At 36.7% G+C, this 281887-nt stretch overlaps 4 protein-coding genes and 1 long non-coding RNA gene across 14 annotated transcripts; 4 read left to right on the top strand and 1 right to left on the bottom strand.

Moving 5' to 3' along the window:
* Nucleotides 1-30067: 30067 nt before the first annotated feature.
* Nucleotides 30068-55119, top strand: CUNH1orf141 (chromosome unknown C1orf141 homolog). The gene is made up of 7 exons (XM_090268277.1): nt 30068-30142; nt 32542-32702; nt 39957-40069; nt 42393-42460; nt 50667-50805; nt 53926-53995; nt 55020-55119. Exons 1-7 carry the CDS (start codon nt 30068-30070, stop codon nt 55117-55119), a joined length of 726 nt encoding a protein of 241 aa, XP_090124403.1.
* Nucleotides 55120-72567: 17448 nt separating this feature from the next.
* On the top strand, nt 72568-131279 carry SLC35D1 (solute carrier family 35 member D1). 2 transcript variants are annotated; one of them, XM_090269586.1, is made up of 12 exons: nt 72568-72958; nt 73778-73811; nt 73914-74000; nt 74714-74781; nt 76330-76401; nt 76990-77058; nt 79114-79216; nt 83033-83125; nt 96384-96451; nt 97591-97669; nt 100994-101076; nt 131140-131279. In XM_090269586.1, the coding sequence occupies exons 1-12, from the start codon at nt 72756-72758 to the stop codon at nt 131168-131170; spliced, it is 990 nt and encodes a 329-aa protein (XP_090125712.1). In that variant the 5' UTR covers nt 72568-72755; the 3' UTR covers nt 131171-131279. The 2 variants fall into 2 exon arrangements, with proteins under 2 accessions (XP_090125712.1, XP_090125711.1); XM_090269585.1 differs by lacking the exon at nt 131140-131279 and adding an exon at nt 108234-110011 and having other exon boundaries at nt 72578-72958.
* Nucleotides 111704-183554, bottom strand: MIER1 (MIER1 transcriptional regulator). Of its 9 annotated transcripts, XM_090269583.1 has the most exons (17): nt 183392-183554; nt 182217-182317; nt 179251-179324; nt 169676-169682; nt 168555-168572; nt 168387-168423; nt 163173-163318; nt 156832-156993; nt 156044-156176; nt 154258-154322; nt 146368-146440; nt 138854-139005; nt 138027-138108; nt 136039-136133; nt 134866-134993; nt 129779-129918; nt 126121-127583 (listed from the first exon to the last, which is right to left on the bottom strand). In XM_090269583.1, the coding sequence occupies exons 1-17, from the start codon at nt 183456-183458 to the stop codon at nt 127279-127281; spliced, it is 1785 nt and encodes a 594-aa protein (XP_090125709.1). In that variant the 5' UTR covers nt 183459-183554; the 3' UTR covers nt 126121-127278. The 9 variants fall into 9 exon arrangements, with proteins under 9 accessions (XP_090125707.1, XP_090125709.1, XP_090125704.1 ...); XM_090269581.1 differs by lacking the exons at nt 126121-127583; nt 168387-168423; nt 169676-169682; nt 179251-179324 and adding exons at nt 111704-111976; nt 114201-114320 and having other exon boundaries at nt 168555-168579; nt 183392-183514; XM_090269578.1 differs by lacking the exons at nt 168387-168423; nt 169676-169682; nt 183392-183554 and adding an exon at nt 183098-183159 and having other exon boundaries at nt 168555-168579; nt 179251-179327.
* LOC150015054 (uncharacterized) lies at nt 177861-180684 on the top strand. Its single transcript, XR_016509710.1, has 2 exons — nt 177861-178126; nt 180372-180684. It is a non-coding gene; the product is annotated as an uncharacterized LOC150015054 (long non-coding RNA).
* On the top strand, nt 183305-264292 carry DNAI4 (dynein axonemal intermediate chain 4). Its single transcript, XM_090269574.1, has 17 exons — nt 183305-183824; nt 199093-199267; nt 204899-205083; nt 206383-206495; nt 212863-213019; nt 215757-215896; nt 227374-227529; nt 231972-232166; nt 237749-237954; nt 246192-246278; nt 247511-247662; nt 249423-249580; nt 250369-250490; nt 255350-255448; nt 256072-256298; nt 258363-258519; nt 264242-264292. Exons 1-17 carry the CDS (start codon nt 183778-183780, stop codon nt 264290-264292), a joined length of 2427 nt encoding a protein of 808 aa, XP_090125700.1. The 5' UTR covers nt 183305-183777.
* The last annotated feature ends 17595 nt before the right edge of the window (nt 264293-281887 follow it).

Here is a 281887-nt window from a genome sequence, read left to right as displayed (position 1 = left end):
CCATGGAATGGCAACATCAGGTACACAGAGACTTGGGAAGATGGGGCCATCTTGGATGTTCCAGGCCCCCTCCCCCAGTGATCTCTGTCTACACCACACAGAGCAGAAGAACCACCTGCTGAGCCCAGTCACACTTTAGAATCATGAGAAATTGGGCCCTTTCCATCCTTACTTCCCCGGCTGTCAGAGTGAACTTTTAAACCACTAAGTGTTGAGGCAGTTTGTTAAACAGCGATTAATGACTTTGGCTACTAAAGTGACGGGAGAGGGATGGCTCACTTAGAACCAACTGTCCAGGAAAGCCTCTCAGGGCAGATAATATTTCGACTGAGTCCTGAATGACAAGAAAGAGGTAGCCATGTGAAAAACAAGAAGGAGCGTCTGTCTGTCTCTCCAAAGTAGAACATCATTTCGCTAGTATATCTCTAGTGCCTGAAACAGTGCCTGGCACATAGCAAGGGCTCACCTAAATTTGCTGAGTGATTGCAGTAACAAACTCTTTCTGTGCAGGGACCGTGCTCAGTGCTGTGCCTACATTATGTAACACAGACCTCACTTACTTAGGCCTATCTTATAGGAAGAACCTTCCTGACAGAATAACAAGTGCAAAGGCCCTGAGGTAAGAATGAGTTTGGTATGGAACAGAAGAAGGCTAGTGTGGCAAGGGCAAGATGGACAACTGGAAGAATGCCGTGGGGTAAAGACAGATGCTTCCCAAATGCAAGACCTCTTCATAGTTCTGTCACCTTCTCCACACCCCCACCCACATGCTGCATTGAGCTGGCCTCTGAATCAGCCTGAGGGCAGGGCAGGGCCTCCCCCCTATAAGTCCTGACCTGGGTGGATCCCCTACCTCCAGACTCTGTCCGTCAGCCAGCCTTGCCCACATTCTGTGTGTCATACTCGTGTCCACCAGCCTGTCCCGTCTGCCCCAACTGGCCCTCAACAAGTCCTGCAGACGCTGGCTTTCTCTGGCCTCCCGAGGCCTGGTGCATGGCCAAGACCTGGGTCAGGCCTATGTCCTGAAACAGGCCATTTCCAGCCTTTCTGTCACCATTACAGACCCTCTCACAATTCATTTAGTTGTTTAGAAAACTTACTGAGCACCTCGGATATGCCAGGCACCACAGCAGATGCTGGGAATACAGCTGGGAATAAGACAGATGAAAATGCCCAGTGCACAGGAGATACATATAGCGAGAGAGACTGATAAAAGATGGAAAGCATCTTGTGCTTTGGATGGTGATGAACACCATGGAGAAAAGAGGAGCTGGGCAGAGAAACAGGGATGGCTGGGGCTGGGGCTGGGGCTGGGGCTGGGGAGTGGGGGCTGGGGGGCATCCCAGGAAGTCAGCTGTTTGTTGGGCAGGATGCATACCAGAGTCATTTTGTTGCCATCCTCTCCCTTCCCTGCCATGTTCACCAGGCACGAGGCCACTTCATCAAAGGCTTCTGCATGTCATTGTTTCGATGAGGGAAGAAAAGAGTAGAAAGATATAACATACCTAGGGGGCCACAGTCCCTTCTCCCCTCCCCAACTGGGCTTCTCTAATCCTCACTCTCCCGGCAGCCAGACTGGGCTCCCCCTACCCTAACCCTTCAATGGCGCCCCAGTTCACTGAGCATAAAATCAGCATCCTTGTCAGTGTCTTCAAGGCCCTGCCAGGTCAGCCTCCCTGACCCCACCCCCAGCCTTACTGCCGCTGCTCTCCCTCACTCACCATGCTCTGGCCACACTGGCCAGACAAGCTTCCAGGCTCAGGGCCTTTGCACAAGGCAGTTTCCTCTACCTGGACCAATTCACTGCCACGCCCCCTTGCCCAGGTCCTACACCTGTCCTTCAGGTCTAAGCTTGCCTGCCTCTCCTCAAAGAGGCCTCCCCTGACCTTTGGGTTAATGGGGGTCCCACTGTGATCCTCTTGTGCATCATCTTACTCTCTTTTTTCAACCATTATCACAATTTATAATTAAACTCTCATTTGTTATAGTAGATACCTGCTATTTTGTCAGCCCCAGGTTTGCTCATCTTTCCTTTGGTAAAAAAGAATTCCTGCCTTCCCTGTGGGTTACCCATTCCATATAGTTAGATGAAGCTGAATCCTTCAAGCCCCACCTATCCCCCTCTTCAAACAGGCGCGGGCCTGCAACCCAAGCTTGGCCAATAAAAAGAGTCCTGTGCCCACAGCCACAGTGACTGGTCCAGGGATGGGCTCTTGGGTGAGCAGGGCAATAGAGCTCTTTATTTAAGAAAGTGTGTGTCTTCTCCTTCTGAGGACCTAGGAGAGCCTAGAACTTCAGGGCCCTCTTGGCCACCAGAGGCTGCTGGAGGATTAAGCCAAGAGAAAGAAGCAGAGACATCCCAATAGTAGTAAATACAGCCAGCACCAAGATCTTGGCTTCTAAGTACCATTCTCCACTAAAAGGAACAAGGCTCCTTGGGCTGATTCTAGGACTTGGGCAGGAAAAATATAAGATGAGCTAGAAGACAAGGAAGAGACATCTTGAAACGGAGAACAAGAGACCTCAAGCAACAATGAGGCTATGTCAAAGGGCACAAAAGCTTGCTTGAAGAGGAGTCCACTGGTCAAACTGCGGAAAGTTTCGGTATCACAATAAATAATGGCAGCAACACATGATACAGTCCATTGAATAAACTAGGAAGCCACAACTCCATACTAATATAAACAAGTAAATGAATAAATAGAAAGTTTGATGAAGAATGGGGTACTTACATAGTTTCAGATAACCTCCTCACAGGATATTTATTACGAAGGGGTAAATAGTGACTTCACAGTGGTGACCTTGGCAGCAACCATCTCACTCACGTGACTGAAGTGAGCATCATCAGTAACGGAACAAGCCAAAATCACACACCAGCAGGTGGGACGCCATGAGAAAAGGCTAGCTTCCCTTCCATGCTCTTCCTGCCAAAGGCGCATGACACGAAGGTGATCATGGGAAGCATCAGACAAACCCAAACCTGGGTACAACTTACAAAACAGCTGGCCTGTAATCTTCAAGTGTATCAAGAACACGAGTGTCAGGAGATCCAATGTGGCTTCAGCTACCCTTGACTCCTCAGAGGCCCCCTGCAGCCATAGCCAGCAAGGGCTTGCAGGACCTGAAGCAGCAAGTGGAAGGGGTAGCCCAGGCTGCAGCCATGGACGGGGTGGCCAAATACACCCAGAAAAGCATCGACAAGACTGCTAGCCAAGCCTCTGACACTTTCTCAGGGTTGAAAGGAAAAAAATAGGCTTCCTGAGGTGACAAAAGGGAGCCATGGGTGACTCCCCTCTAGGCCCTGAGCTCTGCTCTGCTGCTGCCCCCTTGGCCTGACAGCTCATTAAAGCACATGTTCAGAAAGAAAAAAAAAGAACATGGAAGTCAAGGAAAGGCTGAGGTGAGGACTGAGGAAACAAAACAAACTAGACAAAAAAGTGCAGTGAGTTATTCTGCACTGGATCTCTTTCTTCCAGAAAAAATTACCGGGACAATCAGTGACATTTGAATGGGGTCTGCGAATTAGGTGGTAACAGTGTATTAATACCGATTTCTTGATTTTGATGGTTAACTTTTGTTCTTTTTTGTAAGAAATAAAAAACAAAATTCAGGGATGTGGGACATCACTTGGCCACTTCATCAAATTATTCACAGACAAAAAATTTTATACTGTGCTTTCAATTTTTCTTCAAGTTTTCATTGTTTTAACATTTTTTAAAGGAATGAAAGAGAACTAGAGGCAATTTTTTTCAGACAAAAAACGATAAAAGTTTACCATCAGCAGAATTCACTAAAGGAAATTCTAAAGTATGCTCTTCAAGCAACAGGAAATCAATGTCACATGGAAGGTCTGAGATGCAATAAGCAATGAAATAAAAGAAAGATTAGTATTTGGGTAACTATAAGAACATTAACTACATAAAATAATAATAATGTTATAGGATTGAGAAAATAATGAATATGCATTACCAGGACAGCATATAAATTAGGGGGAAGGAATTAAGTGGGGTTACTGTGTTTCAATCACAAAGGACCACATATTTATATGAAAAGTCCAAAACAGGTAAATTTATACAGGGAGTAGATTAGTGGTTGCCTAGAACTTGGGGACAATGGGTTTGGGGTGATATCTAAGAGGTTTGGGTATGTTTTTTGGGGGCGGGGGTGTTGATGAAAATGTTCTACAATTGATTGTGGTGATAGTTGCACAGTTCTGTGTGTATTTTAGTACCATTAAATTATACACTTAAAGTGGGGAAATTTTATGATATCTAAATTATAACTCAATAAAGTTGTATTTTAAAAAGTTCAACATACAGAAACAAAATTTCTCTACACCATCAAGCATCATCAGTACAAAAGAGGAATTGTATTAAAAAATAAGATATGATTCATGCAAGCAATAAAAACTATAAAGTACATAGGAATTAACCTATCGAAAAATACAATAGATCTTGATGGAGAATTTTTCAGTTCTAGTAAAAGCTATATCCTATATAAAGGAAAACTTCAATAGATGGATAAATCAATAGCATTCCAATAAAAATGCCAGCAAGATTTTTCTGAAGACCTAGACAAACATATTCTAAAATATACATGGACCCTGCCCGGTGTGGCTCAGTGGATTGAGCACCGGCCTGCAAACCAAAAGGTCGCCGGTTTGATTCCAGTCAGAGTACATGTCTGGGTTGCAGGCCAGGTTCCTGCTTGGGGGCACGAGAGAGGTAACCACACATTGATGTTTCTCTCCCTCTCTTTCTCCCTCCCTTCCTTTCTCTCTAAAAATAAATAAATAAAATCTTTTTAAAAAGAGAAATACTTTTAAGAAGAGAAATATCTACAGAATAGAGAAAATATTTGTAAATCATATATCTCACAAGAGTTTAGAATCCACCACTTGGCGTGGTGAATACACAATACAATATACAGTTGATGCATATAGAATTATACACCTGAAACCTATATGATTTTATTGACCAATGTCTCCCCAAGAAATTCAATAAATAAATAAATAAAAATATAGAGAGAAAATTAAAAATTAAAAAACTCTAACAACTTAACAACAAAAAGATAAACAACCCAATTTTTAAATCAGCGAATGACTTAAACAGGACACTTCTCCAAAGGAAGTGGGGGGGGGGAGGTATATACACACACACACACATACACATATATACTTGAAAAATAGTCCGTCTGGAAAAAGTCCAGCCATGGTTAAAGAACAAGAAAGGTTTGTGCAACATCAATGTAAGCTGGTAGCCAAGGCAAGTGGACTGGAATACACATGTGTAAATAATGACGACTTCACTGTACTAGTCAGTGAAGGTGGTAGCCACCGCTGAGGGAGCATGTGTACTGCGTGGCTGTCACATCCAAAGGGACTGAGCGAGTAGAGCATGAATCTGCATCGGTTCTGCATTCAGCTTGAACACGCCTCCAAAGAGACTATTCAGATGACTCAGAAGGCTGCGGCTACGAGCGGCAGGTGATTGCAGCTTCATGAGGACGATGTGCTCGCTCATTCATCACATCCTGTGCAGAGCTTTTGGTGAAACATCAAATCACCCAGGTGACCCGGCCCCACTACAGCCCAGGTTTGGTACTTCTGGCTTTCCCCAAAACTAAAACCAATGAGTTTCAGGAAAATACCACAGGGCAGCTGATGGTGATTGGGAGAACTGTGTGAGGTCCCAAGGTGCCTACTTTGAAGGGAACTGGGGCATCATTGTCCTGTGTACAATGTCTCTTGTAACCTGTATCTTCTTCAATAAATGTCTCTGTTTTTCATATTACATGGCCAGATATCTTCTGAACAGGCCATATATATAAAATATTTTTTAACATTTTATATATATATATATATATATATATATAACCAACAAGCACATGAAAAGATGCTCAACATCATTAGTCATTAAGGAAATGCAAATCAAAACCAAAAACAGATACTACTTCACACCCATTAGGATGGTTATAATTTTTTAATGGAAAATAACAAGTGTTGGCAAGGATGTATAGTAATTGGAGCCCTCAAATTGGATGTGGGAAATTGGAATCCCACTGCTGGTGGGAATGTAAAATGATGTAACCTCTGTAAAAACCAACTGGGTAATTCTTCAAGAAGTTAAGCATAGAATTATCATACAATCCAGCAATTCTACTCTTATGTATATACTCAAAAGAATTGGAAATTGGTGTCCCAACAAAAACTTGTACACACATGTTCATAGCAGCACTATTAACAACAGCCAAAGGTAGAAATACCCCTAATGTTTGTCAGCTGGTGAATGGATAAACAAAAATGGTATATCTATACAACGGAATTTTATTCAGCCATAGAAAAGAATTAAATACATGCTAAACATAAACTTTGAAAATGTGCTAAGTGAAAGAAGCCAGACACAAAAGGTCACATATTGTATGCTTCCGTTTATATAAAATAACTAGAATAATCAAATCTAGAGATGCTGAAAGCACATTAAAGCAGACAAAAAAGTTGCCAGCGCAGAGAAAGGAGGGACTGGGAAGTGATGCTTCATGGGTACACGGTTTCCTTCTGGACTGACAAAAAACATCCTGGAACTAGGTAGTGGTGTTACCCAACATTGCGAAGGTACTAAATGTCACTAACAATACATTTTATGCTAAGTGTATTGTATCACAATTTTTAAATGCTTGTAACAGACAACAGGGGATAGACCCACTTTTCCCTACTCCTGCCTCCTAAATACAACTAAATACCCTGAAAATAGCTCAACAGACAAGTCAGTGAACTAGCTAGAAACCTCAGGACTTAAGGGATGACATGATAGTGAGTGCTCCCAGGTTTCCTTTTTATCTCCCATGAAACCCAGACAGTTCTGCCAAGAATGCATACAAACACACACACACATGCACACAGAGAGAGAAAAAGGAGAAGAAAAGCTTGCTTTCTGGCCAAAAGATCAGGAAAGGAGAAGTCCAATAGAGGGGAAGTCCCAGTGAGGTGCCCCAATCCCCACTCTTCATCTATATGTAGGCAGTGACAGGCCAATCCAACTTCAGTGTCAGTGTTAGCAGAGCCCTGCATCTCTGGGCCCTCCACCCAGTGGCAGAGAACTTGCCAGGTCCCACAGTTCCTGGATCTCCAAGGACAACATATGTCCCAGGGAAGCACCGTCTGCCCCTACAGGCAGCCCCAGCAGTGCCAGAAGAACAAAGCAGACCAAGGTTGACTCCCTGCTGAAACAGAAGATTCAAGTAGGGTCGAGAGCCTTTTGATGTCCAAAGCACCAACGATACAATCAAAAATCACTCATCATACCAAAAAATAGGAAAATCTTATCTTAAGAAAAGGTAATCAACTAATGCCAACACTGAGATGAATCAGAAGTACAGAATTTGTGATTTTAAAAGTGTCAAAAATGCCTCAAAAAGCAATTTTGAGTATTCTTGAAACATATAAACATACAAAATCTCAATCAGTAAATAAAGTTATTAAAAATACAATAACTGGAATTAAAGTAGAAGTTATTGTAAAGGCACAATAACTAAAAAAGAATTTTTAACTCACTAGATGAGCTCAATAGCAGAGTAGAGATGACAGAGGATAAATCAATGAACTTGATGAACAGATCAATAAATTTACTTAATTTCATTGACAAAGAGAAAATAGGCTGAAAAAAATAGAGACTCAGAGATCTGTAGGAGGAAATATATATATATGTATATATATACACACACACATATATATATATATATATATATATATAAATCATTTTTATCATGAGAATTCCAGATGGAGAAGAGAAAGAATGCTGAAAAAAATTTTTTTCTAAGAAATAGTAGCTGAAAATAAACCAAATTTAGTGAAAGATACAAACATACAGATTCAGGAAGGTGAGAAAATCCAAAATGGGATAAACCCAAAGAAATCCATTTCAAAACATCATGATTAAACTTGTGACAACTAAAAGAAAAAGAAAAAGAAAAGAAATAAAAAACATCTTCAGAGAAACCAGAGAACATTACCTATAAGAGAACATCCCTTTGAATGGCAGTGGATTTCTTATGTGAAACCATGAGGCCAAAGAGAAGTGCTATACATTTTTCAGCTGCTGAAAGAAAAGAACCGCCAACTACAGATTTTCTGTCAAGACTCTTTCAGGAATTAGGTGGAAATATTGATATTCTCAAATAAAGAAAAAATGCTTGTAAATCCAACTACACCATTTCCCTCTCGGACCTCCTCTGTGACTTCTCATAGGCTTTCAGATTCTGGGGTGGGGGTATAGTTTATATATTTTTTTAAAAAGACAGATTGCTGGACCTTGCTCTCAGAAACTCTACTTTGTAGCTCTGAAGGGGCCCAGGAATCAGCCTTTTTATCAAGCTCTTCCCTACCTCCTCTCCCCAAAGTGATGATCACATAGCTGGTGGATGGACACCCTGATCTGCTGTCTGATATGTGTATCCTTTACCAGTAAGCTCTGCCCATATGCCTCACCCCTCCATCTCTTCAGCGACATCCATCCCCGTCCCTGGTGCAATCCTTGAGTCATTCTCAATTAAGTTGCACCCCGTGCTCAAGCCATTCACAACTTCTCCCAGTGCCTCAAGTGCATTGACTTGGGGACTTTGCAAATACTCTTCTTTCTTCCTATAAACTTACCCAAGGCTACCCAACTAAACTTCCGTCACTTCCCCGGCTAACATATAGTCACATATTAGATGCCAGCTTAAGAATCTCTTTCTTCAAGGAGTCTTCCTGAGACCCTCAAATGTGGGTGAGGAACCTTCCTCACATGAGCGACTCTCTTATCAGAGGATTGCTGTTTATTTACTTGTACATATACTTCTCCATCTAGAAAATGAGCTTAGTGAGTGTCTAGCTGTCCAGTTATCCCTGTTCTCCCAGAACATGACATAGTGCCTAGCACACAGGGGAAGTTCAGAAAATATTCATAAAATAAAAAATTGAATGAATGAATGAATGACAGCTCTTCAAGGTGTCATTAACCTTATTTACTGGCATATTAATTCAGACTGTTCACAGATATAAAGTGATTTTTGCAAAGTCTCCAGCAAGTGGCAGAGGCAGGATTCAAGCCCAGGTCCCCTAAACTCAGGTTTCCCTACAATATTTCAGAGATTCTCCAAGCATGAATCACTGAGTGAATCTATGTCTTCCCATTTCTCATTCTCTAATCAATCTGCCACTATTAGGCCTCTATCCTAAAGGAAAAGATCAATGAAAGCAACAAAACTCTCCCAATGCTTATAATACACAAACCCCGGGCTTTGGAATTAGATAGACCTGAATTCAAAACCTGCTCTGTCTCCCACCAGCTGTGTTAGCCTGGGCACGTAGCCTTACCTCAATGAGCATCAATCTTAATACGCAATCCACAAGATTACTGTAGGGAACAAAGTGAACAATGCAGAGAGTGATGCTCACAGGGCCTGGCCCCCAGCAGGCCCTCAATAAATATTCATCCTCACCATCTCTTCCTCCCCTTGGGTAAGGGTACAGTGGGGGCAGGGGGACTTGAGAAAAAGACCAAATCTTGCTTCCAGGTTGTCTGCCTTCTCTGTCCCCCAACCTATGGTACTGCCTCCTTGAGTCTTCTTCTCACTCTCTTCCCCCTCACCTGCCCCCAACTCCCACCCACCACACTCACAAAATTTTCTCTGTGAGCTTTAAGTTGCTGGTGTTAAGTTCAATGCGTTACCTCCATCTGGAGGATCCATGTGGTAACAGAAAATTCAGCTTTAAGACAAAGGTATGAAGTTCCAACTGTCGAATTAAAATCTCAGGAGAGAGACTTTTACCCAGGAAGGGTGGGGTTAAGTCCTTAACTGCCTTGTGAAGGCTGTGAAGGCTGCCCCCACTCCTGGAATGTTTCCAGAGTCACCTCTCAGGTTACCTAGGCTCCCCCAAGCCCAGGCCAGTGCTACAGTCTTTGTGAGGTCGACATGATGACACGGGAGTTCCCAGCCAATGGGGCCCTTGCTCATGCCAACGCACCGGTGGAAAGCAGTTAAGGGTTCCTCTGAGACAGGCTTGTAGACCAGGACAAGTGGAACAGGCAAACTGAGATAGTTAAATGACCAAGCAGTTTACAGCCATCTGGTAAATCGTGAAATCCTTGGTTTCCTAAGCAGAGGATAAATAACGTAAATCACCCTACTCACGGAGACAGATAACAGAAATCCAATTAGTGCCAACCACACCCAAGGACAGATGAAGTCAGGGGAATAAATCTCATCTTGGCTCCTCAGCAGAAAGCTAATGAACATTCTATTGAGATCTCCCCTAGACCTCCCCCAAATCTCCCAGCCTTTAAAACCCTCAAGAGGAAGGACCCAGCACACACTCTCCCACTGCTGAGTGGCCCAGGCCTTTTCCTTTTCCCTCGTCTTCCCCCTGTAAGGGATAAGAAGCCAGTGACTCTCAAACCAGTAGGAGATAATTAACAGATGAATCGTGAAAACAGGGAGAGGAAATGACATTCCGAAGCTCCTCACACCTATCTCTGGGATCAAAAGGAGGAAGATTGTCATCACCAAACACAGAGAAATAGGAAGATGTAGCTACATAACTGCAAATAAGTTGGAGATAGACCTATAAGTAGATTACCCTTAATTAATCACACCCTGAGTTAAGTAGTTAATTGCATTAGATTGTGAACCCAGATTAACCAGTAATGGAGAAACAGGGGAGAAGGAGAAGGGTGGGGGAGCTAATCGCGTTAGGAAGGGGAGCTAATCGCATTCCTATAAAACCAGTTTTCTTTGTCTACTTCGCACGCACAGGCTCCTGGCTGGCTTTGCACCCGACTCTGCAGACTCGTGAATAACTGCCTCACTTAGCTGCTGAAGTCCTGTGTCCTGGTGTTTTACTGTGAGCCTTTCTCACACCCCTCAGGTACCGTACCTTTGCCTTTCCCTCTCCTAAGCTCCAAGGGCCTTTCTTTTGCTTCTGTAACTTGTTTCCTGAGCCTGTGCAACCCAGCTGGCTCACTTCTACTACCTCTGTAACTTTCTAAATAAACTTTCTCTTATCATTTGAGTTCTTGGCTCAGGATTCTTCACTGAAACCAAGAGCCGAGGTCCAATTTTGCTTCCAACACCACCAGTAACACTTCCAAAAGAAGGATCTGTCTTCAGACCCTCCACCACTGCCTGGCAATGACCTCACTCAAATGAAGACAAAGTTCCTTGCCCTGTGCTCAAGCCTCCCCATAAAAGCCCCACTGGCTGTATGCCTCTGTTTATCTTGGGGTGGCAGCCTGGTTCTAAGGAACATTGCAGTTTGGGGTGCAGCAGACCTGATGTGGAGCCCCGTGCATAGTGTGTGGGCAAAGGGTTTTGCAATCAAGTAGTCTGTGATGAGGTAACAGACCCACAGAGGGAAAAGACTGGCCCAGAGTCAAGAGCGAGGACACTGCCCGGGCACCTTATCTTCCTCCTACTCCACCCTGCCTCCCCAGGAGACTCGGAAATCAAACCTACATTCTACGATAAGAAAAAGCTTTTTAAAGGATGAGCAATAACGAAGCTATTAAGATAACCAGTGACTAGACAGAAAAACGAGCCCTGGCTGGTTTGGCTCAGTGGATTGAGCGTCGGCCTGCGAGCTAAGTGTCGCTGGTTCGATCTTCCAGTCAGGGCACATCAGAGAAGGAAAACTCTGACTCCAAAAAACCTCCGCTGCCTTGCGGCATACCTCTTCAGGGGAAAGGCTAAGGGAGTAAACCCCGACAGAAAATCCGGAGCCGGAGTCCCTAAGGCGGTTTGACATTGTAGTCAACACCGGCAACTCCTGCGGCGCACCTGAAGCCAAGCTGTATTGACTCCGTCTTTCCCTTGGACCCTTCAGCTGCGAAGAGAGGGGGGGTCTGCTGCATGGGCAACAGCAGACCCTCCATATCACCCTGCCCAGGCTCTGTAGCTTCAGCTTCGCTGGAGAGGACACTCCAGCGTCATCGCAAGATGTCGATTCAACACGGGAGGAGACAGATACCGTGTCACTCCCGAGTCGGACTGCACAGCCATTCTCGGCGGTGCAGATAGACTCTTAAGAAGCTACACCATCGTCTCTTGAGATGGACGGCTGCCGACGACGACCTCGTCTGGGAGGCACTTTATCAACTCTTTGATTCTAAATGATAGCTTGGCTGGATAGAGTAATCTAGGTTGCAAGTCTTTGCTTTTCATCACTTTGAATACTTCTTACCAGTCCCTTCTTACCTGTAAAGCTTCTTTTGAGAAATCAGCTGACACTCTTATGGGAACTACTTTGTAGGTAACTATCTGGTTTTCTCTTGCTGATTTTACGATTTTATCTGTATCTTTAACCTTTGGCATTTTACTTATGATGTGTCTTGGTGTGGTTCTCTTGGTGTCCATCTTGTTTAGGACTCTCTGTATTTCCTGGATTTGTTTGTCTATTTCCTTCACCAAATTAGGAAAATTTTCTTTCATTATTTTTTCAAATAAGTTTTCAATTTCTTGATCTTCCTCTTCTCTTTCTGGCATCCTTATGATTCAGATTTTGGTATGTTTAAAGATGTCCCAGATGATCCTAAGCCTATCCTCATTTTTTAAAATTCTTTTTTCTTCCTATTATTCTGATTGAATGCCTTTTCCTTCCTTGTGTTTTAAATCATTGACTTGATTGTTGGCTTCCTCCCCTCCATTGTTAATTCCCTGTAGATTTTTTTCTTTATTTAACTTAATGCAGCCTTCTTTTCTTCCTGGGTCTTTTTTATGACATTGAAGTACCCAGTGAGTTCTTGGACCACCCTTATCACCAGCGTTTTGAACTATGCATCTAATAGGTTGCTTATCTCCATTTTACTTAGTTCTTTTCCTAGAGTTTTGTTCTGTTCTTTTATTTGGGCCATATTTCTTTGTCTCTTCATTTTGTCAACCTCCCTGTGTTTCTTTCTATATATTAAGTAAAGCTCTTTGACTCCCTGCCTTAGTAGCATGGCCTATTGTAGAAAAGCACACCTTAAGTTGTATGAGGCAGAGCCTTAGGTAATCACTAGGACGGGGCAACCCATGTCCCCACTATGTTGCTTTGTGTCAGGGAGGGCTCGCAGAGGGGACAGTGCCACTGCCTAGCCTCTGGAGTTTTTCCCGGGAGGAAGCTGTCTTCCAGCACTCACACTACATTTTCTCCTCATATACCAGTGCTGCCCTTCCCATTGTTGCCCTGGTGCTGAATACCAGAGGGGGTGGATATGCACGAGTCCTAAGTCTGTTGTGGGTCCTTTAAGAGGGGTCTCCTGAGATTCCTGCAGTTTCTTTGCCACCCCAACTCTCACTGGTTTTTACAGCCAGAAGTTATGGGGACTTATCTTCCTACACTGGAACCATGAGTTGTGTGTTGTGGACTGGGACTGGGATCCCTTGCCTCCAAGATATCCCTCTCATTTTTTATCCACCACACATGGATATGGGACCACTTGTTCCCATATCCTCGCCTATCCATGCCTCTCTGTGCTTCTCTGCGTCTCTACCCTTCCTACCTGTCTGGATGAATGTGGCTTCTTTAAATCCTTGGTTGTCAAACTTCAATTTTCTGACAATTCTGGGTCATATTTGTTTTGTAATCTAGTTGTATTTTTTTGATATAGAAAAAAAAGAACCCAAAGTCAGCAAAATAAAGGAAATAATGAAAATCAGAGCAGAATTGAATGAAATGGAGAACAAAAAGACTATACAAAAGATTAATACAACAAAGAGCTGATTCTTTGAAAAGATTAATGAACTTGACAAAACCCTAGCTAGACTCACTAAGGAAAAAAAGAAAATAGACTCACATAAAAAAATCATAAGTGAAAGAGAAATTATCACAGATATTATATAAATAGAAAGTATCATACTAGAATACTATGAAAGACTATATCCCACCAAATTCAATAACCTAGAAGAGATGGATAAGTTCCTGGATATATATAACCTTCCTATAAATATAACCATGAATAACTGGAAAATCTAAATAGACAAATCAACAGGGAGGAAATTGAAACAACCATAAAAACCTCCCCAAAAATAAAATTCCAGGACCAGAGAGCTTTATTAGTAAATTCTACCAAACATTCAAGGAAAATTTGATTCCTATTCTCCTCAAACTCTTCCAGAAAATTAAAGAAGAGGCAATACTTTTGAACACATTTTATGAGGCCAACATAACCCTGATACCAAAACCTGGCAAGGAATACAAAAATAAAATTACAAACCAATATCTCTGATGAATACAGATGCAAAAATTCTAAACAAAATACTAGCAAATCAAGTAGAACAATCATTAAAAATACAATATATCACAATCAAGTGGGGTTTACTCCAGGAGCACAAAGATGGTTCAACACATCCAAATCCATCAATAGAATACAGCACATTAACAAAACAAAGGGTAAAAATCATATGATCTTATTAATAGATGCGGAAAAGGCTTTTGATAAGATATAATATCCATTTATAATTAAAGCACTCAAAAAAAAAAAAAGAAATTTAAAAAAAGAAAAAATTGCCCTGGCTGGTGTGACTTAGTGGGTTAAGTGCCAGTCTGAGATCAGAAGGATCACCAGTTTGATTCCCAGTCAGGACATGTACATGGGTTGTGGGCCAGGTTCCTGGCTGGGACATATGAGAGGCAGCCAATCAACGTTTCTCTCGCATATCAGTGTTTTTCTCCCTCTCCTTCTTTCTCCTTTTCCCTCTCTCTAAAAAAATAAAAATTAAATTTAAAAAAAGAGAAAAACTACACCTAATAGAATAGTTATAGAAGGAAAGCACCTCAAAATAATAAAGGACATATATGACAAACCTTCAGCTAATTTAATATTTAATGGTAAAAAGAAAATTAAAGCTTTTTCTCTAAGACCAGAAACAAGACAAGGATGTCCACTCTTACCACTCTTTTTCAACACAGACCTGGAATTCCTAGCCAGTCTTATTCTACATAGTACTAGAAGTCTTAGCCAGAGCAATCAAGACAAGAGCAAGAAATAAAAGGCACCCAAATTGGGAATTAAAAAATAAAAGTGTCCCTTTCTGCAGATGACATGATTCTTTATATAGAAAACCCCAAAGACTCCACCAAAAAACTATTAGAAACAAGAAACAAATACAGTAAAGTTGCAGGATACAAAATCAACATACAAAAACACACTGCATTCCTATATATGAACAATGAAATTTCAGAAAAAGAAATGAAAAAACTCCTTTTGCAATTTCAGCAAAAAGAGTAAAATACCTAGGAATAAATTTTTTTAAGTATGTGAAGGACCTATATACTGAAAACTACAAAGCATTATTAAAAGAGATCGAGAATGACAAAATGAAATGAAAAAATATTGTGTGTTCATGGACTGGAAGAATCAACATAGTTAAAATGTCCATATTACCGAAAGCAATATACAGATTTAATGCACTCCCCATCAAAATCCCAATGACATTTTTTAAAGAAAGAGAACAAAAAATCATCAGATTTGTGTGGAACCACAAAAGACCCTAACTAGCCAAAGCAATCCTCAGAAAAAAAGGATGATGCCAGCAGTATGATACTACCTGACTTCAAATTATACTGCAGAGTAACAATAATCAAAACAGCATAGTATTGGCAGAAAAACAGACACACGGATCAATGGAACAGAATTGAAAGTCCAGCAATAAAACCACAGGTATATGGACAAGTAATTTTTGACAAATGAGCAAAAAACATACAATGAAGAAATGTTATTTTTTTAACATGCATAGATTTTTAATATTTATGAAGTCAGATGTAACAATCTTTTACTTTAAGTATTGTGGTTTTGTGTGTATAGCAAGTAAAATATTTTTAGATGCTCTCCAGAGGAATATGTTTAAAGTTGTGATCTTTAATAGGAGGGAAGAACTTAGAGGGGCAAAGTTTAGGATTTAATAATTCAAACATTTGAGAATATGTATTTTCTTAGTAGTATAAAATTAAATTCAGGTAGCAATTTTGAACTGTGTAGTGTGGACTTTGTGGGAGTAGGGAGAAGGTTAGGGGCACAGAAACATAATGAAAGTTTTGGGCACCAGCTTTTTGCTAGGCACTGTGCTTGGTACTTCAGATTACTAAGTCATTTAATTCTCAGATCAGCCTTATGAGATCAGTTATCTACCCATTTTATGGTTTCCCTTCATATGACAAATATTTGTTGAACACAGTATGAGTTTTTAGACTTCCTTTTACAGAACGTGAGCACTCTGTGTCTGTAGTCAATAGACTCAGGACCTTGTTTCTAAGACTGGTGGGTGCTAACCAGACTCTTACTGTCCTGAGAGCTTAATGATTAAGCAAGGGAGGGGGAAGTGGGTGAGTTCAGGGTGCTAGGTGAGGTTAGTTTGAGTCAAAGGAAAAAAAAAAAAACCTCAAAATAAAAGGCCAGATTAAAGAAAGTCATAAAGAAAGTGTGATTCAGACTTTTCAGTGGCCAGCTGACTCAGTCATCAGTAAGTGGGGCTGTGATACAAGAACAATAGGTAACATGTGATTAAGCTTATTCGAAGTCTAGCTTCAGTCCAGGCTTGTAGAACAAAAGCCTTGGGCTACTTATCAATAGATATCAGCATGGAGAGATTGTTCATTCCACAGGCATTTTCCAAGTCCAAGGAGCAGAGTGATGCTCTGTAAGCAGCCATTCAGTTCAAACTGAAAAAAGAAAAGGGAAGGAAAGGAAAGAAAAGAAAAGAAAAGAAAAAGACCCAGAAACAAATATTAGACCACAGATATTAAAGTTCTTATAAATCCTCACAATGTTTTCATGAATTGACTATGAATGACAATGTCTAGCCCAATTTTGTTTACTACATAGCTACAATCACTTTTTTGCAACATCTGAACTAACATGGAGTTATGTTGTGATGATTAATGCCTTTTTTTTTTTAAATATATTTTATTGATTATGCTGTTACAGTAGTTCCAATTTTTTCCCCTTTACTCCCCTCCACCCAGTATCTCCCTCCCCCAGCATCCCCCCCCAAGTCCATACCCATGGTTCGTAAAAAATAACTATCCCTCCCTCTCAGATATTAAGACCCTTTGTAATCTTGTAAAGGACAATGGGCGAAGGTCTCAAGCTCCTCTAGCTGCTTCAAGCTGGACATGGTCGTCGTCCTACCTACCCTTGGGTCCAGAAATCCCTAATAAGAGTGGGGGTGTGGAGGGGAGGGTGGCCTTCCCACATGGGGAAGGATCATGCAGACTCCAGGTCAGTTGGCTGTCTCCGGACAACGGCGTGCTTGGTTTAGCAGGCTGGCTTCCTTGTTGTGTTCTGGGGGCAACAGATTTGGCAAAAAGGGTTAAAAAGCATCATTCAATCCATAACTACTAGGTGGCAAAAGGCAGGGATTAATTTTTCAATGTTCCACATTAGGAGAAAAAAAAAAAAAAAAAAAGGGCTTCTTTGGAGGAAGGTGTGCTAGGCACATCTCTCCTGTCCAAAACCCTTTTGCCCATTTTATTTAGTTTGGGCTGAGGGAAATAGTTTATGTTTCCCCCTTCTCAGACCTCTGGGCCCTTTCTGTCCAAGCCATTAGGATAGAAAAGAGAATTCAGTTTTAAAGTGAAGCCCACAGACCACCCCATTCTTCACCAACTCAGCCATTTAGTTCTAATGCCTTTTTTAAAAGCTTTAATTTCTATTTTGATTTGCATCAGATAAGTTACATTTCTGAAATGCTTACCAATGTAACTCTTCACTGAAAATTAATAATGTTGTAGAAATGTTACATCACTCTTGACCAAATTAAGAATGTTTTCAAGTCAGTCATTTGTAGATTATGATTATGTGGTATGTGTATGAATGGTGTAGGTGGGTATGTGTGTGTGTGTGCATGTGTATGTGACCAAAACTGCTCTGCAATTTGTCTAATACAAGGGTGATCTTACTAATCACATGGGATTTCTTGGCCTTAGGAATAAGAATGGGTACTTTTTTATAAGTTATGAAAGCAATCTATCATTAAATATTCAGATATAGAATGTTGACTTCCATTCAGGAGGGAGTTTTAAGCTTCTTTTTGGAATTCTGCTTTTCCAGGAAAGTACAAGGGGAAGAAGAAAAAAGAGAGAGGCAAATTCCCTGTTCCCCAGTTCTTTCTACTTGGTTTTCTCCTTTTCTGTTAACTCCTCTCTCCTTCCACTCTTTCAGATCTATAAATATTTGTTGAGTCATTTTGGCTTTTAGTGGCATAAGTATTGTGGGCCAAATCCCTTTTAGGAGAGAGAACCCTGTTCTCAAGACATTTTTAAGGTAGGCAGAACTTGGGAAATTTTCTATAGACACAGAATGTGTGGCAAGGGGGCTAAAGAGAAAAATAACTGCCAGAGCTGGAAGACAAAAGAAAGAAGATCTAGTTTTGGAAGGCAGAGGTGTTGGAAGGATGGAAATTAAACATGTATGGAAATTGGAAGCAAACTATGAAACACATCGTTTTATTAAATCTTAGGCCTTTTCATTCCTCCAGTGGAACTTTTCTCCAGCGGGATCTGGTGAGGGAGAGATTGGGTGTGATGTCCCCAGGCTTTTGATTTAAAGCTGGGCATCAGGGTTGCTCCCACCATGGTTTGGTTTCTCAGGTGAGTGTGGGACAGAGGTGGGAGGCGGGTCTCAGGGGCTCCTCCAGGTTCCTTGAAATAACCTTTTCCTCCTCTATACTTAGTGTTAAGTGTGTCCTCAATTTGGTCCCCAATTTTGGCTACTCATTAAGGGACCATAAGCATAAAGTATTTGAGTTGGGCTACTTATTTTTCCAGCTCCCTGCACACACGGGGGAGGATGCACCACAGGTATGGGGGTATGGGGGCTGAGAGGAGGGAGGCAGGAGGTCCGAGCTGGCTGGAGGCTGCATAATTGTTGCATTTCAAACTTACACTGTCAGAATGGACCTGGAATGGCTGGTGGGAGCTGATCACTCCTGCAGTAATATTGGTGTGAGTGTGACTTGATTTTCAGTTTGCCAGTGGATTCTTCCAATTGTTATCTGATTGGTTGCTCACAGTTATACTCCCCAGAGCATGTACATCCTATTTTTAAAACAGCCTTGATATTTTCCTTTAGAAGCTTCTCATCCAACCTCAAGCTGGTGACAAGCAAATTTTAATAGTTTCAAAACAAAAAGTAAATGGTCTCTCCTGCTGTCATAACTAAAATATACAAAAAAGAGGAAAGAAAGAAAGAAAGAAAGAAAGAAAGAAAGAAAGAAAGAAAGAAAGAAAGAAAGAGAAAGACAGAAAGAAAGAAAAGAAAGAAAGGAAGAAATTATGGTGTGAGTCTAAGTCCGTGGACCAGGTTTAATAGTTAAATATTCCAATGAGTTTTTAAATTAATTCTCATGATTTGCAGGCTGCATTGGTTTGCTAGGGCTTCCATAGCTAAAAACCACAGACTGGGAGGCTTCAGCAACACAAATTTATTTTTCACAGTTTTGGAGGCTAGGAAATCACGATCAAGGTCTCTGTAAGATTGGTTTCTTCTTAGACCTCTCTCTGGCTTGCAAATGGCCTCCTATTCTCTCTGCGTCCTTGGGTAGTCTTTCCTCTGTGCCCACAGTGCCCCAGTCGGCTCACACAGTCATACTGGATTCAGGCCCACTCTAATGGCGCATTTTAACTTAACTACCTCTTTAAAATAAAGGCCCTATCCCCAAATACAGTCGTATTCTGAGGTACTGAGGTTTAAAACTTCAACATATGAATTTTGGGGGAAGCACATAATTCAGCCCACAATATGGGCCATTATCAATATTTTAGATGTTGGGAAAAAAAAAAAAAAAAGGATTTTCTATGTCTCTACTTGGAATGTGAGCTAAGAAATTTAGCCAGTTATCTCATTATTGAATAGAAAGTATTCATTTAACAGTGAGTGCTTATTATGTGGCCAATGCACTGTTTGGTGGACTATGTAAAATAAAAGTATATTCCTTGTCTTCAAGGAATAAATATCTAAATTGGTAAACCCAGATAATAGAAATAAATTTTAATTTAAGCTTTCATTTTCAAGATAATTGCTCAGTCCTTCTCTGTAGTATCTGAATTCAGAGCCTTTTTTAGTTTTCCTGAATTCTTCCATTAATAGGAGACATTTAGAACTTGCTGAAGAAGCCTTGTTAGCAGAGCCTATTAAGTTGACAGCATTAGGGGGTTTTTGTTTGTTTGTTTGAGTTTTTTCAATCCCAAAGGTTCTAACTGTTAAATAAAGTAATGTTCAGTTCTCAAAAGTAACTTTTTAATTTGATATTATTTTTAGTAATAACTTAGATTCTAATGTGCTTATAATGTTGACTCTGCAACCTTGAAATTGTTCATTGATGTAGCCAAGTCTTTGCATTGAAGACTGTGGATGATTTATGGTGGGAGTGATTAAGAATTTAATTCTGCCCTACTCGGCAAGTTCTCTATTTCATCGTGCTCATTTTCAAAAAAACTGTCATTATTGAGTCAGTAATTAAGAACATAAATCCAAATTTCCTTTGAAAATAATTTTACTGAATTTAGATTTGGCAAGAACCACATTTTATAATAATTCACTCAACTTCATATTTTATCCCCCCTGTAAATCATAATGAATTAACATCATCTATTGCAGATAAGCTAGGATTACTCCTTCTAAAATGTTATAACCAGAGACATCTCCAAATTAAATTGTAATTTTCAGATCCCAGATAGATGCTGAGATTCTGAGGTAGGTAAGTCAGTTGTTGCTTTAAATGAGCTTTCAATGTAGTGAGGAAGAGTTATCAAAGAATGAATCTTGATAGCATAATGGGCCAAGTTCTGTAGTGAAGGACATGTCTGGGGAGAAAGGCAGGATGCATCCAGGGAAGAGGAGTAGTACAGTATGGCAGAGAAAACGATGCAGTAGATTAGCTGGTAAGGTAAACTGAGCCAGATCTCAACTTTCTGTTCTTGAAACATCTGGTATATCACCTGAAGAGTCTATATGTTATTCTGCAGGTCATGGGGATCAAGTCAAGGTTTGCAGCCTGGAGCTGGATTTGATTAGTGTCCTGTTTAAGGAACACAGCTCTGATGGCATTTTGAAGGATCAATGTTTGAAAGGTAAGGAAGGGAAAAATAAGGAGGGAGTATAGTACAATAACCTGGAGAAGGGAAAGTGAAAACTTGAAGGTCTAAAGGAAGGCAATGACAATGGAAATAAAAGTAAGGAGTGAAAAGGTCTTGTCCAGATGAGGTCAGTGTTACCTCATTGTTCATGGAATTGTGTGAAAGACTGTTGACCTATTCTGACCTCAAGATTCTATGAGTTAGTCTCCTCTGACTACAGAAGAATCCTAAATTCCAGAAGAGAGCATTTCACCCCAACTGTAAGTACATATAAGAATGCTTCAGACATATTTCTACATATTTAAGAAGTGAGATTGTCTCTTCCACCCTGGTTAGTATACCACTTGCAATGGGGATAATTAGATCTATTTACTAGAGCACAAACTAATTTTTTAAAATGAGTTTCCAGTATGAAGACAAAATAATGCTTATTAGGGTAATCTCCCTAAATAGGAGACCTATGCTTGTGTTTTATAGGACAAGGAATTTTAGTTTCTGTTCACTGAACTCAGAAAAAGAACTTAATAGAAAACTAAGAAGTAGAACTATGAGGAAATTAGACAATGAAAAGAAGCAGGATAATCAAATGACATGGTACAAAAGATACTGAATTGCCATATTAAAAGAGAAGATTTTGACTTGCTGAATAAACTCTCATTGTTTCTGAAGTTCCAAGGATTTAGAGTAATTGAAGAAATATACTGTGAAGGCAGCAAGTAGGCTGTCAGATCTATGGACACCTTGGTGATTACATGGTGGCAGGTATAGCAGAAAAAAACAAAATGATATACAGATGAAGAATATGCATTTTAGAGCACCTATAGATAATTTCAGATATCTTATTCCTTACTAGCAAGTATATCATTGCTTGTATTTATTTCTTTCACTTGCCAAACATTTATATGTCATTTACATTCACTCAATTAAACTTCGTAACAACTTCATAAAAGTAGGTACTTTTATTATTCCCATTTTACAGATGGGCCAACAGAGAGGTTAGGTAATTAACCCATGGTTACACAGCTAGTAAGCAGCAGAGCCAAAGATTCAAAACCAAGTACCCTGACTTCAGAGTTTATATTCCTAACCAGTACACTATGCTGTTTGATGACAGGAGAGAAAGCAATGTTTTTGATACTGTGGCTTAATCTAGGAGAACTTTAAGAGGATTCTGACAAAGATTTGTTTATTTTTGTAAATGTAAGTGCAGGCTAAAGCAATCATAGTATTTACAAGAGTCCATTTCCTTTATTGCTGGTGATTAATTTACTCCTTTAGGTTGTTAGGTATTAGGGATACAAAGATGAATTAGACATGGCTTCTGCCTTCAAAAACACATAGTATAGTGGGGAAATAAAACAAGCATATGAAATGCTTTAATAGAGTGTGAGAAATACTAGAATCGTAGTATATATAGCTTATCATGTGAGCATAGACACTGGACATTTAAATCATAGTATATGAGGGAAAATTTCCCAACAAAAGTGTTATATTTATGTTGGGTCTTGAAGGATAAATAGGACTTACAGCACTGTAGGCAGAGAGAACAGCCAAGGCAAAAGCCACAGTAAAGGAAAATACAACACATATGAGAAACCACAGGTTATTCATGAAGATTGCAATAGCAGGTATACATGAGGAAGAAGTAGGTGAGGTTAAAGACTTAGAGGCAAAATCATGAGACTTGCCTAATAAATCAAGGAGCTTAAACTTTGTCCTGAAAGCTGCAGGTAGGGGTTGAAGCTTTAATCAGAGAGGCATGTGAATGTATTTTTTAAAAAATAATTCAAATTTGAAGGATAGAATGGATCAAATGTATAGATATATTTTTAAACTATTGCAATAATCCAGGTAAGATGTTATAGAATCCTAAACTGAGGCAATAGCAATATGAGTCGATAAAAGGAGAAAAACTAATATAAACAGATATGTACCATATACAAGAGAAAGTGATTGTGTATATTTAGGATGGGGGTAAGAGGAAGTTTTCCAGGAGAATGTTGGTGAAATCCTGTTTGGGAAACATCTGCATTAGAATGGTTTTAAAAATAAACAGCCTTAGTCTTCATCTTTGTAAATTCTGATTTGGGGTCTGGGCTGGCACTTGGAAATCTGTATTATTTGAAAGTCTTTGAGTTCATTCTGCAGTGTAACTAAGATTGAGAACAATTATAACTTCTAAATTTATGGGTTGGATGCCTAAAAGATAACTACTTTGATAAATATTGGAAGAGATTTTTGGCTAAGACAGAAGAAGGATGGGTATACTTTTAGACCTACATTTGGGCTACCTGTGGGAAATCTGGATTGAGCTAGATATACAGGTTTGGAATTCAGAAGAGAGATTTTGTTTGGAAATAGATGGTAGTGGTAAAGCCATTGGGTTTGGGTGGTCATCCTAGAAGAATATATCAATGATGAAAGAGATGGCCAAGTGTTTAGAAACACTAGTATTTAGAAAATGATCTAAGGAAGAAGAGCAAGTTGAAGACACTGACAAATACTCTTCAGAGAAGGTAAGAAAATGTGACTATTGTTATAGAAACAAAAAAAGGAGAGATCCATAGAAAGGTGTGGTCAACATTAGCAAAAGTTGCAAACATTCAAGTAGGGAAAATAAGAGCAGAAAAGTATCCACTAATATATAAGATGGTGACCCTGGTGACCTATGAGAGCAGATTTAGTGGTACAGCTTAGAAGGAATGATGATGATGGATTGAAAAGGAAAAGGGGTGAAAGAAATTAGAAACCCTAAGTATAGGCTGCTATTAAGAAATTTGGCAACATAAATTTTTGAAGTATTTGTTCTAGGTCTGTGAAGTTTGTCATTCATATTTTAATAGGGATTGCACTGACTCTATAAATTGCTTTGGGTAGTATGGACATTTTAATGATGTTGATTCTTCCCATCCATGAAGATGGTATATGCTTCCATTTATTTGTATCTTCCTTATTTCTTCAGTGTTCTGTAGTTTTCTGAGTACAGTCTTTTACCTCCTTGGTTAAGTTTATTCCTAAGTATTATTCTTGTTGCTATAGTAAATGGGATTTTTCTTCTAGTTTCTATCTCTGATATTTTATTGTTGGTGTACAGAAATGCAAACCTATGCACCCCTGTGTTCATAGCAGTGCTATTTACAATAGCCAAGTACTGGAAACAGCCTAAGTGCCCATCTGTAGATGGGTGGATGAAAAAACTGTGGTACATTTACACAACAGAATACTATGCAACAGAAAGAAAGAAGGAACTCCTACCATTTGCAACAACGTGGATGGAACTGGAGAGAATTATGCTTAGCAAAATAAGCCAGGCAATGAAAGACAAATACCATATGATATCACCTAATACAGGAAACTAAACAGTGACCATGGGGGAGGGAGGAAATAAAGAAGGGGGCTAAGCAGTGGAAGGGTCTTGTCAAAAAACTAGTATAAATGACCCATGGACATGGACAACGGGGTGGAGACTGACTGTGGGAGAAGGGGTGGGCAGAGTGGGGGGAGTAATGGAGGGAAAAGTGGGAGAACTGTAATAGAAAAACAATAAATAAATTTCATTTATTTTTAAAAAGTAGAAAAAAATAGGCAATAAAGGGAAGATGAGCAAAAATAGTGACCAGTAGGTCAGGGGGAAATTTTTATTTTATTTTTTTTATGTGTTTTATTGATTAAAATATTACATATGTGCCAATTTCCCTTCCCTCTGCTCCCCTCCACCCGGTGGCCCCCCTCCCTCCAGTTGTCCCCCCCTTTTAGATTATGTCCATTAGTTGTGCATACAGTTCCTCCCAACCTCTCTCCGTCTATTCCATTCCCTCCTACCATGATCCCCAATTCCTATATCATCTCCCTCCCTCTCCCCACTCCCCCTCCCTGTTGACCTCCCCCCAATATGCTTCCCGTACCCACAGTTCCTTTTCCACTCTCGTTGCCTGTTTAGTTTGCCTTTGTTTCATCTCCCTAGCTTCTGTTTTTTAAACCAGTCCCTTTAACATCTCATATAACAGTGGTTTGGATCTAATGAACTCTTTCAGTTTTATTTTGTCCTGGAAACACTTTCTCTGTCCTTCTATTCTGAATGACAATTTCGCTGGATAGAGTATTCGTGGTTGTAGGTTTTGGATTTTCATTACTTTGAATATTTCTTGCCAGTCCCTTCTTGCTTGTAGGGTCTCCCTTGAGAAGTCAGCTGATAGTCTAATTGGGACCCCTTTGTACATAATTCTTTTCTTCTCTCTTGCTGCTTTTAAGATTCTCTCTTTATCTTTAATTTTTGACATTTTGATTATAATGTGTCTTGGAGTGGTTCTCCCTGGGTCCAGTCTCTTGGGAACTCTCCTTGCTTCCTGGACCTGCAAGTCTATTCCCTTCCCCAAGTCTGGGAAGTTCTCCTTTATTATATTTTCACTCAATTTTTCAAGTTCTAGTTCATCTTCCTCACTCTCTGGCAAACCAATGATTCTTATGTTGGGCCTTTTATAGCTGTCCCAGAGGTTTCTGATCCTCTCATTGTTGCTTCCCATTTCCTCTCTCTGCATTGGTTGACTGCTTGTTCCTTCTCCATATTCCAGTTTGTTGAAATGAACTCTGGATTTTTTTTCCTCACCATCTGTCTCGTATGTGGTTTTGTTCCTTTCGTTATGAATGTTTTTTGCTTCTTTCTTATCTTTTTCCTGCTCTTTTGTGAATTCTGTAAGCCACCTGATAACAATGGCCCAGAACTGAGCCTCTGACAGGTTTCTTATCTGTTCATCTGTCAGGTTCTCTATCTGTTGCCTGGTGAGTTGTGTCACCGGGATTTCTATAGTTGCCTGCCTCATTTTGACAGATGCGTTTTGTTTTCTTGGGCCGGCTGTAGGGGGCAGTGCCTGTGTACGCGTCACAAATCAGTGACTGGCGCCCGTCTGCAACCTATTTCGCAGCCCTGTGGTGCTTTCTTTGGGGGCGGGGGTCCAAGATGGATTCACACAGTTATTCAGCTAGGAGACCGGGATCAGTCCTCCCGCCCCCCTGGGCCTCACTGTTCAAGGCGATGCGGTGGCTGCTTTCCCCAGCACTGGGGTCGCGCACTGCCAGGGGCTTGACTGCAGCCGGGATTTTTCGCTGCCCTGCCGCTGTCCCAGGTGCGACCGCAAACAGCGCTGCCCTCTTTAACTCTTACCTGCCCAAATGGCACCGCTGGTTTATAACTTCATATGTTGGGCTTCCGTGTAGTTTTATTTTCTGGAATTTCTAGTTATCCTTTGTTTTGAAGTAGTTGTATTCCTCTCTAGTTGTAGAGGGAGACCTAGCGTGTCCGTCTAAGCCTCCATCTTGGCCGGAAGTCGAAAAATTTTATTTTTTTATTTAAGATTTTTCTTTTTTAGAGAGAGGGGAAGGGGGAGAGAAAAAAGGAGAGAAACATCATTGATCAGTTGCCTCTCACATGCTCCAACCAGAGATCTGGTCCACAACACAGGCATGTGCCCTGACTGGGAATTGAACTGGTTTAGTTTGCAGGCTGATGGTCACCCCACTGAGCCACACTAGCCAGGACAAAAAAAAAAAAAAATTTTTTTTAATAGAAGAGACTTGAACATGTTAAGGAGAATAGACTGGTGAAGAAAAGAGATGAACCTTATAGGATGGAGGATAACCAATGGAAGTAACTCTTTAAGGAGACCAGAGATAGGAAAGTCTAAAGTGTATTGGGAGGGATTACCTTTGGCTAAGAGAGGCAAGACTTCTGTTAAAATTCAAATATAGGCAAGATGGGAATGGTCACAGATAAGACTTTGGTATTAGAGGTAGAAGTCAAATAAGTTCTTACTTGATAGTTTCTGTTTTCTTAGTGAAATGGGAGAGGCCATCTGCCTTGCGTAGAAAGGTGGGGGTCACAAAGAAAATTGTCTGCCAGGTGCCAACTTCCTCAATAAATTTTATAGAATACCTAGCACAATGTCTTTCATGTAATATTCAATGCATTTAAGTAGCCAGTGGCCAAATAAACAAATAAATGTTCATCTTCAAATGATAATATATGCTCACAGAAATAGAGTAAATGAAGTAGAATATATACCCATAGAAATAGAAGTGTGAAATCAAAGTATAAAATATGCTTGTTTAAAGTAGACAGTAAAATTAAGATTGAATCAAGAGACGACTAAAATATATAAGGTCTTATTGAGGAACACAACATAATCTTGATCTATTTTGCATTAAAGGATTAGTTTTTAGTTCATGCAAAGCAGTTTGGATACAGCATCATATGGGGTCTGATGTTCCTTTGCTCTCAGCATTTATTTGAAGAAACACAAGCCAGGCCCTTGGTACCCCTGGGTTAGTTAGTCTATGGTGTTTTCTCATCTCCATTTTCTTCTAGGGCCATTCATCCATTAGAAACCACTGACACATTGTCAAAAACCTATGAAAACATTTGAAAACTAAAAAAAAAAAAAAAAGGTATCAGTTCCAAAATATAAAAATAAAATTGTAAAACTAAAACTAATAACATCCTGTCAATTTCATACACTGTCAAATTTAGTATTCATAAAATTGTCATTGCCCCTTAAAAATAACTGGTTGGTTTTTCTCACTTCAAAAAAAAAAAAAAAAAAAACCCTCATCATATGCACAGTAATTTGCCAGAAATCATATTTTAGCTAAATAATTTACACATAACAAAATGTTTAAATCACAACTCTGTGTGTGTGTGTGAGAGAGAGAGAAATGGGATGATGTAATGCATATTAAAATGTCCAATGCATTGTGGAAGATGAAGGACTCTAAAAATAAGAGGTGTAGGACCTCTTACTCTTTAAAAAGACCTGCTTTCTGTTCTCTCACAACTAAACAGCGTGTCTCAGTTGTTCCTCATATAATTTATACTTCCCCAAAATTGGAGCACTCATTCACTTTGATATGTTGGTTCTTCTAGTTATCTACCATTCTATTTCTGATTGAAAAATAGAAATTTTTGTCCCTAATAAAAGAAATTGGTGAAAAATATAGGGGCATTGTCAACCTCTCTAAACTCATATACATTTAAGGGAAACACAGAAACTAAAATCCCTTTAGATGTTCTTAGAATATATGAGAGGGCTGGTTCCTGGGTCTAAAAAGACAATATATAATGTTCAGATAATCGACATTCTCATTCAAAGCCTGTCCCCTACTGTCCTGTAGGAGACCCAAACTCTGAGGCATTCGCACTGTGCTAAACACTTCCTCTATCTCTCCTTCCTACCTACAACCTAAGGTTATGTGGGTTATAACAGGGCAGGCTATTTGCTACAGCTTCGTGGCCCAGAAAAATTCTTTGTTGTACTGAACTACATCACAGGATGGAAGCAGAGTATCTGGGTGTAACAGAATGGCAGAGGGCATGCTGGAATGGGAAGGCTCAATCAGAGCACCAGGAATTTACCCTCAGGGCAGTCAATATATGGTGAAGGAAAGAGAGTAGAGAGAGAAGAGCTAGAGGAAGCCAAAAGCTTTTGAGTTAGGATCCTAAATCCTTGTCCTTTCATGTATCATTGTCTTGGAATAGTACTGATTGAATAATATATGAGAGAAATAGCAGAGACTTTTTTTTGAGCCTGAAAGAACATTAGTGTGGACATTGGTGGTCTTCAGAAATGTTGATGAATTCAATACTTTCTATGAACCATATGATTTTTACTCTCAAATGCCAGTGGAAGCCATTCAATTCACTGAGAAAAAGTATAGGTAATGAATAATCATCTACTCAATTTAAAAGTAAATCACATAGAGAGAGCTTTGGGTTAATATTTTGATCCTTGCCTCCACTCTTCCCCAGAAGTTTGCATTACATTAAGAAAGCTACTTTATGGCTTTTAATTTTTTTCATATGAAAATGGACATAAGTCCTAGCTTGTGTGGCTCAGTGGATTGAGCACTGGCCTGTGGACTGAAAGGTTGATGGTTTGATTCCCAGTCAGGGCACATGCCTGGGCTGCAGGCCAGGTCCCCAGAGGGGCATGAGAGAGGCAACCGATTGCTGTTCCTCTCACATATGTTTCTCTCCCTCTCTTTTGTCCTCCTTTCCCCTTTCTAAAAATAAATAAATAAAGCCCTGGCTTCTGTGGCTCAGTGGATTGAGCATCGGCCTGCGAAGCAAGTGTCGCTGGTTCAATTCCCAGTCAGGGCACATTATGAGGTTGCACGTCAGGTCCCCAGATGGGGGCGCGAGTGAGAGGCAACCACACAGTGATGTTTTTCTCCCTCTTTTTCTCCTTTCCCCTCTCTCTAAAAATAAAATAAATAAACAAACAAGTAAATTTAATAAATAAATAAATAAAATCTTTAATAATAATAGTTAAATAAAAAGAAAATGGAAATAAATTAGGCTAGGTCCTGAAGTCTTAATATTCAGTTTCCCAAGCCTAATATGGACCACCTGACCCCAGATGAAATTTTCGGCAATATTAACTAACTATAAAGTATAAACTACTATTATGGCAATAGCAGCTATTTTGGCTGCTGCTCCTTCTGTGTGACTGATTGCTTTCTAAGTGCCATATTAACAGTCTTGGATCATTGCCCAATTTAATTTTAATGCAATAGATTATATTAATGTGAGCTCTTCACATTTATTTTTATTAAAACTATATCATGAAAAAAGAACATAGTTATAAATCAAGTTGCATATTCTTCAAGTATGCTTCAAGTATGAGTCATGTCTGGTTCTCACAGGGTAATCTTGAACTTTCTTCAGCTCACCTTTATCATACATTTAAAAATTCCTGGGGCCCTCACACATCTGAGAGTTCTGATCATGTGACTTTCTAACTAAAAACTTAGACCTCTACAATTCTATGATTTATTCCATGATCTATACAGTTTCATTTTTTTACCCAAAACAGTAATATAAAGGTGAGTCTCTAAATGTACTCCTATATAATCAATTATATGTTTAAATTGTTTTAAAGATTTCTTTACTTTTCTCCTTTTTACATAGGAATTTACTTATTGACAATGGCAGGAAAAATTGTAGAGAAGTTAGATGTTCTAAATGAGCATGCAAAGATACTTTTGGCCAGAAGAATAAAGGTTTGTGAAATAAAAGCTAAAATTTAATTTAATTATTAAAAGGTTGTCATTTCAAATGTGAATGATTATTTTACTTTTTAGTTATTATGAAGATATACATTAATTTTTAAAAAATAAATAAGTATATTAGTTGAAAAAATAATCTATTCAAGTAGATACTATAAAGAATTAATTACATATAAGGTAACTTTTAGATGGTTGCCTTATTAGGTTATGATGTAGTTAAACTGTGTAAGATTTTTTAAAAATCCTGGGCAGTGAAATAGTAAATGTGACTGCACCTATTGTTCTTACTAATATGTTAAACATATTAAAAATGATTTACTTGGTTTATTAAAAAGAAGAAAGTATTTAGTGTAGTTACCAAACTAGAAATCATTTAAGTTCATAGAAATTTATTAAAGTAAAAAGGTAAGACTCCTATGAAATTCAATAAATAAAGGATAATAAAGAAAAATAAATAAACAATAAGAATATAGTCTTCGAAAACCAGCTTTTTGGCACATATGAGCAATTTAATTTGATTATGCAAAGACTTGCAAGATAATATAACAGTGTGAATAAAGCAAGCATAGATCAGAGCATGCAAACAGAAATCATGGAAGACACCACAGAGAGGAACTCAAGTGAATGAACATATTTGTGAAGGTGGAGTGCCCTTTATTTGCTTTTTTAATGACCGAAAAAGGAGATAATATGTAAACCACTTTGAAAATTGCTTTTTAACTTTTTTAAAACTTTTTTTATTTTGAAATAATTATAGACTTATAGGAAGTTACAGAAACAGTATAAAAAATCGCATGTGCCTTCCATCCAGTTACTCCCATTGGGGACGCCTTATATAGTGCTGTATCTTGACTGTGGTGCTGGTTACACACGTCTGTAATGGGATAAAATGGTACAATATCAAAACCAGTACAAGTCACAACTGATATTGACAACACTGGTTTTCTACTGTTAATCAGACTACAGGCTTTACTCAGTTTTCGCCGTCTTTAACCTGCATTCATTTGGCCATTGGTATGTTTAGTTTTATGCAATTTTATCAAGATACAGCACGTTTCCATCACCATAAAAGAACTCCTTCGTGTTACTTCTTTGTATTTGTACCCGTGCCCGCACCTCATTCCCCACTTCTGTCCCTCGCAATGGCTAATCTGTTCTCCATCTCTGTAGTAATTTTGCAATTTTGAGAATGTTATGTAAATGGAATCTTCCAGTATGTAATATTTTGACATTGATTTTTCACTAAGCATAATGCCCTTGAGGTCCATCTAAGATCTTACAGGAATCAATAGCTTTATTATCATAAATAATACATAAATTTTATTGCTGAGTAGTATTCCATAATATGAATATACTTTTTCAGTCACTCACCCATTGAAGGACATTTAGATTGTTTGCAGTATCTTGCTTTTAAAAATAAAACTGCTAAAAAATAAGACAAAAAAGTTGCTCTGAATATTTTTGTACAGTTTTTTGAATAAACATTTCTCTGACGATAATGCCCAGGACTGTGATTGCTGGTGCAATCTCTGTCTCTTAAACTCAGCAAGGTCAAGGCCAAAAGGTTTGGTTCAAGTTTCCCCTCCTTGTGCCTCAGCCCGGAAACTGCCTTCCAGAAGTAAGCTGGGCTACAGGAGGGTTTACCTCATTTGTTTCCCTTCTCTCAGAGATTGTGGTCCTGCTCTGCTTGTTTTCTAATACCTGCTTACAGTTGTTTTTATATATTTTGTCTGGTTTTCTAGTTATTTGAAGCAGGAAGGCAGTTCCCATAGTACTTAATCTAACATTATTAGCAGAAGCAAAATTTCCCACATCCTTTGACTTGCTTTCAAATTTTTAATTTTTTTATTCCTCTATTCTGTGCTCTGAGAAGAGTTTTTGAGAAGATTTTTGGCTCTTTAACTCACCCTTTAGATATACCTTTGTTCCTATTTGGTCCATCTATGTAAATATTTGAACAAAGTTCTCTTTTGATTGCTTTTTTAACTCTAGAACTGGCCCCTGCTACTAGACAAATGGTGTGATTCACCATATCCGTGCTAAGACTGGAGAAACTGGCCTGCTGTGGTTCCAGGAACTCTGTGTATCAATATTGTCTTTGCTAAAGATATAGGTTGTTCTTACTCCTGAATTTTAGAATTAGGAGGGACCCTTCATTATTATCTAGTCTAACACCCTCATTTCATAAATAGGAAAAGAGCAACTCAGACCACAGAGCAATGGCATAAAATAGTTGGTATACAAGGCCCCCAACTTTCAATCTAGCCACTATTGACTAATTGACTACCATATAAATTATGTATTCATGTGTGTGTATAAAGTAAGGTTAATTTTGTCCTTTCACACAGGATTTTCCTTATATGAAAAGTATTCTTTTTTTGGCTTTGTTGCAGAAAAACAGTCTTCAGAGTTGCATAAAGAAAAAGACTTCTGTTATACCTCTAACATTTGATTTTCAGTTGGTATCTGAAGAGGCTATTATTGCTAAATCCACATCTATGACAGTATCAAAGAGCACAGAAGACAAGTCACATGGTATTAAAAAAACAAAAAGGTAACCCTCATAACTACTTCAAACTTTCAATTTGGAGTTTTAAAGCATTACTTTAGATTTGTCTTAGATTATGCAATCTATATTAAATGTCAGCTTTGTCAAACATAGGTATATTTCATAATGGTTATAAGTTATGCTAGATAAGCATTCAGAATACCCTTGTTTACAAAATATTTATTATAATCTGGTGCATGCTAATTACAGATAGTAATTATAATTCTGTACTTCTAAAGAAAGACTTTTCTTGAGCTGTATTATATTACTGAAAATTAGTGTCAGGATTTATTTCAAACTGTAACCAATGTACTACTGTCCACCGATGGTTGTCGGCACAAATTCAGTGCCAACAGCAATCTCCAATTTGCGGTGCAGTGAAGAAAGAAAGTTTATTCAGTACAAATAACTCAATTGTGATACAGCACAGCTATGAGAACAGCAAGACTGTGGACCAGCTCAATAGCATTATAGCTCAATTATGAAGAAGCATAGCCGTGAAACAGTGAGGTGGCCCTGGGGTGGGGCCTCTTTCTGGCTAGACAGCTCTCCTCTGCTCTGCCCTGCTCCACTTGTTCTTCTTCACTCTGGTTCTGCAAGACATCTTCAGTGTTTCAGCTCCAGCTTGGGAAACAGTCTTCAGGCTCTGGGGGAAAGGGAAAGTGCAGTCTCAGAACCAGAGGGGAGCTGACTTAATAGAGACAAGTCGCTACCCCTGGTCTCTAATTGGTCTGTCCTCATGCAAATGAAGGTGCCAAATCCTCAAAGTTCTTTTGGTCCAAAAGGTACTATCTTGATTGGTCAGATGGAGCTGCTCTGACTGGTCAGTGAGGATGCTGATGGGGATTTAACTGCAGCTCTGATTGGACAGGGAAAGACCAGTCCTGTTGGTTGAAATACAATTCCAGGAACTCCTTTGTAAGGGCTGCTCAGATGGCAGAAACACAGTGCAAGTGGGCAGTTCAGTGCAGACTTCTCCTTGTATGTACAATTTGCATGAAAGGCCCCTGTGTAGAAACAGCCAGTTTGCTCTGTTTTTAAAAATTTGAGCCCAGTTAGCCACCAGCAGCTCTTCTTAGTAATTATCTTCTTTTCTTTTTTTTCAGTTTTATTTTATTGATTACACTATCACATTTGTCCCAGTTTTTGCCCCATGGTCCCACTCCACTCCACCCCCCACTCCCTCAGGCAGTCCCCACACCATTGTTCATGTCCATGGGTCATGCGTATACCTTCTTTGGCTACTCCATTTCCTGTACTGTACTTTATATCCCCGTGGCTATTCTGTAACAGTCTATCTGTACTTCTTAATCCCCTCACCTCTTCACCCATTCCCCCACAGTCCCTCCCGTCTGGCAACCATCAAAACGCTCTCCAAATCCATGATTCTGTCTCTGTTCTTCTTGTTTGCTTAGTTTGTTTTTAGTCAATTGTTGATAGATATGTATTTATTGCCATTTTATTGTTCATAGTTTTGATCTTCTTTTTCTTAAATAAATCCCTTCCACATTTCATAAATAATGATTTAGTGGTGATGAACTCTTTTAGTTTTTTATTCTTGTCTGGGAAGCTCTTTATCTGCCCTTCAATTCTAAATAATATCTTTGCTGGATAGAGCAATCTTGCCTGTAGGTCCCTGCTTTTCATGACTTTGAATATTTCTTCTATAAGTATTTATTAAGTGACTGTTGTACTCTGGATATACAACAGCAACAGGGAAATATGCCTGTGTGTTAAAATTCAGTGCATGGGGGAGGGAAGTTCAAACAAGTGAATAGGCAAACACCAGTTGCTACAGAGAGATTTCTAATGGGGGGATCAGGAACAGTTTTCTAGAGGAGACGGCGCCTCAGGTGAGACCTAGAGAGTTAGTGAAGAGGCAACAAGATTTAAAAGAGGAAAATATGTTCTAGGCCAAGGCAACAATATAAACAGAGGGCCAGACAGAGGCAAAAGAAAACCCAGTTAATTTGAGGAACCAAAAGTAGTTCAGTGTTGCTGGACTTGAATGGGATACAGGGTAGAGACCGGAGAGGGCGCTAAAGAAGTGAGGCTAAAGAGGTAAGTAAAGACCAGATCACCAAAGGCCAGGAAAAAACTTTGGATAATCTCCCAAACCAGTAAGGAGCCACTGCAGGCTTTAAAGAGAGCAGTGCATATTCTAATTTGGATTTTAGAAATATTATTAAACAGCAAATGAGATCATTAAAAATTATGAGGCTTTATCAGAAAACCTGACCTTTTACTAAATTCCTATTATCTCCAGAAACTGCCTCTTCCAGGAAGCAACTCAATCTGCACTGAGTCTTTTTCTAGTCATAAGAGAATGATTGCTTAAGTAACAGCATAAGGCAGAAAGTTTCTATTTTCATGTCAATAGTGATATGCTGGTTACAGTAGTTTAATTGTGTAGACTCAGTTGCTCACTCTTGAGATGCAGCTCCTGACTTCTAAGCTATGTTAATTATAACTAAGATACGAGTCTCCACCAATGCTCACAAAACCTCACTGCAACACTGAACCAAAATGTCAGATCTAATTCACACCACTTTCCAAGTTTTTGATTCAGTAGGTCTGGGCTGGGGCCTGATAATTTGCATGTTTAGTAAGTTTCCTGGTAATGCTGACGTTGCTGCTCCTGGTACCACCTTTGAGGCATTGCTCTAGCTTATGTCCCACTCTGATCATGCTGCCTAATGCCATCATCTGTTCCCTCCTCTTCCTTAGCTTGCTGAACATCATAGCAACACTCATCCTGCCCCGGGTTATTTGTAGCTGAGCTTTGCTTTCAGAACAGTAATTTCCAACCCAACTGCACATTAGTGTTACCTGAGGACCTTTAAAATAATTGTATTCTACTTTAATTGGTTTGGAGTGGGACCCAGGCATTACTATTTTTAAGATCTCCCAGATGATTTTTATATAAAGTTAGGATTGAAAACCATTAAAATCCTTTGTCAGTTACTCCCAGAGACATCTTTTCTATGTTATCATTTAAGCTCAAGATTTCTGCATTTTTCTTGGATAAATGGCAACTGATAAAGGTGATGGCTTTTATTACCTGGAAATATCTTCCTAGGATTACTTCCCTGATGAGCAAAAGTTTTATAATCATTCAAAAATATCTCTCAGCTTTGCTTTTAATTTGTATATAGTCCTTAATATTTCTCAGTAAACACCAAACATACTCTTCTCTGCAACTCCTTGTAATTGGATCTTTTACAAAAGAGCTGTACTCTTTTTAACAAAAGTTCCTTTAAAAAATACCTATAATTTAAAAATTTTAGGCTTCTGGTCCAGATGGAGGCACAGGTAAATATGGCTCACCTCCTTGCACAACCACAGCAAAAATTACAACTAAACTAAAAAGCAACTATCACCCAGAATCATCAGAAAATTGAGCTGTATAGAGGTCTGACAACCAAGTAATTAAAGAAGTCACATTCATCCAGACAGGTAGTGGGGGCAGAGGCACAGAGACATGGGAGATGTGGAATGGGTGATCTCACACCCATGTGTGGTGGACAAAAATCAGGAGGGGCACCTTGGGAACACGGGATCCCAGCCCCACACCAGACCACTCAGCCCAGGGTTCTACTGCCAGGAAGATAAGTCCCTATAACTTCAGGGTGTAAAAAAATAGTGAGGTTTGGGGCAGCAGAAGAAACTGTCGGGTTCTCAGGCATTTCCTCTTAAAAGGCCCACAATAGACTTAGGACTTCTGCAGACTCACTCTCTCTGGGCACCAGAACCAGGGCAGCAGCTGGAAGGGCACCAGTGGGGTATGGGGAGAAACTGAAGTTTCTGGCATCAGGGTGAGTGGCACGGAACAGTTTTACTCCTGGACAAAGCTCCAGAGGCCAGAAGGCTGCTATTATGCCATTTCTGAGCCCTTCCCCACACAGAGTCACAGAGCAGTAACATCATATCAGAGTCTCCATCAACTGACTTCACATGGGTTGCACTGCCCTGGTGATTACCTAAGGATCTGCCCCATCCAGCTTACAGTGTGCTTTTCTATAATAGTCCATGCTACCAAGATAGGGAGTCAAAGCAGCTCTACCTCATACATAGAAACAAACACAGGGGGCTGCCAAAATGAGGAGACAAAGAAATATGCCCCAAATGAAAGAACAGAACAAAACTCCAGGGAAGAACTAAACAAAATGGAGATAAGCAATTGATCAGATTCAGAGTTCAAAACAGTGGTTATTAGGATGCTCAAAAAGCTCGTTGAGTACTTCAATAACATAAAAAAGACCCAGGCAGAAATGAAGGTTACACAATGTGAAATAAAGAAAAATTTATAGGGAACCAACAGTGGAGGGGATGAAGCTGAGAATCAAGTCAACAATTTGGAACATAAGGAAGAAAAAAAAACCATTCAATCAGAAAAGCAAGAAAAAGAAAAAGAAAAAAGAATCCAAAAAACAAGGATAGGCTAAGGAACCTCAGGGACAACTTCAAATGTGCCAATATTTGAATCATAGTGGTGCCAGAAGGAGAAGAGAAAGAGCAAGAAATTGAAAACTTACTTGAAAAAATAATGAAAGAAAACTTCCCTAATTTGGCAAAAGAAATAGACATACAAGTCCAGGAAGCACAGAGTCCCAAACAAGACACCAAGAGTACCACACCAAGACACATCATAAGTAAAATACCAAAGGTTAAAGACAAAGAGAGAATCTTAAAAGCAGTAAGAGAAAACCAGACAGTTACTTACAAAGTGGTTTCCATAAGACTGGCAGTTGATTTCTCAAAAGAAACTTAGCATTCTGTAAGTGACTGGCAACTATTAAAAGTGATGAAAAGCAAGGACCTGTAACCCTTATTACTCTATCCAGCAAAGCTATAATTGAGAATGGAAGGGCAGATGAAGTGTTTCCCAGACAAGGTAAAGCTAAAGGAGTTCATCATCACCAAGTCATTATTATATGAAATGTTAAAGGGACTTGTTTAAGAAAAAGAAGATGAAAATTATGAACATTAAAATGGCAATAAATTCACCACTATCAACAATTGAATCTAAAAAACAAAATAAGCAAACAAGCATAACAGAAACAGAATCATAGATAATGGAGATTAGTTGGAGGGTTATCAGTTGGGAGGGGGAAGGAGGAGAATGGGGGAAAAGGTGCAGGGATTAAGAAGCATAATTGGTAGGTACAGAATAGACAGGAGGATGTTAAGAACAATATAAGAAATGGAGTAGCTAAGGAACTAATATTCATGTCCCATGGACATGAACTAAGGGAGGGATTGCTGGAGGGAATGGAGGGTACCAGTTGAAGGGGGACAAAAAGGGAAAAATTGGGACAACTGTAATAGCGTAATCAATAAAATATATTTCAAGAAATAGAAAGGCAAAAGAACATTTTTAAGAGAGATAAAGTGATTTCATTAGCTAAGCATTCAGTACTGAATTATCATGTGAAAATGGCAATTTTACCAGATATAAAGTAGTAAGACATAGAAAATAAGTTAGAGGCAAGTAAAGACCTGTTTTATATTTAATAGAGGCTTCTCATTAGAAGAATTTTTTTCCTAAAATATATATTCACTCTGAGACCTGTCAACATATTCCTTTTAGAAATATTTTCATGATAGAAGGATAAACTTACACACAGAAAACATAATTAAACATGAATATAGAATAGAGTGGCAGGCTATAGTGTAATTTAATTGGTCAGATTCCTTCTTCCTTTAGTTCAGTACATGTCTTAAACTCTGAGTGACGTTAGCCTGGCATAGAGATTAAGAAGATGGCATTTATAGACCAGTTGCAAGTTTGTATCCTAGCATTACTTCTTAGTAGCTGTGACCTTGGACAAATTATTTAACCTCTTTGTGCCTCAGTCTCCTCATCTTTTACAGTGGGGATAATAATAGTATGTATCCCATAGAGTTGTTGTCTGAGTTAAATGGATTAATATATGCAAAGAGCTTAAAACTGCCCATACAGTAGGCCCTCAGAACAATAGACATTGATTTCTCTATGACTTAAGGGAGTTACACTTGCCAATACCTGGGGGGAAGAATATTACAGGCAGAGGGAATAGCCAAGGGCCAAGGTCCTTAAGATGGAGCTTCAGTTCCTTTTCTTAAACCAAACAGCCTGAAATCTACTGTGCCTCCACGTGGAGGTGAGGGGTGAATGGAGTGCACAGAGAGATGGCTTGGAGGAACATTCAATGCAAATTTCTTTACTTAGAAATATGAGATTGGGGGGAAATTTTTCTGTCTTGCAGTAAGAATATTAAATTTTATTTCAGTTTGGCAGGACACAATTGAAGGGAAATGACAATCACATTTATATTTCATAGGTGTCACCATGGTGGTTGGGGGCAAGAGTGATAGTGGTAAGAGCAGACAGAAGGTTAGAGGTATACAGTAGTTCAGATAAGAGATGAAGGGTCTTGGACTAGGGTGAAAGTAGTAAGGGAAGAAGTGGTTGGATTTGGAATGTATTTTAAAGAAAGATCTAGTGAGATTTGCTGACAGATTGGGAATGGGGAATGAGAGAAAGAAATGAAAGATGACTGCAGAGTTTTTGGCCTAAGCCCCCGGTTGGATGGAGATGGGGAAGGCTGGATAAGAAGGTAAAAGCAAGAATTTGGTTTTGAATATGTTAAGTTTCAGGTGGCTATAATATATCTAAATGCAGAAATCACATAGCAGTTGGATATATAAATCTGGCGCTCAAAGAAGAGTTTGGGGTCTAGACTATACATCTGGGGACATAAGCCTATAGGTAATATTTAAAGGCGTGGTATGAAATTTAGAGGTCAGAAATAGCATGAATTATATACCATTAAGTTTCTTACATACCATTAATAATTAAACAATTTTGTGGAGAAAAATTCCTGTTTACAGACATGAATGCTGTGATCTGGTATCTGAACTGATCTAAGTCCACGTTCCATCACTTTGACTCAAGTCTAGCAATGTCCCCAGTATTTCATTTAACAATTTTCCAGCATATTTTTCTGAAAGGGTTAATTAGCTCCTGAACAATAGTTCCCTGAGGTACCATCAATTTTATGACAATAACAGTTTCCTGTCTCTCTACTTCAAATAAATATCACTAATATTTTCATCTCCTGCTTAATCAGCCCCAGTCTTTTACACTTTGTACTATAATATATTACTATAACAACACCCAGATCTTTATAACTGGGACTTCACCACATTTTTCCAAGTTAGTTTTTAGATTGGTTTTATAAATTTTCTGATTAATTGCATTAATTTTATTTCTTCCAGGTATATCTCCTTCAAAAATGAGCCTGAACCTAGAAAGAGTAATTTTGAAAAGTTAAATTTAAGACCACACTTTGTGCCAAGAAGTATAAGAAGTCAAGAAAGCAAGTCAATAGGTAATGCTTTATATAATGTATTTATTCCTCCTTTGATTTATTAATGCATGTTTTTATTATATACTTTAGTATTTATTAATTTGTATGTTAAAGTTTCTTGATAAATTGATGTCTCTGTTGAAAACATTTGCTTTAAAATATGTGGGTTATAACTGCAGTGTGAAAGATTTTAGTGAGCTATAAAAAATTACTTAAGAGGAAGAGATGTTAAATATCAGAATGAATAATTTATATAATTCAAAAATTAGGAATATATTTTTATGTTTACTTATTTTTGTGGAAGGAAAATGTCTGAGTTTCCTTTCAGTTTAACCCTAAGAGTTCCCCTGTTATTGTTCTTTTTTAAAAAATCAATCAAGTATGGACATCTTGTTTAATAGAATCTTACTTTATAGGAATATTAATTTCTGTAGCTTAAAATAACCCTTGATATCTGGTAGAGTAAGTCCTCCCACTTTGTTCTTCAAGAGTAGTGTGTCTATTTTCTCTTTTCCATTATGATTTTTCTTTGACCCATTGGTTATTTAGAAGTATATGTCTTAATTCAAAATATAGAAGACTTTTCTAATTATCTTTATTCTATTGCTTTTTAGCACGCACTATAGTTTCAGTTGTGTAATTAATTAACACTTGCATTATTTATTACCCATTACATGGTCAATTGTTATAAATGTTCCTTGTGTGCTTCAAAATAATATATATTCTGCAGTTGCTCAGTGCAGTGTTATATATATGTCTTTTAGGACAAATTTGTACATTGTGTTTTTTTATGTCTTCTATACTCTTACTGAGTTTTCTGCCTGTTTGTTCTGTCAATTACTGATAAATTTTAGACTTATTTATCTTATTTGTAGCATTGTTCATTTTTGCTCTATGGATTTTTAATATAGTTTAGGCCATGTTAATAATTGCATAAAACTTTAGAATTATTATATATTTAGTGAATCAAACTTTTTTCATTATAAAGTTATTTTCATCTCATCCAATATTACAGTAGTTACACAACTTTCTTTTGGCTAGCACTTTTATGGTATATCTTTTACCATTTTATTACTACCTTTCTGTAACACTATGATCTAGATTCATCTCTTATCAACATCAAGTTGCTAGATTTTAAAATCTACTGTGGTAATCTTTGTCTTTGAAATGAAGCATTTAGTCCATTTATCTTAATATAATTAGCAAAATCTTTAGATTTAAATCTGCAATCTTATTTTGTTTTCCTAGCTCTCTTGTTGACTCAGTGTTTCTTTTTCTCTCCTCTTATGTCTTCTTTAAGATTTTATTGTATTTTTAAATTTTTTTAAAAAGAGGATTTATTTATTTATTTTGATTTGCAGGCTGGTGTTCAATCCACCGAGCCACACCAGCCCGGGCTTAAGATTTAATTTTAAAAAATTTAAACTTTTCTCCTTTAGTAATTTGGAAATTATATAATCTCTTTCTCTTTAAATTATTATGCTAGAAATTACAATATGCATCCTTTCAAAATCTAATGTTACAATAGACAATAAAAGTATCTTAGAACATTGTAATTATTTTACTTCCATACTAAGTTTTATATTATTGCTAAAATGCAAAGTCTCATTTAGATATCATCTAAATAAAATATAGAGGAGAGTTGATGTATGATCCATCCTGAAGCAGAATTTGTCTCCAGCTGCTAACCAGTGAAACTAAGCAAATTATGTGCTTCCAAAATATAAAGCTGGGACAACATAGGATAGACATTGTCATTTTAAAAGGGAGAAATAGAAACAAAGTAAGGCGTGACAGGTCTCAACCAAGTCTAAAACTTAGTAAGGCAAACTTCATGGGATCTTAAGGCTCAAGGCTAATCCTCCTTGGCTTGATGCTTTCTCTTCTGGACCCACTGGGGCAGAGGTCCTGCCACCACACCTCTGCAAGGTGGAGTCACAACCCCCCACCCCAGAACTCTGCTAGGCAGGGGTCCCATTTCTACAACTTTGCCCAGTGAGAGTCATGCCCCCAAGCCTTCAGGCTGCCCACCTAAGACTTTGGGTGGAAGCTATCAGGCCTGTTGCAACTGAGACAGTGGCCTCCACTTCTGAAACTGAAGAGGCAGCCTTGATTGTAAGTAATCAAAAGTTATATTCTGTTAATAGAAATTCACTTTTAAAGCAAATTATTCTAGAATATATTTAGCTCTAAAAATGTAAAAGCAATTCTATGTAAGCAAATAAGATGATCAAACTACATTTCTAAAATGTTTACTACATGTAGAGAAAATAGTTCATTGAATAAAATTAAAAGTAGTCTAATAGCAAGAAATTATCATTTATGTTTGGATTTGTTTCTTTAGAACCAGTAGAAGAAAATTTAAAATCAAGATCTAATAGATCTTTTCTTTATCTTAAGGATACAGATGAGGTAGGTTTAATTTGTGTGCTTAGAATTACTTAACAGCAATTCAGATTAACCCAAATGATTTTATATATGCTTCTACTGACCCCCAAATCAAATGGATTTTAGGACTCAAAAGTGTAAGATTTTAAAGTGATTTTACCTCTGATACTGTGGAAAACTTTACATATGGAGATAATAGAGAAATTAATTTGTTATTTGTTAGACAGTACAATAAAAATTATTTATTGAATATTATGAGGCCTAGAAGTTATCATAAAGTTGGTTAAAACAGGGCATCATAAACTATACATACGTAAGTTAAATATTTTTTTCAATTTAAAATACAAAAATATAAATCTATTTGCTAATATTTTAATGTGTAGTCAAGACCTTTCTTGAGCATGCTATCGTTATTTAAATAATATAATTACAATAACAACCTATTGAGTCTTGATGATCAATTGAGCAGAGGTTCGTAGACATACTGAAAAGTAGCTGACTAGCATTGAGCATTCAGCATGCCTTGGATATCATTCAGTAGGTTTTATCTAGGATACGAAAGAGAAAAATTAATGCAGAGAATCAGCAAAAAAAAGTCATTTAAGAGAATCTCTTAGATATCAATATATTTATTATTAACCTTGCCAGTATGGATAATGGAACATGAATAAATACATACTTTGGAACATAATTAATAACATGCTATAATTTTGTTGCATATTCCTGCTTTTTATAATTTTTAAAAATATTGACAGGATCCACTGCCCAGAATATTAATTTTGTCCTCAACCACATGGTTTATTTGGGTTCATGTTTACTAAAAATTTCCCAAGAAATATTGTAACATAACATTAAGTTTACTTATTATAATAAATTCACTAGCATATTATATAAAACATATAACATTTTAATTTTTAAAAACATACAAATTAAAGTATGCATATAATTTAAAAAATTAAATAATACAGAAAGACTAATAAAAGGCCTTCTATACTTTCTGCTCCATTTTTTTTCTGCAGCAACCATGTCTAACCTTTTTGGGTTTCAAGTCCACTTATGAATAACTTTATAGTTCTAAGAAATGAGCTCCTACTACTGTTTTTTTTATTTATCAACTTTAAAATTTAATACTGAAGAATCAATAAAAGAGATTTGAATTAGTTTATTTACGCTGTTTTACATCTCACCTCTCTCCCTCTTTACTGGGAAACTACTTTTTTGCTTCTATTGCTAACATTTTTTTTAAAGTTATTCATTTGTTTATTTACTTTATTATTTTTAGAGAGAGGGGAAAAGGGAAAGAGAGGGAGAGAAACATCAATGTGCAGTTGCCTCTCACGCGCCCCCAACTGGGGACCTGATGTGCAACCTAGTCATGTGCCCTGACTGGGAATCAAACCGCGACACTTGACTCGCAGGCCGATGCTCAATCCACTGAGCCACAGCAGCCAGGGCTTGTTGCTAACTTTTGTACCTTGAAATAATATATCTAAAATTGTTTTCTATCAACTTTAACCACTAAATTCTGATTCTTAGTTATATAAGATGAATCTTAGCAGTCTTATTCTTTTCTCCATTCCTTTTTCCATAGGTCAAACATATCTTTACTGTCACAATTTTGAGGTCAATGATTACATTCTATCTGCAACTCTGATTCAGCCCTTATGTTTTGTCTGTAAGTTAATTCTAAAACTCCAAAATTCTATTAAGAGCATTTATGTTATTACAACATCGTAAATATTCATTGTAGAACAAAGTAATGTGCTAAGATTATGTTTCTTCTCAATGGATACAATGTAAAAAAAAAAAAAGGCTCTCTTTTCTTATTCCTCATCAGTTACTCAAAAATGATGCCATACATTAGTTTTCCCCATATTTAAACCCTTTCTGTGTGTCTTGTATCATTTTCTGAAGTTTCTAATTGCCTTTTCTTCCCTTGTTTAAAATTTACACCCTCAATAACCTAATGAAATAAGTACTATTATTACTCCTATTTTATAGATGAGAAAAAAGGGGGCGTAAAGAAGATAAGCAACTTGACTAAAATCAAATTATGTGACAAAACCAGGAAGAACACAGCAGTCTCACTCATGCTCTTTACCTCTAAATATGCAGCCTCCAAAAAAAAAAAGGAAAGCATGTAGCTTAAATGGAATCCATTCCAGTCTTCTTAGAAGAATCGTTCATGAAGTCCAGTGACTACTTGTTTTAAATTTGACCCATTAAGCCTTTCTGCAACTGTCACTGGGTCATCCACTGCTGGTTTTGTTTCTAGAGTCTAGTATCCCCTGTCTTATTTTTTCTCGTATTTCATCTTGGTTTTCCTAGAATACATCATTAGGAAATTTCCCTAGAAATGGTATACAGATGTCTAGGAGTGTATTTTTTTTCTATATACTTGATTGATAATTGGCTGAGTAGAATTATAGGATCAAAATCATTTTTTCTCTAAACTTTGAAGACATTGCCCCATTGTCCTATACCATTCAATATTGCTGTTGATAAGTTCTTAGTCTTTTGTAAGTAATCTTATTATTTTCTCTGGCAACTTTTAGCTTCTTCTCTTTATCAGTGCTATTTTGAAATCTCTTGAGGATATGACTAAGAGGTAATTTTACTTCAGTTTATTTGGTTATGTGCTCATTAGACCCTACCCTAAAGCCAAATATCTTTCTTTGGGTCTAAAATATGTGTTTATATTATTTTTTCTTATTTCTTTTCTCCTATTTTATCTGATTGTTAATAGATTGATTCTCCATATTGCTTTCCTCTATTTTCATCTCTTTAAAATTTTGCCCTTTATTATGTAAAATTTCCGTAACTTTTTCTTCTGATCTTTTCACTACATTTTTGTTCAGTAATTATATTTTAAATTTTTTATTGGTCTTTGTTAATTTAATTCCTTTACATCAAATCCTGCTACATTTTTTTCCACAAATTTTTCTGAGGATATTAGAATTTATTTTCTCTTTTTTAGTATATTTTATTGATTATGTTATTACAGTTGTCCCCCTATCCCCCTCTATGCCTGGTACCCCCCTTTCCTCCAGCAATCCTCTACCCCTTAGTTCATGTCTGTAAGTTGTGCATCTAAGTTTTTTGGCTTCTCCATTTCCTAGACTATTCTTAACATCCTCTTGTCTATTTTGTACCTATCAGTTATGCTTCTTAATCCCTGCACCACTTCCCCCTCCCAGCTGATAACCCTCCAAATGATGTTCATACCTAGGATTCTGTTCCTGTTTTGGTTGTTTGCATAGTTTGTTTGTTTGTTTGTTTAGATTCAGTTGTTGATAGTTGTGAATTTGTTGCCTTTTTAATGTTCATAGTTTTGATCTTCTTTTTTCTCTTAAGTAAGTCCCTTTAACATTTCATAGAATAATGCTTTGGTGATGATGAACTCCTTTAGCTTTACCTTGTCTGGAAAGCACTTTCTCTGTCCTTCTATTCTAAATGATAGCTTTGCTGGATAGAATAATCTAGGTTATAAGTCCTTGCTTTTCATTACTTTGAATAGTTTGTGCTAGAAGGTCTAGCCTGCAAAGTTTCTTTTGAGAAATCAGTTGGTAGTCTTATGGGTACTTCTCTATAGGTTATTCTCTGCTTTTCTCTTGCTGCTTTTAAAATTCTCTCTTTATGTTTAACCTTTGGCATATTAATTATGATGTATCTTGGTGTGGTCCTCTTTGGGTCCAACTTGTCTGGGACTTTCTGTGCTTCCTGGACTTGATGCCCACTTCCTTTGCCAAATCAGGGAAATCTCCTTTCATTATTTTTTCAAATAAGTTTTTGATTTCTAGCTCTTTCTCTTTTCCTCTTGTCATGGCTATGATTCAGATGTTGGTACATTAAAGTTGTCCCAGAGGTTCATAAGCTTCTCCTCGATATATTTTTGCATTCTTGTTTCTTCTTTCTGTTCTGGTTGAATCATTATTTCTTCCTTTTGTTCCAAATTGTTAATTAGACTCCTGGCTTCCTTCCCTTCACTGTTAGTATATTTTTCTTTATTTCACTTTGTGTAACCTTCATTTCTTCCTTTATTTTTTTGCCATACTCAGTGAGTTCTCTGAGCATACTTATCACCAGTGTTTTGAACTCTGCATCTGATAGGTTGGCTATCTGTTTCATTTAGTTCTTTTTCTGGAGTTTTGTCATGTTCTTTCATTTGAGCCATATTGCTTTGTCTCCTCAATTTGGCAGCCTCCCTGTGTTTGTTTCTGTATATTGGATAGAGCTGCTTTGACTCCCCATAACAGTCACATGTAAATTGTGTGAGGTGAAACCTTAGGTAATTGCCAGGGTGGGACAACCCACTTCACCACTTTATGGCTCTGTGTGGGGGGAGGGCTCAGAGAGGTGACTGTGCCGTTGTCTAACTTCTGGCTGTTTGCCCAGCACTCACCTCTTTTCCAGTCACTTCACCCCCCCCCCACTCCTCGTATGTGACTGGCACCCTTCCAACTGTTGCCCTGGTGTTGAATCCCAGAATGGGTGGGTTTGTGTATATTTTAAGACTGTGTGGGCCCTTTAAGCAGAGTTTCTTGAGGGTCTGGCAGTTTCTTCTGCTGCCCCAACCCCCACTAGTTTTTATAGCCAGAAGTTATGGGGAGCTATCTACCCGGTGCAGGACCCCTGGGCTGAGTGGTCTGGCCTGGGGCTGGGATCACTACCTCCCAAGGTATGCCTCCTGATTTTTATCCACCACATGTGAATATGGGACCATTCCAACATCACCGCCACCTTTCTATGCCACTCTGTGTCTCCTTGCCTCTCTGCCCTGTCTCTGCCCCTCCTATCTGTCTGGATGAATGTGGCTTCTTTAAATTCTTGATTGTTGGACATCTATATGTTCAATTTTCTGACAGTTCTAGTTGTTATTTGTTTTGAGATATAGTTGTAATTATTTTTGTGGTTGTGCAAGGAAGTAAAGTGTGTCTACTTAAGTAGAATTTATTTTCTTAAGTTACTTTTTGCTTTTTTGAATTACCTGTTTCTTCTGGTATCCATGTTCTTTTTGTTTATCATGGCATATATCTTTGGACTGGCTGATTTTTTTTATCATATCTGGTAAATTTTCATTTGTTCATATTTAAATATGAGAACATGGGTTAATTGTTTTTATGAAACAAATAAGTCTCTTTCCACATTGAAAGCTGCTTAGTGTATATGGCAGAGTTTCCAACCAGGTAGCTTTACTGTAGTGCAAGAAAGCAGAGACAGCTGATTGCCTGGTAGTCATCTTTCCAAGTGTTAACATGAAAAATGTTTCACTCTGAGAAGCTATCTACACACTAGCAGGAGTTTTATTAGGAGAAGGGCACTTATTTTAGCTTGGGATTAATGAAATACCATTTTCTACAACTCTGTCTGTGAAATAAGGTAACTGGGAGATGGGAGAAAGTAGAAATGGGTCAGAAATTCCATAGACAGATTTACGGTTAACCTGTCTCTTCATAACTTTGTCTCAATCCCACAATCAGTATCTGCCAGTTCTAAGCTTGGAGTTTCATCATAAAGTGGAAAGAAAACATGATATAATTTTAGTTGCTCCACTACTGTACTTAAAGATTCAATTAACTTTCTGTCTTTTAGAAATCTGAAATCTCTCATGAACTGTTCTCTCTCTCTCTACCTATCTCATCCCACCTTCACACACATACACACACACACACACACACACACACACACACATATCCCTCCCTGTTCTCTTTCTACTGAAGTCCCATTTTCTATGGATAAGCCCTGTCCAAGTCATGGTTTTAACGTAAAAAAAAAAAAACACCGAGTCATGATTATCTAAAAATGCTGAGTCATGGTTACCTATAACACTGAGTCACAGTTACCAAAAAAAACGCCGAATCATTACCTAACAACGCTGAGTCGTTGTTACCTAAAAATACCAAGTCATTGCATGTACTCTCTAAGAAAGCTCAGTACCAAGTGCACTACATACCTTATCTTACTTGTTATCATTAACTGGTAATTATAACATCATTATTTATAAAAAAATTAATAACTTGAAAATAATACCATTTTTGTAGAATAATCATGATTAAGAGATAAAAAATAGCTTAAAGCTCTTTTGTCAACCCAAAAGACATGTAGATGTTAATTATAACATATTGTTAAAAAACAAGACAACAGGCCCAAAATTGAGTTGCTTATGTTAAGCCCCATGCCACTGAACCAGACTTAATTACAGTTTTGGCTCTCCCAGAAATGGAACCTTAAACCAGTAATTAGGAATCACTTGATAAGCATTTGTTAGGGAATCTGCCTGACTAACCCTTGTCATCCCCTAAAGGAAAGTAAGTAACTTGGCAATGACCAAACTGTGTTTCTGCTACTGTGGAGTTATAGGTTTTGTTTTTTTTAAATTTTAATTAACTTTATTGAGGTAACACTGGTTAATATGGAGTCATCAATTTCCCCCCCTTTATTTCTATGTTCTCTTCATCCTTGGGTTAGCCTTAAAATAAGCTGATGTCTACCATGCAATCTAGCATGAGTTTCCACGGGCATGCCCTCCCGGTCTATAGAGGAAATATATATATATTTAATATTACTTTTATCTTTTATTTATTGTTTTTAAAGAGGGAGAGAGAGAGAGACATTGATGTATTGTTCTACTTATTTATGCATTCATTGGTTGGTTCTTGTATGTGCCCTGATCAGAGACAGAACCTGTAACCTTGGCATATCTGAACAAAGCTCTAACCAACTGAACTACCTGGCCAGGGTCGAGGAAATATTTCTTAAGGCAGGGAAATATGAGTGTTGCTCCTTATGTTAAAAAAAAAAAAAAAAGACTCTTCTCTTTGGTAGTGCATTTCACGTTTCCACTTGGCAATGTCCATGAGCCAGGAGGAGGGAACATGCCATATAATTTTCCAATGCCTTCTGGGTCTCCTTAGTAACAGATGAGTAGCAAGTGGCAGAGGTTACCATCAATTCAGTGTGGACCATCTGTCAAAAACTGCAGTGCGTTCCACAGATACATTTTGATAAAGGAGGTGAGCCTAACTTCTCTGCATCAGAAAACATGGTGTTATTGGGAACTTTGGGGCATGATTTCAGTCCTTACCTCTGTCCTGATTGCATCATGTTTTTGGCTCTTCTTCACTGCTAATAACGTGTACTGAATACTGAATACCATCGGGAGAAATGTTAACTTAAACCAGAATTGTAAACTATAGAACCCAGGCAGGTAACATATAAATGGGAAAAGGCAGCAGGTGTAATACAACAGTGTGTGGTGGGCACTATGGTGATCTGAAAGGAAGCAGCTATTCATCTTAAGAGAAGAGTTGCCATGTAGAAATAATTGCATTGCTGAGCCATCTGAATTTTTTAAGAGTAAGAGAAGAGAAATCCAAATTTTATTTGGATGAAATCTCTAGAATACTGAATACTGGTTCAAATTTTTAAAAACATTGTGTAGGTCAAACAAAACTCCACTGCCTACCAGATCTAGCCCTTGCAATGCCACTTGTGATCTCTGCTTTAAACCTGTTTATAGCTCAGCTCAAATGGGAAGACATCTGCCTAATGAGACAATGCTGGTGGGGAGATTAGGAATAGTGGAGAAGTAGCAGAGGACTAGCTGGGGGGAAATCCAACCTGCATGTCCACACAGGCCTGAACAGTGAGCAAATCCCAGGATTTCATATGTGGGAATGGGTTCAACAGCCTCTAATTCCAAAAGTAGAAATATGGGAATAATTAGTGGCAAAAGAGACTAAGAAAGGTGGCTAAAGAGGCTAAGAAAAGTGAAATGTGAGTGCAGATACCTCAAGATCTAAGCCAGGGACGTTGCAATGGACTGGATGTTTGCATTTGCCCCACTACCCATCCAAATTCATTTGTCGAAGCCCATATCCTCAATGTGATGGTTATTTGAAGGTGGGGCCTTTGGCAGGTAATTGGATTTAGATGAGGTCATGGGGGTGGAGCCCCCATGATGGGATTGGTACCCTTATGAGCATAGGCAAATATTAAAATTTCTATAGATTTGTTTCCTTCTCCATAAAGCAATTATAACACTCATCTCCTAGTATATCTTTTTAGAATTAAATGAACATTATATTTTAAAGTACCTAAAGAACTAGACAGCTATTAGTTAGCATAATTAGACATTCTAAATACAAATCATCACGTTAAATTATCAATATACACATGGAAAGAAATAATTTTTAAAACAGTTTTTCTTTTTGTTTTTCCTGATGTTTAGGTAGAATACGCTAAGCCCTTACATGATCTATGTTCACAGCATAGACAAGGATATAGAACATTGGGTTCTACAGTCTCTTCTATACCCAACCTTAAGTCTAATGCTTATGAGAAGGAAAAAGATGCTGTTTTATTTACAGGTATACACATTGTGTGTTTACACTAAAATAACTGAAAATTAACTACATCTAACTTTTAGACATAACATTAAGAAAACCTTTCACCAAGGCTATCAGAATCTGGTCATACTTCCATATTATTTCACTACTGGATAACATCTGAAGACTCTCTATTGAAAAATGATAAGGACTAGATTGCTTAGAATGGAATATATGCTTTGAAAAGCCTTTTATAATCTCTTCACCCAGACTGATTCTAGTCATAATGAACAGTCTGTTACAACTGCTCTATGATTTGATCCATTCTGTTCTCCATCTGATAGATTCATATTCATCTTTAATTACTGGGACACTTTTAGCAGCAATTGAAAGAAAATCTGATTACATGTGGCTTAAACAATACAATATTTATAGTCTCAAATAATAAGTCCCTAGGCAAAGCAATGCCAGGCTGATTATTTCAGAGGTTGAATGATGCCATCAAATATCCACTTCTTCCATCTTTCCTCAACTGTCTTACCAAGTAACTTGTCCTCTTAGCCTTGTTGTATAGTACAGTGACTACTAGTTAAGATAAATTTTATGAGTAATTATCACCGAAAGAGAAAAGCTCTTTGGTCCCTTTGTAAAAATGAAGAAAATATTCCCCAAAGCCCTCCAGCAGACTTCCTTTTGTGTCTCTTTAGCTAGAATATCTTCATGCACCCATATCTAAACCAATAAGTCATGATCGGCATACAGTATATCAGTTTTTCTAGCTTTTAATATGACCCACAGTAAGAACTACTTTTTATATTACATCCTAATATATATGTGGAGCAGAAGATTCAGCTTCATGGAACCCTAATTTTTTGTCTTTCTCTCTGTAAGTTGAACTTGATTGTGTTTTTTAAATTTTTTGTACAGTTATTACTAAAGATTCATATGATGCACTCTATTCTATTTCATCTTTTAAAATGCTGGTCAGGAGATGCTAAATTGATCTAGTGTTTAAATTAATGAGTTGTGGATCACATTTAGAAAAGCATAGGCTTAGATCATTCAAAATTCACTCCCTTGAGTTAAGAAGGAGCCCAGCCTCACTTGAAGGACATACTTGCTTGGAGGAAAGTAAGGGCAGAGTTCCGTTCACAAAGAAAGGGGAAAAAGAACTGTTTAATAGGCATTCATTTTTTTAACACTTTATTCTTTAAGATTCCACTTAAGTGTCACATCTTCTCCAAAGTGTTCCCTGATATCAGTGACAGGCTGGTCTACTCTTTTAGCAAAGCAAAATTTCCTTGATAAAATTTCTTGGGTCTCTCTACAGAAGAGGCATTATATTTCTTTTATCCAAGTCCCAAGCTAAGACTCCTGGGGAAGTTGGCAATGTAAATAGAAAAAGAAGAAAAATTTATTAAATTAAAACTAGAACATTGTCCCAAACTCAGATAACATTTGTTATATTTTACAATATGAAGTAGTTTGAAAGACGATGCCAGAAGTTGGTGCACAATTCTATCCTGGTTTGACTTAGTTCCTGTCTACCCAGTTGGCAGTGGCAAGGATTGATTTTTAGTTTCTTTTCACAAGCCAGGTAACTGCAACCCAGCCCCTTGTTTCAAGCAGTGGACCTGTCTTTTCCACTTGCCTTTCCCATTTGTACAAATGGTATCTACACAGTCGCTGAGGCCGAAAACCTAGAAATCATTCCGTATTTCCTTTTTTCCCTTATACCACATATTCAATCCACCAGTAAGGACAGCTGGCCCTATCTCTGAAATATAACCTGAAGCCCTCCATCTGCTCTGCTACAGTCCTTGTCTAATCCACCGATATGTCTTATCTGCAACACCTCAGCAGCCTTCGTGTTGGTGATTCCATCACCACTGTTGCCATCCACCTTCCTCCTTACCTCCACAGACTGTCCATCTCTGAGCAGATGGCATGATCTTTCTAAAGAACAAATCAAACTACTTTATTAGTCCATTTTAAACTCTTCAGATGATCTCTATTATAACCTGAATAATATCTTAACTCTTCTCTGTGGCTGATGTGGTCCTATATGATTTGGGCTCTGCCATCTGTCTCATCTTATCTTACTCCACTTTCACCCTCATTCACTTCACTCCATCAACACTGGCCTTTTGGTCCCTTCAGATTCCAAGCTGGTTTCACAGAGACCTTTACACTTACTCTTTCCTCTGCCTAGTAGGCTGTTCCTCAGCTCTTCACCTGGCTGCCTCCATCTCTTCCTCACATTCTTTAGAGAGGTCTTCAATAGCCAACCTAGGTGAAGTACCATGTTTATATTTTTTCACAATACCTACAAGTAGTTGAAATTATTTTATACATTTGTTTTGACCAATTCACTTATTTATTGACTATTTCCTCCCTGTAGAACAGAGCTTCCCAACCAATATACCGTGGTAACCTGTTGTACTCGGAGGGTTATATGTGTGCTGAAATATTAATCCTCTAACCTTCAACACTGCTGGGTTGACCCTAATGTAGCCTAGATACAGGTGCACTCAAGTGTTTATCCTGGTGTCCTATGCAAAAGATAGTAATTAAAATGTTTTCTATGATGTGGAAAAAGTTGGGTAGCACTGCACTACAATACAAACTACTTGAGGACAAGAAAAAAAGCTGAATTTATTGCTAATAGCACGTATGTCTGGGGAGACTTTTAAGAAGGTAGAAAAATGCTGGATTGGCTTCCAAGCATATCTGGAAGAGTTCAACCTTGGACACTTTCTTTATGCCAACTGGCCAGATCTATTTAACATTTGCTAACTAACCTCCCTCCATACCAAGAGTGTTTAACCATTTAAGGCTTCCTACTGGCTAATAAGACTTTACATATTGGAGATATTTGTAAATTTGGGAATACTTTTCTTCCACAAAATCTTCAGGACTAGTTTTATGTTTATCTGTCTTAGCTAAACATTAGTCTTGATAGTATGATTAGATCCAGGATAGTCTCTTCCAGTTCTATCTTGTTCACTTAAGAAGGTTTTACTGAGTAGCTACTACAGATCAGGCAATATACCAGGTGTTTTGTATATGTTATTTTATACTGTAAAATATATTTTATATAAGATATTTTCTAAATGCCATAGTATATATGTGCCTTTTATAAAAAGTCTTCTATAATTTCAGCTCAAACTGAAAAAAAACCTAAGGAATCATTTGATTTGGTTGGTCACTTAGAAGATTATGTAAATAAAAGGTAATTTATTTAAAATTTTTAACTATTTTATTCTCTTCAATGATGTTTCTAATAGGAAGAGTTCTGCCTTTTATTTTCTAGTAGACCAGAATAAATTTATTCTGGCTTATTACTATTTAGGCCATACTACAATCTAATGACTGATCCTAGACTGTTTAACTAGTCAACATTACATTTGAACCTTGAACATATGTTCTATCCAATGCAAGTTTATATTCAAATGGAGAGAAAGACATGGAAAAATGAATGGAGAGAATACCATAGTGTTTTTTTGTAGTAGAGACATAAATTTAATTACGCTACAACCTGAATTTAAGAAATGTAGTTTTTTACTTTTGAATAAAGTTGTAATCTTTTTCATGAGATTCTCAAACTCTGTAATGAAAAAAAATCATATTAACCTGGTGTGCTTTAAAATTTGTTTGAGGTAGTAACATGTAGTTGTTTTAGGTTTATCTCAGTCCTCTTTCCTTCTGAGATGGACTTTGTGACATTGAGGAAAGGCACTTGACCAAGAGTCTTTGTCAATATCCTTGTACTGCTGGTCTCATTCCTAGGTTTTCTGTGACCACTGCTATCTGTGGTTCGTGTACGTGTGGTATGTTCTCTCTGAATTTAGATAGGGTTCACTCTTAACTGACATTAGTACAGTAGGACTCTCTGAGTCTCTGCCGTGTCCTTTGTCTGCCTGCTCTTAGACTACCCAACACTTATGCCAAGCTTTTGCTATGGATTACCTCACCCTTGCAATGCAAGCCTCTTGGCAAACCTAAACTTACTGACCATGTCACATGTGAACCAAGGGAGATCTGGAATGAAAATTATATCCTCTCTGTCTAAGCACTTTTCTCCCAGAATCTCAACAAAAGATGTAGAAATACCTCTCTACCTTGGGTGTTCTCCTCAACCCACATAATATTTCTTCTTCCACTCAGAACCAGAGACACACAGATTATTGTCTTGCTTCCACTACTACATTTGCTGTCCCCCCTGCCAAACCAGGCAGGAATGTATGTTTTTCCAGGCTGAAAGTCTATAGCAGAGGGTTTGAGGGAGATGTTGGCAGTGACTTTGAGGAATGGGCGAGGCAGACAGAAACTGACAAGCCAAAGTCAGCCCCGTAGACATTTATGTTGAACTTATGTTCATTTTCAGAAAAAAATCTCCTCCACCAATGAATGATTTTCACACAAAAGAAAATAAATCTGTCAGAAATAATCAATTAAGTGAGTCTTGTTCAGTTGGAAAGAAAAGCTTGCTCCCCTTATGCTTTGAGGATGAACTGAAAAAGCCAAATGCCAAGATAATCAACATTAATCCAGCAAAGACAGTAACTTCTCACACGGTAATGTACATTCTCACTCCTTCTGGGACTGTAATATTCTAGTGATCAGAATCTTTGATAATCCTTCTTTTGGTTTCACACACATAAAGTCTTAATGCTCTTTTCAGAACACCTCCCCGCCCCAGACAGGGGATTCCTTTGCACCAGCTGAACATTCTGTTTTCTTTATGAAGAACATTTTATCAAATGTTCTTGATTGTAAAGAAATACAAAATTAAACTGGTATTTAAAAAAATGAATCATGCCCTGGCCAGTGTGACTCAGTTTGTTGCATCATCATCCTATAACTGAAAGGTTCTGGATTCGATTCCTGGTCAGGGCACATACCTAGGTTGTGGGTTCAATCCCCCATTTGGGTGCATCTGGGAGGCAACCACTCAATGTTTCTCTCTCACATCAGTGTCTCTCTCTCTTTCTTCCTTCCTCTCTAAAAGCAATGAAAAACTGTCCACAGGTGAGGATTTTAAAAAATGAATCGTATCATTTTTCTATCAATCTATTTTAGCTATTTCAACCACAAAATACATTTATTAAAGGCTATTTGGTAGCGCACAGTCTCTAGAAAGGCTGGAAAGATAATCTGGCTTGAAAGCATCCAGTCAGAAATCACCAAATTATAGCCTCAGGCTTCTCTACTGGAGCCCATGCTATCGATCACAGATAACAGTTAACAACTCTGATTGTGGGCAGAGGACACTATTCCTAAGACCTTTGCCACTGCTGTCCTTCAGAGTGAGATATATCTATCACCATCCTCACTAGCACAGTTTTCACAATGCTCATTTTTTCGTAGTAGTTGCTTTTTCTGAACTAGACTTGTCTTAGGTGTATCTTATCCATAGAGCCCGGAACACATGCTCATCCTCTAACCCCAAAGGAGGCTGCTACAGCTCATTTCTGCTTCTCACTAAGGATACATAGACTTGAAAGGTGAAAAATTCCCTAAGGTATTGGACAGACTAAAAATATGACAATCTCCACTATAGTGGCACTGGCATTATGATGGATCGGAAAACCAAATCTTTTGTCATTTTTGGAGAAATCAGATATTAACATGTCTTTCAAAATAAGTACACTAATATACAATCAGATAGATCCCAATTTCTTATCATTTTAATGGTATTTCTAAAGGTAAAGTAGCATTCATTGAGTCAAAGTTTATGAACCAAATGCTGGTAATCTATGTATTTAACACTTTCTTTAAAATTAATTATTTTTGCCCTAGAATGGAAATTTGTGGAAGAGTTTAGTGAGTAGCTTGTACATACAGATTTTGCTACTACTGTGATAAAAAGTCTATTGTTTAAGTCAATCTACTACTTTAGCTACTTTATTCTGCAAATATCTATATTTAGCACTTTTTATGTGTTGAGTGTTGGGACATAACAAATATAATCATTGTAAAGATAATTTTAGATTTTCTGAATTATTTATTAGGATATCCAGGTTTTGTAATTTGGGCTTGTAATCGGTTATGCCTCTTATGACTTTTGCTACAATCCACTTTTTGATAATGCTTCTTATTTCTGGACATAGAAGATAAGAAATGTCAGAATAATGTTTTATTCTACCAGTATTGCACTTTATTTCAAAAAGGATATTAGGAGGCCAAAAGTTCAGATTTTAACCCTAACATCTCAATAGAATATTAAGAAGAAAAGGAAATATGTCACGTACAAGTACTTGTTTGTTTGTGTGTGTGTGTGTGTGTATGCTTGAGTACCACTATTGTTCATATTAAAACTCCTAAGTAGTCATTTTCAGAATATTTTATTATTTTATGTTTAAAAATATATGTAACCTTCTTGACTCGATAGACTGATGACTAAGCACTCTTTTCTTTAATCCACAGGAACAAAATGATACAAATCCCATAATTTTCCATGAGACTGGATATGTACAAATGTTAATTTTGACAAAAAATAGGCTTCCTCCCCATCCTATGGAAAATAGAAACATCTACCCATATAAAAAAGCAGATTCTGTTTTAGAAAAAAATCATGAAATTCTCAAATCTATAATTAATGATAAATGTAGTATTTCTTCCAAACCTAAAAGAACTATGCCTATAGCATGGAGGAAAGGAATACAAGCAATATCTGTTGAAGTGAGTCATAGAGTGATAGCGAATAAATTAAAGAAGAAAACGACATTTGAAAACATGTCTTGGAATAAACTCCAAAATTTCTCAGAGGCTTTTTCCAGCCTAACAAAAAAATCTGTAGGCTTTCTTGGTAAAACTGTTATTCAAGAAATGAGTGCTAAAACTGGCAAACTGGAAAGAAGGTTATCTACAATAACACCAATGAGCAAATTTAGTGCCTCGCCTATCAAATATTGTTCAAAGCCATTAAAAAATGTGCTTGAAGTCCATAAATTACATAATGTAACTCCGCTGGATGATTTGTTAAGCTTTTCGAGAGAAAATTAAATGCCTCATAAAATATTGTTCTCAAGAATCAAATAACAAAGTTTCAAGATCATTGAAGAAATGCTTATCTAAATAGTAATATTCCGATGGATGTTTAAGAAAGCAAAGCTTAGAAATTGGAGTTATGAATCAATAGTAGTCTGTTAAGAAAAACCAATGTTTTTATAAAATAAGAGGACAAAATAAATAATTATCAACAACAAGTAGTTCATGAATTTCTATTATCTCAGTTGAATTCTTCAATCGCCAGTGTTCCTACAGTAACTAGTGATTCGGACCAAGACTATCATAAATAAACTCATTCTGGAAATTGGCTATGAGAAGCCCCAAACATCAATAACCCTACTCTATAATTGAATATAAAAAAGGCAAATGTAGCATTAACATGATGCATGAGGAATTAATCATATCAGCATTTTGGATAATCATCGAAAAGTTGTATTTTACATTATGTCATGCAATTAAAAAGGCTTTGTAAAATTTCAAATAGTTTTTTGTTAGTAAATGTTAGCACTTCATTACTATATAATGCCTTTTTTCAAGTATAACTTGGACTTTTTTCTGAATTGTTAAATAATTTAGAGGAATGACATCTTTCATAAGGTAAATTATTTTGGTAGCAAATTCTATAAAGTATTGAACATTTTAAGTATATGATTGCTTAGCTATTTCACTGTTTCTCATTAAATTCTCATTAACCCAAACAATATAAAGGCATGCCCGGGTTGCAGGCCGGGTCCCCAGTTGGGGGCATGCGAGAGGCAACTACACATTGATGTTTCTCTCCCTCTAGTTTTCCCTCCCTCCCCCTTTCTCTAGAAATAAATAAATAAATAAAATATTTTAAAAAGTAAATAAATAGGGGCAGAACTCAACTTAGAAACAAGTTGCATTTCAGCAGTTTACTTGTAATCCATTTGTTAGAGGATTAAAAAGTAAAAGGTAACTGTTAGTACTTGAGGAGACGTGGGTTTAATTAGAAGCATTTCAGTTAGGGGCAGGCTTTGGAGGTCTTGTGAAAACTTCCAAGGGTCAGGAGATAAACTTGCTCAGGTTCCTGTTTGTATTTCAGACTGGAGGTTTCCTTATTGTGTGTCATTAGTGAATGCTGCTCTTGGGTGTCTCTTCACAAGAGGCAACACTGGCTCTCAAATAAAACGAGGACAGAAAATGGAGATGGGAACGGGTGAGAGGGGTGTGACTGGAAACTCTTAAATAAAGAGCAAGAGAAAAAGGCTTTAAGATAAGGTGGTGGCTCAAGTATGTTGGGAAGCAAGGGAAGAGCTGCAGGATTTGCTGGCTGTTTACCTTCCGGTTCCTGGCTGGGGAGAAGCAGCAGCAGCAGCAGCAGCTCAGAGTCAGGAGGTCACAGGGACTGACTCTCTTGTTCTCTTCGCTTGCTGCCATCTATTCTCCCTCTATCCCCCATGACCTGAGTTTTCCCTCCTCCAGTTTCCCTAACTACCCTGCTGGCTGAGAAGATAAAACAGAAACTCCTTTTAAACACTAACAATAAAAATAAAAAGAGATCGTCATTACTGTGCTATTCCCATGCCTTCTCCAGCTCCTAAAACACTAGCCTGGGCTGAACCTAGGACTCTATTATTCCAGCACGGTGACTGGAAGTTTAACTTACGTTATCTACCCATAAAGAATACCAGTTTGGGGAATATACATCATTACATCTGAGATGACATTTCACAGTCTTGACCATATTATTATTACTGGCTTTGGGTTCTTGGGTTCTTTAGGATAGAAATGGTGAGACAAACCCAGAGAAATCTGATTTTATTAAGCTTATGTTCAAGCACAAGGGAGGCAGCACAGAGGAAAGGAAGCACTGACTTGGGGTCTGGCTCTGCTTGGCTACTTTCATAAGCTGGGGACAAAGCAAGCTTATGAGAAAAGGCAGGCTTTTTGAAAAAGGAGAGCTTGCAGGATTTTTCATTTCAAGGTGGGGTGATTTCTTTATCCAACTCTGTTGCCTGGTAACTATGCTCATGCTTGCACTAAGGGGCAAGATGGTGGACTGTTCATTACAGCCACCCTAGGAAGGCCGCGTATTGGTCAAATCTCAATCACCTGTGCACGGGGGTCAGTAGTATCAACATCTGCAAGGAAGCAAGCATTTAGAAGGGAGATAAAAGGGAGATAAAATTTGCTACCTCTGCATTTTTGAGTAAGTAGCGGAGGGATAGTGACATTCTTGCCGTTATCTTATTCTGCATCCCTTCTGGCTAACTGGTGTTAACTTGGCTTCTTGGCCACTGGGTATTTTTCCATTCCTGGAGCTAAGTCCTTATGCTGTCTCAGTATAAGCAGCACATTTAGAAGCTTCTCTTTACATTATATGGATGAAAAAGAGGCCACATACTTAATTTGACAAGCTCAGGGTAGGCCTGCATGGTGGGCCTTGCAAACTCAGGAGACCTAAAGTAACCACATAGGATGGTCTGAAATTAAAACTTCCCAACTAAAAGCAAGTCATTGTGGGCAGTCATGTCCTAGGCTAGTATCTTCCTTGAGAAAGATCAGTCTACCTTAACTGAGCCTGTTTATTGTCTTTTTGCCTCTATGATAACATGTCTTTGGAATGCCAGAGTAGACCCCTTTCTCCAGACACCTCAGGGCACAATCTCCCACCGGAACGCTGTTATCTTGCTCTCCTGCTACAGTCTTTATGTGCTGTAAATATTCACTGTTAACTATCCTGTACCTACCAATGTAAAAGAAGTTATGAGTCTCTCCATTTTACTTTTATCCAATCTCAGAGATGTTCCCATTTTGATTCCTCCCACCTCCTTAACCTCTCACTGGTGGATTTCATGTTAACCCTCTTACATCTTCCCCTTTGATTCTGATGTATAAACTAGGTGGTAAAACTGCCATTTTCCAGAGCATTTTCTCATTCTGTTGAGATCTTGCTTCCCAGGTATTGTGCTCGGTTTACCTCAAATAAACTCATAAAAATTCTTACAGGTTTGGATGTTTCCTACATGGACAGTTACATAGAGTAATACAGCTTTTGTATGCCTGAGGACCACAAGATGTGTTTACTCCTACTAGGAACCCACAGTCAGATACTCAAATTTTAAACGAGCAGGCCTAAATTTCTGCTAATTTTCAACACATTTGATCCAACAGAAGTTCTCCCTTAACTCTACTGCTCTTATTTACTAACCTGGATGTCCCTTCTGGGCACCGCCAACAAGTCTCCCATTTACTACATATTTGGTAGCAAGGCAATAAATCTCTCCTTTTCTACTTCAACTTCTTTTTACCTATTCCCATCACTCCTAAACACACACACACGCACACACGCACACACACACACACATACTCTAGCAGTATAGCTTTTTGTGGGACTATGCAGCTTCCATAATTAGAAAATCATGGTCACATAATTTTGAAACAGAGAACTCCTTCAACGCTTTGGTGTCCTCTGACCATCTAGCAGGGAGTGAAGTCATTCCCTCATGCCATTTCCATATCTTGCTAATTGTTTATTAGGCTGACAGCAATCAGATGGTCAAAATTATTCACAATTGCTCTGGCAGGGTAGCTCAGTTGGTTAGAGTATCTTCCTGATATGCCAAGATTTCAGATTCCAACCCCTGTCAGGGCACGTACAAGAATCAACAATCGATGTTTCTCTCTCTAAAAATCAGTGAATTTAAAAAAGTTACCCACAATTACAGTGGATCTTTTGAGGAGAATTTAATAGGTGGCCACCAAGGTATCATCAGCGCAACTTCAAGGGATAATGTAACTAATGCCCAGAGCCAGTAACCCCACTAGGTCTTCAGGGCTGAAGGAAAGGAAAGATTAGAGGTATTGGGGAAGAACTTTACCCTCAAATTTTCTTTGGCTGGTCTAATAAACAGACATGAAACAGGTCAGCAGGAGAAAGAAACCGAATTTAATACATACATATGTTTGGGAACCCACATATGTGAGAGAATCAGAGACTCAACATGCAGGAGAGGTTAAGAGATAGAAAAGGGAATCAAAGTATATAAGATATCCTGAGGTAGGGGTGAGGTAATATGCCCTGGAGGCTTCAAAGGGTCATTGCAGGATGATAAAAACAGACATTTAGTAAACAGAAGTTTGCCCTGACCTACATATAAATCAGAGAAAGTTATTTGTATAATCTCTTATTAAGGTCAAGGCCCCTGATTCAAGTTCTTCCCATTAGTCATGGGAGGGGCAGAAGATTATCATGACCCTGAAGCTAAAATTGCCATTAGCTTAAAACAATCCAAATTCCACAGAAGTACATACTGGGGTGGCTCATTCTGATCCTCCATGGTAACACTCAAGGGAGGAAGCTGGGGTATTAGTAAATTCCCTGGAACCTCACTTTCCTTTTGCCTTCTGTGTCTACAGTGCCTCCCACTAGCTAAAGTCAACCAAAAGTCCAGGGTTAAGACAGGGCTGGGATTACAGAGAGACAAGAGGGGTGCCTAGGGCGCACTGTGTAGGGAGACACTGACTGTCAGAGCCCCGCAATGCAGCGTGAGCCCTGGGAGTGAGTGCCTCCCTCAGTGTCATGCCCTAGACGCCTTCTCTGGCCTCACTCTAGTCCTGGATTAAGAGAGCCCATGGATATAATTCATAGAAATAAAACCTCCCGGGGCACAGAGCTGGGGTGGTGAGTAAACTGGAGAATCAGCTGGAAGACAGCACACTCTATCAGGACGTTCTATTACAGTCATTTAAAAATCTGTGGCTTCCTCTGAACCTCCTTGATCTACTACACTTGATCCAGGAGTTTTGTTTTGTCTTTTTTCCTTTGCTTAATCCCTTCACCCTTTTCACCCAGCCCCCTAACCCTCCTCCCCTCTGACAGCTGTCAGTCTGTTCTATGAGTCTGATTCTATTTTGTTTGCAGAGGACCCGAATAGACACATCTCCAAAGAGGACATACAGATGGCCAACAGACATATGAAACGATGCTCAATGTCACTAATTGTCAGAGAAATGCCAATTAAAACCACAATGAGATATTACCTCACACATGTCAGAATGCAGTTGGATAGTTTTTAAAATCATTTCTCCTTTTTCTGGAAACCATTCAGATGGAGAATAGGTGTCTCGTTTTTCTCTAGGAGTCAGATGATCAGGATTAGATGCAGGTGTGGTTTGAGCAGGAAGGTATTTTATTTCAGTGCCCAAAGGTAGAATCAAAACCAGTTATTATTAAAGCTAAGGAGATATTATTAGATGTAAATCCTATTTACCACCAATTTCACTTAAAAAAAAACAACAAAAAAAACCTTTATTATATATGTTCTCTGCCCAGAAGATAGGCAGGGCATTGCATTTATAGCTATAGCAGTGGGATGATGACAAGAAAGAGACAAAGAACAGATTGGACCAGTAGTCACAATGTAGATTCCAAAGTGACATTTGGTTTGTCAACATGCCTAATTTATTTTAGTCAATAGTTAATTTGAGCCAAACCTAAGCATAGATGTCTATGTGAACCAGAAAGTAAATATGGGCTGTTTCATATATGAATTACATGTGTTTAGTGGCAAGAATTGGTAACTACTGCCTCTAAAAACTATTCCATTTCATTCGTTTGCCTTATTTTTTCTCCCAACATCCTTGCTATCCTGCTCTTTTTCTCTTTTCTTTCATTGATTTGCTTAGGGCCTCAGATTTAAAAAGGACCTTGAAAATCTTCTAGGCCAGAGCTATTGAGTAGAATGCTTTGCTGTGATGGAAAGGTTCTATATTTGTGTTGTTCAGTATAGTAACTGCCAGCTACATGTGGCCATTAAATACTTAAAATGGTTCTAGGGCAGGGTTTCTCAGACTCAGCCTATTGACATTTTGGGCTGGGTAATTCTTTATTGTTGTCAACATTACTGAGACAATTCACCATGCTGAGCAAGTCCAGGCACAGTCATTTTATTTAACTTCAACTTCATCCTCTCAGCTCTCAGCAATCTTCTTATTTAACTCCTGTTCACTTCCCTTCGGTCATTCCATGGTGGCTGTTCCAAACTCTCCCACTGTGCTCAAATTCATGACTTCACCCTGCCCATCAGGTCTGAGAATAGGAGGAAAACAAAACCAGTTACAGCTGTAGCATGAGATTACTTCCTCATGTATCCCAGAGTTTAGTTAAAATTTCCAGTCGCCATGTGGGTGACAATACTAATCATCTCTGAATTTCTCCATGCTGTGAGAAATTCAAAGTGGGGTTACTTGTCTCTTTGTATCTAATAGAGGGAGTTCCGTGTAGTGAAAAGAACATTGGATGGAGATATAAAAGGCCAGGGTTGCACAATTAATGGTATCATTAATAAAAGTCTTCGGCAAGACTTTCAACCGGGCCTACCTCAGATTCCCCATTTGCATATCACAGAAAACTTCTAATGCTTTCTTTTCCTCAATATTTTAATGATATTTCCAGCTCTAGACCTTTAAGGTTCTACCTTCTTCTCTACTGTTCAACTTTTAATAAAAAACTCTTTGAGTACCAACTATGTGCCATCATTGTTCTAGTTACTGATAATGTAACAGTGACTAGAGCAGACTTCTCATGTCCTCATTTAATTTGATGGAGAAGCTGACTACCTGTCCAGTGCTCTTTCCTGGGAAAGCTCAGCTTTAGGGAGAACAATCAGTCTAAGCAATAAGACTCTATTATTCTATTCTTAGGCTAACCCATTGGGTGGGTATCAGGAGAATGAAACTAGGCCTCCTCTCAGTTCATGATTTTCCTCATGTAGCTATATTAACAGCTTAGTAGAACCAGGGATTATATGCAAAAGACTTAATGAGCACAGTGCAGGCATTGGCCAACCAAACTTATAACTGAAACAGGATGTCCCTCCTGGACTTTCTCCTTTGGTTGCTACTTTGTGGGGATTCCAGGAGAGGGGCTGGGGTGACCATGGCAGTAGATTGAGTCTCAGAGGACCAGGGCATGTTACTGTTTACCAGCACTTATAGAAATATACTTATATTCTAACTATAGAGTGACCTTGCTGGTGTGTTGCTTCTGAATATCAATCCTAAGTAGAATTAATGAGGAAATATGGACACACAGCTATGCTAATTAATCAACAACATTGGCCTTTCCAGCATCATCAGGAGAAGCCTGTGGTATCCCAGCATTTCTTAAAGATGCCTGCATGGATGAATATATGTATGTAAGCCCTACATCTTAAGTTTAATTTCCTCTTTTGACTCTAACCAATTTTTCATCCCAGGACCTCCCTCTCCTGGGCCATCTCATAGTTCTGCCTACTTCAGAGTCCAAACTGGCCCATCACCTCCTTGTATGGACATGTTATCTTAATGTGTGGAGTGGTTTAGGATCCTAGACTACCTAATTTGGCACAATGTATTGTTTTTCCTTGGAAATAACTCTAATAATAGTTATTTTCTGCCAAGTGCAGAGAAGACACTTTATGCTTTTGTAATCCAAACTATGAAAAGAACCACTCCACTTTTTCTTTCTTCTTTCCTACCTCTCTTTTAACATATGTATTTTGTATATCACTCTTCTAGGTACCAAAAATACAAGTGTGAACAAAAAAAAAGTCCTCCACTCATAGGGACATGGACCATAAAGCTAATGAAACTTAAGCTTCATGCCCTTCACTCATATGAACTTTTTCTTCTTTTAAAAAAATTTATTTATTTATTTATTTATTTATTTATTTATTTTTAGAGAGAGTGGAAGGAAGGGAGAAAGAGAGGGAGAGAAATATCAGTGTGCAAGAGATACACCGATCGGTTGTCTCTCACATGCCTCCAACTGGGGACCTGGCCCACAACCCAGACATGTACCCTGACTGGGAATTGAACCAGGGACCTTTGGGTTTGCAAACTGGCACTCAATCCACTGAGCCACACCAGCCAGAGCTGAACTTTGTCTAAGGCCCCAAGAAGGACCTTAGAAAATGTTTTCCTGGTTTATATATTTTATAAAATTGTATAAAATTTGCAGATGTGAGATATTTTAGCTTCAGTTGGTTAAGAATACTGGCTCTTTCCACTTCAATTTCTCTACCATCATACTCCCCTTCATATCAGATAACATGTGAGTGGCAGAAAGTATTTTGGAACTCCTAAGGAGAAACTGAGTTTGAGATATAGCTAGTCTGGATTTAGTAGGATATATACATGTATGATATATAGTCACTTCTATATAAAGGTATTTTGTTATTTTTAATGTATGAATGGTGTCCAAGAAGACTCCAACTGTCTCTTATGCTACTTTATCATGCAACACAAAGTTACAGATCCAGAGGAAATATTATGAAATAAAATGTGGCCCTGACCAGTGTGGCTCAGTTGATTGGGTGGCGTCCCATAAAGCGAAAAGTTGCCAGTTTGATACCCAGTTCAGGGTACCTGTGAGCAGCAACCAATTGGTTTCTCTCTCACACCATTGTCTCTCTCCCTTCCTTCCCCTCTTTCTAAACATAAATAAAATCTAAAATATATATATATATATATTTTTTTTTTTAAAGAAATAAAATGTGTCCTACAGTGGCCAGTTCCAAAATTTTGTGGCTAGATGAAAAGAAATAAGATCTGAAACAAAAAGTCTAAAGCTATGTCTGAAACCTTCCTCCAACGATCAGACAAATATAATTATTGGCAGAGAATTTGGGCCTCATCAATACTTACTCAAAACAGAAGTTGTCTCTCACTTGCAGATAGTAATGTAGCAGATACTGTTATAAATGTACTATACATTTTTCCTGTTTTGATGGTAATCATGCAAAATAGAACTCATCAGAATTTATGTGTTTGTAGGGCACATTAGTAGCAGCATTACATTGAGTTTGGGTGTGAGAATGCATGTTTTACAAATCTCATTTATTAATAATAGAAACAAACTGGTCAAACTGTGCTAGAAAAAAACTTCCTGGCAATGGACAAGGAGACACTTGGTTGGTGATGTTGCTCTTATATCAGTCAGGGGCAAAGCAGACGTATAGTCCTTAGCAGTCCTTAGTGCACTGTAGCTAGCTTGATGACTGTGTTGGTGCCCAGAGCTGTTTCATACCTGGGGATGGAGATATATATAAATTTATAAATTGTTATCACATACAGAAGTAGTAAATATGCAGCTAAAAGTACAGGAAAAATTATAGAGCTATGACACATAATAAAAATATATTAATTTTATGCTATTTCATATTTAAAATCTTTCTTCTGATTTCTTATATTAAGTAGATATCCATTTTTGTGTCTCATTTTACATTCTTTTTTCAAATTATATTTTATTGGTTATGTTGTTACAGTAGTACCAATTTTTTTCCCTTTGCTCCCCTCTGCCCAGTACTCCCCTACCCTTCAGCAGTCCCACCCACCCTTCGTTCATGTCTAAGGGTCATAAATATAAGTTCTTTGTTATCTTACATTATTAATTTTGCATTTTTAAAAAGCAGTTTCACAGAAGTTTCATAAAGCTTTTATCCACTCTTGCTCACGGAGCTAATATAGAATAGAAGTGGAAGTACCAGCAAAGCAGAATGAGAAGGGGCATTCAGAGAAGCAGCAAAGGTTTCAGAGACTGTGGTGTCCCAGGAATCAAGGGAAGCGAGTGCAGCTAAAGAAAGGGAGGTGCAAACGCTGTAGAGTGGTCAAGCAAGGGAAGAACTGAGAGTGTCTTCTGGGTGTATTTCCATGGAGGTCATTGGTGACTCTGGGCTGGGCAGCTTCAGTGTAGTGGAGAGGCTAAAATTAGATTCTTGTGAGTTGAAGAATGATTGAGGGGTGGTTACAGAGAGGGCAGAGCCATGGTGAATAGATGGATGGTAAGGCCAGTCCACCAGGATAGAAGATTCAAAGAAGTTGAGTTAGGATGAAATTCAGTTTTAAACATATTAAGTTTGAAATGTCTTTATATTTTCAAAATGCCTAATTTGATGTCTAGTATGGTAATGTTTGTGAATGGGTTATGGCTATGACTTCAATAGACTGCTGTTCCTATATCCTGGTTATTCTTCTTTGTAGTGTTGATAAACACTGAACTTGGTAAATTAAGGAGGTAATGGCATTGCAAGAAGATTTTTTAAAAGAAAGTATGTCCACCTACCTAGAATAAAGCAGGATTATCTAGCAGAGAAGCGCAGATTAGGGCAAAATCTATATAGGAGTTACTGAGAGCTGTGGGACTCAGGTTATGCCTAATACTCCCTCTCGGCTCTTGTTTTCCTGCTTACTAGTTTTTTCAGCATAGCTACTTCCTATATAGGTAAGGATGAATTGCAGTCGTACCACATTGCCAGACTCACCATCAGTGGTCTAAAAGTACATTCCTTCCCGCCCAACATAGAGAAGTACGACGGACTGCAGAGAAGCTCCATGCTCCTGTCATGCTTTTTGCTTCTCAGAATTTTAAAAGCATTGTTCAAATAGAAAACACAGATAATCTTTGTTCCCTGGCTATAATATAATCAGTGGTGCAACACAGCAGGGCATTGGATATGAACTAGCCTGGCAGTGAAACAAAAATTGGTGAATGAAAATGAATACCAAAAAAGGCCTACATTAATTCCAGTATAAGAAGAGAAAATGAGCCAAGGGAAAGTGGCAAGTATAGGGAAAAGAAATAATATGAGTCATATTAACAAATAGTGTACAGAATCATTTTCCCTCATGGAGAAACATGATGGCTAAAGCAATGCTTTGATAAAAAGACATGATTTAATTACAAAGATTTTTCTGCTAGTAATTCTACCTATCAAGGTATACAATATATATAGACAATAGATTTGTGTATCAATGAGAACATTTAAATCTAGTCTTTAAATTTCATACAACTTTTTAAGATATGGTCTAATCTTTAGTGAAGTTTATAAAATAATATACAATCCCCCACATATAATTCTGTGATTAATATTACTGATGTTAGGAAATAGGTCTGTGTATCTAAAATATCTAAAAGTACCTAAAAGTCTAAATACCTAATTTAAATACCCTACTAGGGTATGGGCACCTATGGAGGTATGCCCCAGCTCAGTGGAAACTCTCTGTCTTGCGGAGGTTTCAGGATCGTGGATGAGGAGAAATGAGTTAACCTGGACACTGATTTCTGTCTGGGAGGAAGAGAGGTGGCAGTTCTCTCTGGAGGAGAAAAGCCCCGAACTCCCTTTCCTCATGCCTTTTATTGAGAAGGGTATGTACAGGAATATACAGTCAGGATACATAAATCACCAATCAACCACAAATGCTTTGGTTACTATTAACTTCTACTGATTACAGAGAACAATGAAAGGAACACAGTGATCGCTGTAAGTCAAGGTCTGCTGAACACTCAGGTGCCATAGGATCATCATGTGAGAGCAGAGCAAGCTTCAAAGCATAATATATTCTTTAAGCCTGATTTCCCACAGGAACCCTCGGTGCAACTATCAGGTCATCCTTCCTCCAGCTTTCCCAGTTTTCCCATTGAGAGACTTAACAGGCCTTTTGTAAGGCCTAGCTCACAGCGAGAATACAGTTCCCGATACCACACAAAGCGGTCCCCGACAGGCACCTATCTTATTTTTATGGGTACCTATTGAGAATGCCTGACTCTGTTAGACTTAACAGCATTTTACTGAAGGTCCACAAATCGTTACTGGTGTTGAGAAATTTCAATGCAGTTCTTGGTCTATCTATGGTCATCCTTAATATTTGTTAACCAATAATGTAATCATGCTGAGAAAATCAACAGTATTTGCTTGGATCAGTACTTTCAGGATATTTATTTTCCTTTCATTTTGTGTAACTGTAATTGATTTATAGCAGAAGTTTACACCTAGCATTTCATACTCCACAGGGCAGTACTTGAACTATTATCTGGCTTTAGTGAAATCTGTTGTTGCCATGTGACTTTATAAAAGAAAGTTTTATTTTGATAGTATTACTGGAAATATAAAATTGGTACAACCTCTTTGGAGATCAATTGTTAATTCTATTTATTTTTTAAAAATTGTAGACTTTAATTAAGGAATTCCACTTTTAGAAACTTACACTTCTACCAAGTTGAATGGACGAGGATAATCAAGGCTACATTGTTTATGAATTGTAAAACTGGCAAAAACCTAAATGTCCAAAGGAAGGATTATATGAATTATGATGCATCTAGCTTACAGAATTCTCTGCAGCAATTTTTTAAAAAAAGAATAAGGTAGAGTTTCTGTATTGCCACAGAAATGCCTTCATGGAACACTAAGTGAAAAGAGAAAGTTTAAATGATAATAATTAAAATAACAGCAATTATTATTATAAACACTTATAATGTATGTACTATACTTTAAGTACTTTACCTTTATTAACCCATTTAATTCTCACCACCACCCTGAGGTGCATACTGTTATCCCCATTGTACACATGAGGAAGCTGAAGCACAGTAATATCAAGTAACTTGCCCAAGGTCACAAAATTAGTGTCAAGAGGCAGTTTCTGGTTTGAGGATTCAGTGTTCTTACCTAGTTCTTTCCATGTATGTTAAAAAATGTATAAAATATGTGTGTATATATTTGTGTGTAGGTATGTATATGTATTCATACATGCACAGAAAATGGCTCTAAGCATAACCTCCAAATTGATACAAATTGAATCCTTTGAGAGGGGTTTGGGGTGGGAGAGGGAGAGGGCAAATACTTATGTGATATGAGTCTTTTTTTCTTGTTTGCTTTTGTTACAAGGGACATTAATATTTTTATAATATTTTTTTGAAAGAGATGTTTCTCAAAGTATAACTTTCCAGTTATTTCTCTTTTGCCGCTAGCAGTTAAAAAAGAACTTTGTCCATTTTCCTCACTGTTAAAAAGTTATACCACTCACTGGTTCACTTAACAAAAACATCTAAACTGTCCTAGGTGTCCCTGCCTCTCCCAGTTCTTAAGAAGCTCACTGTCTAGTGGAACAGACTGACATGTAAGCATGTGATTCCAGAGCCTCTAAAAAGGGGATGCATAAAGATGAGTGGGGAGGGGCACACTGGAGGGGCTCTCCAATTCTGTGGAGAGCAATGTGAAGGAAGTCACCCAGAGGATGTAATGTTTTGCCTAAATACTGAAGGAAAAGTAAGAGTTCTTCAGGAGACAGGGGAGGGGGGAGAGAGAGTAAAAGCACCTCAGGTGGAGGGAATAATGGGAGTAAACATACAGAAATAAAGACACCAGAACCCACATTGTTCTTTAGGGATGAGTGTAGTTTGACTTAGCTGCAGCTAAGGAAAAGAAACATGAGCAGTGTCTCTAGAGATGCAGGCAGGAGCCACGTCATCTAAGCCCTATGAGTCATGCTAAGAACTTCATTCTGTGTGTCAGTTGTTCATAAGGAACATTAGAAAGACCAGGTGTTCCCAGAATACGTCAAAAGACATAGATCAAAAGATTTGCATATATCGGAAGGACATTCTGACACATGCTACATGTGGACGAACTTGAAAACACGCTAAATGAAATAAGTTAGACACAAAAGGACAAATACTGTATGATTCCACTTATATGAAGTACCTAGAACAAATTCACAGACTAAAAGTTGAATTGTAGTTCCTAGAGGATGGGGGGGGGGGGCGGCAGTTACTGTTTAGTGGTTACATAATTTCAGTTTGAGAGGACGAAAATGTTCTGGTAATGGTGGGAGTTGCATAATAATATCAGTGTACTTACGCTACTGAACTGTAAACTCAAAAAGTCTTTTTTCTATTTTCTTTTTTATTGTTGTTCTATTTATAGTTCTAATTTTCCCCTGTTGCTCTCCACTGCCCTGCCCCCCAGTCAATCCCCACCCTGAAAAAGTCTTATAATAATAAATTTTATATTATGCATATTTTACCACAATAAAGAACAGGTTAAAATGGTAAATTCTATGTTATGTGTATTTTTACTACAATTGAAAAATATGGGGAAAAGATATAGACAAAATATTTAGGAAAATAATTCAAAGTTCTTTTTCTTTCTTGACATTAAAATTAGGTATGTCATTTCTTTGCTTAATCTGATAATAATGATTTGTTTCTGTTATATAATAATGGCTACCATTTACTGAAAACTAGCTCTGTGCTAGCTTTACATTTATATAGATGAGGAGATGCAGGCTCAGAGAGCTCAACTACCTGACCCAAGAGCACATAGCGAGGGAGGGGACATTTCTAGGAAACCTAGAATTGGAATTCAGTTCCCAACACCTTGCTCTTTCACCAGTCCACAGGTGCTTGATTATCTCTTTATGGACATGCCAATATTTTTCTTTAAAAAATTTCCCTTGTTCTTCTGCAAAGAATATATGTTTTATGTTTGTGGTTTAGAAAATGTAAAAAGCCAGAGGCAATGCAGAATAAAAAGTTGAGTGTTTACTTTTGATACACATCTGATATTTTGAGTGGCTTGGACGCTGTGCAAGAGACCAAAAGAATCTTCCCAATGAGTTTAGATGCACACAACCTGTGAACTAGTCAGCCAGCCACCGGTTACCCAGCGGAGGTGGCTCTGGGTCTTTGTTGCGCGTTATCTGGAGACCCGGCTTCCAGCTCCGCAGCCGCCAGCCACCCCTATCCCAGGTGCGCGGCCACGCGGAGAGCAAGCGCGGCTTGCGCGCAGGCGCGAGGTGGAGGCGTCGCTCCTTGGTTGTGCTTTGCAGCCTGGCGTTCTCGAGGCCCCAAGTGGTTTTCCTTTGGCATCTTCTCCCCCTCGTTCCGCACTCAGGGTCGCCGGTGCCCCTTCTCCAGGCCCTTTCCATTCCCTTGCCCAGGCCTTGCCCCTCACAGCCCTACCCTCTGACCTTGCGTTGCACAATGCCAGGGCAAAGTCCCAGGGGTGTGAACCCCTGGGCGGGGACGGGCTGCGGCAGTGCGGGGAGCCGAGTCTGAGAGCTCGCAGTCGGCCCAGTCGGTCGGCTCCAGCCCCGCGAGTTCCCCGGGAGCTGCTGCCGCAAGCCCCCGCGCCGCTGGGCCCCGCCGCCAGGCCCGCCCGCTGCTCCCCTCCCAGGCAGCTGCCGCCGCCGCAGCTATGGCGGAAGTTCATAGACGTCAGCATGCCCGAGTTAAAGGAGAAGCCCCCGCGAAATCCTCCACACACAGACATGAGGAGAAGCTGGGGATGGCGTCGGCCGAAACGCTGACCGTGTTTCTGAAGCTGCTGGCCGCCGGCTTTTATGGCGTGAGCTCCTTCCTCATCGTGGTGGTCAACAAGAGCGTGCTCACCAATTACAGGTAGGGCCGAGGCGGCAGCGGCCGAGGCCGCGGAGAGGCGCGGGCGGCGGCGGCGGCGGCGGTGGCGGGACACCGGCTCCCTGGACTTTGGCTGCCAAAGTTAAAGCTGAACAAAGTTGGCCGGGAGCTGGGGAGGGCGGGCGGCTGACACGCGGCCCGGGCCGCGGAGCCGGCTGGGCGCCCCGGCCTGGCGATGGGGGTCCAGCGCCCGGCGCGCGTTGGGGGCCGCGTTCGGAATGCTCCTACCGGCCTTGCCCACCGAGCAGCGCCTGGGAAACCCTCCCCTTCAGAGCGCTGGAGTGAAGTTGCTCGGTGACCTGTTGGCCCCCGTGCGTGCCAGGCATGGATTGGAGTGCGGGATGCCTTCCCTCCTCTCCAGCCGGGGCCGGGGACCGGGGCTCCAGGGTTTCCGAATTCATGACAGCCTGTGGGGACGTGCGCGTCCTCAAGCCCTTTTAAAGCGAGCCTGATGCTGTCACTGGAACCCTGAGGCAGAAGCATTTCTGCTTTGAAGGCATGAAACCGTTTAAGAGACCCATATCTTCACTTCCTTAAAAAAAAAAAAAAAAAAAAAAAACAGTTGCAGGCAGCGGACTGAAATCGTAGAATGGGACCTGATTGAGGCAAGTGGCCGCCGGAGGCTACAAAAAGCAGCCGGGTTGGGTGCTACCCGCAGGGATTTTTCTCACTTGGATTAGAGGCTGACCTTAGTGTGTTTTGTATCAAGGTGCTTGTTCAGGTTGCCGGTATGCAAATTAAATTCGCCGACCTACGTTTGAGTTTTTCTGATTTTTTTTCTCTCTCTCTACCATTTTGTAGATTTCCCTCCTCACTATGTGTTGGACTTGGCCAGGTTAGTTGGAATCTTCACCATTGCGTTGGTTTATGGCCTTAGAACTTATGTGTGTGTGTGTGTCTTTATATGTGGAACAGTAAATCTGTGTTCTGTTTACAGATGGTGGCTACCGTGGCAGTTCTCTGGGTGGGAAAGACGCTCAGAGTCGTCAAGTTTCCTGACCTTGACAGCAATGTACCTCGAAAGGTAAATAAATAAATGAATAAATAGATAGATAGATAGATAAAACAATACCTTATTTTCAGAAAAGAAATCACTGCATATATTTTAATCAGTGCCTTGCATATTTTAAAATTGCCCTATCCAGAGTGAATATAATGAAGGTAAAGAATAAATGTTGTAATATGTATTTTTTTAAAGTTCTACAATCTATTTAAAATTAAGAGAGAAAAAAAAACCCCAAGAAACCATGTATTATTTTTTAATTAATGAACACTTTTGGGGGGGTACAGCAGTTTTGCGTTTTCTACATTTAATCTAGCCAGTGTGTTCTTCACTCATTATTCTTCGGGTTTATATTCTTATTCTTCTGTCTGCATCTGCTTGACTGCTCATGAAGTTCAAATGCATTTCCTTTTTCTGCTGACGTTAGAGCTGTGGGCTAATACATTATCATATTTTAAAGTAAACAATGTGTTTGTCCCACATGTTTGATCAAATTTATATTTGTCTCCCCCCCCCCCCATGCTCTCCCCTCTCTTTCTGCCATAGCAGTGCTGTTTATCCAGGAATAATGTTGTTTGAGCACTATATGGAGGGGCCAGAATTGTGTATGAAAACTAATCTTGTGTTTTAAAGGGAAATAATTTAATCATATAAACAAAACTGTTTCTGTTTGAAAGGCCCTGTTTTAGCTATCTTTATTATTGAGTTTTGTTATTCCTTTTTAAATTTTCTAGACGTTTCCACTACCTCTACTATATTTTGGGAACCAAATCACAGGACTGTTCAGCACAAAGAAACTGAAGTATGGATAACTTTATTTTACTAGTGAGGTTAATAAATGTATTTTTGAAACTGTACTTGAATGTTAAACACTTAACACATTGTTATTGATCTGAAATAAACGAAGGACGAGAAAGCTTTTATTACTAAATAATGATTACACTAAAGGTTTTAGTTCAAGCTCTTTAAAAAGAAAGGATTTTTGTTTTGGATTTTTACCCCCTAGTTTGATGATAGAAGTCTTAAAATGTTATGAAATGCTGTGGTAGGAGATTTTCATTATTTTCCCAGATCTATCATAGTAAAGGATATATACTAGGGAATTAAATTCTTTAATACAATTTGTGTATATTATATTTTTGACAGATTCCACAAGCAAAATCAGAGGGTGGATATGAGAACTTTTGTAGTTTTCCTTTTAACATGAGGTAGTTAAAATAACATAAAATGGAACCCTGATTTAAATATGATTAATATTTTACTCATGACTATATAACTGTAGAGGCAGTATAATCACTTTTAGAAAGAAGTTATAGCTCTCTACTCAATGACAACACTGTCTTATTATCCTCTAACCTCCCAATTGTTGGCTTGTCCACCTAAGGAATACAGTATGTATTGAGTGTATGTGATGTTAAAATTATACACACAAGGAAACCATTTAAAAGAAACCCATGGCTTCACCACTTCCATAGGAACTAAACCCCTGGCATACTTACTGGATGATTGTAAGGCAGAATAGGGAGATTTCTGAGGATCAGAGACAAAGTGTTGTTTACTTCTTTCTTTAGACACAAGAAACTTGACAGGATGACCATGATGACATCTCTGGAGAGGGTTCCATGGAAGTCAGATTTGTCATCCTTTTCCATTTCATACCCACCTAGAAAGAAATGCAGACCTGCTGCGAAGGCTGCTTAATAAGAGTTTTCTCTTTTTCATCTGTTGTCATCCATCCATTCATTCATTCACACCCTATCTTTGATTGGCAGCTAAATATAAGGCACTTGGCTCAGAGATGCCATATATTCTTAAATGGCTATATTACAAGAGGCTGTATGTTTCATCAATACAAGCAAAATACTCTCAGAATTTAGAGAAAGACAAAATTACTTCCACAAAAGGACAATTAAGGAATGTCTGGTGGAGTAAGATTATTGTAGATGTTATTTGGAGGGCCAGGAGTAGGAAGGGAGTACAGTAAAGAAAGGAGAAAGGGGTCTTTTTCTCTTAAAGACTAACATGGTTACTCTTCAGGGTGTGTAGTGTACATAATAAGTAAAATAAAGTGGATGTTACTAGTCTTTGTTAATAGATGTATGATCTTTACCATTTTAGAGTTAGTTTGCTGTTTCTTATTTCTAGTAGTTTTCTAAAAGCAACCCTTTCAGGCTTTCAAATAAGAATTTCTAGAGAGAAATAAGTGTTTAATTTAATCACAAATTAGTCAACATGGAATTTTCATAATGGAAGGAAAAGATTAGCATTATTTTAAAATACTAATTTTCAAACAGTTAAAAAATAAATTGTTAAACTATCTAATTATCTTTTTATTTTTAATTTTTTGCAGCTTGCCAATGTTTACAGTTCTGAGAAGGTTCTCCATCTTGTTTACAATGTTTGCTGAAGGAGTTTTACTCAAGTGAGCTAAATTTCTAATATATCTAGTCTTTAACAAAGTTCAATCACTTTGACAAGGTACCCAGCATAATAATTGTTTAATAAAAATATTAAAATTATTTGTCTGGCATCTACTTTATCTTTTAGAAAGTTTAAGCAACTTTATCTTTTGCTATAAGAATTGATAGTTTATGGAATCAATAATTGGGAAGGTTATGAATTGGAGTTTGAAACCTGTCTGAACATGAGATATACTTTCAGAAATTCTTACACCTACTCCTGCCACTGGGTGAAGCCTGGTTAGTGTAGTTTTTAAATAGTGTTCCTATCTTGGCTACTTTTACTACAAATGTGTTGACCTTTTCTATTTAAAGAAATCCTGATATGCTGAAATTCAAACTCAGTAATAACAAATGATAAGAATAATGAAAAAATTAGATATTTATGTAATAAAATAAGTTTTTGCTTCATCAAAGGGGTTCTTTTAAATATCCAATTACTTGGTAACATTTAAGATATGGATGTTTATAACTTCTTTTAAAAGAAAATATCTCTCTCTCTTTTTTTTTTTTTTGCCTATGTGTATGTATGTAAAATTTTTATTTTGTAGGAAGACTTTTTCTTGGAGTATTAAGATGACTGTATTTGCAATGATTATTGGAGCTTTTGTGGCTGCCAGGTAAGATGAGGGCCTATATAAACCTTTGAGTACATTAGAAATTACCAATAATTATTGATAATGATCAGTTACAATAAAGATAATTTTTATAGGCTAAGTAAGAATCATGTGTTTGAAGAATCCAAAAGACTTCAAATAGTTAAATATTCTTGGATTTGTTAAGATCAAGGCTAGTAAAATCAGGTTCTTGGGAGTCTTAAAAATTAAATTTATGTAATTTTGGATTTATCATGCTATCTTCTACTGATTGAGCACATACCATGTGCTACACAATATGTTTGACATTTTATACATATTATGTACTCACAACTCTGAAAGGCATGGATGTAATTTTTCTTTTTTATAGTTGAGGAAACTAAAACCTAAACTGAGTAACTTGCTGAAGGTCATATAGCTAGTAAACCACAGAACTGGCTGGAATTTGAATCTGTGCCTGACTCCAGAGCCCATATGTTTTTATAAACTATGTGGCTTTTTATTTTTACTTTGTATGCCGCTAAAGAAAACAGCGTCTCTGGAAAGGCAAGTGATAATGAATTATTTGTCTTGTGGAATAGTAAATAATAGAATTGCTTTATTTGACCTCAAGATATATCACGAATGCTATAACTTAGATAGTTTATTCAATTATTAAAGCTTTTTCCATTGTTCTTAAGTTTTAGTTTTCAAATGGATGGAGAAAATGTGTATCCAAAGACTCAGAAACTTAAAATGATGGCTAGAAGCCTTCTGCAACTTTGTACTCAGCCCAGGGCATGCATATATGGGATAGATAATGCTACAAATTCTGTCTGACATATATTTTATATTTGGGAGTTACAGTGTACCTTTTGGATTATCTCATTTACCTTCATTATATCCCTGTGGTATAGATGGGGAGAGGGGTGTGAGAAATGTAAGTCAAATTCTATTTTTCCCTAAATGTCCAGGTGAAATTTCATTGTTATTAAAAAGGGGGGGGGGGATAGAATAATTGGTTACTAGAATTTCATTATATAGCTAACTGCTTTTCCATCTAGACATTATTGCCTCCTTGGTGAAATATTCTATGTGATTCAAGTCCTGAAGCATTTTCTTGAAGCTGGTGGGATCCATAATTGAGCCAAACAATAGGAGTTCCTCAGAGAGCTAACTCTGGCCTGCAAAGTGTCTGAGGGGGATCGCTGTCTGGACCAGCCTTGTCTAATTAGAACCTTTACTTGGGAAAGAGATTGGGAGGAAGGGAGTCTGAAATTAGGGGACTGTCAGGCTGCTTGAAAGAAGAGGTATGCATTAGGCTAGTTCTGCCTAAAAATGCCATGGCATAGAACTCAGGAGTCTGGTTCCATGTAGTAGAATTTTAGATATAAATATGTAGTATCTTTGCAAAATCACAGAATTTGGAACCACTGTTTATCTAGAGTGTTAAAATGTGAAGGGATGCTTTTTTTAGATTTTCATTTATTCTGTTGAGTTTAATAAATTCTTATTTCTTCTAAATACTAGAATACTTCAGTTCCCCTAATGCCACTAAATATACCACATAGGTGCATTACACTATTATTTAAGTTTTTGAGTTCCTACTGTGTGCTTTTGGACAGTGTTGTAGCTTGATCTCACACTTCAGAAAAAATTCCACCTCATAGCCCAATCACCCATGTGAGGTAGCCTAATCTTTGGAAAATGACATGTTAACACTTCATCCTTTTGGTTTCCTTACCTGTAAAATTGAGCTCTTATGCCTTCTGCCTGCCTCAGATGTAGAGTAATAGCAAATTTGGCTGCTTGTTATTGTTGTCTGATTTTGAATTCAGAGCAGTGTGCTATTTAACTGACATGATTATTTATTGCTAATGATTTTAAGTGTTAGTGCTTCTCATTTCTGAAGACTCTGTTGAGTATAAAATTGTAATTTATAGCTAGAAATCAAGAAATACTAGTAATTGATAAAATGCCTAATGTTCATGTACCTAGATAAGAAAATGTTCTTGCAAATACTGTATTCAGACCTATTTCAAATTAAATGCATGTTCTTTGAAGGTAATTTGTTATTGAAGTGTTGTTTATGTTTTGCAGCTCTGACTTGGCATTTGATCTGGAAGGATATGTTTTTATTCTGATAAACGATGTCCTGACAGCAGCAAATGGTGCATACGTAAAACAAAAATTAGATTCAAAGGTAGGTGGCAATCTAAAGTTTATTTAAGAGATGTTTACTAATGTTGGGGATGATGATGTCAATTCATCAGGGAAAAAGCAGGGAAGAAAGAAAAATACTTAGGAGGGTTGGGAAAGAAACAGAGGACCTCTGAGGGTAGAGAGAAGTGTCATAAATGTTCATGGCTGTATTGTAGAGGATTTGGTGAGGGACCTGGGCAAGAAAGAAATACCTGGGAGCCCTTGAGCAGATTTGAGGAGAAGTGATGTTGGAAAGGGCTGCAGAAAAAGAATGGACTTTGTGTATTTGTCATACAAATAATGGGCAACTTTAGAGAGCATTAGGAGCTTTCTCTCTCGGGGGCAACACCAAGTTGCCTGGCCTAGATCTCATAAACATGAACTTCATATACCCAGCTCTTTTCTCTCAACATGCAGCATGCACACAAAGGCTTTAAAGATATTTGTTGTTAGTTTGTCTATTCTATACTTTTTTTCACTATATACTTTGAATATAGACACACTAAATTTTATTTTTAAACCAAGTCAGATCATCAGAAAGCTGAGGATTTGAGCCACATTGCTTTACTACATTACAATATACTTGTAAGATTGCATTATTATAAGAAGAAGCTATATGGAACTGAGCTTTATATGTCACAGAGTTGTTATTGAAGGAATTTTCCTTTATATCATGATGTATCCTATATGAGGTCCCACATGAGATATTTATTTTAGATGTTACCATGGTTTTTCCTGAATAGCTGGTGTATTTTATCTCATTGTAACTGACCAGGGCTTTATCTTGTTTTCCAGCCCATGTTTTCTCTTTAGTCAGATGACCTTATCTGCTTAGTTTTTCGTCTGCTCTATTATATGTGCAGTGTTCCTGAAACTATTTCAGGTCCTTTTTTGGAGTTCAGATCATAAGTACTAATGCCTCCCTACTCTTTAGTAGTATTAGTATTGAGTTTGTATCGTCTTCGCAAGGTGCTTTGCCTTCTCCAGAAAGAACTGAAAAACGCATGGCCATCCCAATAGCTCTTATCGTCAGAATATGTTTATTTATTTTTTAAAAAAGATTTTATTTATTTCTTTTGAGAGAGAGAGGGGAAGAGAGGGAGAGAAACATTGATGTGTGAAAGGTACATCGATTGGTTGCCTCTCTCATGCCCCCAACTGGGGACCTGGCCTGCAACCCAGGCATGTGTCCTGACTGGGAATCGAACCAGTGACCTTTTGTGCGCAGGCTGGCACTCAATCCACTGAGACACTTTAGCCAGAGCTAGAATGTTTATTTTTAATATCCTTGAAAAACTAGAGACAGTATAGATCTATTTCCAACAAATTTTCTTTAAACATACTTTTTATGTCTTGTTCTCCATGTACTTGCCTTGACAACTCCATATGATGATTGCATTTTATAGAAGCTACTATTAAAAATTTTTATCTTAAGAAAAGGGACCAGTTAGAAATTTAGTTTTGTCCCGCTTCTTCTTTTTTTCCCCCTGCAGCCCATTTGTTGCCTTGGAAAATAGGTATGGATAGTAACATTTAATTTATCCAACAGCCTCAGTTGTCTTAATAGTACTAATATAGTTTTTCTGTGATGACGGAAATATTCTATATATCTGCTGTCCATTAACAGTAACCGCTAGCCACATGTGGCTGTTGAGCACTTGGTAAGTGACTGGTACAACTAAGGAACTGAATTAGTAGTTTAATGTAATTATAATTAAATTGAAATAGCTGCATATGACTAGTGGCTGCCACATTGAACAGCAGAGTCTAGAGTATATCCCAGAACCTAGAAAAAAGCAAAGATGGCTTCTGAGTATTTTATTTCCAGGGGAGCCCTTTAGTTTCTTACTCAGAAATGACTTGCAGCTTAACTTGTATGAGACCCTGTAAGCATGTTGATCTGCTTTTCATAGTTCCCGGATTAGGATCAACAAACTAGAGGATGGAATTCTATTTAGAGGCAGAGAGAGACTTACCAGCAGTATAAAAGGTCAGCTAAAAACAAGAGAAACAAACAGAAAAACTATAAAAATCAGATGAAAGGACTCAGAAATGATTCAGGGGCTATTACACAGCATTCAGGGAAAAACCATATAAGAACACAATGTAATAACGCATGTTTATGATGATGTCCTAAGTTAAATTTTAGTCTGTACTCTCTCTTAAGAAGGAAAGGTAAAAGATACTCAAAACAGTTAAAATGTGGAAAGAAAAACAGAACAGTTTGGTATTTACGTTTTTGGCATTTGTCAGTTGTTTGAATGGTGTGTGTGTGTGTGTGCTTTGGGTCGTGTGTAGGCATCCTCTTTAAGAGATGGATAACACTCATGTCTAGCTGACTGGGTACTTGTTGTTTAAGGCTGTTTTGTCCTATGGCTTTTTCTTGTTGCCTTAGAAATGAAGTGTGTCTTGTCACTGATGGTTGTGGTGTCCATAAGCAATCAGTTTTTTGGTTGATCCAAGAGGCAGTAAGGTCTCATGGAGAAGCTTTTAATAAATCAAGAGTTTTATTACCTATAATTTCAGATCTGCTTATAATCGTGGTCCTTCGGGCATGAGTCATGTGGCATAAAAACTTAGTGCTGCATTTCAGACATTGATGCAGCTATTGAGTTTAAAACATTTTTTACTTTAAAGAAATCACACAACTAATACATATTTGTAATAGAGGTTGTAGGAAGCATAGATAAGCAAGAGGAAGAAAGTATAAATCTTCCTTACTTCTGCCATCAGGTGAGAAGCACTGTTTTGGTGGATATCCTTTAGTATGTGTGTGTGTGCATGTATACACTCTGTGTAAAATTTTAGAAGAGCAATGATAGATGTTTTCTAATCTATATTTTTTGTCTAGCTCTGTTTCACGAACGCCTTTTAGTGTTATTAAACATTTTTAGTGGCTGCATAATATTTCATTGTATGGTTACATAATAGTCTAGTCAACTAGTTTTCTGTTGTTGGATATTTCTTTCCAGTCTTTCAAAGCTTCTTTTGAGAAGGTAGTTTGATTTTTTTTTACATAATTCAGTGATCTTTCAGTCCCAGAAGTTAGGCAAATATCATGTTCCTATCCTCACTACGGCTTCACCCCACTGGCCTCCCCACCCCTCACTGTCCCAACTCTAGCCTACTTTTTCTGGTGACTCTGCATCCTCATGAATGTCCCAGAAGTGTGTGAGTCAGAGTTAGACCCAGAGTTCTCATAGGCTCCCTGTGTTTGAAGATGCGTGTGGTCCTTCATTGCTCTCTGGTAGCCGAGGTTACAACTAATCATACTATGTTTTAGGAATTGTAGGTATAATAACCTTAATTTTTAATGCCCTTCACATACACATTTTCAGAAATACTTCACTGGAAAGTTATGTCTGTGTTGGTGTAGGTGTGAGTCTGTGTGTCTGGATCTTTTAAATGGCACTCTGTTATGATTCTGAAAGCCCAAACTAACCTGATGACTTTTGATTCAGTTCTGGAAAGGGAAGGTCTGTGGGAGGTATTTTTATAGAGATGTGTGTATCTGTTCAAAATAACCTCCTTCCTAATTACTTTTTAAAAGCAACAGTTGATTTCATTTTTATTTCTCTGATCTTAAATACTCAAGGAATTTATTTTACATAAATTTAACAACTTATAAGTCTGTTTTTTTCTTTTGAAAGCCTAGACTATTTCTTTATGTTTGAAAACTTCTGACTTGCCTAATTTGCTGCATATATTGTGAGGGAGGAGTGTGTCTGTGTGTATGATGAGGGGTGGTACTTTATATAGGGTTTTGTATATCTGTTTGCTAGAACCAAATGAAACACCTAATTATTTACTATCCTAGGAGCTGGGAAAATATGGTCTTCTCTATTACAATGCACTATTTATGATTCTGCCCACCCTGGCCATTGCATATTTTACAGGAGATGCACAAAAGGTAGGACTTTCTAACTATGGTTTAATGGCTTATGTTATTTAATTGTATTGTTATTTATAACCAAAAAATAAATGGTGGGACTGTTAAATAATGTGCTTATTAAGTGACCAAAAACTGATCATTTACTTTTTACTTGCTAATGTCATGGTAACCTTTTTTCTTGGCATAGGTATTGGATAGTGCTAAAGTGGCCCAAAATAGCTCTGGCTGTCAACATAAAAATAGTGCACACCAACTAGCCTCCGTTTCTTATGTCCCAGAAGGATGAGGGAAGGGAATTTTTACATTTCTACTGAACTATAAAATGGTAGCAAATTCTCCTTGAAAAATAAAAAATCTTGAAATAGTAGAATTCTTCAAACGTAAGCAAAATTCTAGGCATCACTAGAACCTCTATGTTTTGGTGTAAAATTTGTCACCCTGGCTTAAATCCTAACCTGGTTTTTTTCCTCAGGAGATATTTAGCACTGTGTGGTGACTTAATCATATAAATAGCAAATAATATAATAATTTACTCATTGTCTGCAAATCTTTAGCTAAATAAATCCAAAATAAAGGAACAAAATAAATCCAAACAAGAGTTGTTTTTTTTTCCCCTAAAACAAGCCCATATTCATAGGCAAAAAATTGATACCATTTTGTTAGAATTCGCAAACTCTGTAAGTGGAAATCTAGAATTCTACTGAGGATTTTTGTACTGAGATTCCTTCTAGTGATTCCCCCGGCTAGTAGTTTCTCAGAATAGATGTGTTGGGTATTTACTCTAATAACAGTGACAATTCACACAAATCATTGGGAGCCAAAATAAATTTTTGAAAGTAGTTAAAAAAATTGCTCTTGAGTCAAAGGTAGGAGAAGACTGACTGCTTATGAAGCTGTTTCTTTTTCTTTTTTTTTTCATCAAGAACTTTCTTTGAAAAAACTGGCTTAGCTCACCTTGAACATGTGTAACTATTTTAAATGAACTGTGTGATCTGGCTGCCAGCAGGCTTACAAATGACACCAAAGTAGGAAATGCAACTATTACTCTAATAAAATACATATTTTGTAGCTGCAAAAAAAGTGGGAAGAGAAACTAACATTTATTGAGTTCCTATTATGTGCTAGTCACTTTGTTATATAATGTAGTATTCATAACAGCTTTAGAAAGTTTGAATTATCTGTATTTTGTCAATGTGGAAATAAAGGTTCAGAGAGACTCACTAGCTTAATGTCACATTGTCTGTGGGTGGTAGCGTCAGGATTTAAATCCTAGCTTGATTCCAAAGGCCGTGGTCTTTCCACGGTGTTCTGCTTTCTTCTAGCAGACTCTGGCAGAAACAACCCTTACTCCTTAGCTTTGAGGCAAGAACCTAATGTAAAATAACCAGGCCCCTCTTGGCAACACAGACGATTCCAAATCTTGAAGCCAATCTGTACATGAGAAAGCTGGAAGGATTAATGTATCTAGGTTATTCTACACATTTGGCAAATACAGAATTGTCATTAACTTGAAACACTGACTAGTAGCTACTTGCAAAAATTGAACCAAAGGAGAACTTTCTTCATTCCAGAGTGATTATCATTTAACTAGAAGTTACGTGCATATTTCATGCATATTTCATAGTTCAATAACACATTTCATTGGAAATGCTTCAGTATAATAAGAATGTTTACTGATTGTGGAAAAATTACTTTGTCACCTATATTAGGATGAGATTTTAGATTTTCCTCTTATTCTTCTTTTTTTAAGTAGAGGAGTGAAATTTGAGTACTTTTTTCCCCCCCTGTGAGATGCCAGGCAAAGGACAAGAAAGATTTATTTTGGAAGAATAATGGTTCATCTAAACTTTCAAGTTGGGATGATAAACTAATTATCATCCCAATTATGGAAACTGAACTCATTGTCTTGTAATGAAACTCTCTCAGTATTTTGGGTCTTACATATTTGTTCCTTCTCACTCTTACTATCATAGTAATATGGTTCCTAATAACACATTATTGGGCCGTGGATGGACTCACCGGCTGGCAGTCTTCCAATCCGTGATCTTTTTCTTACACTCTCTCCTTAACCTACTGTCCTTCTAACATTCTCAGATAGTTAAGGGCTGTTGTGTGTCTTACAGTGTTAGGCTCAGGTGATAAGAAAAAGATGAGTTAGGCGGTATTCTTACCTTTGAGAACCATACAGTCACCTTGTGGAGCAGACCTGTCATCAGAGCAATAAACAATTATAGGTTTTGTGGGAGAAATGTTTTGGGTGCATTGTGGGGTATACAGTGGAAGAGGGTCGACTCTGTTTCCTTGTTGGGGATGGAATGCTTTGGGGAGCTTTGGCTATGCACTGAATTAAAATGTAAGTGATATGAATAATCAGTGTTGTTTTGGTAGGTTATGAATTAAATTTGAAACTTAGAAGTGAGAATTCTAAGTTTGACTCTGTTTTTAAACTTCTGAGAATTAAGTTTGATTCAGATTAGTATTTCTGAGTATCTTCCTTGTGCTAAGAAAGCCCCGTGCTAAGTCCTCTTGGGAATATATGAGAAATAGAACCTAGTTTTTGCCACACAAGGAAGTCATTTGTTAGTCTACAGAGATGGTGTAAGATCTAGTACCAAAGTGCATGTCCATCAGTCACAACTATAGGTCAGATTAGGAAGAAATTTATGTGACTTGAATATCAAGCAAGGTTGGCTTTTTTAAGGAGATGTGGCTTGGTTTTTTTAATATGCCAAACGCAACAAGTAATACCTGTTCTAGGGGATGTTGTCGAGCTATAACTTAGAGAGGTGGTTGAGTGGTTTGCTTTTATTAACCAGCACAGAAACAGTGAGTGGAAGCCATAGACAGTGTAATGTGTCCAAGAGGCTCACAGATGCAACCTACAAGAGTTGCCATTTATTCGTTCCACTGGAACGTTCAGTCTCATGGTAGTCAGTGGGCTGTTTGTCTGAAGTTTGGCAAAAAGAGTTCACATTAAAGAGTGAGATATGTGGCAGGATTTCAGGTAAGAGTTTCCTTGTAAGTCAGGTTCATTTTCAGTGTATATCTTTCCAACCTGTGCTTTTTGTCCAAACTGTGTATACCTATACATGGATAGGCATTCATATATGTGCATGCATTTTTTAAAGAATGGGTCCTTTTTCATGTGACAGTTTATCTTTAAGTAAAGCTGTTCCCATATTAACAATGTGGGCCTACTTCTGGCCTTTGGTAATACTTTCCCTATAGGTTATGATACCTTGTGCCTGACAAGATGCTCTCACATAAGTTATTTTCCCTGACCCTCATTGTATACCTGTGAGGTAGGTTGTTATCTGATTTATAGAGGTTAAGGACATACTTAAGGTTGCACAGTGGCAGAGCTTAGAACTAGAGCCTGTCTGTGTGACTCCAAAGAGCTCCCTTGCTGCTTGCCTGACTATATCTCTGCTCCCTCCCTGACTTATATTTTCTGCTGTTTGGGACATTCATGCAGGGCTTACCTACAGAAGCAGCTATTGAATGTGAGAAACACCTGAGGGTAGTATTAGATATGGAGTCTCTGCAGCTCAGCCTTGTCGTTACTTAATTTTTTAACAAATAATCATATTTCTTTCATTCACTGAATATTTATTAAGTGTTTGTTATGTGTCAGGTGCTGTTCTAAGTTAAAAAAAAAAAATACGCATTGCTGCTTTAAAGGAACTTGTGTTCCAGTGTGGTGAGATAGACTCATAATTGTATAATAACACAGCTACAACGAGAACTAAGGTGAGGAGAGTGATTGGAGAAGTCCTGTTTTGGGTAAGATGGTTAGGGAAAGCATCTTTGTGAATTTCATTTGAGCAGACACTCAGTAGGACTGAGAGACCAATTTCTGAAGGACCAGACTCTTTGGTATGGTTAGAAGGAGGAAATCAAAGACTTCAGAAACTTTAGAAAAGACATTAGCATCTGGTTCACGCCTCTTATTTCACAGATGAGGAAACTGGGGCCCAAAGAGGGCTCAGTACTAGAACTGAGATTTCCTGACTCTATGACTATTGCTGTCACACTTCCCACCATAGCACACCCTGCTTCCTTCTAAGTTGGGGCCAGTGTTAAATACAGGAATTTGAAATTTACTCTGCAGATAGTGACAGATCCCTAAAATAAGTGGTATAGGAGAGAGACTTTGGGGCCAGAAGGCAGAAGGCAGAAGGCCAGCAGTCTCTAATTCTTTTTCTGACCATGGTCTGACTTTGGACAGGACCCTTCTCCTACGTTGCTTTGTCATGTGTAAACAGAGTAGGTGGATCAGGTAGGGCCCTTTCCAGGGCCAAGACAGAGTTTCTGAGAAGTAGAAGGCATGCTGGTGTGAAGATGAGGCTGCTATTCTGACTCCTGACAACCAGAGCTGATAAACTATTCTCATCTGTTGGGCTCCTGGCTTTCCTGACCCAGATCTGTTTGCATGGAAGCTCTTTATGTGTTGAATGAAAAGATCTCTAAGATAAATTGTTAAATGAAAAAGCACAGTGTAAAACAGTGCACATGATATGCTACCTTTTGAGTAAAATGAAAACTGTAAGAATATAGTTACACATACATTTTATTCACTATTTAAGTAAATAAACTGGAACATACATGAAAGTAATGAAGTAACCACCAGTGTGTGTGTGTGTGTGTGTGTTTGAGTGAGAGAGAGAGAGAAAGAAAGAGAGAGAACACAGGGTGGGTGTGAAGGAGGAGTATGAAACTTTCCTCTGCCCTGCAAGGTTCTTTTAGCTGGTCTGATAATTAAAGCTACATGAGACAGATTAACAAGAGAAAATAGCAAAGTTTAATTATATATATGTGGGAACCCCACACACATGTGAGGTTCAGGGACAGAAAGTTAGAATGAGGCATATATGACATTCTGATGCAGGGATAAGGAACTGCACTTTGGGACTTAAGATGAAAGTCATTGCAGGTTGATAAGAAGAACACATGTTTAATAATTAGTAGTCTGCTTTACTATATAGATAGGTTGAAACAGCTCTGATAATCTCTTATCGGTCAGGCCCTTAATTTAAAATTTTCTAGGTAGTTAAGGGAGGAGGGATGAAAATTTTTCTTCAACCTGCCAGGGTATCAGTTGCCTTTAGTACAAAATAAACTATACCACAGAGGCACATCTTTGGGTGACTTGTCCTGAATCCCTACATAGGTAACAGGAAGGGGTGGGGGACTCTGTTATTTATCTTTTTATAAATTTTGATTGTATAACCATGTGATTGTATTTTAAATTATATTTAATAAAAGTAACAAGAAAAGTATAAATTTTATTTTTAATTTTAAAATAAATAATGGCTATCCAGTGATGAACCCTAAATTTTAAAATAACTGGGGGAGGTGAGACAAATTAACTTACTCTCATTATTCAGATTTGCATACTCTTGACCTAGGATGCAAATTGAAGCAAAATCATATCCAAATTATTTTTCTCCAAATACCAGTGTTAACCTTAGTAGGCAGGGGAGGGAAAATTTCCTTTGTTAGCACAGGAATCCAATAAGAGGGGTTAGGACAGGAATCCAATAAGAAGGCTCTGAAAGGTCAGCTCCCAGGGAGGCAGGAGTTATACAAAGCAGTAATGGGGTTGACACAGCCTTTAAGCAAGAATGGAAGGCCAAGGAAGAAAAAACTAAATTACCGTAAGAATTAAAAGGGAAGATTCAATTGAACAACTCATCCCAGTGAGCATATCCTATTGTACAAGTAGTTGCAAAGCATTCTGAGAAACCAAACTAGTGTGTGTGTGTGTAATTTTTTTAAAGTTTATTCGAATCTCGGAGTCCTGGGTTTACCAGAAACCAAGGAACCAATATTTCAGCATTTAGTTTTTTAAAACATATGTTTTCTAACTTTAAAAGATTCTCCTTAAAAAACAAACTGTATCGTGCAAAAGTCAGCTTTACTGTTAAAGAAGATACCTAGTTAACTAGCTAAAGGCGGGGCAACCATCATTTGACTAATGACTCCCAGAGTGTCAGTTAGGACAGGCTGTGTTTAAACTTGTTAGTTGCTGCCTCCAAAAGGGAATGTCTGCAGCACAAAGCCAGTGATTCACAGCGTCCCAGGAATTGGAGCCTGGCCTTTGGACAGCATACCCTGCTAGGTGTTCTCATGTAGGGATGGAAGAACAAACCCCTTGCTGTAGATCTTACAAGGCCAGTACTGTAGGCACTGGTACATTGTATAATGTCTTCATTATTTAACTTGTTCAATTATATGGCTCAGATGAGTTTTACAGGAAAACTTGCTGCACAAATCATCTAGCTAAAGGTGTCTCTTAATAAGCATTACTGACTAAATAAGAATTTTTAGGCTATTGCTTTAGCCTCTCCAAAGTTGCTCCTCTTTTCTGGATCACTCTTTGGACCATCAAGACTGATTCCAACCCTGAATCATTCTTTCCACTTGGAGACAGATCCTTTCTACCTTCTGGATCTTGGTATTTTCATATATATAACAAGAATGTTGAATCAGCTATTGCCCAGTTATGAATGATTAGATCTTTGTCTGTATATCGTGTTATTGACAATGTAATATTTTTAGCTATTCTCACCTTTGAGGATATTTCTTTTTCAAATAAAAGTGACTTGTTGGTAAGCTGGAGTGTGTAGTTTTGCCATGAGACACAGATTTTCCATAGATGGGAAAGCCTAGTTAGCAGAGGTAGTGAAGATACCTGAGTCCCAATTCCTTGTCTGAGCTAGGAGTAGAAGGCATAGTAGTTGTGGCACATGGTTACAGTAATGCAGAGAACCAAGCAGGTAACCCAGGATTGCTTTCCCAAGGTGGGGAGAGAACCATGCAGAGCATTTGCACCACTGACATTATCTTTGGTTTTAGCATGTTTCCGGCAGTTAACTTTTTAAGGTAAGGATTCGGTTTCATTCAACATAGTGTTTTTGAGAAATAATTCTAAAAATTGAATTGTTATCATTCATCAACCATTATTTTTAGACTTTATACTAAGTCAGGAGGTATCAAAACATATAAGAAAATGTCTCAGTTATGATTGGGAATTTATTTCCTATCTCAAGTAAATTGACTACTCTGTGCTTATGTCATTTTCCCGAGAGTGAGAATGGTTGCATCTTATACTAAAGTGCACGTTGGAATGATTTCATTAGATTAGGGGAAGGGGTGGTGAATCGGTGCTGCCATCATGCACTCCTTGTAGATATGACCACGTAGTCATAGCACTTTTTGCTAAGCCTAGACATAGCCTCAGATTGTTCACCAAGATTGTGGTCCAGACACCCAGAATCCGTCGATCAGTGTATATAATAACTGACATCACTCATTGGGGATAAGGCAAATCTGATTATACCCCTAGACTAGATTCTGTTGGTTGTGTTATTGATTATATAGTGTTAATGCCTAATATTACTTAGATACTCCCTTTCTCTCTTAATTTCCTTAATGGAAGCAACTAAAGAACACCTTTTTTTGTTAAACTTTTTCCAAATATTTTTATTTAAGTAGAAGTCTCATTCAAACCAAATGCCTAATTTTAGGAAGTTCATATAACCCATTTGCCTGCTGGTTATGCCACATTCTTTTCACGCCTGTGGTGCATATTGGCCTGTGGTATTTACATTACTCCCACCAGCTCCTAGACCTGGAGACTTGGTTCAAAACAGAAGGTAATCTAAGAAAGCATTTCTGTATATTCAATCTGTAATCACAGCCACCACTCAGCCAGTATTGAAGATTGCAGGCCATGTGGCAAAGAGCCCATCCAGTTCTGTCACACAGAATGAACAAGCAGGTCATTTTCTTTATTCTTCTCTAGAGGCAGAAATTTTGTTTAAAAATCTTCCCCCTGATTAACAGTGAACATGTTCAGTGTGACATATGTCTTAAAAGAAAAATTTGCCTGCAAATCTATAATTGAGAGGTAATGGTAGAAGTTTAAGTCAATAATAATCTCTGCTGTATGTAAATTTTGTGTACATTTAAGGTGTCTGCATTTCATTCTCATTCAATTCTTATAAGAGGCAGATGGAGCATGCTGTTTTCTATGTTGGTAATATAGATAGAGGCTTAGAGCGGTTGTAATGACTTTATGATAGCCTCACAAAAAATTAATGACAGAGCTAGAATTAGAACTCCCACTTTTTGAATCAGTGAGCCAATAACAGTAACTGGAGCCATCTAGGAGAAAACGAGTCAGAGCCTCGCCTTTGGTTTTCCCCAGTAGTACAGATTAGAACGATGATAGGTATGGAGCTGTACAGGCACTTATTAGCTGAGTAATTTTGGGACAGTTACTTAATATTTCTGAACCTGGGACATAATAGGCACTTAATAAACAGTGGCTTTTGCTGTTTTTTTTTTTTAATGCTATCTTTATATAGGGAGAGTGGACTCCATTGTACTGTTAACATCATACTTATCCTACAGCTATACTTTCAATGGAATCATGTCCAGGAGATTTATTTTAATATTCCATAGATATAGTTATTATGTTCCCAAAGGGAATTGTGCAGTATATATTTGGAGTATTTTTCTGAAGAAAACATAATGTCCAGTGTAGAGAATCTTGGGCTTGGAGTATGTAGACTCAGGTACACCATGTATGAGCTGTATTACCTAAAGTAAGTCACGTATTTCCTTCTGGGGATAATAAGGGTTGGTGTTTTTACCTCACAGAGTTGTCACGAGAATCAGATGACATGATGTATGCAAAAGTACTTTGTAAACTATAAAGCTCTCCAAAATACTGTATGAGGCAGTATGGTTTTATTGACATAGTTTATTCCTTTATGATGAGCAAATCTGACTAAATCATCTTTAGCATAGTGCTTCCAGACCTACCAAGGCCCCTGGCACACGGTTAGAACTTAGAAGATGTAAAATCGTACAGTTAGATTAGAGGAGGTGTTTAGGGCTAAAGGAGGGAAGGAGCTCAGAGGTATGGAGAGGTTTATTGGAGGTCTTTGCTGGATAACTGATCACCTACCACTCCTAAGTCACTGATAAAAATTTAAAAAAAAGTAATGTTTACATGTAGTAACTGATACCACTTACTGAACTAGGCTGCCTTCATGTCAGGCATTGTATCCCTATTGTTTTTAATTTTGATAACTCTGCAAGATAGGCCTTATTCTTTTTTGTAGGTATATGGAAACTCAGGTTCAGAGAGTCATCATGGTCCAACACACCAGCTTATTCTTTTACTGATTTTGGGGTAAAAGAGTAGCTTATCCAGGAAAGGAGGATAATTTAGAGTTGAGGGAAGTTATTAGGCCCTATCATTCTCATTAGAACTGGTAGAAGCCTTAATGTGCACCCAGTTTAACCTCCCTTGCAGAAGCTAAGTGCCATAATGAAGCAGTAACCACAAGGTAGTGGATTCTGACTCCTGTGTGCTGTTTTTTTAGGTACAGTTACTTTTCCTGCACAGTACTGGTAACCCTCCCAAAGATGCTTCTGGTGCTCACTTGATGGTTTGCTGCGTTATTCCTTTGCTCTTCAAAAGAAAAAAAATTAAACTCAATGCAAAAACTAATGAGTTGTATGCCAGAAAAATGACATTTTACCATTATAAGAAAACTATAAATTATATAGATTTAAACTTAAAATGTATTTAGCAGCATGTGCAAGTAGGTATATAGGTATATTTAAAAGCAAAGTTGTATTTATTCGCTTGTAGAATATGATACTGAGCTCATGGATGTTTAATCCACCTCAACTAGTATTTGTATTTAATAGTTCCAAATGCTTGGAGCTATGCAGAAATCATATGTGATGTAGTCCCTGCTTTCAGGGAATTAACAGTCTTGCTGGTAGAGGCTGGTCTCCTGGGTGATAGGCTGTGCTTTATCGTTTTTTAATAGTTTTTCACCAGAGAGGAGGTTGTGTTTACAGGTGTGAAAGAGCATAGCATGAGACTGTATATATGAATTCTTTCATTTATTCTCCATTCATCCAAAAACAGTTACTGAGTACCTACCATTTGCTGATTGCTATGTTAAGCACTATGGATACAGAGATAAACCATCAGGGCATTCATGGTGTCTGGATAGTCATGTGCATACAGATTGTCAAATACAAACACATAAATAATCATGTGCATGCAGTGTCAGTAGTAAAAGAAGCACTTAGTGTTCTGGAGAGTTTGGCAGGTAAGACACTAATGTAAAATGTAGGTTTTATGCAAAGCTTTCCATTGGGAGCATCAGATAAGATAGGAGCATAAAGAATTAAATCACAAGATCATGAAATGAGTAATATATAAGCCTGTAAAATAAGCAGAAGAGTATGGCAATTAGGTTGGTGTTTGCATATTATGTATGTGCACAAATTAAGGGTTAAATTGGCATTTTTAGTCTCAAACAGTTCCCAGTGTTGATGGAATGTAGAAGAGTGGGAACTCTCATACGCATACAGTACTGGTGGGAATCGTCGGCAGCCGTCCGTCTCGAGAGACGATGGTGTAGCTTCCTAAGAGTCTCTGCACCGCCGAGAATGGCTGTGCAGTCCGACTCGGGAGTGACATGGTATCTGTCTCCTCCCGTGTTGAATCGACATCTTGTGATGACGCTGAAGCTACAGAGCCTGGGCAGGGTAATATGGAGGGTCTGCTGTTGCCCATGCAGCAGACCCCCCCTCTCTTCGCAGCTGAAGGGTCCAAGGGAAAGACGGAGTCGATACAGCTTGGCTTCAGGTGCGCCGCAGGAGTTGCCGGTGTTGACTACAACGTCAAACCGCCTTAGGGACTCCGGCTCCGGATTTTCTGTCAGGGTTTACTCCCTTAGCCTTTCCCCTGAAGAGGTATGCCGCAAGGCAGCGGAGGTTTTTTGGAGTCAGAGTTTTCCTTCTCTGAAAGGTGGGAATACAAAATGATATAACTACTTTGCAAAACAGGCAATTCCTTATAAAGTAAAATATATATTTACTGAAAAAAACAGCCATCCTATTTGTAGGTATTTACCCATGAGAAATAACGTGTCCACAGAGACTTGTATTGAAAGGTTCATTACAACTTTATTCAAAACAAGTAGTCCCTGACAATTCTATCCTCTGTTTGTCTGCTATCATAGAGTATTTGTCTTTCTCTGTCAGACTTATCTCACTTTGCATAATGCCCTAGTTTCCATTCTTGTTGTTGCAAATGGCAGGATTTCCTTTTATTTCACGGTTCAATAATATTCCTGTGTGTGACATCTTTATCCATTTATCTGTAGATGGACACTTAGGTTATTTCCATATATTGGCTATGGTGAATAGTGCTGCAATGAACATGGGAGTGCGGGTGTCTCTTCGAGACCTTGGTTTCATTTCCTTTGGATGAATACCCAGAAGTGGGATTGCTGGACCATGTGGTAGTTCTAATTTTAATTTTTTGAGGAACCTCTATACTGTTTTCCATTAAGGCTGTACCAATTTGCATTCCTACCAACAGTGCACAAGAATTCCCTTTTCTCCACCCTTGCCTGCACTTGATATGTCTTTTTGATAATAGCCATTCTAACAGGTGTGAGGTGATTGCTTATACTTTTGATTTGCATTTCCCTAATGAATAGTGATGTTGAGCACCTTTTCTTCACCTGTTGTCCATTTATATGTCTTCCTTGGAAAAATGTCTATTTAATTCCTCTGTCCATTAAAAAAAATTAAGTTATTTAATTTTTTGCTGTTGAGTTGTATGAGTTTATTAAAGATTTTGTATATTAACCCCATATCAGATTTGTAGTTTGTAAATATTTTTTCCCATTCAGTAGGTTGCCTTCTTATTTTCTTAATGGTTTCCTTTGCTGTGTAGCAGCTATTTAGTTTGGTATGTTTCTTCTTATTTATTTTTGCTTTTGTTGTTTTTGATGTCATATCCAAAAATTTGTTATCAAGACCAGTGTCATGGACCTTTTTTCCCTATGTTTTTCTTCTAGGAGTTTTATGGTTTGGGACTGAAATTTTTTTTTATCATGATTGTAATGGTGTTACATGACTATACATTTATCAAGACTCGTTGTATTATACACTTAAAATTGGTGAAATTTATTTTTGATATATTATGCCTCAAGAAAGAAAAAAAGAAACTGAATGTCTACTGTCTGTCAAGTGCTGTGTTAGGAATGTGATTAGTTACGTGTGATGTAGGTCCTCTCCCCATGCATTCACAGTGTAGGGTTGGTGTAGAGAGGCACAGTTCAGAGAGATAAGAGCCCTACAGACTCTCTCTGTTGAGGCACAAAGGAAAGAGTTCTTGATTAGGAAAGGTCCACAAAGGAGGTGCTTGATCTCTAGTGTGATGGGTGAACAGAAGAGGGAAAGGGCATTCCAGGCAAAGGCATGGGAGTGTAAAACTGCATATTATGTTTTATAAACTGCAAGGAGCCCGGTATTGCCAGAGCCCTGGACCTGTGAGATTTATGTCAAAGTGGCAAGAACTGAAGTTGGACAGGTGGGTGGAGAGGTAAAAGATGAACTGTTTCTCAAATTTGTTTATCAAATTCATATTGAGAAATTATGTACTTGAGGGAAAAACCTTCCCTCTTGGATGAGAGATGTGATGATCAATGCACCCATTCATGCGTCTCTGTTCCATTGCTTTTGGCTTAAAAACAAAACAACAAAAACCTTGTTTTCACAGCTAACTGCTTTAAAATAGTAATTCTCCCAGGATAGACTTCAGCTGAATTTGTGTAACTGAGGTTGCGCTTGAGCTTGCACCTGTTACAGGAGGAAACGTGTTTTAATGTTTGAGAAAGCCTTTCACACTAGCCATCTGGGAGAACTGCTGAGATTTGCCCGATGGGCTTGTGCCTTCAAGCAAATACCAGTTTATTTGTACCAACAGGGAGAAGAATAAAATCTCCCTCATATTACATTTTGGAAAGAAGGAAACCGGAAACTGCTTATTGGTTCAACTCCATATATATGAAATTCTTGAACATCATCCTCTGTCCTTGGAGGGATGCAGGGAAATGTGTGTGTGTGCATGTGTGTGTATGGTGGGAGCAAACACACAAGATTTTGTTTTTAATTTAAGTTTTAGAGAGAGGAGATGGGAGGGAGAAAGAGATGGAGAGAAATATCGATGTGAGAGAGAAACATCGATTGGTTACCTCTTGTACTCACCCCGACCAGGGAACAAACCCAGGCATGTGCCTGACCAGGAATTGAACTGGTGACCTTTTGCTTTGCAAGACAACACCTAACCAACTGAGCCACACTGGTCAGGGCTACACAGCATTCTGATTAACAAATAGGACAGCTATTTTTGCTCTAAAATTGAATACTTTGTCATGTATTACAGGCAATGGATTTTGAAGGCTGGGCTGACACGCTCTTTCTTCTGCAGTTCACCCTCTCTTGTGTGATGGGGTAAGTCTTTGCTGCCTTGTTACACACAGTTTTCCCAGAGAAATATGTTCTAGTGTCCTTTTGCCTCTTCCCTCAGTATCCTGTTTTGTCTCTTGATTATATTGGCTTAGGATAATCAAGCCTCCAGATTCAGGTTGTTTCACAGTCCTTGGGAATGTGTCCTCAGGGCAACCAATATGATCCCAAAGGATGGAGAAAAATTAACCATTGTTGTATTTTAACATTATTTTTCACCATATATTTCATGCATTATTTTATTTTATTTCTACATTGACCATTGAGAGATAATTGTTGTTCCTTTACCTATGAGAAGGCTGGCTTAGAACTCAGGTAGATTGCCTAAGTTTGCATGATTAGTAGGTGGCAGTGGCAGCCCTTGAATTTGGAACTGTTTGACCCTTCACTAGCAGGTTGTCTTCCTTTTCGAAGAGTATGCAGAAGGTTAGAGAGTATCTGAAAATGTGCCTCTTCTCTTCACCTCCATATTTCCCTAACATTTATTCCTCAGCCAGTCAATTCAGTTGATATTTGTGACTGCCTCTGGCACAGGCTAGGTACATAGCTTCAAAATAAAGTTGACATGGTACGTTAGGAGTGAATACTTTGTACTCAGAAGCCTCTATAAATCTGGGAGTTCCAACCGCTGCCACTTAGTTGTTAAGTGAACCTATATCCTCTCTTCTCTGTATCATTCCGGTTTTAGTTAGTGTGCTGTCTAGTTTGGTTTTCTTCCATCCTTAAGAATCTCTCTTGCCTTCACCCTGGTCCATAGGTCATATTGCCCTAACGGGAGGTGCACATCTGAGCCAGGGTCTGTGAGCTCTGAGCTCTCTATCTGGATTAACCAAACTAGTAGGAATATGATCTAAGCAGAGTACTCATGATTATGAATGATGGTTTCAAGGTTTTGGTAAGGTAGCCTGGAAAAAACACCTGGTCAGTAAATGGACATGTTTCTTTGTAATGAAATGTTTGAAAAGTTGAAGTGGTAGTACAAGCAGCAGTGGAGGAGGAAAGCTCGCGGTCAGGGGCTGGACTGTGCTGGAATGACCAGTACTGATTGTTTTCTTGGCTGGTGATTATTATAAAGCAAGTAAGTGGATCTTACTTATACAATACCTCTTCCTTCTTCATTCCAGGTTTATCTTGATGTACGCCACAGTACTTTGCACTCAGTACAATTCTGCCCTTACTACTACAATAGTTGGCTGTATTAAGGTGAGTTGAAAAATACTGTTATCTTTTGAGTAACTGCTTTATTTGAAAAATTGTTCCTCTAAAAGTAAGTCTGGCTATGGCCTTAAGTTCTATAACCAATCCTTATTTCCTCACTTTTTTTTTTTTTTGATAGTTTGACAGATTGTGGCGATGGTCTCTGAAACAATCTTTTAAGAACTCGGGGAGGGATAAACCTACTTTCAGGCAATTTGACTCTGATGAATATGAGGAAAGGAGAGTATGTCAGAATAGAGGAAGAATTCGGCCTATTTCTGACAGGGCAGGTGACTAGTTCAGTAGTGAGAGGCCTGTTTCTTTAACCCCCAACGAGAACCATTCAGTTCACTGAGTTCTGGCTCTTCTGTAGGGGCAGGATGCCTGCCAGAAGGTAATCAAGGCAGTTTTCCTCTGCGTGAGCCAAACCTTAAATAGCCTGCTTTAAAAAGCAGTGCCTGACATTTCCAGTGATGTCAGTTCCCCCTGATCCATTTTATTGGAGGGAGGCTCATTTGTCTTCAACCAGGAGAGCCACGTGGACTTGAATATTGAACTGAAGTTAGTGGCTTGAAGCCTGAGGCCTCTGTCATTTGACTTTGTAATTCTAGTGCTTTAAGACCCAAGAGGCCACAGCATGCCTGCATTCCAAATGAATTAGCTTGCTTTCCAAAAAAGATAAAACAGAGAGAGGTAGATCCTAGATCATTTGGGGAAAAGAGTGCGGGTGCCTTTGGCACTGTTGCCCCTTGTCAAAAAGTGAGGGTAGCTGTAGCAAAGGTAGAGTTTTTACTGCTCTGTTTTGTCTCCCTGTGTACCCCCAATGGAGCAGTGTCCACGTGACCCGGATTTGGGTTAAAATTTCAGGTCTGTGACTTCAAATCATGCAGTTGGAGTGTTTGGTATGAACAGAACTCTAACTTAAGCTATAACAATCAGTTGTGTGAATTCCCATGAAATCTAGAGACAGTAATCTACCTTCAAAGGCCTGGCTGGCTGACATGATTTTAGCCCCCCCCAAATTAGCTATTAGCTGTCTTTCAGTTTTGTAAAGTAAGGGCTGTAAGAGCAAAGTGGATGGCTTGCATCTGCAGAGTGAGAACAGCAAGAACAGTGTAGTTGGCATCATGTTTTTAGTCAAGAAGGAGGGTGCAGGAGGCCTCTGTTTAATTTTAATAACTAAACCTCTTTGCTTTGATTTTCTTAGTGCATGGATTAACATAAAGCCTAGTACTTTTCTTTTGTTATTTCCTTCTCTGCACAGTCCAAAGGGATTAGTTTTACTTCTAAACTCTAGAGGGAGAGGGAACATTGCATTGTCTGATCAGCTTACAATTGCTGTCACTCCTTACTGCCACGTGGCGTCACTGTTAAAGGATCTTACCCCTGACCAATGGGAGTCCACCGATGCCCTTGCTATTTCAGTCTCATGCTGGACAGTGGAGCCTCTTCTGTTAGCCCCTCAGTTCATACCCTTTTAGCGCAGTCACTGTCCCCCAAGGGGCTTTACACTGTCATCTGCACTTGAGGATCCTAACCCTATGAACACATAGGTCAGCATTCCTTGTTCCTTTGAAGTGTGGTGAGAAAATTACTTAGAACAACTAGTTAAAAATGGAAATTCTTAGGCTTGCCTCAGATATGATTGAATCTCAATCTCTCAAATAGAGCCTGGAAATTATCATCTTTAACAAGGTTTCCAGATGATTCTCAGGTATTACTAAAATCTGAGAATTAGTTTTGAGCTACCAGACTCTTCTGTGCTTTCTGGTTAGTTCTACTTAGGGAATTGCTGTCTTTCCCTAATAGCAAACCTTTGTTAGGTTGCCCTAATGAGTACTTAGAGTTTTTCTAACTTCTGATTGGTTTCGAGCAATAAAGATTGGGTTCTCAGTCTTATACCTTCTGAAGTTCCTTGTTCAGTTTATGCAACTTAATATACCTTCTCCCTGGATTTTTGGATCTCTGTATTCCAAGAGAGGTTCTGTTACGCATTTTCCCAAGTTCCTTGCTGTTACATGATGTTTCATTGTTTTCCCCCTGAACTAATTAAAAAGATCTGCTCTAAGGTAACTTACTTTCTCTGTCCTTAGAATTGGGAGAGGCGGACATAATTTTGAATGCTCAAAGGGCACTCCATTATAAAAATAATTTTGAAGTTTGTTTTTGGCCTTTTAAAAGCACTACAGCCTCTGCTTCAGAGGCCTAATCTAGGAGATTCCAGGTGCTGAAAATGTTTGTAACACCGTTTATGGCAGTTGTAAAGGCAGAGAGAGAGGCGATGACTCTTGAATGTGAAAGGAAGGAGTTTGGGGGAGAACTGAATATTAACCTTGGAAAATTTCATTTCACCTTTATTGTCTGAGTTTAATTAAAGGAGAATCAGATAAGCAGATGTTTATACCTGGGAGTTAAAGGGAGTCAGGAGAGGTGATTTTAGGTATGCTACTTTGAGATGACTTCCCATGTTTTTTTTGAAGATAGCAAGGAAGTTTCCTCTAAAACAGTGGTTCTCAACCTTCCTAATGCTGCAACCCTTTAATTCAGTTCCTCATGTTGCGATGACCCCCAACCATAAGATTATTTTAGTTGCTACTTCATAACTGTAATTTTGCTATTGTTATGAATCGTAATGTAAATATCTGATATGCAGGATGTATTTTCATTGTTACAAATTGAACATAATTAAAGCATAGTGATTAATCACAAAAACAATATGTAATTATATATGTGTTTTCCGATGGTCTCAGGTGACCCCTGTGAAAGGGTTGTTCGACCCCCAAAGGGGTCGCGACCCACATGTTGAGAACTGCTGCTCTAAAAAGTGTCTTCATGTTGCTAAACTCCCCACCATCCCCTTTGTCCTTTTCAAAAAAAAGGGAAAGATTCTTATATGTAAGCAGGCTTCCCTTCTCTCCTCTCCCCTCGCAAGTCAACAGTTACCTCAATGAGAAGAAAAGCATTCTTTTCTAAGATTGCTAAATGTGCCTTTCTGTTTCCTACCCTTAGTAAAAACAGCGTTTCTCTGTTTAGATTTAGAATGTTAGCCCATACCACAGAGCAGGAAAAGTTTGATAATCTTGTATTTTTCAGTATTGGTGAAAGCATTTAGTTTTTGAAGAGAGAGATTAGGAAGAGGCTAATGTCGTTTCCTTGTTAGTGTTCTTGTTCCTGCTACACTTATTTTAGGATTGGTGGAGTTTTGTTATTGTCTGTTTATTTGTTTTGCATTTTAAAGATAGGTATTTAGGTCATAGCATGGGTGAGTTTATATGAATATTTAAAAAGCTCATTTAAACCTATGTAACAGTGTATTGCCTTTTTTTTTAGAATATATTAATAACTTATATTGGAATGGTCTTTGGTGGAGATTATATTTTCACGTGGACAAACTTCATTGGCTTAAATATCAGGTAAGGAAAAAAATTTAAATATAACCACTTTGCAAGTAGGCTTTGGATACAAAAATAGTGTCACAGTAAGGTTGGGCTATTTAATGGTAAATTTGTTCATTTATTAAACAAACATTTATGGAGTGCCTACAATATATTATATATTTAACATCTTTAGAGAGTGCTTTTTAAGGAAGAGAGAGAAAATGGTTCCTTATTTTATGTATAATCGTTGGAGAACCTTCTGGAAGTTGAACTTCTTTTACTTAACTCTTCAAAGAACAGACCTTTACTTAGTATGCTAGATGGCACTACACTGTGCTCGAGGAAGTACAGGGCCAGAGAACACCAGCTCTGTTAGAAATGCTTTGTATGCGTCTGACTTTGGCCATATTGCTGCATTTCTTTAGATTTTATTATCTTCATCAATGGTGAGGGCGACTTGTATGGAATATCTTTTTCAGCTCAGGAATTTTGAATCTCATGGTTTTAAATCTATTTATATTCTAAAAAATTACCAGATTTGCATTTGGGCCAGACCTCTGTCCTGAACTCAGGCTTGTGTATCTAACAGCCCACTTGACTATCCAGCTGACATGTCTAAAACTGAACTCCTTTTAGTTTCTCTAGAGTCTGTTCCACCTAAAGCCTCTGCATCTCAGGTGGAGACACCATCCTTCTAGCCTTTCAATTCAAAAACCTTGGAGTCATCCTTTACTCTTCAATCTTATACTCAATGTCTAGTGTGTTAGCAAATTCTGTTGGCTCTACCTTCAGGATATATTCAGAAAAGGATCACTTCTCACTGCATTGTTCCATCATCATCTACACCACCAATATCGCTTGCCTAAATTACTACCTAGTCTTCTGCACTTGTCCCTGGTTTGACTCATCTCCCACCTCCCCCACCCCCCAGTCCCACCCTGCAGTTCTCAACAGAGTAGGCAGTGTAGGTCAGAGCATCCACTTTTTACTCTCTCACTCTCCATGCCCGAGTCCTGACAAGGCCCTGTGAGATCTGTCTCCTCTTTACTTCTCTAGTTTCAGCTCCTGCTTCTCTTCTCCCTCATCCCACTTCATGCACACAGAGTCCCTTGCTGCTCCTTCAGCATGCTGAGCACGCTCTCACTCTGGGGCCTGTACAGCCTACTTCCTCTGCCTGCACACTGTACTCCAGATACTTGCGTGGCCCACTCCTCTACGCCCATACATTTTTGCTCAAATGTTACTGTCCCAAGGAAGTCTGCTCTAACCACCTCATTTAAAATCGCAATCTGTTCTTCCTCTTTTGATACTCCAAATGCTCTTATTCCACTTTTCTAGTTACTTTTTCCAGAGCACTTAATCTCTTTCTAATATACTATATAATTTTTCTAATTTATATTTATTGCCTCTTTTCTATGCCCCTTGCTAGAAAGTAACTTGCATGAGGATGGGGATCTCTGCCTATATTGTCCATTCAAGTTTCCCAAGCTCCTAGAATGAGTCCTGGTATTTCCTTAATAAATATTTGCTTGGTTAATTCTATATGGATTGGTGAAAAAGTACTTTGGGAACTATAAAGCTCTCTACTAGAATATGACAGTATCATCTTTCTACAATAATTCGAAGCAAATTATATAACCTCTCTGATGTTTTACTTCTTCACATGTAAACAAATGATAATACCTGTTCTACTTTTCTTATGGATCAATATGAGAATTTAATACAAATATTAATAGGTTAATAATTCATCATTGCCCCTTCCCTGACATCCTTTTGCTACTATTACTATTTGCCTTTTAGAGGAAAAATCGTTTGTTATCTGTGGATTTAGGAGTTTGTGGGATGGTGGGTATATATGTATACCCGAGAATTGCATGTTATAGAAGGAAGATAAGCAGTTGGGTCTCAGACCATGTTTGGAGGTGCAGTTCTGAAGCTTGCCCTCTGTATGAGTCTGAGTAATTATCTTTTCTGAGCTTCAGTTTTTTACGTGATGGATGAAAATACCTATCTTTTTAGCGTTGTTAGAATAATAGGTGTAAAGTTCTTAATTCATTGCTTGGCATCTATGCTTAGTAAATATCTATTTCTTTCATTAAGATTTTTGAGGAAGGGCCAGGATATAAGGAGGAAAATGGTGAACCAGTTCTGACTTTGGATGTGGCCCAAGTTTCATGCATTTCTAAAAATTGGATTAAAGAATCACTATATAGACCTGAGTCAGAGATGCCTTAATTTTCTTTTTGTCTCCTTAAAATAAATAATCTCATAGCCAAAATGAAGCAAAAGGCTCTTTTTGCATTTTTAGGTCTCTATAGTTCAAGTCTAAGATAATTTCATAAGAAAGGTTAGGTTTTTTTTTTTTTTTAACATTGCAAACTACTTAAAATAACTTTTTAAGTACCTGAGTATTTTGGAATGTTACAGTTTATGTCAGCCTAACATGTATCAAATCTAACATCTTGAACATGTTTCCAGTGGAATTTCTGTTTGTGTCAGGTAGTGCATTATAGTTCTTGTTAAATAGTACCATTTTGCTAGCAAGGTTAGTTGATAATAATGTCATTGGTATCCTGTCCCTATGTGGTATTTTTATTTTATTTTATTTTATTTTTTAGAATATTTTATTTATTTATTTTTAAGAGAAGGGAGGGAGAAAGAGAGGGAAAGAAACATCAATGTGTGGTTGCCTTTCATGTGCCCTGACTGGGAATCGAACCAGCGACCCTTTGGTTTGCAGGCCGGCACTCAGTCTACTGAACCACACCAGCCAGGGCTGCTATGTGGTATTTTTAATAATTTATAGTTGCTTTCATATTTTATTGTAATACATTGTACATGTCGTATCTCTTTAACCCCTGCTTTATTACAAGGCTAGGGAGAATAAGTGATATGTTTAGTTAGCCAGTCCACATTCAAATTATTGGTAGCATTGGTATGAGAATCCATGTGACCTTCTGTTTGAATACTATTTCCATTACAGTGTACTTTTCAGCTTTTGTAAAGGAAAATACATATTGTCTGATTTTTTTCACTTTTTAAAATGAAAATTATGGCTTTGTGGTTTACACTTTCTTGACTTATCTTCCACTGGTTAGTAAGCAGATTCACAGGTTGTGCACATTTCTTTTTCTTTTCTTTTTTTAAAATATAAAAACCAAACTTAAGGTGGTTACTTACTAGGTTTTACTTTGATTGGAAATGATGTCATTCCATCCTTGACTGACTGACCTTTGCAGGAAACCACTAATTGAACTGTATTCTTAAAGCATTCCATGATTAAACCCAGATACATCTAACTCCCCTCCATCCCGCTTAGTTTTCCTGCTGTTTTAAGACAAGTTTAAATAGCCCCCTCTCTGGTACGATTCAAGTGCAGGAAGCAGGAGGTTTGCATTGGTAGCTTCTCAGTTCCATTCAAATTTGATTCTGTGATTTGAGGAGGCATTTTTTTAGTAGAGCTCTGTTGAGCGTCTGTCTCTAAATGCCTTTTTCAAGTGGCCAGTTCCAAGGGTGCTCATCCAAGCCTGAGGCAGTGCCAGAGAGGGCGGGGCAGGAGCAAGGGGTGGTGGCAGGGCCTGCTGGTCAGTGGCTGGGCTCTGGCCTGTGCCTTTGACCTGAGTAAGGTGGCCTTTCCAGATAATGACCTCATCATCCTCATAACAGCCCAGGCTGGAATTCTGAGACTCTCTGAAACTCATCTTTATCTGTGATTCTTTTTCCTTTCCATTAAAAAAAAAATTAATATAGATTTAAATGTAGTAAAATCCACCCCTCTTAGTGTAGTTTTATGAGTTTTGATAAATGCATTGCTGCATAGTCACGTAACTCCTACACCACTTTCGAGATAAAAAACAGTTGTATCACCTGCATCGCCCCCCAAATCTCCCTATGTCCCTTTGCATTGAACCCCTGCCCCTGACAAACACCTGTTTTCTATCCATGTAGTGTGCAGAACGTCATATAATGATACATAATATTGTGTAGCTTTTGGTCTGACTTCTTTCATTTAAAAGTTTATGCTGTTGCATATATCAGTACTTTGTATCTTTTTATTACTGAGTATTTTATTATGGATATATCACAGTTTATCCATTCACCAATTGAAAGACAAGTCTGCAGTTTTTATCTGTTTTGCATTAGCTGCTAAAACATTTGCTTAGAATTTTGTATGTGAACATAAATTTTTATTTCACTTGGGGTAAATACCTGGAAATGGAATTCCTAGGTTGTATGGTAAGAGTATGTTTATAAGAGTTTCCAAACGATTTTTGGAAGTGTCTGTACTATTTTGGTTATCTTAAAACTCCTAGGCAGATAGAATGGTTCACATTTTGGCCAAAATTCTGTGACTACGGTACTTCTATTTTTAAAGTATGTGCATAGAACAACACTTATCCTTAGTATAGAAAGGACATAACTTGATACCTGGGAAGGCAACAGATCGGAAGTTAATGCTTGTTGAGTACCTGGTAGATGATGGCTACCTTTACAGTGTCATCTTATTTAATCATCCCCCAGGTCACAATAACGAAATTGAGGCTCAGAGAGGTGAAATAGCTTGCCCAAAGTCACACAGCTACCGTAATAAGAATCAGAGCTAAGTTCTAACCATGATACACTTTAAAAATATGCTCCATAATTTAAATGTGTGAGGGTACATGGGATAAGAAATTAAAATGGCCCTTCTTTGTTTTGAACATTTCCAAAGTCTCCTTGCTTATTTCCTGCCTGATTTGTCTTCATTCTCTTATTTCCCTTTGCAGGCAGCATATATTAAAGGAAGTGACTACTTAGTGTATGCAAAGCCATAGATTGATGTTTATCTTCAGGGAATTTGTAATCTAGCTGGGAAGAGTCATTTATTTATAAACAAATGTATTGTAGGTACCTTCAAGGTACCAAACATTTTAGGCAATGGAAATAGAGCTGCTGTCAAAACTGATCAAAACCCTTGCCCTTCATGCAGTTTTCCTTCTACTAGAGGAGACAGAAAATGAATGAAGATACATGTGTGAACTATTCGCTGGTGATAAATGTTAATTTTGATAAATAGTACTGCAGAAAAATAAAGCAGGGGAGGGGGATAGGGAGTATTTCGGGAGGGGGTTGGTACTTACTGAGGAGGTTGCATTTTGTGTAGACCTGAAAAAATGGAGGGAATGAGCCACATTGATTTCTGGAGCGATGAGCAAGTGAAAAGGCCCTGAAGTGGGAGTGCACTTGGTGAGTTCAAGGAACAACAGGGAGGCCAGTGTGGCAGAGTGTGGAGGGGCACTCAGGTAATACTTTATTTTATTTTATTGAATTTATTGGGGTGACACTAGTTAACAAAATTATACAGTATCATGTGTTCACCACCCCAAGTCAAGTCTCTGTGAGGGATTACTTTTAAGAGAGCCAAAGATGTTCCAGTGTTTTGAATAGAGGAGTGACATGATCTGGTTTAGTTGTAATAGGATTACTCTGGCCACTGTGTTGCGATTAGACTGAAGGAAGAGGGGAAGTGTGATACATTTATGTTATTAGTAATGGCTTTCATTTCTATAATAATCATATGGCATTTATATAGCATTAATAATAGCAATGATGAGGCACTTTTTATACATTCTGTCAAAAGAGCTTTCAACAGCTATTTTTAAAAGGATTTTATTAGTTTTATTTTTAGAGACATGGGAAGGGAGGGAGACAAGAGAATTTAGGGAAAGGTTGATGTACGAGAGATACATTGACCAGTTGCCTCTTGCATGTGCCCTGTCCCCTGATAACTAAGGACCTGGCCCACAACCTGGGCATGCGCCCTGACTGGGAATTGAATCAATGGTCTTTTGGTTCTCATGCCAGTGCTCAATCCACTAAGCCACACCAGTCAGGGCTCAAGCTATTATCACTCCGGTGTCACAAAGTAGCTCTCCAGACTGACACCCGTAATTAGGGTTATGGTAGTCTCAGAAACTAGAATCAAAACAGAGGGTTGCTTGGGAGACTTCATGGAGGAAAGCATACTTAGGACTAGGCCTTGAGCAGGAGGCTTTGGAGAGGTGGACAAGGAAAGGGTGGGTAGTCCAGCCATTGAACAAAAGCATGGAGCTCTAAATGCAGGTGTTAGATGGGAACTGGGGAGGAGGAGCAGCAGGCACTCAGGTGTGGTCAGAGGGGAATATGGGGAAAGTAGGTTGGTGCCCGCATGTGAGATTTCTAACATCTCATAAGAGATAGAATGAATACCCACCTAGGAAAACACTCTTGAGAGTTACTAATAAACTGCATATCGACAGGAGTAATCATTGTTGCAAAGGAGTGAACCCTTCTGGTGGTGGGTATGTGGACAGTTGAAGGGTACCAGCAACCAACTCAGAGGCTGAGAGCTCAGATCATGGGTTTTCCACCATGAACTTGATTCTGGTCAGAGAGAAACCAGCTCTGTGAATCTCCCAGGGTCTGCATGTTTACTTATGAGTTGGGATGACTTCTATTTTCATTAAAAGTAACATTTGTCTTGAATGATTATTTTCAGAAATGCCGAATATACAAATAAAAAAGAGATCACCTATAATTTTACCATCCAGACGTAACAGTTGTTAATGTTCTTTTTGTGTTCCTTCCAGACTTTATTCTGGTGCATATCAATATACACATTCTCATTCATTTAAATAAAATGGGATTAGATAATACTTGATGTTTTATGACATTATTTTTTCATTTAAGATGTCATTGCTTGTTTTTATTTTTATATCATTTTAATGGATGCATGGTATTCTATTGATGAATTTATATAATTCCTTACTGTGGGATATTTACCCTTAATTTTTTGCTATTATAAATTTTGTGGTAAACACTTTGTCAATAAGTCTAAGAATATGTGCACAATTCATCAATGAAGTAGATTGCTAAGTCAAAGGATAAGTAGAATTCTAAAGGCTTTTCATTTCAACTTATTATCTTCCAGAAAACTTGTAAAAACATTGGCACTCCTGTTGACAAGTATGTGCAAACATTCGTTTTCTCAAAGCATCAGCATCAGTGGCTAGTACCACGACAGGGGAGTGCCTCTGGGGCAGAGGAAAATGCTGTATCTGTTTTAATTTTATGTGCTGTGGATTGACAGTGGCAACTTCACCCCCCCCCCCCCCACACACACACCATTTTGCTGTTCCTTCCTTCCTCCCTGATGGGGGTGTTCTATTTTGCAGCATTGCTGGGAGCCTGGTGTATTCCTACATCACTTTCTCTGAAGAGCAGCTGAGCAAACAGTCGGAGGCCAGTAACAAGCTAGACATTAAGGGGAAAGGAGCAGTATGACCAGAGGATTGCTTCAACGACAGAGGCCCAAGGTTTTGATCGGCTTGGAACACTGGCAGTTCTTATACAAATCCTGAGGTGTCTTGATTATGGAGAAAATACCATTCCTTTGCACTTACACAATCTGAGGATTGATTGCTGCCTTTTAAAATTTTATGAGAAGAACTTATAATTGACACTTTTAAATATGCCATTTGAATTAATTTATATCAGACTGGAAAATACACCAGGCTTTTTAATTTATTTTTCTTCTGTGCCGACAGTGAAACATCAGTGTTTTGAAACTATTTTATTCCGTAGTTTGATATCCAGCCGTCCCTGAGAGCTGCATAAATAAAGTGCTTCAAGTGGAGCTGCGTCATACAAATCTTTGCACCTGGAGGCAGTTTTAGCCTTCTTTCTGCTGGAAATGCAGCGGAGTATCTGAAATTTCTTCTTTGAATTGTATTTCTTAACAATTGCATTTTTTTCATAAGGATCTCATCACTGCATTTGCCAGAGACAACCTTCGGCACTACAAAAATGTGAGAGGCTTTGAAGCGTGTTGCTTTTCATGTCGGCTTTCCCGAAAACTCATGGATGAACAGAGTGCATTCCTTGAAAATATGCTGTTCCCTCTTGGTTGTGTGGGATGGGGAATAGTGAAGTGATGGAGGAAGGAGGCATTTTACTCATTGATTTATCTCTCTGATTCATTCATGTAACTAAAATGTATTCAGTATGTAACATGTGCCAGGGTTTGTACTACATGCTGGGGGTACAAAGATGTTTCCTGGAAGTACAGTAGTCGAATGTTCTCACTTCTGTTGAATGACAGTAAGACAGAACTTAGCTCTATTGATCCATTCAGAAGATGTGACTGCGAACAAGGCACAGAACTTTTTCACTTCTCAGAACCTGCAGTTCTATAAGTGGGGTTAGCAGCACTCGCCCTGCCTAACCTGCCACAGTGGGAAACTAAAGGCCACAGCGTGAGAGCGAGTGCATGTGAAGAGCTGCATTTTGTGACCCCCGCGGCTCAGCCCTTCTCTGGGTGAGGAGGGCAGGCAGGCAAGGTGAGCACCATACACTTCCCTGTGCTTCCCTCTCCTGGGTTTATTGCTACTCCTTTTACCCATCTTTGAAGCAACACAACTGGTTCTTACGCTCCTGAATGTATTGGCTTGAGGGGAAAGGCCAGTTAGATGTTTCTGGATTGTCACGGTTTGGTCCTTGTCTGGCAGTCCCAGTGTCACCTTCCTTTCTCTTCAACGGCATGTGCACGCCGCTTGTGTGGCCACTCCCACCTACACTCTGTGTCCTTTGGCTCACTTAGTGAGGACGCCAGCTTCTCTCAAGACCCAGCGCTGCATTTGGGGAGAGCCGCTATGGATGGGCATTGTCTGAATTGCCCCTTCGGGCAGGGCAGGGTGTCAAATTAAACAGTCCTGTGAGTTGGCTCAGACACCTACTCTGCCTTGGGGGATGAGTGCTCAGGCCGGTGTGCAGTGAGTATATAAGAGCCTGAGTACCTTTGCACTGGTGTACACATGACCTTCTCATTCACTGGGGTGAGAGGTCACTGGGATCCTTTGGCCTAAACAATAAGTATTCTGGTGCCGAAACATGTGACCTGGAAGGTTTTGATTTGTTTTTATTTTTGAAGAATTAAATTGAGGTCATTTTCGTATTTCTACTTTTCCCTTGTTTTGTCTGTATTAACGCCTGGCCATTGGTGCTGGGATCCTAGAATGAGTCTCATCGCCAGCATTCAAGTTATATGCTCCATGTCACAGGTCCTAAGGCTTACTTTTTTCCAGTATCAGCTGATCTGAGGAACTTCCAGTGGCAGAATGGGATGTTATCTTGTGAAGGATGGTTACTATCCCTGTTTTACCAGTGAGAAAACAAGACTCAAAGAAAGTAGGCAATTTGCTAATCAAAATTTATGTTTTTTCCATTGAGCCATGCTGCCCTTCTCGGCAGGTGTAAGGAGAAGGGGATGTCAGCTGGATTAGCTTGAGCTCTTTCAAGGAGGGAAGTGGTTGATTGAGTTTGGAGTTAGGAATAGGCTTTGCAAATCAAGGAAGTCTATATGATGGCTCACTCTACATGCCAGAGCTCTTAGCTCACTTCCGGGCGGGCCTCCGCTGATACACACTTCTGGCTGTGACTGTTGCCTGCCCCTGCCTGTGTGCCTGGGTCCGGTGGAAAAGCACTGTGAGAGTTCATTTTAGCACTTCCATTCCTTCCTCTTAACCCACACGAAGGAAAGAAATTTGACAGTGGAAATAATTTGTGCTGTAAAACTTCTCATCATGAAAGGCCTTTGGATATGTTTAGAAGTATTGAACTAGAACCCCACCAGGAGTTAAATTGCCTATTGGGGTCAAGTTCCCTTGAAGAAGGGTCATCTCTCCAGGTTGATTTGAGAAAATCATATACTATAGTTATAGCTTCACTAAATGCACATGAGCTCAGGGCCCACAGCCTATGCTGAAATTGACTGACCAGACGCAATAGAACAACTTACATCTTCTAACCTGTCCATGTTTGATCCTGGATGCTGCCTTCGATTGCCACCAGCATTTTAAGATAGGAGGAAGCAGCCTGGGGATGTTGGAAATTGAATAAACTGGCCAACCATTTTTGGAGTTTGTTTCAATTATGTGCAGACTCGGTTACAGCAGTACACAAGAGATTTACCTAGCACTGTAGCATCACCCAGAATGTCTGGATTTTGCCCCAAGGTTTATATCTTACAAGGTCAAAAATTCTTTGACCTATGAACTACCTCCTGGCAGAAAAGAGGCATATAGAGTTAAATGCTTACTTTGCCCTACGAGACATGTGAGCTGTGGTGAGAATTCTGAAACCCAAATTGTATGACTGTTGGCTCCCCTGTTTTGAGTTAATGACAGTGAAGTTCCTCTTTGGCCAGTTTGCTTTTAGTTAGTGCCAGATTGATTTGAATAATCCTGGTTGGCGAGGCTACATGTTATCCACATGTCAGGTGGTTTTAAATTCCCTCATATGGCGTTGACTTTATGAGTCAGTCATTTGTAGGTTCCAGCCTGTATATAGGTTGTATCAGGAATCCATGGAAAGTTCAGGTCAGTAAAGCTGATATAAGATCTTCATGGGAAGAATAATAGTTTCACATTAGAGTAGTTTGGAACAGTAGCTGGTAATTTGGGTCTACCTTTGCTTTCATTATCATGGCCTCATGCAGTGAGCAGAGATTTACTGAGCATCTATTTTATGCCAGACAGTATGCTTAACGTTTTGTTTTGGGTGGCAAAATTATGCTCAGAGACTGAGATTGTTTTGCCAATATTTTATTTAACACATGTTCACTGTGGGAATTATAATAATTTCCTAAGCCAGTAACAAAGTAACATACTCTGAAGCAATGACAGATAGATTACACTGTTGTTCCAGGCAAAGGAAGGTGAAAGACATAAAGTCCCAATTTAGTTGAGGCATCCCTTTTCTACAAGGTTGGTTCTCAGGAGAGACAGCTTAATCAACAGAGAGCTGCCTTCAGCTGCCAGCATGAAAAAAAATCCTTGCTGCCAGAGCAGATTGCTAGGGAACGATGGCTCCAGTGTCGTGGGCAAGGTGTCCTCTCAGGGGCTGCTGCGGGCTTTTGTCACTGTTGGTAAGAGAGTCACCATTACTATGGCAGAGCTAGTGCCCAAACATCTTGGGAGAGCCATTTAGATCAGCAGGGGTCGCCTTGCCAAGACAGAACTCTCAAATAGACCTCATAGCCTCCCCACAGACCTTTAGACCACCCACAGTCTGAACACCCCCTTGCCAGAGTTGCTTCCTCCTCGGATGCTTTTTATTAATAAGCCCCCAGGGTCACCCCTCAGCAGCTGAGGTGATGTCATCGTGACACATCTTGTTTCACTTTTATATCAAAACAGTTTTACTCTTAAAACAACTTTATTTTTGTCGTAAACAAGTAGGTTTGAAATCATATCAAGCCAACACTGAGCACTAAGCTCTGGGGAAACTGAGATGAATAGGACGTTTCTGGCTCATAATTCTTTAGCGAGACCCTGACTGAAAGAACCAGTTGAAAGGAATCAGGGATGTGTAAGAGCTGCCAGCAGTCCCGGTATCTCTGATTAGGGGTGCCCCACCCCTAAAGCTGAAGTTTATTCTTTAAGAGGACTTCTATAATTCATGCTACTCTCTTAGCTCCGAGATGCACCAGGTTATTAGAATTCCAGGACTATGCTGAGTCCCTCCTTCCTCTCCTGCACATATTCTTGCTTCCCCGAAACTTTGTATGATCGGTTCCTCCTTGTCAGCAAAGCTGTAATTGATTTTTCCTTCCCTGAGGGAAAAATAATATTCAAAATAAATGAGATCTTGGATGCGAAACTTCTTACAGTGCCTAGCATGCATTAGGCACTTGGCAGATTTTGTTACTGTCATTTTATGGTGAGACTTGAGGCAAAACAAGTTTCTTAATTTGTGCTTCTTAAATGCTAGAGGCCTGGACCGTGTGTATATTTCTTGAAAAAAATATGACTCTGTACTTTGTTTGCTTCCAGAATACTTAAATAACAGTTTCTGTTCAAGGTCTTTTTAAAATACCTACTGGATACAATTGTGGCCATTATATGATGCAGGTGATTCCACCTGTTTTTAAAAAAGGATGAAATTACTGGCATATTTTGATGGTAAATTTCAAAAAACAAGTTATCTTAGAGGAAGATAATTACACTTCAGAATGGTGATTCGGTTAAAACTTGCGCAGTTTGTCACTTTAAGGTAGCTCCAGTGCAGGCCCATTGTTCCTTCCTCCTGCCTCCGAATTAGATGCATTGGAGACGGGCTGCCTCTGTGTCTGGTTTTCCCTCAGTCGTTGGTGCGTGTGAACCGCTGGCACCAGTACTTGCTGTTAGGATGCCACATACTCCATCATGGTGTGAGGATATATTCTATGGTGGTTTTCTTTAAGCTTTCTTTTCAAAAAATAATTTTTAAGAGAAATCTACTGGTTAGATTTATTGTCTCACAAAAATATTTTTAGAGATTATTTTGTTCATAAATGTTTCTTTCTCATGCTGATGATCAACTGATTTTTGTCTACAAATGTTGGTCTATTATAGTATTTTTTCAATATAGATTCTATTTACCAGAGGACCATTTTAGTGTTTTTAAGAGGTACTGAGGATTGAGATATGTAAATCAGGTGACATAACCATGAAAATTATGTGCCTAAATATTTTTGTAAAGTTGACAAATAAAAACCTTTTCCTGAACACACGTATCTACATTTTGTTTATCTGTTCATCCACTGATGGATGCTTGGGTTGCTTCCACCTTTTGGCTATTGTGAATAATGCTGCTCTGGTGGTATCTTAGTTTGTAACTGCGCCAAAACCTTATTTTCTTTAATCTGGCCTTTTATTTTGATTTTTTTTTTTTTTGACTCAAACTGGCCTCACCTAGTGCCCTGACGCAGCAACATCCCTCCCCGCTGCTTAATCATTAGGCCCTCAGGACAGTGAGGATCTAGTGAGCATCTAGTAGTCCTAGGAACAAGGTCCTGGGTCTATTGACTACAGACACAGAGTTTTCAGTCACACTAAACAGTATCTTGGTCTCAGTTGTGTTCTAGCACCAGACCCAGGAAAGTGGAACAATCCTATGGAACAATCCTTGTGAAGTTGGACAGAACAACTCCATGGCTGACATCAGGGCCAGATGCAATGATCAAGTGTGCCCTGCCCTTGCACCAACCAGTCAATAGAGACCACAACCCTAACTCCTTATTCACCGTGATTAATGATTTTTACCCCTATGTAACCCATCCCCTGGAAACCATCGGGGAGTCAGGTCTTTGAGCATTTGCTTACCTGTAACTCCAGACTTGGCGCCATCCGTACTTTCTTGGCTGCAAACTTCTGTTCGTGTCTTATTGGGCTTTGATGCTGCAGGCACATGAACCCCTTCAGTCTCGTAACAAGTTTGTGCTGCTGTAATAAATTACCACAGACTGGGTGCCTTAACCAACACACATTTATTTCTCACAGCTCTGGCGGCTGGGAAGTACAAGATCAAGGCGCCAGTAGATCAAGGGGATGCGGAGAGCCCACTTCTGAGCTAGGAAATGTTCATCTCATATCCTCACACAGAAGAGAAGAGAGAGAGGAAGAAAGCTGTTACTGCCTCTTATTACTAGGGCGCTTATCCTATCAGGTCTCCACCCTCACTACCTCCCAAAGTCCCTATCTCCAAACAGTACCATCACATTGAGGATTAGGGTTTTAACAAATGAATTTGGAGGGGGACTGGACACCATAGTAATGGCTGTGCAAATTGCTTTCAGTTACTTGCTGGGTCATAGGAAGTTCTATTTTAATTTTTTGAGGAACTGCCATGCTTTTTTCCATTGTGGCTGCACCATTTTACATTCCCACCAGCAGTGCACCAGTGTTACAATTTCTCCACATCCTCACCACTTGTTTTATTGATATTAGCTCTCCTAGTAGGTGTGAGGTGATAACTCATTGTGGTTTTAAAGTTATTGTTAACACTATTAAAGAGGACCCCCATTGCCCCTGCTTTGTCCCTGTCCACTCAGCCCTCCCCACCCTTCACCACATTGTCTGTGTCCATGGGCTGTGCATATGTGCATAGATGTCCTTTGGCTAATTTCCAGTTCCCCTAACCCCCTTCCTCTGCTTTTATTTTGTTCATCAGTTTATTTTGTTCATCAGAGTCCATATAACTCACTGTGGTTTTGATTTCTATTTTCCTAATGATTAGTGGTATTTGGCATTATTTCATATGCTCCTCCATTTATATATTTTTAGAGAAATGTCTATTTGAGTCCATTTTTAAAAATTGGATTTTGTTGTTTTAAGAGTTCTTTATATATCCCAAGTTTTAGCCCCTTATCAAATATATTTGCAAATATTTTCTCCCAATCTGTAGGTTGCCTTTTCACTGTCGTTGTGTCCTTTGATGCCCAGTTTTAAATTTTGATGTAGTGCATCCCCTTATTTTTTCTACCAACAGTGTTAAAATTTTTGGTCTTACATTTAGGTCTTGGAACCCATTTTAGTTTTTGTATATGGTGCAAGGTAAGGGTCCGATTCCTTTCATTTGCACGTGAATATACAGTTTTTCTGACACCCGTTTGTTAAAAGACACTGTCCTTAAAGGCATGTTTCAATTAACTTTTTAAAAGTCCTCTTGTTACACAGTAGTTACAGAGTGGGGGTCTCCAACAATCCCCAGAGTCTGTGGGTTGGGGGATGGGGAAAGGGAACAGCTTTTAAGATGCCTTTGCATGGCTGACTAGAAGCTTAGTGTCGCAGTTATGCAAATGGCTTTGGTTCTTCCAAGGCCCCAAGAAGATGGGAGGGGTTTTGACCATGGAATGGTATGGAAAAAGCGCACAGGGCCTGTACATGGTTCTGTGAATGGTCAGAACTGGTTACCACACCCACTGCATCAGAGAACACAGTCAGGGGTTTAAAAATAGGCAGCAGACATTTTAGAGAGGTTCTCTATGCGGCTTTGAAAGGGCAAAGGGAGAACCGTGCATGATCCAGTGCAAAAGGGCATATGTTTTCCTGGACTGTTATACGGAGGCTGATGACATCGAACTCCAGGTCCTGAAGGAGAGAGCTGACAGATAAGGGATGGGGAACTTCTGGGCATGTTTTTGGCTTCTAGCCTTTTGGGGAGCAAGGGAAGTGCTGGGTTCCGTGGGAGAACAGGGCTCTGAGCTGAAGTACTCACTGCTCCCCCGCCCCCCCAGTTGGAATATTGTAAAGACCTGTTTTCCTCAGCACTAATTGTTGCGTTTTACACCAAGGCGCCATGTGAAAGAACCTCCTTTTGCTCAGTTAATAGTTTGACTTCTTTTCTAATTTGTGATATATATGCTCTTTCATTTAGCCCTCAGCTGGTTTTCTGTCTTGCTTGGCTTTTGCACTCAGGGCTGTTGTTAGTGGGGACCCCACAGAAGCAGCACTGTTGAGGGGAGCGGAGCACAGAGCTGGTTGGTGTATCCACAGCAGGTGAGCAGTGACCAGGTACCTCCAGGACTTCTTCCCTGCAGTGCTCACCACTTGTATTTGCTCAGCCAGCCAGGCTGAGCTAACTGGGACAAGCACCCAGCCTCTCTGTGACTGAGGCCTGGCACAACCATGAGATAAAACTGTCCCACATGGTTGTGGAACCCACATTTGAACCCTAATCAGTCTGACTCTAAAGACCTTTGCCCTTCACCACCATACTAGGTCCCTGTTTCTCCTGGTCTGCTTATATTAGACTTGGGGGTACCAAGCTCATCACAACATGCATGTCAAGTGCCATCTGTTCTTCATTCACAGTTCACACACCACGGATTTGAAGCTCAGGCAAGAGCTGGTAGCTGATCGAATCAGACAAAGCAAAGCAGCTGTGCTTTTCCAGCTGTGCTGCTAGTGCCCTCTTATGGTAACAGCTGCCATTGGAGCTAAATGGTGGAAAGTAGTTTGCTTTCCAAGAAAGAAAAGCACTATTACTGAGGAGGGCTTATTAGATACTTTCATGGAGTTATGCCTTCCTTTATTGTGCTGTGCCTTTTTGCATTACAATACTTCACCATCGCACAAATGATGGCTTAAACAAGGCTAAGTAAGGGATTTGTCCAACTTGTGCTGGCTAATAAACTTAGATCTGTACTTGACTCCCAAGCGTTATCTTTCCAAAGAATTACAGGTTAACATCCTTGTACTAGGAGAATGCAATCAGAGTGCCTCCTCACATCTGCTTAAGGTAATTTTTTAAGACAGTGTCTATAAATGATGACAGATTCATGAAACTACCTGAGAATGTAGTGGAAAAATTTTCTTGAAAAAATATAATTTGAGCTGATTTTTAAAAAAATATTTATTTTTAGAGAGGGTGAGGGAGAAAGACAGAGAGAAACACCAATGTGTGGTTGCCTCTTGCACACCCCCAACTGGGGACCTGGCCCGCAACCCAGGCATGTGTCGACTGGGAATCAAACCAGTGACCCTTTGGTTTACAGGGTGGTGCTCAATCCACTGAGCCACACCAGCCAGAGCCAAGCTGATTCTTTAAGGACAGCCCTCTAGCACTCTAGGGTCACTGCATCCGCTTGTCTGGAACTCATTCCCCCTTGATGTCTTTATAGCACATGCCCTCATCTCTGTGGGCCTTCCCAGAGCAGTGTATTGGAAACTGTCCCCACCACTGTCCCCTTCCCGTGCTTTATCTCCACAGTACTGGTCTCCTCTAGTCAAATTTGAGCTTTCTGAAGGCAGAGATGTTGGTGTGTTTTGCTTACTGTAGTGTCCCTGGCATCTAGAACAGTGCCAGGCACACTATAGATACACAATAAATATTTCCTGAATGAATAAAGAGTAGCCAATAGCTACATTTCTTAAGCACAGCAAGGCAGAAACATAGCATCATTTTAGATGCCAGCTGCATGGTTTGAATTGTATACTGTAGATCAGGTGTTGACAAATTCAAATCTTACAGGGGCCAGGCATGTAAAAGGTGTGAATCTGAATAAATGCAATCAATATATACAAACAACAGTAAGCGGTAAGGCTGTGGTAACTACCTGTTTAAAGATATCAGATGAAAACTAAACAAAAAATCTACCAGCTGGCTACTAGTGGGCATATTTGAAGAACTACCGTTAGCAAGATCACTGAAGTGCCGTCCAGATTACTGTCGGGGCAGGCCAAAGAAGGGCAGGACTATCCAGGTAAGCACTGGGTTGGCCAAATAGTTTTAGTTTTTTCCATAAAATAGAAAACACATTTTCACTTTCACCAATAACTGTACTGATTTGGATATTTTGAGTATGTCGTTCCCACTATCGGCTTCCAGTGGGTAGAAGCTTGGGTCGTCGGCAGCCGTCCGTCTTGAGAGACGATGGTGTAGCTTCTTAAGAGTCTATCTGCACCGCCGAGAATGGCTGTGCAGTCCGACTCGGGAGTGACACGGTATCTGTCTCCTCCCGTGTTAAATCGACATCTTGCGATGACGCTGGAGTGTCCTCTCCAGTGAAGCTGAAGCTACAGAGCCTGGGCAGGGTGATATGGAGGGTCTGCTGTTGCCCATGCAGCAGACCCCCCCTCTCTTCGCAGCTGAAGGGTCCAAGGGAAAGACGGAGTCAATACAGCTTGGCTTCAGGTGCGCCGCAGGAGTTGCCGGTGTTGACTACAACGTCAAACCGCCTTAGGGACTCCGGCTCCGGATTTTCTGTCGGGGTTTACTCCCTTAGCCTTTCCCCTGAAAAGGTATGCCGCAAGGCAGCGGAGGTTTTTTGGAGTCAGAGTTTTCCTTCTCTGATGTGCCCTGACTGGAAGATCGAACCAGCGACACTTAGCTCGCAGGCCGACGCTCAATCCACTGAGCCAAACCAGCCAAACCAGCAGAAGCTTGGGTACTGCTAAACATATTCTAATGCGTAAGACAGCCCCTCAGCAAGGAATTATTTGGCCAACACGTCAACAGTATCGAGAAACTTTGCAAATCACTTTTGACATGTTCAATCACAGCACCTTCTGACATGTTCAGACACTGCACAAACCTTATTTTTTTGCACTCCCATTGTTTTTACTATTCTTTAAATAATAAAGCATAGTATGCTGAAAATGTGTATTTTCTTCCATCTTCAGTATTAAAATGGCTGCACAAGAATTCACCGATTTTGATGTTTTTAAAAAACAGTGCATCCTGATATGAGAGCTGTCACAATGCTAACAAAACTGTTTTGAATGACGTTAAAGACAACTAAGCACTTATTGGAACCACTGTATGGAAAAAAACTAAATGAACTTTTTGGCCAACCCCATACATCAGCTAGAGAAGGCTGTTGTGTGTTCAGCCTGATCACTGCTGAACATCTTAGTGACTGAGGTGTTCTTTGAAGGCAGGTGGCACCAGACTGCAAACTTGGGCATGGCGGTGGTTTTAGTGCCTGCAGTTCAGCTGGTCTTACACCCCAGGCAGCCCTTCCTCTGACGTCTTGCTAGAGAATGAGACTCGCGTCCCAGCTGTCCTCAGAACCTACTTTTTTTTCCAGTTTGGGGACTTTCTCCTTTGCAGAACCCAGACTTGTGAGGAAAAGGGTAGGACAGGTTTTTGCAAGTAACATCTGCTTTCAGCCTTCAACATCCATCGTCCCTGAATGCAAAAGTCTAACTTAGGAAAATGGGTGGACAAAACCCAGATCATTGGAAAGGGTGTCTTGCAAGCTCTCCAGGTGGCTGTTTCCCTGTTTATTAATTGGGAGACATGTTGTGAGGATTGGTTTATAATGAGCAATTAGCACAGTGCATTTAACAGCAACCAATAACGGTACAAGATTTTATTTGCAATAGGCTTAACTGCCTAATGGCTGTTCTTCTGTGATCAGCAATGCTCCTTTGAGGGAATGCCTCTTTCCCAACTATTCTGGCCAGATAAATACAAAAGGAGCTGCTGTTTTATGTGAGCCACCTGCTAGCCACAACAATCCGCTGGCTACTGGGTGGCTAATAAAACTTCACTTCCCAAGTGATGAGGACTGATAGGCCAAGGCTTGAGGCCACGGGGCCAGCCATAACATGTAATTATGAACTATTAAATGCCACAAAAGAAAAGAACAGTGGTATCAGATCTTGTTTAAGCAGCCCAGTCTAGTCTAAGGGAGTTGAACTTCGGACAAAATCATTTTTTGATTTTGGGCCTTAGGTTTTCCCTTCAGTAAAGTGAGGACCGAGTGGGAGGCTCCAGAGGGGCCACATCTGAGCTTTGGCATGCTCCTCTCACCCAGCGGCTTCAGTTCCAGGCTTCTTGTTGGCTCTGCAGAAGGCCCAGTGTGCAGGGTTCTGGTGTGGCTACTGTATAGATCAAAGCAGCTGCTTTTGTCTTCCTGTTTACATGCCTCTTTGCCATATACATATCAAAATAAAATAGAATTAACTGCCAAGTGAGCGCTGGCAAAAATCTGAAAGCTGCTACAAGTTTGCAATTCTGAAATCCACGGTGCTCTGAAAGCCAAGTTATTTCTTAAGTTTGCCACTTAAGGGCCTCCAGTCTTCAAACATGTAAACCCTAAGGCAGCAGCTGGAAGAACAACAATCGCATACTGGGAGTGGGTGAAGGACTGGAAACAGGGTGAGTGCTAGGCAAATCCCTAGAAGTCAGGTAGTGGCACTGTCCCCTTTCTGAGCCCCCACCACAAACAGCTACAAAATGGTGAAGGGGTTGCCTCGCCTTGGAAATTACCTAAGGCTCCGTCCCACACAATTTACAGGTGCTTTTGCTACATAGGCCACACTAAAATAGGGAGTAAAAGCAGCTCTACTTAATACACAGAAAAAAAACACAGGAAGGCTGCCTAATTGAGGAGGCAAAGAAATATGAAAGAACAGAACAAGACCCCAGAAAAAGAACTAAATGTATTGGATATAGCAAACCTATCAGATGCAGAGTTCAAAACACCGGTGATCAGGATGCTCAGAGAACTCAAGAGTATGGCAAAAAAATGAAGAAATGAAGGTTATACAAAGTGAAATAAAGAAAAATATACAGGGAACCGACAGTGAAGGGAAGGAAGCCAGGATTCAAATCAATGATTTGCAACAGAAGGAAGAAATAAACATTCAACCAGAACAGAAAGAAGAAACAAAAATGCAAAAAAACCGAGGAGAGGCTTAGGAACCTCTGGGACAACTTTAATATAATGACATCCGAATCATAAGGGTGCCAGAAGGAGAACAGAAAGAGCAAGACATTGAAAATTTATTTGAAAAAATAATGAAAGAAAACTCACCTAATTTGGTGAAGGAAATAGACACACGTTAAGTCCAGGAACCGCAAAGTCCCAAACAAGTTGGACTCAAAGAGGACCAAGACACATCATAATTAAAATGTTAAAGGTTAAAGATAAAAAATCTTAAAAGCAGGAAAATAAAAGCAAAGAGTTACCTTCAAAGGGGTTCCCATAAGACTATCAGCTGATTTCTCAAAAAAAACTTTGCAGGCAAGAAGGGACTGGCAAGAAGTATTCAAGGTGATGAAAAGCAGGGCCTACAACTGAGATTACTCTACCCAGCAAAACCATCATTTAGAATGGAAAGGCAGGCAAATAAAATGCTTCCCAGATACTGTAAAGCTAAAGGAATTCATCATCACCAAGTCATTATTACATGAAATGTTAAAGGCACTTAGTTAAGAAAAAGATGAAGATCAAACCTGTGAACATTAAAATAACAAACTCAATTATCAACAACTGAATCTATAAAACAAAAAACAAAACAGAAAATAACCATAATAGGAACGGAATCATAGATATGGAGATCATTTGTAGGGTTATCAGCTGGGATGAGGAAGGGGGAGAATGGAGAAAGAGATACAGGAACTAAAGCATAATTGGTAGGAACAAAATATACAGGGGTATGTTAAGAATAGCATAGGAAATGGAGAAGCCAAAGAACTTACACTCACGACCCATGGACATGAACTAATGGGGAGGACTGCTGGAGGGAAGGGGGTTACTGGGCAGATGGGGGAAAAGGGAGAAAAATTTGGACAGCAATAACAGCATAATCAATAAAATATACTTTTAAAAAAGAACACTGGTGGAAAAAATAGTGTGGTGGGCAAAATAAAAATTTATTCCTTTTACAGTGCCTTTGAATTGAAACATCAATGTAGAATACGCTGCTACAGAGGAAATATATGAACCTCATGAAACCACATACCAACAACCTACAAAATATACAAAATAAATAAAAAGAAACTCAATCAAAACACCAAAGAAAACCAGCAAATCAAGAGGTCAAGAGAGGAAAGGAACAGAGAACTAAAACAACCAAAAAAAAAAAAAAAAAAAAATCCAATTAGCAAAACGACAATAAGCACACCTATCAATAATTACTGTAAATTTCAATGGACTAAATGCTCCAAAAGACAGTGGCAGACTGGATTTAAAAAAAAAAAGAAAAAAGAAAAGAGTTGTCTATATGCTGTCTACAAAAACCTCACTTTAGATCAAAAGGCACAAACATACTGAAAATGAAGAGGTGGAAAAAGATACTTCATGCAAACAAATGAAAAGCTGGAATAGCAATACCCATGTCATACAAAATAGACTCTATAACAAAGAATGGAAAGAGACAAATAAGGACATCACACAATGATAAAGAGGTCAGTCCAAGATATAACAACTCTAAATACTATACACTAACTTGAAAAGATATCTACTCCCCTATGTTCAGTGCATAGCCAAGATATGGAAGCAACCTGTGTCCATCAGTAGATGAGTGGATAAAGATGTGCTTTATACAATGAAATATTACACAGCAACAGAAAAAAATAAAACCTTCCCATCTGTAACACAGATGGACCTAGAGGGTATTATGTGAAGTAAAATAAGTCACAGAGAAACACATATATTGTATGATTTCACCTGTATGTGAAACCTAAAACAAAACAAAACAATCAAAACAAAACCAGTCTTATGCTATTCTCTGATTGATCTCTTTCAGGTATGAAAAATTAAACTGCCTTTAATTCAGGGTCCAGATCGCCTCCTTCTTATCTTTAAAAAAGTTTAAGTATATTCCTCATATTAATCCAAAGTCCATATTTCTTTCAGAGGGAAAAGAGCAAAACCATTTACTTTAGGACTACCTGAACTCACTCTACAAATAAGTTCTAGTTGGTGTGCAGAAAGACACATTTAGCCAGTTCTACACTCATTTATTCGTGTTAACAATGATGAAAATAGTAAAAAGTGAATTTGTTTATAACCAGACTAAGTTTCCATTTGGCCTCACCCCTCCCAAATGTTAGAAAATCAGAAGACTCCCCCACCTGACAGTGAATGACAAGAGAAAGAGGCAGGTCTTGAATAATCCACAGCTGTTATGTACAATCGGCCCTGCAGGAAATGTTTAAAATAAATGGTCTGTCTTAGGGACTCATACATTTATTTCATGTTGGCTTAATTTATAACAAATATTATGTTGGAGGAAAATATTACTTAGCTAGATTTATATGGCAAAGAGTCTAGTGAACTCCCTGAGATGGTGCCTACTTTCCTTTCCTTTTGCCTTTCCTGCACTCAGCCCTCACTTCCACCACAGCACTTACCTGCTGATGCCTTCCTGAAGAGAACATGCCACACTGATGAGACCACAGCCCAAGTACAACAGCTGGCACAAGTATTGGCCCAAATATCGGCCAGCAAGTACTTAAAAGTATATGAAAACATGAGGAAAACTTGTCACCACTGACATTTAAATGTGAAGAAGCCTTTAGCATCAATTCTGATAAGAGAGAATTAGAATTAAGCTTATTCAGAGCAAGCAAAATGACACTGAAGTATAATATATATTCTTAATAAGTCATAGAAGGTAAGATAGAAAATATCCATGTTCGGAAAAGGAAAATCTCCATGTTCATACAGATGTCAAATAAGTACCAGGACAATCAATACTAAGGGTACATAACAAAAAAGGTTATAGAAAATTGGTATTAGAAGATAAAAAGGCTAATCCAAATAATTAAATATAAAAATCAGCTCATAACTTTAAGATGTTGCAAAGAATAAACTTGGTTATTAAAAAGCAGTGTTGATTTTATTATAAAAATTTAAATAATCTGTAGAATCATGAGATGCAGAAAGGTCATTTTATGGAAGACAGAATAAAAGGTTAAAATTGAGAAATTCCTTTTTCCTCCCCATAATGTTGCATATAGTGGTCCACACTGGCATTTTTCATGAATGTGGCTTACAGCTGGGATAACTTTCATGTCTCCTTGGTGTTTACTAGTGATACAGAGCCAGTTACACAGCCCTAGGCCATCAGCACACATCTTGCCTGTGGAGATTCTCTCACTTATTCAAAGTGCCCATTCTCAATTTGCCATTAAGAGCAAAGCAAATACTGTGACAAAGTTTTTGTAAAATATTATGTGAAATATCTTGCAGTGGTATCTGCACTGCAAAAGAAGGGAACAGATATTTTTAATTATGTACTTCAGAGGAAGAGAAACAGATGAAGAGAGTCCCTTAGATCAAAGGATCTCTCTGGAGGGGGAAAAAAAAACAAAAATAAATCATCCAAAATGAGGTAGAGAGACAGGAACCACTGAAACACTACTTCGTGAAACAGGTATGTCTAGAAGCAGAAGGAACAGATTGCATATATTTTATATCGTAAACAATGTGCATCATACAAATTTAAAACCTGTAATTAAAACCCAGTGAATCAAGCTAACGAAAATCATTCACACAGCATTATGTAGGCAAATGTGTTTAAAAAATATTTTAATAAGCATATTCAGAATGGCAGACAGGGAATGGGAGAAGGGAATTATTTTACAGTGCAAAATTACTATGCATAAACTTAAAAACATCTAACTCATAATTTTAAATGCCTATTTAAATATTATTTCAAATACATTTGAAAGCTCAACAGACTTATGTTGAACTGAGTTTCAGATTCTCAAGTCTATTTGAAAACATATCATAGAACAGAATACCATTCCAAATGAAAATAGTGCTTTGCTAGGGTTGGGAGAGACTAAGTAATTATTAACAAAGGCTTCTTTTCCCAATACAATTTGTCAATAGTTCAAGAATTAGGAAATGTACTAAATATTAAGCAAATTAGATCATGATACCACTAAAAATTTTATAGTGCAATGACTTATCAAGTTAAAATGGCTGATTATGAAGAGCAAAAAGTACTGTGTGAAATACCTGTATAAACACAAAATATAATTAAATATTTCTTTATGAAAAGCTGAGCATTATGTATGATAATAGTGGAATGTCTTTCATTAGGCATACTTTAAAAAGATAAGATTAAGAAAAGATTCCTAGCATGTATACACGTGCCATATTTGCAAATGTGCCTGAGAATTTACCAAAAATGTTCCTGTAATATTAGGTCTGCAAGAATTTCATAAACCTGCAAACAAAATTCATCTTTTATAAAAGGTAAAAATGGTGTCTTAAATATTGCAACATTACTATTAATTTGAAACATTTCTATAGTCTTTGACAAAGAGCTAGGATGCTTTGGATTTGTTTTAATAAAACCTGATTTTGAAAATGGATTGTGATCATCTGTTAAAGCTGCCATTCTGGATAAATTAATGTTTTAGGTAAAACAAAACAAAAACAAAAAAAATCCATGCTTCTCAACACTTCCACCTAAAACTTGGATTTACTTGGATATGTATGTAACAGTGAAAGTACATTATATGAAGTCAAGTTTTGTAAAGTGGCTTTTAACACTGTTTGGGGGAAACACTTGTTCACACTGGTGGAGGGAAGCAGTCTGAACATATGTTAATAGTAATACTTCATTGGAATAAGGCCTAAACCATAATAGCTCATTCAACACAAACCTCTATTCAAATTGCATTAGACAGTTGAGCCATTAAAAACAAGATCACAGAAGATGTACTTTCAAAAGGCATTGTCTCTTGAACTGATGGCTGAAAATGAATAGGTGGAAGCATTTGGGGTATGCCTATGTGATAAAAACAATAGTTAATAATCTTTTATAAAAGTTTGGATATAGGTTGGTCTATCAGCTGTATAAAACTACATTTTTTTAACAAGAATTTTGCACTAAAAATAAAATGGCACTCTTGCAAGGCTATGCAAATGGATGATCCTATTTGTAATCACAGAGCAATAGTTATGGTATATCTTATTTTCATTTTGGAAATACTCTATCAAATGTGGAAAACTAGATTGTAACTGGAAAAGTCCAAGAACTTTTCTAACTTCATCATTTTTTTCTCTTAAAAATCAATATTGTTGCCTGCCAACTCCATGTGTGTGCCAATTATCTAAATCTCACTTGACATTTTCCTCAGTTTATTTAATGCAAAAATGGGAAATTTCATAATGTATATAAAAATAACTAAACAAGATTCTGGTCAGCATGATACATTTAAGCATTTAAGCCAACATTAAACTTTTGTTTTGCTTCAAAAAATAATTCTGAAAATTATAGCAAATACAAACAAACTATGCAATCTAAGTATCATGCTTAATTTCAGAATTCTCACACTATCTGTCCATAAGTAGAAACTTGAAAAAAAAAATTCACAATCCTTCATGAATGCTTTTACTGCCTGGATAAGAAACATGACTTAGTTACTACACAAACACTTAAAAATTCATTAGAAAAACCATAGCAAAATAAAATGAAAGCTGACAGACTCAGAATATCAATTCCTCTCATAAAAGTTTACCGACTGTACAAGTTAAGAAAATTATACAAGCTTTTGTATTAAGAAAGGACAGCTCAGTCAAGACATATATGTACTGTAAAAATCTTTCAAAGGCTACAAAGAATCTGGAAAAATACAGAATGTATTTCTTAAGCCCAGATAAGAATATGGAAGACATCATTGATGTCAACAATTTTACATATACAAACCTGACTTGGTTTATTTAAACTTCTATATATAAAAAAATCATGCTAGCATAACTTTCAGGATTCATAACGGTTTCCTTAATAATGATACTCAAATTGTATGGAGAGAAAAGTGTCTGAAAGACATTTCAATAAACTAAAAAAAACTGATGTTAAGCAGAAAATTTGTTTTTCTTCTCTGCCATAAAATTAAGCAAAAAAGTACTTTGCAGTAAAATTTTAGGATTAATACATCCAATGAGAAGGTACAGGTATATATTTAGTTCATCCAAATTTACTAAACTATTTGTTATATATTTAAAAGGGTCCTTTATAGTTTTAAAACAAAAATTGTGCAAAAGGCATAATTATGAACTATTATTTATTAAAGTTATGATTCAATTCAATTTTCAAATTTTAACCAGTTGTTTCAAGGAAATCAAGTTTTTAAGGGAACCCATCAACCCTGAAAATTATAGTCACACCAGGATTTACTCCAAAGAAAGTAAAATAAGTCTAAAATTCAGTCATCTGTGTTTTCAAGTTCTTCAAATTTTCCATGTGAGATTGTTTCTTGGAAAAATTCAGAAGAACCTGGGCTTTCTTTTCCACTGCTGTTTACCCTTCGCCTTTTGGCAGGTCTCTCACTTTTTTCATCAATAGGGGCAAGTTTTGGGTCAGTGGTAAGATTATCTGTTTCATAACCATTACTATCCACATCTGCATGAAGTGATTTCTTATTTCCACCTGTTGGTCCATTAACGTGTAACCCTTCAACTTTTACTTCTTCTTTGTTTAATATTTCACCTGGTCCATTAGATGAGACCCCTAAGTTGGAAAAAACAAACTGCTAATAATAAAAAGTTAAATTTGCAAACTATTATAAGACAGCTACTGTAAAACAGCTTTTCATCAAGGAAGGAAAGTATCAAATCAGTGTATGGTCTGAATACTATTTACCTAGTAGTTATGTGATCTTAGGCAATTTATTTATATTCTCTGTACCCTCAGTTTCATCACATATACAATGAGGATAATAATTTACCTTCAAGGGTTGTTGTGAAGATTAAATAAGTTAACAAATGTAAAGATTTAAGAACAGAATTTGGCATATATTAAGAGCACGTTGATATTATGTGACAAGCACTAGATCCAGCAGTGATAATAATTTGAATTGAAGCAAAGATATGCATAAACTATTCAGATTTAACGAATGACTATTATTTTCTAAAACCATGTAGAAAAAGATTTCTATTCTTTCTTTAGAAGCTTGAGCTTTATTCTGCCATATAAAATCAAGATGACATGACTTTAATTCTTAATGTAAATCTATGGCTATTACTATAAGGGTAAAGGTCAAATAATCTGTCACATTAAACATTAATTCCTGTACTGCCTAAGGATATAGTTCAAAATGCCAAAAGTAAACACAAATTCCTCCATAATAGGTGAGAAAAGAACCTAATTATTCTAATAAAGGCTAGTAAATGTAAAAAGGTCACACTAAAGTTAATTGAAAAATAAAGCAGAAATTTTGGGGACACAATGTAAAAATATAGACTATGCCACTAAAGATAAAAATTAAATAAAATATTCAGTATAAAGGATGTGCCTCAAGTATTACATTTTGGTTAAAAAATATATATATATTTTCCCACACTCAAAAGTACACTCAAATCATGAATGCACAAGGGATTACGCATCATAATACTGAAGGCATGATTTTGCTGTAATAAGCCTAAAGAGTTGGGAACACCGTGTTAAGGTAAAAAATAACTGTAAGATTTCAAGATGCTAATCAAGTCCCTTACAAAAATAAAACTGGGTTGCAAAGTTCCTTCCTTTCCTTGAGAAACCTGAGAAACTTGATTTTTAGGTACCCAGTGTGAATGGCTTCTGGGCTACTGCATAATTTACACGTAACTTATGGAACTCTCCCAGGCTAACTTCATGTTCTCATCAAACGGTTAAAAAGGAAATCACTCATTTGAATCAAACAGGAAAAGACAGAAGTAGTACCAACTGAATTTCTATCCCTAGTCCCAAGGCAGTTTCCGTTTTTTATTGTACTTCCAGATGGATGTGGCTAGCATGAGAGTCAAGTCAATGACACTCTTTTTGGACCAGGAAATGGTGCTGGGCCCTAATTTTTGTTTGGCTTGTAGTGAGGGAACAGATAGGGTTCACCAATGAACAAAGTACAGTAGATTCACTACAGCAGTGCGAGCATTTCTCTTCTAGTTCCTGTCACATCAGAAGGCAGGCAGGCAGAACTTCGCTCTAACTCTCCAATTCCTTCCTAAAGTTCTGCCTGGCAAGTGGTCTTATGTAGGAAGATCACTTTTATTAAATTAGAAGTCAAAATAATTCTGACTAGGTCTTATTGATTTTTTATTTTAAACAAGAACATTATCTGAACCTCAATAGTATTGGTATGCTTTTTGCTTTTTTTTCCATGGAGATAATCAAAATGTTTCTGTAGAATATTAATGCCTGTGCATTAATATTCTGACACCTGCTGTATCTTTTCTTATCCTTCAAGGTTATTATGTTATCAAAGAGAAAAATATTCAAAACAGTGCCTTTGTTTTCTACTTCTTTTTATCTATATGGGTAATGAACCTGCCTGATTAAGTTATAAGCTTTTACAGTATTTCAAAAATATCTGTATTTCTGATATAAAATGGCTGGAGTTTGGATCTAAGAGTCAACAAGAATACTTATATTCAGGCATCCCAACCGGGTAAGAAAATAGATGCTGCTCAAAAAGAATTTCTTAAAAGAAATGGTCACTGTTGACAGTATAGTTTATTAAACTTACTTCTCGTGATATTGATGGGAGGTCTTTCCAGTTCATTTGTGTTCTCTGTGTATTAGTATGTATGAATGTATGCTGATATTAAGTATATTTCATATGATATTTACAATTATTACTTTAACTTCTTCTTTGGACGTTTAATAGAAACCAAAACTGAATACTCCAGGCTACAGGAAGAAACAGAAGTGTTTCTTTGGTTGCTTACCATTTTGATTACTATTGCTTACAGTGCCATCTTCTTTCTCAGACTGGCTGTTACTACTATTTGAGGCAGTTGGGGGAGGTGATGGTGCTCGACTAGAAGCAGCACTTTCACTTTCATCTAGAAGACGATCCATGTAATCCCTTAAAATTAAGTAAAATAATAAAGTAATTATTCTTATATTAAAAAGCTAAAAATTAATATTAAGTGCTTAAATTTAGAAGGCATTAACAAATATATCCTAGTTTTCCTTTTTTTTTAAAAAAATAATCTATTTGTTTATTCATTTGTAGAGAGAGGGGAAAGGGGAAAGAGAGGGAGAGAAACATCACAGTGTGGTCGCCTCCCACTCACGCCCCCAACTGGGGACCTGACATGCAACCTAGTCATGTGCCCTGCCTGGGAATCGAACCAGCGACACTTGGCTCGCAGGCTGACGCTCAATCCACTGAGCCACAGCAGCCAGGGCCCTATATCCTAGTTTTCATTTACATTCATTTCAGTGCCTCATCTATCACACCATGATCTGAACATTTAAATGGAAAAGTTTCTTTTGGTTACATATTTGTAGGGAAAATGCATAAGAACTTCTAAACTAGCTAATTTTAGAGACCTACAGGGAGTTCTAAAACTTTTAAAATTGTAGGCAAGTGCTCAGAGTGGCCCAACTTAAAATCAGAGGATCTGAAAGTGAAAAGATAGGGGTGATGTCAATCAGAAGGAATACAAAATAATTTCTGAACAGACACAGACTAGAATTTTAAAGCTCCTGAAGACTACTTGATGACTATGGCAACACCTGAAAGACAAATGAGGTCCTAACAATGAATCATCTCCTTAAATTTTCCTGGATACCTTCTATATTACCTTTCTGCTAGTTCTGTGCTATAAGCTCACTAAATTTCTGGGCTTATCTGCCAGTATATCATTACACCTGAGTTCACTTCTTCCCCAAGTCACTCCTGAACTTTATGACATGGGAAGATAGCTGTGTAAGTGACATTAGTTTGTAGTAAGACAATCTGGGCTAAATACTTATCTCTCTGAGATATAGTGTCTTCATTTATAAAATGCATGTAATCATACATGACTTACCTGTTATATAGGGTTGTTGAATAAGATATGTATAGGAAAGTGTTTTGTAAACTATAAAGTACTATTAAGTCGCAAGAATAAAAGTCAGAAAACTATGGCTGGTGGACTGGCCACTTGTTTTTATGAATATTATTTTACTGAAACACAGCTACACCTGTTTTTTCACATAGTGTCTATGATGGCTTTTGCACAATAACAGCAGAACTGAGTAGTTGCTAGAAAACTTAAGACCTGCGAACCTAAAATATTTACTCTCTGCTCTTCTACAGAAAAAGTCTGCCAATACCTGCAGTGGAATAACTCCCTGAAGGCAGGGACGTCTGTTTTGTTTCCCACTGCACTTCTGGTGCCCAAGATGCGCACAGCACAGAGCAGACGCTCAATAAAAACTTAAATCATTTCAAAATTCCCTCAGAATGAGTATAATAAAATATTAAGTCATATGTTTTCGAATTTTGTGAGCAGGATGAACAATATAGGTAAGAAGAGAACAGTGTAAGGGCTTGGGACTTTACTCAAAGTCATAGAAAGACAATCAACTATAGCTATAATTTCAAACTTCATGATCATATAAAGTTTTTGGGGTAATGGGGGATAAAATAAATATAGGGATATGGTACCTGATCTCAAGAAGCTTCCAACAATTTGAGGTGCAAAACTAATAGATATCAAATGAACATATATGACAACAAGCTAAACAATTTAATGGTCTAGGCCTATTTTCCTCACTGATAAATAAAAAATATTAAATTTGATGGTCTTTACAACCTCTTCAGCTTTATGCCATTCAGCTTTATAATTACAGAAAAATTATGTAACACATTCTAAGCACACAGAAACAGAAATGAGCATGATGAATACCAAAGGTAATTTAGAATCTACGGCTGACAGGAACAGATAATGCATAATGAGGAATGTTGGAAATAAATTCAGTAATGTGGGAATGGATAATGGAGGATGCTGACGCTAAAAGCCAAGCCAAAAAAAACCCCAAAAACAAAGAAAAAACTAGCTATCACAATTTTAATTTCTGAATACATCAATGATATTGTGAAAGAATTATTATTTCCTGATGATTAATGACATGCAGAATGCTTAAGGAAGAAGGAGTTAGGCAAACCATCTAGAAGAGTGGAGCAGCAGTTAGATAACCGGAGTTATGCTGCATTAATTTTCACTTTTTCAAGCAAAGAAATTAAATACAAGGCTGTTACAATAAAATCTCCAATTTGCATATGGCTACCGAGTGAAGAGAATCTATATTAGAATCTTTCAAAGGCTCTTTACAGGCAGAGAGCAGCAAATGCAGTTCATTCACAAAGTAACAGAAAAATAAAAATTTGTTCCAATTGTTGTGTCAAGGCATTAGCTTAATGTTTTGTGTAGCCCCCTGAAGTGCACCTACCAACAGAAAGCAACCTGGAAAAATAAGTTTGGAAGGAAACTAGAAAAATACCTCCACGCTTACAGAAAACCACAAATTCTTCCCATCTGGAAAATAATGTACAGTCTACCCATGACTTTTATAGAAGATGTAACACAACAAAAAACTGATGATATGAATAAAAAATTATAGTTCAGTTAAAAAGAAAAGCTTTACAAAAGACCCAAAAGGGACATCACCAAAGCCTACCAAACTGTGTCTTGCCTAGGGAGGAAAACACATTTGTTCCCTGAATAGCATTATACCAGGGGACCACTGTTAACTCCTACTGCCTGAGAAAAAGAGGATATGGGATTACTTTTAACTGTGGCTACTTCACCTTCAGAATGCTCAACCTTAAGAGGAATCAAGGTTACAGATAGAAGTATCTTCAAAAAGTTTTCAGAAGCTATGCAGAGATTACAAGAGAAACTAAAGTGTTTGGCAGCACATCCCTGCCTAACCTGTGTAGCTCAACATCACTGGGAACCACTAAGGCCGGCCCCCAGCATTTCCCTTGGTGATGCTTCCTGGAAGAGAAAACTGGATGAACCATGGGCTTGACCCAGCGTGGCAATTATGTTCCTACTGCTGCTAATGATAGACCGCCTGTAGTTCGTGTGTGAACATTATTTCTGAAATGGGTGAAAAAAATTAAAAGATGTTACTCTTGCTTTTCCCTACAGAATAGCTTGAAAACTGTGTCCATTTTAAGATAACATTCTGAAAACTAGACAGCTCTACCTAGTTCTACATCACTATGCCTCAACACTACCAATAAAGTATACAGTCCAGAAAAAATATATAAATGTATAAAATTAAGCACTGGACAAAATCTGGAATACTGTTTTTATGAAATTCCACTCCAGCTCTCATAAGCTTTAAAAAATGAGGGATGAGGCACAGAGTCCATCATACCCAGGATTTGCAGGGGCAATTACAACCATTTATTCCCTTTTAGATAATTTTTGCTTTTGATTTTAGAGTGTTTGATCCTCTAGCAAAGACACATGTAAATGAACATGACCAAGAAACAGTCCAGCCTATGAGTTTGAAAAGCACAATCAAATATGCATACAAGCACATCCTTCAAAGGCAGTTATTTGGCCAGCCTTAAGCACTTTACTGGTAAACACTGACCAGATGAAGTCACATTTTGCTTTATTTTTATTCCATAAACATTAGGTAATAATCAGGGAAAGTATGGTAAAGTTAGGTCCATTATAATAATTCATCAACATTTTAGAGCAACTCATTTGAGAGGACAGGCTCAATACTCTATGTCAGTGCTTTTTAATCAGTGTGCAGCAAGAACTTTTAAAACATGGAATACAGTAGTCCCTCTCTATATCGCAGTTCACTTATTGCGGCCTCACTTTATCGCGGGATTTAAAAAAATATTATATTTAATTATCGCGGAATTTTTGCTATAACACAGGACTTTGCGGTACTGTATACGTACCGCAAAATTACGTAGGTTTAAGAGTGTAGAATAAATGTAAGGTTCCTACTTCATGGGGGGGGGGTCTAGAACATAATACCCACGATAAGTGAGGGAATACTGTACCTGACTATTTGGTCAGGGGCACTGACCTCTTTTCCCTTAGATTGTCAAATGAAAACATGACAACGGCCAACACAATAACCATCTGGTGAAAATGAATCAAAATTATACCTTATTTTTTTATTAGGTTGGCAAAAAATATATTTTTTGGTGTGCCGCAGAATTTTAGTAATTTATGTGTGCCACAAGATGAAAAAGGTTGAAAATCGCTGCTGTTTGTATTTAAATAACAAATTACTAGTGGCAGAGGGGACAGTGTTTCATTCCAAAGCTAGACTGACTGTGGGCTAAGAGAATTTGGTGCACGGGGACTGGTTAGATATATAAGGCATTCTGCATAAAGAGTGAATATAATTAGTAACTGCATTACTAATTATTAAAATTATTTCTGTTAGAGGAAAGTTATCAGGAAATCTAGGAAAAAGTCACTATGCACATGTTCTTTCCTGTATAAAAAACTTCGTAACAAAAAAGAAAATGCAATTTGACCTTTTTAATTATGTCTTTTCCCTTTTATATCATCTATACTCAAATCTTATTTTGGTTCCCTGGATCAAAAGATTAGACAAGGAAAATATTAATTCCCCTTCCTCTTTAAAGTGCCTCTATCAGGCATATAATCCTACAGTTCTAGGAAAGATAATATCTCTTTCTATCCTCATTGTTCTCACAGTGTTATTAGATTAAAATTGTATGTATTTATACAATACTAAATAAAGTAGAATTTAACGAAAACATGCTTTCACAGCTGTTCTGGTCCATTTCCTCTCAGGAATCCTACTGAAAACATAAACTCTAACATTTGCTTTGATATATCTGTTGCCTCAAATAATATCCTGAAGTTTACAACGTTTTACAAGACTCTGAAAAGTCTAAATGTCCTATAGATATGCCAATAATGTACAAATTTAGACTAAAAGCTTATCTCATTAAAAAAACCACAATTTTCAAGAGAAATTTAGAAAAGCTTAGTAAAAACATATGACTCAAAAGAAAGTATAAACTTACGTTACACCAGGATGAAGATTATATTTCTTTTTTCCAAATCGTGTTTGCTGAGCAAAGAAATCGTAACGTTCAGATTTTTTCCACATATAATAGAAAGCTACACATTCACCAACTGACCTTGTTCGAACCTGTAAGAAACAAATACTTGTTTTTAAGAATCATCTCCTTAAAGGAATTATTTTATAAGAATAACTTTGCAAACAAATTTAGCTGGTCCTTCAGTAACATACAATACTATGTATAAAATACAGTACTGTAACAGCTAAAAACTATTCTTCCTAAACTCCCATTAGAGAAATAATACTGGCAATAGGTCAGATGTTTAACATAATGTTTTCAAAAGGTTATCATCTTAATTCACTACAAAAATAAGTACTTCTCTATTGAAAATATCTATATGTAGCATTTAAGTTCAAATGATGTTATAAACAGTTTCCTAACAGTTTCAAAACATTTAAACTTCCAGATTTTAATTTTGCCTGTCTTAACACCCCATAGGAACAACCCTTTTTTCAAATCTGTATAATTGTATAGTTACTATTAAAAATATTACCTGGTTTTAGCTGCAAGAGAACTAAACCTAAAAATAAATCTTCAAGTAATTATGAAGTTCTTCTGCGTATACATTAACACTGTATGACTGATATCAACAATATGGAATGATGATCATGTTAAATAAAATTATCAAATTATAAAATTAAAAATTAAATCCTGATTAAAATCAAATTAAACACTATGTATCTGATCTTAGACCACTCAGGACTTAAACAAATGTAAAAGAATATTTTAACTATAAATAACATCGTGTTAAAAATGCTTTAGTTTAAAAATTTATTTTAAAGACCCTCCTAAAATAGAAAAATCTATCACAGGTTGTGGAAAATAGCTTTAAATAACTACACTGGTACATATACATCCCACCCGGAAGCTGATGAACATATTTGCAAGTGAGTCCAATACAAAGGCTTCTAATATCATGTACTGAAAACAGTCACCTGGCAAACATATGCCAGAAGCTGAGGCATGCTTATTATAACAATTACCTAAACACCAATATATTAAAATTTCATTACAGAACTTTTCATATTAGAAAATAATTAAGATACAATAAGATGTTCTGGATTGTTAACTAAATTTCTTTTTTATAAAAAGAGAACATATATCATTACTTACTTTATTAGCCTGAATCAAATGAAAATCCTTTCCATAGGCTTTCAGCCCTTGTTCAAAATTTCTACACTCTTCCTCTGTCCAAACAGATAATTCTTCTGACAAAAATAAGGGTAAAAACTATTAAGCAATATTCCCCCAAATGTTGTATACAACAAACAAAACTGCAAATAAAAATATAATTTTCTAGTCACAATGAAGGAAGTATTTTACCTTTAAGCTCTATTACCAATGCTTGCAAACAATAAAGTTACAAAAGCTCCTTACTAATAAAATTTTGGACAATACCCTCTCTACCACCTCAACATGGGCCACTTTCCCCTTTACTCTTTATGACTCAACGATACTACCAGCCTTCAATGCTTTATGTTTGTTTCGTTCTTTCTTTCAATATTGTGCATGCCGTTCCTTTTGCCTAGCATTATTTCCTGCCTCCTATATTCCAGCAAAAATATCACTTTGTTCAAGAAGCCTTCCCGAATGGCCTCACCTTTTCTCTCAGCTAGGTTAAGTCCCACTGCAAATAGTTTGAACTGTACCCTCTAATTCTCTTTTAAGAACTCAGAACTATTTTTCAGCTTTCCTACCTAATCTCTAAGCACCATGAGGACAGGGACTTTGTTTATTGTTATGTCTTAGAACTTAACAGACCTCCCAATTTTTGTTGAACTAATTAATCTTTTACTAGTCACATGATAATACACAAAAAGTATTTTAGTGAAGCAGGGACGGAGCCAGTTTAGAGTTAAAAACAAACAAACAAACAGACAAAAAAAACCCAAATTCAGATTTTAGTGTTAACTATTCATGAACAGTGTTTGCCTTGGCTAAGATACTTCAGTTCAGACCTCAGTCTTATCAGTTTTTAAGTGAAGGTAACAGCTGTCATATTACTTAGCTCACAGGGCTGTCACCAAGATCAAGTAAGAACATATTTATAAAAATGTGTTGAAATTCAAAGGTATTATGTATTTGTATAAATGGCTGTATTTTCCCTAAAGAAGGATGAAACAGCCGTAATTCCATTTCCCATTATGCCTTGAACAAGGGTGGGCAAACACAGGTTTACAGTTGGGAGTATGCGAAACACAGTTTATTTTTGTATTACAATCATAAACCACATGTCTTTATCCATACAAACTAGAAATCTACTTCTGCGCACCCCTGTGTAATACTTCTGTTATACACAAGTTATCTGTTATTCAACAAATATTTACTGAAGAAAGATCAGTCAGTATTATTAAACGCAAATATGACATCTGTCTGAATAAAGTCCAACCAGTGTTAATATAACAAGAATGGTTTGCACAACATCTATGTAACCTGGGAGCCATGGAGAGGGGACCGGAATGACCATGTGCAAACAATGACAAATTCACTGTACTAGTCAGTGCGGGTGGCAGACGCTGAGTGAGCATGTGTACCGTGTGGCTGTCGGATTAAAAAATGACTGAGTACAGCAACAAATCTGAATCAAATTTTGCATTAAGCTTGCACATTCCTCCATGGAAACTATTCAGATGATTCAGAAGGCCATCGCTATGGGCAACTGGTGTTTGGCAGCTTCTTCATGACAACGCACCTGCTCATGCATCACATCTAATGCAGAGTTTGTTGGCGAAAGATCAAATCACCAACAGCCCATATTTGGTGCCCTGTGACTTCCGGCTTTTCCCAAAACTAAGATCACCTTTGAAAGGGAAGAGATTTCAGACCACTGATGAGATTCAGGAAAATACGAGAGGGCAGCTGATGGCAACTGGGAGAACTGTGTGAGGGCCCAAGATGTCTACTTTGAAGGGGACTGAATTGTCATTGTCTTATGTACAATGTTTTTTGTGTCTTGTATTTTCTTCAATAAATGTTTCTGTTTTTCATATGACACGGCTGAATACCTTCTGGGCAGACCCTGTCATATAGCAAGATAGACTGAAGAGCTTAAGTTTAAATTTCTGCTATATCATGAAAACAAAATTTAATCTTATGCTTACCTCTAGCTGCTTTTACATTAAATCTTAATCTTCTCAATGCTTCTTCTGTGTCAAAATTGCATTTAACCAATTCATATAATGCCTAGAAAAATAAGGACTTCAATATGTGACCCAGACTATGAATAGTTCAAAGCTACAATTTCTTAAAGAGAATAAAAGCTTTTCCAGAATCCAGTGTTTTCATTCTTTCTGGAAGACAAATAATCAGTGAATGCAACATATGGAACACTAAGGAGAAACAAACAAATTCAATCCTGTAATTAACTGTCTCTAAATATGTAGAAAATAGGATTAACAAATACTCTAACTTGGTAGCCACAGTATTCTCAGGAACCTAGAAATAAAAAGTTATTTTATATAAAACCACAAATTCCTTCTTTTTGGCCTTTTGGGGTTCCTATTCTAAGATAATTTTAAACATATCAGAAAAAAAAACCCACCGATTAAAAAAGGTAAAAAAAATAATGTTGTCATTAGGTTTGTGGTAGGCACTGGTCTACCATGTTGCGTAATAACATTATACCAGATGTGTATCACCAACTTGATAATATCCATGCTCTCAAGTATATCTAAAGAAACTTTTTTTCAAAAAGTCCAGTAAAAATATATACAAGCAAACTGAAATATCAAGATTTTTGTTTGAGATGAAATTATACCCATTAAGTGTGTTAACACTAGGTATCTTTATCCTTCTTATAACCTCAGATTCTGTTGACATTATAGGAATTTTTGGTGGATAGACACTAAATGTGACAGCATCTACACTTAAAATGTACAGGATTCATTTATTTTGGGGAAATTATAACAGTTATTTCTTATCCATGTACCTGTTCATTGTCTTTTATGTGCGATCCTTCAGGAATTGCTTCTACACCTTTCTCATCGCCCGTTCTTCTTGATGCATCCTTAAGAAATACAATCACTTTATCTTCCGGTAAGTGCTCAGGGTCCCACAGGAGTTGATCATCATTTTCATATACTAAATTAGTAAAACAAATATATTTTAAAATGCCCAAAATTGACAGTTTGTGTTAAAACATAAAATTGAACAAAAAACTGCTACTTAAAACCAAAATGTTAAAAACTAATAGGGAAAATGTGGTCCTACTACTTGCCTGACTTTAATCTTGGGCAATATTCAAAGCCTAAGTGAGTAAGCAATCTAACCAGAAGTACCACTTTATGCCCCTTTCAAATTCTGTCTCACTTAGTTTATTTACCAAATTTCAAGTCATCTTGGTTTGAATTATATCACCAGGACTTATTACCAGTATGGGTAAATCACTTTCCTTATCCCTACCTCACCTGTGAAATGGGAACAGTAATCCTACTGCACAGGGTATAAGGATTTAAAATACTTTAAAACAATTATGGTACATTTTAAGATTCAATAGATGTTCAACATTTTTGAAAAGGGGTGTCTAAAAAATTGTTCACCCAAATGTTAACACTGCCTGCTTCTTGGGGCAATTTTTCACTTCTTTATATATTTTTTATGATGCTTGCATCTATATTATAATGAATATAAGTAATATTTATAAAAACAAGTCATTCTTTAAATAAGTATTTAGGTTGCATCATCATAATTTCCATTATTAAATAAGATTAAAGCCTAACTCTCATCAAAATCTAAAAAGTAAAAGGAAAGGAGAACCTAAGAAAAAGCCTTGTGGAATTCTAAATGACTGAAGATGAAAAAAAGACAAAATTAAGAAGATAAAGTCAGTCACAAGATAAAATATGAAAAGCATGGCATCACAGCAGCTAGGGGAAGAAAGTTTCAAGGAGTAATAAACTGGTTAAATGCTGTAAAGTGACCTGGTTAAACACTGGAAAAAGGTATGCTGAATTTACTAACAAAGAGAGAGATGTTTCAAGAACATTCTGTGTAGAGATAGAAGCTGAAGTCATACTGGAGAAGACAAAAGTAAATGGAAGGTGAAGAAATAAAAGTAGAAAACTCTTGGAAAGCTTGCTTGTGAGGACGGGTAGGGCAGCAGCTACAGAGAAGCTATAGTTGGCTCTGGCCGGCAGGGCTCAGCTGGATGGAGAGCAGTCCATTAACCAAAAGGTCGTGGGTTCCTTTACCTCAGGGTACATGCCTATGTTGTGGGTTCAGCCACAGGCTGGGGCATGTATGGGGAGGCAACCCTCCAATGTTTCTCCCATCAATGTTTCCCTCTCTCTCCTTCCCTTCTCCCCTCTCTAGAATCAATGAGCATGTCCTCGGGTGAAGATAAAAATATATAAAACTTTTAAATAAATAAGTAGAAACTATAGTTGAAGAAAGTTTTTGATTTTGTTTGTTGATTTTTAGACAGATGAGGCATTTTCATTTAAATGCCAACAGGAAAGAGACAGCTGACAGCTGGAGATAGACTCTGTGTCTAAAAGACAAAAGATAACTGACAGCCTGAAGTTCCTTTTGTTATGAAAAAGAAATTAACAGCTAATAAACATTTCCTAGGTTAAGTATTTTCATGTAAAATACCTGCTGCATCCACCACACACATACAGTTTAAATATTCTCACCTTTCAGCTTCCCAAAATTTATATTCTTTAAAATACAACTCAAAGAATAATCTCTAGAAATGTTTCCTTTGTAAATCTCACTCGTTTTTAAAACTGCTGGTAGAATTCTAGTGAAACTCTAAACTGTAAATACAATAAAACTCCCATGATAAAGTGACTTTGGATACACTGCTACTGATTTCTGTTCTCTGCTCAGTCTCTGTTCCCTGAAGGGAGTAGACTAGTTACGTTCTTGGAGTGATAGGGAGGGGGTGGACAAAACCTTACAAGGAAACCCTGGCTCAAGTAGAGAAAGATAAAGGGTGGGTTCCTGTGTCCCCGGTGTTCTCCCAGTTAGATATCCCCATATGAAGCCTATAAAACCAGCACAAACTATCTGGGAGAAACTTCTGGAATCCTTCTGAAGTCCCAGGTAGCCACAAAATACATAGTAGCCTTATTTAAACTGAGTATATAAGCATCACCAGATGGTGCCAAATGACAAGACAGACCCTCAGAACTGTGACTAGGTAGGGTAGCCTGAGAATATGACACTTTGTTTTATACAATTACAATATACTAAAAAATGACTATACTGTGAGAACAATTAGCATTTTCAGAGACTAAACCATGCTGCCTTTCCAGAAATAGATCACATTTTCCAGTTAAGTTTATACTCTAAATAAAATGACTTTTAACTATGGCTGAATTAAACAGGCAACACAATTGATATGAAATGTATGCTGGAGAATGACTAAATGCCAAGAGATCAAGAATTCAGAACTCCACATTAAAATACTGAGGAGAAATAACATTTATAAATGTAATATGAAGGGAAAAAACTCTTAGCAACACAAAGAAAAATACTTTATTATAATTAAAGTGACATAAACATGCTAGATTTTGCAACATCTTCTGAAACTACTTCATTCCAAATGAATTATCAAGCCTAAATATTAAAAATGTAAAAAGCAACCACAAATATATCTATCTTGTATTACTGGAAGATATAATTTACATGATTGTGTCTTGTAAATAAGTGAAAGAGTTCAGAGGGCAAGAGCTCCCCCACTGTATTAACATAGATTAGCTGGGGAAGTGCTTCGTATGGCATTTTAAGTAATCAAATTAAGTTTCTCAGATAAGCAAAATGAACTGCAAAATGATTTAACAAAGTTTATTATGCATGTGTGTGAGGGGGGAAACTGACGTAGAAAGCTGAGAAACCACAACAAAACCATAAGCAATCTGGGAAATTAATCCCCAATGAATAAATGTGTATTTTTTAACCTCCAGTTTTTTTTTTAGAAGTGTTATTCCATTTTTAATGTTTAAGTAAAGACTCTACCTAATCAATGTATTATGAAGATGAAAATGCTAATCCATAATCAGCATTATGTTGTAATAATGAGGCTTACAACAGAAATTCCCACAATCTTAAAAGGTCTTACTATGATTAATGGCATGAATTTTAAGTTGTCTAGCTGAGGTTATCCAGTTACACTTCACTTTTATGAAAGACCTACGTTAGTACCTGTTTTCTGCTAATCAAAAAATAACTGAATATGATTTTCGCTTTAGTGAAAAAAGGCAAAGTTAAAATGGCACTTAACATTTGTTTTGAAGTGAGCCTTTATAGAGCCAGCGTGCCTGAGTGGCGACACCAAGCTTCTGCCCTGGGAAGGACATGCAGTATCAAGCTATCATAGCTTTGAACTGTCTGTATCTGTGATATATTTATGTATTATGGGCATCAGTTGGCAAGATGTGTCCTGATGTTAACAGAAAAGCTTCATATCATTCCTGTTTTACTATAAGTTAATGTTATTTTAGGTTTTATGTGTTATTTAATATGATTTGGTAGGTTATATTTTGGGTCTAGGAATGCTCAAAAAATTTTCCATATGGTACAATAGTTCCCCCTTAGAAGCAGTTTTGCTCTGTGGTTTCAGTTTCCCACTGTCAACCGTGGTCTGAGGATCTCTGCATAATTTACCTCTCTTCATCTCATCACATGGACACTGTATCCTCTCACATTATCACTGAAGGGTGAGTACCGCACAGTAAGATATTTTGAGAGGCCATATTCACATAATTTTTATTACAGTATATTGTTATGTTTTCTTTTATTATTATCGTTGTTAATCTCCTACTATGCTTAATTTATAAATTAAACTTTATCATAGGTACATATATGTATAAGAAAAAAGTACATATAGGGTTTGGTACAACTGTGGTTTTGCTGTGGCGGTGGTCTGGAATGTACTGCTCTTGGAAAATGGACAAACACTATTGTTAAGTGCTTCTTTGTGCCACTTCCGCTTACAAAAGGTTTTATAGGAATCCACCACTTTTAGATAGTGAGGAAAACATGTATATGTTAAATAAAATGCTTGTTTTGAACAGTATTATTATCAATTAGGAGTAATGCATGTGCTCAGTTTTTAGTAACTTAAGAATCGATTTGTCAAAAACTCATTGGAAACAATTTACATAGTCCCTTGCTATTCACTGCTTCATAATTCCTAACCTTCATCTGCTTACTCTCAAACTTGTGTCGTGTAAGCATAAAAATTTACTGGGAATACCCTGAACCTGGTCTTTCTTTTCTCCTAAGTAACGCATCTAATTCTCAATTAAATCAGTTCTGGGTTCGTAATCTTGGCACTACTGACATTTTGGCCAGATAATTCTTAGTGACGGAGGAGAGGGGAGGTTCGATCCTGTGCACTGTAGGATGTTTACCAGCACTAGCATTCAAATTATTTAGTCATCACAAAGTTGCAGTGTCTACTCAGTTTAGTACATGAAAATGACAATAAAACACACATAACTTTGAAAAATCATGCCTTTCATGTTCTTTGGGAATTAAAAACTCTTTTTATATGCTCTGAGTGGAGATGAGCCAGGGCAAGCCAAATTACTCACTCACCTCTGTGGTCACAGTAATTGCTTCTGGCTGGGTATATGACTCAAGGTGAGTCAAACAGGTTCTCTCTAGACTTTTGCTGGAGCAAAGGGGGATGTGGAAGTTCTCATTTTTGCTGGTTCTCTAGCTAAAAGGATAGTGTAAAGTAGAAGCCAAGAGCTCCCAGGAGTCATCTTAGCTTGTCTGACAACAAAAGAAAGAGGTAAGGGATACCTGATATTATAAGAACTGCTGAATCTAATTATATCTGAAGAAAGAACTTTTCAGAAAAGCAATCAGGTCAATTCTTTTTTGCTGAAGCTAGACTGAACTGGATTTTTATCACCTGCAAGCCAAAGAGCATAAACTGATGCTTTCTGAAAATCTGAAAACAAAAACAAAACAAAACAAATCCTAAATGGACAAGAGTAATCATCTACTGATTATTAATGCCACTTACTGAACACTATGTGCCAGATACTATGCTTCTAAGCACTACACATAAAATTGTCACATAGAAATTCTCACAATAGGCTCTGTAAATAAATGCTCTATTATTGCTATTTTATAGATGAGGAGAAAAAATTAAGTAACATGTTCAAAGTCAAAGGCCTAGATACTGATCCAAGATCACTGACTCTAAATATCAGTTGTGTAAACACCATTCTGCACCCATCTAATAACCAGCCACCAAATGTTTACTAAGTGCCTATGTGATAAAAATCGCCCTAGGTATTAAGGATATAAAGATGAATAAATATAATATACTGTTAAGTAGTAATTTACATAAATTTAAGAAAATGTTAACATGTAGTTGAAATTTGTAACCAAAATAGATATAGGTTCAAAGGAACATGCCTTAAATGTGACTGTAACTAATAAATCTGATTTATGTAATTGTTTGAATTAGGAGTGATAACTGATGAGGAATATATAATCTGCATAGAGCCTAATTAAAAAAAAAATCAAATGTCACAGAGAAAAAAGTTATCAATGTCCTCCACATACTTAATATTAATAATAGGGTTTACTTATATCAATATAAAAAATTCTAATCCACCTGTCAAATAATTCCTACAGTAAAGATATCAGGGTATCTTAAGTTTTATGGAACTTTTATCAAACTCTCCCAAACCAAATGCTTTCCCTTTTGAATGTACTCACCAAACCAATAAGAAATATGCTGTAATTATTAAAGAAAAGAATGCGCTAACTAGTACTATCCCTTTGACAGCTTTATTTCTAACAGTGTGGTTTACATAAGTTGCACATGTGTTTGGTTTGTATGCATAGGGTACCTTAAATGGAAGTAAATTCTGGGTGTCACAGTAAAAGTTTGAACTGCTGTAACTGCAAAGCCGAGGATAGGCCCTTTACCACAGTGCTCTCCAAGACAGTATCACCCTGCTAAATCTAATCTTCACACAATCTAAGAGACTTAAATTCTCAAAGTGAGAAAGCTTGATTAATCACTGCTCTGTCTGAAAAAAAATAAGTATAATTGTTTTCTAAAATTGTTAAAACTAAAAACATTAAGCCAAAATTTAAAAAGTTGAAAATTAAAATTATAATCACTTATTCCCTGTAATATCTGACAATAAAACATGTTAAAATTAAAAGGCAAAATGCATTAAGAGACAATTAAGCTACCTTTAGCCATAATATTATCTTACCACATATAAAACAGATGTTTTTCTTCCAAACTACAAAGAAATTTAATAAAATGGAATAAATGTCTACCTTTCAGTTCTTTATTTGGAGAGAAAGAACTCAATGGTGAACATATACTAACCATTATATAACATAAGTAAACATAACACTGAAAACTAAATTACAAAAATTCAATACAAAAGCTAATGGATCACTTATTTTTGCATACAATTATAATGTATTCACAAAACATATGCACAGAACTTTTAATATATAACTAGATCACTCTATATTGATACCTTTAATGTTCCTGTATGTTGCAGGCATTTACTTAAAAGTAGTGAAAGCAGTTAGTGGTATGTTAAAACATTTTTACTGTCACTACAATTTGCCAGCCTGTGGTGTTCCCTTAATTGCCTCTGATCTACTACTTGCCCTGAAAGCAGGTGCACATTTATAATAAAATTTCTGGAGGGAATGCTAACGAGAAAACAAAACAACAAAAGACTCCTGCCACTCAAAAAGATCTGCATTTGTAAGCTGAAATGTTGAAAAGAAAACTGAAATAAAGAAATGAAAGATAACTAACACTGAGTGATGTCACACTGCACAGAAACTTATTGAAAAAAAACATACACCCAAAACATTCTTTCTAGAATTCACCTAAAGTGAGAAATCTGAAAAAGTCTTCCAAAACAAAACAAACAAACAAAAGACTCCTCAAGGACTTTGTTATTGGAAATTTAAGTATTTATGACTTACCTTAGGACTTTAAGAAAATGATGAAAAAAATCATGTAAAATTTAAGTATACAAGTTGTTTTCCCAAATTATTTTAAATATACAAATATTAAGGTAATCAATTTTAATAAGTAATGTTAAGTTTCAGAAGCAAATAAGCTTTTTATATTGGTTATTTATTCTTTTTTTTTTAGACCTGTTCGACAGGTTCCATTGACGTGACTTTTAAAATCTAAATTATACAGGCTATGAAAGAGTATGTTCAGAATACTTAAAATATGAAAAAAGAAAGAAAGAAAATGTTGGGATATTTTAAGTCACTTAATAACAAAATAAGAATTCATTTTTCACTAGACTTGTATGAACAAACAAAACAAAAAAAGAAAACATATTTCTTCTTTTAAAAATAATGCAGGCCCTCTTTCATAATTCAGTAGGGTAACATAAACTGTCATGTTCTTATCCCATTATAAAACAATAGTTCATTACTTCAAAAGCATGAATTCAGCTATTAACTTTACTAATAACCCACCTTTTTCATTTTCTTTGTATCTACAAATGCCAACAGGAATCTCTGCTTGAAACATGGAGCCCACCATAATCTCCTATTTTAAAAATAACATAAAACATTAGTAAGGGCCCTGGCCAGGTAGCTCAGTTGGTTGGAGCGTCATCCTGATGCGCAAGGGTTGCGGGTTCAATCCCGGTCAGGGCGTATACAACAGTCTACCGATGAAGCATCAATAAGTGGAACAAATCAATATTTCTCTCTCTTCTCTCTCTCACTCAAATCAATAAATAAAAATTTTTAAAAACATTAAGATCTAATAACAGATTTTATACCCAGTTTCTAGCATTACCATCTTCTTGGGCAAACTGTTCCTGGTTTCCCTGTCATACTATACAGATGCAACAATTAACTACCTCAGAAGTATTGTGAGGATGAATGAGTTAATAATAGACAGGAGCTTGGATATGATTGGATGAAAATATTAGTAATCATAATGGGGTGATAAGCAATACAACAATGGATACAAACTTTACTTAAAAATATGGAGAAAAAAATGAATTCTTACTACTCAATTAGTAAGGTAATTGCAAACACTAAAAAACCAGAAAGTCAAATTCAGGTATTTTCAGAGTAACTACACTCTATAAACTATGGTCCCTGGATAGGCAGCATTAGTGTCACCTGGGATGATAGATATGCAAATACTCAGGTCCTATCCCAGACATAGTGAACAAGAAACTCTGGAGATGGGACTCGGCAATTCGTGTTTTAACAAGCTAACCAGCTGATTTTGACACACACTTAAGTCTGAGAACCAGAGCTTTAAAATAAAGGAAGTAACAAAAAGGTTTGTATAAAGCTCAGTAGAGGCTAAATGAATGAAACTCCAACCCAAATGGATAAGCAAGTTAGTGTCCAACTTTCATTAAAACAATACAAAATGAAAAAGTAACATCCAAAACATAATTAAACCTTATTTTTAAAAAGCTGGTAATCAAATTTATATAGTCAAATCACAGATAAGGGGAATCTAGTTGTTCAAAAAGATATTAAGAGATCACCACTGATGAGATCATTACAACACACATAGGGACCAGACTCGTGCCTGGTGGCTAATTGCTAAGGATAAATTTACTGCATTTTTAAATTGAAGACCTTAGGGAGGAAAGGTACAAATCTTTGTCTACTAAGTTTAAATAACTCTTAGAATTTGAAAAATTCCCCTCTCCAGTTACTGTCACCTCAATGATGTTAAAAATTGTTACTCATATTTTATGTGAAGAGATGAAACTCAAAAAAATTATTTTCCTCAAGAACACACTATTAGTAAGTTCTGGGGCTATAACTTGAACACAGATTTGATTTCAAAGGTGCTTCCTCTACCCCAGTTTCTATAATTTGATTTTATCTTACAAGCCTTAGATGATCTCTGAATGTAGACAATTTTTATTGCAACAAAATCACAGTAAAATAAAATAATCTAAATTTACCATACCTGCTTTATTACATACTATTGCTGAGGTAGCAACTAATACTCCCCAGCAAAGAAAACCTTGTTCTCCCTCCTCTGAGCTTTTTGTTTCTTCATTAAAAAAAAAAAAAGAACATCTAATTAAATACTATATTGAACACTCCAGATACATAAACAATTAGCTTATGTTGGAGAAAAGCTATATAAACTTGAATGTGTGGTGGAAAATAACAGCCTAAGATGACTCAAGGTTTCTAGATTTTATCATTTTAATGTCTACATGGTATAAAAATCATTTCCCCAAAATGGTCACACAAATAGTAACTCATGTGATCTTCGTTTTCTATCTTCAGACCCATCCCTCATTCATCACCTCAATTAAATTAACACATACTATACTGGCCTAACCTTCTCTTACCATTCTAACCCAAATGGATACCTCTCTCTTCTAAACATCTTTTCAGAAACCTGTAACAGATCTTCTGGCTGAAGCCCCAAATCCCTGGGTAGTCCAGTTCAAGTTCATTTGAATACTTCATTCTTCCTAACAGAAACTCCAAATATAATGTTCCCTTATTTTAATCAGCAAAGGGTTCAGCTCTTTTTCCAGTTTGATACAGGCATCTTTAAACTACTCTCCCCAAAAAGCCATAGGAAAAGCTCCAAAGTATAACTAAATATTGGGTAGGCCAAAAAGTTCATTTTTTTTTTTTTCTGTGAAGATGGCTCTAGTAATACTTAGTTGTCTTTAACTTCACTCGAAACAGTTTTGTTAGATTGTATTGACAGCTGTCATATCAGTGTGCATTAAAAAAACAAAAACTTATCGAGGAGATCCAAGATGGCGGAGGAGTAAGTGGAAGCTACACTAACCACCTTCCAGGACCAATCTGGAATTACAACTATATTGTAGAGAAATCATCCTTAATAACCAACTAAACACAAGCTGGACAGAAGCCTTAAACCCAAGGACAGAGAAGAAACCACTTCACCACAAAAACACTGGTAGGGAATGTGGAGGAGACGAGAGAGGGCTGGCTGGGCTTCCATGGGCAGCAGTTGAAGTACTGGAGGCCAGCCCTCCTCACCCCCAGTCCCCAGCCTGAGAAGTGTAAAGTCTAAACCTAGCCTACAGCACCAAAGCTGGAAAAGAAATCCAGATAACATCCAGCTGTGAAAAGCATAAAATGTAAAAGGGCTTGCTTTAAGAAGAAAAAAAAGAGGAAAACAGTCTAACAATAAAATGGCACACTATCTATCAGTAATCACCTTAAATGTGAATGGCTTAAATGCTCCAACTCTAAGACAGAGGGCAGCTGAATAGATAAGAAGACAAGATCCATGTATATGCTGCCTCCAAAACATTCATCTCAGGTCAAAAGATACACACAGATTAAAAGTAAAAAGGTGGAAAAAGATATTAATGAAAATGGAAAATAAAAAAAAAGCAGTACTTCTATCTGACAAAATAGATTTAAAAACCAAGGCTACAGTAAGAGACAAAGGAGGACACTACTTAATGATAAAAGGAACAATACAGCAAGAGGACAGAACCCTAATAAAACATTTACACATCCCACATAGGAGCACCTAAATATGTGAAGCAAATCTTGATAGACTAAAGGGAGAGATTAACAGAAATACAGTCATAGTTGGGGATTTTACCACACCATTGACTTCAATGGCTAGATCTTCCTGGCAGAAAATTAACGAGGAGACAGCAGCCTTAAAACAACACCCTAGATCAAATGGATTTAATTGATATCTTCAGAGCATTTCACCCCAAAGCAGCAGAATATACATACATTACAAGTGCACATGGAACATTTTCTAGGATAGACCACATGTTAGGACATAAAACAAGGTGATGAAAAGCAAGTTTATGCTAAAAACTCTCAATAAATTTAGGAAGGCCGATATCATATCAAGCATCTTTCTGACGACAATGCTATGTAACTAGAAATCAATCACAAGAACAACACTGAAAAACACACAAAGACATGGAAGCTGAGTAACATGTTATTAAACAATGAATGAATGGGTCGATGAGATTAAGTAAGGAATCAAAATATACCTTGAAACAAACGAAAATGAGGACACAACAATCCAAAATTTGTGGGACACTGGGAAAGCAATCATGGCATTACAGGCATATCCCCCCAAAAAAGGAAAAAGGACAATAAACAAAGCCCAAAGTGAGTAGAAGGAAGGAAATAATAAAGATCAAAGCAAAAATAAATGAAATAAGAGTCTAAAAAAAATGATGCCAAGAGTTGGTTCTTTGAAAAGATAAACAAGACTGACAAACCTTTAACCAGACTCATCAAGAAAAAAAGAGAAAGGACCCAAATAAATAAAATCAGAAGTGAAAGAGGACAACTGACACCAAAGAAATATAAAGGATTGTAAGAAAATATTATGAACAATTATATGCCAACAAAATGGACAGTCTGGACTAAATGGATAAATTCCTAGAAAACATACAGTCTTCCAAAGATAAGTCAGGGAGAATCAGAGAATCTGAATAGACAGATTACACCTAATGAAATTGAAGCAGTAATAAAAACTCTCAACAAATATCCTGGACCAAATGGCTTCACAGGTGAATTTTACCAAACATTCTGAAAAGAACTAACACCTCAAACTATTTTATAAAATTCAAGAGAAGCAAAGGCTCCCAAACTCATTTTAGGAGGTCAGCATTAACCCTAAGTCAAAAACCAGGCAGACATTAAAAGAAAATTATAGGCCAATATCCCTGATGAACATAAGATGCTAAAATCCTCAATAAAATATTAGCATACTCAATACAGCAATGCATCAAAAAGATCATACACCATGAACAAGGGGGATTTATTCTGGGAATGCAAGCTGGTACAATATATGCAAATCAATAAATGTAACTCACCACATAAAATGAAGGATAAATGATCATATCAATAGAAAAAGCATTTGATAAAATCCAGTACCCATTTATGATAAAAACTCTCAGCAAAGTAGGAATAGAGGGAATATACCCAAACATAATAAAGGCCATATACAACAAACCCACTGCCAGCATCATACTTAATGGGCAAAAACTGCAAGTGTTCCCTTTAAATTCAGGAATGTCTGCTTTCACCTCTTTTATTCAATATAGTACTGGAATTTCTAGCCACAGTAATCAGACAAGAAGAAATAAATGGCATCAAGTTGGAAATGAGGAAGTACAAATGTCTTTCTTTGTAGATGACATGATGTAGTACATTGGGAACCCCAAAGATTCCACCAAGAAACTACCAGAACTGATAGATGAATTCAGCAAAGTAGCAGGATATAAAATTAACATCCAGAAATAAACTGCATTTTTATATGCCAATAACAAACTAACAGAAAGGGAAATTAAGAAAACAATCCTATTCACAAGTTTTTCAAAAAGAATAAAATACCTAGGAATGAGACTAACCAAGGACATAAAAGACATATACACTGAAAATTATGACACTGGAGACAGAAAGTGAAGAAGACACAAATAAATGGAAGCACATACTGTGTTCATGGATAGGAAGAATTAACAGCATTAAAATATTCATACTACCCAAAGCAATCTTTAATTTCAATGCAATTCCTATCAAGATTCCAATGACATATTTCATATAACTAAAACAAATACTTCAAATATTTATATGGAGCCACAAAATGACCCACATGGCAATAGTGACCCTGAGGAAGAAAAACAAAGCTGGAGGAATCACGCTACCCAAAATCAAATTATACTACAAGGCCACAGTAATCAAAACAGCCTGGAACTGGAATAAAAACAGACACATGCGGGAAAGATGGGACAACTGTAATAGAACAACAATTTTTAAAAATGGAAAAAAAAAAGACACATAGATCAATGGAACTGAACAGAGATTCCAAAAATAAACCCACACCTTTATAGTCCATTAGTATTTGACAGAGGAAGCAAGCACATACAATGGGCTAAAGATAGTTTACTCACTAAATGGTGTTGGGAGAATTGGACAGATACATGCAGAAAAATGAAACTAGACCATTTCCTTACCTCACACAAAAGAATACATTCAAAATAGATCAAAGACTTAAATGTTAGACCCAAAATTATAAAAATCCTAGAAGAAACAACAGGCAGCAAAATCTCTGATATTTGTAGAATTTTTTTGTTGGATATTATCTCTCCAGACAAGGGAAACAGAAGAAAAAATAAACAAATGGGACTACATCAAACTAGAAGGTTTTTGCACAGCAAAGGAAATCATCAACAAAATGAAAAGACAACCTATAGAATATTCGCCAATACATGTGATAAGGGGTTAATATCCAAATTTATCAAGAACTTACAAAACTCAACACCAAAAAAAATTCCAAACAATCCAATTAACAAATGAGCAAAGGACCTGAATAGATATTTCTCTGAAGAGGATGTACAGATTGCCAATAGACATATAAAAAGTGCTCAATATCACTAATTATCAGAGAAATGCAAATTAAAACCACAATGAGATATCACTTCACACCAGTTCGAATGGCCATCATCAATAAATCAACAAACAACGAGAGCTGATGAAAGGGGAACCCTTGTGTACTCTTGGTGGGTATGCAGACTGGTGCAGTCACTGTGGAAAGCAGTGTGGAGATACCTCAAAAAATTAAAAATGGATCTGCCTTTTGACCCAGTGATCCACTTCTGGCAATATATCTGAAGAAACCCAAAACACTAATTTGAAAGCACATAAGCCCCCCTATCTTCACTGTAGTGTTATTTACAATCGCCAATATATGGAAGCAGCCCAAGTGCCTATCAATAGATGAGTGGATAAAACAATTGTGGGACAATTTACACAATGGAATTCTACTAGGCCAAAGAAAAGAAAATTTTACTCTTTGCAACAGTATGGATGGACCTGCTATGTGAAATAAGCCAGTGAGAGAAAGACAAATATCATGATTTCACTCACATGTGGAATGTAATGAAAAAACTCAACTAACAATGAAAACAGAGACAGACTCATAGGTGGAGAGCAGATGGCAGCTAGTGTTGGAGGAAGGGTTAGGGAGTGGAGGGATCAAACAAAAAGGAAAAAGGACTCATGGACATGCACAACATTGTGGTGACTGCTCAGGGGAGTGGGTAAGGGGACTACATGGTAATGGGAAAAAATATAATAAAGATTAATAAAAAATAAAAAAGCATCAAAACTGGTGAATTTTTGGGTAGCCATTTTTATACTGAAGCTGGAAGAAAATATGCAACATTTTCAGCATATTAGGCTTTATAATTTCAAGAAAGGTAAAATGCAACTGAAATGTGACTGAATGTGTCAGAAGTGGTTTGTGAAGTTCCATGGTGGAGATTTCTTGCTGGACAATGCTTGAGTCAAGTAGACCAGTTAAAGTTGATAGCAATCAAATAGATATTAATTAAGAACAATCAACGTTATACCACGTGGGAAATAACTGACATATTCAAAATATCCAAATTAAAGTTATTGGTAGAAGTGAAAAACGTGTCTTTTATTTTGTGGAAAAAACTAAGCGGACTTTTTGGCCAACCCAATAATTGAACAATCACGACAAGTGCATAAAGCACACTCAATTTGATGTTCTGGGCTATTCTGCTGTCAAAGAAATGATTGTTTATGCACTTAATTTAAAAATCAAATGTAGGAAAAACAACAAGAACAACAACAAAAACCTTGAGGAAAATCCAGTGATCTAACAAGAATGACATTATTTCTTCTATATAAATGATTTGCTCTAAACAATTTTACATGACATTTCAATACATTTTTATAAGCCAATGGCTTTACATCTTATAATTAATTCAATTTAATTGTATAAATAATGTTATACAATTCTACCATTTAAAACATGTCAATATATTATCTTTAGGTTCAATTTAGAAATTAACTTATTTAATTATGCAGTTTTAGAGAAGCCCAAATCCGTTTCTTCACACATTATATTTGGAGTTGTAAATATCAAATTAATACAGGATGGAAAAATTTGTAATCTAAATTATTAAACAGAATTTACTTAACAGATACTAATAAGGCTCCACAATTGCTTTTCCAAGTATATGTATATGTACGTGTATGTATACACATATTACATATATACACATATTAAATCACCTGTGACACTTTCTATAGTGTAGCAAGTCTAATTTAGCACTAGTTTAGAAATTTGATTTCTAATCTCGGTTTGAATGTGACCTTGCTCAACAAAGGAAAATTCTTTCTATACTATTATTTTATTTTATAAAAAAATAAACACCTGAATATTTCAGTGGAAATCCGAACATCTACCCAACATTTAAATGTTATAAAAAGGCTTATCTCAATTTATCAACACATATGTAGTTAGTAAAAAAAAATTACACGTGGCTTTTTAAATATTAATTTATCTAAATTTTTAGAAAATACAGCTCTAACTACCTTTTTCCAGTCTTCTGATGGAATATAATCTTCATCTTCTTCAGATTCTTCTTCTATTTCGCTATCTAGAATAAATAAGACAATACTACTATAAAACGATTGCTTATTCTGTCTGCATCTATATATTTCTATTTTATTTTTACATCTACCATCAAAATATTCAAATATGCCCAAAGGTATTTACAGAGTTAGGCTAAGATATTTCTCATCAAATAATATCCTATCAGCTAAAAAAAAAAAAAAAAAAGCCCATAAACCTTTTAGGACAATCCTAATCTTTGACAACTGTATTCTCATGAAATAATTTTCTATAAAAACTTCAGGAAAAAAAATTAGAATCAAAATAATCTGTTTCTAAACCTAATTCTTCTACCAACACCCTGGTGACAGAATAAATTATATGACCTCCGTTCCGTTCTTATAAAATGAGAATATGTATAAAACAGTGGTTTCCAAACCGTGCTCCTTGAAACACTGAGAACTTTACAGCACCACTTTGGGGGGAAACATGTGAAGGGAGGGTATGGATAAAAGCCCTCCATCCTCCCCAACCTCTGCTTTATTCAGAACAGGCAAGCTGCTGTGCATTTACATTCTGGAGTAAGACTGTATTTACAAAAAGGGGTGGAAAGTTTGAAAATGATTAGATTTTCAGGATCTCTCAACTCTAAAATGGTACCCAAAGTTTAATAGGGTAACTAAATCTATATACAGAAATTAATTCTTCCTATGGAAAAAGTAAGATAGGTAGTATATGTACAGCTTCCATACATACATCACAACTGAAATACCAGATTAAATACTGTTTCAGGAGGCACTTAGCACCCCACTTTGTCAATGGATCTGCTCTGTTAACTAATTAAAGGATTAATACTATATTTCCCTAAACTTAAAATCAACACAATTATTTCAATAACTAATCTCTTTTTGCACTGATACACTTTTTAAATGGACCACATCTCAGATGAAAACTCAATATTATTAGCAGTACTACATTTACTTCTAAACTAAATGTGTAAGAGAAATTATTCATCCAAAGTAGTAGTCATGTTTAATCAGTTATTACATTACTACATTTCATGAGAGGTTCTGTTCTTCAAGTATTTTTCTTCCTGTTAAAAGTACAGAAATTTGGGCCAAAAATTCAATAACACTTATTATTGACTTTTTTTTTTTTTTTTTAATCAAAGAGCTGGACTTCTAGAGTACAAACTACTGTTTAGAATGAAACGTGGAGCAGATGAAGCATGCAAACATTCAAGATAAATACATTAAATGTTGTCCCTAGTACTGGTCATCTCTGACTAGATCATAACTGTAGAAAAATTAGTAGTTCTTTCTCTGTATAACATATTCCTATTTTAAGAATCAACAACTTCTTCAGAAGTAGGAGGCACTGATTAGAGAAAGCAATGCTTATGAACATATCTAAAAAGGGCTAAGAGGTAAAAAAAGTAGAAAACGAAAACTGAGGAGAAGACTAGGAGAAATAAAAAAAAGTGACCATGAAACAAACTAAATTTAAGAAAGGTCTAGGAATAATAACACAAACAAACAAAAAACACTCAAAACCAAGTTGTACAGTGACACAATTACTGTACTATGTTCATGGACAACAGGGCCCAACACTGCTGAGCTAATAACCTAGAACAAAATCCCATTACTGTTGAGTAAGATTTCAGAGTAAATAAATTCAAACAGAGCAGTGAAAAAGAAATACTAGAATATTAGGCCATATATTAAATAGTAAAAATTATACCCCAACTATAGCAACCAATAACCTTACTTGTATCAAAATATTTACATCGACGTGGGCGGATTATTTCCTGTGCATCTTGCGAAGCAACAGATTGTGATGGATCATCATTGGAAGACTGAGTTTCATCCTCTTGACCTGATGAATCCTTTATATTTTCTTCCTGTGAAATCACAAATTGCTTTAAGATGTTTAAAAAAAAAAGTTGGAGATAAAAGGTAATAGTATTCCATATACAACTAGAAGACTAAATAAATACACTAACTGTAGCATGGTGTCCTGGGTTGAATACTGGAACAGGAAAAAGGACATTAATGGAAAAACTGATGAAATCTGAATTGTTAAATAGTATGGTTCCAGTGTTGATATCTTAGTTTTGATAAATACATCATAGTTATATAAGATGTTAACATAAGGGAAAGTTTTGGGTGAAAAGTACACAAAGTCTCTGTCCTATATCAGAACCTCTTCTGTAAATCTAAAATTGTTTCAAGACAAATAATAAAGATGAATACAAAACTGACAATTAGCCTTTACTACTTAAAAACAAAGTGCTTTTTAAAAGTTGGCACAAATTTATTTAGAATAGGCATTTGAAAAGAAATCTGAATGACATAGATGAAACTATTACCCCTCAGGAGCGAATTACAGGGGGCTTATATATCTTTATCTTAATTTTTAATATTTAAACGTATTACTTTTAAAGTCAGAAAGAATAAAGGCAAATTATAAAAATAAGCAGTCAAAATAAATGTATCAAAAATTATAACCCCAGCAATAAAGACAACAATCTTAAAAATCTATGTGTATAAGCTTACTTTATTTTCTCCACTACAGCCACTGTTATCATCATTATCAGCATCTTCATCATCTTCACCTTCTTCTTCCTCTTCTTCCTCTTCCTCATCTTCTTCAGGTAGTCGACTAGTGCTATCATAACCATAAAGGCTGAGAAGTTCATGAATTGGCATGTCGCCTTCCTAAATAGAGCAAAATAAAAAGTTAATTTCTGAATAAGTAATATTTCATATTGCTATACTTCAGAAATCTATAGAATATTCATTCCATACAGAAAAAGGCTCTTAGATCTGTATCAAGGATTCTCAAATCATAAAAAAGTGAAACTAAAAATAACTCTGAAAGCTAAGAAAATTCTCGTCTTTTAAAAATTTTTATATGAGACTGACAAAATTGCCAATGACAAAAATCTTAAAGTATAACAAAAAGGAACATTGGTTTAGAACTATTCTTTGGTGTAATCAATTCAGTTAATGTACACCATCAGTTAATACTATGTATGGATGCTCACACTTTAGAGCACTATACATAATTTGGGAGTGAGGCAATGAAATAATTCAAAAATAAATAGACTAAAAACTATTAACACAAACCCAGAAAGGGAAATGAAATTCACAGCCCACCCAGCTCAAATACATTAAAAGAAAATAGCAATGATATAGTACAGGAATGATACTGAATTGCATTAGCCCTATATTCTTTTATAGGGTTACATATAAAACCATTTCATGCCATATTTACTACTTTACAAAATTTTGCATGAGTTTCAACTAGTATAGTCAGATTTTAAGTCTAATTCCAAAAGTCCATAGCCTTATCAGTACATCATGCTGCCTCAGCCAGCTACCTCCCCCGAACCTCACAAAAACATACCCTGAGGGTGAAATGAAGAAATAGCAATAGGTACTGAAATTAAATCAGCTTCCTGCATAAGGTACTCACTCTAAATCAGTAATCAATATGATACCAACATGAAGTATCAGGGAAACATGACAGAATTCTGATTATAAAAAAAAAAACTTGACCCAATCACTCACTCATATACACACACACACCCTAAAACCTTAACAGAGTTAGTTTAGAACTAGCAAAAGGGTAATCATGAAACAAGACATGCTTTTTATTTCTCCAGAAGTCTTCTAGTCTTGTTCTTGGGCAGAAATAATCTTGGCTCATGTGTTAAATCTTGTGCTGCAGTGGAGGTGGGTATACTGAACTGGATGAGAGAGCCTGATGACAATGCATGAACCACTTAGACACTAACCAACTGACTCCTATCATGCAGAATTCAAGATGGACTTAGGCAGAGAGAGATTTAGTTTCCCAGGGAGACTAAGCTAGCTGGAATCCACTGCTATAAGCTGTGTGTAGTATGATCAGAACCTAAACTAAGTGGTAAAGAAAAAACTCAAGAGACCTTGCAGAAGAAATCAACAGGATTTAACCAGGGTTAAGAGTGATCAAGAGGTCCTAGTGACACTGAATCTCTGGTTCTAGATGTTCCTTGGACCCAGATACACATTCATATGACTTCTAAAAAATAATAAAAATAAAATTCTTAAAAAAAGTTTTACATCTTAAATGTTTATTCTCAAAGTTAGTTTCAGGTGGGTTTCATGATGTGTGAATGAAATAATCCTTGCCTGTTCCATCAGGAAAATGTTTGCTTAATATAAATCAAAGTATATAGCAATATTTGCCCTGGCTGGTTTAGCTCAGTGGATTGAGCGTCGGCCTGCGAGCTAAGTGTCGCTGGTTCGATCTTCCAGTCAGGGTACATCAGAGAAGGAAAACTCTGACTCCAAAAAACCTCCGCTGCCTTGCGGCATACCTCTTCAGGGGAAAGGCTAAGGGAGTAAACCCCGACAGAAAATCCGGAGCCGGAGTCCCTAAGGCGGTTTGACGTTGTAGTCAACACCGGCAACTCCTGCGGCGCACCTGAAGCCAAGCTGTATCGACTCCGTCTTTCCCTTGGACCCTTCAGTTGCGAAGAGAGGGGGGGTCTGCTGCATGGGCAACAGCAGACCCTCCATATTACCCTGCCCAGGCTCTGTAGCTTCAGCGTCATCGCAAGATGTCGATTCAACACGGGAGGAGACAGATACCATGTCACTCCCGAGTCGGACTGCACAGCCATTCTCGGCGGTGCAGATAGACTCTTAAGAAGCTACACCATCGTCTCTCGAGACGGACGGCTGCCGACGATATAGCAATATTATGCTTCTGTTTAGGTAATTAACTCTTATCTTAACCTCTGCCACCCAGTATCAATTTAGTAAGCACTAACCAGAAGTAACAAGTTAGTTATCAACAATTATGATCCACTGTGGAATACAATATTTAGAGTTTGACGGTAGTATGAGAAGTATCTTACTTGATCTAAGGTATAAAGTGAAGATCTTGCAGCAAACTCTGGGCTAAAACTACAATAAGTACCAAAATCAACTTTGCTGAGGAATTCTCACTTTCAAATTTTAAAATAACAGTGTTCCTACTATGTGCTAACTGAAGCACTAAAGATTTAGCAAGGCCTATCATGTAAGAATCATTTATTACTGTCTGTTCCCAATCCTTTCTACTTTTATATTCTTTTTCCAGGAATATTTTCTCCATTTGAAGCATGTATTTTATTGAAAGCTCACCTCCTAGATCACACAGCCTCTAACCCAACTGAAATCACTGCATTCCGTAACCATAGGTATGGAATGGGCACATGAGCCCAAGCATGGCTATAGTTTCTAGGTTTTTACCAACAGCAATTAAAGAAACAGAGACTATTTCAAGCAGTAAAAATAGGAAACCTGGGAACTGACAGCGTATGAAGAACGCTGGTCTGAAAAAAGGCATCACCATGTAGAAATGTGGAAACAGAAAACATGTTTTGCTGGCACTTGAGTCCCTTGAGGTCTAGATATTCCTCCCCTGTGGAACTATGACTTTTAAGAGGGCATGTTAAAATTAAATGTTACACGTACATTTTGCTATTCCTAGCAAACAAAAATCTATTTACTATGGAAACGATTTTGACACTTATATTAAGATCACTATAATAAATTCTAATCTGTATATCTAACTCTATTAAAATATTTAAATGCTAAACGTATATAACTAAAATACCTTTTATATTGGTAAGCTTCATGAAAGCAAATGCAACAATATATATCAAAGCTTCTTCTATGAAAAGCTAGTTTTCATTTAAAATTTTATAATTCAAATGGAATGAACTTAAAACCACAGGCTATGCAGTTACTGATTGCTTATGAATAAATCAACTATCAGAATCCTGACACAATTACATCAAAAGTCCACTTCATACAACAAAAGTGCCAGGTAAAAACCACTTTGCCAGCTCCTCATGTAACTATGTTTCACTTCTATAAAAGCAAATGAGGGCAAAATCTTGCTTATTTTTTAAGGATAAAACAAAAATTAGTTTGGTTTGGTTCATATCTGAAGAGTGTAACTGTAGTAAACCCAACAAACACATGGCCCTGAACTAGCTTAGCTATAGGTTACAGATGAAAAGCACTAGTGATTGCTGCACAAACCTAAGCCTTCATTATTTGGGAAAAGTCAGAAGTATCTGAGAAGGTATAAGACTGTCTTGTTGAAAAGAATGATAAAGACTGGTTCCCTTGTCTTTCTCTTCCTTTCTATGTCCTCTATGAATAATTACATTTTAATTACTTTTTCCCAAGGAACAGTCATTTGAAAGTAAATTTCGGGAGGCTGCTAGAGAATAGGGAAGGAGGCAGAATAAAAAAGAAACAACCAAACAAAAAAGGAGACAATCATATACCCAAAATTTTAGCAAAGCCCATTAGTATCTTTGTATAAATGGAATAGCCCATTCTCTGAAATAGGCAATAATCATTCCATCTCATAATTTATAGTATCATATCTCATACTTGATCATCTCCTTTTTATTTACTCAATTACTCAGGTAATGCAGAATGTGAAGATACAAAATACAAGATTTTCCTCCTTGTATCCCATGGATGGGTTATTTAGAAATAGGAAAATATATCTGAAGTGACAAATTCCTGTATCTATGGGCAAATAACTGAAAGTAACTGCCTTTCCATTTCATGAATATATGAAATGACTGATTATTAAATCATTTGTTTCCTTTGAACATCACCTAGATTCTGAATTATCTAAGCAAATTACCTGTCTTTTAAATGGCTTTTCAGTCTCTTCTATAATTCTGACTCCAGGTTCTTCACGTGCTTTTTAACTTATTCTTGAAAAGTTTTCACAATAACTACAGTCATAATGTTTCAGTCAGCGATGGACCACATATACGATGGTAGTGGTATATCATGTAGCCTAGGTGTGTATGTAGGTTATACCATCTAGATTTGTGTAAGTGCACTCAATGATGTTTGCATCATGATAAAATTGCCTAACAATACATTTCACAGAACGTATCCCTGTCGTTAAGCAGCACATGACCATATACATTACTGCCATTAAGATCAATTCTGTTTTCTGACTAAAAAAATAAAATGTTGAATTGCTTTCGCATTGTGGATTAAGCTAACTTTAAGCACTAAACGATCCAAAATGGGACTATCTGACCAGATTTCACTAAATATTAAATAGGACTTCTTTTCCAGCTCTTTCAATGTACACTAAAAAGTTTCATACTAGAATTCTGAAACAAAGATTAGTCTTCATTACAATACTATAAGTGTAAGAATTCATTTTTTTCCATATTATGTACTCCAAATGCTTCAAGGCTGGCACTATGTCTTATTTATTTCATATGCTCCTTTTATCATGGAGTACAGCAGATCACATATGGAATAATTTTAATTAGAGCATACCAAACTGATTTATCCATTTATTCAAAACTGTGAGTGGCCACTCTTGCTAAGTACCATGTTACATTGGTGAATGAAAGAGACATGGTCCATCCTCTCATGGAACTAAAGGAGGATACAGACAATAAATTAAACAAGCATAATTACAATTTCCACTAGGTATAAAGAAAGCATTGAATTAGGTACAGTGGTTAAAAAAATGAATTAGGGGACAGAAAAGCTATTCTAGGGAGGTAACATTAAGTCTAGATTTAAGAGGATAAGGAGTGAGGCTCAGTAAGTACATACACTAGTGAGTAGGAATGAGCTGAAAAGCCTTGAAGCAGGAATAAATCAGCATATCAAAGAATGAAAGCAGCTTGTGTGGCTGGGGAAGAGCATGACAGGGGCAGTGTAACACATAGATGAATGACCATATCATGTAGGTGGCCTTGCTGGTCAGGCCAAGGAGTCTAGGTTTTCTTCTGGTGTAATAAGAAGCCAATGAAAAGTTTTAAACTGGAGGTTGACATAAACTAATTAATATTTTGAAAAATTCATCATGGCTGCTGTGGAAATATATTAGAGGGAAGAGTGGCAAAAGAGGAAATAGAGAAACCAGTAAGGAAGCTACTGCAATAGTCTAGGCTAGGATGACGACTTGGGCTAGAGAGTGGCAGCAAACACGAAGAGTTAGATAAGAGATATTTCTGTAGATAGAAATAATAGGCTTATTTAGGAATGGGTATCAGCAATGGTTTCTCATTAGGCAACAATGTAAATAGTAGTAGCATTTTTTTACTTATGTGAAGACTGAGAAGGAATAGGTAAAGAAGAAGAACATCGATCAATAGTTCTGTTTTGGACATTTAAAATTTAAGAGTCTACTGAGATATCCAAGCAGAAATGTCAAAAAGGTGGTTAGACAAACAAACCTGGAGTAGAGAATATATGTTAATGCTAGAAAAATAAACTAAGGTACTGAGCCTACAGACACAATAAAAATATATAAGAGCACCTAAGTTAAACGCTGAGTAAAGGAAGATGAGTCTGCAGAGGATAATGAATAGGAACAAAAAGACAGGAAAACTGGACAGTAGGATACCCCAGAATGTAAGTACAAGAAAGGAGTGATAAATGGGGTCAAATAGAGAGAAAGCTGGCCAATGAAGATAATAATAAAAGCATTGGTCATTCTTATAGGAAGGGGCAGAGACAATCTATAGCACTTCTTAGCACAAATGGGAAATGAGGAAGATGATGACGTAACTGGGAGATGCAAGAAGAAATTTAGGATCTTTTTATAGTGCATTTTTGACCTGAAACCTGTATGTTTTACACAAGTAATTACTTGATTTTATTTTACATAATGAAGTTATTTCTCTATAAAAAAGGCTTTCCATTTCAAACATTACACCTACAACCACATAGAATTTTTTAGTATCAACTGTATATAGCATCCCTTTTCCCCAAAAACACAGAGAACCAAAATATCAAGTGTTTCCTCTCTCCACAAAAATGTTATAAATGCTTCATCCTTTAGTCTTGTTATTTACCCTTGCAAGATCCTCTATTTCAGAACTGAAGTTTGTTTCTCCTTCCATCATTTCTTCTTCTTCTAATGTTCGTTCATCATCAAAATCATGAACCAGCATGTCAGCTGATGGATCAAATTCATGGTCATCTGATGTTGCTGAACCTCCTGGTAAAGAATATTTTTAAGTTTGGTAAGTCAAATTAAGTGTATCTTATTAATATTAATATACATTATTTGAAGCTGGCTGCAAGTCAAATAAAAGTACCAAAAAAAGCTATGTACAAGTATTATTTGTTTTCTGAAATTCTTGCCCTTACCCATTAACTACCTCGACTCCCATTATTCTCTAAAAGATGTAATAAGGGATTACTTTTTGCCTTGTCTCATTCCTATACATACTTACAAATGCAAAACTGGGAGGTGGGATGATATAGATTTAAAAAAACAAAACTATGTACAGCATTTAAATACAAAGTATTATAAATTTCTAAACAAGAAACCTGACTTGTAAAGAATGGTCACATCAAAGTAAGATGATCTTTTGTGTGGGAAAATTTGTAATTCTTGATCATGATATTTAATAGATACAGTGAGTATAAATCCTTATGGCCCTTAAGGATATATAATCATGTGAAATAGTCATCTGAATATATAGTCTAATGAAAATAAAGCTGCACTCAAATATTATTCTATTAGCATGTCCATAAAAATTTATTCCAGTGTATAAGTAACTGTCCTTAATTTATTATTATATGAAATAACCCAAAAATAAAATGTAAAAGCAAAATGTAACAAAATTGCATATCGAACTCTATGAAAGGCATTAAAATTAAAAATAACCTAGTAGGTAACTGATGTCCAAGCTAATCTATTTTTAGCCTGGTAGCTGGGGAATATGACTGTACTCAATAGGTCAAGCCTTGTAACAGCAGATTGCAAATGTTGGACATACGTATTCTGTAAACTAAATCCACATCTGGCTACTGTCAAACATACATGTAAGTTGGCAAAAAGCATTGTTTACTAATAAAAAAATGAGTTATTTAATATTAAAAATCAATTTAAACTGTTAAAAGTTCTATTAATGGATGCACCTTCCATTTCACTCCAGTAAAAGAATCAGTAAGTAAAACAAACCGACACAGATGCTGATTTGTTGAAACACAGACTATGAGGGATAAGGAAATGCTGAAGGCTCCAGGATCTTGTTACCTCCCCAATTTTTAAAATAAGAATCATTTTCTGAGTGCTTACTATTTGTCAAATACTGTACTATGCTCAAGCACTTCACATACATTACTTCAATTTATCTTCAAACAATCCTATGAAGAACAAAAAGAAAAACTTGAGGCTCAGAGAGTTTTAAGTAGCTTGTTTAAACTCATAGAGCCAGTAGGTGGCAAGGATGGAGTTTGAATCCAGGGTCTTCTAATTCCAACGCCTGCGGTTTTTTTACTGCACTCTAAGCCACCTGTAAGTCACAGCCTCAAAATAGTGGGTACCCTGCCTCAAAGAATATTTGAAGAGAACCAATGTTTACTATGATTAGTGAATAGCAAGCCGGGTCGGATGGCAAAGCACTTAGAAGTCATTGTACTCTCTAAAGAACATAAAAAAATATTGTTTTAAACATATATGCTCTGGTTGGTGTGGCTCAGTGGACTGAGTGTTGGCCTACGAACCGAGAGGTGCTGGTTCGATTCCCACTCAGGACACATGCCTGGGCTGCAAGCCAGGGCCTCCATTTGGGGGCGTGTGAGAGGCAACGGATTGAAGTATCTCTCGCACATCGGTGTTTCTCTCCCCCTCTTTCTCTCTCCTTTCCCCTTTGTCTAAAAATAAATAAATAAAATCTAAAAACAACAACAAAAAATCTAAATATTTAGTTGCAAAATCAGGTATCATTCTACAGTATAGCATAAAAGAGTTAACAAATTCATCAAAGTTTTAGAATGATTTACAAAATAAAATAATTTTGAAAAGTATATTATTTTCTTTTACAAATTAAGAAAACCATGACATAATTTTAGTAGGGCATTTCAGTACTGGACAAGGGACTTGTACAGTTTTAGAACAACCAATTTAATTGTAGCTTTTTTTGTCCCAATTATTATCCCTTCTTTCTGAGTTTTTATTGGAAAATGCTCCAAAAACTTTTCAGTTCACCTAGCAGTCTTCAAGGGCACTTAGTCAATAATTACACATTTCTACAGATGATACTATTTTTAGTCAGGAATTATGTATTCCTACAGATGATATTATACTTTTCTTCTCCCTTATATGTAGAAATATCCTAAAACACCTCACAGAATCGCTTTGTATAGTATTATCCTAATCATAATTTCTATTAGATGCAAATAGTGTCAAAATAACTATGCCTAATTCCTAACTACTTACCCTCTTTTACAAAGTTAAAAAAAAATCAAGCTCCCATGAGTACACAGACCAAATCACAAGTGTTACGTAACTTACCTGAAGTCTCCCATTTTTTTGTTATTATATTCAGAACCTTGCCACTTTCTCCTTCCACAAGAAATAGTATGGATGAACCTTTTCTCCCTTCTTACTCTAATTCCTTTCCCCACAAATACACTATTTTTTAAAATAAACTCAATTTTTTTCTTTCCTTAATTTGATTGTTTTATATCACTTCTTTTTACCTTGTTCTCTGGGACCAAATAATCATCCTATTCCTTTTTTTTAATTACTAAGGCCCATCATTAGGCTGTCTCCTAGGGGAAAAAAAAGTCTCAAAAATAAATTATTAGGTGTAGGAATCTGGTGCTTTGTGTAAATAAATATTATGTTTCAGAGTTAAAGCCAGTATCAGTGCTTTGTCATAAAATTACATACTACTGCAAAATTACTTAATGGTACCTTACAGTATATTAAATATTCACGAGATAAATTCAATTTATAATATATCATGTATACTCTTAAATTATTTTATTACCTCCCCTCCCTAAATCTCCACCTCTAATGGCTACCAGTCTTACAGGTTAAAATTTGTATTGTGCTTCCACATTGATGGAGTCTATAGACAAACGCCTTACCCTGGGTCATGTAATTATTAAAATAAAATCCAAAATGCAGATGTTACAAAGGACACAGCCTTTCACCAGTAGACCAAACATTTTTTTTAAATGAAGCCTCTTGTGTAACTGCCTAATAATATGAGTATTACTTATAAGAACAAGCCCTGGCTGGTTTGGCTCAGTGGATTGAGCGTCGGCCTGCGAGCTAAGTGTCGCTGGTTCGATCTTCCAGTCAGGGCACATCAGAGAAGGAAAACTCTGATTCCAAAAAACCTCCGCTGCCTTGCGGCATACCTCTTCAGGGGAAAGGCTAAGGGAGTAAACCCCGACAGAAAATCCGGAGCCGGAGTCCCTAAGGCGGTTTGACGCTGTAGTCAACACCGGCAACTCCTGCGGCGCACCTGAAGCCAAGCTGTATCGACTCCGTCTTTCCCTTGGACCCTTCAGCTGCGAAGAGAGGGGGGGTCTGCTGCATGGGCAACAGCAGACCCTCCATATCACCCTGCCCAGGCTCTGTAGCTTCAGCTTCACTGGAGAGGACACTCCAGCGTCATCGCAAGATGTCGATTCAACACGGGAGGAGACAGATACCGTGTCACTCCCGAGTCGGACTGCACAGCCATTCTCGGCGGTGCAGATAGACTCTTAAGAAGCTACACCATCGTCTCTCGAGACGGACGGCTGCCTCCAAACTTATAAGAACACTAAATATTCCTTTGGGCAAAAGCCTGCTATTAGAAACACTATTTCAAAAGATCTTCCTCGGTATGAAAACAATTAAAAAAAAAAAACAAAAAAAACCCAAGGATTCATTGTTTAAGAACTCAGCAAGCAGTAAAGGGTGTCAAAGACATCTGTATTCTTCAAGCTCTACTATTCTTCCAGTTCAGCCTAAACTGATTCAAATGCAAGGGGAACTGAGAAAGTCATTCATTAATATCAGTTTTGGAGAAATTATTTTTATATACATATGTATTACCTGATGAATGTCTCAAAGAGTCACAGAAGAATATCTAAAACTCAGTCTATTTGCAATGCCACAACATTAACAAAAACCATCTAGGACTGATTTTTTTTCAATAAAAATGATTTCTATGTTTGAAAGAAAAAGAAATTAGGAACAATTTCATGTCTTATAAAAGATAGAGTAATCTAGTATTTATCTAAGGTCAGACTCCTCCCAATTTCAACCGTCCAGAACATACTTGTAAACAAGGAAGTTGAAATAAATGTGACAAAATCAATGGTCAGTTCAGAAGGAATCTGGAGGTATTCTAGCCTCCCGCTTAATGTATTATACTACACAGAGTATCATGATACATATTCATGAAAGAACTGTGACCCATTAAAAAAGTCTAATGTTATATTAAGTATTTTTACAAACTTATTTTCTAAAATTTAAAACAGAAAGGTGATTGCTTCAATTATCTGGAAATTCAGTAATACAGCATCAACTAAATGTGTGGCGTTTTCAAATGAAATATTACAATGCCTCAGGGAGTTCCCGTTCTCTCTCTTCTTTAGATGTATTAGGCTGTCCTTTAATCCAAGTACTTCATTACAGAAGGCAGTACTCTCTTGGTCAAGTCCCAGGACAGAGTCAGAAAGACTGGTACCAAACTCTTTGATTGTTATTTAGCTCCAACCAATTGTTGCCACACAGAAATGCTATACCCAGTGGAGCTGGAATCTCTGATTGATCAATGAAAGTCTAAATCTAGATTTTTATATATAATATTCAAATTTTTAAAGATTACTACACTGGCCAAACAAAATCACATTTATTTGTGGCCCAGATTTGGTCCAATGATCACAATCTCTAAGTTAGGAAAAAATGAATTTGAATCATAGTCGAATAATGAAAAAATCCAAAGATATATGGTCAGAGTATAAAAACTGATCCTATTCAAATATAAAAATAACTTTAATTTACATTAAATATTCAATTGTTGAATATTTTCCTTATTTTATTTTCCTTCTTCCACTAAATATTTTAACAATTTTTCTCTCAAAATACTCTGAATTTCCTATACAAGCAAATACTTCTAAGTAGTAATTCCTTTTTAAAAAATATGTATCATATAAACTTCAAACCAAATATTAACAAAAAACTGTAAGAAATACATGTGGAAATTCAATGTAAAGAAGAGAGAGAGAACCCACAAGTAGTCACGAGGTTGAACTCACAGCAGCCTCACCTGTACTTTCAAGGGCAGTCAAATATTTCATCCATTTCTTTTTCCCCAAAGAAAAGAAGCATTCAGAAGAAAAGCAACTCAGATGGTAGTCTAACTCCACTAGCCTTTATGCAACTAATAGGACAAATGTAAGACAAACAGATTATAAAAAACATAGAAAATACTCACCTGGACTTGAAGACTCAACTGAGGGCTAAGGGGGGGAGAAAAGAAGAAAAATTAGCATTTTTGTGCAGTAATCTTTACAAACATCACAGGAATTACTCAATGACTGACATGACACCAAAAACTACAGTAAGTCTGAATCGTCTAAAACAAACGAAAACTTCTCATATAATCCTTCTGACGTTACATTATTTAAATACATAGGGAAATTCAAAACACTCCTCAATCTAGAAAAAAGACAATAATATGGAACTGATTCATGTTTTAAAGGCAAATGAGTCTCATCACATACGTGGTTGAAGAGCAATGATTTATATCTTGAAATTTTCAGAAATATTCCCTCCTATCAATACAGGAAAACCATGCACAAGGTTTGCTAGCAAACTGATCTATGGCTTAAAATGTGTGTGAGAATGGAGGCAGAACAATTAAGACATTATTTTAACTAAAAATTTTATTGCAAGCAAGCAGAAAGAAAAATTAAAATGTTACTTAGGCACCAAACAGTACATCAGGTTAACTTTACTGACAAACAACATACTTGTAAACTATCACAAAATTAGCACCTTTCACGCTAAGTCTAGAGAGGTTAAGTTACGAGAGGAGATTACAAAGACTTCAAATTATAATGCTCCTTCTACTGTATCATCCCACCTCTCATAAATTTAACCACATACTTCTGGAAAACATAAAGATAAAATTGTTAGCAGCTTATTTTGATAATATCACCACTTGAAAGTTTATGGCTGTTCTATCTAATTCAATTCAAATCAAGTCATCTACAAATATAAACTCCTATAAGATAAATTCAATAACAAATGCAAAAGATGCTTTGCATCTTCGTAACCAAAACCTTGCCTATTCAGATCTAAATATTTAGTGCCCAAAAAGAAATCAGAGACACTGGGAGACAAAAGCACTAGCAAAGAGATAGGATATTCTAGTATTTTCCTTCTTTCTCCTAAGTAATGGCACAGAGAGGCAAGAACAAAATAGAAAGGAGGAATATACCCAATACTTCAAAAGGTAGGCACCTAAGACAAATTTCTGTGAGGTGTTAAAAACGCCATTTTGAAAACTGTCCACATTATGCTAGTGTAGTAAGTATACTATCCAAATTCCACGAGGTGGCTTAGGTTCTTTTGAGGCATACTTTTTCAAGGGTTCCATGTTATTTTTCTTTTAATTCTTACGAGAGAATGGTTCTCACATATAGCATTGTCTTAGTCTAACAAAAAACTGACAGTATTTAGTACTGTATATTTTCAAGTGTCACTATATTTAAGTTACTCTGCCACGTCAAGAGTGCTTTTTAAAGCAGTTTCTCTAGAGCAGTGGTTCTCAACCTTCCTAATGCCGCGACCCTTTAATACAGTTCCTCATGTTGCGGTGACCCCCAACCATAAAATTATTTTCGCTGCTACTTCATAACTGTAATTTTGCTACTGTTATGAATCGTAATGTAAATATCTGATATGCAGGATGTATTTTCATTGTTACAAATTGAACATAATTAAAACATAGTGATTAATCACAAAACAATATGTAATTATATATGTGTTTTCCGATGGTCTTAGGCGACCCCTGTGAAAGAATCGTTCAACCCCCAAAGGGGTCGCAACCCACAGGTTGAGAACTGCTGCTCTAGAGGAAAGCTGAAGAGTAGGGTGAGAGAACAGAATAACGTAACCATAAAAAGGGTTTCTAGTTTGCTTAACTTCTTTCAGGCAGAGCTGAAAATAAATTTAACCACCACACAAATTATTACTAGCAAATCAATATTTTTTAAAATTTAATCTTTTACTTCATTTAATTCTGACTTCCCAAGTTTAAGAACAACCCTAGTTCAAGGCTACAGCAATGCTCATGACTATCTTCATCTGATCCCAGGTTCATTATCCACAAGAATAGCTTTACAATGCTGTTCTTCCTTTTTAGTAAACTTTTGAAACAGGTTTGCATGGCATAAAAAAGAAAAACCAGCATTTCTTTCAAATGAGTAGTTTAAAAGAAATGGTTTTTTGAGCATTTAGTTCTTTCTGAACACTCCAATAATTATTCCATTTAACGGTCTTCTTGTAGAAAAGGCTTTCTGATTAATAAGAAGTTATTTTACTCAAGAAAAAATGGTATACTTTCACTGATGTTAGATATTGGCAATAACAGAGATATTGAATTGTGAATGGTGTCTGTACACGTCAGTTTGTAAACAGCCTCCAACAGGACTAAATGCCAATAAATACCATATTGATTGTTGTTTTATCGGTAAACAGTTAACAGTTTAAATTCTGAAAAAGGCCACAAATACTTTCCATTTACTAAGATAACAAATAGCTCCAGGACTGATAGCATTTGTAAGTATAACTGGCATAAAGTAGGATACCCAATGTTCCAAGATAGCATTAATGGTCATATTATGTCAGACATACTGAAAAGTTTCAAAAACCATGACTTACTTGACTGATGGTGTATATAGATTATAACAAGGAGAGGGAAAGAGGTATCGTTTGCCCATACATATACATTTTTAACTGTATATTCAAAATAAAATTCTACTGTATTGGTTTGGGGAGGATGGAGAATGACATCAGTTTCTTGAAAGTAATTATTTCCAATTAAATAAGAGATAATTATTAACCAATGCCACCCCAATAAATTTAATTTAAAAAAGAAATGAGTGATTATTAAATATATAAATGGGGAGCTTCTGGAAAACTGGTATTTGAAAACAGTTTATACTATAAACCACTTTTTCCAATTAACAAAATGATTTTCTTTCAAATATATGAGTTTAGTCTCATAATATAGGATATTTCAGTATGGAATGAGGATATTTTTAATTTAGGTATTTAAAATAGCAGAAGTAGCTTACATTTATATAGGACTACATATTTTCAAATGCATGAAATTACTTGATCATAACCATAAACCTTCCCTCATTTTATACATTAGCAAACCTAGGGAGACACAATGGTTTGATCAAGGTTCCACCATAGATGAAGAAGGTAGAAGGAAAGCCTAGGGCCTGATCCTTTCTATACCTCCTGAGGAACAGCTATGTAAAAAAAATATTTCTCTTCATTTCCTTCTTTCTCCTTACTTTTACTTTTTCAAAAAGTTTTCATCTGCTCAAAGAAGGTTTAAAATGTGAGTTCAAGTTGTCACTTGTCATGTCAGACTATTATCTATGTCTCCTTAGGAACTGGGATCTCTTAACAATACCCTCCAGTAAAACTGCCACATCTACCATTAATGACTACAGTAAACTGGGAAGGGGGAAAGTGGGGTGGGGGGGGTGGAAATAAAACTAAAGCTATACAACCTGGGGCAGTGTGCCTTAGTTGGTTGGAGCATCATCCCAGACACTGAAAAGTTCCAAGTCTGATACTGGTCAGGGCACATGCCTAGGTTGCAGGTTCAGGGTCCCTATTTGAGGGGCGCAAGAAAGGCACCTGATCAATGTTTCTCTCCCTCTTTCTTTCTCTCTCTAAAATCAATAAGCATGTCCCTGGGTGAGAACTAAAACAGAAAAAAAATCCTAAATCCATACAAGTACTCACTAATAGTATCTATTTTTAGAAAAAGTTTGAACTATAAAATGAAAGCAGTAAAGATTTTACAATGAAGTTTAAAACGTATTTTAAAAGCACTCATGCCCTGGCCAGATAGCTGTTGGTTGGATCACCATCCAGTACACCAAAAAGTTGCAGGTTTGATCCCAGGTCAGGCACAAACGGGAGGCAACCAATCAATGTTTCTCTCTCACATCTATGTTTCTCTCTAGCTCTCTCTCCCCCTTCCTCTCTAAAATTGATAAAGATATCCCTGGGTGAGGATTAAGAAATATATATAAAATTCACTCATACATTACAGATAGAAACAGGAGTTGGTTTAACTGCTCTGCATATAATTATGCCAAAACGAACTACTTATATCCTTAATAAAAAACCACCAAGATGTATTATGTTTATTACCACGAAGTTGTTCATAGCCAAAAGTTGGGGGAAAATTTTAATGTCTATCATGTAATTAGTTAGAAATAAAAATACAGTTCTTCCAAGCAATCGAATACTACTAATCCATTAAAATGAATGAGACAGATCTTTTGCATTGACTGGGGGGAAGAAAACAAATATATATGTACTTAGAATATATATAATATGGGGGGGGTGTGAAGAGGAAGGGAGTTCATTGGGCTAGAATATACGTAAAAATTTTTCCCCCCAAAAGGATTCACAAGAATCGGTTAACAACAGTTACCACTAGGGAATGAGTTGGGGAGAGAGAGCTTTTTTCCATTTTGTACCTTTCTGTACTGTTGGAATTTCTAACTACAGAATTGGAAGCATTACTCATTATTATTTTAAAAAGAAAGTTTTGTGGAATTATGAGACATTTTTTATTTTCTTTATTCCTTGATTTAAAAAAAAAATCTAGTACTTGCCACTGTTTTTTCAGAAACAAGTCTATAATTTAGAAAAATAACGTAGTGTTCTTTTAGGTGCATATATAATTATTTGAGATGGAAAACCACCACCACACACACACACACACACACACACACACACAAAGTAGGCTAAATCAAATTTTAAAAAATGAACTCTATTAACTTTTATAGCAATTTTTATACCTTGACCCATACAGTATACAATTTAAGTCAATCAAGTTCTTAATACTTGTAATAAATATTCAATGCCTCTGATCTGTCCAAATGTTTTTGTATTTTTCTAAAACACGATGAGAAATATTCCATACACTAGAAAACTATAAATTTGGAGTAAAAAAAAACTTCAATTAATTATTATTACTAAAAAAGGTAGTAAAAACATGAAGTTATCTTTAGATTCTTTAATTCCAGGCAATCAAAGCATATTTTCAATGAGCATAACTGTCTGAATTAACTCCCCCCCCTCAATTGCACCACCATCTCTTTAAAGTGTTATTGTCACCTACTTAGTAATGTAGACACTAAATCATTTAGATTCTTACAGACGGGCATGAGGACAGAAGCCAGGAAGGAGCCCTCCTCCATAGTGAGAAAGGCAGGGAGAACTCAGCCCTAAGAATTCAGAAGCGTAGGTTCCAGCCTCAATTGCGCCACAGACTAACTATATGACCTAGGGTAAATTACATAAACTCTTTGCTTAGTTTCATTTTCTCTAAGATTTAAATATCTCAAGCTCAAATTCCTTTGAGATCAAAGTTCTTTACTTTTATTATGAATTTCTCAGAAGACAAAACACTACGAAGGAGTACTTAACTAAATGGATATAATATGTTTAACAGACTCTTCTAAACTTATTTTTTTAAATCTAGGACTATTGGGAAAAGAGGATCTCAATTTGCAAAAGCTTTCTGGGGATGCTACTTTATGAATTTCACATCTACATAAGCATAATTATAATAGTCATTCTCCTAAGCCATATAATAAGTCAATCAGAATGGGTCTCAAGCAAAGAGTGGTTCTTTAACAGTTTAGTCACTGCAATGAATTTGGAAACTACTTGCAAATCTTTTGAAATGTACAGGGGCTCAATCTGAACTTCAAGCGAGAAATTTCTATACAGACAATTAGTTTTCATAAAGACATGAGGAAATTTCAATGGCAACGTTTTATTTCTGAATTATTTGGGAAACAGATTAGTCTCACAAGAATTCTCTAAAACTAATTAATTTCTATATATTCCCCACCAACCTATCCTACCATATCAAGCACTGAAGTAGTAATAAATACTTCTTCTGAATTAAAGTTTTTAAGGGATCTCACGCATTGGTGTTCTTGATTACTTCCGATAAATCCTTACTAGCACTAAAGTATAGACACTAAAAAAATTTTCATTACCAGTATAATTATTTATGACCTTAAATTCATTGTAGTGAAACATGTTTTGAGAAATTAATACTATCAATAATAGCAGTTAATATGATCCCATTCCCTTAAAAACAAAGTCCAAATAGACTAAAAAAATACTGAAGAATATTTTTAAAAAAGTGGATAGATGTGACAGTGAATAAACAGATTATGTATCATTTTTGACAATATTATAATATGTAAAATTAACAGTAAAGTAAGTCCATTACATTTTCTTCTCTTCATATAACAGTAATATGGCCTAGGTGAAAAGATAGGTCTGTGCTATGCTGCAGCTTATTTTTTTTCCCTTGAGAAAAAGTTCCTATGTTTACAAACTCTGAAATAAAAGGCAAACTGTTCCTCCCCTAGGGTCCCTACACCACGTTCCTTATAAAACCCAAAGGATCAACTATTTCTTCTTTCTTTTCCACTGCCTTTATTGAAACTGTGACTACTCTGTAATTTCCTTCCTTTAAGAGTGACTAGAAGAACCTCCTTTAAAGAGATTGATAAATAACTTTAAGGGATAATAAACAATGAGAATTACCAAAAAGTATTTTAAAAGGGAAAATATGCCCGTTCTTTTCGGTATATTAAATATGCTTTCAATGTTGTCACAATTTGAAGAACCATTAAATATATACGCCCTACTATGAACTGAGATGATCAGACCAAGTATGAAAAATTGGTATATTCTATTTACATCTAAAGTAATTTATATTTAAGAATTAAATGTTCTTCTGGGGGGCAGGGGCAAAGCAGATGTAGGAAATAACAACAAAAAAACTCAGAAGCATAATACCTACATTTTTCTCTGGAGACATGCTTCTTCAATAACCTATTTTCTCCTAAGATTTATTGAATAAATTCATATTGTTGCTACGCACTTACTGTTATTTCATCAATTAACTTCAATCCTCAGGTCTACTTAACCAAGGGTATAATAGCCAGCATTTGAAATGAGTTTACCACATACATCATAAAGAATGAATCTCCTGAAAGTCCAAACAAAAGTAAAAGCATTTTATAAACCAAGCATTTCTCCATCTAATTTTTTAATGACCAATCTCTAAAATCATCCTAATTCTTACAACGTTGAAATCAGAAAATTGTAAATTAATTTTACTTCTCACCTCATCACCTGTTTTACATTATTTTTGGTAGCACACAGATGAAGGTTACTCTTCTTCCAAATTCACTATAAAAAATACCATCTACAAGTAACTGAAGAATATAAAAGATGAGTTTTTTAGAGATACCAGATCACTGTCCTGATCGGTGTGGCTTAGCTGCTTGGGCGTTGTCCGGCAAAGCTAAAGGTTGCCCATTGGATTCCAGTTAAGAGTACATGCCTGTTCGCCCAGTATAGGAGGCAACCAATCAGACATCAATGTTTCTCTCCCTCTCTTTCCCTCCCTTCCCCTCTGTCTAAAAATGAAATAAAATCTTTTTTTTTTTTTTTTAGAGACCAGGTCACTAAAGAAACGCGCTGAAAACAAAATTCGGTTTTTCTTCTTGAAACGGAACCATGCATATGTTCCTACTGGAGAATTCCATTCTCCAAGCGATGTAATTTTTAAGAAAACTAAAATATATGCTTGAATATATTAGAAAATGATTAGTGATTCAAAACATTGCTTTTCCTCTCTTACATTAATGCAGCCATCTTTAATTTCTAAGACAAGAAATAAAATGTTAATATACTTCCAATTTATTAAGTTTTCAGTGTGCTGGCAGTTACAACTTCTGGATGAGTTTTTTTAACTTAAATCTCACCATATTTTCATATACTAAGCTATTTTCCTTCAATAATATCTTGCTTTAAAATATGACAACAGAACTTAAACCTCAAACCTTTGCCAGATAGCACACTGCTGCTTATTCAATTATTCACTGAAAGGATGATCAGCTAAGTACTATTCAATAAAATATATGTAAAAGCCAGCTACATACAACTCCTCCCCGCTCTTACATACAAAGGAAAAAAACAAACAAAAGTTAGGATTCTTTCAGCTAAGTGGAATAAATCCATCACATTTAAGTAAAATGCAAAGTACTGTTTTCTCCAGCTCATTTGAAATTGAAATAATTAACTACAAAGACCAAAGAAATGAAAATAATCTCCACTCAACAGGTACATGAAAAGGCCTCCAAAAATATTTTCCATAATTTAATCATGTTTCTGTATCCCAAGATTTAAAATGGAGATAATAATGGATTTGATGGAAGTACTCACCTTTGACGTCATTGAGAGAATAAGACAGACAAAAATTGGGGGGTCAAGGTAAAAAAGAATTACCTACTCCTGAATCTGTTTTTTTGAGCGCCTCCGAGACTATGAAAACAATTCACACAAGAAAAAAAATGCCTTACCAATCATTAAGAGTGGCTCTACCCAAAGAAAATATAAAAATCTAAGTATATCACATTTGAACTCCGAAAGGTAAAGAATAACAAAATTTTTCCGAGGGTAAGAAAAAATGTTTTTTAAAAATCGAATGTTTATGGTTTAAATCAGAGGCAAAAATTTAAAACTCCAGTTCATATACTATGTTAAAATTAAACAAAGGCCCAAACATTTAAAACAAATACCACTGTCAATAAAGAGGTTTTGGGACCTCGTTTAATTAAAAAAGAGCAAAATAAGAATTCTTCCACAAGGTAGGAAAAAACAAATTAGAAGGCTGGAGTAGATGTGGAATGGGGTGCGGGTAGGGGGGTGAGCGCCAGGGAAGTGAAAGAGGGGAAGGCAGAAAGCAACTCTGCTGAAATAAATACAAGGAGGGAAAGAGATTTTTACCTTGGGGGCAGGGGATGGAACACTTTGGAGGAATGAGGAAACTCCCCCAACCTAGAGGGATGGATTGTGAAATGCCAGGTTCATTTCCCCAAAGTCGTTTTATCACCATCAGGAAAATTACAGAGTTAATCTAAAGCCGTCCTGCCTTAAGTTTTCCCCACCAACCCAGACTGGATGTCAGGAGCAAAAGGGTGGGGGTGAGGCGAAAGGGCGCAACAGCATCTTAAGGGAGGGAAGAAACTTCGCAAGAAGAGGAAGCAGCAGCTCCTCTCTTGGCCCCTAGCACCAGCCCGCGAAGTTGCGCCACAGACGCCCCTGCTCAGCGGGCGTCCCCAACCCGTCCCTCCCCGCACACAGTCCTGCGCAGCACTCGACCCTTCAAAGTGTCCCCGAAGTCCAACTACGCCTCCGCTGCCTCCCAGCCCCGCAACCATCCCAACTAAGTTCCAAGAAAAGCTTCCGCCCAGAGCGCGGCCTGTTCCGGACAACAGGTGGGCAGTGGAGCCGGCAAGGCTGGGCCTCTCCTAGCCAGGCCCACTCCACTCCTCCCCGGCCAGGGCCCAGGGGTGCCCGGCTCCGGGACAGGGAGGGGGAACTCACTCCCTTACCTCCGCCATATTTGCCGTACTGACGGGTCACATCTCCGCGGCGGCCGCAGATGGGTCACGGCCAGAACCCGGATGTGAGACTCGGCAACGGGACTCCAGTCGCCGCTGCTGCAGCCTCTCCGATCCGCCGTCTCTGCCTCCTCGGGAACGCGCAGGAGCCACCCGAGCGCGCCCACCACGCCCCACTCCGCCCCCTCACGGCGACCCGGCCCAGCAGGACAGGAGGAAAAGGCCGGCGCGCGCGGAGGACGGGCGCGCGGGCTGCCGGCGGCAGCAGCCCTCCCGGGTGCTGCGCAGAAGGGGCGGAGTCAAGGTGGGTGTGGAGGGAGGTGGGCATCTCCGTGAGGTGCGCCTCCCCTGCCCTAGCCGATGAAGGCGCACAAGTCCAGCCAGAAGAGAGGGCCCTAGAGACTAGAGAAGTCAAGGAAGGGTGCCAAAGTAACCGTGTCTGGCATTCACACCGATGGGAAAAAGATTCGTTATATTTTACACGTAGGCCTTTTTCAAAGTACATTTGCTGGAAAACGGATGTTGCTGTGATGCAACAACGGCAAGTAGTGCGCTTTGAAAGCGCTTATCCCTTGACAAATATTCCTCTCAGTTGATTCGCGACGGGAAATGTAAAATTCGGTATTTCAAAGTTTTAGCGGTCTGGGCAGAGATTAAGGGATTGTGCTAGATAGTCTGCCATTCTCCTATCTCACTGGATTTTCCTCACACACCTTCTGAAATACCAGTAGCAACACAAGTGCAACGGCTGAATCCTGCACTAGAGAAAATTTAAAAATCTTAAATATTGAAAAGCTGCTCTTTGTTGGACATGATCTCTGACTTAACAGCATGGAGGGAGAACTTGCTTTTATTTGCAATGTCTGAAATGCCTGCAGTTTTAAAGTTTATTGTAATATATTGGCCTAGAACTGTCAATGGGCCTTAATGACAACTCTGATGACAGCCAGAGCCAATGACTGCAAAATAACAAACATGTTTTCACTTCCATTACTAAGGCAGGTACTGGCTAATGCAAACGTAATATTAAAACGTGCCCGAACATATATTTTACTAAACCAGCAGTTTAGAAGTCTTATTTCAAAGACAGTTTTTCTTCCCCAAATGTTCAAGGGTTCCTCTCAACACAATTTTTAAAACGACTACCAAAATCAACCAGTTAAATATGAAAATTACTCATTCCCTCCAAATAATGCCATCCCTACAATATATTGCATAAATGTGCACAAATAAAATGATTAAGTTAATACTTATAATGCAATATGGGGAGGCTGTTTTCGTACAGTATTTGTATTCCCTTAAAATTCTAGACTCTGTTAAGCAGTTTCCTACTTTTAAAGATTCCATATTAACTTGAAATTCTTATGTCCAACAATAATTTGTGCATTTACAGGTATATGAAGTAGCTGCTAAGTGAAAGGACATTACCTGGTAATTTGACAGGAAAAGAGTCCACAGACAGTCTGTAAACCAATTAAACATAAACATCTGATGCACATTTTCTACTGAAAGAAAAGCAAGGGAAAGAAGAGAAAGGAAAACTTTAAGGTTCCCAAATCTACAAACAATTTTTACCATTAACTGTACTGTACAGTATTTTCATTTTATTTTTTAGAATGCTTATATTAAAAGTGTTTTTCAGAATTCCTTGGAGGAATAAATATTTTAGCATAGGTATATATAATTTCTAAATTACCCTAATTGAATTACCTTAGTCCTTAGCACTTGAAATAAAAATGGCTTTTTCACATAATTTTCACTTTGAGATGCTTGATGGAAACAGCAAGGCAAAGAATAGTGGATAGACTTGAGGTGGGTAAAGATAAAAATAATAAGGGGCCTCGAGGTAGAAACTCAGGCTTTATAATACCATGGGGATAAAGGAGGATCTTCCATTTAAATATGAAAGCTAATATATGAAATTTACATAGCTGGTTACCAAAAGGAAAATTTTTAAGTGTTGTCAAAAATGCAAGGCTTAAGCCCATTTAATCTTTGATTCTTCAGTTAAACCATCAACAAAAATCCCAACTGTGATTAAAAGCTGGGCACTACTGCCTCCTAAGCTACTGAACGAATTCAGAAATTGTCAGGAAAATCGAGTTTGGAGAAATACTTGAATGGATATCCATCTTACTGATAAATGACCTTTAATTTTATTAATACAGTGTATTAATTTTACTAATTTTAAGTGGCATTATGGTATAGAAGAAAAAAAAACCCTACATTTTTCTCCTCATTTTTATAAAGGTGGGTTCAGTGTTTTTAGGTTCAAACATTCTAAAAGTAAAGAGAAACAGCTCCAATATTGTAAGTCATTGATAACATATGACTTACTGAATTCAGTACAATTCTCCCATTTTATCCTAGTGATATACTTATCTTTACAAATTTTAGGAGCCACCTTAAGGAAAGTGAAATCTTTTTCAAAACTCTTGCTTACCTCTTCAGTATCAAATATGTAAAAATTAAGTATTCATTAGCCATGGAATCGTAGTGTTAGATGGGACCTTAGAGGTCTTTAGTCAATTTCTCCCTTATCTCTGTAGGAATCCCTCACTGTTTCCCCACTTTCTACGGAGCAAGCTTTTCTGCCTATGTTTAAACACCTCCAATGAATCCCTGCATCATGAAGAAACTGCTTAAAAAAAAAAAACCTGCTCTGGCCAAATGGTTTAGTTGGTTGAGCTTTGGCCCATGAACCGGAAGATCATCTGTTCAATTCCTGATCAAGGGACATGTCTGAGTTGTGGATTTGGCCCCCACTGGAGCACCTGAGAGGCAACCAATCAATGTTTCTCTCCTTCTCTTTCTCCCTCCCTTTCCCTCTCTCTAAAATAAATTAATTTTTTAAAGCTCTAATTTTTGGAATATTCTTTTTATTAAACCAGTATCTACCTACTTATTACTTGCCTCCATTACCCTGAGTTCTTCACTTTGTATTAATACAACAGATTTCTTCTTTGTATTCAAATTGAAGCAGTCAATATTTACTTGTATACTTGGGTTAACAAAAAATAAATGTTGAAAGCCAACTGATACTAGAAGAGCTTAAAACATGACAGTTAAAGGCATGAGTATATTCACCATTACCTATGAGTTGTTAAATTATTATGGTTTATGGTATTTATTAATGTGACATTCATAAAGGTAGTTCTGTTCATTGTAGTATTATATTTAAACTAAAAAAGTGTGGTTAACTGCAATTTTATGTGAGGCTTATCACTAGTGTCCCAAAACAAAACAAAAAAGATCATTATACAAAGCCTGAATAAATGCCTCTTTAGCTCCCATTCCCCACCTAAAGGTTTCCTTATTTTCAGGGAAACTAACATTAACTTTTACCACATTAAGCTACTCAAAACTGCTATTATATTGGGAATTATTTTTAAGCAATTTACTGAATGCTCCATTAAAAAGTTATTAAACAATTTTATAGAAGCTATAATACACACACACAAGAACCACTCAAAAGTTATTTTGCTGTTAACAAAAGCATTTAAAAGTCACAATTTTACTTAAACCAATATCTTAAACTAACCAATAAGTAAATTTCTTCGGCAATTTACATATCCTAAGAAACATAACCTTTTATTCAGTACCAACACCTGATTCAAATATAGAAATATATACCCATACTGTATAAACAAACTCTTATGCAACTCAAAAAGGTACCTCTCAAAAATGCAACAAGAGAATACTTTTAACAATTTAGACTCTGGAGATTGCTTGAATAAAACAGATTAATACAGCACATTCAAAACCCTAAAAACAAATTCTATTGCTAACAATTTTCAGAGTACCTGAGTCCCTTTGAGATTTTGTAACTATTCCTGAAATTTTTGTTTAAAAGTGACAGCCTACACATCATGTGCAGGTAAAAATTTATAGATTACTAATTTGGTTGAAAATACCTAAATACCAAAAAAATTCACCTATTTAAAAAAATGACAGTTTAGATAAATTGAGTTTACCTTTACTTTAGTAGGCGGGATGCAGGATGCAGGTTACAAAGCAGTAATGCATTGCATTTGGAAGCCCCTCATCTATATGACAATCAGCAGCATCATCTTTATGTTAGTTTGATTTTTATTGTTAATGCCAGCCCAAAACACTCATATAGGCTTTTGGTTCTTCAAAGAACAGTTTAAGTGTTTCTTTTCATCATCTTCATATAGTGTTCTATGCAGTGGCCCTATTTATTTTAGATTATCATAAACTGATATTTTTAAAGTTCTTATATTGTTGACGTTATTTTTATCTCACCCAAAATCTGGAAATTATTGGCTCATCAGCAGTTCTCAAACACTGGAACATATGAGAACAGTATATTTATATTACTTGAGGGAGTTCGGCTATTCCCTCCCTTAATCTCCAAGTGTGCCCCTGCCTACCAGCATCACATCCGTCTTGTCTGCATTGAACCTCAACCAGTTGGTTCTTAACCACGTCCGAAACTCAGCCAGGCACTGGGAAAATCGAGCCACCACACCATCTGGATCAAAGGAAAGAGAGCCTCAGTAGTAACTAGACCAGAGAAGATGATACCACAAGCTCACCATTCTTCACCTTGTCTCTAATTTTTTAAAAAATGGCTAGGAATTAGGACCAGGATCCCATGACAATTTTGAAAACATAAACAAATCCTGAGTCATGCAATTTGTAACCAATGATAAAGGAATAAAAGCGACCCAATGAATAGGTCATCTCATTCCACCCATAAATGAAGAAAGAAGGTCCAGTCAACTCCAAGTCATCTCAGCTAGACGGCCTCAGGAGACGGGGTACTCGTAACTATATACGTTTTCCGGCAAAATTACGAGTTTTAACGTTGGAGAAAGCTTTAGGGATAACTGGGGCCCAGAGAGGGGTAGTGACTTGCTCAAGGTCACACAGCGTGCAAGGACCAGAGATGAGCTGCAGGCCAGAGATATTTCCACTAAAAGCTGAAGAACAAGGCCATTCAAAAGCGGGGTAATCATCTGTCCCCAGGAATCCTCTCACCTACTGGGAGGACCTCGATCCGTCAAAATAACGCCCTCTTTGAGTCTCTCTTCCCTCCCTCACTCCCTCCAAAGAGACGATTTGCTTCGGACCCTGCTCACCACAAGGGCTGCGGTGCGAGCAGGAGCCTCCCCGGGGCTGGTACGCAACCCGCAGATACAGGGAAAAAGAGGCGGAGCCACAGGGGGCGAGGTCAGCTTAGCCCCACCCCAACCAGGATCGGAGGCGACAGGAGAAAGGGGCGGAGGCAAGCAGGACTAGGCGAACTCACTCCGCAGAGGATTCCCAGCTCACCGCAGCCACCTCCAAAGCAAAGGACCGGGCTGGGAGGGGGTGGGCGGTTAAAGGAACCAGCGCATGCGCCCTGGGTCACCAGGGCCACTCTGGGAGGGGAGGCCAGCTGGGCAGGCTCTCTCGCAGCCCCTCCCCGGAAGTTAAGGGTCTTCCGGGCAGTACTTTACGGTGGGGGAGGGGAAGGAGAGAAAGGGGACTGAGGACAACTCAGGAGTCCCTCGTCCCAAAAAGGACTAGGAGAGGAGAGGTGGTTAATGGAGGCTGCACTTACAGCCGCTGCCGCTGCTGCCGCCTCCACCTTCGCTGCTGCCGCCACCGCCTGAAGAAGCCCCATCCATCCGCCTGCAGCTGGGGAGACTCAGAGCCTGGGAGGGGCCTTCGGCCGGGGCCGCCCGCCTCCTTCTTCTAGTCGTCTCCCCGAGCTTCCTCTTGCTCCACCAACCCTCTGCCCTCCCCTCCGCCTCCGCCCTCCTCCTCGGCCTCCAGCTGCCAGCCAACCGCGCGGCCGCTTGTTGAGCCCGGCTCCACCGTCTCCATGACGCCCGGCAAACATTCTGGTGCTTCAGGTCCGGCCGCTAACGCCTGGGGTCGGGGTACAGGGACTCCAGAAGCAGGCAGGGAAGCGGGTGGTTGACCACCTCTCAGCCAGTCGCCACCATGCCCGTTTCTCCGGTAGACAGTCGCAAGCAGCCAAACCTCGGATTGTAAGTTCCGGTGCTAAAACCTTAGTCTTTCCCCCTGGGTCTCAGGAGGGAAGCCTTTTAGAGCCGATTTCTTACTGCATCTGGATTCAATCAGCAGCCCTCGAAGCTTCCAAGCGGCAATGTCTCTCCTACCTTGGCCTTAATACAGCCTTTTTCAAATCCCCTACAGCTGTGCTTGCTCTATACGAAAAAGACCTAGTTTGTTGAGGACCTTCCACATAGCACTCCTCCGTTTTTTCGGTCTGCAGTCTAAAGCTAGTTGTCTGCATTCAGGGCCTAGATGTTCAATCCTCCCAACTTATTTGAGCCACCCAACAACATTATTTTGCTCTGTTGCCGTGGTTTTCTTCTGCCTCCTCCTCCTACCATCCTTCTGTAAAACGCATTCCTGCTTACAATATTCTCTTCCTGCAACAGGTGAATGAGAGGCTGGAGAAAAGCACACAGCTCTGAATGCTGCTGAAGTTCCCTAATGAGTCACTCTCCCACACTTCCAGACCTTTTTTTCTTCTCCTCAAACTTTGAACATCTCTCCAGTCTTCTCCAACTCATCTAATGTTTCTTTAGCAGAACTTATTGGAAGTTCTTGGGAAAGAACCTTCTATTCTCTCTTGAATGATACTCAGGTTTTTGTCCATTCTACTACTACAGCAAAATAGCTTTCACAAAGGTCAACAATAGCTGCCCAGCCACATTCAATGGCCATGTCTGTTTCATTCTTAACCCACCCATCAGCAGCTTTGATCTAGTTTATCACTTCTTGAGTTTTCAATTACTTCTTTTGGCTTCTGGGACACCACTCTTTCATAGTTCTCTCCTTGGTTTATGGGTACTTTTCAAAATACTTTGCTGGGACTTCTTCATTCCTCCCGTGTCTAAATATTGAAGTGTTGTCGGGGTCAGTCTTTAAAACTCTGTTGTTCACACTTAAAAATCAGCTATACACTGATGATTCCCAAGTTTATATCTCTAGCCAACACCTCCCAAGGAACAGACAAAATAATCAAACATCAGCACTTAAAATTTAATAGGCATCTCAGAATTCATATCCAAAACTGAACTTAATTCTCTAACCTACTCTGCAGTAAAATGGGAATTTCTACTCTTTCAGTTACTCAGTTAAAAACCTTGGAGTTACCCTTGACTTTTCTAATACCCCACTCCATCAGCCAATCCTATCATTTCTACCTGCAAAATAAATCCAGGCTACCACTCCGATGTAAGTCACTGTAACGCTGCGGTAACCATGTAAATGGCCTTCTTGCCAACACCCTCAACATAGTAATCATTATGGCTCTTCTCAAAACCCTCCTCTGCCTTCCATTTCACTCGAAGTGAAAGCTCACTACTTACATTGCCTTACAGTACCTTAGCTTAGACTCTTCCTCTTGACTACACTCCGTATTGTTCCACAATAATATAAGGCACATTATTTTCCCACTTAAAGGTGTGTGCATTTGCTGGCCCTTGGATACTGTACACTCAGATAATGTCATGACTCATTCATTTCCTTTGCATGTGACTTATCAAAGAATCCTCTAACCCCCTTACGTATGTATAATACTTCCTCCTTCTCAACATTGCTTTATTTTTCTCCATAAAACTTAGCCCTACTTTGAATACTTGTTATTAATCTGTCTTCACCCAAACTGAAACTCCATGGGGGCAGAGACTTTTTGTTTTGTTTTGTTCCTGCTATTGCCTAGAATGAAGAAGGTGCTCAATAAATATTTGATGACTGAACAGATGAATTAATGAGTTTGTACTTCAGTAAGTGGTTACTCTTCATCTTGTCTGACTTTTGTTTTTACATGTAGTTATGGAACTCTCAAGGTAAAATTAAGTTGAATTCATGTAAAGTTTTTAAAAAGTCATGCAACTCTTGTAGTAGCTGAGAGTGCTAGTAAAATTCCCTTGGGAATTTCTTAAACAATCACAAATTCATAGGAGATTGCCTATTAAGGAAAAGATTGGGTAGGAGATAGAAAGTAGTATAACCTTAGCTTTTTGAGTTAACCATGTTGTCTAATTAAAACAATTTCACAGACACTTAAAGTTTACAATGGTTTGACCTAATAGTATGTTATTTCTCATTTTCCCCCTTGTAGGACTTAATCCTGATCTTGGAAAGGATCTCATGAAACATGTATTTATCAGTTTTCCACTTTCTCACTCCAGTTATTTTGGGTCTTTCCCATTGGCTTAACAATATGGGCAATCTCCCATTATAGTAAAACCTACCATTAATTGATTGTTAATGCTTTTATCCCATTTCTCTGCTCGGTTTCTCTATTCTAAGACTAACTTGCATGTTCATTCATTTTCTTTTGATTTTTAAAATTTTCATCTGTTGAGCATGTCATCCACTTTTTCCATTAGAGTTCTTAGCCTAATAATCATAATTATTTAAATTCCCAGTCTTACTACCAAAATCTTTGCTATATCTTAATCTCGGTCTAATGCTTGCTTTATTTCTTCAGACTGATTTTTGTCCTTTGGTATGCATTGTAACTTATTGTTAAAAGCTGAATATGTTGTATCAGGTAATATGAACTGAGGGAAGTAAGCTTTTAGTGTGAGGTTTTATGTTTATCTGGCTAGGACTCATGCTGTTTGTTTGCTATTTCTGAGGCTTCAATTTTCTCTATTCTTGTTTTCATCTCTGTATTTTAGGTTTTCCTAGATACTCCTTAAATAGAGTCTGAGTCTTGCAGTTCTTCCCATTGCAACTGTCCACCCCTTATTATACAGGAGGAGCCCTGTTGATGTGGTGGTGAGATGGGGGGAAGTAGGGATGGAGAGGAAGTGTTCCATAATCTTATGATTAGGTCTTAATCTTTTAGTGGGCCTTTGTCCCTAGGCTGTGACCTTCAAAAGTGATTTTCAGATTTTTTTCTTCTTAGATATAACAGAAGGTTAGACGGACTTGGAATTGGGTATTTCCCCCCAATAGAATTGAACCTTCTGGGTATATTTCAAAGTGGTTACTTCCTAAGTCACAAAAGTGTGGAGGCTTTTCTAAGGCTGGGCGCTCAGGAGTTTTTATCTTGTCAAATTAGTCTATACTCAGTCTTCAGCATTTAGTCAATTACCCTTTAAGTGTTGCCACCACTTGCTGGCTCCAGTGACAGTTTCTGTTTCCAATAAGTTGTGATTATCTGTTTTCTCCTGTCTCTCAAACTTTCAGTTTTGCTATAACCTCAGTTCTCTGTTAGATCTAAGACCTGTTGGTTTTCAGCTTGCTCAGCCTTTTATTTTTGTAAGGATAGGGCTGTTTATTTTCATGGTCTTTACATGTTAGATCAAATATCAGAAGTATATCTCTTCACTTTTTACCTTTTGCAATCTGTTGTCTCCATTGCTGTATAGAAACTATTCAAAGATCAATAGTGAATAACCTAAAGGTTTCGAAAGCCACCAAATGAATGGGCTTTCTTATCTACCTCTCTGCAGCACTTGAAAATTTCCCTATTGAACACTAACTTTACTGGCTTAATTATTACTGGTCTAAATGTCTCCTTTCTATATCCATTTTCTCTCCTTGGCCCTTTTAGTTTCACTTGTATCTTTAGGTTTTTACTTTTGGACTCAATTCGTTTATTATCATCTCCATGCAAAGATTCTGAAATCAGAATCTCCAGCTCTTTTCCTTGAAATTCACTTCACTCCTACATTTCTAACTGCTATCAGACAGCTCTACCAGGATATCATTGATGTTTAAATTAAGCATGTCTACAATTTATTGTGCTTTAGAAGTAAAGACTAATTTAATCATCACCCTAACTGTATGAGGCAGATAACATTATTAACTTTAATTTACATATAAGAAAACAAATAGATTAAGAAACTTGCTCAAGAACACAGTCTGTGAGTTAATAAGGTGTTTGAGTATTTAAATTGACTGCTTTGAGCTTAATTGTCCACTTATAAAACAAGGCTACTGAATATCTCACAAGTTATTATAAAAATTGAATTAGAAAAGCATAGGTGGAAGTTATTAGAAATTTAAATTTTAGAGACCTCCAGCCACGATGGAGGTGTAGATAGATATTCTTTGCCTCCTTCCACAACCATAAGGATTACATCTACCTCTAAACAAAAAACAACCAGAAGTACCAGAAAATTGAACGGCATGGAAGTCCAATAAAGAATACAGAAGCAATACTCATCCAGACGGGTAGGAGGGGCGGAGCTGGGTTGGCGAGGACGCGCTGTGGCGACTGTGGCAGCTGTGGTGGCGTTGGCAGTGGAAGCAAGGCACTGCCTGTGGCCAGCTGTTGGAAAAAGCAGTCACACATTATAAAAGCCAGGAGGGACACCTGGGGAGTGATCCCAGTCCCAGGCCAGACCGCACAGCTCACCATTCCAGTGTGGGGAAAATAAAGCATTATTGCTTCTGGCTGTGAAAACCAATGGAGGCTGGTGTAGTGGAAGGAACTACCTGTCTCATGAGAGTCTTTTTAGAGGCTCCCTGATCCTAGAACGTCTGCAAACCCACCCACTCTGGGAACCACAACCAGGGAAATAGCTAGAGAGGCACGAGTCACATATGGGAGGTGGGTGAAGTGATGGGAAAAGGGGTGAGTGCTGAGCAAGCAGCATTGTTCCCTCTCTGACCCTTCCCCCACATATAGCTCCACAAGGTGGTAAATGGGTTGCCCACACTGACGAATACCTAAGGCTCCACCCCTTACAATGTAACAGGTGCAACAGCTGTACCCAAGAGACAGAGGCAAACATGAAAGCTGTCACATTGAAGAGACAGAGAAGTATGGCCCAAAGGAGGGAGCAGATCAAGGTTCCAGCAGGAGAACTAAGCGATGAGGAGATACCCAACCTAATAGACACAGAATTCAAAACACTGGTGATAATGATGCTCACAGACATTACAAATTATTGAATATGGCAAATGCATAAGGGAAGAAATGAAGGCTAACTAAGTAAAATGAAGAAAAGTCCACACAAAACCAATGGTGAAGGGAAGGAAGCTGGAGTTCAAATCAATGGTTTGGAACATAAGGAAGAAGTAAACAGCCAGCACAAAATGAAGAAACAAGAATTGAAAAAAATGAGGAGAGGCTTAGGGACCTCTGAGACAACTTTAAACGCACCAACATCCAAATCATAGGGGTGCCAGAAGGAGAAGGGGAAGAGCAAGAAATTGAAAACTTATTTGAAAAAATAATGAAGGAAAACTTCCCAAATTTGGCTAAGGAAAGACATACAAGTCCAGGAAGCACAGAGAGTCCCAAAGAAGGTAGAACCAAAGAGGACCACACCAAGACACATCATAATTAAAATACCAAAGGTTCAAGATAAAGAGATAAAAACAACAAGAGAAAAGCAGAGAATTACCTGCAAAGGTATTCCCATAAGACTGTCACCTGATTTCTCAAAAGAAAATTTTCAGGTATTAAGCACTGGCAAGGAGTATTCAATGTGATGAAAAGCAAGGACCTACAACCAAGATTACTCTATCCAGCAAAGCTATCATTTAGAATGGAAGGACAGACAAAGTGCTTCCAAGACGAGATGAAGCTAAATGAGTTTTTTTAATCACCAAGCCATTATTATATGAAATGTTAAAGGGACTTAAGAAAAAAGAAGTAGCTCAAAACTAGGAATAGTAAGATGACAACAAACTCATAACTATCAATAAGTTAATATAAACAAACAAACAAAGTAAACAACCAGAACAAGAACAGAACCATAGATATGGAGATCATGTGGAGGGTTGTCAGTGTGGAGGGGGAAGGAGGGAAATGGGGGAAAAGGTGCAGAGATCAAGAAGCATAACTGGTAGGTACAAAATAAATGGGGACGCTAAGAATAGTGTAGGAAATGGAGAAGCCAAAGAACTTATATGCACAACCCATGGACATGAACTAAGGAGGGGATTACTGGAGGGAAGGGAAGTACCAGGCAGAGGGGGGCAAAGGGGAAAAAATTGGGACAACTGTAATAGCATTATCAGTAAAATATACTTAATAAGAAAATTTAAATGGCATTGTTTTTATCAGTTACCAAGTCCTGTCAATTCTAAATCTGCTGTTTAAAGGGTTTCTGGGATGTTTTACTTAGGCACAATAAGACACATATGACAAGGAAATGGCTACCATGAAGGAAGAATTTTATTTTTTTTAACACTCAGATCTCTAGAAACAGGAGGCATGACATGCCATGCCAAATAGGGGACCACATCAGGAAGCACCAGGGCCAGTCAGAAGATTGAACAAGCAAGGGGAAAACATGGGCAAGAACCTTTATTATGGTTTCTATAGGGAGGAACAGGCAAAGCAGAATTAGCAAGTTTAAGATTGTCTTGTTTTAATAATTTGAAAAGGCTCTGGACATAGGGACTATTCCTATAATATGGTTCCTGTGTCTTGGGTGATTAGGACAGGTGGGCAGTGGCTCAGAGATGTATGTCTGTTAGTGCCTGATAAAAGAGGTGTTTGAAAGTATGGGCTTTGGATAGTTGGTTTGTGTATGAAAAGTGTGCTGTGGGTGAGTCCCTTAATATGTATAGGAATTGATTATCCTGGGAGGGGCAGGCATTTCAGGGTCAGTAAGTTCAGAGATGTCAGAGAATCAAAATACAGAAAATAAAAAGGCATGCTTAATAAATGCTACATCTTGCACTTGTTTTATTTCTACATTCGCTACCCCAGGTTAAGCCTCAATTATTTTTCATGTAGACTCTTCCCATAGCATTTTAACTAATGGCCTTCTTACTTCTAGTATGTTCTATATACAGCTAAATTTTTCTGAAGCTTAATTTTGATTACTTTTCTGCTCAGAAACCTTAAAAGAGGCACTTCCTTGCTTGTGTAATAAATTTCAAAGACTTAGTCTGCTTCTTTCATTTTTTCCAAAGCTTACCTTTGCTTTCTTTCATGTATCTAATTGAATCATTTAGGATTCCCTGTGTATCCCACATGCCTTTCCACTTTTATTGTTCACAGTGATCTTTGCCCAGTGTGCATTTCCTGTCCTGTGCCAATACCCCTGTCCTCCCTTACCTCCACCTGCACCAGACACAAACACACATACACATATATACCCCATATAATTCTTTTGAATTCAGTCTCATTCAAGGCCTAATTTAGGTATCACTTTCATGATTTTTCTGCTCACTTATCCCACCCAAAGTAATGTTTACCACAACTCTTATTCTGTGTACCTCTTTTGAGGCAAATATAATTTTGTACTTACATTATAATTATATACATGTTTTATCTTTTATTAGATTGTAAATGCCGTAGGGCCCATATTTGACTTATATTCTTTCTCTGTCAGCATGTAAAACAGAGCCTATGCACTTTTAAGTGTTTTGAATAAATGGAAGAAAATGATTTAGTTTAGATTGGAATTACCTTTATCCCATTAAAATGAGAAGAGGCTAAATCAGAACTTTTTAAAAACTCACTCCTACTTTTACCATTGTAGTTACTTCATTATGAGATTTATGTATATATAGGATGCTTTTAATGTCATACGCCCTTTTCATAAAAATGATCATCAGGCGTTCATTCTACAGATACCAGTTGAATGCCTCATCTTTTTCAGTTGCACCCTAGGTATTGAAGACATAGGAGTAAACAAAAGAATTAGGTCCCTGCTTTAGGAAATTCAAGAATGTAGAGCTACATGACTTCTTGTGTCATGACTCTGTTATTTAGGCAAAATGGTTTTCAAAGTGGTTATCTCTTCCTGAAATAATTTTTTATTGCCTACTAATTTGTCTCTATTGAAAACATCTGTTTTCTAACATAGCTAGACATGTATTGTAACTTTCTAGTGTATAGCTACAGGTACTTCCAACTTATTTTAAAAAGTAGTCTGTACTGTCTGTCTCAGAGTGCTAATTGCTGGGGCTATCGATGGTGGACATGATAAACATGGTTCCTTCCCTTAAAAGTTATAGTCAAAGTCTTTGGGAATTTCACTAATAATGCTCTCTCATAAGATCCTAGTAACTACTGAACTTCTGTTTAGGTTCCCACAGGGAATAAAAGAGGAAGAACTTCTTTATGAGTAAATGTGAAATGTTTTCATTATGCATCCATTCAGTTTGAGATGTCTGGTAGATACTTGGCTGGGGCTACCCAGTCAGCTGATAAACATTTGAGTATGAAGAGTGAGAGAATGTTTTGAGTTAGATATGATTATTTGGGGGGTTATGCATTCATTCAACAAATATTTATTAAGCAGCTGCTGTGTGTTGGGTGCTATTGTAGACATTAGGGATATAGCAAGGAACAAAATAGCCCCAAATCGCTACCATCATGGAAATTTGATTCTAAGGGTGGTGGGAGGGGGCAGCTAATTCATAAGATAAGCAAGTAAAAGATACATTAGTAAGAAATGCTAGATGCTACTTGTGTGTGTGTGTGAGATATAATTAGTAAAAAGTACTAAGGCAGAAAAATAAAGCATGGGAATATGTAATATTTGAGATGGGTATTGACATTTTCGATAGGGAGCCAGAGATGGTCACAGTAAGATGGCAGATTTAAATAAAGACATGAAGAAAGTGAGGATGCTAAGTATTTAAATGTATGGGAAAGAGAAATTCAGACAAAGTCAATAATAAATGCAAAGGCTCTGATGTGGAAATATCAAGGATGCCAATGTGGCCGGAGAAAAGTAAACGAGAAAAAGTATAGAACATGAAATTGGAGACATAACTGGATGCATGTAGGTCTTTTTAGGTCAGAGCAAGAACTTAGGCTTTTACTCTAAATGTGATAGGAAATGAATAGAGGATTTCAAGCTGAATAGAGATATTGATCTAGCTTGTGTTTTAAAGGATCACTCTGGTTGCTGTGTGGAGACTAGACCTCAGGGGATTGAGGTTCAGCAAGAAGATGATGAGTTAGAAGGCTACTGCAATATTCTAAGAAGGATGGGGTAGTTTTTGGGCCAAGCTGGTGGCAAAAATTTGGTGACAAATGGTTGAATTCTGGATATACTTTGAAGTTGTTTTCACCAGAGCAATTAGAAGAGTAACATTACCTTTAACTAAAATGGGAATACTGCAAGGAGAGTGCATTTGCTGGATGGGATGAGGGCAAGATTGTGAGGAGCTCAATTTTGGACATGCTAAGTTTTAGTTAGAAGTGTTAAGAAAATAGATGAATACATTTGTCTAGTGGTCCAGTTATATATATATATATATATATATATATATATATGTAATTGGGAATCATCATAGAGATGGCATTTAAATCATGGCATTGGATGAGTTCACTAGGCTATGAGTGTAGATAGACATGGGAAGAAATCCAAGGATGAAAAAAGTAGAAGGAAAACCAGGTAAGAAAAATATCCTGCAATCTAAGCTTTCTTTAAAAAGTCAAGAAAAAAGAATGAAGAGATGAACAGATGGATAAATTCTATTGGTAACTAAAAAGAACATTGAAATGACCACTAGAATTAATATTGTGGAAGTGACTGGACCTTGGTAAGAATCCCTTTGGTGGAATAAGGGCAAAAATATGATCAGATCAGGCTCAAAAGAGTATATAAAGAGGGAGATTAGCAACAATAAGTGTAGACAATTTTTTTTCCCCAAGGAATTGCTATAATTAAAGGAAAGATGACATGGGATGGTAGTTGGAGAGGTAGATGCAGTCAAGAGAAGTTTTTGTTTAAGATAGGAGAAATAACAGCATGTTTACATTCTGAAAGGAATAATCTGTAGAAAGAGAAAAGCTTATGATACATAGATTTTGAGAGAGAATTACTAGAACAATGTCCTTGTAAAAGCAAAAAGAGTAGAATCTAGTGCACTTGTAGAGGAATTGACATAAGCTAGATCCATAGATAATTCTTCCAGCATAATATGGAGAGAAGTAGAAACTATAGGCACAGATACAGGTAGGTGCGTTGATGTGACAATGGGAGCATTTGGAAATTACCTGATTGCTTCAATTTTCTCATATAATCAGCTAAAGGTAAAGATGAGAGAGGAGATGTTGATCTTCAAGGAGAGGGTATAAAATAATGGCCAGAGAAGGTATAGTTAAAAAATGAACCAAGAAAAGACAGTATGATTGCTGGCACAATAAGGACCCACTTTACATTAATAAGCCATAATTTAAAGTGAGACCTGACATAATATTTGAATATTTTTTCTCCAGCTTCATTTAGTTGCTCAGGTTGAGTTAAAATATAGTATATTAATAGGAAAGTTGAGGTATAATAAGGCAACAGATCAGGAGACAATCACCATTGAAAAAATAGTTTTGTACTCAGACTTCCCAAGAGGAGGGGTCACCTTAATGCCACAGGAGACCATATGGAGAAACACTGAGGTCAGCCACCAGCCACCAGCTGTGGGCAAGAGTCTTGATGGTGGTTTTGGTTAGAAAAAACGTGAGGCAGGGTAAGTAGATTTAGGATTGACTAGTTTGAATAATTTCAGTGGGTTCTGGGACATAGGGTCCATTCCTAGTTATCTGGTACCAGGCTATAGGGTAATTAGGGAAGGTGTATAATGAATCAGAGTGTGAGAGCACCATAGGGGAGGTAGTTGGGGGTGCAGATGCTGGGTTAGTTGGTTTTTATTAGGAAATTGTGCCCCTGGGGGTGATGGGCAACAAGGGAGGCAGGAAGCCAAGGCAAGATGACTTGGGCTATCAAGTTACCCAGAACAAGGTATGTTGAGCTAATACATGTAGAGCACGTTAAAATATTGAGTTTATAGACCCTAGAAACATGGTTACTATATAGGTGTGGGCTCAAAGTAAGAAGATAATTGGAATTAATAAAGTTTTGATTTTGCTAGGAATTACAGTGAGTTTAAAGAAGGAAAGGGGAGAGTGTAAGGAATGATTATAATTAACTATGGATTATATTAATTAACCTTAAGCTCAGGAGAGAAGAGATTGCATGAGAGGGGTGGGTAAGGGAATAAAACATGGTAGAATAAAGAGTTTGAGGGTCATAATAAAGTTGAAGGATGTCTGAAGTTGGGATTTAAAAGGGTATGTAAGCTGGAAGAATAGTAAGTGATGGTTGACCTTGCTATGACCATGGGAACAAGTAGCTGACATAGCAAGGAGGACAATATCATTTATGTGAGAAGATTTCAAGGAGCTAAGAAGCCATCGTATTAGAAGGATTACCTTCTGAGATACTGAAATACTCAGGAATTATGCCAGGAGTTGTATTGGAGAGAGTCAGTAATTCAGGGTATAACATTTTCAGGGGATAAGAGAAAGGAAAGAGTGATGATGATGGTAGATTGCCATATGGAAATGGAATATAAATAGTCATTGAATCCATGGGTTTTGTTACATTTATCCAGGGATAGTGTATACAGTGTAAACAAATAAGTGAAGTTTGAGCCAAAGTGTAATCTTCAGAAGAGGAAACTAATAAACCCAAAATAAAATGGGAAGACTGGATTTTTGTAATGATGGGAGGGCAAATGTCAGGGAGAAAGAAAATAAGAGTTAACCATAATGTTAAAAGCGTGATTTCCTTGATGACTTGTGTATTTCGAATTAAGTAGAAAAAGAAGAGAAACCTAAAAGCTACTAGTTGGCAGAAAATGGGAGGTCCTGGTGATTGGAGGTCCCAAGAAGGCTGAAGAATAAGAGACAGTGGTATCCAGAAACCAATTTGAGAAGTTAATGTTAAGAAGAGGAGGGAATGGTCAACTGTCAGATGCTGCAAATAGAAGTACTGAAAAGTATCCCTAGGATTTGACATTTTGAAGAACTAGGTGATTTTAATGAAAGTAGTTCTATACAATACAAGAGGAGAGAGTAGAACTGGATTGTAGTGAATTATGGAGCAAATAAGAGGAGTAAGGAAGTAGCCACTATTATTGTCTAATATTTTAAGAAGTTAGACTATGAAAGAAAGGAGAAATACAGTAATAGATAGAGGAAGACATAGATGAAGGAAAGATTTTTTAGTTTAGGGGATGGCTGGAGCATAATTATATTCTCAAGGGAAAAAGACTGGAAATAAGATGTGAGAGACAGGGAATTATTGATGGAGAAGAGTCCCTGAGAAGATAATAAGAGACAAGTTTCAAAGCATAGGTAGAAAGATGGCCTTAGATAAAAATGGCAACTCTTTTACTGAAAGAGGAAGAGTATAATGAAGGTGGAGAAAGAAGTTAAGGAGTTTTCACCTGATAGGTCATTTTAATTTTCTTAAAAAGGTTGGAGGTAAAGTCATTTAGAGACTGAAGGGGAGAGAGTAAGGTAGAATACTTGAAAAGAATGTAGCATGAATGTAATTCACTTATTCCTTTACATAAAAAATACTTATTTTGTGCCCATAATATACTGGGCACTGTCCTAGGTACTAGGGATATAGCAATGAACAAGATAAATTTCTTGTCCCCAACAGGCTTCTATATCAGAAGAGTGGGAAACAACAAAGTGTCAAGTAGTAATAAATGCGATGGATAAAATATGAAATGTAGATTGATGTCATTTAAACATTTTTTGTCTGATCTTTTATGAATTGAAAAGTAAATCTATTATTAAAAATGTTTTCTTTGGAAATATATTTTCTTTTTAAAATCAAACAAAAAAAAAATCATCCTTATTTTATAAAGTAAGAGTACCAGAATGAATCAATGATAAGATAAATTTTTGTCTTACGGAATTTACAGTGTAGATCCAAAAGTAAAACCAAATTTTTTCTCTGGGATATAAACATTTTGATTATAACGTATTAAAAGTTATATAATTGTTCAAGCACAAAAATGATATTTCCCAGGTTTATACTCATGCTTCAAACTGCTTACGTAACTGCACTTTACACTTCCTGCTTACTGTGTGTCCGGAACTTCCTAACCATAATATATAAGTTAATTCTTTTAATTCTCAAATAACCTATGAATTAGATGCTATTATTATCTTCATTATACAGATAAGAAAACAGACCCAGAGAAATCAGTGTAGACTTCGAATCTGACTGGTGGCAGAGGCGGACTTAATGGCGGGCGCACCAGATGCGCACCCTGGGCCCTGACTTCTGAAGGGCCCTGCAAAACCCAAACTTTACATTTTTATGTTCCACTATCAGTTCAAAACCTTGTTATTATTATTATGCTATTATTAATTATATTATAAATATATTCAAATTTTATTGGAAATAAAACACTAATAGTACATATTTTTTATTTATTTAAAAATATGGTTAACCTGTATTTTTATTTTTCCTGTCTCTTTTTTTTAATATGCTTTATTGATTATGCTGTTACAGTTGTCCCAATTTATTTTCCCTTTGTTCCCCTCCACCCAGTGACATCCCTCCCTCCATTTGCCCCCCCACATAGTCCATGCCCATTGGTTGTGCATATAGTTCTTCTCAACATCTTCCTTTCTACTCCACTCCCTCCTACTATGCTTCTTAATTCCTTTACCACCTCCCTCCCTTACCCCCTTACCCCTCCCAGCTGACCTCCCCCAATAATGTTCCCCATACCTATAATTCTTTTCCCGCTCTCGTTGCCTACTTAATTTGCTTTTGTTTTGGGTCCCTAGCTTCTGTTGTTGGTTCTTGTGATACAGTTTTCATTTTAATGTTCATAGTTTTGATCCTCTTCCTCCTAAACAAGTCCCTTTGACATTTCATATAACAGTGGTTTGGATCTGATGAACTCCTTCAGTTTTACTTTGTCCTGGAAGCACTTTCTCTGCCCTTCTATTCTGAATGGCAGCTTTGCTGGATAGAGTAATCGTGGTTGTAGGTTTTTGCTTTTTATTACTTTGAATATTTCTTGCCAGTCCCTTCTTGCCTGCAGAATTTCTTTTGAGAAATCAGCTGACAGTCTTTTGGGGACCCCTTTGTATGTAATTCTCTTCTTCTCTCTTGCTGCTTTTAAGATTCTCTCTTTATCCTTAATTTTTGACATTTTGATTATAATGTGTCCCTGGGTCCAGTTTTTCTGGAACTCTCTGTGCTTTTTGGACCTGTAAGTCTATTTCCTTCCCCAAGTTAGGAAAGTTCTGCTTCATTATTTTTTCACATAATTTTTCAATTTCTAGTTCTTCTTCTTCACCTTCTGGCAACCCTATGATTCAGACGTTGGCCCGCTTATAGCTGTCCGATAAGTTTCTGAGCCTCTCCTCATTTTCCTCATTTCTCGTTTCCTCTTTCTGCACTGGTTGACTGTTCCTTCCCCATGTTCCAATTTGTTGATTTGATCCCTGGTTTTTCTTCCCTCACCACTTGTTTCGTATGTGTTTTCATTCATTTCAGCAGGACTAGCCTTCATTCCTTCCCTGTCTTGTTTAAGATCTGCTGTTAGGTCTGTAAGCACTTTTATAAGCAAAGCTCTGAACTGTGCCTCAGAAAGATTTCCTCTCTGCTGCTTAGTTAGATTAGAAATTTGCTGTCTGGTCAGCTGAGTCACTGGGATCTCTATCATGATCTGTGTCATCCTGAACAGTTTTGTGTTTACCTTTGCTTCTTGGGCAGGGCTGTCACACCTCCTATGCTATAGGGAGTGGAGCCCTGTGCACTCGTCACAACTGGGTGTTTTCTGTGGAGGTGGGGGTCCAAGATGGATTCCTGCTGTTAAATCTCCGCTGAGAGACCGGGAGCCTCCTCCTCTGTTCCCAACCCCACCGGGCCTCACAGTCCAAGGCAATGGGGGTCTGCCTTCCCCGGCTTTGGAATCGCAAGGTGACGGGTCTGGTCTGCAGCCAGGGGTGCTCCCCAGGCACTTCTTGCCTCCCCTTAAATAGGGGTGTCTGTGCTTACTGCTGTCCTGCCGCTGTCACTGTGCTGCCGTGGACAGCACAGCTTGACCTCTCCTTCCCAGCTTCGCCCCTCCTACCTGTCCGGATGAGCACCACTTCTTTATAACTTCATACGTTGGACTCCCATTTATTTTCTGAAACTTCTGGTTATTACTGGTTTTGCAGTAGTTGTATTCCTTCCTAGTTGTGGAGGGAGATGGGGCCCAATATTTTCTTCTGTGCCCAGTGCCTCAACCTACTTTAATCCACCTCTGACTGGCAGGGTTTAAATTTCAACGCTAGTAGAAATGTTTCCCTCTGAACTTATGTGATTTCACATAAATAGAGTTATGTAGAAAAATTGACATAATGCATGTAAACATTCTAGAACTATGCTTACACATGATGAACTCTTAAGTAGCTATTATTATTTCTTATTTATATGTTTAGATAGTTTCTATGTTTTAAAATGAAAGCCTGTTTGTTTGTTTTTGTTGTCGGTTAGTTTTTCTTCATTGTGGACTGTGCTATGTTTTCTCTTCCTGTCATAGGAACATTGGCACACAGCCAAGAAAGGCTATTAGCTTTACTAACCCAGTGAAAGGAGCTCAAGTGAAAGGATATACTGGTGCAAACCAAAGCAGAATGTCAAAAACCATGGTAGTTCTACCAGAGATGAAAACACAAGAAAAAATGAGTATTCCCACCACAAAGGCAGTCACACAGGTAATGTCCTTTAGAATTCTGAGTTCATTTGAAAATGACACCTTATAGAACTTGCTGAAATGGTAAAGGTAGAAAATATGCTGTTTTGAAATAATCACTTTTAATATTGATATATTGATTTTATTAGTCTCTACTACATAACGTATCTTATAGCATAATATAGGCATTTGGCTCCTATAATTTATTATTGGTAATAATATTAGAGTGGAATGAGAAGTCTACTCAGGACTTAAGAACTAGTTGGTTATGGTATTAATAGTAACTCTCATCCTCTCTTCTTTGCAATGTATGCCAGAACATATAAAATGAATTGTCAAAAGGTAGGTTATTTTATCTCATTAGAGAACCTATAATTAAAAATTGATTTTTTAAAAGTTTTAATCAAAATAAAACATATATTTTGTTATAGAGGCCTGTGATACAGAAAAGTTTATAATATATAAATCCGAATGGGCCAGGCAATCATTTTTTAGCTATGACACCAAAAACACAGTCCATTAAAGAAAAAAAATTAGTAAACTGGGCTTCATCAAAATTAAAACTTCTGGTCTTTGAAAGACACTGCTAAGAGAATGGAAAGAAAAGCCACACAATAGAATAAGTTATTTACAAAACATATATCTGATAAAATAGTTGTATCCAAAATATATAAACAATGCTTAAAACAATGTTAAGACAACCTAATTTTTAAAATAAGTAAAACATTTGAACAAACTTCACCAAAGTACATATTCAGATGGCAAATGAGCACATTAAAGATGATCAGCATTAGCCATTAGGGAAATGTAAAGTAAAACCTTGAGAAGAATAAAAGGAAGAACCAGCAAGAAAATTCAAATTCAAAGTGAAGGGTTTAGCAGACTTCAGCAAGCTCCATCAGAAGTTTGAGAACATGTACTACAACACTGGAGGGTTTTCATTAATAGAGAGGAATGTTCATGGTGCATTATCTGCTTACAAGCAAACTTCTGATGAAAAGGAGAAACAAATCAAGCAAACCACCATAAACAGTTATTTATTTATTTTTACCATAGCCATATTTCTGAAAAGAGTGACTCAAGAAGAGCCTGTCCTTCAAGAGGCATTCCAGAAGAAAACATTGTTATCATAGCATATGCATGCTATTGGCCCTGAAGGCCTTTCAGGAAGCAAGATGTAGAGATGGAAGATAGTGATGTTGATGGTCCTAGGCCACTGTGTATATATTTGTTTTAGTTTTTAACAAAAGTTGTTTACAAAATAAAAAAGGGACGACCATTTTTAGAAACAGAAAATGTGTATAGAATAAGGATATAAAAAGTATTTTTTGCAGCTGTATGATGTATATGTTTTTTAAGCTAAATGTCATACCAAAGAATCAAAAAGTTTTAAAAATTTTTATAAAATAAAGTTACAGTAAGCTAAGGTTAATTTATTGAAAAAATTTTAAATAAATTTAGTGTAGCCTAAGTGTACAGTGTGCATGAAGTCTACAGTGGTGTGCAGTAATGTCCCAGGCCTTCTCATTCACTCACCACTCACCACTCACTCACTCACCCAGACCAACTCCCGTCCTGCAAGCCCCATTCATGATAAGTGCCCTATATAAGTGTACCGGTTAAAATTTTTTATACCACGTTTTTACTGTACCTCTTCTGTTTAGATGTGTTTAAATACACAGATATTTACCATTGTGTTATAATTGCCTACAGTATTCAGTACAGTAACATGCTGTTCAGATTTGTAACCTAGGAGCAACAGGCAATACCATATAGCCCTAAAAGAAATTTCCTCAACCTGATAAAGGACAGTTATGAAAAATCCACTAACACCTAATTGTGGAAGACTGGATGCATTCCCTCTGAGATCAGGAGTAAGACAAATTCTTCTTGCTACTTCTATTCAACATTGTACTGGAGATTTTTGATATGGCAATTAGGCAAGAAAAAGAAATAAAAGGCACCTAGATTGAAAGGGAAGAAATAAAGTTATCTCTATTTTCAAATGATATAATGTTGTATATAGAAACACCTAAGAAATACACTAAGAATATTAAAACTAATGAATGAGTTCTGTTAGGCTCCAGGAAACATGGTCAATAAATAAATTGTATTTCTGTACATTTGCAATGAACCATTTGAAAGTTAGGAGAATAATTTATTTCACAATAACAATAAAATACTAAGGAATAAATGGGAACAGTAAAAGTTTATGCTTGGGAAACTATAAAACATTATTGAACAAAATTAAAGAGGATCTAAATAAATAACAAAGCATTTCAAATTCATGGATTGGAAGATTTACCATTGTTAAGATGTTGATACTCCCCCATCTGATTTACAAATTTAACACAATCCTTATCAGAATCCTAGCTGACTTCTTTGTACAAGTCGACAATAAATTCTAAAAAACACATGAAATTTCAGGAAACTCAGAATAGCCCAAACTGAGAAAGAAAAACAAAGTAGTCAGACTCACAATTCCCAATTTCAAATTTTACTACAAAGCAATATTAATCAAGATAATGTGGTGCTGGCACAAAGATAGATCAATGGAATAGAATGGAGAATCCAGAAATTAGTCCATATGTCAGTAGTCAACTGATTTTTAATAAGGATACCAAGAACATTCAATAGAAAAAGGATAGTCTTTTCAGTGAATGGAGATGGGATGACTGGATAGCCACATACAAAAGAACGAAGTTGGACATTTACCTCACACCATATAAGAAAAGTTAACTCAACATTGAATCAAAAACCTATATGTAAAATCCAAAATTAAAAAACAAACAAAAAATCTTGTAGCCCTGACTGATGTTGCCCTTTGGGTTGGGTGTCATTCTGCAAACCGAAAGGTCACCAGTTAGATTCCCAGTCAGGGCACATGCCTGGGTTGCAGGCCAGGTCCCCAGTTCAAGGGGTGCTAGAGGCAACTGATAGATGCTTCTCTTCCTCTCTTTCTACCTTCCTTTCCCTCTCTCTAAAATAAGTAAATAAAATCTTTTAAGACATAAATACACATTGTTAAACATTTAAAAATGACAGAATATCATAATATATGACTATGTAAATTTTAAAAACAGGCAAAACTAAATTACATTGACAAACATGATAAATACAAAGTGCTGGCAAAAATCTGGAGCCACCAGAACTCTCATACATTGTTGGTGGGAACCACTTGAGAAAACATTAGCAATATCTATTAAAGATGAGCATATATACATAATTCATTACCCAGAAACTCTACTCTTAGGTACGTAACCAACATAAATTCACATAGTATATTCAGCAAAACACATATGACAATATTCATAGCAGTACCATTTGTAATCCTGGCTGGTTTAGCTCAGTGGATTGAGCGTCGGCCTGCGAGCTAAGTGTCGCTGGTTCGATCTTCCAGTCAGGGTACATCAGAGAAGGAAAACTCTGACTCCAAAAAACCTCCGCTGCCTTGCGGCATACCTCTTCTGGGGAAAGGCTAAGGGAGTAAACCCCGACAGAAAATCCGGAGCCGGAGTCCCTAAGGCGGTTTGACGTTGTAGTCAACACCGGCAACTCCTGCGGTGCACCTGAAGCCAAGCTGTATCGACTCCGTCTTTCCCTTGGATCCTTCAGCTGCGAAGAGAGGGGGGGTCTGCTGCATGGGCAACAGCAGACCCTCCATATCACCCTGCCCAGGCTCCGTAGCTTCAGCTCCACTGGAGAGGACACTCCAGCGTCATCGCAAGATGTCAATTCAACACGGGAGGAGACAGATGCCGTGTCACTCCCGTGTCGGACTGCACAGCCATTCTCGGCGGTGCAGATAGACACTTAAGAAGCTACACCATCGTCTCTCGAGACGGACGGCTGCCGACGACCATTTGTAATAGCCAAAAAACTGAAAACTACAGAAATGTCCATGAACAATAGAATAAATAAATATAAGTGTGACATTCTTACAGTGGAATATTATACAACAATGAAAATGAACCATCTATAACCATACTTGATAATATGAATGAATCTTACAAATATAGTATTGAACAAAAGAAACCAGATACCTAGAGTATGATTCCATCTAAAAAAAGGTTAAAAATAGGCGAAACTAATCCATGGTATCAGAATAGTTGTTACCTTTGATGGGAGATAATGTCTTTCATGAAAAGAACTTCTGGGATACTGGTAATTTTTTGTTTCTAAATCTGAATACTGGGTACATGGGTGTATTCAGTTAGTGAAAATATATTAAGCTGCACATTTATATGTGTATTTTCTGTATGCATATTTAACTTCAATACAATAAAAGAATAAATGCTATTATTTAGGAGTGCATACTTAATAAAACGATAAAAACAAGAAAGGAAATGATTACGAAAATTAAGTTAATAATTATCACTAGGAGGAGTGAGAAGCTGTGATCCAGAAGGGGCAAAGCTAGGGGCCCAGCTGTGATCCAGAAAGGCAAAGTCTTCTAGAGGTTCTATAAGTGTTTTATTTTTTCAGTTATGATTATTAGAACAGTTGCCTATATTGCTTAACTATACATATAGTTTTGTTTTAATTACATTTCTGTGTGCATTAAATGTCATAGAGTAATTGAAAAAGTAACCATAATTTAACATTCCAGTTAAGCTACATTTTCTCATGGCTGCAGCCAGCCCTCTGTTTTCTTGGAGTGTGTAAATAAAGCCCTGTGTTTTTACCCATTATTTAACCTTCTTTACAGCCCAGAGAAGTCTCCTGGGGTGGGGGGCATAGAGAAACAATTGCTTGGCGTCAGCTGTTAAAATCCACAAGTGTCCACAGTACATCTACAAATTACTGTTTGAAGAGAGATGGCACCAAAATGAGGGGAGGAGGGTCCCTCCCTTTCCTGTGCTTCCCTTTCAGGAGACATAATGCTTCCATTCCCCTCCCCCTGACCTCCCCCTCCCCCTGATCTCTTTGTTCTGCTTTCCCTCTCCATCCTTATAAAAACTGCTGCCTGCACTGGGATTTTAAGATGAATTTTTTTTCTGAGGATATGAATCCCCCATCTTCTTGAATTACCAGCAATTTGAAAAAAAAATTCTTTCCTTTTTCACCAGCTCCTGCCTCCTGAGTTTGGCTTTTGTTTCAGCAGGCAGCTGAATTTGGGTTTGGTTACAAAAAGATGAAAAATTAGCCAAAAACAAACCAAGAATACAAGGTGGGGCAAAAATAGGTTTACAGTTGTGAGTACACGAAACACAGAGTTTATTCCTGTATTATTTATTATTATATTATTTCACATATGAACAGCTCTAAACCTACTTTTGCCCCACCATGTATATAACCTAGAAATGTTTATTAATAAAATTCTTAAATGAAAAGTAAGGTTTTTTAAAGCTTATACACAAAAATAAATATACAAAATAATCTGGATGAATAATAACAATCTATCTTTATGAATTGTCTCAAAATTAATATATATTGCTTGTATATATGTAAAACATAAAACTTAAAAATGTATGCCTACTTAAGAAACTTTTTAAGCATAAAATCTTTTATCATTCAGTTTTTCATGTTTATCCTATCCTAGAAATATTATATTTATCTTTTTTCTACTACTTTTATTTCTATTTTCTAAGACTTAGTATTTAGGAACCTCACCTTTTTAACTTATTTCATTTTATATTGCCATTTTCCACAGGTGTTTGATGCAAATGGAGTTGATGTTACTCCTCGACCTCTTTACCACCCAGATCCACATATTGGTACAGCAAAGCCAAATAAACTACTGACATCACAAGAAGGATCATATGCATCAGAATACATAGCTTCCCACAGCCTTTATCAAAATACACTAAATCCTAGTATGTTAGGGCAGTTTACGAGGTAGAGTATACTATTCTATACTTTATAAAAAAAATCATATATATTGTCTTTTCATTTAAGTTGCATGTATGTAACTTAGGTGTCTATTGTCTCCAGTCTCCCAGCTCTACTCTACCATCTCTATGCTTCTCTCATTATTTATTTAATTAGACATAGAGCTTTGCATGTCTTAAGTTCTCCTGCACTCATACCAAAACATTTGTGAAAAATAAATAAATAAAATTTACAGAATATTTCCTGAAAAACCAGAAGGGAAGGCTAGTATTATATACCCACAGACACATTTCTTCAGTTTCTTTTATGCTGCAATTTTTGGAGAAGAAAGTATTTTCCTCTTTCCCCTCTATTCTCTCATGCAAATTTCTGTTCTCCTAGGGTTGATTTCTCTATTCCAAATTTTCTTTTTTTGTAAATAAAATGCTATACATTTATTATGTAGATACTAATATATGTGAAATTTTATGAATGCGTATAGTAGAGAAGTCCAGAGTCTTTGCAATAATAAAACAATACATCCTAAAACAATGTAAAAATTATGGGGAAATATTTGAGTGTGTAATTTTCAGCCTGACAAATTAAAAGTTCCAGACATTAACTAAACATGAGATTTAGGGGGAAAATGCTGCTCTAGAGCATCAATGGGAGTACTCAGAAAAACAAATGATATTCCAGTAAACTTGACTCACCCTTTTGGAAGGAAGTTGGGACTATAAACAGAAAAGAGGAAAAAAACATTTAATATCATGGAGTAATTTTAAGTTCATATATTTAAGGGAATTATTATTGGATTCTTTAATGTACTGATTTCCCACTGAGTACATAGATATTCTTTTAAATAAATCTTGAGAGGACCTTTATCAAATTGAATAAGTCACATTTAAGATGAAATTTGAATGATGAACAGAAAACTAGTGAAAATGAAAGGAAGCATGTTCTAGGCTGAGGCCCTGAAGATTGAGGAATTATAAAAAAAGAAAAAGAAAAAGAGAAGGAAAGAGTAATACTGAAAAAGGAGAGTCTAAGTAAGTAGGCTGTATTTTGGGTTTTTGCCCTAAATATATTGGAAATCCACTGAAGGACTTGAGGCATACTTTTGCCATGTCTTAGCTTTAAAATATATTTTAAATGACTTTTTACTTAAATAATATTAAAAATCAACTTGATGTTTGAACTAATTAATTTCTATCAATTTTGCTTGTGATAATAGTGTAACTGAGTTCTCAAACTGATGTTTTCATTTATTTATTTAATTATCCCTAAAGACATCTAAATAAATGAATAATGTTGCTATTATTACAGATCAGTTTTAGGAAGCAGTACAGTTTCTAAGTCAAGTGTATCAACTACTGAATCAATAGCAGAAGACCTAGAAGAAGCATCCTATAAACGGGAAGGATTGACTAGTTTTACAGGTAATGAAAATACAGTTGTTTATTTCAGTAACAGACCATTATTTCTTTAGCAAATGTGCTCATTATTTTTTAGATACTTGAGATAGAAGAACTATGGTAATGATTCACAGATGCAGGTTTGTGCAGTAGCCACATGAAAATTACCAGGGTAGTAACTATCCATATGATTCTAAAAGTTTCCAAGGTGACTGTCTTATACCACCAGCCTCAGGAATCACAGTCCAGGGTCCAGAGAGTTCCAGCCATGAAGCTTCCAGTCACTCTCTCCCAGGGGAGTCATCGCGGACAATGCTAATTCTCCCAGCCAACGGATTCACCATTTTGTTTTGATTCTGTAAATCTCATACTTTTGCATATTCCAAAGAAGCAACACTCATCCACAAACAGAACAATTCTGTGACCTTCACCCCCTCAGGCCTCCTTTTGGACTTTTCTATGACTGGTGAACAGCTCCACAGTAGACAACGTAGCCCTTGTTGTGAACAGAGTCCACTGTGAAGCCTGTCTTCATGAAAGTGAAGGTAAATGAGTGAGGAAGTAATGGCTAATCAGAAGTACTGGAAGAAATGCCCTCCTCGAGGGACATTTGCCTTGGAGTATAGTAAGGATATCTTTTTCTCTAAGGTGATAATGAAGGATTAGTAAACATATTGATACAGTTGGAAAGTGCTTAATAGAATCTTCTTTTTTGGTGATGGACCCTTATTTTGGGGGTAACAGGAATGCTTCTGACAACAAGTAACAGAATACCTAACTACCATTAGCTTAAACAAATAAAGGCTTATTTCTCTCGCATTAAAAGAAATTAAGAGTTAGATAACTTTTGACTTTGATTTTGTGGCCTAATTGTGCCAGACTCTGGATTGGCAGCTCCATTATTCTCTCTCCTTAAGCTCTTTCTTGTTTCTTGCCTCATGGTCTCAAAATATCTGCCCCAGCTCTGGGTATTATATCAACATTAAAGGCAGAATGGAGAAAGGCAGTGGCATCAGTCACATCTCCCTAATCGGGAAAGAAAAAGCTTTCCCAGAAGTCTTCGTTCTTCTGGTTTATTTTTGCTTTTATCTTGTTGGCCAGAATTGTGTCACATGGACATCCCTGGTGTCCAGAGAGACTGGAAAAATGAAATACTTGATTTTCCAGCCTCTATTAAATGAAAAGAGGCAAGGGAAGGGAGAAAGGCTTAGCAATGAAAATGTAGTCAATCAGCAATGTCTGTTGCAGGAGAGAAACTCATCCTCGCAGAGGGAGACGAAGAGGATTGGGTTACTGTCCTGACCACCTCCATTCCTCGCTACATACATTCTTGCCTCTGTCCATTTTTTTTGTCCCCAAACTGTATCCAGAATGATCTGTTTAAAGACACAATTTAATCACATTCTCCCCAGCTTAAAAACCCTCCCATGGATTTGAGTTGTCCTTAAGAGAATGACTAAAATCTCTGTATAATTATTTGCCTAAGGCTTTCTTCTACTTGTCTACATCAAAAACAAGCAGAAATGACACAACTCCACCCTGAAGCCTTGAAGAATGATGTAGATGTTTATATCTCTTGGCCAGGTCTAGTCAAGTTAGTTTCTAAAGTGAATCACACTTAAACAATTCTACTCCTACCACATGGCTGACTTTTTAGACCAGAGCAGTGTTTCTTAATCTTGAATGTGAGCTAACATCATCTGGTACACCTCTTAGAATTCCCATAGTAAAGTCTCATTTCAAGCCAACTGAATTGGAGTATCTGGGAGTGGGGATTAAACATAAGTCATGGTTTGCTGATAAGTGTAAACCTATCTGCTCTGATAGGGGAAGCTCTGATTTATAGTATTTGTGAATTTCCATGGTATAAATACTTTTATCACAGCAAATTTCAAGTTACCAACATTTTAATTCAAATATATTTAAAAATTTCTCGTGTGATTCTAATTCATAACACTTTTCTAAATTAGCATTAAAAATACTGATGCCTAGATCACTTGTCCAGAATTCTAATTTAATTATTGTGGAATGATGCCTAAGCATCAGGATTTTTAAAAGCTTTCTGTGTAATAAGAAATGTGCAGTGAACATTGAGAAAACCATTGCAGCGGTGGTTCTCGAAGTTTGGTTTCCAAACTACTAGTATCAGAATCACTTGGGAATTTGTTAGAAATACAAATTCTGCCCTGGCTGGTGTGGCTCAGTGGATTGATCACCAGCCTCTAGATGGAAAGGTTGCTGGTTCAATTCCCAGTGGGCACATGCGTGGGTTGTGGGCCAGGTCCCCAGTTAGGGGCATGAGAGAGGCAACTGATAGCTGTTTCTCTCCGTCTCTTTCTCCCTCCTTTCCTTGCTAGCTAAAAATAAGTAGATAAAATATTATAAAATCTTTTAACAAAGTATTTTATTTAAAAAAGAAGAGAAGAAATACAAATTCTAGGAAACCCCCAGCCCAGACCTACTGAATCAAGAACTCTAGGGGTGTTCTTTCAGTTTCACTTAAAAGTCATTACACCTGTCTTGTAACAAAAAATACTTGGGCAAACTGAGAATTAATGACTTTTCTTGGAACCAACAGAAAGCTGAGGTGGCATGGCAAACTACCACTCCAAAATCTAGAGAGACAGGCAGTCCAGAGAAATACAGTTCTCAAGGTTTGCTTACCATAGATGGAGAGCACAGAAATGATTATTTTCATAAGTTGCTGTGTAGCTGAGTGCTTACTAATATGAGAGTAAAAAATTCCTGGGGACCACCATCATGGGCCTCTATATGGGTTTTCATTCCAGGAATTCACTAAATTCTCTCAAGTGAGAATCTGAGAAAAATATATTAGTGGCTTTGAGTAGCGAAGGTGTGGAGTAGTCACTTTTAAACCCTCTCAGACCCTTCTTCCTCACAAAAGCCTAGTCTCAAGGATTAAAAAAAAAAAGAGCCTGATAATAATTTTGATACTGTATCACATTTGGGGAAAGGGAATTTTACCCAAGCACTGGTCTTCCTTTCTCACCTAAGGCCAGAAACAAACAAACAAACAAACACACAGAATCAGGACTTTAAGGGATTATGTTTGGAATGCTGCAACCAGGTAGAGGAATAGGTGACTGGGAAAGAAAGCTATACCCTTGGAGTAGGGACAGAAATATTTATGTACACCACAACTCTAAGACCCAGGTCCATTAAAATGACTCAGCCTTATCTCATTATAGAATACTTTCCGTCCCCCACACCTTATCACCATGACAAGAAACCTTAAGGATAATAATACAGGATTGCAGCTGAAAGGCCTGCAAGACTCAGTTTTTCTGAGGAGCAGTACAAAGAAAAGCTGATAAGAGGGGATACAAAAATCGGGACTCTGGTGGAATTTGAAGCCTCTGATACCTGTAGCTAAACCAAACATTAAATACAGCCAGACTCCTAGCTTGATCAACATAGATTGTTATGCTCAAGCCCCATTTATCTCAGGACTGTTACATGAGTGAACATGTCTGACTTTTAACAAAAAGTCTTAAACTATGTGAAAGACATGGAATAATATATTTTGAAGGTATCAAGTAAGCCTCAAAATCAGACTCAGCTATAACACACATTATGAAACTACTGGAGAATTTAAAATAATTATGATTAATATGTTAATAACTTTAATGGAAAAAGTATACAGTGTGCAAGCTGTGTAATGTCAGCAGAAATGAAAATTAATACAAAAAAATCAAAAGGAAATGCTTAAAATAAAAAACACAGTAACAGAAATGAAGAATATCCTTGATAGGCTTATCAATAGACTTGACAGCACTGAGGAAAGAACCAGTAAATTTGCAGACAGGTTAATAGAAACTTCCCAAACTGAAATGCAAAGAGGAAAAAGAATGAAAAACAAAACAAAACCCAGGCCATCCAAAAACTGTGGGTCAATATCAAAAGAGGTAATATGCACAATTTGAGTATTAGAAGAGAATGACATAGAAGTATTTGTAGTAATAACGGTTGAGAATATTTCAGATATAATGACAGGCATCAAAACACAGAATCAAGAAGTTCAGAAAAAAACAAGCAAGATAAATATCCAAACAAAACAAACAAACAAAACTACGAATATTATATTCAGACTGCAGAGAACCAAGGACAAAGGGAAAATCCTGAAGGAAGCCTGAGGTTAAAATACCTTACTTACAGAGAGACAAGGACAGAATGAACATCAAGAGTAGATTGAAATCTTTAAAATGTTGCAAGAAAAAACTGGCATGTTGTAATACTATTTCAGCAAAGTTATACTTCAAAAGTGAAGGAGAAATAAAGACTTTGTTAGACAAATTCTAAGGGAATTCACTGCTCTCAAGGAACTATTAAAAGAACTTCAGGCAGAAGGAAAGTTATAAACGTCAGAAACTTGGACCTACATAAAGAAAGGATGTGCATTAGAGAAGGAATACATGAAGGTTAAATAAAATCTTTTATGTTGTTCTTATTCTTAATTTACTCTACAAGGTAGCTATTTGTTCAAAACTATAAAGAATGAGTGTATTAGATGTATGTAACATGGATAACTTAAGTGAATGAGAGAATGGCACAAGGGAGGGAGAAAGAAATTGGGAATGCTCTGTTATAATGCACCTGTGCTACATGTGAAGAGTTATAGTGTTAGGTGAAGGTAGACGAGGTTATTTTTAAATGTATATCGTAAATCCCAAAATGAACCACTCATTTTTTAAAGAAATATAAATGTTATGCACAAAAGGAGACAAATGAACTTATTAAAAATGTTTAAACCAGAGAAGTCAGAAAAAGAGAGAAACAAAGAACAAAGGAAATGAACAGACAACAAACACAAGCATACTAGAAATTACGTAATGATAAAGGGGTCAATTTCACAAAAAAGATATAATTTTAAACATTTATATACCAACTAAGAAAGCATAAGAATATGAGCAAAACTGATACAACTGAACAGAGAAAGACAAATTTACTATTATGACTGGAGACTTCAACATCCTTCATCAGTAACTGATAGATCAAGGAGGCAGAAAATCAATAGGGCTAACCTGGATTGTACTATCAACCAATTTAATCTAGTTGACATTTATCAAATATTTTACTCAACAATATCAGTATACATATTCTTCTCAAGCTCACATAGAAGATTCAGCAAGTAGACCACATTCTGGACTATAAGATATCCTCAACAAATTTAAAAGAATAGAAGACAAAGTATGTGCTCAGGTCGCAACAGAAATAAATCAAAAATCAGCAACAGACAGATAGCTGGAAAATTTCCAAACATTTTAAAATTAGACAAAACAATTCTGAATAACCCATGGGTGAAATTTTAAAAAATACTTTAAACAAAATTGAAAATATAATTTGTCAAAAGTTGAGTGATGAAGGGAAATCAGTGATTAGAGGGAAATTTATAGTACTAAATGCATATCTTAGAACAGAGATATAAAATTAATAACTTAGGCTTTTATCTTAGAAAACAAGAGAAAGAGTACATTAAACCTGAAACAAGCAGAAGAAAAGAAATAGTCTTAGAACAGAAATCAGTGAAATTAGAAACAGAAAAAACAGTAGCAAAAAATCAATGAACCAAAGTCTGGTTCATTGAAAATATCAATAAAATTGATAAACATTTACCTAGACTAACAAAAGAGAAAAAGAAAACATACAAATTGCCAATACGAGAAAGAAAGAAGTGTCATCATTACTGATCCCATGGACCAAGAAGGAAAATAAGAAAATAGTATGAACAATTCTGTACCCACAAATTTCGAACTTAGATAAAATGGACCAATTTTTTTTTTTAAGACACAAACTATCAAAACTCAATTGAGGAGAAATATATAGTTTTAATAGTTTTATATCTATTTTAAAAATTGAGTAGTAGTTAACCACCCACTCCCATACCAGGTCCAGTTGGAGAGTCCTTAGTTCCTGGTGAAGATGATTAGAAGTAAGCTATAATCTAAATCAAAAGACAACTGATAAGAAGGCCAAACAACAAAAGGTTGTAGATATAGACTAGAAATTAGATTAAGTTTAAAGAAGGATTGCATACTATGTCTACAAAATATAGTTTCCCATATTCTTGAGTAGTATATACAGTCACTCATCCCATTCTCCCTTTTATTATTATGGGATAGATGTAATGGGATGCCCTTGGTGTTAAGACTACAAGTTTGATACTGGAGTGGTCTTGTTATGTTAAGAACAGAAACTGTTTATGGGCTATAAAATCCAGTTTGGTTTCAGAGAGATTGAATAGGCTACATCGAAAAACATGGCCAGGTCTTTAACCATATAAAGCCACCTGTAATGTATGATCCATCATGATAACTTGTGAAATAAAATTTTAAAATAACAATTAGTAAATGATTTTTATTGTGTATTTTAGACTTACAAATTATGAGGAAAACACCTGGAAAAACTGTAACAAAAGAAGACATGGAGAAGACAATAGAAATAATACTCACAGAGACAGAAACACTGAGATTTTTTAACTTACCAACAGTCATGATTTCTGTAGAATCTGAAGAAGCTGGGAAAGTAATGTATGTACGGTTCAGCTCTCTACATTGCCTCTGTACTTTAAATGCTAAGTCAGGGTTTCTCTTTTTTTTTTTTTCTCTCCTTGGGGATTACTTGATAAATAATGTGGTATATGTGCCTGGCGAAATTATGTATAAGTTATATATGTGCCCTGTAAAATAATACTTAAAGTGTTTATGTTGTATCTACTTTTTTCCAAGAGGAAGAACCCACAGCTTTACCATATTCTTTTAAAAGGAGAACTACTAAGTTAAATTATAAAATAAATGAAGAAATCTTCTAATTCTCAATATAGGTTTTGAAGATTTTTATGCATATACAAATTATTTTCAATTTTAAAAGGAAGGACTGACAATTTTATATTTAGAGCTGAAGAAGGAAATGTCTGTTATGGGAAAATACTTGACTTTACTATATTAGAATAAATTTTCCACTTCTCTTTATTAATAAATATAAATAGATTACTAGTTTTTGCTCCATGTAGTTTGAACCACTGTTCATAGGCACATAGATATTAAGGATTTTTGTCTTTGAAGAATTGACCCCTTTATCACGATGTAATGCCACTCTTTATCTCTGATAAGTTTCCTTGCTCTGAAGTCTGCTCTATTTGAATTGATATAGTTACTATAAATTATTAATGTAGTTATTCAAATTATTTACCTTATAATATAATTTGAATATGATGTATAGTACTAAAAGATTCACTAAAATAATCTTGGTCATTATTCTTACCCAAATATAAAATATTGTAGGATTGTTTGTAATATGAAATATAGTACCATTAGATCCTGAATAACAAACATACTTTTTAAAGTGCAGATGACACAGCAACAGTAACTAGGAACAAAAGAAGAAAGGAAGAAATATCAAAGGGATAGATAGATAAGAGATCTGAAGTCAGAGAGTGAGAGATGCCAAAAGCAAATGTTATATTAGCTCATGGATCTAGAATCTACCAGAAAATCTTGGTTCCCCAACACTTTGAGAAAGCTAAAAGAGATTCTTATACTAAACTCAGATTCTTAAAAGGATCTCAGTTATCTCAAATGGTCCCTGGTTAGTAAGGTCTCTTAGCTATTATGGTAAGCAAGCACAAGTGTTCTCTAAAGGAAAATACAGTCAATTAGGCTCTTAAGATCCCCTTGTCTGAAGTTGGTAAAAGTATATTAAACCCATGAAGATTACTAGTTTTTATAAAAAGTCATTATGAGTGAGAATTAAAAGAAATAAGAAACCTTACATCTAGACCCTTACAACTATTACCAGATACATAATATATAATATAAATGTGAAGAATTTAAATGAGAGAGGTAAAACATCATTAACATTAAGAAACTATCAAAAATGACTTATATTTGGAAAAACATCTAAAAAAACTTTAAAGTATATTTATATAATTGTTGAAATTAAAAAGTAAACACTGACAGTTCTTGAAATTAAAAAGTAAGTATTAAATTTAAGTAAGACATAATTGAATTATAGATTCAATAAATCGGATCTGAATACCATACAAACATAGATCTAGATAAATTATACAAAATAAAGTTTGGAGGTAAGAATAGGATATAAAGTATGAATAATCTAAAAGGATATTGATGATAGAATAATGGACATCTAATCAGTTCCAAAAGGACAGAATAAAAAAGAATGGAGGAGAGATACTATGCAAACAGAGCGGGTAAGGACTGTCTCAAACTATTTAAAGACATACTACAGAAAAAGGAATAAATAAAGAGGAATCTACAAAAAAAGAACTCAGTGCATTTTACTGGTTCTGTATTGAATATCATATATTAAAATAAGATATTTGAATAGAAGGAAAAAAAAGAAGAACATACCATCTACAGAAAAATGATTAAACTGACAGTATTATTGAGGATAAAGAAAGTCACTTCATAACAATAGGGAGGTATACTAATTCTAAACTTGAATTTTCCTAATAAAATAACCTCCAAATATATGAAAAAAAAAATGGAAACTTAATAAGTATCCCATTAAAGTAAGATATTTAAACACACCTCTCTTAATTATTGATAGGTCAACCAGATAAAATTTAGTATAGATGAAAAAATTTTGAACCAAAAAAGTAATTTAATGGTCTTAAGTAGAACTTTACATTCCACAATTGGAGAACACACACTCTTTACAGACACACATGGAACAGTTACAAAAATCATTCATGTATAAGGCCATGAAACAGTTTTAAAATTTTCAAAGAAGTGATATCATACTAAATAAATTCTCTAACCACAGTGGAATGAAGATAAAAATCAATAACATAAATCTTAACTGAAATAGACGTATTCACATGCACGTTTGGAAGTTAACAAGTACATTTTCTAAATTCTTCATGAATCAAAGGAGAAGTCATCATTGAAATTTAAGAAATACTCAGAACTAAACAATTCTGAAAATAATACTTATAGGACAACACAAAATTAAGTAGTACTTTGAGGAAAATTTATAGTTTAAGTGTTCATATCAAAGTTCATAAAATCTATGTGGAGATAGTGCTAGCATATTATTGGTGGGCACTGAAAGTAGTAGTGAGGTTGAGAGATATAGTATAAAACATTCCTTTGTTGGTAGTTTAATTCAGTCTCTTCCTAAGGAGTTTTATGATCTTCACTTTTGGTACAATCCATATTAGGAAGGTAATTTTAAGAAAATATATAAAGGATGATATATGTGGTAATAATTTTTATTAATGATTTGAGTATACTTTATTTTTTATAGCCAGAGAAACAAGGATTATGAGAACCTTTGTAGAAATAGATTAGGCAATGACTTATATGTTGAAAGAATGATGCAGACTATTAATGGAGCACCAAAGAATAAAGATGTTCAATGTGACAAAATTATAAAGGAAGACAAAGGTAAGTTATGTTTTATTCTGCTCAATAAACTACCATGTTTTAATATACATTCTTTAAGTCTGTCAATTAACAAGGCAAAAATAGATAATTATTTGGCCAAATCAAAACAGTAACTGGGTACTGTGATATACAACTTTTAGAATATGACAAATAGTTAACAAGTAATATGGAAGATTTGAATAACAATGATCAATGTTGTTTCTTATATAAACTATATCATATAACTTTGTACTGTTCAAATGTTTATGAAAGTTTACAGAAACTAATTGTTTATGTTACAAAGAATATTAACTACAACTAATAACATTTAAAATGTGCCAGACACTATTCTGGGCCTTTAACCGGTTTAATTCTCACAACAACCTTATGAGGTAGGTCCTATTATTATTTCCCATTTTATAGAGAAAGAAAGAGGCAAAGAGAAGTTGGCTAACTTGCCCAAGGTCACTCTGTTGATATTGCAGACAATGATACCCCTAAACAGTCTACCTCTAGAGCCTGCTTTCTTAACTACTGTCTTTCAAAGTTTATAAATTAACAACCCTAAGAACACTGCATAACCAAAAAATCTGTGAAGTGTGGCCAAAGGGGTAATTAGAAGAAAGGGTATAATCTTTATGGTCTTTGTTACTCAGCAAAACTATAAGCTAGTTCTTTTAAAAGACAAACTTCTAAGCAAGTGCTAAATCAAGAGAACAACTTATTATTAGCAGGAAAGGTTTGTGGCATCTTTACTTGCTCTTGACCCATTCTCCTTCCCAGTGTGGTAGTGGTCTTAAAGATGGCAAGCTGCCTTACCAGTATGAGCCCTGGCTTCTGGTTCCAGAGGGAACAGAACAGGCTTTATTCTCAAAGAATTTGGTTTGTGTGTTTTGCCCTACCTGGAAGCTACCTGAAAGACTGATACAAGCATGTGTCTGGTTTTTTGTTTGTTTGTTTGTTTTTTGCCTAATTCACAACTCTGTGGCAAAGCAGTTATGCATATTATATTCTCCTAAAATACTGTAAGGAAAATGAGCAACTCATCTTTATCCGAGGCAAGAAAATGCAACTGAGTCGTACAAGAAATACATAAAAGCCTTGGAGAGAAGGTCTTCGCAAAATTAAGGTATTGAAAAAGGCTTGCATATGTGAGGGAGTTTAGAAAATCAAGTGCATGCCTAGAGCAGGATGCATGCTCAGAAGAGACCAAAAAATATCATAAACTTTTACCTCTGACTGATTTGCTAGGCTCAGTACAAGCAGGAAGTGAAGGCTAAGGCATAGTTGTAAACAGACTAAGCATTGAAGGAATACTCCACCACAGACCCATCCTGTAAAACCAGGAGAGGTCTTTTTTTCCTTTTCTTTGTTTCTTTGTCTCTTTATGCTTTCTCTCTCTCTCTCTCTCTTTTAATTTGAGGGGGTGAGGGGAATCCAGGTTTTCAAGTAAATCTCTCAGAACACAAGCTGACCAAAAGCTAAAAAACAAACACTTTTGAGATGATACATGATAAAGAATACATACTTTATAAAAATAGTTTTGAAAACATGACTAAACAAACAACTACTACGCACAGCAAACTAGAAAACAAATCTTAAGGATCAGGAAGAATCTGATTTCCAGAGTTATATATTATCACATTATCATATCATATTACACATTATAATACAAAGAAACAAGAAAATATGGCCCATTCAAGGAAGCAATTAATAGAAAATCTCCATGAGAAAGTACATACATCAGCCTTGCTAGACAAAGACTTTAGATCAATTGTATTAAATATGTTCATAAAACGAAAGGGAGCTATGGACAAAGAGTTAAAGTAAACCAGTAGAATGACATATAAACAAATAAAGAATACCAATAAAAAGATAGAAAATATAAAAAAGAACCACACCAATTTTGGAGATTAAAAGTACAATGGAAAAACTCGCTAGAGTTTTAGTGGCAGATTTGAGCAGGCAGAAGAAAGAATCAGCAATTCTTAAAGATAGGTCAATTGAAATAATCCAGTCTGAGGAGCAGAAAGAAAAAAAAAAAAAGAAGAAATGTGAACAAAGCCTAAAAGACCCACGGGACCCCAGCAAGTATACCAACTTATACGTAATGGGAATTTCAGAGAGAATGAAAAAGAGATAAAGGAACACAAAGATTATTTGAAGAAATAAAGGCCAAAATCTTCCCAGATTTGATAAAAGACATGAATCTGCACTTTCAAGAAACTCGACAAACTCCAAGAATGATAAACACAAAGAGAGCCACACATTTTGAGACACACAATCAAACTGTTGAAAGATAAGAGTCTTGAAACCAGCAAGAGAAAAATGACTGATTTTGTACAAGGGATCCTCAATAAGATTTCACCCAATTTCCCAGCAGGAACTGTTGAGGCCAGAAGTCAGGGGAATGACCTACTTAAAGCACTGAATGAAACAAAAAACCTGTCAACCAATAATTCTGTATTTTTAAAGTAATACTCATAAAAAAGAAATTAACTTGAATAATAAAGTTCAATATACTCTCATGAAGGAGAAATTGAGACAGTCCCAAATAAACAGAAGCAAAAGAATTCAGCATAATAGAACTCCCGTATAAGAAATGCTAAAAGGAATCCTTCAGGCAGAAATGAAAGAAACACTAAAGACATATGCAGAAATAAAGAACACTGGTGAAAAGTAACTACATAGATAAATACAAAAGGCAATATTGTAATTCTGGTTTGTAACTTCTATTTTTTTGCAATACTAGTTAAGATAAATGTACAAGACTAATTATAAATCTATGCTAATGGGCACACAATGTATAAAGATATAATTTGTGATAACATCAACATAACATGGGTGTGATAGAGTTGTATAGAAGCAGTTCTTCTGTGCCATTGAAGTGAGGTAGTACTAATTCCAAATAGAATATTACAAATTTAAGGAACTAATTATAATCCCCAACGCAAACATCATGAAAATAATTTTAAAATTACAGAAAAGAAAATTAGAATGGAATCAAAATGGTTCACTATGAAAATATCATTAAACACAAAAAGGCAGTAATGGGGGAAATAAGGAACAACAAAGATGTAAGACATAAAGAAGACAAATAGAAAAATGGCAGAAGTACTCCTGAACAGTACTTACTATAAATAAATGGATTAAACTCTTCAATTAAAAGGCAGATATTGGCAGGATGAATAAAAAAGACTAAACATGGTCCAACTATATGTTGTCTAACAAAACACTCAGTTTAGATCCAAAGACACAAATATGTTAAAAGTAAAAGGATGCAAATAATCACCAAAGGAAGTTGAGATGACTTTACTAATACTAGACAATATATATATTATATATTCATAAAAATGTTTAATCCACAAAGGAGATATAGCAATTATAAACATATATGTACTTAATAAGAGAGCCCCAAAATATATGACGGAAATATTGACAAAATTAAAGGGAGAAATAGACAGTTCTACAATGAATTGGGACTTTAATATCCTGCTTTCAGTAATAGAAAGAACAATTAGACAAATTAACAACAAGAAAATAAAGAACTTGAATAATAGTATAAATAAGATATAACAGACATATATAGAACATTCCATCTTAAAACAGCAGAATACATATTATTTTCTCCATTTCGCATGGAAAATTCTTCAGAATACACTATTATGTTAAGTGATAAAACAAGAGTTAATAAAATTTAAAATATTAAAATATTCCAAAGAATATTTTCTGACCACAATATAATGGAACTAAAAATCTATAACAGAAGAACACCTAGAAAGTGTACAGATATGTAGAAATTAAACAAAATACTCAAGCAACCGGTGGGTCAAAGAAGCAAGCATGAAGAAAATTAGAAAATAGTTTGAAGTGAATGAAATGAAAATACAACATAACGAAGCTTAGTAAAAGTAGTGTTTAGAGGGAAATTTATAGCTGTAGATATATTGAAAAAGAAGGACCTCAAATCAATAACCCAACTTTATACCATAAGGAACTAGAAAAAGAAGATGAAGCTAAAACAAAAGCCAGCAGAAGGAAGGGCATAACAAAGATTTGAGTGGAGATAAGCAAAATGAGAATAGATAAAGAGAAAAATCAATGAAATCAAAATTGTACTTTGAAAAGATCAATAGAATTAATAGAACTTTAGTTAGGTTGACTAAGAAAAAATAATGTAGAGGACGCAAATTGCTAAAATGAGAAATGGAAGTGAGGACATTACTACTGACCTTGCATAAATGAAACGGATTATAAAACAGCACTATGAATGATTTTTTTCTTCCTTGTTCCAAATCATTTATTTGATTCTCGGCTTCATCCACTCCACTGTTCATTTCCTATAAATTTTTCTTTCTTTTACATAGTCTAACCTTCATTTTCATCTGGGTCTTTTTTATGCTATTGAAGTATCCAATGAATTCCTTGAGCACCCTAATAACCAGTGTCTTGAATTCTGTACCTGACAGATTGCTTATCTCCATTTTGTTTAGTTTTTTTCTGGAGTTTTGTTCTGTTCTTTCATATGGGCCATGTTTCTTTGTCTTCTCATTTTGGCAGCATCTCTGTGTTCAATTCTGTGTATTAGGTAGAGCTGCTTTGACCGTATCTTAGATGAATGTGGCTTCTTAAATTCCTTGTTTGTTGGGCAGCTCAGTTTTCTGATGATTCTGGATGATTTTTGTTTTGTAGTTTAGTTGTAATTTTTGCTGTGGTTGTGCAAAGAGGTGATCTATGTTTACCTATGCTTCCATCTTGATTGCAGCAAAGCTATCATTTAGAATTCAAGGGCAGATAAAGTGTTTCCCAGGCAAGGTAAAGCTATAAAGGGAGTTCATCCTGACCAAGCCATTATTATATGAAATGTTAAAGGGATTCATTTAAGAAAAAGAAGATCAAAACTATGAACATTAAAATGACAATAAATTCACAACTACCAAGAATTGAATCAATAAAGCAAACTAAGCAAACAGAACAGAAACAGAATCATAGATATGGAGATCATTTGGAGGGTTATCAGTTGGAAGGTGGAAGGGGGAGAGTAGGGGAAAAGTTTCAGGAATTAAGTACAAATTGGTAGGTACCAAATAGACAGGGGGGTGTCAAGAACAGTGTAGGAAATGGAGTAGCCAAAGAACTTACATGCATGACCCTTGGAATGGTGAGTACCAAGTGGAGGGGTCAAAGGGGAAAAATTAGGACAACTGTAATAGCATAATCAATAAAATCTATTAAAAAATAATAACAAGAAAAATAAAAAGAGCACTATGAACAATTGTATGTCAATAAGTTAGTTAATTAAATGGAATGGACAAATTCCTAGAAGCACACAAACTTTGAAAACTGACTCAAGAAGAAATCGGAGTCGGCAGCCGTCCGTCTCGAGAGACGATGGTGTAGCTTCCCAAGAGTCTATCTGCACCACCGAGAATGGTTGTGCAGTCCGACTCGGGAGTGACACGGTATCTGTCTCCTCCCGTGTTGAATCGACATCTTGCGATGACGCTGGAGTGTCCTCTCCAGTGAAGCTGAAGCTACAGAGCCTGGGCAGGGTGATATGGAGGGTCTGCTGTTGCCCATGCAGCAGACCCCCCCTCTCTTCGCAGCTGAAGGGTCCAAGGGAAAGACGGAGTCGATACAGCTTGGCTTCAGGTGCGCCGCAGGAGTTGCCGGTGTTGACTACAACGTCAAACCGCCTTAGGGACTCTGGCTCCGGATTTTCTGTCGGGGTTTACTCCCTTAGCCTTTCCCCTGAAGAGGTATGCCGCAAGGCAGCGGAGGTTTTTTGGAATCAGAGTTTTCCTTCTCTGATGTGCCCTGACTGGAAGATCGAACCAGCGACACTTAGCTCGCAGGCTGACGCTCAATCCACTGAGCCAAACCAGCCAGGGCTGTCAAGAAGAAATAAAATCTGAACAAACATATAATAAGAGACTGAACTAGTAATTAAAAACCTTCCAACAAAGAAACTCTCAGGACCAAATGGTTTCACTGGTAATTCCCACCAATCATTTAAATAATCAACACTAATTCTTAATTTATTTTTCAAAAAAATGGAAGAGAACACTTCCAAACTCATGAGGTCAGCATTATCCTGATACCAAAGCCAGATAAAGACATAACAAGAACACTACATATGAGTATTATTTATTAATATGGTTACAAAAAATCCTCAACAAAATACTAGTAAACTGAACCAGCTACATAATAATTGGATTATACACTATGACCAAGTGGGATTTATCTCAGTGATGAAGGGGTGATTCAACATACATGAATCAATCAATGTAAAAAACAACATTTAATAGAATGAAGGAAAAACCCCACATGATTATCTCAATTGATGCAGGAAATAATCTGAAAAGTCCAACACAGTCCTTACGATAAAAAACACTCAACAAACTAGGGATAGAGAAAATTTCCTCAACCTGATAAAGGGCATTTATGAGAACCCTCAGTTAAAATTGTGCACAATGATGAAAAACTGGAGGCTTACCCTGAAATATCAGGAACAAAACAAAGATGTCTGCTTTCCCAACTTGTATTCAAAATTGTACTAGAAATTTTATCCCAAGCAATTAGTCAAGAAAAATAAATTTAAAAGCATCAAGTTGGAAAGGAAGAAATAAACTATATTCACAGATGACATGATCTTAAGTATAGGTAATCCTAAGGAGTCCACACAAAAAACTATTCACACTAATAAATGAATTCAGCAAAGTTGCAGAATACAAAATCAACACACAGAATTCAGTTGTATTTCTGTATGCCACCAATGATTAATCCACAAAAGAAATTAAGAAAATAATTGCATTTATATAGCATCCAAAATAATAAAATACCAAGGATGGATTTAACTAAGGAGGTAAAAGACTTGTACAATGATAACTAAAATACATTGTGAACTTCACAAATGTTTTCTGTTTTTTTGTTTGTTTGTTTGTTTCCCCCTTAAAGGTAGGACAGGATGGCTCAAGTTTACTGGTACTAGGTATTTTTCTTCCCTCAGGTCAGTTAAGCTCTTCATAATACACTAGTAGGTTGTCTTCTGGTTAACTAGTTTTTCCTGAGGTCAGACCTTGTTAATAAGAAAATAATGCCCTGGTATATTTTAAAATGGTTCATTTCCCCATGCCAGACCATGAGAGCTTCTTTTTTTCCTGATACTTACTTTGGGAATATGGTCAAGCTCCTAGAGATAGTGCTCACAAAATGTGAAGCCTTCCTATAACTGGATCACCCTGGAGTTCTCCAGCAACTCATAATATAATTCAGGTTTTCATACCCCAGCACTGGTTTCCACAGTGGTTTCCACTCGTGCATCTCTGCTCCAAATAAGCCATGATTTCCTGTATTTGCCTTTTGTCTCTTCAATCTTGGAGGGGTGGGAGGGTGGGCAGTTTTCCCCGTGTCCTTACCTCCCTTTTAGATCCAAGAAGAGTTATTAGTTTTCAGTCTGTATAACTTTTTACTTTTTACAGAATAGTGACTTCCAAGCTCCTTAACTGTGGACTAGAAATTGCCAAGTCCCATCTTCTTACCCTGAGGATAGAATGCTCAGGTGAATTTGCCCAGATTCTTTTCTGTATCTAGCTTGGCTTTTCCATTCTTAATGTACTTCCCTTCCAATAAACCTCTTTAGATAAGCTGAGAAAACTAATTTCACCACACAGACATGTTCTGTTTTACCCTACTCCTGAGAGCTGCAGAGAAGCCATGAAATAGAAAATACTAAGCAGCCTACTTACGCTGATCATATTTTCACTAGATATTCAATTCCTAGCTTGTCAGGTGCCCTCAGTGGGTTATAGGTTACACTCTGTTTCCTTGTATTTTCCCTAAAAGTATTCCTGTAAACTCTTAAGGAAGCTGAAGTCAGACTATAGCACAGGCTATTCTAATTACCTTCTCCTTGTAGTCCTCCTTTAATAGCAGTGATTTAGTTCTCTTCTAATGCATTTGTGATAGTGTTTGCTATTCCATTTTTCAAAACTAGAAAATACATTTGGCAGATTCTTCTTGTCCAACAATCATAAGAATATGCAAGGCAAGGTCGGGACCTTTGACATTTTCTTTATTGCAGACATTACAGTATTCATGCTTGCCCTCCGCCCTTGAGCCAGTGCTGGACCACCAGCCAGCCGCCGACCACACTCCTGCCACTGGCCGCACCAACCTCTCTCCACTCGCTGCACACCCTCGCCACTCACTGCACCCACACTTCGGTAGCTCACTGCCACTTATATACTATGCATAGACAAAGCCAGCTACTAGCCAAAATATGACATCAATGTTTATATAACTGTAGTGTGCTGTGCATGTGAATCTAATTATTATCTTTAGCCCACGCCTGGGCAACTGGGGTGAGGGAACCCGACAGACTCTATTGTCCTCACAACATTGTATAGGTATACATATGTCAGAGAGTCTTAGGTGGGGTTCTCTAAGAAGAAGCCTCTGAGAAAAGAATTTGAGTATGTGTATTTTATTTTGGTGGTGATCCTAAGAAACATTTATAGGGCAGAAAGTAAGTGAAGCAAAAGGTAGAGAGCTAACAAAGGTTACGTTATTTAACAAATTACCTCTTTGGGTAACTGAAATTCAATACTATTAGAGAACTCTGGGAGCCAGAATTATCTCCCCAGGCTCCAACTTTTAAATCATTGAAGGCTGATAGACTTGTTAGTTCCGAAACATTTTGGCCTAATTTGTACACTTCAAGGTGGCATTGGTGGCAAAAGATGACCCTAAGCAAAGAAAAACAGGTGCTGGCAGTTGGAGATTGGACAGTAAGAGGTAATGTAGAGTGGAAATGGGCAGGACACCAACAGCATCTGCCAAAGGAGGAAAAAAAAGATTTAAAGCAAGAGAATGAGACCAATCCAAAAGTTAGGGAAGGTAACTAGAAGGAAGAGAGCTATGATAGGAGAATGTCCAGGAGATTTCTCAGCACATAAGGATGTTCAATTTCTTACTATGGCTGCTAAGTACATGGCATTAAGTCTTTCTCAACACTCACATATATATTTGCTATACATTTTCAGTGAATGGTATATATTTCACAATAAAATGTCATTAACATAATAAAATTTTATACTAAAGAATTTGCATACAGGTCAAGTAAGTGTTAAGGTTTTACAGATGTCTTCCTTCACTGATTTTGGATGAAATTGAAAGAGATTTAGAAGTCAGAGAGATGGAAATCAAAATGTTATCTTTATTACTGATAAAGTTAACTGAAAAATGAAGCTTTAAATCTGCAGCTAAGTGGACTTGTTACTTCTTACCTTCAGAATAGAACTTACCAGCAATAATTGACACAAGTAGCCAAGTACAGACCTCTGTAGAGGTGGAACAGACCAGAATGCATGCTTTCTACAAGTGAGCAGACCTAACAAAAGAATCCCAAAGAGACTGAACTGTAATTCCTTCTAAGCCTTTCTATAGAATTAGTCACTTCTCTTTCCTGGTAATGAGTAAATAAGGTGCATAGGCCAGAAGTGTTAATTTAGCTGAAGTTTTTTATGTAAAGATTCACAAAAAGTGAGCAAAAGTTTCCCACTTAACAGAATATATGTAGTAATTTATGATAAAAGTGGCATTACAAATAAATGGATAGTACAATAAATGTATTAGTGTTTCTGGCTAACTTTTGAAAATACAGTTAAATCTTACAACTTTGTAGATTTCGTAAAGCTACTTTGTCTTATAAACATATTATTCTACAATAAAAGTTTTTAATAAAAGTTTATGTGATATGAGCTCATTTTATTAAAATATATGCATATTTGCTGACATACAAATACATTTATATGTGAATTTGGAAATATATATATCAGAATGTTAGCAGTTATTATTTGAGTGATGGACATACAAGTCATATTTACCTTCCTTTTTTTTTATTTTTATAGTGACCATATCTTTTTACTCAGCTAAAAAATTAATTATTTTTCTGTAAATATTACACAGCCAATTGTTACTCTTTTATAGTCTAAATTAAACTATTAGAAAGAAATAATGTTTTTATAGTTGTAAAAACTAGACATATCTGAAACTCAAAAATGCTCAAAACACATGTATAGGTGGGAATAATTTTTCTGATACTAGTTAACATAGTTCTCTTTAATAGTATATAACAGTATAAAATTATAAGGTTATAATAATTCATTATTTGTTATTCCATCTTGTAGGTGAGATATTATGGCATGTGGTTTGAGATTTTTTCTATTTCTAATATTAATTTATTCAAATGAACAAATATAAAATTACCAATGTTACTATCTTCAAAGAAGAAACAACTTTCAATCAGTTTAACATGTTAAATTGCTCATTTATAACATGCATATTTACTTATATAGCAATTATTTTATTAGTGGCCATGTAACAATATATGTCTACATGCACAACCTAATAAACTTTTAGTTAAAGGGAAAAAAACAAGGTTAGGTAATGCAATTTTCAAAGACAATTTCTTCCTATGGTCTTTTACTTCATGAACATGGAAATTATACCCTTTTCAATTCAGCAAAATATACTAAGTATTTATTCTATGTATGAATTTGCTAGATACTATTGAATTAAATTCAATAAGATAGAAATGTTATTATAGAATGTGAGTTAGCATTCCTACTAATTGAAAATGTTTGTTAAACATCAGAGATCCTTCATTTTACATTATGAAAATAAAGCCTCTACTAATGAAGTAGTTGCATATATTAGATCAGATCCTGTTTTTATTTTCAGCTGAAAATTCTTTACTAAATGATTATACTTTAACTGGAAGTTTAGGAAGTCTAGCATATAAGAATAGACTGTTATGTGGTCACTGATAAAATAATTGTTATATAAGCCTTTCATTTTTACATCAGAAATGAAAGGTTAGGAGCATTTTTTGCAGGCATTGTTATATTTGCTCATTTGAATAAATAAGATAAAAAATTTAAAATAGAAGTTAAAAACCATACTTTTTTGAGAACAGTCTGTCATTTTCCCAATATGTACAATCTTTTCATGTAAGTATAGAGAAGTTTTTTGATAAAATGGAATTAATTGATTATAAATAAAAAGTTCTATAGAATATAACATGTTTTATGTTAACCATAGTAAAGAAAGATTAAAATCTTGTTATAATGTGATTGTCTGGGTCTGTATCAACGCAGTCCATATCAACTGACAGACTGATGAGATCATCTATATCAGCTTGAGATAAGGGGAGAGAGATGTGGGGACCAGAAACGATGGTGAGGATAATTTGGAGCTATCACTAAAACACTAAAGTATTTGTAGGTGTTAAAAGTGTGAAAGCTAAGGATCTCTTAAGGTGTCTTAATGATTTATTTCTTTTATATTTTTATCCACTTCCTGCCATTGTGGTTAAACAGTAGTACTTTTTTCTAGACAGTATATATTCTTATCTCAGATTTTGCTATGATTAGTTATCTATAAGCTACAAATTAGAACCTCATTTACAGTAACTATTATTTTGTCTCTTTATTTAGGTGTAATGTCTACTGCTTGGGATTTGTATGATTCTTATAATGCTCTGGATGTTTCATCTTTACCAGTAAAGCAACCTGTAATGGATTCATGTAGTAAAGCAAGCGTACTTCCTAAAGATCGAGACCAAAAAGGGACAAGAAGTATTACAGAAAAAGGTAAGATTTCAGTTTTTGAATGAGATTTTCGCATAGCATTTTCTTTCTTTTCTTTTTTTTTTTTCTTGGTGACACTATTACAGATGTTCCCCATTCCCCTCCCTCCCAACTCTCACTTTGTTGTCTGTGTCCATGGGCTATGCATGTATACATATATGTTCTTTGGTTAATCTCTTTCAATCTCCTCCACCCTTTCCCCTCTGAGATCTGTCAATTAACCCCATATCAGATGTCATTGGTGAATATGTTACCTCATATAATGGGTTTCCTTTTCATTTTGTTGATGGTTTCTTTTGCTGTAAAGAAGTTTTTTAGTCATGAAATCATAAAAATCCTAGAAGGAAACATAGGCAGTAAAATCTCAGACATCTCGCATAACAATATTTTTGCTGATATATCTCCTAGGGGAAGGGTACCAAAGGAAAAAATGACATTTTCAATAATTTTTTTAAAGCAGTTACAATATTTTCTTTCTGGTGGAACATGAAAAGTATTTTTGTATCTATATTCATAAAGGATAATGACCTGTATCTTCTATTGTATCTTCTTTGTCTGGATTTTGGAAAACACACTATGATTTCTCTTTTTAAAAATTTGATAAGTTTGCTTTATGGTCTAGAATATAGTCTATCATGTATATGTTCCAAGTGCACTTTAAAAAAATATGTATTTGACCTTCATTGTATGCCACTTAGATGTTTTGGTTGGTGTTGTTGAGTTCTTTTGCATCCTTATTGATTTTCTGTCTAGTAATTCTATCAAATCTTGGATTTGCCTGTTTCTTCCTTCAGTTCTATCAGTTTTTGCTTTACATATTTTGCAGCCTTGTTTTTTGCTGCATAAATATTTAGGATCACTATGTGTTTTTGGTCCAATTATTACATAAAGCTGCTGTACGACTCTGCTAATTTTTTTACTCTGAAGCTAGATTTATCTGATTTTTATGTAGCCACTTCTGTTTACCTTTGGTTCTGTTTATCTTTTACTTTAAACTTACATATATTGTATATTTCAAATAGGTTTCTTATAGACATTACATATTTAGGTCATGATTTTAATCTATGTCAATTTCTGACTTTAACTGGTATAGTTAGACCATTTATTTTTAACGTAATTATAGATATGGCAAGGCTCAAGTCTGCCCATATTTCTTTTCTATTTGTTCTGTCTGATTTTGTTTTTCTCTTTTTCCCCATCATTCATGTCGATAACTCAAATGGGTTTTTTTGTTTTTTTGTTTTACAATCCTACTTTAATTTATTTATAGTGTTTTTGAGTTTTGTGTAGCTTTTTTAGTGTTCCTTTATATGCGGAATTATACATACATAGCATCATAACCCACTGGTTTTGTCATTTTGCCAGTTAAAATTAAGTGTAGAAATCTTATGTGCCTTTGTATACTTATACTCTTCCCTTTTTATATGTTTACCTTAAATATTTAGTAGAAATATTTTTACATTTAGAATGACATCAGACAATGGTTGTCAGTATCAACCATCAAACATAATTAAGAAACCTCAAGAGGAGGGTGTATTGTATTTATCCACATTTTTATCCACTGTTCCATTTTCCTTTTTGATGTTCCAATATTCCTTCTTTTATCATTTCCTTTCTGTTCATGGATCTTCCTTCAGCCATTTTGAGGGAAGATCTACTGGCAACAAATTCTCTTAGTATTTCTTTATCTGATAATCCCTTAATTTCCCCTTTTATCCTAAGAGTGGGGTAGAAAATTCTGGGTTGAACAGTTCTTTTCTTTTAACACTAAAATAATCTGTGTTACTTCTTTCTGGTCCCCATGAATTCTGATGAGAAATCTGCTGTTATTCAATGTATTTCCCATTATATATTAGGTGTCTTTTCTTTCTCACTGCATCCTAGATTTTTTGTTTTCAGTTTTCAGAAGTTTGAGTATGATATGTCTTAGTGTGATATATTTGTATTTATCCTCTGTTCAGTTTACTCAGTTTCTTGACTCTATATGCCGTCCTTTGCCAAATTTTGGAAATTTTCAGCCATTATTTCTTCACATACTTTTCAGTCCCTTCATCTTTCTTCTCTCCTTCTTGTGTGCCAGTGACCTGAATGTTAGTTTTTTTTATTTCCCTGAGGCTCTGTTTATGTTTTTCAGACTCTTTTCTCTCTGTTTTTCGTATTAGTTATTGTTGCGTTGGTTGTGGTTTCGGACGCTGAAATAAATCCGGCAGGCAGGATGATTGGCCAGTAACGAACGGAGGGCTGTGGCTTGCTCAGACCATCAGCGGAGAGCGAGAAGCCTCATCCTCTTTTTATTAGGGAATAGAATAGGGTGTGACATTCCAGCCAACAACAGGAGAATTTTACAAGTGAAAGAATTCTTACAGTAGCATTAATATGTAAAATACGGCCAGGGTAACACCTGTTTTATCTAGCACCTGTCAAGGAAGTAAGGCAGATCCACTAATCCTCAAGGCCAGCTCCATATCAAGACTTCATTAACAAGGAAGCAGATGGAGTACACAACAGAACCTGTTTTACCCAGGATTCCATGACTCAGTGGCCTCGACAGCCTAAAGCCGAAGGCGGAGACGAGAGTTGCTCATCATCTCCTGAGTCACGGGATGCCACCTGGGTGGTGGGGCACAAGAATGCCCCTACCCAGAGATCTGTCTTCCTGCAACAAGTTATTTTCTCTTGCTTTCTCTTTAAGTTCATTGACTTTATTCTGCTCTCAAACCACCTACTGAATTTAAATTTTTTAGTTATTGTTTTCTTTAGTTCTAAAATTTTTATTTGATTCTTTTGTTGATTTACTAAGACTTTTTATTCCTTTTATGATACTTTCTGTTATTTTATTTGTCTCAAGTGTGCTTATAAATATTTATTAAAACATTTTTATGATGGCTGCTTTAAATTGTCAGAAAATTTAAACATCTATGTCATCATAATATTGGTGCCTAGTGATTGTACTTTTTTAAAATTTAAGGTGAGATTTTTTTGGTTCTTGGTATGATGAATGACACTTAATTGAAACCTGGAAATTCAGGGTATTATGTTATAAAGGGGGCATCTTCTTTAAACTTTTTTAGGCTTTATTTGACACTGTTTTGACAAGGGAAAAGGGAGTTCACTGCTTCATTGCTGTCAGCTGAGGTAGAAGTCCATGTTTTCTGCTTGGCCTCCAATGACATTAAGGGATGGGGTCTTCTCATTATTCCTGTGTGGAAGTGGGTGGGGATCTCTAGCTTCCATTGATACCTCCATGGTTGGGAGGGATAGGGAATCTCATTACAGTTCTACAAGAGGCCTCACTTGACACCACAGAGTGGGAGTTGGCCTCATTACCATTGAGCAGTGATGTAAGTTCTGATCTACCAGTCCAACTTGGACTATTCTAGTTGGGAGGAGGGTCACCTTGTAACTTCCAGATGGGTGTGAAAGTCCATGTTTCCTAGCTGGTCATTATGTTTGGTAGGCATAAAGGTCCTGGTTCCCCACTGAGCCTTTCCTGACGCGATGCCCACTGTACGGCTGGGAGGTAGGGATACTTTGTTACAGCCTGACACAGGTGGAAATCTAGGCTCCTCGCTTGGCCTTTAGGGCATGGGTGTTTTTTTCTGTGGTGTTTGTCTGGAGTAGAGTGGTTATAATATAAAGGTTTTCTTCTTGCAAGGCTGTCTTCTTCCTGGTCCTTTGGCTGGAGAGAGGAGGCTTTTTTATAAGGCTTTTCATTGTCTGCATCTATTTGTGTTTCCAAGTTGCTGACTTATTCAGCTCCATGTTTGGAATTATATGGCAATAAGAAAACCAGAGAGTTCACAACTGTGTCATTCCTTCGGTCCTGAGGACTCCAGTTGCTCTGCCTCCTTCTTCCAAAGACTTTCTTATGTTAAATATATAATTGACTTGGAAGATGTGGGGGAAAGTGTGGGTGGCCTAGAAGCTGGAGAAGACAAGGAAATGAATTCTCCTCTAGAGCCTCTGGAAAAGAACATAAATAACCTTATTGACTTCTTGGTTTTAGCCCAATGAGACTTGCATCCAGACCTCTAACTTACAGTACTCTAAGTTAGAAAATTTGCATGTTTTTAATCCACTAAGTTTTTCATACTTTATTATAACATCAATAAAAAACTAAAACAATTATATAATATTCCTATAAAGCAATAATCAGATCAGACCTTTTTCTGAAGACTGATTATCTTATTTTAATTGGAATAAAAATGTATAGAAATAAAAATGATCTTTTAAAAGACAGGACATTTCTGAATGGTTGATAATTTCAAAATGAGACAATATATGTATATCTTGCATGTGCTTGGTATATAAAAGATATTCAATAAATATTATTGAAGTTGTTGAGTATGGGAAGTAAACAAATAGTAATGAAAAATATTTAGAATGCATGAATCATTTAATATTATTTGGATTATTTTATCATTACATTATGTTTATATTTATAGATAGTGAAGCTAGTTCTATAATGGAAATAGAAAATGTAATACTGGCTAAAATGCATGATGATGAAGAGGACCACTCAGATGCAGTACTCAAATCTGAAAAGTTTCAGCAGGACTTATTTTTTATGGAACGAGTTCTAATGGAAAATATATTTCAGTCCAAGCTTGCAGCTTATCGGCAGCTTCCTATTTTAAAAGGTATTTAAAGAAATAATCACATTTGAACAAATTCAAATAATTAAAAAAATTAAGTGGTATTATTATTTCTAAATGTAATCTCAACTGGGTTATCACTTATGAGAATATATGTTTATATAGCTTTCAGCACTAAACAAATGAGTAACAGTAGAGTCCAGACTAGAGAGCCCACAGCAAGTTGGGGTCCTTCAGATTCAAAACTTCATAAGCATTTATCTATGGCTCCCTTGTCTTGACATTAAATTATTCTCTCATATTCAACCTTCCTTTTCAATTGGCTTTGATACTTCCCAGGTTCTGGCTTTCATTACCTCTCCTTAACTTTATTGCAGGGTCATTCTTCCTGTTCCCATTGCTACAAATCTCATCTCATGTGTTCTCAGAATATTTTGAAAGATTTTAGAGATGGTCTCATTCAACTTTCCAATATTTGAATGAAGAAAATAAAGGCTATAGAAACTTTCTAAGGTTACATAGTCTATAACAAGATCTTTTGATTTGATTCCAATTCTCTTTCCACTCTGCCATCGTGTCATGGTGATGTATCATAAACAGGTTTGAACATGGCATTTAACTGCTAAAAAACCTTCAGTACCTTCCCATTGCTTAGAATAAATTACACATGTGTTATACAAAGATCATTGCAATCTGGCCATGGACTACTTTATCTCATTGTATGATTTTGGAGATCCTAAAAGTTAACCGTATTAGACTTAAATGATAATTCCAAACAAAACCTAAACATTCCCACCTTACCTTTAGCTGGAATATGCTTGATGGTCCACCCTTGTACTTATCACATCTTTGCCTATTGTATTCCCATCTTTCATGCATGTATTAGGCCATACTGCTTCATGAAATCTTTCTTGATCCCTTAAGTCAAAATCAAACTTCTATATGCCTACATCAAAAAATTAGGCTACACCATATGGAATTTTCTAAAAAAACTAAAAATGGAACTGCCTTTAGCAACTAAAAATTGCTAAGATTATACCCAAAGAATCCTGAAACACCAATTCAAAAGAACCTATGCACCCCTATGTTCATAGCTGTGCTATTTACAATAGCTAAGTGCTGGAAACAATCTAAGTGCCCATCTGTAGATGAGTGAATCAAAAAACTGTGAAACATTTACACAATGGAATACTATACAGTAGGAAGAAAGAACTCCTACCATTTGCAACAACATGGATGGAACTGGAGAGAATTATGCTTAGCGAAATAAGCCAGGCAACGAAAGAAAAATACCATATGATATCACCTAATACAGGACACTAATGAACAACACAAACAATGAGCAAAATTGAATCAGAGACATGAAAACAAGGAACAGACTAACAGAGACCAGGGGTGGGGGGGAGCAGGGAGGTAAGTAGGGAAAGGGGCTAGTCAAGCAACTAGTATAAATGACTCATGGACATGGACAACAGCGTGGGGATTGACTGTGGGAGAAGGGGTGTGACAACTGTAATAGGAAAACAATAAATAAATCAAAATTTTAAAAAAACTTGGTTACAAAATAGTACGTGTGACACATGGTTGTAAACCTTTTGCTTACATACATTGAAGATTATTGAAAAACTATGTCCCTTCTTTAGTATTAGGTTGATATTTAACATTTTCATCATATGCATAAACTTTTAACCCTATATTTAAAGAGTTATAAGGTTGAAATTTATACTGTGCATTTTGACATTTTGAAAACCATTGATAGATCGCTTCTTTAAATGCATCTCAAAAATGGAAATGCCATAGAAAAAATTTTAATGAGATAAGATTTGCACACAATTCGTAGGCAGCCGTCCGTCTCGAGAGACGATGGTGTAGCTTCTTAAGAGTCTATCTGCACCGCCGAGAATGACTGTGCAGTCCGACTCAGGAGTGACACGGTATCAGTCTCCTCCCGTGTTGAATCGACATCTTGCGATGACGCTGAAGCTACAGAGCCTGGGCAGGGTAATATGGAGGGTCTGCTGTTGCCCATGCAGCAGACCCCCCTCTCTTCACAGCTGAAGGGTCCAAGGGAAAGACGGAGTCAATACAGCTTGGCTTCAGGTGCGCCGCAGGAGTTGCCGGTGTTGACTACAACGTCAAACCGCCTTAGGGACTCCGGCTCCGGATTTTCTGTCGGGGTTTACTCCCTTAGCCTTTCCCCTGAAGAGGTATGCCGCAAGGCAGCGGAGGTTTTTTGGAGTCAGAGTTTTCCTTCTCTGATGTGCCCTGACTGGAAGATCGAACCAGCAACACTTAGCTCGCAGGCCGACGCTCAATCCACTGAGCCAAACCAGCCAGAGACACAGGATAGGTAACAATCAACAATTAACATGATAACAATAAGAACATGGGAATTTATGGTCTCCCTCCAGTGCAGTGCCTGTGCTTTGAGGGGTTCGGGAAAAGGAAATTTGACATTCTCAAGGTATGTCATTGTAGATACAAAAAGACAATAGGCTCAATAAGGTTAAGATTGACTTTTCTCAGGGAAGGTTCTATCCTAAGGCATGACTGACTCCCATGACCTACTTTTAGGTAGAAAATTTTTAATTTCAGACCGTCCTGTGAGGTTACTCTAGGTCTCTGAGTTTGTAAGACCATCATCAGGCCTCCCCTGAGCTTGTCAGGTTTAGTGTGTGGTCCCTTTTGTCCACAGTCCCCCTTTTGGTCATAAATCAACCAAAGGACACATTGATGACCAACCTTCTGGTTGGATAACGAGGTCCTGTGGTGCCGGGAAGGCTCATTCCTAGAAAGTCTCAGTGTCAGCATTTGTCTTGCTGAACAATGGACCATTGGGTATAGGGCAAGACTGTAACCTTGGATGGAAGCCAAGGCCAAATTTTTCTTAAAACTGAAAATAAGTAAATGGGAGGCAGGCAGGTATTGGGGCCTTCATTAAGAAAAACACTCCAGATCATTTCTAACCTATAAGTTATCATGATCCAGGTTTTGTTGTCTGTCTCACTTTTTAATATTTTGCATCTAGTATAACATTTACTTATAATTTGAGGGCACACCATACACCTTTTCAGTTTTCACAATATGACCATGAGATGGGTTCCTATTTGCTATGGCACCTCTATTTCCCATTGGAAGAAATCAGGTACTGTTTTAAATCTGATTCTTGGTAGTTGTGCAACTGCAAGCTGTAATCTTAAGGGTTTAAAAATATATATATATATATATATATATATATATATATTTTTTTTTTTTTTTTTATTTTTTTTTTTTTTTTTTGAGAGAGAGGGGAAGGGAGGGAGAAAGAGAGGGAGAGAAATATCAACATGTTGTTGTCTCTCATGCAACCCAGGGGTTGTGGGCGGGTTGCACACAATTAAATAAAGATATTTTAATTGTATGTTTTAATACATTTTGAAAATATATAAGCCTGAGTAACTAATACCCTAATTGAAATGGAAAATATATCCATCAATCACAAAGTTCCCTTGTACTGTTTTCCAGTTAAACCTAACTCCCCACCCATAAGAGGCATTAATTTGGTTTCTCTCACCATAGATCAGCTGTTTTGGTATACCATCAAGTGTGTTCATATAGTAAGTATTCTTTGGTGATTGGCTTCTTTCACTCAACATGATGTTTTTGAGATCTATCTAGCTTGATGCATATATAAGTAGTTCACTTTTTCCCAACTACTGTTTCATTTTATGAATACACCATAATGATTTGTATATTCATTTATCTTTTGAAAGATAACTGGACTGTTTCCAGTTCTGAATATTATGGAAAAGCTGCTATGATCATTGTTGTATGCCTTCTTTGTGGATATATGCTTTCATTTCTCTTGGTAAATACCTAGAGATGGAATTATTGGGTCTTTGGGTAGATGTATGTTAATATCACTATACGGATTAGTTTGCATTTTTTAGAATTATATAGAAATTTAATTATACATCATACACTCTTTTATCTAGTTTCTTTTCATTCAGAAAAAATATTTTTAATCAGGTTGCATGGACTAATAGTTCATTTCTTTTATTGCTGACTATTCCATTGTGTGAATATCTCACAATGTGCTTATCCTTTTACCTGTTGATTGATATTTGTTTGCATTTGGGGGCCATTACAAATAAAGTTAGTATAAACATTTCTGTACAAGTCTTTGTATAGACATTTGCTTTCATTTCTCTTAGGTCAATACCTAAGTGTGGAATGAGTGGATTATATATTAGGCATAGTATATTTAACTATTCTTTTCTAATATATGCCTTCTAAGTACTGCATTAGCTGGATCTCATAAAATTTGGTTCTGTTGTGTTTTCATTTTATTTCTCCTATAGAGACTTAAAGCCCTTTACTAGAATTTCAGGGTTACTGGATACTGACTCTGAATTGGCACTAACTCCCGGAGACCTAAAACATCACTGTGGTCCACTGGTCAGAGAGTAAGGACATATAGAGTCAGGTGATCAATGAAGCTTTAGCTCAGGTCCATCTCACAGTGGTCCAGTGGGTCATTGAACCCATCCCATGGTTATTTCCCCTGTTCCAGAATGTGGACTTGGAAGAGAAATATTCAGCAAGTGACAGAATCTCTACATATGATTGGTGACCTGTAGAGTGAGGCCTATTATGGTAGGAAATGGCTAAGTGAAAACCACTAAAGCTGCCTCTACATATGAAAATAGTAAACCAAAGCAATACCACATTTCTGGAGGGATTTCAGAAATTAATGCCACTATCAAGGACTTGAAAGATGCAGGAGTGTTGATTCCCACCACATCTCCCATTCAACTCATATTCTTAGAGGCTTGCGTAGAAAACACGTGGATCTTGGAGAATAACAGTGGGGTTATTATAAATTTAGCCAGGTAATGACTCCAATTGCAGCTGCTATTCCAGCTGAGGTTTCTTTACCTAAGCAAATTAACACAGTCCTTGGTATTTGGTGAGTAGTTATTGATAGTGAATATCTTTTTTTTTCAATACCTGTTGATAAGCCACCAGAACTATTTACTTTTGGCTTGCCAGGCCAACAATACATCTTTACTGTCTTACACAGGAGTATATCTGTTCTTCAGATTTATGTCATAATTTAGTCTGCAGGGACCTTTCCCTTCAACAAGACATCACACTGGTAAATTATATTGATAGCATCATCCTGACTTACCCTAATGACCAAGAACTAAACTTGTTGGTAAGCCATTTGCATGTCAGTGTGAGAAATAAATCTTAAAAAATCTCAGGGGCCTTTTACCTCAGTTAAACTTCCAGTGATGTGGAGTATGTCAAGATACACTTTCTTCCAGCTCCTCTGAAAATCAAAAAAGAGGCATAATGCCTAATGGACGTCTTTGCATTTTGGAAGCAACATATTCCTCCTTTGAATGTGCTGTTCTGGCCCATTGGTTGAGTGATCTGAAAAGCTGCTAGCTTTGAGGGGGCTCCAGAACAACAGAAGATTCTGCAATAGGCCAGGCCACTGTTCATGGTACCTTGTCTCCATGTGATCCAGCAGATCCAATGGTTCTTATAGTGTCCATAGTAGATGGAGATGCTGTTTGGAGCCTTTGGCAGGCTCCAATAGGTATAGAAGGAAATAATCTTTCTATTTGATTTAATTTTAGAACCAGAACCTGAAGAGCCTGAAGACTTTTTAAAAAGTGAAAAACCCGAAGAGGTAGAAGAGATTAAGAAGGAAGAAGAAGAAGAAATCGAAATAAGTTCAGAACAATCAACAATACCAGCCAATTTGGAACGACTTTGGTCCTTTTCCTGTGACTTAACCAAAGGCCTTAATGTGAGCAGCCTTGCCTGGAATAAAACAAATCCAGTAAGTTATTGAATATTGTAACAATTCAGTCTCCAGCATTTAAGAGCCATTGTCAGGTTCTTGAACTCCTAGCTTTAAAATGCCTCTAAAGCAAGTTTATGTTTCAAAAAGGGGGAAATACAAATAGTTGTAAAAAAAATGTTTTTCTCCTTTAATATAAAAGCATTATTGTTATTTTAGGAGATGTATTTGGGACATGACATTCTCTGACTCTATATCATATATTGAGAAATGAACTAGAAGATAGTATATAATTGATTCATTTTAACATTTGCCAAGCTCATGTACCCAAATTTGTATACTCCTTAAATTAATCACATTCAGATTCTTAAAAAATGTTATCACTATTAATAATAGCAGGTACCTAAATAGTAATTACTATGTACCAGGCATATTGTAAGTATTTTACTTGTATTAACACAAAAGTTCTGTGAGTAGAGTTTGGTATTAATTTCCCCATTATGTTGATGAGAAAATTGAAGCACAGAAAGGATAAACAACTTGCCAAAAGTTATGCAATGTAAGTGCAACAGCTAGAGTTCAAACCCACACATCTGCCTCCAGGTCTCTTGCTCTTAACTACTACACTGCTAAAAATTATCTTGAGACAAATTAGATGAATCATCAAGCTGGGGAATGGAATGTTTGCTTGTTAAAAAGAGATGATTATAGAGTACTGAAACTTATTTTCTCCTGGGGTATATAAATTGCTTTTGAAGTCATGATTTTCAACTAGTTATTGCAAAATCCTTTTATGTAATGTCAATACCTTTTGAATAAATATTTAGTGTATTTTTTAAAGTAATCAAAATGAATTTATTTGTTTAAATTGTATTGCATATAAGAATTTGCTTTATTATTTTATATCTACATATTTAAAGATACTATGTGAAAATATGATAGCTGTTAAGGTTATTAAAAATGGAATGTCTATAATCGTTGTTGAAATTTAAATAGCATATCATTTAAATTATGTATATTATTTTTAATAAAATAAAATACTTTTTGAATGGATCAGTTTTTATAAAACTATACTTGAGAACATCTCATAGATAAGTGAGATTTAATAAATCAACAATAACTGTAATAAACACATATGAATCACATTTAGAAACTGAATATGCTAGCATTTCATCTTTTTATTTTCTTTTTATTGAATTTATTGAGGTGACATTGGTTAATAAAATTATGTAGTTTTCAAGTGTATAATCTGTAATACATCATCTGTATATTGTATTGTGTGTTCACCACCCAAAGTGAAGTCTCTTTCTATTACCATTATTCACCCTTTGCCCTCTTCTTCCTGCCCCTTATCTCCCACCTTTCATTCTGAAAATCAACATACTGTTGTCTGTGTTTATGAAGTTTTTTTGCTTTGTTTTTCTGCTTAATTCCTTCACACTTTTCACCCAGACCCTCAAACCTCCTCACTTGATAGCATCCAGTCTGTTCTCTGTATCTGAGTCTATTTATATTTTGTTTGTTAGTTTATTTTGTTCATTTGATTCCACATATATGTGAAATTATATGGTACTTGTTTTTCTCTGACTGGTTTATTTATTCCTAGGTATTTTATTTTTTTGTGATGCAATTGTAAATGGGATTGCTTTCTTAGTTTCCCTTTCTGATAGTTCATTATCAGTATATAAAAATGCTACTGATTTTTGGATATTTATTTTGTGTCCTGCTACTTTACTGAATTCATTTATCTGTTCTAGTAATTTTTTTGTGGAATCCTTAATGTTCTATATATGGTATCATGTCATCTGCAGATAATGACAGTTTTACGTCTTCCTGTACAATTTTGATGTCTTTTATTTCTTCTTGTTGTCTGATTAGTGTGGCTAGGACTTCCATCCAGTATCGTATCGGCAGCCGTCCGTCTCGAGAGACGATGGTGTAGCTTCTTAAGAGTTTATCTGCACCGCCGAGAATGGCTGTGCAGTCCGACTCGGGAGTGACATGGTATCTGTCTCCTCCCGTGTTGAATCGACATCTTGCGATGACGCTGGAGTGTCCTCTCCAGTGGAACTGAAGCTATAGAGCCTGGGCAGGGTGATATGGAGGGTCTGCTGTTGCCCATGCAGCAGACCCCCCCTCTCTTCGCAGCTGAAGGATCCAAGGGAAAGACGGAGTCAATACAGCTTGGCTTCAGGTGTGCCGCAGGAGTTGCCGGTATTGACTACAACGTCAAACCGCCTTAGGGACTCCGGCTCCGGATTTCCTGTCGGGGTTTACTCCCTTAGCCTTTCCCCTGAAGAGGTATGCCGCAAGGCAGCGGAGGTTTTTTTTTTTGGAATCAGAGTTTTCCTTCTCTGATGTGCCCTGACTGGAAGATCGAACCAGCGACACTTAGCTCGCAGGCCGACGCTCAATCCACTGAGCCAAACCAGCCAGGGGCTTTCCATCCAGTACTATGTTGAAAATAAGAGAAGTGAAAGCAGACATCCCTGTCTTGTACCTAATCTTAAGGGAAACGCTTGCTGTTTTTGCCAGTTGAGTATGATGTTGGCTGTGAGTTTGTCATATATGGCCTTTATCATGTTGAGGTATGTTTCCGCTATTCCAACTTTGCTGAGTGTTTTTATCATAACTGGATGGTGGATTTTATCTGATGCTTTTTCTGCATATATTGATGTGGTCATGTGTTTTTAATCCTTCATTTTGTTTATGTGGTGTATCACATTTATTGCTTTGGTGATAATGAACTTCTTTAGTTTTTTCTTGTCTGAGAAGCTCTTTATGAGCACTTGGCTTCTAAATGATATCTTTGCTGAGTGGAGCAATCTTGGCTGTAGGTCCCTGCTTTTCATGACTGAATATTTCTTGCCAGCCTCTTCTAGCCTGCAAAGTTTCTTTTGAGAAATCAGCTGACAGTTATATGGTGATGCCCCTGTAGGTAACTAATTGCTTTTCTCTTGCTGCTTTTTAAGATTCTCTCTTTATCTTTCACCTTTGACATTTTAATTATGGTGTGTCTTGAGTAGGCTTCTTTGCATTCTTCTTGTTTGGGATTTTCTGTACTTCCTGGGTTTGCATGTCTATTTCCTTCCCCAAGGAAGTTTTCTTTCATTATTTTGTTTCATTATTTTTTTCAAATAAGTCTTCGATTTCTTGCTCTTTCTCTTCTCCTGGGACACCTATGATTAGAATGTTAGTACATTTGAAGTTCTCCCAGAGGCTCTTTACCCTGTCCTTGTTTTTTTGGATTCATTTTTCTTCTTGTTGTTTTGATTGAATGTTTTTTTCTTCCTTATGTTTCAAATCATTGATTTGATTCTTAGCTTTATTCACTGTACGTGTTGTTTCCCTATAAATTGTTCTTTATTTCAATTAGTGTATCAATTATTTCTGATTGGATATTTTTTTTATGCTGCTGAGGTCCTCACTAAGTTCCTGAGCATCCTTATAAACAGTGTTTTGAACTCTGCATCTGATAGATTGCTTATCTCCATTTTGTTTAGTTTATTTTCTGAAGTTTTGATCTGTTCTCTCATTTGGGCCATGTATCTTTGTCTCCTTGTTTTGGCGGCCTCCCTCTGTTTGTTTCTGTGTATTAGGTAGAGCTTCTATGGCTACCTGCCTTGGCAACATGGGCTAACATAGTAGGTGTCCTGTAGGGTCCAGTGGCACAGCCTCCCCTATCACCCCATCTGGGTACTCAAGGTGTGCCCTCCTCTTGTAGTTGAGCCTTGGTTGCTGTTTGCAGGTTAATGGGAGGTATTTACCTAGGCCAATCAGTTGCAAGTATTGGCTATGACCACTGACCACCAATATCCACCCTCTGTGGAGGATCAGCTGTGCGGGGGCAGGGTGGTGGTGCTCTGACGTGATCTGTAGAAGTCCACGGGGTACGCAGGCACTGTGGTTTCCTGGGTGGTGTAGCCAAGATCAGCCTGTACCTGTATTTTGCCTGGAGTCACCCTTCCTGTACTATAGAGCAATCTGAGAAGGCTGCTACTTGTGCTGGGCTTATAGATTCCCAGGTGAAGCCGAGCTGTGAATCTAGCCTGGCTGCTGCTAGTGCCATGCCTGCAGCCACTTAGCAAGAGGTACTGGAAACTGGGGGTTCACTGAGACCAGCTGTTGCTTGTTTGAAATGATTTAGGAAGTTATGAAGCATGAGCCAAGACCAGCCACTCATATGGAAAAGCTACTGTTAATAGATGTGAGTTGGGTGGGAGGGAGCTTCAGGGGATCTCCAGGATGGGGCACACAGTGTTAGCCTGGTTGATGGAGTCTCAGATATGGCACCCACCTGCTGACTCTGGCTCTCCCTGTCTTTCTTCCTAGGAGAAAGCTGTCCCCTAGCTCTTGCCTTGATGCCAGTCACTTTGGTTTCTCCCTGTATGCCATTGATGTCTTTCAAGCTGCTACCCTGATGCTGGAGTTCAGAGGAAGTGAGTCTGAGTATGTTCACATGTGGGTTCTTTAAGAGGAACTCCTTTGGACTCCAGAAGCTTCTTCCACTGCCTTAATCCCTGCTGGTTTTTGCAGCCAGAAGTTATGGAGACTTATCTTCCTGGCACTTGTACCCTGGGCTGGGTGGCCTGGTTTGGGGCTGGGACTTCTTCCTCCTGAGATATCCCTCCTGAATTATTATTCACCACATGTGGACGTGGGACAAGCTTGTTACACATGTGTGCCCTTCCTACCAGTCTGGATGGATGTGGTTTCTTTAATTCTGTGGTTGTCAGACTTCCATTCAATTCTATTTTCGCAGGTTCTGAGTGATAGTTGTTCTATAATTTAGTTGTGTGAGCATGTGAGTCATATTTATGCCTCCTCTTGACCAGAAGTCATCTTTCTATTATTTATAACTATGCTCCTTTGTTTCTGAATGTTCTAAAAAAAATTCTTCTTAAAGCAGTCCCTTCAGCATTTTCTGTAATACTGGTTTGGTGGTAATGAACTCCTTTATCTTTTTCTTGTATGGAAAGCTCTTTATTTATCCTTTAACTTTAAATGGTAGCCTTACTGGTAAAGTAGGCTTGGTTGTATGTCCTTACTTTTCATCACTTTGAATATTTCATTCCAATCCCTTCTGGCCTGAAATGTTCCCTTTGAAAAAATCAGCTGACAGTCTTATGGAAGTTCCCTTGTAGGTAACTGTCTTTCTCTTGCTGCTTTTAAGATTCTCTCTTTGTCTTTAACTTTTGCCATTTTAATTATGATGTGTTTTGGTGTAGCCTCATTGGGTTTATCTTGTTTGGAACATTCTTTACTTCCTGGACTTGAGTATTTTTTCTTTACTTGGTTAGAGAAGTTTTCACTTATTAGTCTCTTCTTCCGGTACCCCCTATAATGCATATGTTGTACTTCATGTTGTCCCAGAGGTCCCTTAAGCTATCCTCATTTAAAATTTTTCTTTTTTTTTGCTGCTCTGATTGGGTATTTTCTATTACCTTGTCTTTTAAATCAATGATTTGATCTTTTGCTTCATTCAACCTACTATTTATTCCTTATAGTGTACTCTTTATTTCAGATATTTTATTCTTCATTTGTGAGTACTTCTTTTTCATGGTTTCTCTATCCTTTCTTATGCTTGCTATCTCTTTGTTTAAGTTGTCACTAAGTTCCTTGAGCATCTTATTACCATTTTTTAAACTCCATTTTATTTTATTTTTCTGGAGATTTCTCCTGTTCTTTCATTTGGGACATGTTTCTTTGTCTCCTTGACCGCCTAAGCTGGGTGCTTCAGAAATGTCCCTTCTGTGGGTTTATGTGAGCCCTCTTGTTGTAATTGAGGTCTTAATTGCTGTTCAAAGGAAAGTGAGGGGAATAGTCCCTAGCCTACAGCCACATAATTCAGTCACTGACATATTTTAAGTCTTCCCAGACTTTTGCTCCCTGGCTCAGACAACTGACTTCTCAGCAGGACATGAGCTCTGTAGCATAGGATAACAGGGAGATCAGAGGGTGGGGTTCATGCATTCTTCCAGACTGATGCTGTAACCTGGGGAGTGCTCTGCCCATGAATGATGGCACCTGCAGTGTGATAGAAGGACTGAGCACAAGGATCCTGATGGCTGTCCCCTCAGTCTCTCCTCATATGACTATAGTCTGGTCTGTTTTCCTCTGTCAAAGCCCAGGGTTAGTGGCTGTGAATGGGATTTTGTTATTTGGCTTTTTAAGTGGGCACCTGTACCTCTAGCATACTACTGTCTCTCCCTTGTGGACAAAATCCCTGCTGATTTCCAGATGTTATGTGGGCACCTTTATCTGGCTTTGGTGCTTTAAATTGGGGAGTCTGGCATGGGGTTGAGTTTTCATGCTCCTCGGGGGGAACCTTTGCTGCTTTGATATCCCTGCAGAATCTCAGCCACTGTCTGTGGAAGTGGGACTAACCCTTATCATGTCTCTGTTCTTTCTACCAGTCTCAATGTGGCTTCCTCTGCAAATCCTTGTTCAGTTCAGCTAACCTTCAGTTGTTTTTTCAGGTTGATTGTTCTATATTTTAGTTGTAATTCCTGTTTGGTCCTGGGAGGAGGTAAATGTAGCTTCCTCCTACTCTGCCACCATCTTGGATCTCCATTAACATTTAAAAAATTAATAAATCAGCTTAGGGCAAAAGGAGGTTTATAGTTGTGAATATGCAAACCACAGAGTTTATTCTTGTATTATTATTTATTAATTATTGTATTATTTTTCATGTGAACAACTGTAAACTTATTTATGCTCCCCCCATATTACTATTATAATTAAAATGAAATAATTGGGAATGAAGCTAAAATATATATGACAGATGGCATATATTACATTTATTATTAACCTATTCTACAAATACTTATTGAACTGCCAAGAACTCTCTTAAGGCACTAGAGACATAGTATTAATTTAGTTATACATAGACCCTGCCCATATAATTTTTTATGCGTTTTAATAAGGAAAGTAAGTAGTTCTGTGGGAGCACAAAAGAGAGACTCATGAATGCTTAGAGGAAGTGGAGCCTATGCTGAGTATAGAGGAGATAAATAGGAGTTTGTCAATGCCGGATTATGAAGCATGGTGACGAAGACTGTTTTAGGACAGAAGGAATTGTGGAAAGATAAATGACTTGAAAGTAGGATGATGGCAAGACAACATAACAATATATGTTTGATTAAGGTATTCTGATTACAAAAGATAAGGCTGAGTTTGATCAATCATTAACTTTTTTCTATATATACTTATATAAACATTTCTTAAAGTGACTTGCTATACTCATCAGCTAAGGCTGCCATCATAAAATGCCATAGACTGGGTGGCTTAAATAGTAAATTTATTTTCTCACAATTCTGGATGCCAGGAAATCCAGAATCAAGGTGCCAGCTGATTTGATTCCTGATAAAGACTCTCTTTCCTGGCTTACAGGTGGCTGTGTCCTCACATGGTTGACAGAGAGGGCTCTGGTGTCTCTTTCTTTTTTTATAAGGCCATTAATCCTATTGGTTTAAGACCCTGCCCTTATGACCTCACTTAACCTTATACTTCCTAAAAGCCCTGTCCTCAAATATAATCACATTGGGGATTATGACTTTTACATGTGAGTTTTGAGGGAGGAGACACTATTCAGTTCATGACACCTGTCTTTAACTTAAATGTCTTTTATTTTACATTTGAAATGATCAGGTCATTCTCAAAAACCCACAGGATATTATAGTTTAATAATACAATCTTTGAAGATTATTTCAATATGTAAAGAAATTTGTTAACAATTCATTCTTTTGGGATACTTATTCTTTAATCTGAAAATCTAGTTATTATTATAATTTTGCTTAGGCAGATGAAGGCATAAAATAAAATAGATGTCATACTGGTATTTTTAAATTCTCAATTGAAATGTCTTATCGTTACTTTATGTTTTTTGTTCAATTTTTTATTTTGCTTCATTGTCACTCAATTACAGTTGTCCCAATTTTTCCCCATTACTCTCTCCTGCCCCATCCAACCCCCAGCCCGCTCCCACAGTCAGTCTCCACCCTGCTGTCCATGTCCATGGGTTCTTTATACCTAGACCCTTCCCCTCCCTCCCTGTTATCTCCCTCCCCACTCTGGTCTCTGTCAGTTTGTTTCTTATTTCCATGTCTCTGGTTCTGTTTTGCTCATTTGTTTGTTTTGTTTATTATGTTCCACTTATCTCACCTATAAGTGGAATCTTATCATTATTTTAAACAGTTCATTTATATGCCTCTTTATTCATTTGCCAATATTTCTATATAGCACTCTTATATTAAATGTATTTTTCTGGTTTTCAGGACCTTTTGGCTGTTGGCTATGGGCATTTTGGATTTAAAGAGCAAAAAAAAGGATTGGCCTGCTGCTGGTCAATAAAGAATCCCATGGTAACCCAAACAGGAATAAGACCCATTTTTATTTAATTAAATGTTGACACAATAATCATAAAGTATATAGTTGTATGTGATAATTAAACAAAGTCAAACCAATTTTTCAAGCAAGACTTTTTCTGATTTAAATACATAACAATTAAAATTTGTTCTTGTTGATATAGAATAAAGTAAATTTATTTACATATACACGTAATAAATATTTATTTAACATCTACTATGTGCTGTTAGTCTGATGATCCAAAGTTGAACCTTTGTTGTTTATCACTGCTAAGTACAAAGAGTGAATTTGCAAATGAAAATCCTTTGAAAATTATGTTTCATTTAATAATGGGTTGTTTCTTAATATATAACTCATCACCTTATAAGATAGATTTCTGCCATTTTCAACTTATATAAAATAGATTAATACAATCATCTTATTGCCATAAAATTTTCAAAGAGAATAGATAAAAACCAGTCTCTTTGTTTTCTAAACAGCTCTAGTCAATTTGTTAATTTATAGCTTTACATTTCGTTTTACCTCAGAACTGAAATGTAAGGTGAAAAACTTAGAAAAGGATCAAAAGAGTGTATAAAAATCAAGTTTTTATAAATACTCCCAGTCTATTAGGAATATGGGTTTACATGGAATAAAAGAAAGGAAGAAGCAATTTTAAACATGTGGAAGGATTGCTATAAGACTCATCATCAGTTGATTGTCTTCTTTTCCCTTTAGGGTGTTAAAAGCAAGAAAACATTTAGGTTAGACATTAAAACAAAACAGTAAAACTTTGGACAGAGTTGTAGAAAAGAGTACCTTAGAGGGTTTTGGAGCTTCTTCTATCTATTGCTTAGAAATTATTAGGTAATCCAAACATCTGAAACAGATGTTGGAAGATAGGAATATATGCTAGGTAATTTGTTTGGAGTCCATTTGCTTCTTTAAGAAGGAAGACCTCTGATCATAGAAGTCCCATTAAAAGATGGGCAAAATATGATAATTATTGTAAAATCCCATCCTGTACTTCTTAAAATTACTGAGCTCTGAGGATTCCTCAAAGGCAAGAAAAGGAGGTTTTTTTTCTCATCCATGCTGGAAGTTAGGAAGAGAAAAGTGACTAAATGTAGACTAACTCTTCTCGCATCCCCACTGCTATCAGACCACACTGCAGCCATCATCATGCCCTACACCTCCCGTGGTTTACAAAACCAAGTTTAAAGTGTAATGTAATCATTTTTTTATTCAGTGGCCAGAGCGTATTTATCAGAGTCCATATGGAGTTACTGCTGTGGATTTTTCAATTGGAACACCTAATCTTTTAGCAGTTGGCCATCACAATGGCACCATTGCGATTTACAATGTACAGAGCAACAGTAGCGTTCCAGTCCTGGATAGTAGGTGAGAACCCAAGAATTAGATAAATGTATAATACATACTTATTTAGAGAGAAGTAAAAGATTACTCTAACGTTATTTGGTTTTGAGTGAATATATATGTTGTTTTTGAGAGTGATGCAATTATTCCTCTGACAATAATTCCTCATACTGTCTCTCCAGCTGAACGCTTTGTCCTAATATCTCCTTCATCTTCTCCTCTGCCCACCTCACCAACAAACTTCCTTTGGCTTGGCGGTTTATACTTATTCTTTTTTTTTTTTAATATTTTTCTCAGCTTTATTGAGGTATAACTAGAAAAATTGTATATATTTAGGTTGCACAATGTGATTTTTAAAGGTATACAAGGTCATGATTGAATATATGTATACATTATGAAATTATGACCACAATCAAATTAATTAACCACATCCTTTGCCTCACATAGTTACTTTCTGTGTGTATGTGTGCTGAGAACACTTAAGGTCCACTCTCTTAGCAAACTTCAAGGGGACAACACAGTATCATTAGGTACAATCACCATGCTGTACATTAGGTCCCCAGCAGCTTTGAGTGCTGTGATGTCACCTCCTCAAGAAAACATCCCCATTTCTTTCCTTTGTGTATCCAATACACACCTTTATCACAGCACATGCTATATGTAAATCATTTACATATAGGTCATGTTCTTGAGGAGGCCGTAAGCTCTTTGAGGGCAAGGATTAAGTCTTACCTTTGCATGCTCACTACATTTGTCACATGATATTAGATAGGTAACAGAAGAACAGTAAGTGTTTGATTAAGAAGGAAGGAATGAAATGAATGTAAACACACAATGCAATATACAGATGATGTATTATAGAATTGTACATTTGAAACCTATATAATTTTATTAACTGACATCACCCCAATAAATTTAATATTTAAAAAAGAAATAGATATAGAACTTTTAAAAGAAAAAGAAGAATGAGTCATATTGAGAAAATAAAAATGTTAAAGGGGAAAGATATTGAATAGGTTAGGTTTTTGTAATAAACCAAATATCAGTGAGGCAATAATGAGGTAGAATATTTATGTTAGTGTTTGAGTAAACTTGGCTAGAGTGTGATGGAAATAGGCATTGAAGCAGGGGTTCCTAAACTTAACTTTGAAATTATTTGCATGGTTTTGCAAGTGTGGGCCTTTCTGCTTATTTCCAGGAAGAGGATCCATAAGTTTTACCAAATAATAATGATATCTATGCTTTTTAAAAAGAATCAGAATTCTTATTTTGGAGATTTTGCATAAAAATAATTAAGGCAGAGAACAGTCAGTAATCTGACAAGTGATTTTAAAATTCACTGAGAAGTGAGTAAAACTTAAATAACTTATTCATTTAAGTGATGAAAAAATACTTATAAAGGTAAAGATACTTATATTCAATATGTCTAAAATAAACTAAATTTAGACAACTAGGAAGAAAAATAAAAGGAATAGAGTAAATGAAATAGATTTTTGAGAAGAAACAAAATAACTTGCTTTTGTATTTGTTATGACAGCCAATATGATTAAAGGCAGTAAAAATGGTTTTTTAAGAAATGAGAAAAACAATAGTGAATATAAAGTGGCAAGATTATTTTATGTTTTTCAAGATAATTAAAGTAAAGATCTAGTTTGAACAATAAAAGCTTTATTCTATAAGTAGGTCATGGTGTTCTCCAGAGCTATCCTTATCACTTGTACTCCAAGTCTTTTTTTAAAAAGATATTAAAATAAATCTATATTTAGTACCTTTCCCTGTTTCAGTGAATCACCTCAAAAACATTTGGGTCCTGTATGGCAACTACAGTGGATAGAACAAGATCGAGGAACAACAGGTGATGACAAAAGAGAAATACTAGTTTCTATATCAGCAGATGGAAGAATCTCCAAATGGGTTATACGGAAAGGACTGGACTGTCATGGTAAAAAATATATCAAACTTTCTCTTGTTTGTGTTGAATTAAAAATTCCTAGTAAACCATGTATGTGTAAGAGGTAACACATTTTTGTTTTGCTAAATAAGAAATTAAAACTGGCCTTGGTCATTTTTTTTCTAAGCATCTAGTTCTGATATTTCCTAATTTTAATCAAATCACATGCAAAAGATGGCAGAAACCATTATTTGCAGATGAGATACATATCCACAATACTTTCTCATGTGGTAAATAAGACACAATTTTTTTCTTTTTTTCTTTTTTTTTACCCTCCTAAAATAATTTTAATAATCAAAATGGTTTGGGGACAATTTAGAATTTCAGTTGAAACTAGTAACACTCTCAGACAACACCGTTATATTTGCAAACTTATTTTTCTAAGGCAGAAAGCCTTTCCCCTATTCTATCCCTGTCTTATTTCTTTTCATTTATCTCTGCCCTGCATCATTCTAAAAATTAGTTCAGATTCCTTAACAGTTGTCTATACAATTGCCCACAACTATGGCACAGAAGTAGCAGAAACAATGTACATGTGTGAAGTGACATGGCAATTGATTTTCTTTCCGTGGTATGTACATTGTTCACTCACCACCCTCACTTCCTCTAGCTGGTCCCAGGAAAATCACTTAAAACTTTATATTTTCAGAGCCATGAAAACAGATCTAATGGTGAAATCACACTGTTCCCCTATGAAGAAAATAAAAACCTGTGCACCTCTATAATTTGAAACCATTAGGGAACCTAAGAAATGTAATATATTTTTTCTTTAAATAAAGATTTAATGCATTTGAAGCGAACTACTGCTGGCAGCAACAGAAGAGGAGCGGAAAAGGAAAGGAAAGGTGAAGCTTTGATATCTCGACAGGCTCCTGGAATGTGTTTTGCTTTTCATCCCAAGGTAAATTATTTCAATCTGTTATTTACTGTTACATATAACAACTTCCAGGAATTGGAGTGTATTAGGATATAAAGCAAGACAAAAGGTTAGTGTGTTACAATAATTAATATTGTACTTGGTAGGTAAAACAAACAGACAAACATGCTGCACATTCCAACTGACTATACTATGTCTTTATCTACTTTCCAGGAGAAAGGTCTTTATTTCTGGGAACTATGGCAGGATCCTCTTTACAGCTGCATGTTTAACTTGAATGCCTCTCCTTGCCCTTCTGGTGTGCTCTGCTGCTCTGTCATACTGCTAGAGCCAAATGTACCAGATAGTCCTCTGTATCCTCAATGTGAGTGGTGACATACTTGGGGGATCAGGAAGGCCACTTAAATTCAAGCTTATCAAGGCCAGAATCAAATCAAAGCACAGTTCATGAAGTTCTACTTTTTCAAATTCTTTTTATCTGAAAGTTCTTTGGAGTCAGAAAGTCCAGCCATTATGACACACTTCTAAGAAAACACATACTTATGTTTTCTGATATGTAATATGGCCATCTCTTTAGTGACGCTATCATTCACCTATTATGCTAACCAAAACTTTAGCTCCAACTCTGTTCTATCCAATCTTCCAAATGATGTTTAAGTCTTATTGTACCACTCCTTCCAGTCCAAGCTTACTACTTGTTAATGTAGCTCAGGCCTTTACCATGTTTCACTTTTCTAACACTGCTGTCATATTCGAACTTCCTTCATTTTTAAGTTTTTGTAATTTACTTCTCACCTTAACTCAAGAACAGTGGTTTTCAATGTGGGGAGGGCAGTGAGTATTTTCCCACCAGGGGACATATCACAATGTCTTAGCATATTGAGGTGGGGCATGGGGAGAAGTGCTATTGACATATAGTGAACAGAGCCCAGGGATGCTGCTAAAAACCCTGTAATGCATAGTACAAGCACCATTGCCATCTCCCCGTCCCCAACCAAAGAATTAGCTGGCTTAAGAGTTATGGATGGAGAAGCCCTAGTCTGGTGTCCTGGAAATGTCCTTAGTGGAAGGAATTCAAGATGATCATGTAGTCTATAAAAAGACTTTTACTTCTTCTTTTGTAATCTGGTTACCTTTTCTTTCTTTTTATTGCCCGATTTCCCTCCAGTACAAGAATGAATAGAAGTGGTAAAAAGAGACATCCCTGTCTTGTTTTGATCTTAGAGAGAAAACATTCAGTCTTTTACTATTAAGTATGACTGTGTATGCTGTAAGCTGAAGGATTTTTGTAGATGTAATTATTCAGGTTGAGGAGGTCCCATTGTATTTGTTGAGAGTTATTTTTCTTTTTTATCAGGAATGAATGTTGCATTTATATCAAGTGCTTTTTCTGCATCTATTGCTATGATTATATAGTTGTTGTTGTTTTTTAAGTTTCAGTGTGGTAAATTACATTGGTTGATTTTTAAATGTTTCTTCCTGGAGTAAATCCCACTTGATCTTGATTTACCCTTTTAATATACTGTTGGATTTAAGATGCTAAAATTTTGTTTAGACTTTTAATATCTTTTTTGCAAGGCATGTTTGTCCATAGTTTTTCTTTCTTATAATGCGTTTGGTTTTGGTATCAAAGTAATCCTGACTGCACAGAAAGAATTGAAAAGTATTCCCTCTTTCTTTACTTTTTTGAAATAACTTGCATACAATTAATATTATTCTTCATTGCATGTTGGATGTAATTAATAAACCACTGTAAACCATTTGGGCCTGGAATTTTCTTCTGGGAAGACATTTAAGTTTTAACTAAAATTCAAATTTTTAACAATATAGAGCAATTATAATATCTATTTCTTCTTGAGTGAGATAATTTATGCCTTTCCAGGAATTTTTAAAATCAGATTGTTGAATTTAGTGGCATAATAATGTTGTCTTAGTATCCTTTAATAGCTGTAAAATACGTAGTAATGTCACCTGTCTAATTCTTAATGTTAATAATTTGTGTCTTTTTTTTTCCTGATTAGTATGGCTAGAAGTTTATCAACTTTATTGATCTCAAATAACTAGCTTTTGTTTTCTCTGATTTTTGTTATGCTTTTTTCAGTTTTATATATCATTGATTTATACTTCGATATTTATTATTTCATTACTTCTAATTTGGTTTTATTTACTCTTTTTTCAAGTTTTTTAACATAGAAGATGAAATCATTGATTTGTGACCTTTCTTCTTTCCTAATATAGGCAATTGTGCTATAAGTTTTCCACTAAGTACTGGTTTGGCAACACCCCACAAACTGGTATATTTTCATTTTCATTCCTAATTTCTCCTTTGCTTTCTTCTTTGATCAACAGGTTATTTAGAAAAATGTTATTTAGCTTCTAAATATTTGGAGGTTTCCAAGGATCATTCTGTTATTGATTTCTTATTCAATCTCATCATCAGAGAACAAACTTTAAAAAAACTGAATCTTTTTTAATTTTTTGAGATTTGTTTTAAAGCCCAGAATGTTATCTCTACTGGTAAACGTTCCTTGTGCACTTCAGAAAAATATATATTCTGCTATCGTTGGGTGGAGTATTCTATCAATGTCAATCAGATTAAGCTGATTGATGGTATTATTCAAGTTTTCTATACCTAGATTATTTTCTGTTTATTTCTTCCATCAGTTACTGAGAAAGAGGTATTGAAGTCTCTGACCATAATTGTATTTTTTCTATTTTTCCTTGTAATTCTATCAGCTTTTGCTTTATGTATTTTGAAGTTTTTCTTTAGGAACAGAAATATTTAGAATTATTATATTCTCTTGATTAATCAACTCTTACCATTATGAAACAGTATTAATTATAACTGGCAATATCCTTTATCCTGAAGTCTATACAGTCTGATACTAATGCAGCCACTCTAGCTTTCATTTAACTAATGTTATCATGATTTATAATCTTCCATTCTTTTACATTTAACATATTTGTATATTTTTATTTATTTACGTATTTATTTTTAATTATTTATTTATATTGTATTTTTTTCCATTATCATTTATCCCCCTATACCCTCTTCCACCTCCACTCATCCCACTCACCCCACAATCACCACATTTTTGTCTGTGTTTGTGAGTTCTTTCTCTTTCTGTGTTCCTTTTTTGTATCTTTAAAGTATATTTCTTATAGGCAATGTATAGCTGCCAATCTTACAATCTCTGCCTTTTAATTGCGATGTTTAGACCACTTGCATTTAGTCTGATTATTGATTGGTTTGGATTGAGTCTATCATCCTGCTTGACTATTTTTTTGGTGTATGTGGAGAAGTGCAATATGTCTGGCCTCCTTGCCTAGAGGCAGGACTCTGAAAAGCTATCTCAGCTACAGAGATGCTTATAGGTTGTGCTGAACCTTCTGTTGCAACTGCACTATAGTTCAACTTATCTCTGCCCATTCCTATTTTCCTCAAATAAGTTGTTCCTGAGGAAATGTCCCAATACATTTCTTGCATGGAAATCTCTGAGTCTCAGAGTTTATATACTGTGGTACCCAACTTTAGATAATGACCTCTAAAGAAAGATAACCTACTTATAAGTGATGTTGGATAATCATTATCCATATAAAAATAGGTTTAAGCTTCTACCCTATCATACACAATAAAACTTTTTGAAGGAAATATAGGAGAATATTTCTTGGATCTCAAAGTAAGAAGAACTTCTTAAACAAAGCACAAAAAAGTGTCAAATATATATCCAGCTACATTAAAAGGAGAGTTATTATTTACTAAAAGGCACTAAAAAAATAAAGAGCCATACAATGGGAGAAGATATTTGCAACATATTGAACAGATAAAGCATATGTAATAGGATACATAAAGAACTTAAACAAGTGAATATGGAAAAGACATTATTAATAAAGTAATCAAGAAGTATAAACAGAAGAGGAAATAAAAATGTGCTCAATGTTGTTAATATTCACATAAATGGCACTTAAAAACATTAGATATAATTTTATACCTAATAGGTGGCAAAATTTTAGATTTTTGATAGAACCAACTGTTGAAGAGAATGGGGATCAAAGGAAACTTTTATTTACTACTGAATGTATATCAGTAATACTACTATGGGGAAAAATTATACTTTTTATGTAATTTAAAACTGTGTATACTTTATGATCTAGTAGTTGCATGTTTAAGTATTGGTATATACTAGAGCAATGTGTCTCAAATTTTAATGTACATATAAATTATTTGGAAATCTTGTGAAAATGCGGATTCTAATTCAGTAGGTCTGCAGTAAGGCCTGAGATTCTGGAACTCTAGAGCACTCCCAGGTGATGCTGACCCCACATGATTAGGACATTCAGACTGTTTGACTATGACTCCACTATAGGCGATACATTTAAAATCCCCATTTAATACATATATTCAGGGTTATAGATTTCTGAGACACCGTCTAGTTCAGTTTCTCATTCCCAGCAAAAACCATTTCTTTAGCATTATATACATAAATAGTTATTGTTAAGTCATCTGTCTTCTTGACTAGTTCTAATGAAAGAATATTTACTATTTCCCTGGACTGCTAGTTCCATTGTTAGGTACCTCTAAGTGTTAAAAAGTTTCTTTCTCATTTTAAGCCAATATTCATCCATGAGATTTCTAGGTAGGATGTTAAATTCTATTCTCTAGTTCAGTAAAAACAAATCTATATTTTCTTTGCACAGTAGGCCTTCAGGCAGTTTAATTATTGTAAAATCATGATAGAAAAAGACATAGACAATTATCTTTAAGATAGTATTTCTAGTTTTGGTTCTTTAATTGATTGTAACAGATCTTGAATGGTCTAATCTTTGTAACACGTTTGCTAATATATCAAAATCCAATGCATTTTGATTTTTTTGTGTTGCAGGACACAAATATCTATTTGGCTGGCACTGAAGAAGGTCATATTCACAAATGTTCTTGTTCATACAATGAGCAATACCTAGATACCTACAAAGGACATAAGGTTTGTTTAATTATAATAAGCATGGAAAATTTTATCTTATAATACTTCTGAAACAATAATATCATTATACACAGTATTTTAAACATACAAAAAATTTACAACTTCAGAGTTAAAAATGCCAGCTCAGTGATTTATTATATGGAAACAACCAATAACTTGTGGGGCATTTTATTTGGCTTCCAGAATCCTTGATTTCTTTTTGCACATTATGGAAGTCACACTTTTTATTTATTTCTGAAAGACTTTGCTTATGATAACATGCTGATCCCGAAGTAAAATAGTCTCTTGCATATACCAGTTCTCCATATATTTTATGATTGTTCCATCTATGTTTTCTTAATTTCTGATTTCTCTTAATACTCCTTATATTTTAAATAAAAGTGCATAATATGTATTAATATTTAGTGAGTATTATATCAACTATATATTTATATTTTCATATGGCATAATTTAGAGAAGATTCAATTTATGAGCTTACTTTCAGCTGAAATAATGCCCATACAATAATGCATTATGGACAAATCTTCTGGCAATCTTAGTATTTTAAATTTGTTGGTGAAGATTTAAAAATTAGATGTTAAATACTCTTTTACCTATGCATTTTAATTTATTTTTAATTTAAGGGACCGGTGTATAAAATAGCATGGAATCCATTTTGTCATGACGTATTCTTAAGCTGTTCTGCCGATTGGGGTGTTATTATATGGCAACAGGAGAATCCCAAGCCATTTTTGAGTTTTTATCCAACTACTTATGTTGTTTATGATGTGGTCTGGTCTCCAAAATCATCCTATATATTTGCAGCTGCAAATGAGAGCAGAGTAGAGATTTGGGACCTTCACGTCAGCACGTAAGTGTTAATGTTTTTCTTAGGGATGTTTCTAGTAGAAAAGTTCAGACTAAATGATACCTGATAGTTTTGACATTAGTGAGCTACTGTATGTGTTGGGCAAAAGTAGATTTACAGTTGTTCATATAGAAAATAATTAATAAACAATAATACAAGAATAAACTGTGTTTTGTGTACTCACAACTGTAAACCTACTCTTGCCCCACCCTGTGTTTACTTTTAAACAAGTAATAGTTTATACTTGTGAGAGTCCTTTAAGAATAAAAATGTATGTCAGGGTGCTATATTAATATTAATTACCTATGTGGTTTCAAAAGTATTTGAATGAAAATAGGTTATATTATTTACTGCCTCAGGTTATTACAGGCTGATATATGATATCAAAACAACCTTTAATTCTTTTTAGTTGCCTGGTTTATAGAAGAATGTAGAGAGGTAGTTAATTTTTTTAAACTAAAGATATTCTACAATAAGATAAAGAACAAAATAATTATTTTTTACAGTATGTACTTATTCTCTTACCTTGTTTCAAAGCATATCAAAGGGGCATGCATATAATTAAAGCTTTTGATTTAAGATGTGACACAAAAGTTGTGAGTGTCATTTGCACCCACCTATTCTATTTTAACTTTATTTTTGTTGTTGACACTATGTCCCCCTTTACCCTGTTTGCCCTCCTCCACCCATCCCCCACACCCCCTTCCCTTTGGCCATCACCACATTGTAGTCTGTGTCTATGGGTCATGTATATATGTTCTTTGGCTAATCCTTTCACCTTCTTTCATCTCAGTCCCTCTCCCCCTACCCCTCTCCCCTCTGACAGCTGTCAATCTCTATACCCGTCCATTCTTTTCAACACATAAATTTATATAATGCTGCAATAAACTATTTAATGATTCCACTTCAATTGGAAACTATTGGAGATCTTTATGCTAGTTTTTAGCAGAAGGAGCAGGGAGAAATGTTCTTGTTTAAAATAAATGGCATAAATTTCAATAAGTTTATTCTTAACAGCAAACTTTTTTTCTAGAAGTTAATAATTTAGTAACTTTAAAATTTTCTATGTCTTGTTCTATAAAAATTTGAACCAAAAATCAAGGATTACATCACAAAGCAATTTAATTTTGAGTATGAGAGGACTAACATATAAAATGGATACTTAAATGATCCTACCTCTGATTTAATTTTTCTGGTAAAACTTGTAGCTCCTAAGACAGCATTTCTTCAAAAGAAATATTCAAGTTGCTGCTTCCATTTGCTTTTTAAGGGAATTGGTGGTTGCTTTGGATGACCAGAGTAGGAAAACTTCTTGTTCAAGTATTCTTTATCTTTCAGAGTTTCATTTGGACCAAAACATTCTTTCATTAAAATAAGTTTATTATTTAAGGAATTGTATTAGTCAGGGAAACAGAACCAATAAAGAGAGGGAGGCAGAGAGAGAGAGACTGAGATTCATTTTAGGGAATCGGCTCACTTCATTGTGGTGCCTGGCAAGTCCCAAATCTCAATGACAGGCTGGCAAACTGACATTTTTGTCTGGAGTCCATGTTGCAGTCTAGAGTCCAAAGGCAGTCAGGAGGCAGAATTTTATTCCACTTCAGGGCACTCAGTCTTTTCTCTTAAGGCCTTCATCAAATTGGATAAATCCTGCCGACATTCTGTAGGGTAATCTGTTTCATTCAAATTCTACTGATTTAAATGTGAACCATAAAAAACAAACAAACAAACAAACAAAAAAACCCAAAAACCTTCACAGGAACATGTAGATTGGTGTTTGACCAAACAACTGAGTATCATAGCCTAGCCAAGTTCATACATAAAATTAACCGTCGCTGGAGTTTAAACTCACACTTTAATTGTGAATTGCTTTAATTTATCTAGTTGAAATGGAAATTTTAATGAATAAGGAGTAAGAAACAGTTATTTTGGTTCTGAAAACACTAGAAGAAACTTTTGATTTTTGTTACACGGGAGCACCAAAAATATATCAGACTTTTCTTAGTCTGTATATGTAAAGAACATATTAACAACAACTGAATTTACAACTAAAATATTTTATTACAGTTTGGATCCTCTAATTGTTAATGTTGCAAACCCTGGAATTAAGTTCACAACTGTTCTCTTCGCTAAACAAACAGATTGTCTTCTAGTGGGAGACAGTGATGGACAGGTTGCTGTGTATGAACTAAGAAATATGCCCACTGCTTTGGATTCTGGCCAGGTAAGACTCAAAAGTTGAAATTTTATGTAATTTTATTTTATTTAGTTGCAATTCTGTGTAATGCAGGGATTTACATTTCTTATGTCTTAAGTGTGGTGCAATGGAAAGGATGTTAAATCCCGAGTTGCTCCCTACTAGGCATGGTTCCTAGACTTATTTTCTTTAAGCTTCACATTCTCTATCTGTAAAATGAAAATAATAATTTTGTTGAGCATAATAATTATAAATGTTATATAAAAGAACTTAAAGTTATGACTAGTATATATTTAAGGCTTAATAATTGCTAAATACAGCTGAAGAAATAATTGTTAAGCTACCGCAAATATTCAAATACTTTTACAAAAAATAATTCTTTAGATACTGTCTAATGTTCTTAAGATAGGTGTTTGTTTCTACTGCTTTAGCATTACCCTATTACCTTTCTCTGATCTTCAAATACCAAAACTTCATTGTAAAACTTTGACAAGCAAAGCAGTATCAATAGATGTCCATTATTTTTAAGGTAGCTTTTCAAGTTTTTCTGTTTCTTACATTCAAATTTCTATTTTAAGGATTAATCAGGCAAATATTTCAGTAAATATAATAAACATGTTAAAATATTAAAATATTCACAAATCATTAAGAAAAAAAATCACTCAGACTCCAATAGAAGAGTAATGATTAGAAACTTCATCCAGAAGAAAATGACTAGTAAATTATACTTTAAAATTTAATCTCACTAAGCCCTGGCTGCCGTGGCTCAGTGGATTGAGCATCGGCCTGCGAGCCAAGTGTCACCAGTTCGATTCCCAGTCAGGGCACATGACTAGGTTGCACGTCAGGTCCCCAGTTGGGGGTGCGAGTGAGAGGCAACCACACAGTGATGTTACTCTCCCTTTCTCCTTTCCCCTCTCTCTAAAAATAAAATAAATAAACAAATAATTAATTTAAAAAAGAGAATCCTTTAAAATTTAACCTCACTAATAATTAAAGAAATAAAAATTTACTACATTAAATTAAAATGTGATAATATTCATATATATCAAGTTAACAAAGTTTTTTTTATGGAACTGCTCAGTACTGGCAAACAAGTTGGTAAGTGCTCTGCTATAGTGAAAGTTGAAATAGAAATTGGTGTAACTTCTTTGGAAGCAATTTAGCAATATGAAGCAAGACTGTCCACTTCTGGGACTGTATCCTGTAGAAATATTCACAAAGGCAACCAAAGAAATTGATTATAGCATTATTTGTGATAGGATAAAAAGGAGAAAATGAAAAAGAATAAAAAAACAACTTAAGTATCCAAGCAGAGGGAAATGTGACCAGAGAAATTAGATGTGTTGATTAGACTCAGGTCACAAGTAGGGGGTGGAGTTTTACTCCACGCATAACCATGTATTTGACTGCATATATTAAATAAATAAATAGTACATTTAAATTAAAATCACAAATTTGTCAGACAATTTAATATGACAAATTGTCTTACATGCAATGAATAGTTAAAATACTAAATATTTTAAAAGTCATTAATACAAAAATAGTAAAATTATCTGTTTGATTTGCTGCATTATTTTCATATATAGTTCTTATTCTTCTGATAGTAAAAACATGTTTTCCTGATAAAGAAACAAAACACTTTAAGTAGTTTTGGAGATTATTTTCTCAGCTGGCTGAGATGCATATTGACTGTGGACATGGAAGGGGTTTTTCCTAACTACCTTGGCTGCCAGTCCAAGCCCTGTCTTACAGTTAATTTCTCATTGCCCTCCCCATGGAGTGGTCTCCAAGCCCATGGAGACCAAAGTCTAGTTACATATTACTTATATTCTCCATCTTTTCATAGAAGTCTGCAACCCTGCACCTGTTGCTGCATCACTTGGTTAATTTCTGTTTATTTCTTTACTGTGTAGTTAATTCTAAATCACTATAATTTTCCTATCTGGTAGGACTACTATCTTTATAGATGTTTAAATGATGTCTGTTCGGATTCTACATATCTCCCAGAGCTTTGTTCAATTTGTTGGTAGCCTGAAAGACATGCTAATGAGAAAAGAAGGTTTGTAACAGCTCTGTTTCTATATTGATAAATTGGAAACAACCTAAATGATCATTAGTGGAGAACTGGATAAATAAAATATGGCACATTCACATGAGTGACTGCAATAAAAAGTTGAAATGATATTTATTTCAATGTGTTAATATGACAAATATTAAATAAATCTTAAAAAACATAGTGTTAAGTGATAAATGCATATTTCAGGAAAGCAAGTACAATATGTTATGATTTATGTAATGTTATTTAAACACAAAAATTAAAACTGTGTTCTTAGTTGACATATTTATGGTTAGTAAATGTATAGACTGGAATGTGGAAGAAAATGTTTCATTTTTGTGTTTGGATTTGAATCAATTAAAGACATCATTTATTTTGAGCAGTATGCCATGCAAGCAGAAAGAAGGATAAACTCAGAGTCTGAACATTTTTGTTTCCTTTTTTTAATCGTTGACGCTATTACAGATGCCCCCCATTTTTCCCCCCTTTCCCACCCCTAACCAATCCCCCCCCAGCCTTTACTACACTATTGTCTGTGTCCATGAGTTATGCATATATGTTCTTTGGCTAATTTGTTCAATATTTTTGACAAACTAGTGTGTGTGTGCTAATGATTTCAAGGCTGGTGAGCAAAATTTTCTCTTAATAAATATATTCCATACATTAGTAAATAAATACCATTTCTTAATACAAATATGTTTTTTATTATTTTTATCATAGTATTTTAAAGGTTGAAGATTATATTTCTGGTATGCTAAACAAATTATTAATCAGTTTTTATGTTACAGCCAAATACAAGCTTAACTCATATACTTCTTTCTTAGCTTTGAGAGAATTCTAATCTATTGGGTTGGTCAAAAAGTTTTAGTTTTTTCCATACAATGGCTCTAGTAGTGCTCAGTTGTCTTTAACCTCATTCAAAATAATTTTGTTAGATTGTATTGTGACAGCTGTCATATCAACAGGCATTTGAAAAACATCAAAATCAGTGAATTTTTGTGCAGCCATTTTAATATTAAAGATGGAAGAAAATATGCAACATTTTCTGTGTATTATTTAAAAAAAGGTAAAAACTCAACTGAAACAGAAAAAAAGATTTGTTCAGTGTATGGAGAAGGTGCTGTGACTAATTGGATGTGTCAAAAGTAGTTTGTGAGGTTTCTTGGTACTATTGACATTTTGCTGTGGGCCATCTTATGCATTGGAAGATGTTTAGCAGCACCCCCGGCCTCTATCCACTGGAAGCCAATAGCCAGAGATAGCCGACAAATTCAAAATATCCAAATCAATAAACTTATTGGTGAAAATGAACAATGTGTCTTTTATTTTACAGAAAAAATAAATGGAGTTTTTGGGCAACCCAATATGACAGTAATTTGAAGTCTCAAACTAATTAATGTTAAATCATTATTTTCTATCAAGATAGCTTATCAAGTAACATTATAACCTATAATTTCCCCATTAATTTTAACCAAGAGTGAATCAAAATTTTAGAAGGCATGATTTTAGTCTACAGGGAAAATGTGCATTTATGGTAAAGGCGCCTCTGGGAAGTGAATGCTGAGAGAAGAACTGTATTTGGGGAGGGTTACAAAGGGAATTTCAACTTTATAGTTAAGGTTTTATATATTTTTAAAATATATATATTTTTAAAAATTATTTATTTTTAGAGAGAGGGGAAGGGAGAGTGTAAGAGGGAGAGAAACATCAATGTGTGGTTGACTCTTGCATGCCCCCAACCTGGGGACCTGGCCCACAACCCAGGCATGTGCCCTGACTCGGAATAGAACTGGCGACCCTTTGGTTCGCAGGTCATGGCTCAATCCACTGAGCCACACCAGCCAGGGCAGGCTTTATATATTTTATTAAAAAGTATCCAAGGCATAGATGACATTTGTTTATTTGGAGTGGAGACATATTTTACAAAGCTACAGTACCAGACAGAACATGCACCAAGTGTGCTGAAGTAGAATTCACTGGGGAAACCCATGGACAAAGGATCAATAGCAGTTTTAGGATCACGACTGTCCCTCATCTCTGCATTGCCATCACCCTTTGTGGCCTTGCACAGCAGAAGGGGAGGGAGAAGGATCCTTGGGCCCTGGAGGTTTTGAGGGACAAGATTTCTGAAACTCTGGCCCCTCCCTGATGTGATCAAAAACCTGAATATTAGTGTGCTGTGACATGAAGAACATTGGCTCAAGTTCCATCCCATCCAATCAGGGTTCGTGGGCAGGGGTAACATCAGTTTAGTTACCAGTGTAACAGGGACCTGGGGTTCAAGCCTTGTGATGATAGCAAGTGGTGTAGCTAGCTATCAACAGAATTTAACACCACATTAGCATTTATTGTTTGTTGAAACACCAACTCCTCTCCTAGCATGATGGGGTTTAGTTGCTGGAGGCCTAGGTCTTGCATTATACAGAATTATGGTTTAAGCTTTTGGCAGAAACCAGTTTCAATGGGGCATTGCACAAAGAAGTTCCGTTCCTGGGGGCAGGCTATAGAGAATTATTCCTGGATATTATTTCTACTTTGATGCCATCTTTTTCTGTGTACTCTGGGTGTTTTTACCTTTTTTTCCCCTCAAATTAAAGGAAAACTAAAAGATAAGTAAAACCTTCAAAATAGTTTTAGAAACATAAAGGCACACATAATAAATTAATGCTGAGAGACATGGAAGGCAGACAAATAGCCCATTCTTTCAACAAATATTTACTGAGTGTGCACTATGGCAGGGTCTATTTTGGGCAATAAGAATACAACTGTGAGCAAATTACAGTAGTAATCTATTATGTTTGCTACAGTGAAACTGAACTGGAAAGAGACGGCTTTGAGAAGCAACCTGGCAACTGATTTGGTGTGTCAGGACTTGAAAGATGGCAAAATGCCCAAGAGAATTATAGTACAGGCTAAAAGACAGAAACTGACTTACATAATGTTATCTAAAATGTTTATAATTCTTTAGAGTTTATAAAACACTTTCACATACATTAGTTCATTCAACACTTATAACCATATTTAGAAATGGGTGTTAAATATTTTCATTATACATTCAAGGAAACTAAGATTTCTAGATAACAGTGATTTTCTCTGGATCGCCTTGACTATGTGATTGAGAAATCTCCAGTCTTTTTCCAATTTCCATCTTCTCACACTATATCATTATTAAAGACTAACCTCCCGTCTTTGGTTTTAGCCTCTTACATATGAACATTTTACCCCTTTAACACAAAGATCATTATTATTAAATACAAAATCCACATAGAAATTCAGACATTTTACTCTCTCTAAATCAAGTACTACAGATCATGGAAAAGCCTGTATTATTAGGATTAAATGTTATTTTACAGGTTTGAAAACTCAGGTTTACGCATTAAGTTAAACAGGAGCTGCCAAAATTGTTTCTTTACTGAATCCTTGTAAAACTGTTTTATCAAACTTCAGTAAAAGTCTTTCAAAGGAAAGAACAGATTTATACTAGGAAGTAGCTGTTATGATTAAACTTACTTTGGTGTATTTCCTTTTTACAATCCTTCCAGATGCCTTTTATATGTGTATCACTAACATATATTTTAAATGACATTTTAAAAACCACTAACATATATTTTAAATGACATTTTAAAAACCACTTTACCTCTTAATTTGTATTTTATTGCATTGTAATTGTCTCACTTTTTTTCTTTTCAGAGAGATATGATAGATACTTTGCTTGGATCCAGGTCAAACCAACCAGGATAATTCATCATTACTGATATCTTTTCTTGCTATTATTTTTTTTAAAGAAACAATATTTAGTATCTAGTAGTCTGATTTGGATGTAATAATTTGGAATTTTTATTTTAGAAAACAATGTTTAATGTATAATCTCTGTTTAAATTTAATATAATTTAATTAACTTTACTTCAGAAATATGTGATGAGTTTTTTATCTAAGCTACTTTTAAGGGTATTGTTGGGATTTTCTTAATTTTTGAAAAATACTTCTACTCTTTCTTAATCATATTCCAAGTCATATACATACTCATAAAATGCCTAAATATGTTAGAAAATTTATTATTCCTTAGAAGAAAACTTGGAAATTATAAAATAACTTAAAAATCTTTGTTAAGACAGTGTTCCATACACTTAAATCTTCTGTTTTCCAAGTTCTGTTTTCCATGGTATGTGAATTATGCAGGTGTTAGTATTTTGAGAATATTAGATTTTTATACTCAACTTTACATCAGAGTTTATCCTTTTAGATCTGAGAGCTGAGGCTGTAGAATTTTATTAGATTATTTGACAAGCAGAAGACACGGCAGCAAATGTCCAAACGGCACTGTTTGACCAGCAGGCATCACACTCCCAAGTCAGTGAGAAGAGGAAGTCTGGGACACATCAGCGCACCTTCCTCTGCACACCCAGAATCTGCTTTGGGTTTTAAGCCCAAACTTAAGGGGAGCCCATAGAGAACACAGAAAGTTCCTGATCTACACGCGTAGTTTGCACCAGGGTGTACTTTATAATGGGTTCTAGGGCAAGCTTGTGGAAATAGAAGGAGTGGGAGTCAGTAACTCCTCCAGATATAGATCGCTAGCAGTCTGTGCCATACCGTTTTAGCAAGTCCTGCGTTTTGTTAACTGCGGCTGTCGGACAGTATGTCTATAAAGCACGTTAGGTGAAGAGGGGAGGAAAGGCATTTAAGACTCACCAAACTCCCTGGAAAATGTATATGTTAAAAACTGAGAATGTAAACAATGCAACAGTGGGAACTACCTTTTACAAGTATCAGTTTCTTCAAAATCTCCATTTCTTTGGAGTCATCTTTTAAACTTAAGCAGGACAACTTTTAGGTAGTGGAGAACTTAGGTCAGGTTATAAGGAAGATAAATTTTCTGCTGGTGTAAGTCACTGTGATATTTCCTCATGTCTTTCTGAAAAGGTTGGCCTTTTCATAACACTTTGTGCAACAAAATAAAAACCTAGTTTCATTGAAAAAATGTATCTTTTTGTTATATATTTTTGATCTTTAAAAATTTTTCACATATTCTCCTTTCATAAAACTATTTTATACTTGAATCCTGGGCAACTGATCCTGAAGTACTAACATTATTCCATTCAACCTTTCTTACCCTGATCTTATAGACTCTCTCATACTTTTACATTAGCATCAAATTTTTCACTTTAAGATTTTGACCTGAGAGTTACAGAAATTGCAGAAGGCATTATTTTGCTGACTTTCTAAGCTGATTCTCACTAGTAAATTGTAATTACCATAAAATTTCTTTAACAAATTAAGACTGTCTTTTTTTCAGAAGTTTTAGGTTTATAACACAGTTGCAAAGGAGGTACAGAGGTTTCCCATATACCATCTCTGCCAGCAAAAACATAGCTTCCCCAGTTATCAACACCACTCACCAAACAGGTACATTTGTTATAACTGAAGAACTTACACTGACATAATACTCACCCAAAGTCCATAGATTACACTGGGGTTCACTCTTAGTGTTATATATTATATGGGTTTGGGCAAATGTATAATGACATATATCCATCATTATAGTATTATATATTTTCACTGCCCTAAAAATCATCTGTGATCTGCCTATTCATCCCTCACCTGTCCTGTTCAGCAACCGCTGATCTTTTACTGTCTCGATAGTTTGGCCTTTGCCAGAATGTAATATAATTAGAATCATACAGTATGTAGCCTTTTCAGATTGGCTTCTTTCACTTAGAAACATGAATTTAAGTTTCTACCATGTCTGTTCTTGGCTTTATAGTTCACTCTGTTTTAGTGCTGAATAATATTCCATTGTCTGGATGTACCACAGTTAATTGTCATTCACCTACTGAAAGACATATTTGTTACTTTCAAATTTTGGCAATTATGAATAAAGTTGCTATTCATGTACAAGCTTTTGTGTGGAATGTTTTCAACTCCTTTGAGAAAATAACAACAGGATTCCTGTGTCATATGGTAAAAGTATGTTTGTTTTTGTAAGAAACCCCCAAACTGTCTTCTAAAGTGGCTGTACCAGTTTTCATTTCCATCAGCAATTAATGAGAGTTCATATTATACCACACCCTCATCAGCTTTGGTATTCTCAGTGTTCTGAATGTTGGCCATTCTAAGAGGTGTGTAGTAGTATCTCATTGTTGTTTTAATTTGCACTCCTTTGATGATGTATGATGTAGAGTTTACCATAAAATTTTAAGAATTGAATGAGAATTCTGCTCAGTTGTTAGCCATTTCATTTTATCTTTAACACACACATGCACACAAAGTACCAATGGGCTGGTTAGGGACCTAAGGAAGGAGTAGTGGCTGGGCTAATTTTCGGCTCCTATTTTGTGGTAGGTAGTCAGTACTTCATGTGGTCATTCCCTACCAGGTATCTCTCAGCCAGAAATTAAATTATTATTGTCCAAGAGTAAATGGTTAGCTGCTCTTCCAACTGCTGTAGGGAAGAAAGATTGTATTGACTATATATAATTGAGTGTCATATTTAGTGTGTTCATTTAGTTCACCTGTATGTAGATACAGACAATTATAAATAAGAAATAGAACACTTAGTGTTTGCCATTTGTCTCAATATGAGTCTCTCGAAAAGAAAATGTTGAATTATACTGTGAATAGATTTAGTATCAATACACTGGTAATAAGGTATACGTTAAAATTCTCTACACTTTGTAAAACACTGCCATGTCTGTTTTTTGATTATACCCTTATAGCAATCCTATTAGACAAGTGGTTTTAATGTTATCATACTCACTACTTTCCAGATGATATAATTAAGGCTTAAAGAGGTGATATAATTTACCAAAGGCCATACATCTGGTGTTGGTCAGGCTTGAACTCAAATTCAAGGCCTTAAGTTTTTTATATACTTTCCGCTATTATGTAGTAAATGGTTAATGCCTATAAAGTTTGCTGGGGTCTCATACATCAAAACACAATAGTATATATTCTTCTATAATTAAGGGTTTATTCCTAAATTGTAATGCTCGCAACTTAGTTTTTCTCAGGTTTTTCTTGCTTATCACACTGGCCACGTGTATCCTTTCTGTTGGGAATGCTCTCCTCCCCACTCTTCCCTTCCTTTCAACATGTCAACTCTTCACTCACTCTTCAGATCTCAGTTCATACCCCATCTTCTCAAGAGAGCCCTTCTGTGCTCCTTCCTACAGGACCTGCCACCCAGTCAGTCTAAATTTGCTGCAAGTATCTTAAATATGAAGGGAAATGTGAAGTTTCCGTAGGGCTGGAGTGGGTGGAGGCCCGCGGATCCATAGAGTAGAAATATGTCCTGCTTCTAAACGGCATTGTTCAGGGAGTAGTAAGACCTAGGAGGGACCATAGTCAACCGCAGAAAATCATTCACTATGCAGTGAGAATCAGCAAAACCGCCGGCACTGAAAAGGCCAGGCAGCTGAGGATGATAATGACCCAGCAAGAAGCAACTTCTATTTATTTATTTATTTATTTATTTTTCAATTAGAGCTGACATTCATATTATGTTAGTTTTAGGGATACAGTATAGTGGTTAGACTTTTATATGACTTACAAGGTGATCCTTCCAATAAGTCTTATACTCACCTGACACCATACATATAGTTATTACAATATTGACTATGTTCCCTGTGCTGTACTGTGCATCCCAGTGACTACTTTGTAACTGCCAGTTTGTACTTTTTACTCCCTTCACCTTTTTTACCTAGTCCACCAACTCCTCTCACATCTGGCAACCATCTGTTTGAAGAAGCAATTTTTAATGATAGGGTAAGATACTGGAATGATGTTCTGGTAAAGGGAGGGAAACCAATTCTGAGACAGACTGGCATTAACTTTTTTGCATGTTGTTTGTTTCTGCCAGCTGGGTGGAATGAAGCCTTGGACCTAGACATTGAACTATAGAAAATATATTTCAAGTTGCATACCTGAGTTTTAAAATTGAGACCCATACTTACTGTGCAAATATTTGGGTGATTATTTGCTTAGGGTCAGTCTCATCTCCTAGACTATAAAAGCTCCTCGAGGGGAAGAATTACATGTTTTGCTCACCACTGTATCTCCAATACCTAGAACAGTACCTCATAGAGGATTTATTGCAACAAATATTTGTTGACTGAATTATCAAATGAATGGAAGAACTGATAGCTTCATGCTTGCCTCGTATTCTAACATGATCTACTATTTTAAAAATTATTTCCTTCATACCCAAACAAAATACCTTACATTACAGAGGGTAAAATTTTTTAACTCCAAAACACATATAGAACATAAAATTAGCCTTGAAAGTAGCTAAACATAGATTATAGCTTTCTTTGTTTCATAAAAATATGAAAATCAATTTTGGCCCCTCAAAACAAAAACTAAACACAGGTCTATGGTCATTTTCTTTAGGTGAGTATTGCTGCTGTTTTGTGAGATTGTGTTTCCACTGATTGCTTGGGGCACAATTTACCTTCAAAGTAAAGGACTTAGGAAAATTCCTGGCATGACACAGGTGCTCAAGAATGGTAGTCGTCATTCTCATTATCCCAGACCACATCTGCCCTTTTTTCATCTGAGAATCTCTTTGGCCTTTGTAGGTGGTTGGCTCCTTGCTAAGGCCCACTCCTTCTGCCAGAGATACAGACTGTGCTACTGACTACATTTGTTCCTTTGTACATTTGGGCTTTGTGTCATGCTTGTTCAGGATTTAGTACAATGTTTAAACCTATCCTTAAATCCATAGAACATCTACTAGGCTATAAGCCTTGGTAAACTCAATTGGTGATAAAACTGAAAGGCTAATGGTTTACATGAAACTAATTTCTGGATTAAATAGAAGGCAGGACATGTCCATTAAGTTGGAACGTATAAAAGATGGTTATGAATCTTATAAAAATGAGCACTACTCTTCTGAAATTGATGAAACATTTATGTAACATCCAGAACAACTCATGAAAAACATACTCAAATAAGTCAACTATTAAAAGATATGGTGCTATCATAACAGGAAAGACAAAGCACCCCAGGATATTTTAGGAAACTGACATCATAACTCACTGATAAAAATTGTATAGAATTTTTCAAATTATTATACATATTTCACTTACTTATTGTTTTATCAATTTTTAAAAGCACAAAACAACAATGAAAACATAAAAAGAAAACAGTCTCTCTTTCCATGGAAAATAAAGGTGTAAATATCAATTACTCTTTTCTAAGATTATTTTTAAGAAAAATTTTAGCTGTTCATTTTAATTTTTACTGATATTTTTAAAAAATCACTAAGTTGAAAGGTAACAAAACTTTAACTGTAAAATTATGCAGAAAGTTATCTAGATAAATGGTATTTTAATATCCATTCTACAGATATTTGTAGACTAGAAGTTAATTAGTTTTAAAGAGGAAGGAAAAGGAGTTTCAGGTGAAGAAAACAGCATGTGCAAAGGCCGAGAGAGAACATGAACTTTCAAAAAACTGTGAGGTGTTTTTAGCTCAGCCTTTTAAAGTTTGAGAGCATCAGACCTGTACAAGGCTTCCCTACAGAAAAACAATAATGCCACAAGAAGTATGGTGATTATATATATAATTTCAACCAGAGATCACAAAGACTCAACAGAATTAACTAGAAAGGTACTTGTTCAATTTGCTAAAAAGTGAGTCAGCCTTCTTTAAGGTCCCAAACTCCAGCATCCTCAGTTTATGTAAGAACTCTGCAAGAACTAGTGCTTCAGAATGTTAACCAGAAGAGAGATTTCATTATTTAGCACTTGGAGAATTATAGATTCACTTTTCTATTACAAAAATGTGTGTTGATAAGAGCATACTTAAGTCACAAAATGAAAGATAATAAGGAAGATTCTAGTTACAGAAATTCCCCTATATTTTATGGGAGAGTTATATTTTCTAGTCCATACCAATCATGAGGGAAGAAGATAATCGACAATTATTGACTTAATTTTGTCAAGTAAGGCACACATGATCTCATTAGCTCTAGGAAGTAGTTACTATTATCAGCACAATTTTACAGAGAAGGATTCTTGGGGAAGTCATATATTTTGATTAAGATTCTAGATCTGGTAATTGGGGAACCACAGTTCAAATGGAAAACATGAGAACCTAAATTTTTGAATTTACTTTCTCATTGCTTTGACATAGATGTAGATCTCAATACTCACAAAAGCCTTATGAGATAGGTTTTCCATTCTAGAGATATTGTTATTGAGGTTTAAAGGCTTTAAAACTTGCCATATGTCACTAAGTGGCAAGGCTGACATTGAAATTTATCTTGGCTACTGCCAAAGCCTATGTGTTTTCCATGATGTCTTCCAAGATAGTGTTCTGTTTATTGTTTCATGGATGCATCTGATGTTAAGAGATGGTGTTCAGAGGTGACTGAATAACTAGCAATAATCATAAAAACATGACCAAAACTTCCTGGTATGACCTATGTACTTAGCAACTATTGCTAAAATGATGTTCTGACCAATAAAATGTCAGTAAAGTTCATATAAATTGGACAACAGTATAAGGGTAACTTCAAAACTTGATTTGGCCATATTCACCATATTATAGTCTCATTTCTTGCCCTGGCTGGTTTAGCTCAGTGGATTGAGCGTCGGCCTGCGAGCTAAGTGTCGCTGGTTCGATCTTCCAGTCAGGGTACATCAGAGAAGGAAAACTCTGACTCCAAAAAACCTCCGCTGCCTTGCGGCATACCTCTTCAGGGGAAAGGCTAAGGGAGTAAACCCCGACAGAAAATCCGGAGCCGGAGTCCCTAAGGCGGTTTGACGTTGTAGTCAACACCGGCAACTCCTGCGGCGCACCTGAACCCAAGCTGTATCGACTCTGTCTTTCCCTTGGACCCTTCAGCTGCGAAGAGAGGGGGGGTCTGCTGCATGGGCAACAACAGACCCTCCATATTACCCTGCCCAGGCTCTGTAGCTTCAGCGTCATCACAAGATGTCGATTCAACACGGGAGGAGACAGATACCATGTCACTCCCGAGTCGGACTGCACAGCCATTCTCGGCGGTGCAGATAGACTCTTAAGAAGCTACACCATCGTCTCTCAAGACGGACGGCTGCCGACGACGATAGTCTCATTTCATCCTCAGCAAAATGAAGTGCTCCATTTTCACTCTATTTCTATTCTCTGTCCTACTTGCCATTTCAGAAGTGACAAGTGCGAAGTCTGTGAAGCTCTGTGGGCGAGAGTACATCAGAACAGTCATCTACATCTGTGCTAGTTCCAGGTGGAGAAGGCACCTGGAAGAAATCCCTCAAGTTCAGCAAGTTAACATTAACCCACCTGACTCTTTCATTCATTTTTTTCAGGTTCCTTTTAGTACCTGTTTCTCTTATTACTGTTAAGCCACTTCTATATCAATGTAGGGGGTTTATAAAGATCAAAATAAACTGAATTTGTCTTGAGAAAGGGATGAGCTTGCTACCTTTCAAAAAATAATGACCTTTCTTTTTTTTTGTCTCCAGTTTAAAAGTCATTTGATTGCATCAGTACTTCAATGGGCTCAGTATCTGTGGCAGGTGCTACAGGGGACAGAGAGAAGTACATGGTTTCAAGAGGCATGTCAGGGTAGTAAGATTTTCACATACGGATAATTAGTTGGAATTCAGGCAGGTCTAAATAAGGATGGAGGGAAGGAATCTGTTATTGAGCACTTACAAAGTGCCAGATAGTTTCATGGGCATCATTTCATTTAGCCTTCTGATAAGGAGTCTGTGAAGTACTATTACCACCATTTACCGTTTTACCAAGGACACAATTGTTTACCCAGGTAGTAAGCAGTGTTGCTCAGAAGCAAACCAAGCCTGTCTGGCTTCAAGAACTGAGACCTCTGTTTGTTCCACACTGTGTCTCAGGTGGGAACAAGAAGGGGTGAACTGTTGGAATAAATGACAGTGCTATGGAGTCCGTGGTGTTTGACGGTGGCCCTAAAGCATTTGGGGAGACACAAGGAGTGGGGTAAAGTGACATTCTAGTGAGAATTCCAACAGCAGGAATTTTCTGGTCAGAATTTTGAAGGTAGGAATAAACCTAATGTGTTTCAGAACTAGTGAGCGGACTGACTTCTCTGCATTTCTTTATTTTTTCAGTCAAGTAAGTGAGAGGTTTGGCTGGAATTCTTCCTGTTAATCTTATATAAAGTGTGAGGCAGAATTTACTTAAGATTCTATTTTAATAATCAATTGTGTTCATTATGTTTTATCATAAAAAGTTAAAAAAAAAACCATGATTACATTGTAAATGTTCCAACCATGTATATGATTGTAAAGGTTTCCATTTGGTTTAAATGACTTTGGTAAGCAAATATATCTTTTAAAAATGACCCACTGTTTTTATATTTTGGTAGGCTAATTTCTTGAAAAACTGTGAACTTACCATCTCTGCTTTAATATTGACAGGTTCAACGTTACTAGATGTTAACAGAAATAATAAGGGTTTTTAATCTCAAAAGAGTAAGTATAATTTACCAGATTTACAATAATTTATCAATTTCTGGGTTAGAAAATCCAAATACACTAGCAAAAACACATTTTCTGTATCTATGAAACATACAAGGCAGTGGAATGGATGTCTGTAAAAGGTTATTGCTTTTTAACACCACTGACATAATACTATTTATTTAGCCTTTCACAGGTTTTCAGAGTATTTTCCCATATATTTTTCATTTGATCAATTACTGGTTTCTCAATCAGCATTCATTCATATAAGTTTTCTTGGTGCTTGCCAGTGCGCTAAAGTACTGGTAAGTTTGAATGAAGTTACAATGAAAGAACAAAATCCTGATAGAAAGAGTGGGCCCCGCTTTTTATTTTCAGACATAAAGGTCTAAATCTCCACTTCTTTCCTTACTGAGCAGCTTTGCAGGACGTACACCCGGTTGTTTTTTTGTGTATAGTCCATAGCTAATATCTTTGGGAGCTGCTGGTTTGGAGAAGTAGCCAGTACAACGGAAGTCAAGCCTTGCTTTGGCTCCTCTCTAGCTGAGCGACGCTCCGCGTCTCCTCCCCGCACTCATGTTTCCTCCTCCGTAAAATGGGGAGGCTGGGGATGGCCGAATTCTCCCCAAATGTATAACCTCTCTGAAACCAGACCAACATTTTGTTTTACGTGCTGTGTATGATTCAATTTTCTTTCAGAAATCCAGTGCATTTCCCCAAGAGGAGAACTTGCCAGCTGCCTTCCCCGTCCGGGTCCTCTAAGACTGTTTTTTCTCCCGCACAGCTGAGAGGGGAAACTACTTCCAGTTTCCAGGTGAACATCGGGTTGAGGAAAGCACAGCGCAAAACCGTCTGAAGGTGGATCCCGCGGGGGAGGGCAGTCTTCAGCAGGGACACCTGCCCACGGAAGGGCTTTCGGGCTCAAAGCTTCCAGTGAGGACAAGACGAGACTTGGAAACCCTGTGCTGCAGTCGTGGCTGTTCCTTGACTGGTCTGAGTGCTCTTTGTTATGACGAGAGCAGATACCCAACGGCTGGCAGAGCTTTAGCACCTGTTTAATCACAGTATCTTGCTGCCCAGTACACTTACATCACATAATTTACATAATGGCTTTTGGGTAGGCAATCTTCCTTCCTTAAAAGTTGTGTATGAATGGTTAAAACCACACTGAAGTCTGTCTTTTTCCTTTGCCAAGACAGCTGCATCGTTCTTCTCAAATTTTAACTAATCCTTTGAAATTTTAAATGCTGTGTAAAATTGTAATAAAAATGTTATAAACAAAGCTTTTTGTGTGTTTTTTTTTTTTTAAACTTTTTTAGAATTTTAAAAAGAACTGAAAATGCTAATGGTAGAAAAACCTTAAAAAATTAACTGTTATTTCATCAACCAGAAATAACTATCCAATCTTAACTTTTGGGTTACTATATATTATTACTGAAAATTAAAACATTGATTTATCCTCAGGTGTAAGAAAGAATCTAAACAAAGTGCTTTTCTCAAAGACCCTTAGAGTGTTCAATAAATGTTTCTAGATATCATGCAGCTCTTTGAAATTCTACTTGAGAATAGTCTGGGGCATCAATGTATCAATCAGATCCCATAAACAGCTAAAATCCAGAAAACGTTTGAGTACTAAGATCCTTCCTATAGTCTGGGCCACCTTGGGTTTGCCTCCCTTCTGCTGAGATAAAAGGCTATTTCATTTTCATTCTGGATGTAGAGAAACTAAGACCCAGATTGTCAAGTCATTTTGACACAATTGGATATTTTCACAGACAAAATGAAATAAAACAAAGTTTTCACAGAACAGTTGCGTTTCTAACTCTGAAAGTCAACTCCTCAGTGTGTTGTAACATGAGTCAGACTTGTTCATCTGAAGCGCTGCTCTTATTAATACTACAGCTTGTATATTTAAAATTCATCTACACATATGGGCACTTAAATTGTGTCAGGACATTGTGCATAGCATTTAGACATTTTATTTCCTGCCTTTGTTTCAGGAAACCCATGATGGTGGGAGAGTACTTCATCCCTGTTTCATAGATAAGAATACTGAGGCACACTGGAATTAAGTAAATGTGTCCTGAGTCACGCAGCTAAGGAGATGGTGTTATTGGATCCAAACTCAGGGGGCTGTGCGTGAATAAAGACAGTCACATCAAATTGTGCTGGTAGTCAATGTATTCGTTATTACCAGGCACTCTTTTATAAAGCCACTTTCACTGAAGAATGTCCTTTGATGAGACAGTAAACTTAATTATATTAAAACTCAACCATTGTGTACATGCCTTTCAATATTCTGGGTAGTGAAATGGGAAGACCTTATGAAGCACGTCTGCAGCACAATGGTTATCTCAAGGATAAGCACTGTGTGACTGAATTGTGAGCTTCAAACTGCCTGCTTTTCCCATGAAACACTATGCTTTTTCTTTAAAGAGATACTGAAAAACTGTTGTTAGTTAGATTTGGGTATTTGAAATTAAATGGAATAAGATTTGAAAAAAAATCAAGTGAGCCCGTGACTTCAAGAGAAACAGCTGACAGTGTTTGTTGCTGTTGATAAAAGTCAGTAGTGATATATTTTTTTTCTAAAATTTTTAAATTGTTTTTCTATTACAGTTGTTTCATTTTTCCCCCGTTGCTTCCCCCTAGTAGTGATATTAATGAATTTGATTTTTTGATATTGTGTAATGAAATGTGTTAACATTTGTAAGAACTGCATGACTCAGTGAACCAAAATTTTCCATATGATCAATGCATGATATTACAAAACCATGAATGGGTATTATGTTGAAAATATAAATAAATAAAATAATAAAATAATCATAATTATATATGTATATAATATTTTTGATCATTTAATGAGTTTTATTCTATTACATATCGCTTACCAACTTACATTTTTATTAATTGCTTCTGGACTTATCAAATGCCTATTTAACTTTATATGATATTTTTTCTTTTGTTAAAGTGAAGAATTATGTTGATAGCATTCCTTATGTTGAAATTTCTCTGCATTCTCAAAACAAATTATTTAATCATCGTGTAATATTTTTTAGTACTCAGAATGACTGAACTGTTAATATTTTATCTGGAATTTTAATGTCTGTGTTCATAAGAAAAATTGATCTATGTTTGGCAGTGAAGGTTGATCTAGCTTCATAAAATGAAGGTATTATCTATTCTTTAGAAATTTGGAAGAAAAAAGCTATAGTAATATATTTTGCCTGGTGACTTAAAAAATTCATTGCAATGTAATACACATACGATCAAGTGCATAACTTTTCAGTTTTTACTGGAAAGCAGCCACACTTATTTGGTTACTGACGTCCGTGGCTGCTTTTGTGCTTGTGAAACAGGAAAAGTTGGTATTTGTGCCGCCTGTCACTACTGGAACTAATAAGTAGAGGCAAGGATTGAATCTTTATGGGCACCTTATTCAGATCCCTGTGATCTGAGAAGATGATGGGGTATGTACCCTCAAACCCCCATCTTAACATCTCATCTAAAGCTGACCCTTTTTATAAGGAAAACAAAGGGCAGATAAGGGGGTTGGAATTCAGAAAAAAGTAGGAAAGGGGTGTGGAATTCAGGGGAAAAGGTTAATCAGATAAAAACTGCAGACCAGCGATGTTCCTAGCTTCTTCATCTGCTTTCTGATCAGCAGATGTTCTCTCCCTGGAGCACATGACCCAGATACCATCTTGATCGTCTGCAGTCCTTCAGGAACACAAAGGCTGAATTGCTTGCAGATCTCCTGGAATCAGGGAAGGTCAAGTCATGCATTCCAGTTCCTGGAACAACAGCTCTCTACATGTATTAATCACTAAACCTTTTAGCTATAACCAATGCTACAATTGTTTAACTCTCGAGTCCCCCCATCACTTCAAGGCCAGAGTTGAGAAGTTGTGGCAGAAACCTTATGGTCTACAGAGCTAAAAATGGTTACCAACTGGCCCTTTACATCTTGCTGTCCTGTGCTTAAGAACATTTTAACTTTCTCAGGTTGACCCAGCTCCTTAGAATGGGTCTTTAAAAGGCTTTGAACGTGTTTATGAACTAAGATGCAAATTGGCTGTTTTTCAAGACTTTTAACTGTCTTGCCAAAGTAAATTTCTTGTTGTAAAATAAATGTCCTAAAAGGAAAATATAAAGATAATGTATTTATAATTAATAATATTTACTTCATGTTTTTAGTTTTAAAATGAAATGACTTTCTAACCTTAATGTTTCTTGTATGAATTTTTAGATGATTTCCCAGCACCCCATGCACAGATCAGGCTGGGTATTCATTCCTTTTGATTGGTAGATCATCCATCCTCATCTTTGTCTTTGGGAAGCAATGACCTTCATTTGTTTATTATAAATGGAAAATGAAGCTTAGTGCTTCCATACTGGTTATACTGGTTCTTTGCCTTGCTGAGTAGGGGAAAACAGCCTTGGGGGCAGGTGGGTGACCATGAGTTTCAAGTTAAATCCTGCACTAAAATAAAAAAAAATTGTGTGTCATCATTAAACTAGCAAGGAAAGAAACTGAGAAGAGATTACAGGAAACTTTAATCAGATACTTAACATATTTAAGCCTCAACCAACCTTCTAGTTGCATGTATTCATACATATGAAGAAGGAAGAAAACACATAAATTCAAATGCACCCTAAGACAGGAAAAAATAAGTGGCAGTAAGCAAAAGCATTAAAAGGAACTAAGAAAGTACTGAAGTGGGAGGCAAGACATCTCATTGGAAGAAGTGTAAAAACCAGCAGAGATTAGCAAAAAAGAGGCTAAATTTGAAAAATGAATAGTGTTTTATAATAGATGTTGACTTCAGGAGAAATTGTCTTTCAAAGATGGCAGTAGCAGATGATCAGAACTTTAAAAGAAAAAAAAACAGATAATCTAGGGAATTATATTCTGTTGGTGAGCAGAAATTGTTGAAATATATGCTCAATTCTTTAGAAAAACAGGTTCTGCAGGAAGAAATTGGAGATCAATTCTACTATGGTTCGGATATTTTATGTATATTTTCCTTTTCATTCTTCATGGCAGGGACACAAGTAGTGATCATCAATCAGTGAGAAGCAGTGATCATTACTATAATTATTTTTACCTTTGAGAAAATCGAGGCTCAGGACACTGGCAGTTTTATCTAATGTCACACAGCTATTAAGGATTTAGAGCTAAAAGGAGATATTTGTAGGAATGTCTGGCAGATGGGGCTAGGGGACCAGACCACTTCTGCCGTTTGTATAAACAACTCACGGGTGGGGATGAGAGCCAGACTGCAGGAGGGGAAGGTGGAAGTAACAAGGAAAACCTGAGGGAGTGGGTGCAGGCCATTTCCTCAAGAATTTGGGAGCCGAAAAGCATAGTAAATTATCCATAACTTCTTAATACTGAGTTTTCTTAATTCACTTTTACAAATAATATCTAGAAAGACAGGTCAGGTAATGGTCCCAAAAAAGCGTTCGTTCTCTAAAACACTAGATTTAAAAGTTCCAATTTCCCAATTGTTGTTTTTCAATCACTCCTCTATACCAAATAATTCTGACTTTTTTTTTCTAAATCAATAAACTGAAGTAGTGCTTAATTTCCCAGCACATAATCTATTGGATTCTGTTGTAAGGGCCTCCTGGTAGGCTTTCTTTAAAGCTGTTCTATTAACAATGACAGCAGGCAGCAAATAGCATTGATACTTCCATTCAAGATGCTAATGTGTTTTTGAGAGAGAACCTTTACATTACTTATGATGTCTGTTAACAGAAAGGGATCATGTAGAAATTTTTTTAAAGATCAAAAGGAAGGCATCATTTAATTTAGTTTTGGGGAAATTTTTCCTGTTGATTTTGAGGGAGGGTTTCCTGATGACATTCCCAGAGTTAACTGAATTTTCTGTAATTTGCTATTAGTCCTGACTATGCTGCTGAAGCTGCTGCTAATGAATATTTTATAAAGCAGGAGGAGGATGTTAGGTCTCAATTTGGATGACTGCCAAGTTTAAATCTCTTGCCTTGATATTGTAGCTCAGCTCCACTTCTACTTTTTCAGCTGCTTGAGACTATCTCTGTCAGAATGTCCCATTATCAACTTAATTCAACAAGGACAAAATCAAACTTAGTATTTCAGTCCTCATAGTCTTCCTGCTGACTTCCTTATTTTTGCTAACAGGACCATTCACCTAGTTGCCTAGACTCAGACTTTCAACTGCAATTGTAGGAGCTACTATTGGTTGATGGCTTTCTATCAGGCCCTGTACTGTTGACAGCTTAGCCATCTTGCTGAGTAAGTGTTCTGTCTCCTGGGGCTGGCTCAGACAATGGCTGGCCAACCATCCTCGGCCTGACTCTCATACCCTGTCAACCAGTAGTATTATCATACTTTAATATAGGGAAGCTGTGGCTTAGAGGTTAATAATTTATTTAAGGTCACTTAGCTAGTGACTGGGACAGGACAACTCAGAACTGAGACTGCAAACATCCAGGGCTCAAAACTTTTAACAGCCTTGTCCTGCTCCCTTAATGTCACCTGACTTCTCCTCTCCCTGAGACTGATCACAAAGACTTTGTCCCCACAATGTCCCATACAACAGTACTCTGTTTTTTATTTCCATGTCACCACTTAGTTCAGCCTCTCATTACCTTTCCCTTCTCCTAAATGGTCTTTCTGCTCTCTACTGACAGATTTATTTTAAGGAGTTACTTCCTGTATACTATTAGCTAAATGGAAATGAATGGGAAGCCTTTGATGACTACTCATGGTCTGAGTGACATTTTCTAACCCTGTCATTCAGATGATCCTTGCAATCTTAGTTCTGACCACTTATCATTATGAACATTGTTTTCCCCCTAGTTTAGACTTCTTACTGTACTCTGACCTCCTCTGTCACTTGAAATTCTACTTATTACCTTCAGAATCTAGATTAGTGCTACCTCCTTCATGAATCTTTCCCTGATTCTCCTATTTAAAGATATTCTGGAATTTTCTTATAAAAACATATTCTGGCCTGTACTGTGGTCACTTGTGTACTTACCATCCCTATAGGATCCTACTTCCTCTAGGGTTAAACTGTGTGTTACTCATATCTTTGTAGTTGGTAATTAGGTAGTATAGCTCAACCAATGCATATGATTCTTACTTGAAAAGTTAAGATGTATTAAATTGTATTCTTAGGTGCTGTCAGGATGTGTGGTCCATGTATTCGTGGTCTTTTCAATCTAGTGAGGGAATCAAAACTATCACTAAAAAATTAACCAGAGAACAGTCAGGAGCTCAACTGTGAGAGTGATGAAAGAAGAGAGAATGGGAGGAAAGGAACGGATGGAGAAGGATTTTGAGAAAAGGCAAGACCTGTGTTTAATGCTGAAAAGTGAAGGAAGTTGCTCTAAGTGGAAGGGAAAGGCATGAGTGAAGGTAGAGATGGGTGCGGCGGGTCTAGTAAGAAGGATGGCGCTTTATGAACACCTATTGAGAAATAAAAGTACCAGGGGAATTCAGGATGTTTCAAAGTAAAACACTTCCCTCAAATTCACAGTGTCATTTCATTTTGTAAAAAACATTTAATTAAAAGAATTGATATATAATTAATAAAGTATGTAAGTTTAAGGTGTATCACATGTTGATTTGATATTTTTATGTTGCAATTTTCTTACCACTATGGTGTTATCTAACACATTCATCAAATTTCCTACAACAAGGTCTTTGTGATAACCAGCATTCTTCCAAGTTAGTCACAATTAGTGCATTTTTATTGTGTATTTTTATTCATCACTGACTATCTGAATTACATACAGTACGTGATAGTACACGGCAGTGTGCTGGCAAACTGCTTCCTTCTTGCTTTTTAACAGCCATCTTGTTTTAAAGTTTAATTTCTAACACAGCCTGGAACAGATGGTAAGAAAATATCATGGATAAGATTTTAGAACTCTAAAAAAAAAGCCATTTTTATAATAGGCTTTCTACATCCTAAAGAATTTTCTTCATTCTTATTTAGTCATGCAAAATTGTTCTATGATTGCCCCTGTTATTGTTCCAAGAGGGGAGATGTTCACAAATGTGTAATGAAGCTATGAAACTTATTTACTTACTGTATTTATTGTATAATCCAGATTCAAAGCTGGCCTATGGAGATCAACAAATATTGGTTGAGATAAGTTATTACATAGACATATTCCCACTAAGACACTAACAGAAAAAAATTAGCAAAAATCAACTAACTCATTTTGAAAAGCTCCCTTAAAAGCCAGAGCAAGCAGAAGGACTGGGATTTTAAAAGTATACATGGTTTTACTACATGTCATTTGGAGAAAAATAAGACACCGATACATTTTAAAACTATAAAAGCAATGACTGTTTTCCCACTTGTTAAATTTGTTTTGATATGATTTACACATCATTTTTTTTTCCTTAGGACTATAGTTTTGCTAATTTTTTCCATATGTGTACAATTTGTCTTTGACCTTTAACAATGTCCTTTAGGCAGTCCATTTGCCATCCAAAAACAATGCCACAGATCATTTTACATACACACACAAATGGCTGAAAGCTCCATAAAAATAAATGGTCCAGGGTACAAGCTACATTAACCAGCAGAATAATAAGCTATTTCAGCCCTGTCAATTTTAGTGCCATCCTTTCAAAACCACACCAGGTCACTTAGTACTCAGTTCATAGGAATAAAATAGTAAACACCCATGTTTCATTTGTTAAGCAGTGTAAAAGTTTGTTAGCCTAGGAAAACGTATTCAAAGGCACATCAGGCAGTGTATATTTAAAAGCAGTATCTCATCTGAATACATGATTTTATGTGTTACAAATACACTTACTATTAAGCATCATGTATATTTAATACCACAATGATTACTTCAGCGCCCTGAAAAGGCTTTGTTCACTTTATAG

This window comes from Furipterus horrens, unplaced genomic scaffold, assembly GCF_987537825.1.
Source record: "Furipterus horrens unplaced genomic scaffold, mFurHor1.1.pri manual_scaffold_3, whole genome shotgun sequence".
Taxonomy (NCBI): domain Eukaryota; kingdom Metazoa; phylum Chordata; class Mammalia; order Chiroptera; family Furipteridae; genus Furipterus; species Furipterus horrens.
This window is presented reverse-complemented; position numbering and strand designations above follow the sequence as displayed.

What these genes read in the sequence shown, in the direction of transcription:
- CUNH1orf141 (XM_090268277.1), top strand. Translation starts at nt 30,068, where the DNA reads ATGGCAGGAAAAATTGTAGAGAAGTTAGATGTTCTAAATGAGCATGCA. An exon ending in TTTTGGCCAGAAGAATAAAG is followed by an intron (nt 30,143 to 32,541) that starts GTTTGTGAAATA and finishes GCTTTGTTGCAG; the next exon opens with AAAAACAGTCTTCAGAGTTG. An exon ending in TCAAGAAAGCAAGTCAATAG is followed by an intron (nt 40,070 to 42,392) that starts GTAATGCTTTAT and finishes TTGTTTCTTTAG; the next exon opens with AACCAGTAGAAGAAAATTTA.
- DNAI4 (XM_090269574.1), top strand. Translation starts at nt 183,778, where the DNA reads ATGCCCGTTTCTCCGGTAGACAGTCGCAAGCAGCCAAACCTCGGATT. An exon ending in CCTGGAATAAAACAAATCCA is followed by an intron (nt 237,955 to 246,191) that starts GTAAGTTATTGA and finishes TCTGGTTTTCAG; the next exon opens with GACCTTTTGGCTGTTGGCTA. An exon ending in GTTTTGCTTTTCATCCCAAG is followed by an intron (nt 250,491 to 255,349) that starts GTAAATTATTTC and finishes TTTGTGTTGCAG; the next exon opens with GACACAAATATCTATTTGGC.
- SLC35D1 (XM_090269585.1), top strand. Translation starts at nt 72,756, where the DNA reads ATGGCGGAAGTTCATAGACGTCAGCATGCCCGAGTTAAAGGAGAAGCC. An exon ending in TATGTGTTGGACTTGGCCAG is followed by an intron (nt 73,812 to 73,913) that starts GTTAGTTGGAAT and finishes TTCTGTTTACAG; the next exon opens with ATGGTGGCTACCGTGGCAGT. An exon ending in GGAGCTTTTGTGGCTGCCAG is followed by an intron (nt 77,059 to 79,113) that starts GTAAGATGAGGG and finishes TATGTTTTGCAG; the next exon opens with CTCTGACTTGGCATTTGATC.
- MIER1 (XM_090269583.1), bottom strand. Translation starts at nt 183,458, where the DNA reads ATGGATGGGGCTTCTTCAGGCGGTGGCGGCAGCAGCGAAGGTGGAGGC. An exon ending in CATCAGAAGACTGGAAAAAG is followed by an intron (nt 146,441 to 154,257) that starts GTAGTTAGAGCT and finishes TTTTTAAAATAG; the next exon opens with GAGATTATGGTGGGCTCCAT. An exon ending in ATACAAAGAAAATGAAAAAG is followed by an intron (nt 139,006 to 146,367) that starts GTGGGTTATTAG and finishes TTACTAATTTAG; the next exon opens with TATATGAAAATGATGATCAA.